General features: G+C 39.9%; 4 protein-coding genes and 2 pseudogenes across 10 annotated transcripts; 3 read left to right on the top strand and 3 right to left on the bottom strand.

Annotated features, from left to right (window-relative positions):
• Positions 1–49,512: 49,512 nt before the first annotated feature.
• On the bottom strand, positions 49,513–175,332 carry Nek1 (NIMA related kinase 1). The gene is made up of 35 exons (XM_051170046.1): positions 174,782–175,332; positions 169,596–169,743; positions 169,165–169,261; positions 165,685–165,782; positions 159,436–159,519; positions 156,595–156,662; positions 156,385–156,471; positions 155,420–155,474; positions 151,196–151,396; positions 147,622–147,682; positions 143,873–144,024; positions 138,374–138,433; positions 137,697–137,756; positions 137,573–137,620; positions 137,337–137,411; positions 130,838–131,001; positions 130,626–130,757; positions 118,938–119,040; positions 103,237–103,320; positions 102,688–102,771; positions 102,210–102,287; positions 101,420–101,515; positions 92,744–92,872; positions 89,860–89,925; positions 89,588–89,786; positions 81,320–81,472; positions 79,544–79,708; positions 76,316–76,436; positions 75,417–75,505; positions 74,224–74,462; positions 59,683–59,834; positions 56,012–56,220; positions 55,211–55,341; positions 54,374–54,506; positions 49,513–50,187 (listed from the first exon to the last, which is right to left on the bottom strand). The coding sequence occupies exons 2-35, from the start codon at positions 169,710–169,712 to the stop codon at positions 50,174–50,176; spliced, it is 3,804 nt and encodes a 1,267-aa protein (XP_051026003.1). The 5' UTR covers positions 169,713–169,743; positions 174,782–175,332; the 3' UTR covers positions 49,513–50,173.
• Positions 68,667–73,778, top strand: LOC127209790 (centrin-3-like; annotated as a pseudogene).
• Positions 107,405–108,480, top strand: LOC127210332 (heterogeneous nuclear ribonucleoprotein A3-like; annotated as a pseudogene).
• Positions 175,333–183,429: 8,097 nt separating the features above from the next.
• Positions 183,430–184,505, bottom strand: LOC127210195 (calmodulin-1-like). Its single transcript, XM_051169877.1, has one exon. It carries the CDS (start codon positions 184,487–184,489, stop codon positions 184,040–184,042), a length of 450 nt encoding a protein of 149 aa, XP_051025834.1. The 5' UTR covers positions 184,490–184,505; the 3' UTR covers positions 183,430–184,039.
• A 4,508-nt stretch (positions 184,506–189,013) lies between these two features.
• Positions 189,014–267,756, top strand: Clcn3 (chloride voltage-gated channel 3). Of its 7 annotated transcripts, none has more exons than XM_051169943.1 (15): positions 199,315–199,462; positions 227,849–227,903; positions 230,112–230,188; positions 235,138–235,295; positions 239,060–239,159; positions 240,110–240,297; positions 242,424–242,546; positions 243,630–243,836; positions 246,555–246,635; positions 247,712–248,257; positions 250,400–250,586; positions 255,195–255,593; positions 259,896–260,112; positions 264,533–264,608; positions 266,174–267,756. In XM_051169943.1, exons 3-15 carry the CDS (start codon positions 230,167–230,169, stop codon positions 266,327–266,329), a joined length of 2,460 nt encoding a protein of 819 aa, XP_051025900.1. In that variant the 5' UTR covers positions 199,315–199,462; positions 227,849–227,903; positions 230,112–230,166; the 3' UTR covers positions 266,330–267,756. The 7 variants fall into 7 exon arrangements, with proteins under 7 accessions (XP_051025897.1, XP_051025902.1, XP_051025900.1 ...); XM_051169944.1 differs by lacking the exon at positions 199,315–199,462 and adding an exon at positions 220,379–220,730; XM_051169940.1 differs by lacking the exons at positions 227,849–227,903; positions 230,112–230,188 and adding an exon at positions 189,014–189,106 and having other exon boundaries at positions 199,287–199,462.
• Positions 267,757–272,004: 4,248 nt separating this feature from the next.
• LOC127210116 (histone PARylation factor 1) lies at positions 272,005–286,345 on the bottom strand. Its single transcript, XM_051169802.1, has 9 exons — positions 286,305–286,345; positions 285,969–286,147; positions 283,261–283,450; positions 282,136–282,235; positions 280,206–280,268; positions 278,626–278,808; positions 275,869–275,956; positions 274,087–274,259; positions 272,005–272,252 (listed from the first exon to the last, which is right to left on the bottom strand). The coding sequence occupies exons 1-9, from the start codon at positions 286,343–286,345 to the stop codon at positions 272,121–272,123; spliced, it is 1,149 nt and encodes a 382-aa protein (XP_051025759.1). The 3' UTR covers positions 272,005–272,120.
• Between the last annotated feature and the right edge of the window lie 2,013 nt (positions 286,346–288,358).

Raw genomic sequence — 288,358 nt, 5'->3', positions numbered from 1 at the left:
CGGTTGGCCTTTTGCTTTGCTTTGTTTGTTTGTTTGTTTGTTGTTTGTTGTTTTTTTTTTATCCAGACCAAACTATTTCTGCCTTGCTTTACACAGAGGAACTCTTGGTTTCACAGTATTTTCCACATTTATTTAAAGTGCGATTTTTGACATTTATTTAAATAAAAACCTACCACAGATCCAAGGATATTTCTGACAAAAATAATCAGGATTTGTGCCATCACTTCTTGTAAACGCACGAAACCCCTCCTCTGGGTCACACACACTCAGGCTCCACTCCACGGCTTCTATATTTGAGTACCATCTTTTCACTCTTTTGTTTCCTAAAGGCGTTAGAAGCAGAGAAGAGCAGCGCCAGGGCCCTTAGCAAAGATCGAATGCCAGGCAGCTGTTACACAGCTGTGCAGAGCCCCGGCATGCTGGGAAGGTTAGGAGAGGGCTAAAGCACCTATGATTCAGCAGCTCTAGCCTTGAAATCCGACCTTAGTTCAAGTTTACTGTACTGAATGAAGGCAGGAACACTGGTCTTAGGTCGTATTGCATCGCGAGTGCTAACGTTCTGATTGTATAGAAGAGGGCTCTTGGTATCACTTCCTTGCAATCTGTTTTGATGTCTATTGTAAAACCAGAAACAGAAAAATCCTATGGAAAGTATCAAACGCTTCGGCGCCGTCTCGTCATACTCGCATTCGGCTCGAGCGAGGCTAACATTTATCTGTACTAGAAGAGAGAGGAGCGAGCCGGGCGTGGTGGCACACGCCTTTAATCCCAGCACTCAGGAGGCAGAGGCAGGCGGATCGCTGTGAGTTCGAGGCCAGCCTGGTCTACAAAGTGAGTCCAGGATGGCCAAGGCTACACAGAGAAACCCTGTCTCAAAAAACCAAAAAAAAAAAAAAAAAAAAAAAAAAAAAGAGTGAGGAGCGGGAGGGAAATAGTTTCAGTGATGTAACAAAAAAGTTTTGCATATGTTGTAATTAATCATACATACATAGTTCTATGTTCGCTATATGTATAAATATTTTGTGAGTTTGTGAGAGTAATTTTGGCTAATTATATTTTTTTCCTTAAATTCCTAGCTGGAACCTAACTCGTTAGAAAACCAAGCATCAGCATTGGACCGGATGGTGACAGCGTCATCACTTAAGTTGGGCCCTTTGGCTTGGTCTGACCCCTGCTAGGTAAGGCCCCGGATTCTGTGAGCTACGGTAAGGCCCCGGATTCTGTGAGCTACGGCTCACGTGAGACATAAACCCTAATGTGCAGTGTGGCTTCCCACTTCAGTGGGAGCGGCTTGGCATTTCCTGCCCGTGTGTCAGGTGACTCTCCACACCCACCCGCTACGCTGAACTCTGCCCACCGGTCCAGCTGCTGCCTGCGCGGCCCTTCATCTTTGGCCTTTCCCGGCAGCTATGTGATTAACTGCGAACTTCGCCCGCCTTTCTCTCTGTTCCATCAACATCGAATGCAGTATCCGCCACACTATAAATGTGTGTGGCTTCTTCCTGTTCCTGCCCATGCACCCTGCGTCCCATGCAGCAAACATCCATTCTTGCACCAGCCTTGAAAGTGGCCCCGGAAGTACAGAGGCATCATGCCTGTAAATTCCCGTGCAAGGAATATATTTAGTGCTGAGTATTAGGAAACAGTTCTGCCCCGCCCCCCCAGGAAGCTAGTCCACTTCCCCTTTTCCAATAATGAAAGTTGTGGAACTCTCTTCTCTCCCTCCCTGTCCTTCCTTCTTCTCAAGACCGTTTGATAACTTTAAACTCAGTCCCCTTTTACTGAAGATATATTCTTTTCTCACTTAATATATCCTGATTACAGTTTCTCCTCCCTCTATTCCCCCTAGTTCCTCCCCACCTCCACTCCCATCCAGATGTACTCCCTTTCTGCCTCTTGATAGAAAAGAACAGGCTTCTAAGGGAGAATAATAACAAAGTATAATAAGATAAAACAAGAACTATCACATTGAAATTGGCCACAACAAACCAACAGAAGGAAGACACCACAAGAGAAGGGAAAAGAATCAGAGACCCACTTATTTATACACCCAGCAATCTCATAAAAGCACTAAGGTAGAAGGCGCGCACGTGCGCACACACGCGCGCGCGCGCACACGCACACACACACACACACACACACACACAGAACCTGGCACAGACCTGAGAAGGCCCTGTGCTTGCTGCTTCAGTCTCTGTGAGTTACAAGAGCTTTGTTCGTGTTGCTTTAAAGGCCTTGTCTTCTTGGTGTCACTCCATTGTCTCTGGCTCTTACACTAGTTCTGCCTCCTCTTTTGCAGGGTTCCCTGAGCTCTGAGGGGAGGGATCTGATGGAGACTTCCCATTTAAGGCACATTGCTCCACGGCTCCCTGCTACCCTTCTCTTTCTGAATCACGTCTGGCTATGGCTCTCTGCATTTGTTCCCATCTGCTGTGGGTGGAGGCTTCTCTGATGATGGCTGAATGAGGAGCTGACCTATAAGTATAGCACAATATCATCAAGAGTCATTTATCACTACCCCCCCCCCCTTTTTTAAAGACTAGTAGTGTTTAGTTTTACTCTAGGACTTTGGGCTGTCTAGTCTTGGGTTCTTGGTCACCCAAGCGGTGTCAAGTATAGGTTCTATGACCTGGAGTGGGCCTTAAGTCAAATCAAATAAATATTAGTTGGTTATTTGCACAAGTATTTTTTTATTTGCACAAGTTTTGTACCACTATGGCCCTAGCATATCTTGCAGGCAGATCAAAGGGTTTGTGGCTGTGTTTATGTTTCTCTTTTGGTAGCATGTCTTGGCTCATTTTTCAAAAACATAATTATTATTTGAAAATTTTACACACAATGTGTCTTGGTCTCATTCATTCTCCACTCTCTGCTTCAATACCCTTTTACCCCCAGCACATCCCCTTCTCAGTCTCATGAGCACGAGCTATGCACTGAGGCACAGGTAGGCGCAAGTAGGTACAAATAGGAACAAAGCCATAGGACAGCAGCTCTCCTTTCCTCTGTAAGTTATCGTTGGCCAACAACTCCCAAGCTAAGCGTGGGGCCACAGTGCCTCCCCCACACCATTCATGGTGGAGTTCTTTTTTGTTCTTGATGCTTTGTCTTGCTGTTGTTCAAAACAAGGTCTCACTGTGTAGCTTAGGCCGGCCTGGAACTCATTATGTAAAGCAGGCTGGCTTCAACTTCACAGAGACCATGCTGGGCGTGGTGACACACGCCTTAATGCCAGCATTCAGGAGGCAGAGGCAGGTGGATAGCTGTGAGTTGGAGGCCAGTCTGGTCTACAAAGTGAGTCTAGGACAGCCAAAGCTGCATAGAGAAATCCTATCTCAAAAAACCAAAACCAAAACCAAAAAACAAACAAACAAACAAACAAAAACAAACTCACAGAGATCTGCCTGCTTCTGCCTAGAGTACTGGGATTAAAGATGTGTGCCACCACCCTGCGGGGCTTTAACAGGCTCGGTCCAGAGGAAGTCTTGTTGTGCAGGTAACCACAGTTGCTGTGAGCTGATATGTACCACAGCCATGTCAGGTCCAGGTGACAGTGTTTCACAGCATTTCTGCTCCTGCTCTTACATTCATTCCCATCTTTCTTCCAAGATGCTCCCTGAGCCTTAGGGGGAACAGGATTTAACATATCCACCTGCGGCTAAGAACCCAGTCACTTACTCTCTGCCTTGGCTCATTTTTATGTGCATTTTCATTTAAGACTTTTTAAATACTTATATATGGGAGGGGTATATGCATGTGAGTGCAGGTAGCTTCGGAGGCTGCTGGGTCCCCTGGAGCTGGAGTTACAAGCACAGTGAGCTACCCAGTGTGAGTGCCAGTAAGCTGAATTCAAGTTCTCTGCAAGAACATAACATTCTTTAGACCACCGGGCCATCTTGCCAGCTCCAACGTGCTAGTTTTTATATCCTTCCTGAAAGAAAATGGAATTTAGAAAACTGTTGTGATGTAAGAACATATCTCCCATCAGAGAATGAGGATAACCTCCGGGCAGAGTTATCAACACCGTTAAGATAAGTAATGCACATCTTCACTTCTTACTTGACCTTCACACGATGGGAGTGGAAATAGTTTCCTGTCAAGATGCGTGTTCCCAGTATTCTATGGGTGCCTCGTGCCTTTTCATTAAGTGAATGTGATAGATCAAGAGATTGGTCTTTAAGTGTTAGAAATAAATTGTAACATATATAGACATTATTTGTTGAAAGCTGCTGTGCCAGGAACTATGCGTCGCTGGGGAGATCTCATCTGTGATGAACACAACACAATTCTGCATTCAGGTTGCTTGTGGTCTGGGATGAAATGAATGAAATGCTTTGGATCTGCCCACAGCAACTGGCAGAGCCTGCAGGAGTGGGCCACAGTCAGAGGAAACATCTTATTATTAGGCACAGTGAGTACAGAGCCGGAGGAAGACAAAGCCGCTCCCTGGGGAAGGTACATCACGCTTCTCAGCTGGCTCAGTTTCCTTTTCCTTCCCAGCTACACTCTTAGTTCTTACTCTTATAATGCAGGTCCTCAAAGAAGGCTGCTGGGCATCCCTGCCTTGCTGTCTCTGCCCACACAAGCACCTAAAACAGTGGTTCTCAATCTTCCTAATGGCTGCGACCCTTTAATACAATTCCTCATGTTGCGATAACTCCCAACCATAAAATTATTTTTTGTTGCTACTTCATAACTGTAATTGTGCTACTGTTATGAATCATAATATAAATATATGATATGCAGGATAGCTGATGTTCCACCTCTGTGAAAGGGTCGTTGACCCCAGAGGGGTCACAACCCACAGGTTGAGAACTGCTGTTGTAAAACACTGGCCAGCTGTTCTCTTCAGGATCACTGGGCTCCCATGAAGTCAGTGTAAACAAAGTCCCAACTCCATGCTTGCCCAGAGGAAACAGAGGACCTGTCACTCCACTCCATCCAGCAGGCAATCACTCCAGCACCACTGGCTGCACCTAGGATGCAGCAGGCAGCATGGTCTGTCTAGGGAACAGGGGTGAACTGTCAGAGCCTAGGTCAGTGTTTGGAGCATAGGGACCCTAGAGGCCTGGAGACAAGAGGAACACTGGATATGGAGAGAATTTCTAGCCATTATACATTCCCAGAAAGACCACTGAATCTTATTTGTAGTTCAAGATTCCTTTTAAATCACCCATGACCTGTATTGTGCATCTCTCAATGCTGTCCTCCCTTCCAGAGTGCTAACAGCATCTGCCAACAGTTGCCATAACTTGGTATTTCCTTCTCTTTAAAAAAGATAGCATAAATGTGTGTGTGTGTGTGTGTGTGTGTGTGTATGTGTGTGTGTGTGTGTGTGTGTTTATGCATGTGCATGCTATGGGGCACATTTGGCAGTCAGAGAATATGTGTGACTTGGTTCTCTCCTTCCCCCATGTGAGTCCCAAGGATTAAACTCAGTCATCAATTCGGCGGCAAGTGCTTTACCAGCTAAGCCATCTCATCAGCCTGACATTTGCTTCTTGCTGAATTACCTGATATCAGGACTTGTTTACCCATCTGACAGAAGCAAGCATGTGCCCTAGAACAGAGTACAAAGCACGGGACGGCAGGGATCATATTTTCATAGCTTCACTTTATCGTAGCCTTGTTATTATTGACATGCATTTCATGTGCCCTGTAACTCACTCATTGGAAGAGTCTAGATCTGCTATGAAGAGTTGTGTGGGAGTTTTTGTGAGTTTGCACTGTGTTCCCAAGTGTTTGCACTATTTTATATGCTCAAAAGCAGTATGTGAAGGTACAAAATAGCTGCTGACACGTATTATTCATTCTCTGTCTGTCTGCCTGTCTGTCTGTCTGTCTCTGCTCCCTCCTCCACAAGCTAGACTTGGACCTAGGGCTCCATTGATGCTAGGTAAACATTCCATCAATAGAGCGACATGTTCTCCACCATCATTACAACCTCATTTTAAAATAGGCATTTGTTTTATTTTACGTAGACGCCCGAGTGTATGTACATGTACCATGTCAGTGGGACTAGAATTACAGATGGTTGTGAGCCACCATGTAGGTGCTGGGAATGAACCTGGGTCCTCTGCAACAGTAAGCAAGTGTTCTTAATTGCTGCACCGTCTCTCCAGCCCCGAGTCCCAGTTTTAATCGTTACACTCATTCTAGTGGGTGCAAAATGGCATCTTATTATAATTTAACTTCTTTAAAGGAGATTTTTTAACAATTTATGTGCATTGGTGTGAGGGTGCCAGATCTTGAAGCTACAGACTGCTGTGAGCTGCTGTGTAGGTGCTAGGAGTCGAATCCCGGGTCCTCTGGAAGAGCAGACGGTGCTCTTAACCACTGAGCCAACTCTCCAGCCCCTATAATTTAATTTTTAATTTTTTGGTGAACCAAAAAATTAAGTGTATTGTCTGTGTTTGTGTGGGCTTTGTTGTACTTGGATTGAACCTGGGATCTTGTGCACATGCGAAAAGCTCTCTAACACAGAAATGTCTCTCCAGCCCTTTTGTCATTAAAAAATTAACTTTTAAGAGTTAATTTATGTTACTTATGGTTTTGGGAGGAACATGCCCAAGCCACAGTGCCTGTGTGAAGGGCAGAGGACAACTTTGTGGAGTCCTTTTTCTCCTTTCATCTTTATGTGAGGTCTAAGGATTGAACTCAGGCATGAGTCTTATGTCATAAGCCCCTGCACCTCTCACCAGTCAGTCATTTTCAACGTTTGAGTTACCTAGATGATGTTAAACTCACTTTGTAGTGCAGGTGAGTTTTGAACTAGGGATCTTCCCATCTAAGCCTGTGGCGTAGCTAGGGCCTGCTCCATCATGCCTGGCTGTTGAAAATGCTTTGCTGTATTCTTGGCTATCTTGGGGGGCATCAGGTATTAGCTGGTTATTTTGTTTTCTGAGACAAGGTTTCTCTGTACACTGACACAGGACAGTCTTGGCAGTCCTGGACCAGGCTGGTATCAAACTCATAGATACCATTGATACCAGGCTGGTATCAAACTGCCTCTGTCTGCTTCCCCAAGTACTAGGATTACAGGCATGTACCATCATGCCAGGGTCATGGCTATCTTTTAAAAACCATTTTAATAAAGTCTTAAAATGTGTATATGTCTGTGTATGTATCTATGTATATGCCACGTGCATGTAGGTACTGGAGAAATTCAGAAGACAGGGTTAGATTTTCTAGAGTTGGAATTACAGTCTGTTATGAGTTGTCCAACATGGGTGCTGAGCTTAGGTCCCCTGCAGGAGCATCAAACACTCTTAGCCCCTGAGCTATCTCTCTAGGCCCTGGCCACCTTCTTTGGGAGGGAGGAATTTTATTTCTCTTTTGCCCAGTTTTTAATTTGGTTGTTGGTGGTTTTGTTGTTGGGTTACAGGAATTTTTCAATATTTTTGAACAATCAGGCTTTTTAATAATTTATTTTTATTTCATGTGCATTGGTGTTTTGCCTGCATGTATATCCATGTGAGAGTGTCAAATGTTGGAGTTACAGACAGTTGTGAGTTGCCATATGGGTGCTGGGCAGTCAGTGTTCTTAACTGCTGAGGCATCTCTCTGGCCCCTGAACAATCAGACTTTTTAAACAGTAAAGTTACAATGTTATAGGTTTTAAAACATGCCCCATTGTAGCAAATATTGAATGCTTGATAGATGTTTTTGACCAACTAGAGTTGGTTTTTAAACTTTTTACTCACCTGCTTTTATGTGTATGGGTATTTTCCTTGCATGTAGGCCTCTGCTTAGAGTGCCCAGAGAAGCTAGCATCAGATTCCCTGGGACTGAAACTAAAGACTGTTGCTAGGCAACATGTGGGTGCTAGGAATTGAACCTGGGTACTCTGGGGTTTCGCCAGAGTTCCTAAGCACTGAGCCATCTCTCTAACCCAAGGTCTGGAGTTAACACGTTCCAGAACCTACTGTATCCTGGCTACTCACCAGGCATTGTTACCTGAGGAGCTCTGTGTCACCATCCCCAGCACTGATCCACACAAAGAAAGCAAATTGCCCCAGAGCTGGTAAGCAATGGTTCTGCTTTCATTGCTGAAGTTTTCACTTCAGCCCCGCCCTTTGATAATATAGCAGAACAGGAAGATGTCAAGCCAGGGGACTTGCATATCATGCTTCTGATACATTATGCAAAGTGTCATCCCTGTACCTCATGTTCACCCGTGGAGTCACTGAGAAGTAAGTATACAGGGTCTTGCAGCTCATAAATTAATGCAATCCATCAGATGCTACCCGTAAGTCAGGTATGAGAAGACAGAACTCTAAAAGCTAAGAGTATAGAAATGGGACTGTGCCTATGTTTACCAACTAGAGAGAGAATGGCTACACGAACCTGGAGATCAGCTAGGAGTTACATGAACTCTACCGGGGTATGAGCGTGCCCTCAGGATCAGCCGGGACTTCCCAGGCAGTCCAAAGTACATTCTGCAGCTCCCGCTTCTGGCTCGAGGCCAGCAACACGTTTTCTTGAATTTACAGCCAGGCGGTCTGGACTCCTGGTGCAAGCACGTAACAGGTGGGAATGTGTTTGTCTTGCAAGCCATGCTCGCCTGCTGACATCCAATTATCAAGAATCCCGTTACATCTCTTTACACCTAAGTGTCTTTTACCCCTCTAACTCTAAAAATAGAGGAGAGAGGGAAGCGCAGTGTGGAGGGCTGGAACATTCCATATAAAATCCTTTAAACATTCATCTCTGGGAAATAACACATCCACTATTTTAATTTACAGCTCATCCTGAAGTTTTTCTTCTTCTTCTTCTTCTTCTTCTTCTTCTTCTTCTTCTTCTTCTTCTTCTTCTTCTTCTAGGAAAAGAGGCACTTTCAAGCCACCCCTATGTATAAATAAATTGTTTTCTTAAACATTCACCAGCAAGTATACAAGCTGATGGTGGAGGATGCCTATATCTCAGTGCTGAGGAAGTTGACATAGGAGGGTCTTTACTGCAGCCCAGTCCAGGCTACATGGAAGTGTAAGGCTGGTCTTAAATTATGTATAGTAAGATGTTATGTAAAATGTATACATGCACATACATATTTGTAAACATAAATGTGTGTAAAATGTATGCACACCTGTATGTGAACATGTATATAGATATATAAATATATGTTATTGGTATATGTGTGTGTGTGTGTGTGTGTGTGTGTGATTTCTATGGCCGTGTCAACAGTTTGATGTATTTCAGTTGGACCTCATTTCAGGGCTGTCCAAAGAATGATAAAAGAAGGAATTGTTTTGCCAAGAGATAAAGCTACATCATCTCCGAGGGAGGAAATTCACAGGACTATTTTTACTTTTGCTATAAAGATTGTCTTCAGCCTGGATTTTTCCATTTCTCTCACATCACACTGGCCTGCATAGTCCTTTTCTTCTGTGGTCCTGGCTGTTTGCTCAGTGCCCCATTCAACAGGCTCTGCAAAGATCCACATGGAGCCCTGGAGAAGTTTCTGGGTAAAGGAAACAGTGCAATTTCACTCCCTTTGGCCTTGGATAAAGCCAAAAACAATGTGGGTGTTTTCCTCCAAAGGGTTGGTTGAAAAATGTCCTATTGCCCCAAAAGTTCAACCTTCAACCTTCTGCTGTGAGAGGCAGTCAGCACCTTCACGTTACAGGCCTTCTGATGACAGACTGCTGGAGACCAGAGACACCACCACATCTTATCTTAGCCCAGCCCTTTGAGGCTAGAGTTGTCAGCCACCTTCTTATCCCAAGAAAGGAAGCGGCTTCTGCAGCCTCTGAGGCCCTGTTCTCAGTCTGGAGGTTTGAAAGGGGGAAAGGTAGTTATGGTATTATGACTTTTCCGTTTGTGTGAGCTTAGCCTTTTTATTCCTTACCTCCCCCAGGGCACATACTCATCAGAACTGTTTGTCGTCCTGTGGCAGAGTGGGATAAAGACAGGTAGGATGATGGGATGGGGATTGTCATGTTCTGAAACCTCTCCTCATGAAGCTTTGTCTGTCCATGTCTGAAAAACCTACTTTGAACTTCAAAGATAGGGTAAGACGAGGAAGTGATGAAAGGGTGCAGTTATTTCCAGATAATTTATTCTCTAGATGCTAAAGATCTGGGGCACTGCTCGTGCTCACTGAACGGCTGCACTTAGTGAGTTTCAATACACCAATTCTTGTAAGAATTATGCGGATCTCACACACAGAGAAGCACATACAAAGATATGTAAAAGTAAGATTTTTCAATATAGATCTATATTTCTAGCTCATCGAAAAGTTGGTCATATGAATGAAGGTAATATATTTTTATTCAAGCCAAGTGGGGGTGGGCTTGTCATCCCATATTGCTGGCAGGCCAAGGCAGGAGAAACATGGGTTCAAGTCTGGACAATTTATTTCAAGAATTTCTTTTGAAAAAAGAGTTTGGCATATAAACAGATAAATCAGTGGTAGAATGCTCATCTAAAATGCACTGGCCCTATTCAATACTCACAACTGAAAACAAAACAAAACAAAGCTCATTGTTGTTTGTTTTTTGAAGAATATAAAATCATCAAATTAATCGAAAACATCCTCTCTTAGTGTTGGAATAGTCTGGTGCTTTGTATTTGTTAGTTGTTTGCCCCCTGAGATTCTTCCTGCAGACTATCATGTACCCCAAATATTGCTGTTTAACTTTGCCTCCCTGCTTCACTAATAAAGAAAGCCGATACCTGGGCAGGTAGTCGTGGTAAAGGTTCAAAGGCTTTGGGGACAGAGAGGATGTTGGGAAAGAGAAGCAGGCAGGACAGGGGGAGGAAGAAGGAGGAGAATCATCATGGGATAGGAAAGAGTCACATGGGCCCAGAGGAGGAACGCTAAAGTTCCACATAAAAGAAATGGTCCAGATGGAAAACCTTAGCAAGAATTTTGAGATTATAGATGGGAGGAAGCCTAGATAGAAATGACTGGAACAGATGGCGTGGGATACAGGATGGACAATATCAGGAGGTAGTTTAGGGGGTTAATATCTGCAGAACTCCAGGTAAAATAAGGCTTATTCTAAAATACAACAGGTGTAAAAGATTAGATAATACTGCCGTAATAATTATAAGCCTAATAATAATCATATATTAGGCTATACCATTAAATTAACAGCAACACTTGAGTTAGGATTTCCCCTGCTGTGAAGAGACACCAAGACAACTCTTATACAGGCAAACATTTCACTAAGGCTTGCCTACAGTTTCAAAGTTTCAGTCCATTATCATCATGGCAATGGACAAGCAGACACGGAGCCAACAGTTCTACATCTTGATCCTAGGACAGCCAGGAGGAGACTGGATGTGTTTCACCCTGGGCATAGCTTGAACATTTAAGACCACAAAGCTCCACCTCCACAGTGACACATTTACTCAAACAAGGCCACACCTATTCCAACAAGGCCATGGCTCCTAATAGTGCCACTCCTTACGGGCCAAGCATTCACACACATGAGAGTCTGTGGGGGCCATTCCTATTCAAACCACCACATAGCCCCCTATGGGATCATTTGTGTAAGACCTGAGCCAAAGTCCATTGAGCTTTATCAGATCCTGTAGGTCTAAGGTTTCTGAACATAATACAGGTCACCATTATCCCAGATGAGAGTAAACTTCTTCTTCTTCTTCTTCTTCTTCTTCTTCTTCTTCTTCTTCTTCTTCTTCTTCTTCTTCTTCTTCTTCTTCTTCTTCTTCTTCATCTTCTCCTCCTCCTCCTCCTCCCCCTTCCTCTTCTTTTTCAAGACAGGGTTTTCCCTCAGAGCCTTGGCTGTCCTAGATTCACTTTGTAGACCAGGCTGTCCTCAAACTCACAGAGATCCACCTGCCTCCGCCTCCTAGCATACATGCGCCACCACACCTGGCCCATCCAAGCATCTTCTAAAGCAGTGGCTCTCAACCTCCCTGTCACTACTCTGTAACTGTGATTTCACTACTGTTATGAACTGCGAACAGCAGGATATCTGGTATGTGATCCCTGTGAAAAGGTCATTTGACCCCAAAGGGATCACGACCCACAGGTTGAGAACCACTGTTCTTTAGGACTATGCCTCGCTCTCCCTCTTCCTTTGCAAATAATCAAAAGTATGGCTTGTTGAGTAAGTGAACATGTTTCAGGGGGAGTTTTACCCACTGAGTTAATCCTCTTTGGAAACTCCCTCACTGACACACTAAAACGTATGCTTCACTAATGCTCTAACCCGATATCAATTCAGTCTGGGTGATATTTAAAAGTAAACACCACAGGAATGTCTAAGCAACATCTTGTTTTGGTTTGGTTTTGGTTTTTAAGACTTTATTTTTAATTATGTATACATATATGTCTCTGTGTATATAGTGCAGTTGCCTGCACAGATCAGAGGGGGTGTTCAATCTCTAAATACATGTCATTATGGGCAGCCTGGCTTGGGTGCCAGGAACTGATCATGTGTCTTTTCCAAGAGCATCAAGTACTCTTGATCACTAAGCTCCGATGGAGAATATGGAAAGATAGCTACGGAGGGTTGGTTTGGAGTAAGACTTCCAGGGTCATAAATGGCAGATGTCAACTTTGCTCTCCCTGCACCGCCTCTCCTCTGACCCCACCGCCTCTCCCCCAACCCCACTCCCTTTCCCCCCAGCTCACCACTGGTGGTAGTGCCGCATGACTGACTGCTGACATCAACGTGCTGAAGAGTGGTTTCTTATTTGTTATTCCACTTAGTGCTGAGAGAGTGGTAGTTGCACTTCTCCAGAGATTAAGAAGCTTTCCAGGCCTGCTAAGTGCTAGCAATCAAGGTCCTTGAGCTTTCCCTGTCTTCTCATGTGATTTGCAAGCTTCTAAAACACAAAGTCCTGGGTCGGGGGTGAGAGGGGTTACAAGTTGCCGTCAGAAACCACCAATGATGAGCAAAGCATTTTCTGTGTTAGCATGGGCTGTAATAAGCCTTTCTCAATGAAAGCTCAGCTCTGAGGAATAGGTGCTAGGAGAAATAAGACAGCGATTTATTTCTTGACACTGAAAGCACTGTGCTTAATAGGAAACTTTTTAAAACAAGGAAGGGAACAAGAGAGCGTATAATTTTACAACTAAGAGGAGATTTCAATGATTTTGGTGTTTTTCCTCTCAGTCTTTGGTGTCATCTACAACATGACTGTCACTGCTCTCTCATGCATCCCATCTAATCTGTCCTAGCTCTGTGTCCCTATATTCTGACAATACTAAAAGCCCAATTGCTTCCTCCGAGCCTTAAGTTGGCCATCACCACACCACCATCACCACCACCACCATCACCACCATCACCATCATCTCTTGATAGATCACCCTCCTATCCCTGTAATCTTCCTCCCTAGCACCAGCCTGGCTCCTGCTCCCCGCACCCTCTGCAGACATGGCGGGCAGGGCTGTATTTCCCAAGTATAACCTGCTTTACTGCCTTGGCTGGCTTCCCAGTTCCTTAGGACAGCTCTCTAACTACTTACCGTGGCTCACAAGACCCTTCACCTCCTGCCTCCCACCTCTTCCTCTCCTCTTCAAGCCCTCAAGGTCTCCTTGCCTCAAGTCACACCCTGCCTCTCACATCCCAAGAGGCACTCATCCGGCCAGACTCTTTCTCAGGATCTTTGCACAACCACGTTTCAGCTTTTAAACCATTATGGGATTCCAAGTCCTTTGGGAAGCTCTCTGAGACCCTCTTCCAATCTCACTGTGATTTTTTTGTTTTGTTTTGTTTTTTGAGACAGGGTTTCTCTGCTTAGCCTTGACTGTCCTGGACTCACTTTGTAGACTAGGCTGGCTTCAAACCCACAGTGATCCATCTGCCTCCCCAAGTGCTGGGATTAAAGGTGTATGCCACTGTGGTACAGCTTTTCACTTTTATTCTTCATCAGTTTAAGAAAATTGCCTTGTAATCTTAGTTTACTAAATTCCCTTTTTATGACTTTTGAACAAATGGCAAGCAGCCTTTGCCTAGTGTTTTTCTCCACCTATGTGGTTTGAGTTATGCTTGCCAAATATTTAAATATTTTTACTTCTTTGGAATTCATTGTGTTGTTTTGTTGTTTAGTACATTGACAATTGGATCTACTAACTCTATGTAGTATAATTAAGTTTGACTGTTAGTAAAACTGGCCCATAATTTGCTTTCCTATCACTGTCCTTGCCTGGCTTTGATAGTTAAGAGTACTTCTATCAAGAAATGCTCAACATCTTTAGTCATCAGAGAAATGCAAATCAAAACAACTCTGAGATTCCATCTTACACCCATCAGAATGGCTAAAGATCAAAAATTCAAGTGACAGCACATGCTGGCAAGGATGTGGGGAGAGAGGAACACTCCTTCCTTGCTGGTGGGAATGCAGACTAGTGCAGCCACTTTGGAAATCTATCTGGTGCTATCTCCAAAAACTGGGAATAGAGCTTCCTCAAGACCCAGCTATTCCACTCCTTGGAATATACCCAGAAGATGCTCCAGCATACAACAGGGACATATGCTCAACCATATTCATAGCAGCCTTATTCATAATAGCCAGAACATGGAAACAGCCTAAGTGTCCCTCAGTAGAAGAATGGATAAAGAAACTGTGGTACATTTACACTATGGAATATTATTCAGCTATTAAAAACAAAGAATTTCCAAGATTTGTGGGCAAATGGATTGAACTAGAAATGATCATAATGAGTGAACTAACCCAGAAGCAGAGAGAGTCAAATGGTATGTACTCACTTATAACTGGGCACTAGCCCAAAGGGCAGGTCCCATGAAAGTCTTCACTTACCAGGAAAATGGGACAGAGGGGAGGACATCATATTGAGACTCTAGGTGAGAAAAATATAGGAGATATGAAAATAGATGAATCCAGAGGGCCCTAGAAACCTACAAGAAGAACACTATGATGGGTGGATCTGGGCCCAGAGGTTCTGCTCAATCTAAGGCACCAACCAAGGACAACATGAGCAGTCATCATCAAACCCCTACCCAGATCTAGCCAAGGGACAGAACATTCTCCACAGTTAAGTGGAGACTGGGGACTGACTTTCACAGGATCTCTGGTGCCCCATATTTGGCCATGTCCCCTTGTTGGGGAGGCCCAGTGGCACTCGGAGGAAGGATAGCACACTACCAAGAAAAGACTTGATACCCTAGCATCATATTCAGGGGGAGGAGGTCCCCCTCAGTCACAGTCATAGGGAAGGGGAATGGGGTGAAAGCGGGAGAGAGGGAGGGAAGGAGGGAGGAATGGGAGGATGCAGGGGATGGGATAGTAAATGAGATGTAATATGAATTATTTTATTTTTCAATAAAAATGTGTTAAAAAAAAAAAAAAGAGTACTTCTATCGCTGTCCTTGGCTGGCTGTGATAGAGTGCTTATGGTTGTGCTACCAGGTGTGATGGAGAACTCTCTCCTTCAGGTCTTCTGTAAGACAGTGTGCACATGATAAGGACAGTCTGTTCCCTCAGCATTTGGCAGAACTAACTCATACAACTACTTGGATCTGCATATGTGTCTATATCCATTACCTAATGACTATACATTGTTTGGTTCAATTGGCCTGTGCCCTTATGTCTTTGTGATTCTGCAGGGACTCTTAATTTGCCTTTTACATTTCAAATTCAATTCTCTAAAGTGTCTGTTTTCTGTAGTCCCCAAATAACTGTGTTGAGTATGTTCAGTTTTGTGTTATCTGCTTCATACAATCCCATTTTTATCTCAGCCTGCAGTATTATCTGGTGGCTTATATGTATATATGGCTGTGTTGGCGTTACTGCTATTTTTGAGACAGGTCCTCATGTTGTGGTTCACGCTGACCTGGAACTAGTTCTATAGACCAAGCTGGCTTCCAACTTGTGGCAATCCACCTGTTTCAGCCTTTCAAGTGTTAGAACTACAGATATGGGACACCACACTTAGATATGTGATTCCTTTTTAAAAATTAAATCTGTGTTTCTATGCTGGCCAGATTGGACTTGAATTTACCACCACCCCCCTGCTGCAGCATCACAAATATGTACCCCCATGCCCAGCTTCATATTACTATGTAAAGGTAATATATTCTCATAGTTGATATCACAAAGAAGTCATTTTTCAAATGTACTTTTCATATTTGTCTTGTAAAATGCCCTTGCGCATGCATTTGTTATGTACTTTCAGAGCTATGCTTTCCTTTCCTTTCTTATCTTTCTCCAATATTTATGGTGGTTATACTGCTGTTCAAATTATTCATTCTTAAATAATGGAGCCTGGAAGGGTCATATTTATGCTGTTGGTTGGCAAATATCTGGATATCTATTACTTGTAAGCAATGGAAAATGCATTTATCTGTGTTAGTTGGCTTTCTGTTACTGTAATGAAACACCTGAGAGAAGAAACACAAAAATAAGAAAGGTTAAGTTTGATTCATGGTTTCAGTGTATGGCTTTTAGGCCTATGGCAGGGCTAAACTTTAATTCTCACCTTATGGTAGCAACGAAGTAAAACAGACTAGCGTCCCACGAGCCTAATGACATAGAATGTCTAAGTGTGGCAATGTAAATGAGAAGTGTCCCCCATAAGATCTGGTATTAGAATATGTAATGTCCCCAGTTGATGTTCCTGTATGGGGCAGGAGATTTAAGAAGTACAGCCTTGATATAAGAACAGTGTCACTGGGGGTGGGGTGGGGGTGGGTTTTAAGTATTTATTAGTCTTGCCCCCACTTCTGCTTTGCTCCTTCTGCTTTGTGCTTGCAGTAAAAGGCATGTGTTGTCAGTTTCCTGTTGCCCCACCTGGGGCTTGATGCTATGCCTTCCCCCATGATGGATCATATGAATTTCCTTGGTCATGGTATTTTATCAAAACAGAAAAGTAAGTAACATGCTAAGCTTCACCCCTTTAAAGACTTTCTTTCTTTTTAATTTTATTAATTATTCACTTTACCTCCTGGTCATAGCCCCCTCCCTCCTCTCCTCCCAGTCCCATCATCTATCCCCCGTCCCCTACTGTTCAGAGAAGGGGAGTCCTACCTCCACCCCAGCATATCAAGTCCCATCAGCACCGAGGGCATCTCTTCCCCTGTGGTCTGGTGAGGTAGACCTACCAGGGGAAAGTGATGGAAAAGCAGGCAACAGATTCCATGTCAGAGTCAGCCCTCATGCCCCTTACTAGGGGACCCATATGAGGACCGAGATGCCCATTGTCTACATCTGTATAGGGGGCCTAGGTCCAGTCCATGCATGGTCCTTGTTTGAAGCTTCAGTTTCCACAGCCTACCTTCCCTCCCCCTATGCCCCAGCCCTGGTTAGTTGCCCCCCTCTTCCACAAGAGTTCCTACACTCCAGGCTGGCCTCGAACCCAGAGAGATTCACCTACCTCTGCCTCTCAAGTACTGGGATTAAAGGCGTGCACCACCGTACCCAGCTGTCACTTTCTAATAGTACCAAGCAGAAGACCAAGATTTTCAACCAGGGCCTCTTGGGGGGCACTCCAGAACCAAATGATAACAATACCCTTTTAGTACCCATGAGAATTTTGCACAGGTTTTCCTGGTGCTGGTTGGCCAAGGGGAGAGGAAAGGAAGGAGGGAAGTGGGGGAGGGGAGAATTAACTGGTGAATGGTTACATAAATAGGCCTTGTTTCCCACACTGACTCCGCCTTCAGTTGGCTGGGATCACCTGTCTGAACAGGTTTATGGAGAATGACTCTGGTGCCCTTTCTCCCCACCATGCAGGACCACATTGGCTAATTAGTTACAAGTATTAGGAGGACACCAATGGCGAGAGGCGAAACGAGTGGCACACACTTGCTGCCCCTGTTCTAGTGACTGTCACTAGCTATGACACACAACATGAAAATCACTAGGAAGCAACGTGCAAAGGACCTTGGCCTCCTTGAACCTTTCTGAGGGGCTCTTTCTACCTCTCAGGAGCAACCCTACCTAGGGGCTAAGTCTTCAACACATGGGCCTTTGGAAATGGTGTGCTTCAGACTCAAACGAGACCCCCTAGTGATCTGAAGTAGGCTGAGCATGCAGGAAGATTGGCAGCCTGAGTCCAGTGGAGGAAGTGAGTCCCTGGGGGTGGGCCTTGGGGTTTTATAGCTAGGCTGTGTATTAAGATCTGTGTCATTAAAGAGCAACCCTATTAGACCTTTGTCTGTATACAACCATCCGTGAGCAGGCTGGGGCCTCTATTCCTTACAGTCCTGAGCAGGCTGGGACCTCTATTCCTCACACTCCTAAGCAGGCTGGGGCCTCTATTCCTCACACTCCTACTCGTCTCTTATCTTTGGGAAGCTTAGCCTTCCTGGTACCTGACTCAAGTCTGCCCACTTTTAGCTCAGTCATTTTTTTCTAAAAGGTCACGTCCACCTAAGCTGGAACTGAGAGTTCTTGTAGGTTCTCTATCTGAGCACTTGAAGGAAACCACTTGTCGCATTTAGAGTTAAAAGCCAGGAGTTCTCTAATGCCCTTCAAAGAAGAGGTGCTCATATGCAGTGAGAAAAGAGACAGCTGGCAGAGAAAGCCAGAGGTGGGAGAAAGTCAGAGGCGCACGCGCGCGCACACACACACACACACACACACACACACAGAGAGAGAGAGAGAGAGAGAGAGAGAGAGAGACCTGCTGGCATCTCAGCATCTCCCTTGGTCTTTGATATGTACTCCATGCCCTTTCTGGACTTTGACTGAGTGAGTCAGTAAACCCATTTGTAATTGTACTATTTTGACTGGGGTTTGTTCCGCCACCACTGAAAGAGCCTTGATAAGGACAGTAGTCCTCTCATTGACTGTCGGTAGGTTTATCTGTTTTAGGAGGCACACACAAACAAAGGCTGCATTCACAAGTACAGACACCATTTTCTTCAAGGCTTTCCGGATGCCAGAGGTGCCCTTTCCCTGTCAACTACGTGCCCACAGGACGAGGCAGTCATGGAATGAGTACACTGAGAGGAGAAGAGTCCTTCAGGAAGACCGTGCTTTCTGCGGCTTGGAAGAGTTCTAGAATGTGCCGTGGCATCTTGCCATCTGGTTAATTCACCCTCCATACCCAAACCAAGGGGAGATCTCTCTTTGTTTCCTTCTGTTGTTGTAATAAGAGATTATGGCTTAGGGGTGGACAGGATCTACATGACTTACGCTTTAGGTCCTAGTCCATCAATGAGGGAAGTGAGAGCAGGAACACAGGCAGCCACTTCAAACAGGACCCACCTATAGGAGCTGCTTGCTGCCCACGCACAGATCCATGCTTAGCCAGCTTTCTTATCTGGACCAGGACCACCTGTTTCAGAGTTGGGTCCTCCTACATGAAGTAACGATAGAGTTAACCCTTCACAGACAGACACACCCAGAGTAGGCAATCCTTAAACTGAGACTTCTTTCGCAGGTAACTCTGGGGTATGTCAACTTAACAGTTAAAGCTAACAAGGACAATAGTAGCCAGATCTTAACCTTTTTCTACTTCTTTAATGCTCCCCCACCCCCACCCCAACCCTCATGCCACCCCTGCTCTCTTTGATGAAAAAAGTGCAAGCGAATAACAACACAAATGTTGTGGTTTGAAAGCCACACATAGTGGTGCACACTTTTAATCCTAGCACTTGGGGAGGCAGAGGAAGAGGCAGGCAGATAGCTGTGAGTTCGAGGCCATCTTGTTCTACAAAGTGAGTCCAGGACAGCCAAGGCTACACAGAGAAACTCTGTCTCAACAGCACCCCAAAGTTATGGTTTGAGTGTGAAATAACTGTCACATGCTCACCTACTTAATGAACTCTTGGTCCCCCATGGTTGGTGTTACATGAGAAGAGGCTGGAATCTCTGCGGGTGCAGCCTGGCTGGAAGAAGTACATTGCTTAAGGGGGTGTTTTAGAGGATATATCTGAGATCCAGGTATCCCACCCCCACCCCAGCCAGGTTCCTGGCCACTGTGAGGTGATGAATTTCGTCCACCACATACTCCCGCTGCGTGCACTGTCCCATCAGCCTCAAACACTTAAGGGCTGGGACCTGGGAAGCAGTGAGCTAAAAGAACCCTTCTTTTCGGTTGTTTTCTCAGGTGTTTGGTCCCAGCAGTGAAAGCCGCACCGACACTGGGAAATAGTTGCTCCTCAACCCAACCCCTCGAAAGAACTTATCCCCCAATGTTTAACATGTGGCTTTTCAGTCTCTAGTGCTGCCAGTTTGTATTCTGGGGCTCGCTCTCTGAGTGACGTTATTGGAGAAAAAAAACCAATGTTAGTTCGCAGCAGTGACAACTGGGCCATCCCCAGTCATGCGCTCTCGAGACCACTGTGGGGGTTCAGAGAGGATCGGAATACTTACACTAGGGTGGTTGCCTGAGAGTGCTGAGAGACAGCCTAGGGAACCTGGGGAGAGCCCAGGCGTGCGCCATGCTGGGAGGTAGCCCAGGGACATGCATCCCACCCAGGGGAGATCCGAGGAGTGGGCCATTCTGGGAGATAGCCTAGGGACCCCAATCCCATCCTGGGGAGAGCTGAGGAGTTGGCCGTGCTGGGAGGTAGCCCAGGGGCCCCAGGGAGAGCCGAGGAGTGGGCCGGTGCTACAGACCTACCTGAACGGCTTTATAACTTTGCCTGTGGCCTGCTCTGGCTGGCTCAGGCTAGTCAGCTGAAGCATTCCTTTGGTTCCTTCTCCTGCCCAGTTGTGAGTGATGACAGCATTGTTGATATATTAACAGCGTTTAACCACAAATGGCACCGGTTAGTTGTTTCATAAAGCGTATTGTTCTCCAGCGGGATGCCTTATCTGAGCTCTACGCGGCTGGGAGCTGAACCGGAATCTCCATCCCCAGCCTGAAGAAAAGCTGTCAGCAGGTGGTCTGTGCATCTCATTCAAGGTGACAGGCAGGGGTGATATATTGTAACCGAGGCATTCCAGACGCCATAGGACTTCATAAGGAAGTTCTTATGTTCATCAGCGTCTCTGCTCTTGGACTTGGCAGCTTTTCAGAGGCGAAATGTTCCCCCCTCTTTCTTCTCTCTCCTCGCTGATGAAAACGTAAAGCAGCATAACAGATCAATCTCTTCACCATACGCTTCTATTGCCAGTAATGTTGATACAATTTTAGAGAATTGTAGGGAAGGCATAGCATTAAATTAGGCATTTCCAAGAGGTGAGGCGGGGGAGCTAGAGCGACACTTCCAGCCTCGTTATAGAAGATTTAGAGATCGGACAGCTATTAACCATGGAGAGTCTGAGATTTAACGTACAGTTACTCTAACAATTCACTCTCCGTGGTTTTATGGATAACAGATAGAGAACTCCTGGGTTCTGAGACCAAAGATGCCTTGTTACTCGGACTGAACCCTGGGGACTGAATCCATGTTGTGCTAGGCTGGCATTCTACAACGTGGCTACATCGTTAACTCTCAGGTATCAACAAATGTATCTCAGTTCCCAAAGCCCTAGTTCCCACAAAGTGGTATGATATGGGTGGCAAACACATGGTGGGTTGTCTTACACAGGAGGAGCCTGCGCTTAGAGAGCTCACATCTTAAGTCTGCTTCCTGCTGCCCAAGCATGCATAAGCATAGAGCCACCTACTGGGGTGGAGCAACCTGCATGGGGCTGCATCCCTGAAGAAATCGGACTCTCCTCCCAGTAGCCCTCAAATCCGCTAGGGGTGGGAGCTCTTGAGGCCTTCTCCATCCACACCGGAGTTCTTGATGGCTGGACGTTATGCAGGACTTTGTGGAGTTGCAGCCATGTGAGGAGAGCCCTTATCTTTTAAAGAGACAATAGCCTTATAGGCCCTTTGCTCTGAAGAGAAACCCTGCCTTTCCTGAGCCTGTTCACAAAAGAAATGTCCTTGAAAAGATAATTCAGCACAGAAGGCAGTTATCACCTTTCCCTGAAAGCCGGTCAGGGATGATGAGGTATCTTCCAGGCCGTCTCTCCCAGCGCTATCTGGTACTCCGGTTCACTCACTTCCTAAGACTGCATGACAGATCACCACAGACTGCAGGGGGAAAACAACCTAAGCTTGCAGTGTCACAGGGGCTTGGTCATGTTCCCTCCCTCTTCCGTAGAGGAATCCTTCCGGATCCTGGTGGTTCCAGGCTCCACCTCACATGGCCTCCTCTTCTTTCTCATGCCCCTCCTCCATGTGGCTCTTAGACGAATGCCTCATTGCGTTTAGGGGCTATCTAGATAATTCATGATGATTTCACTTGAGATAATGGGTCTGTAGAGGGCCCCCTCCCCTATTTTTCTAATTAAGGTCACATTCCAGGGAATAACATTAACACAGAGGAAGAATCTTTTTGAAGGTCACTGGTCAACCCAATTACCTGAGCTTCTGGTAAATTTCCCACAAATATCTCATCATCAGCCATGCTGTTTATCTAACGGAGGCTAACACCAAATCCATCCAACTTGTTTAAAACAGACTTTAATTAAACCCGCCATTTCCAGGCAGGACTCTAAAGAGCAGATTTAAAAAAAAATATATATATATAACCTGACTCTACCATCCCTGGAGCAAGTTGAAACCAATCCTATACCCTCTCAGGGTCTACCCTAAAAATCCACATGGGTTGTTTTTCCTGGTCTGATCTTTGATGGGTGGTTATCACTGCAGGTCTAGCAAAAATATCAGCAGCTGCCAAAGAGGTAATCTGCCTGAATTCTGTCGTCCATTATAATCCTGGCCAGTGAACTGTAACCATCTGAAGGCCTTCGAGGCCGGAAGTTTGGTTTCCTTGAGCACAAGTGTTGGGGGATGGTCTTGTAACTATGTATTCAGATGCTGGTTTCTGTGCCCCCAAGGTCTGCTTGCAGTCCCGATGTGGCCACTGTCATTTCTATGAAGAATCTCCTGTCTCAATGCAGTATAAAAGTTTCTCTCCAATTATCTCTAATTGGTTAATAGAGAAGCATATGAGCCAATGACTGGGCAGAGGAGAGAGGAGGCAGAGAAAGTCGCCATGATGAGTGCAAGAAGGAGTTCCTTGTGAGGACAGAGTTACAGCGGAAGGCCAAGGCAAGACTGGGATGGCAAGTGCAAGGGCACATGGCTACACAATTGGGTTAGAATAGATGAGTGTCTGCCCCGTTATAGAGCTTACAGCTTGTTGAATCGATATAATAGGTCTCTGTGGCAATTATTTGGGAGTCGGGCAGGTAGCAGAAAAGGCTACTAATAGCATAACTTTACACTCAGGAGACCTTTCTCACGGCTTGATCTAATGTGCACATCACCGTCTCCAGAAGGACGTAAAATCAAGGCATGGCTTCCACTTCGTACAGTCTCATACAAAAGTGCACTGCGGAAAAAGGTTGCTTAAAACTGTTGGGGCTCTGTAAGAGGCACCAGAGTCAGTTGTGGGCCGCAAGTTGACATTGACTCAGATTCTCCTGGCCAACTTGTAAGACATTAGGGCTGCCACTGAATCAGAATTCTTGATCTAAGCCGGGCGTGGTGGTGCATGCCTTTAGAGGCAGAGGCAATCCACCTGCCTCTGCTTCCCGAGTGCTGGGATTAACGGTGTGCGCCACCACACCCAGCTCTCAGTAAATAGCTTTAAGAAAGTAGGCCTATAGACAGACCCAGAGGGGACAAAAGACACCAAGAAAGCAAAGCTTTCTAGACATAGCAGGACTGATGTACATACGAACTCACAGAGACTGTGCAGCATGCACAACGCCTGTACCCAGAAGCTATCTCCAATTAAAAACCACTTATAAATGAAAATTTAGTTTTCTCCAAGGAAGTCTCACCAGGAAAACAAACTATTATTTTTTTCTTTTTGCTGTTTTGTTTTGTTTTGCTTTGTTTTGTTTTGTTTTGTTTTGAGACAGGATTTCTCTGTGTAGCCTTGGCTGTCTTAGACTCACTTTGTAGACCAGGCAGGCCTCATACTTGCAGTGATCTGCCTGCCTCTAAACAAACTGCTCTAAAGAGTAGGTTGTATGCTCAGCAGTAGATGAACAACAGAAAATGAACTCAGTGGCATCCCTGGAGGTTCCTTGTCTCATAGTGTTATATTGTGGCTTCTTTCTTTAAAAAAAAAAATTATTGGGGCTGGAGAGATGGCTCAGTGGTTAAGAGCACCATCTGCTCATCCAGAGGTCCAGATTTCAGTTCCCAGCAATGACACGGTTGGCTCACAACCATCTATAATGAGATCTGGTGCCCTCTCTGGCCTGCAAGCACACATGCAGGCAGAGCACTGTGTATGTAATAAATAAATAAATCTTTTTTTAAAATCTTATTTTCAAATCTTATTTAATTCATATATATTTTTCTTCTCTCTCCTTTAATTTTAATTTTATTTAATTCATATTTTTCTTTTCTCTTTTTTACTCTATAGGTCTTTCATGCATATATTATGGCTTCCATTTTAGTGTTTTTATGGGATTCTTGAGTGTGCAAATGAGTGGGCCTCTGTTTCTTGTGCCTTCTCCCTTCTGGCTGTTTGTTTTGTCCTACTCCAATGTGTCAGGTTTGGATTTATGTTTACATTTAATTGTATTATGCTTTATTTTATTTTATCATTATCTCTTAGAAACCTGTCTGTTTTCTTTCTTTCTTTCTTTCTTTCTTTCTTTCTTTCTTTCTTTCTTTTTTTGCAAGATAGGGTTTCTCTGTGTAGTCTTGGCTGCCCTGGACTCGCTTTGTAGACCAGGCTAGCCTTGAACTTACATCAATCCCCCTGCTTCTGCCGGGGTTAAAGGCATGTGCCACCATGCCCGGCACCTGTCCGTTTTCTTCTAATGAGAGACAGAAAGGGGATGGATCTGGGTGTGGGCGGGGTAGGTGGAGAGGAACTGGAAGGAGTAGAGAGGAAAGGGAAACTGTAATCTGAATATATTATGTGAGGGGAAAAAAATCTATTTTCAATAAAAGAAAAAAATAAAACAGAACTAAAGAGAAACCGAAAGCTACCTCTCACGTTCAAGATGCTATCTAGAAACCAACCAAGTGGTGATCACTTTCTGTTTCCAGTCAGTGACAGCCTAAGTCTCGGGTGGGAAGTTGGACAAGGCTAGGGAGGCTGCGTCATATGTATGCATGAGTTTGGTTTGGAGGAGGCCACACCCTGCCAGTGGCAAATGGCTGGGGACTGAACTGTAGTGTACAGGAGGTCCACAGGCATGTCATTGCCGGACTAGAAAGCCAAAAGCTTGTCGCAGCTCCTTTTAAAGGGCTGCAGTGACATGCGTAGAGCCAGATGCTCATAGTGCAAGAAGAGCCCTGTGACCCAGTGTGTCAACCATAGTGGGGAATCACATAGCTCCTAGAGGACGCTACACTCTCAGTTAATTGTCATCTCCCAGGTGTCTATAGAGGCAACTCAACATGCAGTGTGGCCTCCATTGCCACAAGACAAACAGGTCAGCTTATGGCAGGGGTCACAAGTCTGTGGTGTGGCAGTCGCTCTCCATCTGGACTTAACATTTACAATGTAAATATGCAAAAACAATTAGACGGTATCAATGTCAATTAGACATTAGCAGTACAGTTCACAACAATACAATACATTGGCACAAATGCCCTGGCACAAGATCACTTTTGTATGCTGGCGCCACTGCAAACCTCATCCAATCCCAGCAGTTGATTTGGGATCCCATTCCTCCCACAGGACTAGACAGGATGATGACTTTGGTGTCTATATTTGATAGAGCCATAAAAACCAGTCTTCATATGGGAATGTTAGCAGGGCTTTTCATGCCCCTCGTGGACAGGGAGATCTCAGCTTCATTTCTGTTTTCCTTTTGAACATGGTTGGGGCAGGTGTAGCAGAGGGAAGGATTTGAGATGACAGAAGAGAGTGGCTGTGTCTGTTAATGAAGGACTTGTGTTTGCTTTTAGCTGTAACTGGAATACGTCACCAATCAAGCCAGCGAACTTCCGGTGCTGTTGGTTTTCACAATGCTCTGTTTTGGTTGGCAAGGATCCTGTCTTGTTCTGTGAACTTTTCTTAGGGAAACAAACATCTCTTCAGCCCATATGTGGATACGGCCCTGACAACAGACAGTCTGGTTTGATGAACCAATGAGTTTAACAGTCTCTTGCAGCAGCATGGGTTGGGATGGGGTACCTACGGGAGTGGGGGCAATGTATGGGTGTCTATACCACTGAAGAAAACATCTCTACCTCCCAGCATCTTTTAAACCACACACACACACACGTATGTGCAGGCAGTGAAGTCTTGTGAGTCCTCCCTTGCTGTATGACTGAAGGCTGATGAGCCCAATCCTCTATGGGTGCCATGCAGGTAAGCACAGCTGCTGATGGTTTAAAAGGGCAGTAGCCTCCTGTGTCATGCTCCATGGACCACATTCCACAACATTTCTATGACAAAAGGGGAAGAACCTAGGACAAATCTTGGTAGCAGTCATTAAATTGATGCTGGACCAGGTTGGCAAGTTAAGTCTCCTACTGAGGATGGTTACCGGGCACTATGTGAGCAGCTGTCTCTGGACCCACCTGAGACCACTCACCAATTTCTCCTGATTTACAGGCAATAATGTGGAAGCCTGCTTAATGCAGCATTCACTATAAAGTTTAGTCAACGTGCTTCCTGCAAACCACATTAGCTGCCTTAGAAGCCTCTTCCCTCCCCTCTGCAGAAAGTCACATCTCTCTCACACCAAAATCCTTTTTGAGAAATTGGAAAGGGCAGCTCTTACCTCCTTGTAGGTTAGCCTGGTGCCGTTTGATGGGAGCTGTTAGAAAACATGAGGCTCCTGGGTCAGATAGGAGTCAAGTTGTTATTTAAAACAACAGGAGAGCATCAGCATCCCCCTATGGGATTTTCCTGTGATCTAGTTCCTACGGGCTGACACAAACTTACCAGCACACACCATGGGTGTATTACAGGAGATGACCCTGAGCTTGGGTATGCCAACAATTTCCTTTAAAAAAAAATTAATTAATTTGTGTATTCACTTTACATCCCAATCATAGCCGCTCCTTCCTATACTACTCTGTCCCCGCCCTCTCTCTCTCTCTTCCCCCTCCCCTGCCCCTATCCCTCAGAAAAGCCCCACCCCCTGCCCCATCCCAGCACATCAAGTCGCATCAGGACTGAGCAAATCCACTACCATGGTGGCCTGGGAAGGACTCGCTGCCAGAAGGAAGTGATCATGCAAGAAAGTCCTTGTCAGGTACAGCCCCTGCTCCCCTTACTAGGGGACCCACATGAAGACCAAGCTGCCCATCTGGTACATCTGTGTAGCGGGCCTAGGTCCAGTCCATGCATGGTCCTTGGTTAGTGTTTCAGTCTCTGCAAGCCCCCTGGGCCCAGGTTAGTTAAGCCAACAATGTCTTAAACAGACAGCAGACATGCTTGCCTTCAGCTCTGCAGAGAGGCAATCTCACCACGAAGGGTGTTATCTGAAGAGTTAGCCCAGATCAAAAGAGTAGTCAGAGCCTCGGTCGCCAGGTGTGTACTTCCTCCCAAAATAAACATCCTCAATGTACGGAACACCAGGCCAGTTGCTTATAGTAATTTCAATAATTAACTTTGTGACATAAAATATACATGATAATACAACAAAAAAATTTGACTGGCAAAACCCTTAGGAGGGAATGTTAAATATTTGCCTCCAGAAGTCTTTCTGCCAACAGTTTGTGTCAGCCCGTAGGAACAGATCACAGGAAGTCCCATAGAGGGGGTGCTGAGTTCTTTTGTTGCCATAACAACTGCATCTAACAAAGGACAGCGAAATATATTTGAGGGTTTTTTTTAATTATTTTTTTGTTTTGTTTTGTTTTGAGACAGGGTCTCTCACTGGTCTGAAAGTCTTAAAACTATGCTGCTTGAGGCCCAGAACCCACCTGTCTTTGTGTCCTCAGTGACGAGACTTCAAGAGCATGTCTCTGTGGCCTTCATGCCCACCATGCAACCGTGCCCACTATTCCCGCCCTGCTCACTATATCTTCTATGGCCACCATGCCATCCACGGCCACCATGGCCACTATTCCTGCCCCGTTCACTATATCTTCCGTGGCCACCATGCCCACTATTCTCGCCCTGCTCACTATGTGTTCCACGGCCACTATGCCAGCCACGGCCACCATGGCCACCATACCCATCTTATTTCTTACTAGGCTCTGGGAACTAAACTCAGACCCTCATGCTTACAAGATCTCTGAAATTTTATATTTAGGAGAAAGACTTTCTCTCTAACACACATGCACACAGGCATGCATGCACGCACGCACACACACATATGGAAACAAAGAACTCCGTTCATAAATCTGTTCTGCATTTAGGATTGTTTGCAGAGGACAGAGCTTCAGAAGGAGTTAGAATTAAAATCACTCTTTCATATTTATTTATATGTCTATTTGTTTATTCTGTGTGTAAAAGCACACACTTGCCACAATCTACATGTGGGAGCCAGAGAACAATTTCAGGAGTCTGTTCCTTCCTTTAACCTTGTGGGTCCTAAGGATTGAATTGAGCTCAGTCTTGGAGGCAAAGATGTGAGGCCAAGAGGTCACCTCCCACATCTATGTCAAATTTTGGCTCACTTGACCTTCTGTATGTAACTATTGTGGATTCCTAAGAGTGGCAGCCTTGTCATGTCCAGATGTGACATTTCACACTATTCTTCCTCTTCCTCTGGCTCTTACATTCTTTGCCTCCTCTCCTGTGATGTTCTGTGAGGCTTGGCAGAGGTGAGATTGGGGGTGAGTGGGTGATAAAGATGTCTAGCTTAAGGCTGAGCACTCTGTGTCTTATTCTCATCAGTTTGAACAATTACTCACCTCTGCACAGACCACGGCCCACTGCAAAAAGAAGTTCTTTTGACCACGGTGGAGAGCAGCCCAAGTCTTTGGGTAGAAGCACACATACTTAGAAGGCAACGGAATTAAACTTTGGAAAGCAGGGGATGTGGCTCAGCGGCAGAATCCTCACAGCGCTGAGGTGAAGTCCTGGGTTTGATCTCCAGCACCGAATGTATTAAGAACTAAAAGCTAAAGCTTCACTTTGAGATGATGAACCATTCACATATAGTTGTGCGAGAGCCCTCTGTGGGCCTTCTGCACAGTCTCTCCAGTCTGGCAATGCCACTGTACAAGTTCAGAGTCAGGGCATCGGGCATGGAGGCAGTCACCACACACAACAGCTGCATTTTAGTCACCGATGTCTTGTTGTTGTTGTTTGTTTGTTTTTGTTTTTGTTTTTGAGACAGGGTTTCTCTGTGTAGCCTTGGCTGTCCTCGACTCACTTTGTAGACCAGGCTGGCCTCGAACTCACAATGATCCTCCTGCCTCTGCCTCCTCTGAGTGCTGGGATTAAAGGAGTGCACCACCACTGATGTCTTTTAACCCTTCCTGGGACTCTTTAAATATGCATTCTTGGTGAATCCGAAGCCTCTTCTAATCTGTGATGGAATGGAATCCCAAGGAACCCATCTGTTTGCTTTAAGGTAAATCAGCACTTCAGGCAATTAGTTTGCTTCAGCTGGAGAGGACACGATGATTTATACCCCAACAGGAAAAGATTCCATGTACCTTTTAATATATAGAAATGAAACACCACATTATAGACTATTTAGAAGGTAACAGAACAAGGAATTTTGGGGGCAAATTAGCTATCATTACTCACTGTTTGATATATTTCTTTAAAATTTTATTCTTTGCTAAGAAAGAACCAGAATGTATCTCTCTATGTATCTATACGTTTATTTGTGAACACATTTATTTTCTTGCTGTTATGATTTGAATGTTCATGTTCACCAAGATGTTGAAACTTGTGTTGAGGTGGAAATTTGTGTTAAGACTATGATATTCAGAGTTGGCACTTTTGAGAGATGATTAGGGTACAGTGAACTCAAGTGGGGCTAATCCACTGAGGTCTGTGTCCTTTCTTTCCTATTTATTTTATTTGTAGTGCTAAGGCTCAAATGCAAGGCCTTCAGCATGCTAGTCGGACACTCTGTGTGCTCTACTCCCAAGCTAGAGCTGTGGCTTTCTAAGAAGAGGAACAGAGAGACTCGTGGCAGTGTGCTCTGATATGACTTGAGACTCTACAAGGTCCCCACTAGCAAGAGGGACCAAACCGAGTCCAAGGTCCAGTTCTCAGACTTCAAATCTGTTGTAGATATTGGTTATGAATATTGACTATTAACAGCATAGAATTATTGTGGCCGTTAATAGTTGACCCGCTATCATATCATTGGAAGACACAGACACCTGTTAGATTTTTAATATGCCTAAACACTGGGACTGGGCAGAAACTAACCCCCTTAAGCTACCTTTTACCTTCCAGTCCCACATCCCATGACACTTGCTTCAGTTATTTCGAGCTGGACCACTTCCCATCCATCAGTCCCATAAATGCTTGCACATGCTTTTCGTCTGAGCTGCTTCTCTCCGTCAAGGATCCTCAGAGCAAGCTCCTCCCGCTACATAGTTCTTCCCCATGCTAACTCAGGATGACTCTCTTTCTTCTTCTCCTGCCTCCTTCCTCCTGTCTCCCCTTCCCATGATCCTCCTGTCCTCCTAGCCTGTGAACCTTAGCTCTGCCCACCTCACTTCCGCCTTACCCAGGTATGTAGGCAACTTTATTTAGCCAATCAGGGATAACTTGGGAATCAAAGTTCACAAATGTCATTTCAGGTAAGCGATAGTCAGCTTGTAAAAGACAAAAAGCAGCCCTCGGGGATCAAAATAATTAACAATTAAATACAAAATTCCAGACCATGCTGTAACACAAAACCATAAGCCAAATAAATCTTTATCCTTTAAAAAAAGATTTAATTATTTATTATTTATACAATATTCTGGGTGCCTGTGTGCCTACATGCCAGAAGAGGGCACCAGATCTCATCACAGATGGTTATAAGCTACCATGTGGTTGCTGGGAATTGAACTTGGGACCTTTGAAAGGGCAGCCAGTGCTCTTAACCCCTGAGCCATCTTTCTAGCCTATTTTCGGTCTCAGTCTGTGTATTGTCCATCATAGCAATTGAAAATGGACAAAGACACTGACAACCTTGAGATCAATAGCATCAGTGGAAACACAGAAAGTTCTTATACTATTTTTTTTTCATCTTGATGATCAGAAGACAATGGATAGAGTGGTGGGTTCTTATAGGCATATTTTCAGCTCTCCTTGGCTATGATAAATGATGCTCATTCAGAGTGGGTATCAGGGAAACCCACCAGTAGGTAGATGGCCAGGAAGTTTGGCTTTAACTGAACAAGAGACAAATGGTCAGCCAGCAACTGGAAGGACGCTGAAGAGGTGAGAAAATAGTTGTCCCACGGAGAGGCATGTTTTCAGTCATCATTAGATTAATGACACATATTATATGGAACTATGTAAAATATCTGACTCACTCTTCAGAGTCCACAACACCTGTCAGTGTGAGTCAGGCGGTCCAGGGCTGGCTCTTTTTAATGTACCATCTGCCATTAACCAAAGCCGTGGTTCCCCAATCATCCCCTCCCATGCCAGGACGTAACCACAGATGTGCTGCAGCTGGGGGCCTTCTGCCAACAGCCTTCTAAATGTCACTCACTGAAGCAAGCCTTCCCAGAGAAACTACAGAGACCTCGGACAACCAGAATAGGACCGACAAATGTGGCTGCTTATATGTAATCATTTTACACACAATCCGATGCATGTCACTACTTCTAATGATTATTCCCCAAGTGATTGTATGTTTCTTAGAAGATCTTACTGTAAGTAAACTTCTCTTACATGATTACTATTATAAGCAACTTATTGGCGTAAAAAGAGGCCTCCTAATTCCCTATCACCATGAGGGTAGAACTATTCACCCCACCATGAAACCATATGTCTCACTATTTTTTAAAAATTATTTCTTTCATTGAATTCATGAGTGAGGCTGGAAGCCAGTTAGTTTTTTAAGTGTGGAAACAAGACAAATGACTCTAAAACTAAAATAATTTGGATGCAGAGGCAACTATAATATGATCTTAAAATTTTAAAGATATAATAAATATGTGACCCTACTATCATAATCTATCTGGACCTCAGTTTTAGCGTGTGCAAAGTGGAAGTTAGCTGTGCCAACACCACAGGCATACTTTGATTCAATAATGCGGCTTTGAATCACTCAGGTTTACCTTAGAGCAGTGATTTTTCAACCTTCTTCTTGCTGCGACCCTTTAATACAGCTCCTCGTGTTGTGCTGACCCCAACCATAAAATTATTTTTGTTGCTACTTTATAACTGTAATTTTGTTACTATTATGAATGATAATGTAAACATTGATATGAACCACTCCCCCCCCCCCAGAAGGGTCAGAATCCACAGATTGAGAACTGCTGGCCTAGACGTACGTACTGTTGTTAAAAGTCTCCATCCTCAAAAGGAAATGGGCCAAACTAATGTATTGAGTAAATACCATTGGCCAGCTGGTGATGAGGAGCAGGCTGCAGGGTCTCCAAACCTGGCTTTATCCGGGAAATGATGTGGAAGAAGAGGGCTGTAGTCAGTGGACTGGAATCAGGAGCCCCGACCTTCACAGAGCACTAGAATTACCTAGGGATGTTTTCAAAGTCTAACGCCCAGACCACACCTGAGACCGACTCCATCAAGCAGCTGTTTGGTTAAATCACACTAGTGATTTTCAGCTCTCTCCAGGTGGTTACATTCAACCACCAAGATTAAGGACTGTAAAGAACCATTTGACGAGAAAAATTTAATGACCCTAAAATAAATAAAACAGTAGGCAATATTCTAAAAGAAGGTATTACTAATGTTGTTGGCATTTGAATCATGCCGCTCTGACTCAAAGACTGCCGTGTTTTGTAAAGGATGGAGATGTGAGATGGGCCAAGGGAGGTGCGATGCTGAGAGTCTTCATGGGGACTGTGCCTCGTGTAGCCTTCAAACCTATTTCAGCCATGATCACCACTGGCTGTGATTTCTAGGGTTGTGTGTCATAAGATCTGTAAGTGATGATCGGCAGTCTCCCATACTGATCTTTGCTGCCATCTATAAAGGGGAAAGCACACGTTCTGGGGCCAGGACATATATCCCAGTGTCCTGGTGTGGCTCCCGCGCCACCGCGGTACCGAGTGGAGGGCAAGGGACTGCGAATTTAATTCATGCGCACGCGCGCGCGCGCGCGCACACACACACACACACACACACACACACAGCGGGTCCTTCATGCTAAGAGAGCAGCAGCCGCGGCAGCGGTTTATTATTCTCCTTCCCTTCAGAGTTCCAAAGAGCCTTCTTATAGGCAGAAAAACAGAAATCCTCCTCCCAGGTGAAATCCCTCAAGAGGTGATTGCACACAGGAGGACAAGTCTTGAGGAAGGGAGGGGCGTGTTCTCAGAGCAGTAAACACGACTAGCTAACCAAAATAAACACAGACATGGAAGCTGCTAGAAACAGGACATGAAACAGCAAGACAGACAGCCCAGTCGGGCCTGGTTCCTATAGCCTGGCTAGTCCTAATTTGGCCCCCAGAGTTTCTAATGCAGTGGTTTAATTTGCAATGGAGAACTAAATGTTTCTGGTAATATTTTTCTAGACGCTTACAAGAAGGCACAACCTTGGCACTTAGTTCCCAGGGAGAATTTTCAAGAAATTCCATTTTATAATTTTTAAAGAAGAATGTCTCTACACAAAATACAAAGGGGGGGGGATGGTATTTGTGCAGTGATTATATTTTAAAATCTTCTTTTCATGTAAGTAGCAAACAGGGCTTCGCTGTCTTTTCATCTCAGTAATTCAATTAAAAGCCATTATCCTAAAAAAAGGAAAGAAAAAAAAGAATGTCTCTATTTTATTCAAAGTAGCTAGTGCCTTTAGAAATATGTTTCATAGCTGTTGTTTTTATTATTAATATTTCTACAGTATAACCATATCTTTATGATGCATTCGAACCGTTATGATTCTAAGAGGTTCTGCTTATTGAATGGCTATGTGCAAAACATAGGCAAGACTATATAATTAAATAACACTAAAATGGTAAGTACATGAATCACAATAAACAACATTCTCTCAAGAGAAAACTACATCTCAGAATTATAAAATTATAACCATATTTGAAGTTTCACCTGAATGATAATCAGGAGATAAACAATTTGGGAATTCATTTTATGTGTGCACATTTTTGTAGAACACAAAGGTTCTGTAAGGATCAGCATTTCTCTGGGTGATTGATAGCTTTCTCCAGAATGCGTAGGATGAGCAGTGCCTCTTTCCCTTCTAACTGCATGAATATATTTATTTCAATTAAGTTGAAAGCATCTTTCTCCTCTGTCTACATTATTTAATAGGAGGTGTGTTACTGACTGTGAAACATAAATAGGTTACAGATTATTATCAAGGCTTTCCCTAAACTCAAGGAAGAATGAAGCTGTCTGTGGTGACTGACAGGGCTTTGAGTTCCATCCCAATATGGAGAGGCTAAATGTATTGTTCTTATTGTGTATTTTGGTTAAGCACACACACACACACACACACACACATGAAAGAAAAGGGTATGTATCGGTTTTGCCTATCCAGGATCTGACTGAAATATCTTACTGTGTTTGGTACTTCCCCACTGGTGAGTATGGAAAAGAACAACTTATAAAAGGCTAAAAAGATTAGGTCACAAAAAAGATGGGACAAAGCCATACACAGTCATTTCCCAGTCCTCCTTGTGTTGAATATCAGTTTCCTCCAAGCTTGGATGGAACATTTGCATCTAGCAGAAAAACTCCTTAAGTAGCCAGGTAAACGACTCATAATAGCTTCAGGAAGTCCCTGAAGCAGACCAAACTCACTAGGCCCCTCCTTCCCTGGCAGAGTAGGCAATGAAAGCTGATTCTGGCTCAGATGGAAAGAAGCTAAGCTGCAAAGAACACTCTGAGACCTTCCAGCTGCCTGGAAGAAGCAGAAACCAGCCGCACTGCCTGGGAAGAGCTTTAGACCAACCGAGTCAGTTGGAAGTGACATCCTCAGACCTGTTCAATGGCCTGCAGACTGCAGCGTGCTCCATGTTACCAGGCTTTGTGCCTTGTTACCCATGCTGGTGTGGGCTTTGGTGATGCAGCTGTCGTTGAGTCATTCCTTGTCTTCTAGGTAACCCCAATAAAACTCATGAGTCGCCATGTTGTACTTTTTGCTGTGGGCTTCCTGACTGGAGTGAGCAGAGTTTGGGCGAGAGACTGAGCGTATGACATAAACCCGGCCAAGCAGAGGCGAACTCGCTGAACTGTGAGCGGTAACACAAAGAGAAGGGTGGTGGCTGATCTGTTGCTGGTAGCAGTCGCAGCTGATGCCCACTTTCAGGAGCACCAAGGCAGCTTGTCTACAGCTGCTGAGGATAGGAGGGGACCAGATGCAGCCACAGTTCAGAGTGGCAGTGTTGGGTTCTGGGCGGAAGCCGAGAAAACTCACTTTACCTGAAGAAGCTTAAAAGGAAGTTTTATTTTCTGAGCTCAGGGAGGTGTCCAGTTTGGGGGATCTGATTCTCATCCTCCCAGGGAGATTGTGTAACACTTTTAAAGGATTAGAAGACAAAATGTGTGTGTGTGTGTGTGTGTGTGTGTGTGTGTGTGTGTGTGTGTGTGTGTGTGTTGTGGCCTTGTCCAATCATTTTCTGACTTAAGAGTTGAGCAGGGGAGTTTCCATCAATCAGGACAGGAGTAGGTCCCTGGCCCTGGGAACAAGAACTTGTTTGACGCTGCCAGCGAGATGGAGAAGGTGTCCTTGAGTACCAGGCCTGCTCAGGATGTGGGCAGAAGCGATAGTAAAAAGGGAAATGACGGGAAGTGTGTCTTCCCCTTCAAGGCAAAATTAACAATTAACAATGTAGCAACTTTTATCTTACTTATGGGCCAACGCAGGTTTTTCCTGTAACTAAAGAGAATCTAGGGAAGGGGGCTCCCAGCACAATGGGCAGCAGCCTGGAAATGCTCCAGGCCCTTTATCCCTATGTTCAAATAGAGTCTGCAAACAAGATGATGGTACTTAGAATAAGTTTCTTTTGCTGGTTCCCAGCAGCCGCAGTACCCCAGCCATGCATGGTTCTTTGCGGTGTTTAGTCTGTAGTTACGCCTGCCAGGAAGATGCTCTGACGATCTCTCCAGTATAAATCCTGGACACTTGACTTTTGTGACTGATCCTTCGTATACTTTAAGTGAATCCATTTTTCTACTTATAATCAAATCCCTAAAATAATAAGAGATACAAGCACCCTTGATGCGTATGTTTTTGGGTGGAAAATATGAACAAGGAAATCCTCTACCACTAGGTTTTGTGAAAGGAAATGAACAAGGTACTTGGGTGTTTTGCTTTTGTTTTAATTTTTATTTTTCAGCCAATCTCTCTCTCTCTCTCTCTCTCTCTCTCTCTCTCTCTCTCTCTCTCTCTCTCTCTCTCTCTCTCTCAGCCTCCTATTGTCTTCATAACATTTAAACAGTTCATAGACTGACAGACTTTAGTAGTCTGTTGCCCAACAGCTCGATGTATTTCTCTTTGTGATGTTTTGATTAGCTAAGTGTGTGTTTCACATCAGTGTGAGCTTCCTGCTACAGGTTTCTGTCTTCACAGCTTAAACCTTCATTCTCGGTTTTCTCATTTATTTTAAAGACTACATCATATTTTGCCATGACCTTTGGCTAAAATAATGAATTCGCTGATTCATCTTCAAAATTTAAATCTCCAAAGCTAAAGTCAGCTCTGCACGGGAAATCATTCCCAGGCAAAGGGATGGAAAAACAACCATGACCTAAAACATCCATGTTGCAGTTGTGCTGCCTCCTCCTCCCCTCTCCCGTCCGTGTGTTTGTAACAGGGCATGAAATCTATAGACTTGTTCTCATGGGGAAACTTCAGGACAACTTAAGAAAGGCTGATCCTTGACGGATTTACGTGGATACAGATGGCATTCCAAACTCACTGGACGGCAGAAGCATGATCATCCTAAGTAACAAACAAGGCGTGAGGGCTGCGAGAGAGTGGCTCTCTGCTGTGTGAGTCTCTGGTGTTGAGTTTCCAGCAACCCTCTCTCTCCCGTAAGTAAGTAAGTAAGTAAATGAACGAATAAATAAATAAATAAATAAATAGATAAATAAATAAATAGATAGATAAATAAATAGATAAATAATAAAATTAGGAAGGAAAACAGGATAGTAAAGACCCCTTGAGGTTGTGAGTGGGACCCTGTTTGGGGCCAGAGTACTGGTGGCAACTATTGAGAGAAAAACTTTGGAGATGTGAGCAGAGATGGGGGGGGGGGGGGGGAAGGGGGTGGGGAAGGGGGCACTGGAAGGCTTGACTTCTGTAAGAAGAAGTAAGAAGCGAAAGGCAAAAGAAGTAGTTTAACTCTTAAGAAAGGCTTCCATGTCCAATGTCTGGGGAGTGGGGTGCGGGGAGAGGCGGGGAGCCGCCTGCTGTCCCAGCCCCTTCTTTTTCCTATTTGTGGGTCCCTTTTAGTCACTTGGTTCACGACACCGTTCTAAGAAGACCTTTTGTGACCCCGGAGGTGGGGGCACGGGCAGGGGTAGGGGTGGGGAGGGGGAGAATAGCACAATTCTCTTGGGAAAACCTTTGTGATTTGCTGGGCTGGGAGGCAGTCATGGCAGCCAGCTGATGCTGCTGATTGGATGGTGACCTCTTGCCGAGTGACGTCAGGAAGGGCATCACTGGAGTCACGGAAGGATACTGCATTTGGCAGTGCAAGGAGCTGTGACTGCCAAAAGGTGCAGTTTGCTCAAGCACAAACTGAAGCCAGGGGCAAGATAAAGGGAGCATGGGCCTTATGAAAACAGTATTGTTTTTCATTAACAAGCTCTTTTTAATCAAGTGCTTTCAATCAAGAAAGCCTTTTTCAACTGAAGCTTTAAGTTTCCATTTTTTGGGGGGCGTGGGGTGGGGTGAGAAATTTTCTGTGCCAAATGGAAAAGTTATCTGACGAGGCTCAGTAACTTTTATTAGCATGTTTGGGGGAGAATTTATCATTTTGATTGCTTTTGCCTAATTAATAAAAGACACAAGCCTTATACTGAAGACAAATTTTCTTCTCCAGGATTTCCAAGGCTATAAAGGACCTCTTTATTTATCTAGTTAATGAACATTGATCAAATACCTGCTATTACCCAGGCGCTGGGCCAGATGCTGGAGGTGCAGAGTTGAGCGAGTCTGTCTGTGGGCTTACTTCACTAAGCCATTAGGGAAGTAAGGTCAAATCAAACCTTCTTAGGGGCTGGAGAGTGGGTTTGTTGCTTTTGTCTTAGTACCTATGCACCACGCAATAGCCTGTAATTCCAGTTCCAGGGCACGGGATGACCTCTTTTGACTCCTGCAGGCACCTTCATCCACGTTATGCAAATATACACCTGTGGGAAGGACTGTAAGCTTTGTCACAGGTGAAAGCATTCTTGGCGGACTTTACCCTTGGACACACCATGGATACCCTGAGATAGACTGGGTGGAGACATCCTGGGCCTGGAATGCAGGAAGCGGACCTGGGGACTCCACCTGGACTATTGTTTTTCTAATTGACCCTCTATGGGAGAAGGAGACCACCCTTTGCACGTGACTCAGTCAGGCAGAGAGGAGAGAGTAACAGCCGGTTCAGACCAAGCTTGAGTGCACATGGATCAGCGAACAGGCCTGACCAGCGCACAGGCCAGAGACACCTAGGGACCCGTCCCATGGAACGGATACTGGAAGGTTCACTCTTTTTCCCCCTTTAGCTTTTTTCCCTCTTATGTAAGCTAGTTGGGTTGTATAATAAAGTTTAATTGTTAAGAAACAGAGCCGACATACACCGACCCCCCCCCCAAAGTACATAGAAATAAGTAAAATAAAAAAACTAAAACTACCAATAAAAAAAAACTTTCTATGAAACATACAAATTGAGATGGTCACAGTCTGATAAAGCTTCGAGGGGCTCACTGAGAAAGGAAGGAATTGATTGGCACGCTGTTGAGGAACACAGGGAGTGTCAAAGTCCATGGCGGCCGCACGAAATGGTAAGTAGGGAAATGTAAGGCATGGAAACCATAGTGCACCAAAAACTAGCCGTATATAAACTACATACATACTGCTCTATACCTTACCTACACATATCATTTGTATCACTATTCACTGATGCTCTTCTTTTCTGTTTGTTGTTGGTTTTTTTTGTTTGTTTTGTTTTGTTTTTTTTTTTTTTGGTTTTTTGAGACAGGGTTTCTCTGTGTAGCCTTGGCCATCCTGGGCTCACTTTGTAGACCAGGCTGGCCTCGAACTCACAGCAATCCGCCTGTCTCTGCCTCCCAAGTGCTGGGATTAAAGGCGTGTGCCACCACGCCCCACCCTTGTTGTTGTTTTTGAGACAGAATCTCACCATGTATCCCTGCTAGGCCTTCAACTCACAGAGGTCCTCTCGCCTCTGCCTCCTGATCAAAGATATGTAGCTGACATTATTCTTAAAAAACAAAAAACAAACAAAAAAAACCCAACTAACTCCAAAAGATCAAATCCAGTCTTTGGTGTGCCAATCATTTTTTTTTTAAAGGGTATTTATTCACTGGGAGCAGCGTTTCTGTTTTCAAAAGATCATTTTTGAGGCCGAGGAGATGGTGCAGTTGATAAAGTATGCATGAGGCCCTGGACTTGGCTCCCCAGCACCCATGGGACACCCATGTGACACATGGCATCGCGCCTCTGTATCCCCAGCATCCAGGGAGGGGACAGAGATGGACAGATCCCTAGACTCACCTGGACAGCCTGTTCAGCCAATTAGTGAGCTTTAGGTTCAGTGAGAGACCCTGCCTCAAGATATAAGGCGGAAAGGGACAAAAGAAGATGCCTGTCCTCGACCTTTGGCCTCCAAGTGCCTGTGCCTACACCCTTTCACACATGTGCACAAACGTAGATGGTACACATGGGGAAAAAATGGGTGCCACCACCTCTTGCCATGAGTGTGGTCCCTGCAGATCAGGTTGAAAGCCTACCCTTCCCCAGAACTTGAGCTTAGCCTACATCTGTCATCATAATCCATCTTCCTCAACCAGGCACTTTCTTCATAACCACTTCCACCTAAATCCTTGTCTCCAGATCCATTCTGAGGAACTCAGTATTGTAAGCATCACCTCCCTCCACCGCCCCCCACACCCCAGTCATTCATCTACCACCACCAAAAAGAGAGACTGCCCGTCCCTGTACTCACAAAATATCCTGTGCATCTGCCTCAGGAGCAATTCTGGAAACACCAGTCTGATACCGAGACCTTTAATTCCATGCGCAGGAAATTCCTTAGGGGACAATTGTCGGCCGACATCCCCCACCCCCCACCTTAAACATCTTACTTTCTAGCTATTACCAAAGTAATAGCTACTATGATGATTTTGTTTCTTTGGAGCCTAAATATTTGATTAGGATCTGCTGTACAAAGTGAGGCATTTCATGACAGCACTCACAGAATGCATTTTGGTCATATTCTTCCGTTCACTCTTCTTTCCTTTTTTTTTTTTTTTTTTTTGGTTTTTCGAGACAGAGTTTCTCTGTGTAGCCTTGGCCATCCTGGACTCACTTTGTAGACCAGGCTGGCCTCGAACTCACAGCGATCCGCCTGCCTCTGCCTCCCGAGTGCTGGGATTAAAGGCGTGAGCCACCACGCCCGGCCACTCTTCTTTCTTTTCCCTCTTTTTCTTCCACAGACCTAGTGGCCTCTGGGTTACTTTTCCATCCTTCCTCCTCCTCCTGGCTTTATGTGTGAGAGGACACATGTAATATTCAATTTTGTTGTTGTTTTTTTTTTTAGATTTTGATTCATATTATGATCTCCAGTTCTACCCACATTCCTTTAAATGATACAAATTCACTCTTCTTTGTGGCTAAACCTGCAGTGTGTATTATTTACATTTTTCTTATCTCTTCATCTAGTGATGGGCACCTGGGCTGTTCCATAACTGGGCTACTGTGAAGGTTGTAGGGATAAACATGGGTGTGTAGGTTTCCCAGGGCACGGTGACCTTGGTTCCTTTGAGTATCCACTCAGGAGTGACATAGCTGAATCATGGAACTTCTGTTTTTAGTGTTTTAAGGAACCTCCATAATGATGTTCACATTAGCTGACCTAATTTACATTACTTCCAACTGTTTGTAGGGGTTTGTTCCTTCCACACCCTTACCAACATATGCTGATTTTATTTTGTTTCTTAATGATAATAACTTTAAATGCAATAAAGTAGGATCTCAATGTAGTTTTGATTTTTCTGACAGCTACAGATATTGAATATATTTTTATTGGCATTGGTACTTCATCAGAAAAGTGCTCATTTGTCTTCCCATCTATTGGTTGTGTTGTTTTCTCCCTTGTGACCCAAGCCTTTGAGCTCCTCATCTATCCTGGAGATGGACTCTCTGTTGGAGGACTCTTCTGTTGGTCTTTTTGCTCTGGTGATCATTTCCTTGGCTTACAGAAGCTTTCAGAGTGAACACAAGTTTGGGTGTTGAGTTTTGCTATTATTTACTTAGCTACTGAGTTGAGTTTTGTTCAGGGTGAGTGTAGTGATCTAGTTTGAGAATCATACACGTGGACAGCCGGTTTTCCCAGCACAATTTGTTGAAAAGGCTGTGGCTTTCCCAATGGGTGTTTGTGGAACCTTTGTCAAGAATCACATGGCTGAAGCTGCCTGCGCTTACTTCTGGGCGTTTCATTTCAGTAGTCATCGTGTTTGCTCCTGTGCTTGTAGGATGCTGTGTGCGTCAGTGTGGTTCTAGCATTGTCTGAGTTCATATATTACAGTGTCTAAGCATTGCTCTTTTTGTATACAATTGTATACAACTTAAGATTTATGTCATTATTTTTATTTATTTTAAAGTGTGTTTGTGTGTGTGACGATGCTTTCAGAGGCCAGAAGGGGGTGTTGGATCCCCTGAAACTGGAGTTGCAGATGGTTGTCAGCTGCCCAACAGGGTGCTGAAAACTAAACATGGGTCCTATGAAAATGAAGAAAGCACACTTTACTGCTGAGTGATCTCTCCAGCTTCTTTTCCGGCTTTTATTTCCCTCAATTCTCTCATCGCTTCTCTTGCCTTCTTCTTTGTCCTTTTCATTAATTTCAATTTCTTCCTCATTGCTTCACATGATATATATTCTTTGTAAAAAACCACTGTGGAGAGTACAGACTGTAAGAGTATCAGGTAAGAGAAGTTTACACATTTTAGGACTGGTGAGATGGCTCAGTGGGTTAGGACACTTGCCTCCAAGCCTCATGACCTTATTCTATCCCTAGGAAGTCACACAGTAACAGAAGAGATCTAGCTCTTTTAAGTTGTCCCCTGACGTCCTGGCCTCCACAGGAACTCTGAGGCATCTGCCTCTGACCTCTGTGATTCTAAATAAAATGTAACAATTTTTTTTCAAAGAAGCTATGCTTTGTATAATATGTAGATATGTCTCTGTAGTTTTCACTAATGAATAATATGCTATTCTACCCTTTTATTCATTGTCTCTGGTTTTGATTATTTATGGTCAGTCAGGGCCTCAAAATATTAAACAGAAAATTCCCAAAGTAAATAATTCCAGAGCTCCAAATTTCATATCATTCAGAGTAGCATGACAAAACCTAGTCCATCCCTTCTGTTCTTCCTAGGATGTGACTCATCCTCTGTGCACTGTATCCTCCCTATATATGGTACCTGTCCATTAGGCACTTGGCAGTTGTCTAGGCTATCAAACTGACTTTCACTGTATCAAAATGTTTGTGTTTGAGTAACAATGGCTTTTATAATTGTCCCACAGGGGTGGGGAATTTGAATATACAAAGAGAAGCCATGAAGGGCTTCTTTTAATTAATTAATTTTATGGCTGTGATTCCTAAACCTATGGTCTCACACATGCTAGACCATGGCCTCCCACTGAGTCATATCCCCAGCTCGCTTGCTTGAAATGAAGTAATATACTTTCTTGACTTAATATAAAGAAAGAAAAAGCTCTCTGCTATGGTTGCTAGGATCTGTGGTAAGAATGCATTGTCTGTGAAGCAGTGAAGAAAACCAAATCCATGCTACTTTTGTGGTTGTCTCTCAAATGCCGTATGATGGCCACAGTGCCTGCTAAGTGGTTAGTTAAAATGCAAAAAGCATTAAATTCTGGAGTGAAAAAACATGAAGAGAAAGCATGCTTTAGGGGTGGTACTGCTTTGTTGCAGAAGGCATTGGATACTACAAAGGCTTGCAAAAGCAAGGAGTGCTGGAAATGAGAGCTAGAAATGATCTCACTGCAAGGGACAGTTGTACAAAATTAGACCTACGGTTGGGCTGAAAAAATATGAAAACTATTGGAGACACGGCAAGAGAGTGGGAAGGCAAGTGGGTGGCGAGATGGGGAGAAGTTGGTTAATAGGCACAAAATTACAGTTAAATAGAAATACATCTCAGCATTGTATAGCACAATGAGATGACTACAGTTAAAAATAGTATTGCATATTTGAAAATAGCTTCAGAGTTTGAAAGTTCTTACCAAACTCCAGATAGATGTGCAACTGTGCATGAATTCAACGAGAACTAGAAAGGTCCTCTATTCTTGTGTGAAAACAATTCTTAAAAATAATAGCTCTAACTGTATTAGTCACTTGTTTCATTGTTGTGAGCAAATGACAAAGCAAGTTAAGAAAGGCAACATATCTAGAAGGTAGGGGTTCAGCCATCTTGTTTATTCAGTGGTTCCAATGATTGATCCAGAAGTGGGAAGAGGGAGGATTAGAACTAGAAGTCCATTGCTGGTGGACAATGCACCCCCCAACCTGAGTGGATTTGCTATGGAAATGGTGGGGTGATACTTTAAAAATATCTTTATTGGCATATATTAAATTTTCAAATGTCTATATTTTGGTCATAGTCAGTCGCCGTTATCCTCTTTTGTGCCCCACCCCACTGCATCTGATCCTTTCTTTTTGCAGTGTACTGGTACTCCTTCTACTTTTGTGGTGTGTGTGTGTGTGTGTGAGAGAGAGAGAGAGAGAGAGAGAGAGAGAGAGAGAGAGAGAGAGAGAGAGAGAGAGAGAGAGGAGAGAGAGAGAGAGAGAGAGAGAGAGAGAGAGAGAGAGAGAGAGAGAGAGACAGAGACAGAGAGAGACAGAGACAGAGAGAGAGAGAGAGACAGAGAGACAGAGACAGAGAGACAGAGACAGAGAGACAGAGACAGACAGAGACAGAGAGACTGTGTAAGGAGTTATTTACAGGAGCACAGAGAACTTATCAGTGGCTACCCAGCTGTAGAATGTCTCTTTCCCCAGCAACCATTGCCTGCCTATAGATCCTCCAGGAGAGTAGGCTCATGGACCCCTCCCTAGTCATGATGGACTGTTGATGGGCCAAGTCTTGTGCAGGTTATCACAGCTGCTATGAGTTCAAGAGTGCAACAGCCCTGCCATGCCTACAAGACTGTATGGCACAACACTCCACTCCTTACCCCAGGTCCCACATTGTCTTTCTGGATGTTCCCTCGGCCTGGGAAGGGGTGATACAGATATCGATTTTAGGGCTGAGCATCAACAGTGATGTATTCTTAGGACTTCAACCAGTTCTGTGTCTCTGGACTGACTACCACTGTTACGGTTTGAAAGTGCAGTGTCCCTCACAGGCATTGTTTGTTTGGGCACTTGGTGCCCAGTAGGTGGTGCTGTCTAGACAGATTCCATTTGGAACCTTTACATGGTGGAACATTACAGGAGGGAGCTTGTCATAGGAAGTGGGATTTCAGGATTTACAGCCTGGCTCTGCTTTACTGTTCTGATCCCAGATGGCTGATGCACTGTGACTGGGTCAGCTACATGCTCTGGCCATCATGCCTTCCTGCTGTTATGGATGGTATCATACCTCTGGAACTAGGAGGCCAAACTAAACCGCTTTGCCTATAAGTTGCTTTTGTTAGGCTATTCTATCACAGCAGCAGGCATGACACTGAAGACAACTGCCCACTTAAAAAAAAAATCAGCTTTTCTGCCCCAAACTGCCACAGCACTAACAGATCTCTTGGAGTGGGTTTCTGGCACAACAGCATGGAGCTGAGCCGTGTAATTCTCAGTGCTCTCTTGGTGCTCTCTTGTCTTGGTTCAGGTTGGCTGGGCTGGGTGCTGTGTGTAGGAGGGAGCAAGTGGAGGTTGCAGTTTTATTTCCAAATGCCACCTCATTGCTTCAGAACTGTGATCAAGGCCACATGCACCCACCGGGTATTTGATTCTGTGTGATCAGCATCTGATGCCAATCTCCAGGCAATGCTGAGTACCACCGACTACCGCTGATGCATAACATTCATCAAAGCTATAAAAGGGGGGAATGAAACCCAGACACTGTAAATATATGGTGGAAAGACTTAGGGGGTGAATAGTTTTTAAGGGCTTTCTGGGAATCCATAGAAATTACAAACATCATTCCTGTAGAACAAGTTGGCGAAGAAGGATTTGCCCACATGAAAGATGAAGAGGAACGTAGGACACAGTGAAGGCCACCAAGAGGCAGTAGGTGAGGGCTTGGAAGAATTCACGCATCATCTCCAGAGGAAGAGGAGAGTGGGTAATCTGAAGCAAACACTGCAATACGAACACTACTGACAACACCCCAAGTGTTCGGAATCGCCAAGACATTAAAGGGCAGAATTACAAAACATGATCAGTGGATGGGAGGCTGCCCTGGGTACCTGTATGATCCCTGATGCATTTCAGACACGGAAGTGGCGTTTTCCAAGTCGAGTGAGAGCTGTTTCCTTGGTGTTCCTTCAAAAAGCATTTGGCAAAACTTCAACTACTAAGGATCCACAGCCGTTTTCTGCCGCTAATGCAAAACCATTGCCATCGTTGGCTCCGCGGTCCAGGATCACGGAAAGCAGTGAGATCTGCCTTCGGACACCGTACCACAGCGTTCCTTCACCGATTTACCTGCCCATTGTACCATTTCGTGTCATTAGAGTACTGAGTACAGTACTATCTCATGGGGGAGAGCAAGCACATTATCACAACTGTAGTCACTGGTGTGTTGTTCATCCCTTTCTGAGGCTAATTTACTCCTGTGGCTTGACAGATGTTTACCACCGGCTCATGTGTTTGATCACATCTCAGAAGGCTGTGGAACCTTTAGGAGGTAAGCATGCTGTAGGAAGAGAGTCACGAGGGGTGGAGGCCTTGAGGTTGCATGGCCCCTCCTCACTCCTTGTATGTGTGCTGCTTTCCGAGTGTGCATGCCATGTGACCAGTCAGCATCCTGCCGTCATGCCTTACCTGCTGTGTTCTTCTGGAACTGTGAGCCAAAATAAACTGTTTTGTCTGTGAGTTGCTTTTGTCAGGGTATTTTATCTATATACTATACTGTCTAGCAGTATCTATAGTCTCTGCATCTATTGAGGAGGGCTTGCAGCTCTTGCAAGTGACAGGTCTGTTTGAAGACAGAGAATTCAGTAACTCCTTCAAGGGGATGTCATCTACAATCTAACCTTCTTCTACTAGGTCCAACCTTCTAAAGGCTCCACCACCTTCAAGAGTCCCAGGCCAGAGGCCTGGCCTTCAGCGTGTGAGACTTTGGGGGGAGTTGGGTCCCAGCTAGCTGTAATGTTGAACGACTATCAATCTTTTCCCAGGTTTTTCCTCAGTCTCTGAGTGTACATGACTTACTTTTCCACTTTTCAAATTGGGTCATCTCACTATTACATTTTCTTTCTTCCCATGTTATCTTTCTCAGATAAATGTTTGGCAAGCCTTCACAAAAGCCTAGCCTGTGGCTGAACTTTTCATTTTTGATACAAAATCTTCAGAAAAGTACGGATGTAATTTTAATGAGGTCAAAGTTACTTTGCTTTGGCAGTTTGTACCTTTAAAAAGTTTAAAATAATTTGTTAAGCCCAAGACATTTGTCTTGGTTTTCTTGTAAACAATTTTGTATCCTTTGATTCACAAACAGGGTTATATTAATATCTCTGTACAATGTTTTCTAACTGCCAGCTACAAAATGTTTTCGTTTATTGTTAAGTATTTCATAATTTTTGGTACTACTATAAATGGCATCTTCAGCTTTTATTTTTCCTTTGAGACAGGATTTCATGTAGTTCAGGCTGGCCTCAAACTTGTTATGCAGTAGAGGATGACCTTGAACTTTTGACTCTCCTGTGTCCACTTCCTATGCATTGGGATTAGCAGACTGAGTTTTTATGTGGCTCCAGAACTTCATGCATGCCAGGCAAGCACTCGACCACCTGAGCTACATCCCCAGCTGAACGGGGATAGCGCTCAGCTGTTTAAGATCCCTTATTCATTGTTGTGTGGAATCCCAGATGAAGCAGAAATCCACAGTCTTCTTTTCGGGAGGAAACTTTGTTTTAAGCACATAATTGTAGGTCTGCTTTTTAGGCGGCCTTTATCAGGTTGAAGTACTGGCCCTCTGTTCCCAGTCTGTAGAAACTGTATGGGACTGGATACCCAATTCTCTCAAATGAGCTTTTCTTCCACATTGATATTTTTCCTCCTAATCCGCTGATATAAAGACTTACTGCTTTACTCAAATGTTAAAATAATTCTGTATTTCTTACATATATTCCACTTGGTTACAGCCTATTGTTTTTTAGCTCTGTTGTTGAGCTTGAGTGGCTAATTTGTAACTTTTAAAAATCATCATTCAGGAAGTATGATTCCTTCGTTCCCTTTGGTCACAATGTCCCTCCACCTTTCCCCACCCCCACCTGCTTTGGGAACAGGTTGTGCTGAGGAAGGACAATGCTCCCTGCAGCCCTGTATTTTGTGCCAGCATATGTAGAGTCCCTACTGTTTTTTCCAGAAGTGATTGATAGAATTTATCACTGGATCCATCTGGACCCAATGGCTTCAATGTGGAAGGCTTTAAACTAAAGTTTTCTGTCACAATTAGGTATAAGGTTATGAGTAATTGATAAAGGCTTCTTGTGTGAGCTTGGATGATGCTGTGGATCAGACATTTGCGATTCCCCTCCAACCAAATAAACTCATGTTGAAGTCCTAACAACCAAGATGTGTTAGTGGACATGGGGCTGCCAACCAAGCAATTAACGTTAAGTGAGGTCCTAAATGGGCCTGGATGCTATAGGATTAGCAACATGGCAGAGGGCTCTCCTCCACTGCTTCGTGAGGAAACTGAACCTGCCAGCTGCCATGAGAACCTGCACTGGAAACCATGACCTTGGACTTTTAGTCACTGTGATACTAAGAAAATGAACTTCTGTAGTTGAAGTCACTCTCTGTTATGACAAGCTAGCACAGGTAGCTTGTTCAAGAAAAAGACATTTTGAATTATTTTGGCATGGACTGCTCGTATTTCTCAGCAATCCATTAGATGACTGTCAGATACAGAGCGATTGAACCTCATTCCAGATCGTTCTAGTTCTGTGTAAGTACTTTTACATCCAGCTACAGCTTTATCAGCATTACTGATATCATTAAATAACCACCCCTGAGAGTCTCCATTTTGTTTACATTGGATTGATAGGCATTTCAAAAATGAATTTGCTTTCTGACAGTTTGAATTTACTTCTGTTTCAAGGAAGAGGTGTAAGTTATTGTTTATAATTGCTTAATGTAATAAACTGTACTGTAACCCTGAGCTCCATACAGATGATGGAGACCCCTGGTTTTTCATGGCTACAGCCTCTGCATTGCACTGTCTTCTCCTGCCCGGCTGCAGAGCCGCAGCACTCATCATTTCCAGCCCCCTCTGTTGTAGCGCGAATCTTCCTGTCTGTTCCTCTCTGCTAGCAAACAGCTGGTCACTATTTTGCCTAGTGCAATTGGTTCTGATAAATCTGCTTTCTCTCATTTCAGCACAGACGAGCCTCAGACTCACTGTTTTTTAAGTATGTGCTCTAGGTTGAAGATGGTCTGAGTGTCCAAGGGTCCGTGTGCTGAAAGTACGGCTCCCAGGGTGACAGTGAGGAGGTGGTGTGACCTCGGAAACAGGGCCTTTTTAGGAGGTCCTTAGGCTGCCAAGGGCTCTTGGAGATTAAGGTAACCTTCAAGGGAGGGTTGCTTAAAACCCTGCGCTCAGCCCCACCTGCTGCCTGGCTCATGTTTCCTCTGCACACACCCTGCCACTGTGAGTCAGTCACAAAACAATGTAGATATTGAGAACAGTGCTAATGAAGACAACCAACCTCATCCTTCAGGTACACAATGAAAATTTAATAGTAGAAAATAAAAATATAAAAATCAACTATTTAGTTTTGGGTGTTAGAAATAATATATATATAATAAAGTCAATACAGTACTAATAGTGCGCAAGGTAAGATTCCATGTTTCAGATGAAAGACTACACCAATCAGGCTGACTGGTACCGAGAAGTATTCATTTCTGCTTTTATTATTAAAAACATTTGGACTGTGGTTAATGAAACTGTCTGATACTTGGCATATTCTGAAAGTATAACTGTTTCTATATATAGTTTCACATAACTGAAATGATGTGATCACCACTGTAATGACCTGGTTAAATCCTCACACTGAAAACAGGCAAACATTTCCCTATAGTAGTGACTAAATTTTCATGGTGCCAAAAGAAAAAGGCCCCTCTCCTTTTGAACGCAGGTGACTACTGAGGTACATGTATGAGAGGGTGAAAAAACGAAAAGGGTAATTTTATGCTATATGCTCGGCCTGATTTTTAGATCTAGTATTTCTCATAACAAAGAGAAACAGAAGAAATTAAGGAACCTTTAAGCATCAGGAAATATAATTCTGTTATTCCTTCAAAATCAAGCCTTTCAGTGATTTTTAGGATTGTTTCTACAGCCTGTTTCTAGCTAACAAGCTCAGGAGATCCAGTGCTTGAAAAATGATTTGAGAATACAAACTTCAAGGGTAAAATTTCGTCTTCCAAATGTAGATATTTGAATAGAGCCCTTGACAAGGATTATTTAATGCAGAACTGCTAGCCAGGATGAAAAATCCTAGACAGAAAAAAAGTCATGCTGAAATTTAAATAAAACACCAAAAGTGGGCCTTTCATAATATAGGCAACTTCCTCAACTGAAAGACAGATGCTAAAAGTAGTTCCTTATTGCGTGGTAAATTTCAACATCATTAATTACAGTTCTGAGTCAATGCTTTGGTGGGGTGATTTAAAGAAAATTCTATAGGATTCAGCTGTAGAATCCAATAAACAAAATAAAGTAGATAAAAATGTCAAAAAAAAAAATCACACTTCTCAATTTTTCATGCAATAAGCATGCCCGTCTTAAATCTGGTATTTCTCATAAATAATCTGTTTCCAGGAAGCTTGTGTTATGAGCCAAGTTCAAATGTTTTCACATAGTTGAGTATTAGAGAGTCCTGAGGATTATTCATCATTATCTGTAGAAAAAAGAAAAAGATAATTCACTTCATTTTAATTCACACAGTATCCATTTTCTTATATATTTTTCCTTTCTCAAGGAGATCATTAGTTCAGTTTTAAGTGTAATCTTATTATAATAGCGCATATTCATTGTACAGCGTCCAGACAGTACTACAAAGAATTAAAACTAGTGTTAAAATTAAGTACATATAAGGTCTCAGATCGCCTTCTGAAGCACAAGTAATTCTAAGTAAATTAGAGCAAGATGCAGAATTGACACATGAGTTTTGCACACAAGACACAAAATAGAAAGATAAATAAAGAAGTGCAAGCGATGTGAAAGGCAAGGCTATACGTGCTCATGGCAGAGCTCTGTGGTGGGTATGCCAGGCATCACCAGATTTTTCTACTTCTCTGTAAGGTGAAACCTCACAAGAAAACATTGTAGAACAAATGATGTGGCTTCAATGTCTGCATACCACTCCATTTTGAATATGGCACAATGAAATTAACCATTCCTACTTAAATAAAACCACAAGAATGTTTTTTTTTAAATTTTCCTCATTAAACATTTTTTTTTTATTTATTTAATCACTTTACAGCCTGATCCCAGCCCCAAAAATGTTTATTCTTAAAAATACTGCGGAATGAATTAAGCACACTGATTTGCTTAGCACTGCTAAACAGCACTATCTTTTACACCTCAGTAACCCAAGTGTCATGTCAAACACACATGGTCATCAGCCGCCTACTTCCTTCTCATGCTTCTTAATATGTCTGCAAGGCTTTCTCTGATGACCAGATCATGAAAATGTTAAATCTTCCCAGTGTTAGTTACCCATTGTCACTCTTCTCCTATAGCACATGCTTTGCATCCTTCTGTACAGGAGTGTACATGCTGATTCATGACAAACTCCCATTCCTCTCTGATGTCGTCTCCTTTAGGAGACACCTGGACCCTGCCACACACTGTTTCATCCCATGCAGTGACAAGAGCACTTCATGTACCTTAGGTATATTTTGACTGCTTCCAATGTCACCCACCACTCTCTAGTATAATTTACTCACTTTTACAGTTGTAAGTTGCTTCCGAGAATCAGGAAAGTAATGAACACATACATGCCTACCTATCATCAACAGAGTTGACTTTCAGCCCTCCTGATTGTGATATTTAAGGAGAAGCATGTTACAGGCAGTGTACTTCTCCACTTCAGTGGCCTTCTCATCTTTCCTACGGACATTTTTCAGCACATCCAAATTAATGTTTATTTTTCTTGCTTATTCTTTTTCAGTGTTATTAAACATAAGCTGAGTAAACAGGATCATTTTAGATGCTGTACAGGTTATACGACATATGACTTACTTAACTTAGGTTTGTGGGCATAGGTATATTGATAGCTGAAGATCTGGTCCATTCATTTGAATAGTTTTATAGAATTTCATCACATAAACATAGCACCACACTCCATCTAAAATGGGTGTGAAGGGTAGGCACATTGAAAAAAATTTGCATGTGTGGTTTGTTGATGCTCAATGAGAGGGCTTGGTAGTCTCTGCTCATGTATCACTGGCCATGCTACATTCATTCTGTTCTCATGAAGGAACTTTTAAATAACTTACAAAGTCACTCCCTCTATTGACCTCTGACTGGAGTGCAGCCTAGTATGGGCTAGGCAGTGCTAACTCTACCAACAGAGGTAGCTACCATTGCTTATCAAACCTGCACTGTGACATTTATCTTGGGAACTAACAGCTAAGGTCGTTTGGGAGGGGGGCTCAGACAATTTCCAGTGAAATTAAGCAGAAACGATATAAGAAAATCATTTAAAACAGTTAAAATTTTGTTTGTGGTGTGTGTATATTCATGTGAGCAAGTTTCTGTGCAGGTGCACTTGTCTATGTCGACCACCAGTTGATATCAACTGGTTTCCCTCAATGTTTTCACCCCAAATTTTTGAGATCAAGTCTTTAAAGAGAATTTTCTTTTTTGTATGTCTCTTACTGGTTCCATATAATTTTGAATGAGCTAGATCAACTTTTGCCATAGAGAATAAAAGTGCGTAAGCACCCCATATACGATGTAATTTTATTATTGCTTAGATATGATCTGAACCACAACTACACACAAGATAGCTTGATTTGAGATCCAATTGTTTCATATAAGGGCCCCCCACTATTCTTAACCCAGTGATGTCTAGCACCTGTCGAATGTTTAACATAGCATGTTTGCTTTTACTCAGATAATATACATGACCTTATTTGGTGGCTATATTAGTAAGTTAAAGTATATTATAGGATACAGTAAGAAGTTTTTAAAGGTTGCCAGGGTGTTCTATCTTGTCTTTTGTTTGTCCGTAAAGCCACTTGGCTTTAAAGCTGCTTTACAGTTTTCCCCAGGCTGAAGAGATTATAGGCAGGCTCTGTCACGTGTTTCCACTGCATGCTACAGCAAGGCTGACCACGTGTTTTGAGGGCTGTATGGCCCAGCCCAGCTTTTGGCCCTTGTAGGTGAGTGGGCTTCTGTGGAGACAGGCACCCTTTAGAAACCACTCAGCCGTGCCAACTCTACCTTGTGGCTCAGTTGATTGTTACAGGTCTCCCCTGAAGGGGCAAAGCAAAATAAAAGCTTTTCAGACACTTAACAAGCAACACTACAGCTTGAGCATACTGCTGCCGACTGCTGTGAAAAGCTCCATTGAAACAGACTTACGGAGAGCTGCCTGAAGGAGGACCAGTCTGAATGAGAATATAGCTGGCTAGATCTCACCACAGAAATACTGAACTAGACTCATTCTCTGGCCTCATGCTGGTAGCTCACATCAGTGATAGGAGAAATGGCCTATGAAATATAAGTACAGAAATTCCAGGCAATTTCTTGTTCCAGTATCATTTAGGCAGAGTTAAGATCTCAATAAGATCAGGAACCTGTAAGGTCCAGATACTAGTTAAATTAGAGACTTTCATCTGAATGATCAAGCAACCTTTTATTATTTCAGAAAATAAAACATCTGTTTTATAGTAATACAACTGAGGGACATTTTCAAAGACTTAGTTTGTACTGGCATCTATAGAGCTTTTGATTCTATTGTGCCTGGGAGAAAGCAAAGCCTTTCCTCTCTTACAGGGATCAGTATTAAGATGAATTTTAAGGAACCGAATGAGAGCTGGCCTGGCATGGTGGAGCAGGAACAGGCAGGGGGCGCATGTGCTTGAGGCTATCCTGGAGTGCACAGTAAGACCTTGTCTCAAACAAGAACAAAACCAAGACAACAGACAGATCCCTGACAAGTGTTTCCACGCCACACACTGCTGCCCTCTAAAGCACTAAGTATGCTCTGCCCTGTGGACTCTGTACGAGTCAGGCCTCCTGCTTCACTGTAAAGATTTTCCAGTTTTCAGAATGGAGACCTGCCTAACATCATCGTATTTTCACTCCAGCAGCATTATCCAATATGCTGCTTTCTCAAATATTTTTAAAACTTACTTTGATTTTGTATCTGGATGCATTTTTAAAGTGACCTTAAATTTTTAACAAGAGGAAATATAAATATGTGTTAAGAAAAATTACATTGTTATAATTAAACATCAACATTTAAAATGGTCTAATTTGGCCTATGAATTAAATCTTTAAAATAACTATTAATTTTGGCAACAGCGTTACAAATAAATTCATGCTCAGAACTTTACATTTTCTTTCTCTGCAAAGAACTTTCATGGTACATCATTGATGAAAATTATTCTAATTTCTAGAGCTGTTGAGCTTTCAACTAGTAGACTTAAATTTTTTTTATTCAAGGGCTGGAAAGACAGCTCAGTGATTAAGAGCATGGATTCAAGTCTCAGCACTTCTGCATCATCAGCTGCAGAAGATCTGATGCCCTCATCTGGCCTTTGCGGGCAATGTACACACTGGTCCAATACATACATGCAGGCAAAATATCCATCCACATACATAAAACAAACAAAGCATGAAGATTCATTCAAATATTACGTACAAACTAAAGGACAGTGACTTAAAGAGCCCGAGGCAACACGTGACAGGGCAGAGTAAAATGTATCGTTGTTTCAATGTATCAGACAGGCTCCAGTACAGTTGCATCGAAGCTCATTTGATGGGAGAGCCTAATCTTACGTCTGTCATCTTGTGGGGGGGGGGGTTCTTTTCACATTTGTTTAAAGAAAGAAGACACAAGAAAACCTTACCTTCCTGATAGGCTCCGTCTGCCATGACTAAGTGCAGAATCTTTGCATAGAGATGCTGATGCTCATTGCCCAAAATATTCTCAACTATCGTAGAACAAATTTCAATATTTTCATCTTCATCCTCATGAATAGCCTATGCCAAATTACCAGAGTAAGTTAATAAGGAAGCCGCTGAAGGAGAGAAGCCACCAGTGATAGTCTAGAAACCACCATAATGAGCAACAGATTAAGTGCTCCCTAAAGGTCTAACAGTGGCACCAATATCTTGGTGGCAGCCACCAGCTGTCTAATTAGACTCGAAGTCTGCTCAACAGGAGTGGAATCATGCCTGGTACTAGAAACCTAGCCACTATATGCATCTTTAAGGCCAGGGATCTTAGAAGAAGACCCGCTACTGCCCCTAGCATGATTCCTGGCTACATCTAAGTGTTTATCATTATACCCACAGGTAAGTGTATTTCTTATCTGTCAACAAAGAAGCCTATCCTTTCAATAGAGTTCATTACAGGACGCTAAAGCTAGTTAAGACGCAGAGAATACATTATCATGGGGGAGCCCAGCCCCAGTGGATACATCTATATATTCTTTTATATGTATATTTAACATGGTTAAAGAAGAGGAGAGGGCTTATATGACAGAGGTAGGAAGAAGGAGAGGGAGATAGGATGCAATTAAATTCTAATAATTAATGTGCCAATACTAGATTTGTCTAAGAGGAGACTTTAGTGTATGTCTAAGAGTAGATAATAGATAGTAATGAGGTGAGGAATATAGACAGTCACCACCTCACTGCTAGGCAAGCAGCACAGTCCAGACGAATGCTCTGAGCTTACGCACCTTTACTTTCTCGTAAACCTCAAAGAACTTTTCAAAGCCCATTTCTTGCTCCAGGTGAAGTCTTAGTTCCTCTAAATGGTTAAAAACACTGTCATATTCACATTCGCTAGTAATCTCACCATCGCTGTTATCTAACAATGAAAAAAAGAAAGAGGTACTTCATGAATAAAAGTACTGCGTACACTAACAGAGCAGCATCGACGACAAGTGAATTACGGCTTCTTGTGTTCCTCCACCTTCAATATAAGCAGTCAGCACGGTGGCATGTGGACATCAAAGCACATCTAAAGCTTTCTTACCCAGGAATCTTACTTTGAGAATTGTTTCTTTAAAGACAAACAGTAAATCAGGTTACAACAAAAAGATTCCCAGAAACATTACTATTAAATGTTAGTTTGAAAACAATCGAAAAAAACACACTTTTATGTTCTGAAATGAAGCAGCCACACCTATGATGATGGCTGACAAACATGGAACAAAACATGAAATGGCATGCAGAACACAGATGAGCTAAGAAGCATACCAAAGCTAAGCTATTATCTTTATTACTAAAAAAACAAGAAATGGGGAGCAAAAACAGATTAAAAATGCTTCCGAAGTCACTGCTGGCACACCTGTGTGAAACCCACACAGTGAACACAGGAGAGAGAGAGAGACATTCATCCTTAAGGCTGAAGGTGGCCATATCAGGTGTCAGGGAACACCTCCTACATGCAACGTGTGAGGAGAGAGAGACAGACAGAGAGAGAGAGACAGAGAGAGAGACACACACACACACCACCCTCAGCCCTGAGCATGCACCTGAGTGCCATTCCTCGTTCAGGGCACTTTCACTGCTGGGATTGTCGTCCTCATCAGCTGCGTCTGTTCCCCTCAATGGCTGCTCCACTTCGCTGCTTTTTAGGACCGACTCTTCCTCCTCACTGTACTCGTCACCTGGTTGCTCCCTAAGTAGCTGCTCCATTGAGGCCTGAAGCTCCTGTAAATCTGTGTCAGCTTCTTCAAACACACTGGAATTTAAAGAATTAAGCTGACTTATTTTGAAATACTACTTCAATTCAAGACATACATATACATTCTTCCCCACTTAAAAGTACTAATTGTAGATAAAAAGACATATGAATAAGCCTATATAGGTTTTTTTGGCTTGTTTGTTTGCTTTCAAGGCAGGGTTTCTCGGTGACACAGCTCTGGCTGTCATGGACTGGTTTTGTAGACCAGGCTATTCTCCAACTCACAGAGACCCGCTTGCCATCTGAGTGTTGGGATGAAAGGTGTGTGCCACCATGCCTGGCTGTCTAGACAGTTTTTAACTAAGGACCCAAGGACAGATACAGCTGAGAAGTATAGAACATGAGAGATAATCTGTAACTTTTAAGCTAGATGATTTGCTTACATTGGTCCTGAATTGCCAAGGAGAATCATGTACCTATTGGAATTAGTCACTACTTAAACTCTGCACCAATGTTCTGTGTCTGTGTGTCCCAGCCATAGTTGGACAATTTAGGAAAGCAAAGATGTTTATCATTTGTTTTCGGAAAGTGAATTAACATTCACATGTTTAAAAGAGATTTGGAAAAATAAATGATTTTGAAAGCTCATCACAATCTTCACATAGACCCTGTGGTGCACATGTGCAAGGATCTCCACATGGACATGCTGAAACTTGGATGGAGACATGGATCCCGGTCTTGCAGAGTATTTGTATTTTGGTTTAAGCTAGTAGGATGATGATACAGTGACTATAATAGTAACCAGAAATTTATCTTTATTTGTATATTCTTGAAAACATTTCTAAAATATGTAATCCTCACAGGAGAATCTTGTTTTCAAGGCATTGGTCAGCATATTTATATTTTATGATATAAAATGTGAAATAAATGAATTTATAGGTAAGATCATATATGTATGTATGTATGTATGTATCTATCTATCTATCTATCTATCACATTAGTTTACTAAGCAGTTTCATCCTATTAAGTTTTATCCAAATGAAGGTCATGTTAGAGACATGAAAACTGTAAATCAAAGAGACCCTATCAATGGCCAGCAGGGAGAACTAACCTCTTGGCCTTGAGAACCTCTACAATAACTGAGAGACTTACTCAAGGCTGTTCTCTGAGTACATGCCTGAAGACGAGGGGCTCTGTGAGTCTGACTGTGTGAAGACATGTGGGGAGGGGTCATGTTCCTAGGCAGAGGGTCCCTTCCATCTACTAGAAACGCAGCCCTAGGACTGTCAGGGCTGATGATGACCCTTCCAAATGTTACAGTCAACTCAACACATGCACAGTACAAAGACTGTGTGAGACCTTAAAGGCAATTCACATCAATGGACAAAGAAGATAATCATTTACCCAGAAATACCTCTACTTTCTCCTTATGTGTACTAACTAGCAACTTGACCATCAGATCAGAGAAAAAGAGTCTTTTGATGTGGTGTTTAATGCTAAGCCCAACTCAGCATTTAACCACCGATGTGATCACTAAACGCTGACCTGCTGACAACCCACTTGTTAGTTAGAGGAAATAATGGCCAAGGCATATGGGAATTAAATACATGAGGCTGGCCTGACTGTTACTATAAGAATATTGTAGAAGATTCAATATTGTATGAAATTAGCACTAAAAAGTCCATGTCAGGTAATTTGAAATCAGGCCCCAAGCTTAGGTTTTGGTTGGCTTTCTTATTATAGAACACTGAGAAAGGGGGCTGGAGAGATGGCTCAGAGGTTATGAGCACTGGCTGCTCTTCCAGAGGCCCTGAGTTCAATTCCCAGCAACCACATGGTGGCTCAAAACCATCTATAATGGGATCTAATGCCCTCTTCTGGCCTGCAAGTGTACGCGCAGGCAGAACGCTGTATATATAATAAATAAATAAATCTTTTTTTTTTTTTTTTTTTTTTGGTTTTTCGAGACAGGGTTTCTCTGTGTAGCCTTGGCCATCCTGGACTCACTTTGTAGACCAGGCTGGCCTCGAACTCACAGCGATCCGCCTGCCTCTGCCTCCCGAGTCCTGGGATTAAAGGCATGCGCCACCACGCCCAGCTATAAATAAATCTTAAAAAAAAAAAAAAAAAATCTTAGAAAAATATGGACCCAAATTGGTTTTCAAAGACAAACAAGCAGACACAGGATAGTACTTTAAGAATAACTCAGTTGGAGCTGGCTCAGTTAGAAACTGTTAATTTTACTGATATTCAAGGAGAACCTCCACAAACCCATTACCTAGCACTTTGTCAACTGCACAGCTGTTGAACGTTGTGCTCACCAGGAAGCCTACTGAAACAAGGGACCAAGTGACTTTCCTCCCTAGCAATAAACAACACACAGGTCTCTACGAGGCCTGATGAGAAGGGGCAATTTGTAAACAAAGCATTAGGAACGTGAAAAGTAGTGCCTCAGATGCAGCAATCCTAATGTGAACTGTGTTCCTCCCGCATGCTGCTGTACCACTGAGCCGCACACACGCCTGTATCGCCAGCCTACACTGAAGTGCCTTTCCTAGGCCTCATTACAGGATGCTTTGGTTTTACCCACTCCCCTCCCCCCACGTTTGTGATCCTTGTCCAAGGCAGCTGGAAGTCTAAAACTGAAAAGGTCAGGAAGGGTTCTTATCTAAGGCTTGGCCAGCATTTCCCACAACTTTCAAAAACATTATCATATTTCCTTCCTGAGTTCTATATTCCCCATGAATCACAAGAAAGGAATTTTGTGAAAGCAATGAAGTTACATGCAATACACACATACACACACAAACACACACACACACATACACACACACACATACATACACACACAAACACATACACACACACATACACACACACACACAAACACATACACACAAACACATACACACACACACACAAACACATACACACACACACATACACACACACATACACACAAACACATACACACACACACACAGAGGCGGGGCGGGGGGGAGGATAGCCCTACCCCACTCCCACACATATTGCACAAATAAAATTACCAGTCTGTCTCACCACTAATACATCCTAAAATCAAACACGTCACAAGACAGATATGAAATTTTCAGGCATTTTCTGATAGATGTAGAATATTTAGTACTATCCAACGTCCCACTGCAATACTAGGATAATGGAGATTTCACTATTCAACAGCCATTATCCTGTGACAATTAGTTATTTAATCACTATTTAGTAATTACTATAGTCACGTCAGGGTACTGGATGAATGTCAATGCAGGAGAACACAGCGAGCACAAATATAAAGCATTTTTATGTGCCTCGAATGAAGACAGTAAATTAGAGGCAGACACACATTATCAAAAAGGTGATTATACTTTAACAAAGTTGTAAGGGCTGGAAGGGAGATGGAAAGTCATCCTGAGGCCATGCTCCCTGGACTTTAAAAAAAAAAAAAAAAAGCGTCAATCCAGATGCCCAAGTGATCCTAGCAGCTGCTAATGGTGCTATACTTACGTGTCTTCGGAATCAGAAGGCCCTTCTTTAATATGCTCATCTTCAAGATCATCGATTTCAAGACTGTCTTGATGAACGTCTCCTACAGTGGGAACGTCCATCAGGGTTCTAAAGAGCTTGGAGAGATCTGGAAGTGAACATGTCCTCAGCATCTATAGAGGGTGACAGATGGTTTATTAGGAAGAAAGTTAAAAGAAAAGGAGAAACTCAGAGGAAATACAACTTATAATATTTAAAACATGTAGTGAGATCTACAGGATTCAAAGGACTTGCCTGGAGGTAGAACCTATTTTTTTTTTTTAAATTCAGCTCATATAAGCAACACTAGATAGACTCACACACTCATAAGTATATGCATGTGCCAATAATAATTAAAGAAGAGGTCATGAATTTGAGAGGATGTGCAAGTACATGGGAGGAGTTGGAGGGGCAGATGGAGGGATAGAAATGATGTGCATGCGGTTCTCATGCAAGAAAGTCTCAAAAAATTAAAATAAAAATTTTCAGCTAATATTTTTTTCACACACTAAAAAACCTAAACTTGTGAGTAATGATTGGGCTTTAGCACAGAAATCACTGGGGTCACCTTTTAAAGAGTAGGGAGTGGTTATTTTAGAGATACACATGGCCTGGAAATGTAAGTGTGCTGGCAATCAGTCAGTCAGTATGAGAAGTGGCCATCGACTGGGTAGTTCTCCCACCTTCCTTCCTGTGGTCAAGTCTCTGTGTGCAGACTGGCTGACTGGCCTAGAGTGCAGTGGGGCACTATCAAGTACAATCAGCACTGTGTATGGCTTTCTGCAAGGAGCTGCTGGCTGGCTAACACGAGTTAAGTCAGTGACCTTCCATCAGTGTAGAGAAACCTGGCTTTGCTTCCCCGAGAATGGGGCTGAGTGGGGTTCTCACATTCAGATGGGAGGCTGGCTGTAAGGACAGGCTCTTTGATGGCAATGCAGAAAATCATTTATAATAATACTGAGAAGGAACTCAGCCAGCTATGCTAAGACAAAACACCAACCAACAAACAAACACCAACTCCCCCCCCCCCCCCAAAACCCAACACAACCAAAAACCACCCACTCAGACCATGGAGGTGTTGAAAAGTAAATCAGTGTTGGACTGGAAGAGTCTCTATTCGCCAACCTTTCAACAATTAAAATGGGATGAATAAGATAGGAGACAAATACTTGTGTACACAAGTCTCTGGGATGGGTTAAAGGAATCTGAGATTTTGTTTTGTTTTGTTTTGTTTTTCAAGACAGGGTCTCACTACGTAGGACCAGGCTGTCCTGGAACTCATACAGATCCTGCTGGCCTCTGCCTCCTGAGTGCTGGGACTAAAGGCATGAGCCACAGAGCCCCCAGAATTTGAAAATTGAAATGTGAATACTAGGTCTGAAAAGAACTCTGTGTTAAAGGGAAGGCTTTGAAGAAAACACAGTGCTTAACATATTAATGGAGATTTGCCGGGCGTAGTGGCGCACGCCTTTAATCCCAGCACTCGGGAGGCAGAGGCAGGCGGATCACTGTGAGTTCAAGGCCAGCCTGGTCTACAAAGTGAGTCCAGGATGGCCAAGGCTACACAGAGAAACCCTGTCTCGAAAAACCAAAAAAAAAAAAAAGAAAAAAGAAAAAAGAAAAAAAAAAAAGAGATTTGCATATTTGGCTAATTTTATTAGTGCATTTTTTTCAGAATAATTACAAATAGGTTCCCATTATTTGAACATACTTTATGTATTACAACAATTAAGGGAAATGATCATCAGTGAAACTGATGAGCTGGTGAAACTGGCAAAAATGGTTAGAAAAAAGTAGTGCTTGCTAAAGCATTTCATGATGTCAACAGTGCTGAGGCATCTCTTTCAGTGACCCCCCTCCCCAATGCCACCAGTGCTGGGACTGCAGGTGCCCCATGTCCAACTTTTAACTTGGACCATGTATTTGGCAGCAGGATGTGTAAGAGGCATCTGTAACAATCTACTCAGGCTGATTGCTAGTCAGCAAGAGTAAGTAGGATAAATTAATTATAAACTTAAACTTGAGCATGTCATATACTTAGGCTGAGAAAACTTTAGCTCATACAAAGAAGTACATTTCAATTTTAGTTTATTCCTTTTAATAATTAAGATAAAATTTCCCCTCTGATATGCAGCCCAGGAACGTAAGCCTCCTATCTGCCTGCCAAGTTCTATGGTTGCAGGTGTGTGCTTCCATGTGTATTAGTATTAATAACTTTTATATCCTACTATGAAATAATTCCACCAGAATTATATTTTAAGGGGCCAAGTGATTTGACACCTCATCTCTTCTCAAGATTTATACTCATTTCCTAGTGTATCTGTAGGATAAACCTTTGTGTTCACAGCACTCCTTGGTGGGCCTCCTTTACAGACTTTATGGGTCTGTTTTAACGCCATGTAGCTGGGCTGGAACTTAGGGTCTTCCTGATTGCCTGCTGCAGCAGGTGGGATTATAGTCAAGGGCTACCACTGGAGCCTAACTTTATGTTTTAAGTGTATCTGCATCTTTACCCACAGTATTATATATCTATCCCCTTTCATTTCTGTTTTGATTCTCTTGATTTTTTTCATATTCCTTAAAGTATATTTTGTCTTAGCACCAACTGAAAGAAATCCTAAGAAAAGCAGGTACTCCAGAGAATTGCTTGGCTTGCTTCCTTGCCTCAGGCTACAGCTCAGCTATGATTTCCCCTCTTCTCTCACACCAGAGGGCATTGGGCATCGTTACACATTCAAAGAGAAGAGCAATGCTTTAGGGAACCTCACATTTCAAAAACAGTGTTTCCTTCACTTTTTTGGTATTAGTTGACTTTCCCCCCAAAAAATAAGGGAACCACATGAAACAGTGAATGAATTAGGTGCTAGTCTTTTTTATTAATTTCACATCAAATTCTACATCAAAGAATTCTTTTAATCTTCACAAGTTTTAATATAAACTATGAATTAGTAATCCTCTAGTTAAACTATGAAGTAGTTTATTATGGGCACATTTGTTTGGCCTCTGAATCATTACTGCAAATACTTCAACGTTATTCCCTCTAAACAGCTTTTACAAATAACTGCTCACTTTATTCCCAAAACCAGATTATCTATGATTTAAGAATGGATTAGCAGAAGCCAGAGGCCTCAAACCAAACCAATGACTCATTGCAATGAACATTTGCAAGGAAAGCTGTTTAGAAGAAAGGGTGTACTGTGTGACACACTGTGACACATCACATCCATGGTAAGATTAAAAAAAATTTTTTAAATTTTATATTCTTTTGGAGGGGAGGTTACAAGGGCGGAGGGTAGATATGGAAGGATTGGAAAGTAAGTGGGACTGGGGTGCATGATGTGAAATTGACAAAGATTCAATTAAAAAAAAAAAAAAAAAGAGTAGGGCTGCAGAGATGGCTCAGAGGTTAAGAGCACCATCTGCTCTTCCAGAGGTCCTGAGTTCAATTTCCAGAAACCACATGGTGGCTCACAACCATCTATGATGTGATCTGATTCTGGCCTGCAGGTGTACATGCAGGCAGAGCACTGTATATATAATAAATAATAAATAAGTAAATCTTAAAGAGTAGATTCCAAAGTAAAAGTATTGGCATGTGCTCAAGGGGGATGAGGAGGGGCAGGTCCAAGTTTAAGAATCCTGAAACTGGTGCTCAGAGGAAATGAGCTCCCGTGGGTTGAGGAAGGTTGCATACTCTAAGGCTGACTCAGGAGCTGGACAGACAGCATCAGTCAGACTTCCTGGCTAGCTACACCAGAATCAGAGCTGATGCTGTGGCCCTCATCTGACTCTTATGCCACCTGAAGTCTGCAGATCTGAGGAATTAAGACACAGTTGTCTACTACATTCCTCTAGTTCTCATGGATTATAAGTTAATTAATCCTGAAAACATTACTATTTTAGAAAATTCACAGGAAGAAATAAGCCAATAATTTCCCTTGGCAGTTCAACAAACACCAAACTTAAGATTTTCCTCTCGACAAGTACTTGCTGGCATTGCTGCAATATGAAAGCAGGTTTCTTGGCTGGACATCTCTGAGGAATAGCTGTGGAACCTAATGGCCAAGGGGACCACTCTGTGACCATGAGCAAGTTGCTTGTGTGTGAGATGGGATGCTGACAGTACTGCCTGGATGATTATGAGCATGTGATTATTATGCTAAAGCTGCCGGACCAACACTGAGGACACTGCACACAGAGCTGACCAAGTCACTCACGTATGTAACACCGACAATTAGTATTATGCCTTTATAACATCAACATAGGCTAAACAACTTCTCAAGAGATAACTGGGAGCAATGAGAGGCTGCTTTCTAGTCTTGAATCTATATTTGCTTGAATTTTTGTGGGTTAGAATGTTCTAATAACAACAGAAATTTAAGAGTAGTCTGTGTTACTCTAAAAATGTGGTCTTCCCCCAACAAATTAGGCACATACTCTGTTCTACCAGAAAGCAAAGTAAAAACAAACAAACAAACATCACACTAGCATTTTGCTTTCACAATTTGACTAGCTGGTACCCACTAATGTTATAATATATAGTGGTTTAGTGTACTTGACAAGGTATTCATAACAGCAGTTCATCATAAAGGCAGCAGCGCTCATTGCTCTTTGTAAGCACCACTAGCACGTTAGGAGACATAAAATGATTCAAAGACCTCAGGCCACAGCCAGCCAACTGTGCACGCCAGAAGTCCATCTTCCTGAACTCTGTCCAGGTATGTTAAGCAGTGGTGTGCCAGGAGGTCATATCTCAAATATTCCAGATCGTACTTGTATCAACATTTTTAAGAGCATGAATAATCTATTATCAGAACACAATCACTGGCAAATGACAAAACCCTTCTATGAAGAAGTCTGACTAGAAATCCTCCACCTCCAACAGAGTGGCTAGTTACTTGTCCAGAAGCAAGCCTTGGTGAATTCCAGTCACCTCCTATCGCAGCCATCAGCCCTATCATTTCTTTTCTTGCTATCTGAGTTCACAGACCTTCTGTCAATCAACCACATACATGCCCTTGCAGGGCCACACAGAGGAACCGCTGCTGTGGGCCACACTGCAAAACAGGACTGTTAGAATGTTAAGTGGTTGTTCCTCTGGTAATCCAGACTCTGCAATTTATAAAAGGAAGATCATGATAAAACCACAACTTTACTTTATTTTGACCATTGCGAATCTCTGCTTACTATTATACCCACATTTTTACCAAACTATTGCATTTTAATTACCTTAGGCAATCTGTTTCTCTGTCTGCGGTAGGACTGGATGTGAAGCCATCACTTTTTACCAAATCTAAAGGAGACAGCTGGGTGTGGTGGTGTACAGCTGTACTTGGCAGGCACAGACAGGGAAGTAGACGCTTGATGCCAGCCAGGGTAGAAAGTGAGACCGTGCACAAAGAAACGTCCAGAAGAGAAATCTTTTCCAGAGGGAAAATCAAGGAAAGCTTTCCCCTGAACAACTCATATTTTCTAGCCTCAGAAATAAAGCAGGTTTATAACTTTCATTTCACTTTGACTACGACATAGATCAATCTTTTATTTTAATTAACATTAACAACTACTGTAATAGTTGCTAATGGCTTGCTGATGGATAATGCACAGACATAAATACCATTTAAGTATTTGGGTATAATCTCCAACTTGTCTGAATTCTTGTATGAGTAAGCAGTATAAAAGGAAGAAAAGACTTCTGGGACCCGTGCTTGTTCCAGACTATCACTTACAGCCCCACTGATGGACAGTGGCAAAGAAAGCACTCCTGTGATTGCCAGTGCCACAGTGACCGACCAACCACTAAGTACTATCTGTATGGGTCTTTAACTGTACAGTTCAGCTAACTAGCATTACGTTTGGTTTTTGAAAAAGACCTATTTAAAGTACACCAGATGAATGCCTTAGTACTATTTCCTGACTCTTAGAGCTCTGAGGCTTTGTCTAAAAAGCTGTGAGGCAGAGGACAAGGAAGGGCAAGGAGACAGGGATAATGTGAGCAACAAGTGATCTGATCTCTTCAGAAAGGTTGTCCCTTATTTAGAAGCAAAACAAATCCTGCCAGACTAACCCCCCTCAAAAACAGAAAAAACAAGAAACAAAACAACAACAACAACAACAAACCACTCCCCCAAAGCTCTGACTAAGCCCACATATTTGAACATTATTGATTAGGAACAAGAATGACTGGCATCCTACTTTCTTCACATTTTGAGATTAAACATTTTTTTTTTAAAAATGTGAGTGTTTTCCTGCATATGTTTGTGTACCACATGTGTGAAGTGCACAGTTCTCACAGCCACACAGTCCACACATGCATTACAGACAGTGGTGAGCCACCTGCCATGTGTGGGTTACTGGGGCGGGGCAGCCAGTGTACTTAGCTGGTGAGTCTTGGCTGCAGCCTCAGCTCCTTCCCAGGCCCTGAAGCACACTGTGCAGCTTCTTTTGCTTTAAATGTCCCCAAGGCCTGGGGCGTGCGAACTCCTGCACTAGAAGCTTCTTTTCTTAGTTGTGACGAGGACTCAGGCACGTCTTATTCACTGTCACGCCATCATTTCTCCACTACAGGAATTATCACAAGTGTTTTTTCACTTAATTTATTCCCTCCCTTGGCTACAAACACTGTGTCAGTACCGTAAACACAGCACCTGCTATATACTACTGTAGCTTGATATGCATTGGCTGAATTGATGTTAATGATTTACTTAACCCACCTTAGGTAGCTATAAATATGAGAGTGTGTGTGCATGTGTGTGTATGTATGTATGTGTGTATGTATGTATGTATGTATGTAAAACTTGTGAGTAAGGTGACATTAGAGAGATCATATTCTAGTGGAAAATAAATAAAAAATAAGTGACCAAGATGAATTATATTTTAAAATAGTGGCTGTGAAATAAATAGGTAATGCTGATGGAAGTTCCTGTACTTAAGGCTTGTGAGGATAATATTTGAGAGGTGATACTTGACCAACAAAATAGGTCAGAATGGAAAAGAAGAAGGAAAAGCTTAATCTGGGCGAAGGTTGACAGAAAGTACAAAGTCTCTAACAGAGGAGGACAGAGTGAGAACGATGGTGTCAGCTCTTACAGGCCACGGCACAGTGAACACACTTTAGGAGCGGCAGAAAATCTTCAGGCTTAAGCACAGCACTGACTTGAAAATGGGTCTGGTCTGAATTGGGGCAAAGGGTTTCAGAAGAAAACAGGGAGGAAGACTAGTTAAAAACCAACTGGCTGGTGTGGTTGATGGGCTGATTAAATACATGAGTGACCAGCAGAAATAGAAGGAGAAATAAACTGTGGCCACCACTTAAGTGATACTTAAGGTCAGAGATTATTTGTGGCACACTTGGCTGGTAGGAAAGGCTCAAGATACGACCTTGACAAACTAACATTTATCTACTGAGGACTCCTGTTCTTGCTATGTTGAACTAGCTTTATGGTAAAGTGACTTTATTCTGGCAAATCTGAAAACGTTTAAAAATATAAAATGGATCGAAAGATAACTGGTCTATGTGAAAAAGCCCAACATATTTTAAAAGGAGGACCACAGATGCTCTCAGCATGTGATACTTATAAAGTCCAGCACTGATCATGTGAGGAGCAGGATGATTTGACCCTAAACTAGTAGAAAAACCAGTAGGTTAGGAATAGCAAGTTTGTCTGCTAAAACAATTGTTAAATGACTTTTTAAAAACTGAATGAGAGTAATAGCTTATTACTATAGAAAGGACGATGGGCAAACTTGAACACATGATAAAATTTACTTTTTGGTCACTTTTGACATTGTACCAAGCGGTGTAATATGTATGTAAATGTAGACTCAGGAAGGACAGTGGGACAGACACAAAATAACAGTCAAATGTAGACCCAGGAAGGACAGTAGGACAGACACAAAATAACAGTCAAATGTAGACCCAGGAAGGACAGTAGGACAGACACAAAATAACAGTCAAATGTAGACCCAGGAAGGACAGTAGGACAGACACAAAATAACAGTCAAATGTAGATTCAGGAAGGGCAGTGGGACAGACACAAAATAACAGTCAGATATAGACTCAGGAAGGGCAGTAGGACAGACACAAAATAACAATCAAATGTAGATTCAGGAAGGGCAGTAGGACAGACACAAAATAACAGTCAAATGTAGACTCAGGAAGGGCAGTAGGACAGACACAAAATAACAGTCAAATGCTGCCAGACTTGACCAGACTTGTAACACCAGAGGAGTGCAAGTAGGACCCCGCCCCACACACCCACCTACTGCAGGCTAAGCCAAAGACTCAAGGAAGCGCTAACTACAAGGAATGAAGATTGCCCCTTGGCCAAACATGTCAAAAAGAGCAACACGGAAGCAACAGCCCTATATCTAGTAGATACAGTTTTTAAATATGAGAGGTAAATAAAAAGGCTTCATATACACGAAACAACAAAAAAATATTACCAAAAGACTAGACAAGAAGCGCTAATGTTGCTTCTCAGAATGAAGAACAGTAGGACAGGAGGACATAGAGGCAGCAGAAGATGGGAGCAGCAGAAACACTGTGAGGTCTCAAGTACACCAAATTGAACAATATTACTGGAAGGGAATTTATGACAAGCTCAATTTTATTTTGAAAACAGAGAATGATCATTGAATACAATTTAAAAAGAAGTGTATGAAGACGCTATTAGAGGGAGAAGATGGAATGTTAAAAGTACTGAACCCAAAATAAAGGAGAATTAGTGAAAGGTTTTTTGTTTTGTTTGTGTTTGAACAAAAGAAATGATCAAGTAGAAAAACAAATAGCAAAATGGCAGGTGCAGATCCAATCTCATGGATAATATATTGATGCTTATATTAAAAGAGAGTTTCATGCTGGTTATAAAGTAAGGCTCTGGCAGGGGCGATACCTCAGTTGGTAAAGTGCTTACTCTTCAAGTGTGAAAAATCTGGGTTTGGATTTCCAAAACACGTGTTAAGCCAATATGGTTGGCCACACCTACAGCCTCCTGTGGGGTGAGATAGGAGAGTTTCTGGATGCCTCCAGGCCAGCCATCCACCCTGGCATACTCCAGAGGACAAGAAGATATCTTGTCTCAAGGTGGAAGATGACAACCAACACCTGTGGGTGTCCTTTGGCCTCCACATGTATATTCACACACACAAACATGCTCATGAACACACACATAGAATAAAAACTGACACTACTGAGAGAAGAAATAGCTCCAGTATAGCAAAAACAGCAACCTTCACTTAGCAATTGACAGCTCAAGTATACAAACACAAAAATCAGCAAAGACATAGGAGCCCTGAACAACTTGTCAACTTCCTTGACATTTAAGGAACACATCACTTCACAGTTTAAGAGCACACTTGGACACAGATAGATAAGGCAGGTAGACAGACAGACAGACTGATCTGTAGAATAGGAGCTGCTTCCAAAGGAAGCAGAGTCATTCCTCAGTCAGAGAAAAACTTGGGAAGTATGATGTCAAGGAAAGGGTAGTAATAATTCTGTTGAAACCAGCAGCATGGAGGAAGGAGAGAAAGGGGTTGAGGAACTGGCACTGTCCCACCGGCCGGCACTCCGATAAGAACGGTGGAGAGCTACACAGCATGTCCTTGGAAGTGAGTGCATGTGTAGAGGCTGCACCATACATAAGATGCTTAGACAGACGGCAGAGAAGCAGCTGGTAAGTAAACAAGGACATGTGGTCAAGCCAGGCTTGCTTTTTCCATGAAACTTCTTAGAACAGTGCAGAAATGATCCACGGTAGAGGAGGATGACTTGAACTGGGGCAGAGAAGCAATGGAGCAAAGCCTTGAGAAGGGAGGGGCTCTCAGAAAGACTTAACAGAAAAAGGACACAAGTAATTTAACTGCCTGTGAAAGACCTGAGTTAGCAGCACAAATCTTTGTAAGAAGTTAGGTTACAAGATTTTAGTTTAATGGATTACTTATTTATTTATTTATTTTATTTGTTTTGTTTTTCAAGACAGAATTCCTCTGTGTAACCTTGGCTGTCCTAGACTCACTTTGTAGACCAGGCTGGCCTCCAACTCAAAGAGATCCGCCTGCCTCTGCCTTACGAGTGCTGGAATTAAAGGCGTGCGCCACCATGCCTATCTATAATTTTTATCTTCAATGTTTAGTTATAAAGCTTTGATTATCGTTACAAATTTGAGTGTTTATTACACTGGGCCAGTGATACCTTTCCTGGTCTCAGAAGAGGCAGGAAAACTTTTGTTCTTGTCTTAAATGGCTATGGACTGATACGCTTTTTCTGTTTTTCTTCTTGTCTCTTCTCACAGAAATCTATATGAGATCTATGTTATGGCTAAAATTTTCTGTATTTACTTCCAGAGTAAGTACTTCAATAGAGTCTTAAAGCTCAACAAAGGCTTTAAGAGGAAACTAATACTAAAAAAGCGTTACCCGATGTGACTGTTAATGTAGTAGACAGGAATATCTCCAAACTCTGGGGCTAATGACAGCTATACAGGAAGCACATGGGGAGCTTGGGAGGTGGTAAAGTGCTTGTCATGAAAGCACGAGGTCATGTCAAGAGCCAGGCATGGTGATGTGTGTTTGCAATCCCAGTGCTGGGAGGCAAGGGCAGAGGAATTCTGGCCTTGTTGGAGAGCCAGCCTCACTTCCAGGCCAATGGGAGACCCTGGCCCACAAAACAAAGAGCACAGTGCCTGAAGAGTAACACCTGCGTTTGAGCACTGGCCTCCACACGCACATGAGCACAGATGCACATACAAATAAAGTACATAAATAATAGAATAGTAGTTGTCTGTCTGATAATACCTTTGGTATTTAATGCTAAAGACAGTAAATCTGTTTTGGTAGTTTATATCTTCTAATGTCTGCTATTTAGAGTAAGCAAAGAAATTTAACACTTCTAAGCTTAAGAGAAACATAGTTAAATACTTCACTAATAAAAGTATATCCAAGAGGAAAATTAAATTGAAAAATAAAATGATGTATTTTGAAACAGTTAAAGAGTAAAGGATTCTGGCAATTCAATTATGTATAGAAACAAATAGATAAAAATAATCTCACAAATATAAATAACACAAATTTAAAGAGAAAGATAATTTAAATTATGATAGTGGGTGCTATTTAGCATAAAGAAGAATGAGTATTCTTCAATCATTATTGAGGCAGTGACAGCACAAAAACTATTTGTGTGTGTGTGTGTGTGTGTGTGTATGTGTTTACATGCATGTAGACCTGACTGTGTAGACCAGAGGTCTACCTTAGGTTTCTTTCTTAACTTCTTTCTACCTTACTTTTTGTGACATAGTCTCTCACCTGGAGCTCACCAGTTTGATTAGATTGGCTGGACAGCAAGCTCCAGGGTTCCTCCTGCTTTGCCTCTGCAGCACTGGGATTTCAGTTGGGGACTACCCTACCCTGCTTGGGTTTACATGTATGCTGGGGGTTTAAACTCAGGGTGAAGCTTACCCTGAAATACTTTACAGAGTGAGCAATTTTCCTAGCCCCCAAACTATTTCTTAAAAAGAAATAATATACACTGTAAGTTCTGAGTTTAACTTATAGAAATTTATTTCATGAAAATAGTTATAGGATAAAAAAAGACAAGAGGCTCAATTATAGAAAAGTATTGCTGAAAATGTGATATAAAGCCAATCTGACAAAAGTCCAACATCAAGTCATGGGTCACCAAGAGACGGACACCAAAAACACTACCATCTATAGCCCTTGGTTGCCTCTGAAGTGGAAGGTCTCTATTGTTAAAAACACCATGCACCTCAGATTCAGGGTCCAGAGGCCCCTGATCTGGAACTGACCTGAAGGCCTACTCTCTGATGACTAGTTTTCAATGGTACCAGAAGGTACATGCAAGTGTCCAAAGTAGTGAAAAACTAACAGTCATACCCAGCTATGATGCCTATGAACTGCACCAACCAACATGGCACACTATAACCTTAAGGGTGCAGTTAGTGGTGCACATACCTTGGCAGTTATCAACAGCTCTCTAGTTGGGCTTAAGACCCACTCACCAAGAGAGAAATTATACCTGGTACTGGAAACCTAGTCAGCTACCCATGGCTAGTGAAGTCACGGATCTTAGAGAAGAACCTACAATTTCCACTTTACTAAGCTAATAACTATACTGTAAATATTTTCCTTATACCCACTGAGTATAAGTTTAGTCCTCACCTTTCATCAAGGAAGCCTCTTTTTGCAAGAGAGCCCAACACACAACCAGGAAACAACAACCAATCAAAACTCAGAGTTGTGGAGCCTTGACCCAATGGGGTCAAAACAACTACAAAACAACTCCCAAAGCTAATGTTCAGAGAACATTGGGAAAGATGGTTCAGAAAAAGTGTAAGAGCCAAAGGATCAGAGTTTGCTGTAATAATGTCAGCCGCTAAGCCCATTAGGTCTTACCAACATGACTGCTTAGCCATGAGTAGAACAAGGCCAAACACTAGCTATGCTAAAGTAGGTGGGGAAAGCCCACAAGACCTCAGCTTTACATAAAGAACTACAGGCAACTACAGAATACTGACAGTGAGATAAATAGTCTTCACCAGGGAAGAGTACACCAACTGGTGATTAAATACTAAATGGTCATCCCTAAACATACATACAAGTAACATACAAGACTGAGTAGGTTATATTAAGGAATATAAATGCATGTATGTGTATACACACATGTATGTATATACATATACAGGTAACAATTAATGAAAAAATGAGGCCATGAATTTGAAAGAGAACAAAAAGTGTTATATGGGAGGGTATGGGAAAGGGAAGGGGAAAATAATGTAATTATAATGTCCAACATAAAAGAAGTTTAAAAAATTTATATAGCAACTTAATGGAGGTCATTCAAGATAATATGAGAAAATATTTAATGGCTAATTTTAATAATATCAAAACAATAATATCAAAATAATATTTGTATATTATTTGTATCCAATAAAAATAGCTACACAAAAATGTATCTAGCATATCTTAGTAGGTATACTTATACAAAAATCACACATAAGTAATGTAGGTAAATTTACGAAGCCATGGGAGAGCTTTGCAGGGAAGCAGGAAGAGAAGCTAAGAGGATAAATAAGGAAGCTGTCTCCAATCTATACCACACAGTCCTCCTTGTAGAATAAAGCTGCCTAGGCCACAGCGGCATGCAAGAGTCCAAGGAACTATCAGAAAAGGGGTTACACCTTTCCCCTGACCCCTCAACAGAATCACAAGAACACCAAGGTTGCAGAAGGCAGCCATATTCTTTCACTTGAAGTATTTGCAGTGTTGATGTGGGACTTGATGTGGTAGCATTGAGTAGGTAGTTCAGAAAACAACGACCAGCAACTCTGAGCACCTGGGATAAACTCTGTATAAGATAGTCACTGGGAGAGCAACCAAAGCTCCCCAGCTATTAGTTAGTACCAGTATAAAAAAAAACCTCAGGCAATAAAATAGAGGCTTTTTGTTTCTTTTGTGTTTTTGTCCTTGTTTGTGTTTTGGATCAATTAAAACCCAACAATGGGGTGGTCCCTGAGGCCGTGGGGGTTGGCGGCTGTTGAGGGTGCTCTTAGTAAAGTCCTTGAGTGCAACATCTCTGTCAGAAGAGAAATTGAGTTTAGCTCTGAGAGGTGAGCTTGTAGTAGACAAAACAAAGAAGAAAAAAATGAAGAAAGCTCTCTGAAGAAGAGAAGCAAGAAATTAAAGACGCCTTTGAGCTCTTTGATACCGACAAAGACCAAGCGATAGACTATCATGAATTAAAGGCGGCAGTGAGAGCTTTGGGCTTGATGTGAAAAGGGCTGATGCACTGAAGATCCTTAAAGATTATGACAGAGAAGCCATGGAGATTTTAATTAAGTTGTGATAGACTGGATATTGGAAAGAGATCCACATGAAGAGATACTAAAAGCATTAAAACTACTTGATGATGATGATTCAGGCAAATAAGTTTGAGGAATTTGTGGAGTGTTGCCAGAGAATTGGGTGAAAATATGAGTGATGAACTTCAGGCTATGACAGAAAAATTTGATAAAGATGGCAATGGGGAAATAAATCAAGAAGAATTCATAACCGGTGACATCTAAGGAATTATAAGAATCAACACCAAAATGTTGCAGTTACTACCTATATTCTCTTTTTGTGCCTGTAGTTAGTTTGTTTGTTTGTTTTATCTAACCTAGTTTTTTCCAAAAAGACCCAAAAACAAGCATCCTTTGTGTTTATATGTCAGTACTGTTAAGTTTTTTTGTATGATCAACACTGTTAGCATTAATGGTTAACTTCCCATTTATAACGCAGGCCTATATGAAGCTTTAAAAATTCAAGTCATGTTGTATATATTATTTGGAGCCTTCTAAATTTAGCACTAGCTAATTTATTTTATTTTGGTGCATGTTTTTAAAACATTCATTAATAAAGTACTTATTTTATAAGTAAAGTACTTATTTTATTAGCATTATTTTACTGTCAACAATGGCAATAAAACAATGTTATCAATGGAGAGACAGTGTTATCTAAGAGCACACTTGCCTTGGGGTTGTTGGCATCAAACAGACCAGTTGACAGTCCAATCAGTAAGGCATTCTTGGCTTTTCTTTTTGGTGGTGAATCAGAGCGAGATCGAAGTGAAATTGGCTCTTCTGGTGAACAATGAATTGTCTGGACTAAGTTCAAGTGCTCAGAATGAGCCACTTTCTGGAAAAAAGGTTCTGGCTGCACTGACTTCTCCACATCACATCTAGACTGCTGAGCACCGTCTACGGCAGGTTCTGGGGAATACAGAAGAGATTATCTCACAAGTCCATATGATAGCTCTTAAAATTCTAAATATCACCAAGTATCATATAATATTTAACATGAATGCCATTCAAGGGGCTGGAGAGATGGCTCAGTGGTTAAGAACATTGGCTGCTGTTCTTGTAAAGGACCTGGATTTGGCCCTCAGGACCCACACAGCAGCTCATAAACATCTGTAACTCCAGTTCCATGAGATCTGACATGCTCTTCTAGTCTTCATGGGTACCAAGACTACATGTGGAATGCATACATTATGTATACGCAGGCAAACCATTCAGGCATATAAAGTATTTTTTAATTAAAAAATGAATTTCATCCAAAACCAATCTCATATCAGGAAAACAAAATCAAAGTATGCATGTAAGTATACTGTACACAAGCTGGGTGTGGCCTATAATCCCAGCACTCAGGGAGGCAGAGGCAGGTGGATCTCTGTGAGTTTGAGGCCAGCCTGGCCTACAAAGCTAGTCCAGGTCAGTCAAGGCTACACAGAGAAACCTGTCTCAAAAAACAAAAACAAAACAAACAAACAAAACGTATACTGTACACTACCTTATAAGTAATTTTTAAGAAAATATGTTTTATTTTAAGTATTTAATATATACTTTCATTATCTTGGAAGTTTAAAAAATAGAAATTCAAAGAAATGTAAAAGATACAGAATTTAGCCAAATTTTCAGTTTATTTTGTTTACATAGAGTAGAAAATTATTTATATTGACTTATTTTAATTAAGTGTTTTTGAAAGAAACCAATTTATTCAGTGCCCGTAGTATATTAGTTTTGGTTTTGCAGTAATTCTTTTCATTTTCAACAATATAACTTACAAAAATGTTAACTGCTTATCTACCACAGTTCCAAGCTGACTAGTGCAGATTGCTGTTCTTAGGCCTATTTCATTTTCAGAAAGAATTATGATGACTTTACCTATATGGTCCTCACAAGGTTGGTCCACAGTCCCCAGAATTCTATCTTCACACACTTCACTCTGCTGCATGGCAACCTTGTCTTCCAACCTGCCACAAACAGGTAAACTAAACAAAATAAACAAACACAAAAGAGTGCGCAGGTGCCTAAGGTATGTGTGTGCTAAGGTATGTGTGTGCATCACCAGTGCACAAGAACCTCTGAAGGGCAGAAGAGGGCATCAGATACCCTGAAACTAGAGTTCCAGGGGCCTATGTGCGTACTGGAAACCAAACCTGGGTCTTCTGCAGGAGCAGGAAGTCTTCTTAACTCCAGAGCCATCTGCCGTGTCCCCCAGACTACTGACTTTTATAAAAACTAACAAGGTGAGGCTGGAGAGATGGCTCAATCGTTAAAAAAACTTGCTGCTTTTTCATGAGGACCAGAGTTTGGATCCTAGCACATATATGGGTCAGCTCATGAACACGTAAGCTCTACGTGCAAGGGATCCAATGTGCCTTCTTGCCTCCACAATACTAATGCACACACATGTATACACACACCTGCACAAACACAAAACCAAAAACTTTAAGAATTGAGAAGATGGAAAGCATTGAATACATTATATTAGTAACTGTATTTGGAATGGGATGACAACTATGTATTTTGTTTATATATACTAAAAGTCTGCAGAAAAGGATCAGAAATTGAATGGAAATACAGGCTAGCAAGACATTTACTGTTTATTGTCATACTTTTTTATTTCTGTCTCATGTGAATACCTATTATGAAATTAAATTACTTCATAGGGTATTACAGTATGAAGTTATTAAACTAGAATATTAGTTAATGCAGCACTACTCATTAAAGAGCTTACTAAAGGCACCAGACTTTGAAAAGCAAAGAGAAAGACAACATACTCAGTTTTCTCAGTTGCTTCTTCCTCAGCGGTCCACACATCATTAACAACACATGGCAGACTCTCATTTGTGTTTGTACTACTTGGCTCTTGTAGAACTTCTGTTTCCAAATCATCAGGTTCTTCAAAGCAAAATAGGGAGATGTCAGAGCAAAGTTTTGCTTGAGAATAAAGTGAATAAATTTTCTGTAAGTTATCATTACAATTAGCTTAACTAACACTAATTATACATAAACCAATCAGTTTTAAGATTTTTGTGCTATTTCTGTAGCATAGTCATGTCTGAAATGAAAGACTAGTTCCTTCCTTTTTTCCTGTAACAGAAATGCTTGAACACTGTGCATACTCCCTCTGGTCACTATATGCAGGGTGTGTGTGAATGTGTGCACAGGCGAGAAGAGAGCCAGATCCCCCAGAGCTCAAGTTATTGGTGTCTGCAAGATGGCAGGCATATTGTGTAGGTGCTGGGACTCAAACTCTGGTCCTCATGATTAGTGCTAACTGCTGAGCCCTCTGTCCAGCCCCATTAACACTTCTCTTTTTCCTGTTTGAGATCATGTACTATCTTAATTCAACAACATGCTGACTTTTTCTTATAATTCAGATATACTTTTCTTGTCTATTTTTAAATTTGTAATAATTTTTATCAGTTGCTCACATCAGTGTTTTTGTCATTTATACAAGTTAAGGTACTGAGGAGAAAGAACCTTTTTTATTTTGTTTTTTAGTATGTAATTCTGTTCTTGCTAGAGAAAGAGAGGTACTGGCAAAAGGGTTGGTTGTTTCTAGAAGTGAGCTGACACAGGGTTTCCTTCAGGGATGAGTTTTATTTGGAGAAAAGGCCTGAAGATAATGGGAAACACGGATCAGGCTTCAAGGCACGAAAGGATTAGAAAGTACAGCGCCTTCTACCAGACAATGTGAAGGAGAAGGCCTTACAGAGGCGAGCTTTCCCTGTAGGACCTGGAGAGGAGTTTCCTTAAGGGGTACAGCTTAAAGAGAGACAGCTATCATGCACAGGATGGTAGGTAGGGCAACTTTAGAGACATCTACGGAAGAAAGTAAGGTGTCTGACTTTTATATTCTTTCAGGGGTTGGTATGAAGCCCCATATCACATAATTTAGTTCAGCACAGCCCAATGGCAGGGAGCATGGAGGAGGCAGATACAGTGTAGCACTATAAATTAGGGATGGCAAAATCACAGCACAGGTGGCTCCTTAACTCTTTGTCCCAGAGGAAGAATCGCAGGAGAGCAAGAGCAAGGCCTGGTTATTTCAGGCTGTGGAACTGGCCTGCATGACCAGCTTCTTAAAGTGGCAGGTCCATGATCTAACAGCTCCCTAATGCTCTTTAGCTATATTAAGACCAACTTACTCCATTTTCACAAGGCCCAAAGTATTTACTCTATAGCTCTTGGCAGGAAAAGCTAACCTTGCCAACTCCCAACCTAGGGTATGCACTCTTCACTATATGCATACTTATGCTATCAGTTGAATTTATTTCTTCTTAAAATTTTTACTCTTAATTTTTAAGAAGAGTATAATATACTGTCTTGTTTAGGCTACTATGATAAAATATCAAACTGGTGGCTTAAAGAAAAAATTACTTCCCTTAGTTCCAGAGAATCTAGTATCAAGATACCAGCACAGTCAGTTCTGGAGAAAACTGTTTTCTTCCAAGTACACTGATAGCCTTTTCCTTCCTGTATTTCCAGCAAGGCACAGAACAAAAGGCCAGCTCTTAGCCTCTTCTGAGAAGGATGCTATCTAATACCACTCATGAGGCTTCACTGAAATTTAAAACGTAATTACTTCCAAATATACAGGGAATTAGATTTCAACATCTGCGTCTTTAGAGGAGCACAGACTTTATTGTGTGAGAGCCACTTCTAATCATGCTTCTAGTGAATACGATCCTTGTATGTGATGAACTAAAGATGGTGCATGACACACAATCCCTGACAGTCTTGCCACCCAGAAAGCACAGTTACCTTCACTAGTGAAATGCAATGAACTGGATGCTGTCCCAATTCCCGACTGAATATTTATGAAGACAGGCAGCTTCTGGTTGTTATCTGGAAGGCATCATGAAAGAAATTCATTTAGCTCAGAAGAACCCCATGACAAGTTTTTGAGACTAGAATATCAGTTTGTGTGTGGAAGGAATTTTAGTTAGAAAATAGACTGGTAGGTTGAAATGGCTCTAGATTCTTTAACCCTCTTCCATTTGAAAGGCAAGCCTGGTTCCCCACCTTGGGTTGACCTTTGTGGGTTTGTGACAGCTGTGACTTAAAGTGCTAATGGTCCCAGCTCAGCTCTCTGGTTAACTTTAAGAACATGAGCAGCAACAAACAACAAACAAAAAACCATACACAGCTTTTACCATAGCACCTGAGATGGCTGTAGAGTCTTTAAAACTTCTCTCCCAGAGGAGAATCCTGTTTCTCCCAATCTCGTGTCATCCAAGGAGAAATCAGGGAAGGTAAGAATAGGTGCTGCAGAGATGGCTCAGCAGTTAAGAGCACTAGTTGTCTGCCAGGTTCAATTCCCAGCATCCACTTGGCTCTCAATCATCTGAGACTTCAGTTGCAACATCACCATCTGGCTTAGGCAGACAGACATACATGCAGGCGAACCACCCATGACCATAAAATAATAAAAGATTTTAGAAGACAGGGAGACTATTGAATGGGATTGAGGCTCCACAAAGGGGAGGACAGAGAGCTGTCTATGTTCCTAAGCCTTTGAGGTGTGTGTGTGCCTTCCAAAATGGCAGTAAGCCATCAGGCAGGCTCACTGACAATTGGGCATCACACCATTGATCTCTTAGGCAAAGACACAGTGTTGTAGGAAAATCACAAGCCAAGTCCTGCCTCAGTCCCTAACCTTTAGAATAATAATAGAATGGCCTGTTGCTAGTGTGCATGGGTATCTATGCCTGTAGTTCTAGAACACCAGCAGCGGGAGCAAGGATCTGCATTCTGGGAGACCAGCCTGACCCACATAATAAAACACTTTAAAACTCTTGGTCTTGAAAACCAAAAACAGGAAGGAAAAAAAAAAAAAAAAAAAAAAAAAGAGACAGTTACTAAATGTATAAAAATAGTGAGCCAAATTTGAGATTATTAAACAGATACTCAAATTTTAATTTCCTTATAAAAACACACTTGTAAGAAAAAAAAATCAGTATCAAATAAAATGTAGCTCATTTTAAAGCATTAAAACATACCGTCCACATTTTCTGCTGACTTTGTTGGAGACACTTCAGGAACCTTTGTACTTTTTATTTCAGTAGAATCAACAGTAGCTAATGGATTAACTTCTTTTGAAATACACTTTGAATTTTCTTCTCCAGCGAGTAAGGGTTTGGAGTGTTCCTCTTCAGGATAAACCTCTGTAGAAGCAAAAGAATGAATTACCTACTGTTCTCAAAAGGTCTTGAGTTTACTTGCAGTGGCATTTAAAGCAAAGAAACACAAATACAAAATCAGAAACCCTGGATTATTGCAACAAGTAGGTACTGGGGAAGCTCTCTTACACACTTGAAACTAATAAATGACTTAAGATAGTGTGGCAGCCAAATGTGATTATATAATGATGTCCAGGGTGGTTAACACAATTTGCATTCTTCTCCTTTTTGGATAAAAATAATACACCTGTATCAGGATCAAATTTTTAAAACTGTTTATTGTTTTTATTTCGTATGTAGCAACTGATATTCTCATTTGCTATAAACTGTGTACACTGTACTGTGTCCAGGACAGAGTAGATTTATCATAGAATAATCACTGTAGTTATCTACTCTCATTATTCTTGTGTGACTGCTGAACATTTTTCCAGCCTTTGCACCAACTTCCTATAATCAACTGTCATAGGTAAACGATTTTATATATACAATAAACAATCCTGCCAATATATAGATCTTTCGGTTCATTGAACTATTCCTTACCTCACTATTTCAGTCCTTTAATAAGTCATATCAAAGAGGCCTTAAAAATTATGGCCTCTCAAAGGTTCATATATTAAGAATTCCCATTTCTAATTTTTAAGGCTATTTTCACTCATCTCCCTCTATTATAGCTTTCTGAGACCAGCTCTCAACTCACTATGGAGTCTGAAATTTCCTATGTAGACCAGGCTGGCCTTGAACTCAGTGATGCACCTGCCTCTGCCTCCCTAGTGCTGGAATTAAAGGTGTGGACCAATATGGATGGCCCTACTTTAGCTTTGTAAAAAGCTGATTGTTGCATGAATTTGCAGGAGAGAGAGGATGGAGAAAAGGGGAGGGAGCAATGTTATAATTAAACTGAAATGCAAGGAATTCTGTTTTTGGAAGCACATATGGTGACCAGTCATGATGTGCTCTCCCCACCTTCACTCCCACCCCGTGGACGCTGTCATTAGACTCGTGCTGCTGCATACACCCCTAGCTTATTGAACTCACTTCATTGTACTTATGTGGAAAAACCCTAAATTCAATTCAATTTCTGCACGTGCCTGGCTGACATGATTGGAGAACAACACGAATTGTTGTCAGGTGACCTCAATTTCAATTAATTACTTCTTTCTGTGGTTTAGATACAGTCAATCCATGTGTCCCCAAAAGTACTTGCTTCTGACTGTGGCGATGTTAAAGAAGGGCTGAGGTCTTTAAATGGAAACCAGAGAGGACACTGTTTCCACGGCAGCACTTCCTCCCAGGCCCAGGATGATGTTACACGTTACTCTGACACCTTCTACTCAGTTTAACTCCTCAGTAGAGACTCAGGACTTTCATCATGCATCTTAATAAACAGTTTCAACATTTCCCCTCATGGAAAACATGCTTGGACTTTTTCAGGTCCCTGATCCAGATTTCCTCCTCTTTAGATTTCATTCACGACTGATGAAGTCAGAACTCAAGATTCCTTTAGGACAACTGATGCCAAGGAAGTAAAGTATTCCACACAGCGAAAGGAAGACATCTTAACATGTAATTTTTAATAACATTACTTCTCGTGCTCACCACTCTTAAAAGCTGTGTTTTCTAGTAGTTCTGTCTGTAGCTGGAGTTCAGCTTCTCCGAGTATCTTCAGCACAGAATCTGTAGGGCTTTTTCCCCAGACTTTTCTTGGAGAGCCATTAGGCTCTAACTTAATAACCTCTCCCACAGTATGTTCTGTGAGGAAAGAAATATAGAGAAATAATTCTCAAAGATAGAGTAATTCATTGCTTAGTAGACTTAGTTTCTATTATCCAACCAACTGCTTCATGCTAAAAGCTAATATAAAAATAAATCATAAGATAAATATACATTATGGGCAAAAAGGCAGAAACAGCTGACTTATTTTAGCTTATATACCATAACCAGACAACTAACACTTCCTTTTTTAAATAATAATTTTGGCCAGGTGGTGGTGGTGGCGCACGCCTTTAATGTCAGCACTTAGGAGGCAGAGGCAGGCAGATCGCTGTGAGTTCGAGGCCAGCCTGGTCTATAAAGTGAGTCCAAGAAAGCCAAGGCTATACAGAGAAACTCTGTCTCGAAAAAAACAAACAACAACAAAAAATTCACAATAATAATTTTGAATAATTTAAATAAAACTTAGTAAGGCAAAAATAATTACAACCATCATAATGTCTGGTAATAAAACATGAATATAGGGACTGGAGATATGACTGAGTGATTGTGAGCACTAGCTGCCTTTTCAGAGGCCCCAGGTTTATCTCCCAGCACCTACATGGTAGTTGGCAAACACCTGTAACTCCAGTTTCAGTGGATCTTAGGCCTTCTGCTAGCCTCTGTAGACACCAGGCACCAACTGATGCATAGACATGCATTCAGGCAAAACTCTCATACAGATAAAATAAATTAAATTTAAAAAAGATTTAAAAGCCTCCAATGTATACTTAAGAGTAATAAATATAATTATACGGTATACATTAATATGGCCTTATAATTGCAGCCTACACAAAATGAGTTTTTTTTTAAAAGCTATTTATGATGTTTAATCTTGGTTTTCAATTTTAACTAGACCTGGAATCAGTTGAAAGGAAGATGACTGGGCACAATTGTAAAGGGTTTTCTTGATCAGGTACCCTCAGTGTGGACAGCACCTTCTGGTGGCAGACCATGTGAAAGACAGCCCAAGAAGCTTTGCTTTTTGCAGCTTGCTTTCACCTCACTGTAAGTTCATTTACTTTGCTGTTGCTGTTGCTGCTGCTGCTGCCTTTGCTGTATTCCTTCTCTGATTCCAGAACTCAGCTTCTTTAGATGTCTGATATTAACTGAAGACCAGTGGCTCTCCAGGAACCCTCCAGGCCTTTGGTAACAGGAAGTATTCAGCCTCATGGAGTGAGCAACTACTGGATTCTTGGCCTTTCAGGTGTGAGACAGCCATTTTTTGGAAGACTCAAACTGTGTCATGTCATATAAGCCAATCTAATAAATCCTCTTATAATACAGATTCACTCTATAGGTTTCTTTTCTCTTGACTATGATACCACCTGAAAGATGTGTTATTAAGATTTAGGGTATAGCATAAAGGGGAACAGCAAATAGACTCCAAGTTATAAAGACACATACAAATCACCAAGTAATAGTCCTGTACCACCAACATGGTTATCATGAGGGACCTAATTTTAAAAGTATGGGCAAGGTAAAAGACACATGGATCATAAAAGAGGATACAAACCTATTTGTTGTTCTAGTTTTAACTTTGTAATGATCTTTTTTAGCAGATAAGATATACAAACATAACAGTTAAGTGGAAGTGTAAAATCTAATGTGAAGCCCCACAGCTTTACAGTAGCTGTGCTCACCTTATAGAAAGTTGTTGAGATGTATAGACTTTGGGTCTGGCTAATCTTGCTATATGATTTTTTTTTAATTTTGCAAGTTCTTTATAATAAACCTTTAATTAAAAGGTGGTTAAAACAGGATTAAAAAAAAAAAAAACAAACAGGAATAAGACTCAGAAGTTAAAGTTACTTGATATATGAGAAAAAGTGCCAAGTAATGCCAATAGAAAAGAGACTTTCTGGAACAAATGACACTGGAAAAACTGAATGCCCTTTGGAAAAAAATTCAATGCCTTTAAAGCATGGGGGGAAAGCCCGCAGGCTAGTGGAGGGCTGAACTGAGAAACGGGGCTTGGATCCAGGAGGGCAGAATGACTAGTGTCTGTCAGGAGGAGTACCAAAACGAGGGCACACTTCACCATGAGCACCGAGATCACTGTAGTCTCTAGAGCAGACCACCCAGAAGGAAGAGGAGGAGTAAGGCTTGGAATTTATGGAGAGCCAGACATAGCCCCTACTTCCATCAGCGAGAACAGAAATAGTTATAATTCATGAGCCATTAGGCAGATTGTTCAGAAAGGCTGTTGACTCAGTTAAGGGGAAAGATTAAGCATAGACTAAACACTGCTTGAATCCACTTGCAGAGCTTAGGAAGAAGACCTAAATGGATCAACATAGTCATAACTAACTTAATTGTATTCCAGAACAAAGGTCAAGAACAGTTATAGGAATACATAAACATAAAAACCATAAACTCTACAATTTAAAATTTAGTGTTTTGTCCCCAACAAACAAACAAACAATCAAGTATGACCAACCAATCAAAACCAATGTCCAAATGACAGATGATGAAGATGAGATTACCTTCTGGAAAAGGACATTTACAATGATTAGTATAGCTGAATTCAATTGGTTCAACAAACTAAAGAAGACTGGCTGTGGGACTGACAAGTAAGAAAAGCGGGCCTGGTATGTAGTTTACTTGTAGATTACTTGCTGCAGAGGCTTGGATTAGATCCCATCACCAAAAGGAGAATAAAAGAAGAAACAGGGAAGAACAGGAGGAGGAGGAGGAGGAGGAAGAGGAGTATTGGACTTGTAGGAGGAAAGACCAAAAGGAAACAGGGAAAATGGCAGCCAAGAATCGTCCTAAACTGCTGACAGCTATGACTCACAAATCCAAGAAACATAAGCCAAAGGAAGGGGATGGATATGGTAACAAGGCATGTCATCACCAAACTCCCTGACACCAGGGCTTCAGAGAACATCTCAGAAAAAGCAAGAGGGCAGTGATTCATTGCACATAGAGAGCAGCTAGGAGTGAGTTACACATGACTCCAGGACAAACTGAATAACAGGAAAATATAGTTAAAGTAGGAAAGAATAAAAACATCAGCCTAGAATTCCATGGCTCATGAACAAATATTTGCTAAAGGCAGACATAGTAAACTTTTACAGACATATACAAGTTGAAAGAACATCGCTAGGAGAGTGCAGCACAGCAACTCTTAGAGGGAGTCTAGCAAGCAGAAGAAACAGGGCCAGGTGGAACACTCCTCTTCACAGAAGGTAAACAACACTGGAAATGGCAAATACAAAATAGACACATAGCACCTTCTCACTTACTGCTTAAGTCTCCCTAAAGAACTAATGACTAGAATAGGTTATTAATTTTATAGCATAAACACAAGCAAAACAAGTACCTCACCCATCCCATTAACAGCACAGAGGTAGGAAAAGAATAAATGCCAAGTATTACAATGCTGCTATAGGCTAAGCATTAAAACCATTTGCAAATAGATTTCATAAAACTATATACTGTTAAGGCTAAATCAAATACTGATCCAGCAGAGTAATGAACTGTTGCTAAAAAAAAAAAAAAAAAGAGAGAGAGAGAGGAAATAGAGAAAAAAACAAAACAAACAAACAAACAAACAAACAAACAAAAAACAGATGGACGATCAGAGAAAATAAAGCCAGGTGGCATATATTTAAGTTGTACAGAATGTATATAGTATAAAAATACTAATTAGGTGTTATCAGTGGATTAAAAAAGGCAAACCCACACTCAATATAAATGCCTAAACAGATTGAGTACAGAGCAACTATACCAATAAAGAATCCTTAAAACAAATAATGAAAACCACAACAAAGATGCCTCTAAAAAAAAAGAAAAAAACCAAACCATTATGATAAGTCAAAGAAGCCAGACACAAAAGAACACAAAACTTTTAGAGTTGGCTTATCTGGCATTCTTGGACCAGAATGATCAAGCTACAATGGGAAAATACTGGACAAAGTCTGGGTAAGGAAAGGCCATGACACTCTGTGGCGTGATGGTAGTAGTTGACACTATGCAGTAAATCAGTCCACACAATTGCTGGAACTCACCAAATGTACAATCACAGCATGTGCATACAATTATCCACAAAATAACATAAAAGAAGAAACACTTCTAAATAAAGTGAATTCTGATGATGACTAAATGCTCTAAAATACTTACAGAGAAACATACAAAGATCTGCAGTTTGCTCTGAATTATGTCAAAAAGAAGACATGAATAGAGCATATTGACAAAGTACAGTAAAACACCAATGGCATAATGTAAATGGATTTATAACATCCACTGTAAAATTATTTAAATTTTGCTACATACTTGAAATTTTTCATAACAAAATCCTAGAAATTTGTATGTGATAATACAATGGAATATTATAGCAATGTAAAGAATTTTTAAATACTATAATAAGATCTGTAAAATAAACTTAAAAATAAAGCCTAGAACAATACAAATAATAAAACCTGGATATGATAATGTAAAATAAAAGAAGTATCCATCACATATATATAGACATACATGCATATATACATACACATACATGTATATATATGTGTGTGTATATATGTACATATACACATATCCACTTATATGCACATATATCCAAATGTACTCTGCAAAGACAAACAAGCTAACACCAGCAATTACCTGGTAACAGGAAGGACCGTTCCTCAGGTTTTTTTTAGAGATAGACCTAAATGATCAGTCAAGATTCTAGGGAACTACTTTAGCAGGTCTAAGGCAGAGTGGAACTGATCACCCAGTTCTTGTGGTTTTGGTTTACTGTGGCCAGTCTTCCTACTTTCTTAAGAAAATAAGATCAAGTTGAGTATGGTGGCATACACTTGGAACCCTGGAATTCAGAAGCTCTAAGACAGGAGTTCCAAGCTAGAAGATAGTATTATATAGCAAGACGTCATCCAAAACAAACACACACACACACACACACACACACACACACACACACACACACACACACACACACACACACACTGCTTTTTAAAGCAACTTCCAGGAAGCTTATGTATCTCTCCGCTTTGGCCCCCACTCAGCCGTCACGCTGGCAGTGCCTATTACTCCTGAACAGTGGTCCTCAGCCTTCCTCACACTGCAACCATTTAACACAGTTCGTGTTGTAGTAACCCCCAACCATAAAGTTATTTCATTGCTACTTCACAACTGAAATTCTGCTACTGTAAATATCTGTGCTTTTTAATGGTCTTTGGTGATCCCATGAAAGCATTGTTCGACCCCAAAGGCATGGAGACCCACAGGTTAGAACCACTCACTGCTCCAGAAGCATTCTTACTCAGCCATAGCTTCTCACCTCATATATCAGCAGCAGTTGTTGTCCTTTTACTACCTATTGATTATTTTCATGTATAAAGTTTGAGCTATATACACAGAAAGCCTAGAACTTGCGGTACATGTCACACAAGCTTAGCTAAAAAGCTTATGTATTAAAAGGAAATGCAAGATATGCAAAGTAAATAAGAAATAACAGGAGGTTATCAATAAAAATAAAGTATGAAAATCCCACAAGAAAACTCATTACTTGGAATTCTAACAAAAAATTAAAAACAAATGAGCTTTACTGCTCATGAGGGAAGGAAAGGGTGTATGTGTGTCTGGATATGCAGAGATCTACAAAACATGGCTGCTGCATTTACGGATGTGGAGGTCTTGAGGCACTGAACGCTTGCTCACAGTAGGAAGCAGTAAGTTAGGCAAGGGCAGAAGGAGAGGAATGAGAATCCATACAGACATGCTTGAAGAAGCATGCTGTAAAAGAACTTTCAAGAGCGGGTGGCAGCTCAAGACCTGGGACAGGAAATAAAAAGAATGAAAGACCTGAGAGGACATACAAAGAAATATAAAAATCTTAATTGTTACAGAAGACAGTCAACACAATAGAACACAGCGTTGGAATTACATAACAATGATTTATAAGCAGCTATTATAAAAATGCTACAGGAAGTAATCATAAGCTTTCTTCCAAAAAAAGAGAAGGAATATAGTAATTACATAAGACTCAAATCTCAGTGTTAATAAATCAGAACTGTACAAAGCCATGTTCAAATATATTGATGTTTTCTTCTACAGGTGTCAAAATTGATTGTAACAGATTCTATAAGGGCTGTAAAATGTAAAATATTTACCATCTTAAGTAGAGAATACATTTGATGACCTCCCTTTTATTTATTTAAAAACATGTCTATTAATTCTTTGAGAATTTCATATAATGTATTTCAATCATATTCACCCTCAACTCCACCCAGATACACCTCTCCTCCCACCTAACTTCATGTCCTTAAAAAAAAAAAAAAAAAAACCCACCAAGTCAAATTGTACTGTCCACATACTCCTGGGTACACAGCCATCCAGGGGAGGGTGACAGACATAACAGGCTTAAAGAAAACTGACTCACCCTCCCTAAGAAGCCACAAACTGTCTACAGTTAGTTAGGGATGGAGGCTCATAAACTGCTTTCCTCTCTGTGCTAGAATACGTTACAGACAACCACAGACACCATGAATTTATGTGTGCAGAGCTCCTGTCATGCAGTCATCCTCAATCTCTGGCTCTTACAGTCTCCCCATCCCGTCTTCCATGATAATTTCTGCATGCTGTGTGCTCTCTAGTGCCCCCCGCCCCGCTGTGTGTGTTAGAGATATTCCACTTCAGCAAGCACTCCCCTTACTTTTATCCTATGTTCTCTGACCAGTTGTGAGTCTATACATTAACCGCCATCAAGACCCAATTGTAAAGTCCCCCCCGCTTCCACGCTATTAAGTCTATATTTGTTGAAGTCAGACTGTAGACCCTTCATGATAAGGTTATGTGTAGCCTCCCAGACTCCTCGTTTGCTTTTCTTGTCATGAAAGTTGAGTTTTAACTATTCCTGTTGAATTATATCAAATCCCCTAAGCTTCACAAGGGCTAGGAGCTAGGGATGGTGGTACACACCTGCCATTCCAGCATTTGGAAGACAGGCAAGACAACCAGGAGCTCAAAAGCAGGGTTACACAATGAGGCATGTGGGATAAAATCTCTTACCCCTGAGTCCTGGTTATTTTCTGCCTAAACTCTTGGCTGGACTTTGGCTCAGCTACTACTTTCGCCAAGTGCATCATACTTTAAAGAAACCACTTGCCTGACTTCCAAAGACTCATTTCTGCAATTGTAAGTATTCTCAGAGTAGCCCATTATCATTAGTGTGGTATTTATCAATGCAATTGTCTTTCTGCTTGCCACCCTTTCCATTACATTCTACCCTCTATAAGAGGGACTATGCTTTAATTATCATCATGTTTCTACACCTGAAGAGTGGTTGGTATACAGGAGACATTCAATATAGAACTATTGGGCTTCCACACAACTAAAAAGAAATAGACAAAAAATAGTTATTGAAATCAGTTAAAACAAGTGTTGTTCACAGTCACACTTTCCTATTTAGTGTGAGCATACACATCTATTTTGTTTATAGTATTTCCAGTGCCTATAACAATGTAAAAATAAGAACACAGTTGGGTGCTTGAGCCTTTAGCAAAAGGCTAACGGGCCTTTTAAAGCTTTTATTGCTCATTTTTTATTAGGAATGACTGCTAGAGTTGAGCATGTTGGCATGTACCCAGCATTCAGAGGGACAGGCAAGAGGATTAGGAGTTCGAGGCTAGCCTGGTATATATACTGTGATATTATCTCAAAAAACTAAGAGCAAGGGAGCTGGGCAACACATGCCTATAATTTAAACACTTGGAAGACAAAAAAGAAGACACGGAGTTCACAGACAGTCCTGGATGCACAGTGAGACATGGTCTTACCTACCAGGCACCCGCTTCACTCCAACAAGAAAACAAAAAACAGTAACAAGTTAACATGGTGTAAGGGGTTCAAACAATATAATTTAAGTACATTTCCTTAGTTCTCCATCCTTTCAGTGTACTCTTATATAAAAATCTTTGCTCCTGTAAAGACTAAACTATTTTCCATGTTGTTCCTATTCTACTAGAAGATACTTCACGCACATGAGGAAGATGCACAGAACTCTTCTTCCTCTCTCAAGCCATCCACATGCTGGCTCCTTTGGATGGCCAGAACATGAGTTTATGTGCATGCTAGAGGAAGACAGGACATTACCATATTCGCACATACTTTCCGTTACAGAGAAGGATGCATCCAGAGCCACTTCATCCAGAGGAATCACCAGCTGACCTCCAACCTCCCACTTCTTGCGATCAGAGGAAACGGCATTTTCTTTCTCATACTCTTTCACAGAGTGATGATGTTTTTCCTTTTCATCTTCTTGAGCTTTAAGATTTTCATTTAGCCTGCGCAGTATTTCTCGCTTGCTCTGAAACAGCTAAATTTTAGTAAGCATATTATTAAATGAAATGCCTGACAGAATTTTTGAAAACTGTACTTACTGAAACAGCATTGTTGCTCTTTTCCATTTCTTCTAAAGTTTCTTGGGTATCAGTTAAACTTCCATCCTTTAAACATAAGACAGTCAAAGAGAAAGAGATAAAACCATTTAGAACTCTTTTAAAACAGTGGATATCTTGTTACTTTTAGTTTTCATTTAACTGACCCTGCGACCTTTTCTCATTCCTGTAAAATGTTAGCATGACATCTTTCACTATTAGTGGTGACAAATATGCAAGCATTACCTATCAGTCAATAAGATTAATATATACAGGGTCAATTCTCAGTTACTTGTCACAATTGTGGATTACAGCTAACAATTATCTCTGTCCCCACTGGCATCTAATTTTTTTGATAAAGTCAATGACAGACATGAAAAGAAAATCAATATACTTTGTTTTTTAGAGTTAGAAAAAGGGTCTCTATTTTTTTTCTTTCTAAAAAACATGGATCTTGGGGCTAGAGAGATAGCTCAGTAGTTAAGAGCATTGGCTGCTCCTGCAGAGGAACCAGGAATGATTCCCAGCACCCAGGAGGTGGTTCACAACCATCTGTAACTACAGTTCTAAATGATCTAACACCCTCTTCTGGCCTCTGGGGCACCAAGCATGTGCGTTGTGCACAAAGATACATGCAGGCAAAACACTCATACACATAAATAAACACATCTTAAAGAGAAATGATTCTGCAAGCGTTCTACCAATTGAGACAAATTCTCAATCCCAGGTGATGTTTTGATAGATAAAGTAATTCAAGATAAGCTGTGCTATTTCTTTGTGTTGCTCCCCCCATGAACATGGGCACAGACACAGACACACAAACACACACAGATATACATACACAAAAACCACCATAGCATAGACATAACTGACAACTAGCTTCATTCTCTAAGGAAAAAGGTTAGCGGCCAGGCATGGTGGTGCACATCTTTAATCTCAGCGCTGAGGCAGAGGCAGGTGGATTGCTGTGAGTTTGAGGCCAGCCTGGTCTACAAAGCAAGTCCAGGACAGCCAAGGCCACACAGAGAAACCCTGTCTTGAAAAACAAAACAAAAAAAAAAAAGATTGGCAAGAAAGATTCTTAACTCATTTGTGTCATTAATGTAGATTTTGCTTCTGATTAGTGTAACGAAGCTATTCTAAACAACTTAAAATTTAAAATTATATGAAAAGGAAAAGATTAGTTGTTATGAAGGCTATGACTCAGTGTGACTAAATAATCTTCACAGTTTTAAATAAGCAGTTTCTATAAATGTAACATAGTAACATGGACTATCTCAAATTTTATAATATTTGGAAAATATAGGAGCATACAGTGGTCAGATTTAAAGTAACAGATGTAAATGAGACAAGGAGGATTTTACCCAGGAAAGCAGTCAGAGAGATGAACAGCTACTTGAGATGTGAGACTGGGTACCAGGAAGGAAGCCACACAATGGTATCTAAGGCTGCTGTAAACAATGTGGCACATGCAAAGTCATTATCAGAAAGAGATGAAGCCTCCTGGGAGAACAGCAGATTCTTATAGGAAGCGCTGAAGAGCAACCACGAAACAGTTTAACTGTAAGAAATCTGTGTAGTAATTAATAAACCCTGCAACATGAAAACCCTAACGAGTCTCAAGAAATACAAGTTACAAGCAGTAGCTACTGGGAGAGAAAAACAGGTTGCTAAGTTGTTATGCTGGAGTGAATGCTTTCAGGGCCATTTAAGCCCAGGCAAGCACTAGACAATCTAAGCCATTTCTCTTAGCCCAGAACAGTCTTCACATTTTAGACACTTGCAAGTTTAAACTTTTACTTGTTCCTATCTGTGTAGCATACAGAGACTCCGAAGTAAGGTTAAAAAAGCAAGTAACTTAATGTAATTACATTGAACATCGTTTATTATGCTACAAAATTTGAAATGGTTGGAGTTTGTTCCTAGAGGGCACCAGATTCCAGTATAGATGGTTGTGAGGCACCATGTGGTTGCTGCAATTGAACTCAGGATCTTTGGAAGAGCAGACAGTGCTCTTATTTACTGAGCCATCTCTCCAGCCCCGAGCAAGAATTCTTAAGGAAAAAAAAAAAAAAAAGCTTGCTAATCATGAGGGCTAGGGTATATAACTGACACATTATTTTCAGTACATTGCTTCCAAATGTTTTAACTACATTTGTTTAGTGCGTGAGCACGTGCGTGTGCGTGTGTGTGTGGCTACTGCTACATGCACATGGAGGTCAGAGGAAACTTGTGGGAGTCATTCTCTCCTTCTACCATGTGCTTCAGTCTCAAACTCCCTGCTCTCAGGGATCCCCACTGAGCCATCTGACCAGTCTGTCAGTAAATTGTTTTAAAGTAGAAAACAGAGTCATTAATATATGCCCCCACACCTATGCACAAGCATCTGTGAGACATTGTCCGAAGAACACTCAACTCCCTTGCCAACGCCCACAGGCGCTCACTGTCATATTTAAAATGGGTAAGTACATATCGCCCATGTACATCCTCCATATAACTCTCTAGATGAGTTATGCTACCTAACAGGAAGACATGCTGTGTAAACAGTTACACGATTTAACGACAACTACTATCACCCGGCCCTACAGACACCATCATCACAGGCCTGTGTGATACACATCAGCAAAAGCATGACTTCCTCAAACACTCAGGATCTGAGACTGACTGACTGGGTATGGGAATCCTGAGGAGCAGAGTACTCAGCACATTTATCCATGATAGAGCCCTAGATAAAATCTATGGGCAGAATAGTTCCAATATTCAGAAGAAGCCAAAAGAGACATTCCCAAAGATATTTTTTCTCTAAAAAAAACAAAGAGACATTATATTTATTTTTATTTAAAGTAATCTTTAGTCTTTGAGGAGTTATAAATTTTATGAAACTTACCAGGCCCACTTCTTTCAAAGCTGAAGTCACAGAAATAACAGGTTTCATCTCCTGCTTTGACGGAGAGCCGTCTGTTTCACGATGCTCTGAAGGTGGAGGGACATCTGAGCTCCTCACTCTCGCCACCAACTGCAGGAGACGGAGCACACAGACACGCTGGGTTGCATATGTTCATGGAGAAATAAAAGGCTCCCATCTCTTATGCCTAGTACAGACGAGTCTCATTCCTTAACTACTCACTGGCAAAACAGTGAACAAGAAAATCCTCCAGTCTCATATGGAAATAGAGCCATCTGGCACACACTCCTAAACCAAAACTGGCTAAAACTGCACTAGCAGTGTCTCATAAAATGGTTGCCACAAAGTTTTCTAGGGGCAAGAGGAAATGCTCAGCAGTTAGGAGTACTTACCGCTCTTGCAGAGGACCTACATTGAACTCCCAGCACCCATAGAGCAGCTCACAACAATTGCTAACTCTAGTTCCAGGAGATCCAATGCCCTCCTTGGTTTCCATGGGCTCCTGCACACACTTGGTGCACATAATATCATGCAAGCGCGCGCGCACACACACACACACACACACACACACACAGACATAATAAATACACACAATTTTTTTCACACAAACAATTTTTAAAAGTTTTATAAAACACTCGCTTCTAATATTATTAATTTATTTTACTCTAATACAATGTTTGGTGTGAAAGTAGCTTATTAATCTTACACTTCAGAAAGAAATGCTTCCGAAAACTTCTCCAAGTTTTGCACTGTTTCCTTAAAGTCTGAAAACCCATCTTTTTCAACACAACGGCATTTATTATAAAAATATCAACATGAATGACAATGGATGAGTGGCAGGTCAGAAAGTAAGACTTAGTTATTACATTATATCAATACATACTTGTTATTATCAAGCACTAGCCATTTAGACTCTATAATCAATATGAAGATTGTATGCTTAAAACTATATTTCTATACTTTGTAACTGTGTATATGTGTGTATGTACACAAGTATATGTGTATTTGAGTAGAGGTGCCAGAAGAGCTTCTCCTGGAGTGAGAGTTTCAGATGGTTGCGAGCTGCCTGACATGGGTGCTGGCATCTGTACTTAGGTCTTCTGCAAGAGCAATGTGCAGTGTTAGTCTTCCTAGCTCCCAAGACAGTGAACTGTGTATTTATAACGAGAAACTGAGATTTAAGTGTGCTGACGGCAGCTTGGGATGAGCTGCTACCTACTTCTCAGTTCACCAAGATTTTCACAGAGTCACGTTTCACACAGTACCTACTGAGCTATGGATAAAGTGGTACTCCTAATATTTACGCTTCTACATTTTCTTTTTATACCAGTACCTATTTATTTAAACACTGGAAACATTGTTAATTACGTGATGTCAAGATGTGAAATAACCTTTAAAAGTTTCTAGAACTCATAACAACAAAGTATTGTCACTATGAAGGATCATGCTAAAATATGTTTAACTGTTTTGTTAACACAAGAATGTATATTCAAAGCTTCTGAAATTCTATGGAAATAGAAATAAGCTCCAAAATTATCCTGCACAACTCTGGCATTTTGAGAATATATTAAAAGTCATTTAAAAATTAAGTGATTTCTATAAAAACCAGAGCAGACACCTATAAATCAAACATTAAGGAACTGTTCAAGGCCTTTTGTAAAACTGGTCCTACAAATCGAGTCCAGGACAGCCTGGGCTCTGTTACAGAGAGAAACCCTGTCTAAAACAAAACAAAACAAAACAAGGTGAAGCAAACAAACAAAATAAAACCATTGCTGTTGTGAATGACAGTGACATTTTTAGAATCTTGTGCCAATTCTCTCTCTCTCTCTCTTTTTTTTTTTTTTTTTTGTTTGTTTTTGGTTTCTCTAGACATGGTTTCTTTGTATAGCCCTGGCTGTCCTACACTTACTTTTAGACCAGGCTGGCCTCGAACTCATAGCGATCTGCCTGTGTCTGCCTCTCGAGTGCTGGGATTAAAGCCACCACACCCGGCTTGTGCCAATTCTCTTAAAGAATTACTTTCTAGTATTTCAATCCATAAGTCTAATGTAATTCTTTTATGAGTAAACAAATTCACAGAACTTAAGATTTACTAATAGACTAAAAGGTGCATTATGTTCCTGTCTGTACCAAACACCATCTAGATAACAAATACCCAGAATATTTAAGGCTCCATATTCTCTCCTAAAGGACTGTGAATGAAAAGGGGAAAATACAAGAATCTCTATGTTACTGAGAAATGCTAAATGGTCTGAAATAGAATGAAATAACAACAAAAAAGAGCAAGAACCGACTATGCAAGGCAGATGGGTGCTGAAGCCTCCCTGGAGCTCTCCCCAGCCACCCTCAAACTCACACTTTTGCAGTCAAAGCCTCACATTCAAACTGACTAGTGTTGTGACTTTCTATTATTTCTTGGTATTTCAAGAACTAATTCTTTTCTCTAACAAAAGAGTGCTGTTGCCATTTTCTCTTTTTTGAAGAGATCAAATGAAATAAATTGTGTGAAGCACACAGCAATTATTGATTTAACCTTTATCAAATAAGGTCATTTGGCTTAAACACAAAAAGCCTAAACTGAATTACTGGCAAATTAACTTGCAGAAACCATGTTTCTGATCTTTAGAATGCAGAATAAAAATGAAAAGTCATCTGTGTACAATGAGAAGTTAAAGTTTAGGCAATGTACTGAAGGTTTTAGAATACAGTTCACTAGAAACTATGATCCACAAGTCAAATGCTTCACCTTGTAAATTCAAAAACCAAGATTCAAAAAGATTAAAAAAGAATATAGTTATATATGGATTGAAACAATTTCACTAAGGATAACATTAGACATCCTTTCAGCTTACAGTTCATTTTAATTCATAATTTAAAATATTATCTTAAAAATCATTTTTGAAATTATTGGGCAGGCACCTATAAATGAGAGCATAGAGGAAATCCTTAAAAACAAACAAACAAAAAAAGACCCATATACTCACCGCCTCAAGGAATTATACTTCATTAGTCATAATTATTTGTGTGTGTGTATGGAAGCCAGAGACTGACGCTATGCATCTTCTGCAGCCACCCTCTCCCTTGTTTCCGTAGGTAGGCTCTCCTGCTCAACCTGAAGCTTGCAGGTTTGTCTAGCTTGGCTTTTGGGTGAATCCCAAGGGCCTTCTGTCTTAGCTTCCTGAGTATAGGAAAGACAGGTAGACAGTGCAGTGTTTACACTGCAGTGTTTACATCAGTGCTGTGGATCTGACTCGGGCTTGTAATAGCAGGAAACTTTGCCACCCAGCCATCGATCTCCCTGTCTGCATTTACCCATGCTTGCTAAAAAGTTCTTTCAGGCTAGGACATACTTAAATGGTAGAATGTGAGGAAGGTCTTGATACTCAGAACCTGGCTTGGCGGTACATGTCTCAAATTCTGGTGCTCTTAGATGGAGGAAAGAAGTTAAGGTGGTCAAGGTTGTCCTTTGCTAACACAGGCAGTTGGAAGCCGCCTGGGTTATGAGACCCTGTCTCCAAACCAAACCTAAACCTTCAGGTAAAGTCAAATGGAAACCCTGAGTGTGAAATTCTTTATCATGGTCTTCATATTTTCAAGGAAGCTATAAAGTATAATCAGTAGAAGAATTTCTATATTAAAGAATATTTCTATATTAAAGAATTTCTATATTAAAGCCTAAAGTAACAGACAAACATCTAAGCCAAGACTGCTGGGCTGGGGAGATGGCTCAGAGGTTAAGAGCACCATCTGCTTTTCCAAAGGTACTGAGTTCAATTCCCAGCAACTACATGGTGGCTCACAACCATCTAAGATGAGATCTGGTGCCCTCTTCTGGTTTGCATGTGTATGTGCAAGCAGAACCATGTATAAATAAAGCTTTAAATACTAAAAAAAAAAAAAGACCGCTGAGTTAAACAGGATCTGAATCAGAGAACAAGCTGTGTTATGTGAAGATGGAAGAGCTCAAGGAAGAAGTCACTCCTAACTGACAAGGGAAGGGAGGAGATATTAAACTCACCCCTAAGTCAGAAAGCTAGCAATGAGAAAGGAACAAAACCGAACTCCGGAAACAGAGTCTTATCAGGCTTCTCCAGGGACAAGTCCTGATAGGTCAGCCTGAAACACATACATATGAGCAACACTAGGACAATCAGTAGGCTGTGTGTGTGTGAATGTGTGTCTGTGACAATGATAATAAAAGAGAGGTTATGAGTTTGACAGGGCGTGTGTATCAGGGAAACACAGGAGTTGGAAGATGGAGACTGTAAAGTGAAAATGATGGAAATGCAGTACTTATGTATGAAATTCTCAAAATAAAATAGGTGTAAGAAAACTCACAAAGTTTTATAAAAGACAAAACCTATAAAAAATCTTAAAACAAAAAATTTAAAAAGCCAATTTTTAAAATAAAATTGATCACATGGCTAAGTCTAGAATACTTCCTTCTAAGCATAGTTTTACAAAATGCATCCATTTTTAAATATAAAACTTTTCAACAGGACTAATGCATTGACTTGAGCATTTCATTACGTCAGAGTGGCGTGTGTATATGAGTGTGTATGTGTGTTTGTGCATGCATGTGCATGTTGCCCAGGCTGGCTTGCAACTCACAGCACACAGCCCACCATGGCCAGAAACTTTTTTTTTTCCTCATGGTACTAGGAATTAAATCCACAGCTTGGGCATATGCAGCAAGCCCTTTACTGCTAAGCTATGTACCTGGCTCTTACAGGACAGGTTTTAAAATAACCCTATAGAAGCACACAGCCTGCCGTGTCCTTTAAGACATTTTCACCGCACCTCCATCTCCACTGCATGCTTTCAGTTATCACTGTAAGATCTTCTGTTTCACATTTCAATGTTACCATGTACTGAAACTTAATCAGCAGTGTCACCAAATGACAAAAGTTTAAAAAAAAAAAAAAGTACACAAGAAACGGGGCCAGCTTTACGAATGTAAGAAGCTTTGTCAAGTCTGAAGTCACAGAACGGTAAGCATCATTTCATTTCTGTATGTGGATTAGTAGGGATGAGTATGCATGTCAGGACCATGTCAAAAGGGCCTGACCCCATATTCCGAATATAGGATATTTCACACGGAGTTCTGTAGCATCTAAGGATATATCACAGCTACATTTCTCTTTAAAGAGTAACTCCAGGTTATTAGCTGACGACATGCCATTCCAAACACATTTTCCCTCCCTATATTCAATAAACAGAGGTTTCCTGAACAGTTCTCTAGTTGAATAAGTTGAGTCACAAAATTCCCATCAAATTTATCCACTTGTTTTTTATCATCATCATGACAAAGCTAATCCTAGTTTGGGTTTTCCGAGTTATATGAATTTGAGCTGTGGGAGGCATACTGTTCTGAGTAGAGCCTACGTGTCTGGGGAAGACAATAACATTTGATAAATGTGCTGTGTGTCAGTGTCCTACACGGCACTCACAGAATGAACTGAGACACGACATTCACCCTACCGTAAGGTAACACAGGTAGGTAACAAAGCCAGAAAGTAGAGGCCTGCTGCCAAGGAAGGCCTGTGTGTGCACACTGAGCAAATAAGGACTAGATGACCTAGTGTCTAAGACTACAGGGAACCAAAAAGTGAAATCTACACCAACTATTATCAAATAATTTGATGTTCCATGAAGATTTTTGTCTGAATTTGGCATTTAAAAAAATAAGGCTGGCAGAGGGGTCAAGGACACCACAAGAAGACCTATAGAATGCACTGACCTGGGCCCATAGGAACTCACAGATTCTACATTGTCAACCAGGTAGCATGCACGGGGCTGACCTGGGGCCTCTGCACATATGTTACAGCTGTGTAGCTTGGTCTTCTTGGGGGCTCCTAACAGTGGGAGCAGGGGCTGTCTCTGACTCTGTTGCCTGACTTTGGGACTCTTTCTGCCTACTGGGTTGCCTCTAGCCTCAGTAGAAAATGCACCTAGTCCTACTGCAACTTGATAAGCTAGTTGACATCCATGGGAAGCTGCTCCTTTTCTGAAGAGAAAGGAAGGAATAGGGGGGGGTGGGGTGGTGGGGGAAGAGGACTGGGAGGAGAGGAGGGAGGGGAAAGTGAAGCTGGGATGAAAAGTAAATTAATTAATTAATAAATAAAAAATTAAGGCTCAATTAGACTACATGTAGGCTCATCATGTCTGCTGGATACATTATTCCACCTACCTTCATGGGCTATGAAGAATGTTTGAATGGATTATTTAAGGTTAATCTAAAAATAAGGAAGATATTTGTAATTGTGATATTGTAGCTGAACATGATGTTAATAAGCTCATGATGAGAAAGATTTAAAACACTCATACTTAAAACTTAACACACAGACACACACACACACACACACACACACACGCACGCACACACACACACACACACACACGCACGCACGTACACACACACACACACACACACACACACACACACACAGTTTTACACTGACTTGTCCTGAAAGACACTGTCTTTGGCAATGTGAAAAGCAGTGTGTGCACTAATAAAGATTCTGTTTCTTGTGCTGAAGATATAATCCTAGAAGACTTAATGCAGCCTGTTTCCAGTGTTGGAAGGCTCACAACTATTTTTGGGCAAGAAAAGTTTGGGAATAGATTTGGGTAATACAAGAAATTTCTGACTCTTAACTAGTAAAAGGATGGTCTTGACAATTCTCTTGTTTTGGAGGGCAAAAATGGTAAGCTACCAGTTATTGCTTCATGCTAACCCTGTATTGATACTATGCCTGAGAGGATAAACAAGGACCACTCCATTAAGAACAAGACCAGTCAAATATGGAATCTAAATAAGTCAGATGATGCTCTGGCCGGTGGACCAGGAGACAATTTCTAGATGTCTAAAAAGACGGAAGTCTGCCATCATTCATGTCTTGTTTGTGCTAAATTGAAATCTGGCCAGAAAGGAGGCAATAAGGTGAAAGTATGTTCTCCACTGTTATAATTTTGAAATTAAAGAGAAAAATGTAAGAGGTAAAGACAGAAGAACTTTAAAATGCTACATCCAAAATTACACTGGATATAAATCAAAGAGAACTTACTCAGAAATTCTTAGTCTCTTTCTGAACTCTAGAGTTCTGACTCTTCCATTCATGATCTTTGAAAAAAGTTGGTAAACAGGACATAAAACTGCTATGTCTTCCTAGGTCACAGCACACGGCGCTGCGCTGTACGGAATCACAGCACATGGCGCTGCACTGTACGGAATCACAGCACACAGTGCTGCGCTGTATGGAATCACTTCTGTTAAGACGAGAACAAACCGTCCCTGTTATTCCCTAATACTGTCCCAAGAGTCCAGCTAATACAACAATTAGAAAAACTTTAAGCAAAGGCCATCTTACAGAAAGCAGAAGAAAAATGTATAGGAATCAAGACTCTGGGAACCCTGAGGGCCAGTCCTGTTCTGACCGGAACTGTAAGCGTGATTTTATGTAAGGATATTATCCTTTCTCTGCTATGTACAGTAGTCAAGATTAAAGAAAAACAACACATACACAGTAGTTTCAAATGCCTGCATACTATAAAAATAAACTGGAGGAACCATTATGGCCTATCAATGACATGACCGACTTCTAAAATCCCACAAAATTACATGATAATCAGTAGACCAGGAAACTTATTATGGCCTAAAATAATAGTAAAAGTCTAAAATTTCTCCAAATATGAGCAATATTTTGTTAGGGATGGAAAATGATAGAATTACAAATTATCTAATGTAACATTTATAATAAGAATTTAAATATAAAATAATGAATAAACCCATAAAGTTTAACATGTTCCTGGATAAAACTTTATAAACACACCATTTCTTACACTTAACTTATAATGTAATACCAATGTAAATTCCAACAGGGTTCAAACAAAAAATCACCGTACAATTTTCCTAACAAAGAAAACCAAACATATGAAAGAAGAAGAGCCATGAAAAGAGGGTAAAACCCAAATAAAGAACAAGTCCTATGAGGAAAGTAAAGTGTATTCTAACCCTACAGTTACCCACACATGAGGTATTAGGAAACTAGGCAGAGGGTGGAGCAGAGGAGAATCTACAGGAAAGGCAGTGTTTTGGCACAGAAGCTAGGGAGTCATGTGTACATATTTTAGGAATTTAGAAAGATCTTATGTAGCAGCGTAAGTCAGTGGCAGATTCTCCTTCAATTAGAAAGACAAATGGTGCTGGGGTGGGGCTGGAAGAGAGAGGAAAAGGTGAGTAGGAAAGGAAAGGGAGAGAGGAAGGAAATGGAGAGGAATAAAAATTAGAAGAAAGGGCTACTCCAGCCCGGCCCTGGAGCACATGCCTGGCAGTGCCAGGCCCTGGGTTCCACCCTCAGTGCTACAAGATGTACAAACTGCAAAGCTGACTGAGTCCTCAGAAGGAGCCCGAGGACATGAATTCAAGACGGCTTAAGAATGGCACTCAGAGGAAGGATAGCCAGTTACCAAGAAGAGACTTGATATTCTAAGAGCATATATAGGGGGAGGAGGTCTCCCTCAATCACAGACATAGGGGAGGGGAGAAGGGGGGAAGTGGGAGGGAGGGGAGAATGGGAGGGAACAGGGGAAGGGCTAACAATCGAGATGTAATATGAATAAATTAATAAAATTAATTAAAAAAAAAAGTCTTACGTGCTCTTCCCACACTTTCTTCTCTCTCTCATAAGCTTCCTTTCTTTTGCGCTCCAGCTGTTCTTTTAGTACAGCAGCACGTGCATGTGTTTGGGCCTGAAATGAAAAGCGTTAACTCAATTAGTTCTCAGGACAGCCTATGGCCACCATCCCCCGACCTGGGGCTGAAAGTGTAGCTGTCAAAGAAGTACACGTGTGGGTGGTTCCAGAATAAAAACGCACCACGCTCACTCTGTACCCCTCTCACTTTGGACAACAGGGGATCAGTTGGTATTTGGCAAGTGAAAATAAGTCAAATGCACTGGAATGGAAGTTAAAATGTACATGTTTAAGACAATTGCTATACATAGTTCCATTCATCTCTGGAGAAACGGATAGCTGTAAACTTCATTTTTAAGGCTACTTATTTGAGACAGTGTCTTGGTATACATACGTATATATACAAAACCCAGCCTCAAATTCATGGCAAGCCTCTTGCCTCAGCCACTGAATGCTGGGATTACAGGAGTAAGCCCATTCTGGCCGTTTCTACTTTTATAAAATTACACTGTCACACAGCTTTATATATTCATATCATAATTTCACTGAGTTAATAATTAATTCATTCATAAATGTTGTATAAAGATAAAAAAAATGCTATTTTCCAGAAATTGTAAGGTGACAGATAAAGGGGAAATCAAAAGTTAAAACAAGAGAAGAAAATTATATAACTATATTAAAAAAATGTTAAGAGCAAACTTTTCTCCCTCAGCTCTTCTCTTCCTAAGAAGCTGTACTGTTTAGTCTATACCTTAAGTGACTCCATCTTTTTGAGCCTCAAGTCAGCCTCTTCGGTTGTTTCTTGTCTTTTGGCACCATCAGCTTCTTTCTAGAACAATTGTCCACAAGCACACCACTTAGCAAATAGCAGCCATGCTCAGTGCCATGGCAGCCAGAACTAACGCATGTGAAATGAAGCCACTCTACAGGTCAGTGTTCTCCCAGAGCCGCGACTGAGCCCTCCAGAGCAAAGGACAAAGAGAGAGAACGCTGTCACATGGCCCATAACCCTTTCACGGATACCAGTGTATTCCCCATGAAAAGTCCTATGGAACAAATGATCTTACCAATTTGAAACTGTATACTGAAGATTTACTTCATCTCTACATATAGTTTTCTGGTCTTTGACCTTCATTTTCTTTTAACAGTTTTAACTTTATTATGGATATAGCATGTTTTAATTTAATCTATTATTAAATTACTTTTGGAAAAAAATGACTTTTACCTACATTCTCACCACGAAGTTTGGCTTTAATCTGTTGACGCTCATTAAAATTTTGTAGTCTTATTTGCCTCAGTCTTGCCAGATAAACCTAAAATAGGAACAATGACAACAACAAAACAAACATTCACTTAAAAGGAAAATAATGAGCATTTTTTACTGCTTAAAAAAAAAAGCTTAATTTATGGAAAAGTGTTAATCTGAAAACAAGAAACAAAACTTCTCAAATTTCATTAATAAAAATGAAAATATTAGCTTCTGTATTTAATTTAAAGCAATTTATTTCTGCAAAGAAAGAAAATGTTATATAATTACAAATTTTTAAATTATACCAAAAGAAAAGAAATTGAAACTCAGAAGACTGAGAAGGAGTTGTGGAGTTGTGGGGCAAAATTATGACAGCACGTCAGTCAAAATATATTAACAGGTCCCTATAGACTTACAAAATCTTAAAATAATTGTTAAGCATTTAAACCATGCAAGAAAAGAAGGTGATGAGCTTAAAAAAAAAAAAAATGGCTGCGTGGCAGAGGCACTGAGCATGCGGAAAGCATACCTCTTCCTCATTGTTCCTTGGCTTCCCTCCTCTTGAAGAGCTGGGCCTGCCTCCATACAGAGATGCCAGGTTTTGCAGGATTCCCTGTTTGTCATTTAATGTACTAAGTTTAAAGAGTGAGTGGGGCCACAGTGCCCTGCTCCCTGGGCACAGCCACATGCCACTTAGAATACTTGGTCACTTGCAGATACTAAGAAGCCCTGGCACTTCCCACAGCCATGTTGGCATGGAAAGGTAGTAAGAACAGAAGTCATTAAGCTCCAAATATAATTATTTAAAAACAGAGACTGCATGCTTTTATGGTCATTAAAGAGGTTTTTAAATGTTTTCCTCATTAAACCCAAAGCACTATTTTTTCACCATCACAGAGATCCAATCCACTTCTAGATGCCTAAGTGTATACTACACAACACTCTCACAAACTTTTATATCTCCTGCTCTCATTCCCAAAAGTAAGCGACACATTAGCTATCGACCTGATAGATGCCGAACTATCAACCTCTGCTCTCAGGTATGCCCTGTACATCACATGATCAGCTGCAGGCACAAACTGACTCATTTTCAAACACAGCTTATGATAGCATGGAATTATCCTACTGGCAATATTTACATGCTTCAGCAAAAACTAACTGATTAGCCAATTACCTACTTTCTCTTCGTTCAACCTACAATAATGCTTAAAGTTTCTTCAAACTTAAAAAGAATTCTTAGTCCACTTTCCCATCTATTATCTTTATCATGTGTGGAGAATATACTTTTACATTTATTATCTCCATTTTCCTGACTGTCAATCACTTTGAAAACTCTTTACAAATCTGGATTCTAATTTCAGTATAATTTAAAATTTTTTCTAAGGTCACCGATAGTGTCAGAAATGATTCAAATAGAGCCTTTTGAGCATTTTCCCCACTTTTGTCCTCAAAAATTACTTTGGACTGAACCTACTTCATGTTTGTGTGTGTGCGAGCACACATGCACATGTATGTTTTTCTTTCATATATATATATATGAGGTTTAGTGTGTGTGTGTGTGTGTGTGTGTGTGTCTGTGTGTGTGTTTCTCTCATAAATATGAGGTTCACTATGGGAAAATTTAAAAAAATAAAAAAAATCATTAAACATTTATAAAGCTAACATCTGAATTCTTTAAATTTTAAAGAAATTATCTCCCAAATATACTTTTATTCATACATATGAATGCCTATGAGCATACTTTTTATAGAAATATACTTTACTAAATTCTGATTTCACTTACAATTATATTTCCAGTCCCTCCTCATATTCACTAACACATTAAGAACAGATGTGTGGGGGTGGGTGATGTAGCTTTGTGGTAGAACACTTGTTTGCAACTGCAAGGAGGTCCAGGATAAGATGCTCACGTTCACACCCACCCACACCACACTGCAAACACACACACACACACACACACACACACACACACACACACACACACACACACATGAATAAATCAGAGATACAAGTGGACCAGAGGGAATATATATTAGGAAGCTGCTTTGGAGATTCAGAAGTCAAAAGAAGAAATGCCTAAGGTAGGGCAGAAACTAAACTGCTAAATAATAGTTATCTAGGAAAACAAACTGGCACCATTTGCATTTGGCAGATATGAATGTGTTAGATAGCAGAAAGGGAAAGATCAAGTCTAGGTTGGTGACCGCAGGGCTAAGAATAACGTCATGCTGCAAATAGAATGGTAAAGTTAAGTTAAAAAGGAGAATGGTAAAATCAAGTTCAGAAATGGTTTGAGGTAGTTTTGTTGCATATTTGTAGTTACTCAAATGTCAGTCTAAGGAGCTCTAAATTTTATAGGAGAAAAATGCTATGTGAGGGATATTTATTGTTGTTACTTTTGGAGGCAGGGCCTTACTATACAGCCAAGGCTCACTTGGAAAGAGTACTAGGCTCAATGATCCTTCTGCCTCAGTTTCTGTAGTAGTAAGGTTTGAGTTTGGTGGCCCCTCTAACTTCCACATGCCATTGTTTTTATGTGATCTAAATTTTAAAAGGATACCCAGAAGTTATCCACAGAGTTACAAGAGAGTAGGACAGTTACAAACGCAGCCCAATACAAAATTATGAGACTGAGATTTTTCTGTAATTTGCTTTATAATAGATTGCATAGCTTTCAAGTGTTAACTTTGTAGCTGACAATGTGGCTCAGATGAGTTAAAAGGTTAGACACTCCCTTTCCTGATAATGCCTAACATATAAGCAGCCCTTATTTCAAAAACCCCATGAACAGCAAATCATAGTTCTTACAGTGCTCATCCACATCACACCGCACAGCCTCCTTGAACCCTCGGATCCGAAGACGCAAGTGCTCTCTGCACTGTGCATGTTGCTACTTCCCTTAATACCAACGCTCCCTGAAACTGCAAAGTCAGGACTAAGAAATGCAGTGTTTTTACTGAACACAACACTAACACTTTTTTGCTCTTATAGGAACTTGGTGCTTAATTATAGAAAACAAAGACAAGAGGTTCTGTTTCAACAAGATACCAGGTGAAAACCAACTACTCCAAGTTGTTCTCTGATCTTTGTGCATATGCTTACATTCATACACATATACAAAGAAATAAAATAAAGAGCCAATGCAAAGATACTTACATTTTCAAATGTTTTAAACATATCATGGGTATTAGTATTAATGGAAAATGTTCACTTATTAGGTATAACTTTAAATCAGTGATGTTAATATTATTTTCTGAAGAATTCAGGTTACAATAAATATCATATTGTCAACAGAACAAAGCGACAGCCTACAGACTGGCAAAAGATCTTCACCAACCCTTCATCTGACAAAGGTTTAATATCCAAACTATATAAAGAACTCAAGAAATCAAACAACACCAAACCAAATAACCCAATTGAGAAATGGGGCTCAGAACTAAACAGAGAATTCTCAACAGAGGAATATCAAATGGCTGAGAAACAAAGAAATGCTCAACGTCTTTAGTCATCAGAGAAATGCAAATCAAAACAACTCTGAGATTTCATCTTACATCCATCAGAAGGGCTAAGATAAAAAAAAAATTCAAGCTATACCACATGCTGGCGAGGATATGGAGAAAGAGGAACACTCCATCATTACTGGTGGGAATGCAAACTAGTGCAGCCACTTTGGAAATCTATCTGGTGCTATCTCAGAAAACTGGGAATAGGGCTTCCTCAAGACCCAGCTATTCCACTCCTTGGAATATACCCAGAAGATGCTCCAGCACATAACAGGGACATATGCTCAACCATGTTCATAGCGGCCTTATTCATAATAGCCAGAACACAGCAATAGCCTAAGTGTCCCTCAGTAGAAGACTGGATAAAGAAACTGAGGTACATTTATACTACGGAACACTACTCAGCTATTAAAAACAAGAAATTCCCAAATTTTGTGGACAAATAGATGGAACTAGAAAGGATCATAATGAGTGAGTTAATCCAGAAGCAGAAAGACCCAAATGGTATATACTCACTCATAATTGGACACTAGCCCAAGGGACATGTCCCATAGAAGTTTTCACTTGTCAGGAAATTGGGATAGATGTGAAGACATCCTATTGGGACTCTAGGTGAGAGAAGCATGGGAGAATGGGGAAACAGAAGGATCCAGAGGGTCCCAGAAACCTACAAGAAGAACATTATGATGGGTGGATCTGGGCCCAGGGGTCCTGCTCAAACTATGGCACCAGCCAAGGACAATATGTGCAGTAAACATCGACCCCCTACCCAGATCTAGCCAATGGGCAGGACACTCTCCAAAGTTGAGTGGAGAGCAGGGACTGACTTTCACACAACTCTGGTGCCCCATATTTGACTACGTCCCCTGGATGAGGAGGCCTGGTGGCACTCAGAGAAAGAATAGCAGGCTACCAAGAAGAGACTTGATACCCTATGAGCATATAAAGGGGGAGGAGGTCCCCTTCAGTCACAGTCATAGGGGAGGGGAGTCGGGAGAAAGCAGGCGGGAGGGAGGAACGGGAGGATACAAGGGATGGGATAACTATTGAGATGTAATATGAATTAATTAATAAAAAAAGGAAAAAATAGTATCAATTAATGTACAGTAGTATGTATAAGTGAAATTGATAAATGGAGACCTCAGCAATTGTAATTTTGAACTGAGAAGTGAAATTGGCACACTATTAGAGTGTGAATGAGCTCTTCCTCTCGGTCCCATACTGAACTCGAGTTGGAAGAGGTGAGTCTAGTCTCAAAATGGAGGGCCATGATCTAAAGGCACCAGAACAGCTGAGGAAGCTGCTGATTGATGGTCTGAGCTTGGAAACCACAGATGAGAACTTAAGAGAACATTTTGAGAAATGGGGAACACTTACAGACTGTGTGGTAATGAGAGACACCCAAACAAAACATTCCAGGGGCTTTGGTTGTGTGACCTACTCTTGTGTTGAAGAGGTGGATGCTGCAATGTGTGCTCAGCCACACAAGGTTGATGGATGTGTGGTGGAACCAAAGAGAGCTGTTTTTAGAGAGGATTCTGTAAAGCCTGATGCCCATTTAATGATGAAGAACATTTTTGTTGATGGTATTAAAAAAGCTACAGAAGACTATAATCTGAGAGACGACTGCTGTGAAAAGTATGGCAAGATTGAAGCTATAGTAGTTATGGAAGACAGGAAGAATAGAAAAAAGAGAGCATTTGCATTTTAACTTTTGATGATCATGGCACAATGGATAACACTGTTGTTCGGAAATACCCCACTATTAATGGGCATAATTGTGAAGTGAAAAAGGCTCTAAACAAGAGATGCAGTTTGCTAGATTACAGAGAGGTCGTGGAGATGGATCTGGCAACTTTATGGCTCATGGTGGAAACTTTGGATGGAAGAGGAGGCTAAGGTGGCAGAAGTGGTGGCAGCAGAGGTAGTTAAGGAGGCGGTGATGGTGGATATAACGGATTTGGAGGTCATAGTGGCAACTCTGATGGAGGTCCTGGCTACAGTGGTGGAGGAGGCTATGGTGGTGAAGGAGCAGGATTAGGAAACCAGGGTGGTGAATATGGTGGAAAAGGAGGAGGATATATGATGGTTACAATGAAGGAGAAAATTTTGGTGGAGGTAACTATGGGGGTGGTGGGAACTATAATGACTTTGGAAATTACAGTGGACAATAACAATTAAATTATGGGCCCATGAAGGCTTTTGGTGGAAGAAGCTCAGGCAGTTCCTATAGGGGTGGCTATGGATCTGGTGGTGGAAGTGGTGGATAGATAGCAGAAAGTTTAAAAAAAAAGAAAAGAAAAAGGCTACTGTTCTTAGCAGGTGAGCGGGGACTTGTCAGGAAAGCTGCAGGTTACTTTGATACTTTGAGACAGTTGTCCCAAATGCATTAGAGGAACTGTAAAATTCTGCCACAGAAGGAACCGAAAAGGATCCATAGTCAGAAAAGTTACTGCAGCTTGAACAGGAAACCCTTCTTGTTCAGGACTGTCATAGCCACAATTTTCAAAAAGTGCAGCTATTGATTAATGCAATGTAGTGTCAATTATATGTACAGTCCTGAGGTCTTTTATCTGTTGTAGCTTTTTCTTTTCATCACATCAGGTATATTGCCCGGTAAATTGTAGTAGTGGTACCAGGAATAAAAAATTAAGAAATTTTTAACTTAAAAAAAAAAAAAAAAAAAAAAAACAACCCAACAACAACATGAATGAATGGCACTGTAATGTGCAGTAGGACTACTATAGAAGCGGTCTCCTGAGAGCCCTCCATCCCTAACACTGCATCTCCTTAGAGTCAGGTCTCTTCTAGTCATCTCTCAGAAGTTCAATGTTTTACATGCCTGATAATCTAATGTGAATCTATTTAAAATCTACTGATGGGGTTGTAGACTGAGTGTGATGGAAGAGTGCTTGTCTTGCATGTGCAAAATCCTGGATTTAATCTCAAACACTGACTTCCACTAACCAAAAAGAGAAACCAAGGAAACAAAATAAACAAAACACACACAAAAACCAACCAACCAAATAAAAATTTAACCCCTGCCACCAAAAACTAAAACACTGACAAAAATTGAAGATCTTGCCAAAAATTAAAGTTTTTAAAAAATGAAATAATAGCAATAATATTGGAAAATCATCTGAATCTCATGCAAACGGTCTATAAGTATGACAAATAATGTGTTATAATGCTGATACCCCAGAGTCGCAAGGATATCAAAATCCTAAAGACACACCCACATCCAGAGAAAATCTAATCACACTGCTGAAAACTAAGAGCTAAAAGTATTCAAAGCATCTAGAGAAATATTAAATACAGACAAAGGAAAATTTCAAAAGATGAAGCTATCTCATTAAAAACTATATAGAATAAAAAGTAGTTGACAACACAATCTTTCAAATAAGTAAACAGCCAGCCCAGAATGTTGGGTTTATAACTGACACCATTCAACAAATAGAGACCAATTGAAGGTATCTTAGTGCATAGTGAGATGAATGAGATGAAGAGACTTGACAGGTGTAAGAACTGATCAGAAGGAATGGCTGGTTACATGGTGTCTGTGCCTACGGTTCAAGCTACCTGGGATGCCAGGAGAGGAGGGTCCTGTCCAGGACCAGGATCCCTGTCTACAGAACAAGGGACCATTTCATATACTGGCACCACTAACAAAGCACTGCGGAAGGAATTACTTCTCTCTGGCTCTGCTTTCATGTCTGAGCGACTGTTAGTCTGGTCAATTTTGCTAAGTGGTGTTTTACAAGTATTTATAATAATATTTTAGGGCTTCAGAGATGGCTCAGAGGTTAAGAGCACTATCTGTTATTCCAGAGGTCCTGAGTTCAATTCCCAGCAGCTACATGGTGGCTCACAACTACCTATAATGTGATCTGGTGCCCTCTTCTGGCTTGCAGGTGTACATGCAGGCAGAGCACTGTATACATAATAAATCTTTTAAAAAATAATTTTTAAAAGGAATTTCTTTAGGGTTGAGGCTGTAAACATAAATAAATAAACAAACAAATAGGAATTCTTTAGACACCAGGGATATGAGCAACTTGGAAAACTGGGTGGAAGGGAACAATAATTATGGGAAATGTTCCCTTTCTCGTAGTTCTTAATATACTAGATAATAGAAAGAAATAATCAAGAGCTGCAAGTATAGTTCAGTGATAGTGTGTTTGTACAGCATGTGCAAGTTCCTGGGTCCAACATCCAACAACACACAGCAACTAACATTCCTGGCTAGGAGAGGATAAAGAAAACATTATAGTAGTAACATTTTTCCATTCTCACTTTTTCTTATTTCATTTCTTTTGCTGTAATAAAATACTCCAATGAAAGGAACTTAACAAAGCTTATCCTAGCTTATAATCCTAGGTTGTATAGTCTATCACAGCACAGAAGTCACAGTGGCAAAAGCTTAAAGCAGTAAGTCACATCATAGCCATAGTCAAGAGCAGAGAGAGGAGAGAAGGGCAGAGAAAGAGAGAGGGAGGGAGAGAGGGAAGAGAGAGAGAGAGGAGGGGGGGTAGAGAGGAGGCTAGAGGCTCAGTTTACTTCCTGCCTAGGGAATGATGTTGTCCACAGTGGACTGGACATCACTTAAGACAATCCCATAAAAACATGTCCACAGGGTAGCCCAATGTAGACAACGTTTCATTGAGACTTTCTTCCCAGGTGACTCTAAGGTGTGTCAAGTTGACAACTACAGCTAATAGTAAACACATTGTAAAAAACAAAAGTATACATTCTGAGTCCTTGAGGCAATCACGACTGAAAAGTTACATAAATAAAGATACAATTAAAATGATATGATGGATTAAAACAGAATATTAAAAGTATTCAGATAAGATAAAGGCAGCAAGAGTAGAACCAGAGGAACAAAAATAGATCAACAAAATATAAAATGATAAACTATAACTAATCCAAACATATCAAAATTATACTGTTGTTAAATGGTATTATATAATTGTGTAAATAGACCATTAAAAGACAGTGGTCATTGGATACAATTACATTTAAACAAATGAACCAAGTATGTATTCACTGAAAAATGTTTCACCCTCAATTATTCAGGTGCCTTAAAAATAAAAGGGATAGAACTAGAAATACTACAGAAACTTGCTTGAAAAAAAAAAGAATGAATGAATGAAACTGCAATGTTAGCATACTGTCTTCATAGATAAATACAGACATACATTCTCTCTCTCTCTCCTCTGTCTTCTCTCCTCCTCCTCTCTCCCTCTCTTTCTCTCTCCCTCCTTCTCCCCCCCCTTCCTGCTGATCCAAATATAGAACTCTCAGCTACCTCTCCAACACCACGTCTGCCTGTGTGCCACTATGCTTCTCACCATGACAACAATGGACTAAACCTCTGAATTGTGAGCCAGCCCCAATGAAATCTTTTCCATTGTAAGATTTGCTGTGGCCTTGGTGTCTTTTTATAGTAATAAAACCCTAAGACCAGTAGGAAGCAGCTGGGGTCTTCATTCACTGAGCTTAAAGAGATGAATTTTCTCACCAACATGAATGAGCCTGAAAGCAAAACCATCTCCCAGTTGAGTCTTCAGGTATGAATGTAGCCAACTGACCTTATTGTCTTGAGAGAGAACTAGGAGACTAGCTAAACTGTGTTGACTCCTAACTCACAGAAACCATGAGCCACTAAGTATGTATTATTTAAAAGTGGCTAAATTGTGGTATATTATTACACGAGAAACAAAAAGAATAGAAGAGATTAAGCCTTGCTGGGCTATGCTACTCACTGATCTGAGGAAGGAACAGGCGCTGTCTTCACTTGTGTGCCACTCATGAGCTCACCACACTCCAGTGAACAGCAGCAAAACCATCGTTACACAAACAACCTTTTTACACTCACACACAAATTGATATTTTAAGAAAAGGAAATTAACAAAAAAGAATTTGAGGCACGATAGAGTTTTTCTGTAACTTGTCTACATGCATTTATATATGTGTTAAAATCCATAAAACTGGAGAAGAAAAAGAAATCTATACTATGTTAATTTAAAAAGTAAATGCCAACAATGAAGGACCAGAGTGGGGAGATGGCTCAGCAGCTAAGGGTGCTCATTGCTATGGCTGAAGACTGGAGTTTGATTCTCAGAAACTATGTCAGGCTGCTCACAATCACCTGGAACTCTAGCCCTAGAGGATCCAATGCCTTCTGTGGCCTCTATGGGCATTGGTATGTGTAAGGACATACACAGGTACATATAAGTAAAAGTATTACCTTTATATGAAAATAAAAATTAAAATCCCAGTACAGTATGGAGAAATGAATGTGCAGAAGCAGCTGGGCCAGTGTCAGAAAATGGGGAGTAGTCTGATTTACACACACATGCACACACAAGTTGTGTGTACAATTCTCAGGGAGGTCAGTCCACAATATTTATAGTAAGAAACAATTAAGAACATAGTCTCACGGGGCATTAACATGTAAAGATTGAAGAAAAAATAACAATTACATAAAAGAACATACTAAAAGACTGTGGGCAGAGAAGTACAGAGTAAACTGCAGAAGGCAAGGAAGAAATTTCACAGCTAATCCTCAGATGTCACAGAGAAGTCAAGAAAGATGAGGATCATGAGTGGTTTGTTTGGGTTGGCGATGTAGCCCAATGGCCCATCACTTACCTAGATCATAAGAATCCTGTGTTCAATTTCCCACACCATAAAACAAACAAACAAACAAACAAACAGAATCAACGAAGAAGCATATATTTGAGAGGATGGACACTAGTGACTTCTTTCCATATGCTGGTGTGGTGATAAATGTTTGCAGAGTTAAAATAATAAAGAAGTGGAAACAAATAGAGCTTCATACATCTCAAGAGTCTGGCTATAAGTTATACAGAGTTAATGATGGGAGAAACAAATATAATTAGAGGTTATAGGAAGGTATTATTAAAGTAAGACTGTTAAAAAGAGGACATAATAATTATGACAAGGCCCCCAAATCATGACAGCATGGCATCAAAGATAACAAAATGCTGAAAGTACAAATCATAAATGTTTCAAACATAATCTTCATAGCTTTGATTTCCTCCAGTGATGTCTAAATCACAGATATCAGCTCAGCTACACATAATGAGACATGTCAACTCAGGAAACAGGCTCCAAGAGGAGAACAGGTAAGGCAACTATCTGGGCATGTGTACAACTGAGTAAACTGAACAAACATAGATTACTAGAAACACCTCAAATGGCCCTCTACAGAGAAATGGATACTCAAAATTGTGGCATATCCACACAACAGAATGTAATTCAGGAAGAAGAATTAATATGGCTAGGTGTGGTGGGACATACCTTGAACCTGAGCACTTGAGATGCAAAGGCAGGAGGAGCTCTGTGAGTTACAGGCCAGTGTGAGCCAAATAGTAAGTTATACAAAGCTTTATATTATGCAATTCATAATTTTCAATAAATGTCTAACAAATGTCCCAGAACTACACAGAATGGAAACAGATCAGTGTAGGGGAGTGATCAACGTCAGAGGGGCATAAGGAAATTGGTGAAATGGCTGAAATGTTGCGTAACATGATGAAGCAGTAGACACATGATTATGTGCTTAAGTCAATGGAACAAACAGCACTGGTGAATTTTGTTATGATTAAATTATATCGTAAGTCAACTTAAAAAAAACTTACGTGGAAACTTGGGAAGTATGCTCTTATACGAAACCCTTGCTAAAGCTCATACTTACAAGCAGTTCCTTTTGAAGCGTGAAAGTGCTCTGTATGTGACAACACATGCTGGCCAATGCCATTATGTATCTGTGCAGACCTACAAACGGACAGTGCAAAGTGACCCCTAACATAAGCCATGCACTCAGGATGATTATAACATGTCAAAGTAGGTTTCTCAGTTCTAACAAATGTACAGTCTGGTACAGAATGTCCATAATGAGGAAGGCTTTGCACATATTTGGAGACAGAATATGATTGGAAATCTCCATAAAGGCCTATTTTTCTGGGAGCCTAAAGCTTCAATAAAATAGTCTCAGGCTAGTGACATGACTCTGATTAAAGATGCTTGCTCTGCCAGGGTGACAACCTGAGCTCAATTTCTGAAAACTAGGTAAAGGTGGAAATGAGAGAACTGACTCCACTAAGTTGCCCTCTAAATATACGTGCGTATGCGTATGCATGTGTGGGGGTGCGCGCGCACGCGCATAACCCATAAACATTTAAAATAAAATTTAAAGCAAAAGGAGAATTCTAAAGACCTCCAAGAAAGAAAGGGAAATCACTCAATCAATTTCTCTGACTTTGACTTTTAAAGTAGGCACGTTTTACTTCTTTTGTTTTGGACATCAGACTTCAGGTTCGTTAGCCTTTGGACTTGAACCAATTAATTTTCCATGGGACGCTCAGTTTCTGCTGGAGACTAAGGACTGCAGTAGCAACATTTTCTGTCTGGATGGTCCTGGTTTTCTATGTATCACTACCAAGCTTCCCTGGCTCACAACTCTATACAGAAACTTTTCAGCTTTTCAACTATAGTAAATCATCTCATATAAGTATACACTCTATGATAGTTCTACATGTTTTGCTAGAGAAATTCACTTAATATTTATATTCCTACTACCCTCAAATTGCTTAAAAAATAGCCTTGTTGAATCAGTCAGTTGGTAAAATCAAATAATATATGATACATCCATCCAAACATAATAAAAATACAAAATTTTCACACAGGGGGCTGGAGAGATGGCTCAGTGGTTAAGGGCACTGACTGTTGTTCTTCCAGAGGTCTTGAGTTCAATTCCCAGCATCCACATGGCAACTCAAAACTGTAACTTCAAGACCTGACACTTTCACATTGAAAGGCAAAACACCAATGAACATAAATAAAGTTAAAAAAAAAAAAGTTCTTTAAAAAAAACTCACACAGTTACATCTTTCTAAGAAAATGAAGGAATTCTGCATTAACTGATTTTATCTTGGAAAAAACAATGCTCCTTTAAAAAAAATATCACTGCTCAGTTGGTTGTCTGCTTCCTGCCCACTGACAGAATGTAACCAGCTGTCACCTACCTTTCTTACTAGGATGACCTATATCATCTGAAACAGTGAGCCAAGATCTATTACAGCCTTAAGAGAACTTTGAAAGTCAGTCTTTAGTGACTCTAGCTATTTCTAAATAATTAACTAAAGGCCCAAATATTTTGGTGTTTTTTTTGGTTTTTTGTTTGTTTGTGTGTGTGTGTGTTTTTTTTGCTGAGACAGGGTCTCTCTGTGTTAGCCTTGGCTGTCCTGGACTCACTCTGTAGACTAGGCTGGCCTCAAACTCACAGTGATCCACCTGCCTCTGCCTCCCGAATGCTGGGATTAAAGGCGTGCACCACCATACCCGGCTCAAGCCCCAAATATTTAAAGAAGAGAAAATACCTGAAGATAGAGTGCACTGTGCCTAACATACTGTTACAAATTACTAAACATATTAAAAATAGGAAAATAATTTAAAAAAAAAAAAAAGAAAATCTCCATCTACAGAGACTCAGAAATAAAGGAGACAGAATTTGTATGAGAAAATTAAAACAGCTATTATAATGACATTCTGTATTTTCAAGGTAGAAATAAGCAAAGAATTATAAAGACAGAAACTAAAACTATAAAAATACCCAAGCCAATATTAATATAAATATAGTGTATGTGGGCTGAGGTAGAGCTCAGTAGTATAGCAATGGAGTACATGTAAGAAGCCCTAGCTTTTATCTTTAGTTCTGTAAAAACAAAACAAAAAGTATGAGATGAAAAATATCAGGTCTGAATGAGAATAGCAGCAAAATACACAGTAGAATGTCCTTGAAACAGCAATAGAAACTATTCAAATTGAATCACAGAGAAAAGGAACAAGCGTAAGTGAGTGGTGGAGTCAAAAGCAGCCTAATGCTCTACTAATGTTCTAAAAGAAGAAAAGGACAAATTGAAACCTACACACCCAGGAAATTAATCAACAGGAAGAAAACTCAGGAGTTATCTGATAATCAAACTTCTTCCAGGCACAAAGAGAAAACCTTTCCAGAGTCAAAGAGGAAAAGGCATATAATGTACCTAAGAGAAGATAAGAATCGCTTCTTGGCAGATATAGTGCATGTCAGAAGATAAACAGTCCTCATCCTATAGAATACCTACAGAAAATATCTGTCAAAACCAAGGCAAACTCAGGGTTGAGGAAACACTTACCATGCAAGCAAGAGAACCAGAGTTTGGTCCCTATATTCCAAGTATATGCCAGGTGGGAGTGGCAGCCTGCTGCAAAGAGAGTATCGTGTGCATTGTATGGATGTGTCAGCTGTCAATACAAAGCCTATGGCCTATAGGAAAGGGTAGAAGGTGATGCAGCAGGCAGAAAGGATTCTGGGATGGAGCCAGGCTCAGGAGATTCACCTAGGAAGATGTGAGGAGAACAGATGCATGGTACCTGAGTAGAGCTAACCAGCCACATGGCAGAACATAGATTAGCATAATTTAAACTATGAGCTAGTCAGAGAAGCGCCTAGCTACATGGCCTAGATATTTCTAAGTATATTTTGAGTCTTAGGAGTCATCATCTGGGAGGTTGGGGTAACGAGGAAAAACACGCACCCAACCACAGCCTGCTTATAATCCTAGCTTAGAAATGAAGAGAGGGGAACTTCTGGAACAAGCTGACTAGCAAGACTAGATGTGTTGGTAAGATCTGGGTTTTACTGAAAGACCCTGCTTTAAAGAGGAACGCAGAGGAGATATCAAGGAAGATTCGTGATATCTTCAGCTCCACAGACATCCAAACACACACGTGCTCTTAAACACGTGAACACACAGATACCACACATACAAATACATGAAAAGACAAAAACAGGCAGGTTAATGTCATCACAAAGTACTGTTCAGCTGTAAGAAATAAATAAACGCACTTCCCCAGATTTTAGAAAATGTCTTTAAAAAAATACAAGAGGAAATCCTCCAACATGAAGCAAAATAAACTGATGAGAGAATCACAGGATTAAGGAAAAATGGTGATGGGAAAAGTCATTAATCTTGGTAGTTCTAGTAACTATCACTTTTTAAGATTTTTTACATTTTATTTTGAATTATGAGTATTGTGGGTTTGTGCAAGTGAGTGCAGGGACCAGAAGAGGGTGTCAGGTCTCCTGGAGCTGGAGCTACAGGAGGTTGCTGACACTTGGTGTGGGTGCTGCGAACAGAACTCAGAGCAGAGCCCCTGCAAGAGCAACAAGCACTCTTAACTGCTGAGTCATCTCTCCAGTTTCCAGTAGCTATTTTAGATAATAAACAACCAGCGCTGAGAATGGTGCTGTACACTCCTAATCCCAGCTCTTAGGAATGAGGATCTTGAGTCTGAGGCCAGCCTAGGTAAACAGCAGCTGGGGCTGGAGAAATGGCTCAGAGGTTAAGAGCACTGACTGCTCTTCCAGAGGTCCTGAGTTCAATTCCCAGCACCCACATGGTGGCTCACAAACATCTATAATGTGATCTGATGCCCTCTATATGCAGATAGAGTACTCATATATATAAAATACATTAATAAAAAAAAACACCCTTAAAAAAGGGAAGCAAAATCTTAGATGCTACTATTAATAGGGAGACTGTGGAAAGGGAGAAAGCAATAATTTTCTCCCATTTAGAGGAGGGTCATAAATACAGATTCATTCCATATTATTAAGAAAGTAAATTGGGGGCTGGAGAGATGGCTCAGAGGTTAAGAGCACTGTCTGTTCTTCCAAAGGTCCTGAGTTCAATTCCCAGCAACCACATGGTGGCTCACAACAATCTATAGTGAGATCTGGTGCCCTCTTTTGGCCTGCAGGCACACATGCAGGCAGAATACTACATAAATAATAAATCAATCTTTTTTTAAAAAGTAAACTGGAGTATATGTGTTAAAAACATAAAGAGTTACCAATAAAAACTGTAACTACTTTTCCATAATATGATCTCAAAGGGAAAAAATCTTATATTGAATAAACTCACTAAGTTACCAATTATAGGCTTTTAATACACATGTGTTAAGTCGAACAAAAATACCTTGAAGCATTTCCTACATGGGGAAACATCTCCATCGGGAGATGAGCTGACAGAAGCAATCCTCAGTTGCTTTATGAACAAAAGATCAAAAGACACTTGGGCACTCTACAACTAAGAACTATTGAGGATTTCAACTAATGAGATGATTACCTCAGAATTTAATTTTTTTTTTTTTTTTAGATAAATGACTTAATTTTGTACTTGGATTAATTGGATGTTTAAAGTAATTTTGTTTTTAATGTACTTTCAACAAATACAGAAGATATATGTATTTTCACTCAAACGTTCATTTCCTTCTTTGCTCCCTAAAATTTTTTGCTACTTAGAAATACTTAAAACAAAAAAGTATACTGGCAAATTTTCCAGCAATTTAAGAACTTACATCTCTAATATGGATATGTAAATAGTCATACCCATTCTCCCTTTTTGAAAGAACAGAATGTAAAATAATGATGCAATTTCACCTTTGTTATAAAAGACAATCAATGGAAAGCACCAGAAAACAGGATGATAAGATATATGAGAAAACATAATATATATATTACTTTTATCAACTTCAATATCTTTTATTATGTATAGACTGCTCCAACATAATTATTTTTACTTACAGTTACATCATTCCAGACCTTAACTTTGAATATCAATATGTTCAAAATTTCAAGAAAAAAATACCATACCACATGTCCTTCTGCTCGGGCTTTATTCTGCATAGCTTCTCGTTTACGCTGTAGGAATTCTTCCACTTGTTTAGCTCTCTCTACAGGTGGGTGTCCTTTTTGCCTATTTTGGACAAATTACAGAGTCAGCTATTTTGACTGCTGAATTCCAAATTAAAATTATAATGATTATTTGATTTTTTCCCTTGTAGAATATTAAAACAGAAATAAAGACTTTCTCTATAAAGTGTGTGTGTGTGTGTGTGTGTGTGTTTGTGTGCGTGTGCGCGTGCGTGTGTGTGTGTGTGTGTGCGTGTGCGCGTGCGTGTGTGTGTGTGTGTGTGTGTTGGTCTTTATTGCCTTAATCACATTGTTTCCTATTTTTAAAATAAGTATAATCTTAACATTACTTCAAATCTTGAGAATATTAATTTTATACTTATACATTTTATTTAAAGATAGTAAAATGGACAAGTTATAAAAGAAAGTACCAGTAGTTACTGGCTTTAATCTTTTCTCGTTTTAATATTTCAGCATCTTTTGCTGATGATTATGAAAGAATATAAATATGCTAAGCATAGGCAGCAAATTAAAAAGTGATAAACATTTACTGAACATCTCCTACATGTTGTGTCAGTCATCATGATAAATATAGGCGGTAGAAACAAACATGCAAGCAAATAATCCAGCCCCAGTAATCAGGGAGTTCACAGCACAATACCAGATGTGGTTAAATTTGGAGATGAGTAAGATAAATAAACAAATTATTCTCCATGTTCTATTTGGACTCTGGCTAGCATGGTATATAAACTTCCTGTAGCTTCTTTTTGAAAAAAAGTTATGTTCAGCAAAAAGTCATGAAATAATACCTTTTCTGTGTCCCAGTAACATTTTAAAATTTCTAATTTTCATTCCATAAATAATCATTTTTCAACTTTTTTAAAAGCAGTAACTGAAACATAAAAAATATTTTAAGTAAGGAATTTAGCTGTAAAAACTTAAAATCTGGGGCAGGAGAAATAGCTCAGAGGCCAAGAACACTTGCTGCTTTTATAGAGGACCTGAATTCCACTCCCAGCACCATGTGGGATGGCTGAAAACCTCTCCAGGGGATGCCACACATATGGCTTCCACAGGCTCCTGCACTTCCTTCATTCTTGTGTCTCCTCTCTCCTCTCCCTCTCAGAAAAGTAAATCTTTGAAAAGAAAAATCTAAAATCTATTGTATTGTATCTCCATGAGTGACAGTGGTCTAGAGTCCTTTACCCTACATGTTATTTAAAAGAAATTCTTTAGACCTTCCATCAGGAATTTTCTAGGATTAGGTAATATCTATAACTGGTTTAAGAGCCAATTACTATGCATTTCAGCTATTCCAGATGGTTCCTGTAGTTCCACATGCCATTTCTGAAATCTAAGCTATGCTAGCTTGGGTAGGTTGATAATAGCAGGAGACTTGTTCATGCCTCTGAAGTGCACACGTGCCGTTGTCTAGCAGACATATTATAAACTATAAAACTGAGATCAATCAAGGGCACCTGGTCTGACAGATTCAGCATGCCTCTGCATATACCCAGGTAAGCTGGCTTCCTGCTCTGCTACTTCCCTGTTCATGTAAGCCTGGGCCCAAAGAAGGAAGATGAAGTATCAAGTATCATGCTAGACAGGTCATTGGAAAGGAATGACTACTTGATAAGGTTTTTTTTTTCCTGAGGGTCATGGAAGTATACACCATCATATGCAATTAGATAAAGGCACCAGTCTCTCTGCTTTGCATTATGATAGCACTGACATCAACCTTCACAGAAGTAAACTATTTAATTTTTCATTCTGGTCTAGTAACAGTGTTTGCCAGTATAGCACACCAATTAGCATACACAATTAGACTTATTGCACAGTATCTCACTAAAAACACATGTAGCAGCTTTGATTTACAGAGCCTCACACTGATTATGTCCATGTGGCACTATTTGCTTAATGTACTTAAAAGTGCAGCTTCACAGCTATTTTCTTAGTTGGTTTAACTAAGCTGGTTTATATGACTGGCTGCTTTCAAATACACACTTAAAATCTTCAATGACTTTAAACATGATTTCTCTTTTCTTCTGATTTATTAAACAAATAATTACTACATGTCAACTATTTGCCATAATAATCTACGAAGATGTAAAGATGACTGTACTGGCTGGTTTTTAGGTCAACTTTACACAAGCTAGAGTTATCAGAGGGGCAGGGACCTCATTTGAGATGATGCTCCCAAAAGATGCAGCTGTAGGGCATTATCTTAATTAGTGATTGATAGGGGAGGGCCCCGCCCATGGTGGGTGGGGCTACCCCTGGGCTGGTGGTCCTGGGTTCTATAAGAAAGCAGGCTGAGCAAGCCATGGACAGCAAGTGAGTAAGCAGCATCCCTCCATGGCCACTTCCTGACTCCAGGTTCCTGCCCTGCTTGAGTTCCTGTCTTGAAGATGAAGGATGATGTGGAAATATAAGCTTTGTCTCATCATAGCAACAGTCCACCCCAACAATGACAATGACTAAAACAGAGTTTGAGGAAACAAAGTTTAACTGATGAAAATCAATTAGTGTTTGAGTAATTCTGTAACATGCTAACACTTAGAAATTCATCTATTTTTTACATGTACTAACGTATACTACTTTGTATATGTTGACAAACCTAACACACATTCTTGTATATTGGAGCTCAAATTTTTATTTTTGCTATTTTTTTTAAGTAGTAAAACTGCTAAACTGTGAGCACAAACTACTTATATAGAAGGCCTATGGAGATGAGAATAAAATAATTTACTTCAGACTAAACCTCTGAAACTGCAAGCCAACCCCTTAAGTGTCTCCCTTCATACAAGTTATCACGGACATGGTGTCTCCTGAGAATTCAGATGCAAATAATCTTTATAGTACTCAGTAACAGTAAAGCATTGCCCTAGATTAACAACAGAAGAATTGTAAGCATACAAACCACAAATACATGGTAGGAAATTAGAAACTAGGTTAATAGCATAGAAAAATGTTAAAATGAGTTAAGAATTGTGGTAGAACAAGAATAAGGACATTGACACAGCTATGGCTAGGGAAGGACAGGGAAGGAGAACAATCTGGTCATCTGGAACGCTAAGACAAGCCTTTTTATTTACCTTAGCAAAGAAAAGATGGGTAATTTTCTTTCCTTTTCTTTTTGTAAATACGTGAAGCGTAGCAAGATATTGGTGAGAACACCATACACTATATCCATGGCTCAAATTTATTACTATCAGAGGAAGTTAAAATTTTTGAAGGATGATTACAAACACTTCAAGAGGTGAAGAGCACCCTAAAAATAGGCAGTAATCTAGGTAATGAAGAAAGTACAAGAAAAATGAATCACCACGCTTTCAGACACAATAGTCCAGTGATAAAGGGCTAACGGGGATGAGAAAACAATAGAGATTTCACTTAGCTTCCTTTCTACTTAAGGAACCTTAGTAGAACGGAACACAGAGGAGAGGATGCAGAAAGTAAAGCAGTATAAAAACACAAAGGAGAACCAAGCCGCTTCTTAAAAAGTACTTGTACACAGTTTGAGGTCCCAATGCAAGAGGCTAATGCACTAGATATGCCAAGTTATATGTTGCCTCAATTTCTTACTCTGTAGACTAGCAAGAACACTATTATCTTCTTCACTGTTGGGATGACTGAATTACTAATAAGCCAGTCATCATTATTAATAGTTCTGCAAGGTTACTAATAATACCGAATAAATACTTAGCCAGTGATACTAGAGAAAATACAGAGTCAAATTCCTGAGGCCTGCACATTTGTCAACAGAATAATTTATAACTTTGTTGCCTGTCTTCTTGTTTTTAAAATTACTTACTTTTTTTTTACAGTATAGTATTCAAAGTCTGGGGTTTAGGCTACGATCTTTTTTTTTTTTTTTTTTTTAATTTAAATCAGCTTCTGTGGCAAAATTATCCTTAATTATGTTTCACATTTAATTTTTCTTTTCTATTTGACGGTATTAGTAAGTTACCCAAGGCCATAACAACAACTAGGTTCTAGGTGCTCAAAGTAGATAGAGGGAAAGGTATTCCAGGCAGGAGAAGAAGGTACAGACAAACAAACATAAGAAAAGTTGGTCTTACTCATTTTGCCTCTCCTAGAAACATATATTTAATGGAAAAAGCAGGAAACCCTAAGAAAAAATGCAAACAAAATGCCTGAATCCAAATACACTACAATGAAAATGCAGAATGCCTCTGAGGATCTCATTAGTGGGTTAGACAAGACCCTAATCTTGAGACTATGGTAAATGACATCTCCAAAACAAAGCAAAACAAAACCTTGAAAGAATACAAAAAGAAGATCAAAACAAACAGACAACAACAAAACAGAGAAAATCAGTAAAATTCAGAATAACTCAAAATAAAACCAATGAAACAAACCCAGTAAACTCAAAAGCTGGTTATATGAAAGGATGAAATAATTCAGGAGGTCACTAGCAAGGCAAAGAATAAAAGAGATGAAACACAAATTATTAATAGCTAACATAAAAATGGTAAATTGGTATATTTCCAGAGACACTAAAGTAGTAAAGTAGTATTAGGAATAATTCTATGCTAACAAATTTAATAAAGTACAAGAAACAGAGCAATCTATTGTAGAAAAAAATCTGGAAAAATCCATCTACAAAGAAATGAACAATCTGAACAAGTTTATATATAAAGAAACTGAAGCAACATATTGCTTTTGTATACTACATAAAAGTATCAACAAAAACGGAGAGAGAGAGAGAGAGAGAGAGACAGACAGACAGACAGAGAATTGAATCAATAAACTCTATCAAGACCTAGCTGAGCGTGGGGGCATATGACTTTAATCCCAGCACAAGGGAAGCAGAGGCAGGCAGACCTTTGTGTTCTACTCCAATGTGGTCTACTTAGTGAGTTCCAATCTATTCAGAGCTATAGAGTAAGACTCTATCCCCAGATACACAGACAGACAGAGAGACAGACAGACAGACACACACACACCAAAACAAAAACAAAACAACCTCCCTTAAAAATAATTCAAAACCCCCAAACCATACCAGGACCCAAATGGTGACAAGTGGTGATTTGTATATATGTGGGTAAGAATCTAAGCATGCAACCATTTCTTTGCCAAAAGAGAAGCATATATAATGCTGCTCAGCTCATTCCACGAGCACAGTACTACTCTAGAACCCACACCAGAGAGAGAGAGAGAGAGAGAGAGAGAGAGAGAGAGAGAGACTACATACCAGTATCATTCATAAATATAAACACAAAAATCCTCAATAAAAAAGAGAATTAAAGAATTAATCCCAAAAAAGACAAAATAGAACTTATTTCAGGCACACAAGACTGGTTTAGCATATAAATGCTATCACATCAAGCAGCTAAATGAGAAAAGTAAGGAACATACTGATACATTTTTTTAAGTATCTAGAAAACCAGGCATGATGATGCACATCTTTAATTCCAGCACTCAGGATGCAGAGGCAGGCAGATCTTTTTAAAGTTCACAATTCAGGGGTCACAATGGGATCACATATTCTGTAACACAGGCTGGACTACACAGTGAGTTCCAGGACAGCCAGGGCTCTGTTATGCAGAGAAACCCTGTCTTGAAAAAACATTTAAAAAAAAGTATTGATAAAACTGATTTAGGAAAAATGTGAAATAAACTTGTAATAGAAACTTTATAATTTCGTAAACCAAAAGTTAGCATTGTATATTTGTTTTCTTTGTTTGTTTGAGAGAGGCTATCTCTAGTTAGCCCCGACTTGCTATGTAGACCAGGCTGGCCTCAAACTCAGAGATTTACCTACCTATACCTCTCAAATGCTGGGATTAAAGTTGTGTGGCACCCAAAATCAAATTAAATGGAGAGATACTTAAGGAAGTTCCTCTAAAATCAGGGAACAGACAAGGCTGCCCACTCTCTCCATATCTCTTCAATACAGTACTTGAAGTTCTAGCCAGAGCAATAAGACAACAAAAAGAGATCAAGGGGATCCAAATTGGAAAGGAGGAAGTCAAATTATCCCTATTTGCAGATGATATGATAATGTACATAAGTGACCCCCAAAATTCCACCAGAGAACTCCTAAAGCTGATAAACACCTTCAGCAAAATGGCTAGATGCAAAATTAACTTTAAAAAGTCAATAGCCTTCCTATATACAAAGGGAAACTACACCCTTCACGATAGCCACAAGCAATATAAAATATCTAGGAGTAACTCTAACCAAGCAGGTGAAGGACTTGTTTGAAAAAAATTTCAAATCTCTGAAAAGAAAGATTGAAGATGACATCAGAAGATGGAAAGATCTCCCTTGTTTGTGGATTGAGAGAATCAACATAGTAAAAATGGCCATCTTACCAAAGGCAATTTAGAGATTCAATGCAATCCCTATCAAAATACCTACACAATTTTTTAAAGACATTGGAAGATCATTTTTCAACTTCATATGGAAAAACAAAAAGCCAAGAATAGCTAAAACAATCCTGTACAAATAAAGATTCTCCAGAAAAATCTCCATACCTGATATCAAGCTGTACTATAGAGCAATAGTAATTAAAACAGCATGGTACTGGCACAGCAATAGGCTGGTTGATCAATGGAATCTAATTGAAGACCCAGAGATGAATCCACACATATATGGTCACTTGATTTTTGACAAAGAAGCCAAATTTATTCAATGGAAAAAGGATAGCATCTTCAACAAATGGTGCAGATCTAACCGGAGGTCTACATGTAGAAAAATGCAATTAGATCCATATTTAATCACCATGCACAAAACTCAATTCCAAATGGATTAAAGACCTCAACATAAAACCAGAGACACTAAATCGGTTAGAAGATAAAGTGGGAAAGAGCCTGGAACACATTGGCACAGGAGACAACTTCCTGAACAGAACACTAACAGCCCAGGCCTTAACATCAACAATCAATAAATGGGACCTTATGATGCTGAGAAGCTTCTATAAGGCAGAGACACTGTCAACAGAACAAAGCGACAGCCTGCAGACTGGGAAAAGATCTTCACCAACCCTACATCTGACAAAGGTCTAATATCCAAAATATATAAAGAACTCAAGAAATTAAACACCTCCAAACCAAATAACCCAATTGAGAAATGGGGTTCAGAACTAAACAGAAAATTCTCAACAGAAGAATATCAAATGGCTGAGAAACACTTAAAGAAATGCTCAACATCTTTAGTCATCAGAGAAAGCAAATCAAAACAACTCTGAGATTCCATCTTACACCCATCAAAATGGCTAACATAAAAAACTCAAGTGACACCACATTCTGGCGAGGATGTGGAGAAAGGGGAACACTCCTTCATTGCTGGTGGGAATGCAAACTACTACAACCACTTTGGAAATCTATCTGGTGCTATCTTAGAAAACTGGGAATAGGGCTTCCTCAAGACCCAGCTATTCCACTCCTTGGAATATACCCAGAAGATGCTCCACCACACAACAAGGACATATGCTCAACCATGTTCATGGCGGCCTTATTCACAATAGCCAGAACATGGAAACAGCCTAAGTGCCCCTCAGTAGAAGAATGGATAAAGAAACTGAGGTACATTTACACTATGGAATATTACTCAGCTATTAAAAACAAGAAAACCCCAAAATTTGTGGACAAATGGATGAAACTAGAAATGATCATAATGAGTGAGTTAACCCAGAAGCAGAAAGACTCAAATGGTATATATTCACTTATATTTGGACACTAGCCCAAGGAGTATGTCCCAAGAAAGACTTCACTTACCAGGAGATTGGGATAGATGTGAGGACATCCTATTGAGACTCTAGGTAAGAGAAGTATGGGAGAATGGGGAAATAGAAGGATCCAGAGGGTCCTAGAAACCTCCAAGAAGAATATCATGACAGGTGGATCGGGGCCCAGGGGTTCTACTCAAACTACTGCACCAACCAAGGACAATATATGCAGTAAACATCAAACCCCTACCCAGATCTAGCCAATGGACAGGACACTCTCCAAAGTTGAGTGGAGAGCAGGGACTGACTCTGACATGAACTCTGGTGCCGCACATTTGACCACATCCTCTTGATGGGTAGGCCCAGTGGCACTCAGAGGAAGGATCGCAGGCTACCAAGATGAGACTTAATAGCCTATGATCATATAGTGGGGGAGGAGGTCCTCCTCGGTCACAGACATAGGAGAGGGGAGTAGGGTGAAAGTGGGAGGGAAGGAGGAATGGAAGGATACAAGAGATGGGATAACAATTGAGATGTAATATGAATAAATTAATTAAATATAAAAAAAGAAGAAAACGTTGTATGGCACCATGCCTAGTCAATTAGCATAATACTTAGTGATGAGAAGCAGGGATCGGATTGTTTGTTTCTTGCCACTGCCTATCAACCTATTGAGGTACTACCTAGTAACACAACGAAATAGTATCTAACATAGGAAAAAGTACATATTGAGAAAGAAGAAATAAAATTGATTTTGTTTACAGATGACATGTCTGTCTAAGGAGGAAAAAAATAATTTCTGAACTTAGAGAACACAGCAGTTACACGATGCAAGATCAGCACACAACAGGCAACTGCTTTCCTATGCATCAGCAACGAGCAAGTGGAAGTTGATATTAAAGTACATTAATGTTTACATTAGCAACTCCCAAAATGATATAGCACATACCTACAACACACAGACAGATCTATATGGCGAAAACATTAACAGTCTGCTATAAAATATCAAAGAACAGAGGAATATTCTAGATGTAGTAGGAAGATTTTACACTGTCAGCATGCCAACTCGTCCCATACTATCTGTATATTTAACATAATCTGAGTCAAAATCCCAGCCAGTTAACTTAGTAGATATGAACAAAGTGATCTAAAATTTGTAATAGAGAAGAAATGACCCAGAAAAAGCTACTCAGAACCAAAACAAGAAAAAGACTGAAATACTGCAACAGCCTTATCTTAAGAGATACTCTACAGCATCTGTAATAAATACAACATGGCTACTGGCTACACAATAGACAAATAAATTAGGAACACAGTATAGAGCTCAGAAATAAAGCCACTCAGTGTAAGGAACACACACCCGATTCATCTTTGCTCAAAGAACACAGGTATTTTAAAGGAGCCATTATTTGTCTTTCCAAGAAATATTATGGAACAACTGGATATCCACATGCAAAAGAAAAAGAAGCCTAGAAGCAAATCTTACACTCTTCTTTCTTCACAAAGGCATCAGAGACCGAACTATAAAACACTACACCATAAAACCTAACTATAAAACACTAAACCATAAAACCCCTACGAAACAACAGAGGAAAAACACAGAGCTCAACTCAGGCACGATTGTAACAACTTAGTAAAAAAAAAAAACAAATTGCATTTATCTATTTATTTGTTGTGTGTTTGAGTGTTTGTGCACACACAACAGGCATATGTGGAGGAGGTCAGAGGATATCTGGCAGGAGTCAATCAATTTCTATCAGGGCTGAAGCACAGGTCCACAGACTCAGAAACAGGTACCTTTATCTGCTGAATCAACTTGTAAGTCAATGACCATTCTTTATTTGTTAATAACACCAAAGAGAGACTACATTAAGATGACTCTGTGAAGAATAATATCAAAGAAATGAGAACACAAGTCACAATCTGGGAGATATTTAGGAATGACATCTGGAGTAAGAGTATAGATTAGTGGCAAAGTGCCTGGTGTGCCTGAGTGGCACTGCCATCCATATCTAATGGGAACAGTGAAAGTCATAAGGCCAGCACAGCTGTTTGACAAAGCTCCAGCAAAGCTGAGCCTAGTGATGCAATCGCTGTGGTATGGTCCCCCACTTTTTGGCCTTGATCTCTATGTTTCGTATGCTTGGAGGGCTTTTATTATTTATACAACTTGGGGATATTGGGTTGATGGAATTTTTCTCATGCACCAGTTATGCCCTCTCCCCCGAGCACTGCTTCTAAGTTTCCCCAGGAATGTCCTGACCATACTACCCCTCCCTCTCTTAGGGAGCTATCCTTATCTGGCCCTGATTGAAGGTCTTCCTTATGCCCTGGAGGTTGTGACTCAAATAATTATGTCAGAGACCTTATTATGAGGCTCTGACTCAGAGATGCTGTTTGGCACATCTGTCCATGGATGTTCCTCACTCAGGAACAGGATAATCAAAACAAAGTAACCTTATAAAGGTAAGCAATGTTCAGTAGGCTGGAGAAATTGGCAGCAAATTTCTAGCCTGGTTTATATGCCAATTTCAAGACATAAGGAAAATTTACCAAAATGGATATGCAGATGGCAAGAAGTATGGGAAAGGATGTTCAATATCATGCAAGGTAGCTGAGATTAAAAGAAAGTATCACAAGGATGGAGACAAGGGAAGAAGACCAGGAACCATCAGGAGTAATGAATCGGGCCTAGGAGATGATGGAAAAACACGTATAATGTGGGAAATCTGAATGAGAAGAAACTATACTGGCATGGAGGTTTAGGATGGAGTGATCATTGTACTGCATTGTGCTATAGGCTAATTAAATGAGATATCACACACCAAGTAAAGTGGCTCAATTCACCACTCTAATACTAAATGAATGAGGCCGTTAGATTCTAAGCAGCAGCCAGAAGGACTTGGGAGGACTTTGGAGAAAACATTGCTGTATTTCATTCTCCCAGACACCACGTCTATAATGGTGTCTCTTGGAGACACCTCCGACCTCTCTTGGAGGTATGTATTGGGAGGATACAGAAAGACTGGAGAGGGCCTCTCTAGCAGTCAATCCTTTTGTAATAAAGCTCTAGTGATTTTAAAAAAAAAAAAAAGAGCATAGAACCCTGCATTTGGTAGGCAAGCCCTCTACCACTGAGCTATATCCCTTCCAATATAATTGTGTCTTAAAAATATACTCAATATATCTTGATTTGTAACAAAGAAACAAATCAAATATTTTTATAATATTTTGAAATTACAAGAAAAACCTGGGTGTCATGGCGCATGCCTGTAATCCCAGCAGCATTCAGGGAGGCAGATGCAGTTAGGTCTCTGTCAGTTTGAGGCCAACTGGTCTACAAAGTGAGTCCAGGACAGCCAGGGCTACACAGAGAAACCCTATCTCAAAAAGAAAACAAAACAAAAACAAAGAAAAAGATAACTAAAATTTCACTGATACCTGCTCTTCTATAACTCTCCAGAAGGTTCTAAAGAATGGAAACATCTAAGCAAACACATATGCATGCTTAAAAAAAAAACACTAAACAAATTACTGTCATTGACAATTATTATCAAGTGGATGAACCTGATGAGGAGACATTTTAAGACAAAGAGAAAAGCAGGAATGAGGAAAAGAAAAAATAAATAAATGTGCTTTGGAGTTTTATGAAAAGTGTGATTCTATTTAAATTTATGCTATGATTTATTCAAATCAAGTGGCAGAAAGTTATTATAGGAGCCTTTAAACTGTATGTTCTGTCTAAATGTTAAGATCAGCCACAATAATCAGACAGAATTGAAGAGCTACATATCTGTCCTACTGTAATCAAGGGTCAAATTTGCATGTGAAGATTTATTATATCCAAAGAGCAAAACAACTTATGTGTAAACACTAGGGAAAACATCCACACGTGTAGATATGACAAATGACAAAGCTACACACAGGATGGATGCACGATCATCCAGTCCGACCTGTTTGCACTGGCTTGTTTAGACACGGCCTTCAACCTTTTCAAGGTTTTCCTAAGAGCATCAGCCTCAGGGGAATGGTGGTGACCTGCAGCCCCACTGGGACGTCCTGGACCAACTCCAGGTGGAGCTCCTCTGTAGATAAAGAGTCACAGTGACTTTCATTACTTTCTCTGAAGCAAAGCACAAGCAACTTCAGCAGAACACAGCCGTACCTTTCTGGAAGCCGCCGGCCATAGATCCCTTCTTTCCATCTTGCTTCATTGTCTTCTGCTCTTAGTTGCTGCATTTGGTCAAAAATGGCATGATAATGTTCATACTGTCCTCGGGAAGAACAAGGTGATGGAGAGACAGCCCCGCCACTGCCAAAAAAGGGAGCCTGGGGAATAAACAAAGAGCTCTCATATGCCATGTTTATCTTATAGGCCCCAAGAGACCTGAACCATCCTTAAAAGAAAAAGTCAGTTTTAATGCTTAACTTAAAAACAGTGATTACCTAGTTTTAAGATATTAATATATACATGGTCAAAAATGAAGAATAACTTCATGTGACAAACAAAAAACATTAAGACATCACTAAATTCATATAAACATGGAAAAATATTATCTTAATTATGAAGGTTTTGAATGATGTCTATATCCTACATTTCGTATAATTCAGTTCTATGAAATTTAAATATGCGTGGTTTTGAAGTCAAGCAGAATTTGATAATTTCACAATGAAAAATCTTACTTAACAAAACACTGCATGTGACTTGCAATATACTCAGCTCTACTCACCAAGTAGATATAAAAGTAAATACATGACTTAAGTATATCTTATATGCACATAGAAGAGGAAAAAACACATCTACTCTTAATATTTTCAAACAAGTTGTAAAAAACACAAAAGTAAAACAGTATTCTAGCCATACAATAAATGAATGAAATAGGTCTGAAGTCGTAAGAGATTCACAAGCCAGAAAAAAATAGCCACCGGTAACAATCTATTACATTTTAAAGTCTTGGAGAAAGATAATACTTAACCTACTTTTGATAACACTGTTTACAAACAAACAAACCAGAGAGTAAGAGTCAAGGTAAAATAAAATACATGTATGTTGTATGTGTGCTGCAACAGGGAGAGGAAGGATGTTTGATCACAAACACAATCACATGGAAGATAAGCAGAGCATTAAACACTGAAAAAGAAAGATGTTACTGCTAAGTGCGTTTGGGCCTGTGAGAATGCATTTACAAAACACATTACAGAAGGCATTTCTGAACTGTGCAATGTGCTGAAGCATTTTAAGAGCATTAAGTCAATAGTACACACATAAGTAGGAATAAGAGACAAAAGCAGCAAAACTGGTTAGAGGGCTGCTGTATGACAGCAAGGAAAGAAAACTGGAAGAAAAGGTGCCGATGAAAAGGTACATGCTGACTCGTGGATTTTCTGCAGAAATGGCCAAATGATAAAGGTAAAGTTTTAAGGACTCAAGACAGAACTTATAGTAAAAAGAGCTGTTAGAAATGGTTAAGAGATGAATGTAATGGAAAGGGTAATACTATAGAAACCTAGGTGGAAGAAGGTCACTGAAGAGAAAAAAGTCAATGACCTCAAACGTAGAGGTCAACGGTACTGAAATCAAAGGAGATATGAATAAGGTGAGTGGCAGCCTTTTAAAAACACTAATATTGGAACAGCTAGGTGGTGTCGGCACACGCCTTTAATACTAGCACTCAGATGGCTGAGGCAGGTGGATCTTTCCATTTGAGAATAGCCTGGTCTACAAAGTAATTTTTGGGACAGCCAGGGCTACACACAGAGAAACCCTTTCTCAAAACACTCCCATGCCCCCTAAACCAAACCAAAACAAAAGTAATATTAGAATCAAATAAAAGAAACTTCTGGAAAGTTCAATGAGATTTGTCTTAACATCTTGATACTATATATAAAACGTTATGAGAAAGTCTACTTTATAAATCAGTTCAAGCTGGGTGGTGGTGGTGCATGCCTTTAATTCCAACACTTGAGAGGCAGAGGCAGGTGGGTCTCTTTGAGTTTGGGGCCAGCCTGGCCTACAGAGCAAGTTCCAGAACAGCCAAGCCAATTACATAGATAAACCCTGTCTGGAAAACAAATAATCAAACAAAAACAACAACAAAAAATATTTAAGTGACAAATAAAAGTTGGTAGAAATCAGAAAGATCCTTGGGTGGGAAGCTCCCTCACAGAGGTTTTCTCATACGGCCTCACGATATGCACTGTAAGGGGCTGGAGAGATGGAGGGTGGGGTCAGAGGGTGGTTCACAGCACCCACACCAGGGGCTCACAACCACTTCTAACTCTGACACCCTTTTGTTCACTCACAAACTCATCTTCACAGATATAGAGATACACATTAAAAATATTCATTTTAGCCAGGTGTGGTGGCACATGCCTTTAATCCCAGCACTCAGGAGGCATAGGCAGGTGCATCACTGTGAGTCTGAGGTCAGCCTGGTCTACAAAGCAAGTCCAGGATACTCAAGGCTACACAGAGAAACCCTGTCTCGAAAAACAAAACAAACAAACAAACAACAACAAAAAACCAAAACTACACAACTGATTACTCAGTTCAATGGAGAGCTCTTAAATAATTCTAATGTTTCTTTCTAGAAAAGTGAAAGTAAACACTTCTAAGATGTCTATAAAAAATGTCAAAAATACTGTGTCAGAACACTGAAAACACACAATTTTCTAAGAAATGCCTTTACTGAGGCACAGCTTATATATAACTAAAACTCCCTGATGACAAGCATAGGTTGATGAACATTTTTAACATTTTATTTTGTGTTTATACATTTATGTTTCTGGATGCTATGGTGCATGTGTGGATGTCAGAGAAGTCAGTTCTCTCCTTTCACTCTATGGATCCTAGGGCTCCAACAGGTCATCAGGATTGGTGGCAAGCTCCTTTACACACTGAGCAACCTCTCTAGCACTAGGTTGATGAATACTGATGAGCATGTGTGTGCATGTAACCACTGCCACAATCACAAGTATCCCAGGACAGACCCCTCATGCTCCTTCCAAAAAGCACTCATCAGCTCTCCATTGCTACAGAGTGGGCTTCCCTTTCTACAGTTGCATGTAAATGCAACCATACTGTAGGCACTCTTCTGCCTGGCTTCCTTAACCAGCATGTTTATGGGCTGATCCATGTTGTTTTATATACAGTCAGGCTTTTATTAATGGAGAACACAACAAAGTATCTTCCAACAAAAGATAGTGCTAACTTGAAAAAATTCCCTTTCTAGCCTCTGTTCCTCTCCCAAGTTGATAGCTTCTTTCTCTCTCCCTCTCCCTCTTTGTGTGTATGTGTGTGTGTGTGTGTGTGTGTGTGTCACACACACACAAATATATATAAATACAATGTACTGATTCTGCTTTTGCTGTTTGTGTGTATATTGCTTCGGGGCTAACCTCCTTGCTTCGGCAACCAATAAGGGGCTCATCTCTGGGAGAGGCTAATTCTCCTCCCAGCAGTCATTAGTTTCCTGTAGCTCTATTGGGGTGAGACCCCCCAAATTTCTCTCTCCACATTAATATCATCATTGTTCCAGCCTTACTCATGCAGCCATTTCTACAAGAGACAGTCCATCACACATTTTGATCCTCTTGCTTCTAATAATGTTTCTCTGGTTATGTAGTGAGTTTAAGGCCAGCCTGGGTTACATGAGACAAAGCAAAACAAAACAAAACAAATAAATAAACCCAGAAAAGGCCAAGAAGTCTTTGATTTTGCAATTGCAAAAGACAGATAGTTATATTTTTGAGTAACAATGTCTATACATAATAAAAGTATTAAATTAGAATTATCTTAATTTTGATTTATCTCTCCTTTGGGAATTTCTTTGACTCACAGTATACTGTATCTCCAGGTCTTTGGCAACTATGCAGAAGTCAAACAGTTTGACATAGTAAATATCTTGAACTTAGGAGCAGACACAGATCCTAACAGAATTTACTTCTATCATGGAAGCATTATAGAATTCTATAAAATGAAGCAAACATTATTAAAGACATAGTACCTAACTATTCAAAAATGCTGTCACATTCTCAAACAAGACATAAAATTGATCACTTTCTAAGAACCACAGTGCCACAGTGGGCATTCTGAGAGCACGGCAGGGCCCAGTTGGCTGAGGTGGGGCTAGAAATGCCTCTTATGTTTTTGTCAAGGAATGTAGAAAGTGGGGCTGGAGAATTCACACAGCACTTTGGAAAACTTGTTGCTCTTACAGATATCCAGGGTTCAGTTCAGCCCCCACATGGCAGCTCATCACCAACTGTAAACACCAGCTCTTCAGATCTCTGTGGCCAACAGCATACACGTGGTGCACATTACACATGCAGGCAAAACACTGACACATATAAAATAAAATTGACCTAAAAATTTTTTTTTAAACAAGGAAGGAAACAACCAGCAAAATTTCAGTACGGATGGCAAATTTGGCACACATGTTGGGTAAGAGCCTTGGGCCTACAGTTAAATTCAGGATAAGCTCATTTTTAACCATGCAACGTCAGCCAGGCACGTGGGAGGTAGAGGCAGGTGATCTCTGTCTGTGGCTTCCAAGCCAGTGTGGTCCACAGAGCAAGTTCCAAGACAGCGAGAGAAACCCTGTCTTGAAAAACCAAACAACCAAACAACCAAAAAATATAACCATAGACCAAATTATTCTTTTTTGGTAAACATTTTCTTTTTTTTTTTTTTTTAATTTTTTAAATTTATGTGCATTGGTGTGAAGGTGTCAGATTTTGGAGTTACAGACAGTTGTGAGCTGCCATATGGGTACTGGGAATTGAACCCAGGTCCTTTCGAAGAGCAGGCAGTGCTCTTAACCACTGAGCCATCTCTCCAGCCCACCCATTGACCAAATTCTGAGTTATTTCTTATTGATCAGTAGCATTTTTTAAGTGCTACTCATATAAAAATGGAGTACTTAAAATACTATATGCCTACCTTAGTACTGCTTATTAAAAAAGATTATGAATTATTGGTAACTGATACTGATGTAAAAAAAATCTCAAAAGACAGAAAAACAACACAAATTGAAGACCTATATATTTAGGTGAAACAAACAAAAGACATTTATGTTTGCATCATAACTTTGAATGAAGAAATAAGAATGGAAAGCAAGCCATCTTGATAACCACCTCTTTCCTATTTCACCACTGAGAGGCTAATAGGAACAAGAGAAAGGTAGACTGAGAGTTTAACTGCAAGCTGAGCAACAGCTGTCTGTCAAAGTAAAATGATAAATCAAAGGAAAAGTGTATCCATTTCCTTTTGCTGTGCAAAAAAAAATCACAAACTAAGCAACTTAAGACAATATCTTTATTTTCTCCTAATTCTCTGACTTAGGCTAGGTATATTATTTAGGTAGATATATGATTTAGGGTAGGTATATGACTTAGGCAGGTATATGATTTAGGGCACGTATATGATTTAGGGTAGAGGTATATGACTTAGGTAGGTATATGATTTAGGGCACGTATATGATTTAGGGTAGAGGTATATGACTTAGGTAGGTATATTTAGCTGTCAGCCAGGGCTACACTCGTATCTGAGGCTTAGGATCTCAGAGCTCACTGGCTCTAGGAAGTTCATTTCTTGTGGTTTCATAATTAAGGCCACTTTCTCCCTAGTTACTGGATAGAGATCATGGTTATAATTCAGAAGTCATCAAACTTTTTTGCCACTTCCATGTTGGTTATCTTCCAGGTTAGTAAAGGTAGATTTCTTTATACTTCTTTTTCCTTCCCATCTACTGTGAAGGAGTCTGTTGTTAGTGTAACTATTGGAGTACCCATTTGTCACATACATAATCTAATCAAAGGACCTACCGTCAGCAACTTCTTCTTAAAACTCAGGGGGGGGGGGGGGCAGAGTACAAGGTGCACACACTAGGGAAGGGGAACCCCAGACTGTCTTAGGATTTACCATCACGAGTACAGACTAGTACTTTTGAAAACAAAAGGGAAAAAGAAGACTGACAGAACAAAGATGGGTGAAGACATTTCTGAGTCCTAGCAGAGAAGCAAGCACTAAGGCATTGACAATAAAGTCAGAAAAGTTAACGTGCCCAACGTTACAGAGTCAGGTTCTCCCAAAGGGAATGTGTGAATTAAAAAATCTAGGTAAATGGCTATTGAGACAATTGGGTATCTAGGTAAATGAGTGGAGGCAGAGGTGTGAGTAGGAAAAAAAAAAAAAAAAAAAAAAAAAAAGCATGGCGCTAACAAGTAGAGAAAAGCACCAGGACAAAGACATGAGCACCAGGCGGCAGCCCACACCTAGGAAGTTAGTTCTGCTGCTCAGCATAAGTGGGGCAGGGAGAGCAAGGCAGGGAGTGAGTACCGTTATGGCGGTGGCCAATTAAGAAAATCTTCTGAGCACTTAATTTTCAATGACTATATTTGATTTTGCATTTGATTTGTGAGAGTACCCTGAAAGAAACTGTATTACAGCCTTCACATGAAAGTTTTTAACTAATTTTATAAATGTCGCACATTAAGTGATTAATTATATTACTTACTAAATATGTACAGCTAAGAAATAAACCATAATACATGCTACAGAATTCTAAATAAAAATAAACATTAGTATACCAAGGACAGAAAGAGGCAAAATGAAACTGGAGACAGACAGCGCGAGTGCAGCTCTATGGGTATCAAATGCCTACCTTTACTTCACCGCTTCCACCAGCCCTTAAAACATTCCTCCAGCCTTGTTCCCTGGCCCTATTTATTCTCTCCAACTTTTGGGGAAAGAAAGATAAACAAAATAGCATTCAACTACTTAATAGAAAACATACAGAATACATTTAGCAATAAACTTCAAATCAGTGTACTTCCCTAAGAAATCCATGAGTGGGGTGGGGAGGGGAGGGCGGGGGTGGAGACGGAGGCTCCCTCTTACCCGCTGCTTCTCTTGCCTCTTCACCTGCTCCGCCTTCATGAGACCGACCTGCAACAGTTTCAGACCCTGTCAGAGCCAGCTCCTGACACGGGGGCACAGGAGAGACACAGGCGCAAACAACTACCTGATCCTTTTGCTTCTTTTCTTTCTCAAGAAAGTCCAATCTTCTTTTTTTTGCCGCTTCCTTAAACAAAAGGAGAGTATTCTATCAATGTTTTTTTTTCCCCCCCACCGAGACAGAGTTTCTCTGTGTTGACTTGGCTGTCCCAGATCTCCCTCCTGTAGGCCAGGCTGGCCTCATACTCAGGGATCTGTCTGCCTCTGCCTCCAGAGTGCTGGGATTACAGGTGTGCGCCATTACAGCCCAGCTCTATCAATAATTTCTACTTTTTATATTTTCATCATGAAAATGTACCAATATGAGAGGTATACCCAGAAATCAGGAAGAGTAAAATGAACAAAGATATTGTAAGTATTTGTTGAAAGAAACAAGGTGGAAAGAAAGGTCTGGAGGCTCTATAATAGTGCTTCTCAACCTGTGGGTGATGAGCCCTTTATGGTCAAATGACCCTTTCCCAGGGTCACCTAGGACCATCTGCATATCAGATATTTACATGACAATTCATAACAGGAATTACAGTAATGAAGCAACAATGAAGGATCACCACAACATGAGGGACTGTATTACAAAGTCACAGCAGGAGGAGAATTGAGAACCACTGCTCTAATGTTAATGGGCTTTGCTGTTGTCTTAAGAACTTTTTAAAAAAGCTTTAAACTAGCAGATATATGTCTTTATACCTCAAACATTTTCCTCCTTTCTTCTCCAGAACTTATTTTCTTCATTGGAATTTGGTAGGTCTGGACAAAAAATAAAGCTACAAATTAGATAAAGATTTTAAGATACTCATTTAGAAATCACTGATTTGTCAAGTTTAAAGTAAGAAAAGATAAAGCCAATATGGTCATAGCTCTTAAAATTTATTGCATTACCCTTTGATATGCCTTTTATTAAACAAACTGGAACATGACACTCAAGAAGTCATGGGAAGGAGTTCCTCATCATCAACTAGTTGTGTCTTCACACACAGTATTGTTAAAATATTTCTAATGAAAATGTCATATATGTATACAGTATATTTTGATCATGTATATTCCCCAATTCTCACCTCCATCAGTTTTTTAATCACTACCCCCAAACATGGTTTTGATCATGTACATTGCTCCCCAACTCTCCCCACCAGCTCCTCCTGGGTCCCTCTCAATACACACAGCTCTCTCAATTCCATCCTTTTTGCTGTATAACTGAGTCCAATTGCCCATAAGCACACAGGGGAGGGGCTATCCGAGGAAGTCCCAGCAACATATTAGAGGCATCCCCTCAAAGAAAAGTGACTTTCTCCTGCAGGAGCCATCTGCTAGTACTTCCTCACTAAGGGTGGGGTCTCATCAACTACCCCTCCAAGTGATGCTCATTTTAAGCATTCTAATACTATGGAGAGCCATCACCCAAAAGCCCAGTAATAACTACATTTTTGCTAAAACATAAATTATACAATGTATGTTCACTACATAAAATTCAAACAAGAATAAAAGTATATAGCTGCTTCACTTTTGGAAGTAACCAGTGTTGATATTTTATGAATATCCTTCCAAATAGTTTTACAAACTTACATACATATATATGTAATTTTAGCTTTGATAATTTTTATGTGTAGACTTTGAGTTGATTTTAAGTTTTAAGCATATTCTATATGCTAAAAGGAACTTTTTCCTATATGCATCGTTGTGTCATTCTCAAGTATCCCAGAAATACATTAAAAAAAAAAAAAAAAAAGAAATGGAATTTAAAATTTGAGAGCTCTGCCCTCCTCAAAGACTGCACCAATTTATATTCCACCAAAGAATGTAGAAAACCCAGGCTCTCCCGTAGGTACTGTCCATCTCTCTCAGTCTCTGCTCCTTGAAATGCTAAGGTCATTTCCTTTTACACACTTACTGCTCACACATCTCAGATAAATTCTTGGTATATCATATTTCCTATAGTTACTGTTTCTTATTTTTACTTTTTAGTTATTCTTTTGCCACATTAAAGTTTGTAACTATAAATTCAGTTATAACTATTAGTGTTTTCCTTTATGGTACATGTTAATAGTGTAAATATAAAAAGATTTAATTTTTAGTAAATATTTCTACTTATTAAATTATTCTGACACATTCCACAGCTTAACTCTATGTAGCTATTAGCACCAGCTTCAAAATCTGTGCACCACAAAAGTCAAACGAATGAACAGTATTAATTAGTGTTGCTGAACTACTGATGTCTATCTACAGTCTTAACTTCCAGGAGAATAACAAGTTCAAGGACACCCTGAGACATTGAGGACAAAGAAAGGGAGGAGGATTAATGTAATAACAGCTTTATGGTATAAATGACTAGCTTTCAACCAGATTACACAATAACAGTGGTTTTTTTTTCTTCATTTTAAGTTTTATCTATTATTATCATTGTGTGTGTAATGTATGCAGCTTATGAGTACCACGGAGAGCCTGGGGAGGCCAGAGGACAACACTATGAGTTGATTCTTCTTTCCCCCTTGTATCTGGGTTGCAGTGATCACTCAGGTTGTCATACTTTTGTTTTAAGCATCTTTCTTCACCTGCTGAGTGTCTGCTAGCCCAAGAAGAGGTGCTTAGGATGGCTACATAGTTATGAAATAAAAATGCCAAGCTTTTCCTCTGCGATAGTTGGGGATTTTCAGAATGCTATTTCTATACTAAGAGGCAAACAGGAATACTGTACCAAGGAAATTGTTTTGTTTTCTGTCACTTAAAAAACAGAAACAAAATAAATACTGAAATATGTTCCCAGAGCTCCCTCTGGTGGACTCAGCAGCCTTAGAGAAAACCAGCGTTCTCAACTGAAAAAATGTAAGTCTCCAATAGACTATGGCAAATCTGCATGTGAAAGATAGTTCATATTTGTTCAAGGAAGTTGTAAAATAAACTAAAAAGGAATTATCCAAGAAAAATCAACAAGTGTTTATTTAAAAATCTCACAGTCAGGTCAGTGTGCTGGCTGACACTGTCTCAGTTCTTTGGGAACAAAGGAAGAGCAAGAGTCCAAGTTGAGGAGGCAGAGAAACCCTGCTTCAGAAAACAAAACACGCCACAAACTGCTGTTTCTTCTTGTTTCAGCCCCTTGTTACGATGCTTGACAATTTTCTTATCTACTTGATTGCTATTTTACTCTTTCCTGTTTTTTTTTTAATTGCTATAACTTTGTTTCTATTTTCTTTATTGTAGTAAAATACAGAATAAAATCAATTTTTAAAAACCATTTTAAGTATGTGTTCTGTGTCATCAAGCAAATTTACTCTGTTGTCTGGTAAACTTGTGTTAGGTTGAGTGTTTTGGAAATAAGTTAAAGTGCATTTCAAGTGCTGATTACTACTTAGTTTTCAATAGATTATCTTAGAAAAAGCATGCTTAAGCCGGGTTTGGTGGTGCACGGCTATAATCCCAGCACTCAGGGAGGCAGGGAGGATCCTGAATTTGAGGCCAGCCTGGTCTACAAAGCAGGTCCTTAAAGAATACACACAAGGTACTGAAGTTCTGATTAGGAAACTTCTATTTTTGTTTGTGAGGGACAGAAAATACAATTAGGGGAAAAATATCTGTGGAAAAGGGTATTAAGAGTATTTGTGACATTTTTCAACTCCCTTTGGTCAATGAAAAACTTTAAATATAAATAGCACTGCTGCCAACGTGGCAATGTCCCTGGCCACAGTGCCAGCATCCTATTTGTTAATCTAGACTGTAGAACACTCGTCATAAACAAGTGGACTTTTTAGCCTGTCTCCCCCAAACCTTTGTTTCCACAGTAGAACTGTAAGATGTGGGGGCATAAGTATGTGACTCATCTTACTCAGCAAGGGCTCACAAAAAGACAGTGTAGTACTGATGTGACTTGTAGCTACAAAAGGCAAAGAAAAAACAAACACCCAAAAGGAGGGGCGGGAGCAGCACACACCAAATGAAGGAAAAAGTGCTTAAAGAAAGAAAGTGCCTAAGAAGCACAAAAGGACAAGTGCCTAAACATGAGCATGGAATGTACATGGCAATACTTTGCCACTAAATGGTTTTATTCATAGACATAGTATATACATTTTTACTTCAATGAGCTTGTTTCTAATGATCCTCTAACGATTTTAATTTCTAGGTTATAACAAGAAAGTAAAAAGATTATTAAGTTTCAGTGTCTTTAGCACTACAAAGCTAAAGACCCAAGCTATGGGTCTTTTTTAACTGAAAAAATATTTAATGAAATTCTTTTTTTTAAATGACTGACTTTATAAATATTCCCTGGTGTGGTTAAGAAAGTTTATAATTATAATTTTCTCTTCAGGTGTTTCTCGATACTTATGCATTTGCTACAAATGATAACAGCTGATTCCTGTATTATATTCTTTGCCCATATAATGGCTAATTCCTAATATAGGAATAATGATTTACATTAACATTTTCATATTCAAATTATTATGTCACTTCTGTCTCCTGACTCCATGTTAATTTATATAACTCACTTGAAGGACTGGTTTTCAGCAATCTTTTAAAACTATTTTACAGCAATTTAACTAATTTAATATTTTTAATTTAAACTATTTTTAGGATAATTAACCAAAGTGACTCATCAACCATACTGTGAACTTTATGCTAGAACAATATAGATATGTGTGTCTAAACATGCATATATATGTGTATGACTGTATTTGTGCATATATATCCTAAATAACACATGTCTTATACACTAAAACATGTAAGAGCTGGTTAAGAAGAAAAATGGCAATGTCCTGCAACTGTACTGTGTTCCCAAGCACGTCACTCAGTGCTTTAGGCCACAAGTTTTTAAAATCTGAAATGGGAGACTATCACACATATGATCATATTCTTTATATAGTTCTAAGATTTTGGTTTATTTGACTGTGAATTCTGAAACACACAAACTTCCTGGTGTTTTAGCAACAACAGCACAGGCACTTACTTCTATGCATACAACCAAGTGGTTCAAGAAAGACTTCATTTTTAATGCTACCTGTTTATTATACTGGCTGTTTCCTCAATGTATTTACTTAATGACTGTCCAATGCTTCCTTAAGGCTCCTAAGTTAGGACAGTATGGAACCCTGTTTTTTAAGGTTGAGCTCTGGCATTTCTGGATAGCCAACTGAGCTCAGTCTATTACACTGGACTCCCTTTCTCAGCTGGGTTCTCTTTTCCCCTGATCTGGAGACCCCCAGGTCCCCTAAGGAACATCACATAGCCCTCAGGGAAGATTACAGGTCCAATTCCTTCTAGATAGAACCTGTTCAGTAAACACCTGGGGATTCCTGGAACCTCCCCAGCCTATGCTAAGGAGATCTTAGCCTTCAGCAAATGATCTTTAATCTAATCATACCTGGAAGTTCTTCCCCGACACATACAGTAATTAAGCACTGTGTTCTCCCTCTTGTGATAGTACTCTGTGCTACTGCATGTAGATTCCATACTGTATCAATCAAGTTTGTCAATCAAGTTTCCTGGCACCTCTAGTTTCCAGAGAATTAGACACATTCACTCTCAAACCCCTCCCCATTGCCCAAGGTTTATAAATCCCATAGTCACAAAAATAAAGGTTGACTGGCTTGCTCTCTCTCATGCTCGCACCATTCCTCTACCATGACCTTCTGAGCCTCCATTTATTCTGGGGAAGGGAAGGCTCCCTTCTTCCCTGAAGAATCGCTGCTGGACACCCGGGGCTAGCTAAGTGCTGACTGCCAGTGAAGCACCTGACAGCGGCCTGGGTCTCACTGGACCTGCCTTCTCGGGGCATCTGCCCACATCCTCTGCCATGCTAGCACAGCATCTTAACCAAAGAGCTGGGGTATCATCACGGGCCTTTGGTACGCCCCAGCTTCCTGCTGTCTGATACAGCCAATTTCATTCTAAAAGCTAAACCGTAACACTCAGCGGAAAACTCTTTCTACACCCTAGTCTAGCGCAGAGGCCTTGCCCTGAGTAAGAACCGGGACCTTTGATCCTGAGGTCTGTCTGTTTTCCTCTGACAGCAAGCAGCGCCTGCACCTGCCCGACAGACACGGAAGCCAGGCTACCCACCGGATGCTGCACAACAGGACAGATGAAGCAGAGTGCCCTCCCTTAGGAAGGGAATGAAGACTACCCTGAGTATCAAGACAAGTCGTGGAGCTGTTATTAAATGGGTTCAAGCTGAACTTGATGTCAGTTTGTAATTGACCTCACCTGCTTTTGTTTTGGAGATGGTTTTTTTTCAACAAATTTTTTATCTCCATATTTCTTATATGTTAAAGGCACTCCGTATTTAGCAGCAGGCTTCGTGATTTTCTGAGCAGAGACAAGAGAAATGGAACTTTGCCCTGAGGCTGGTCTTTTACCTGCATGAGAACACAAGCAATTCTTTTTCAGTAGTTCTTTACATTGAATCTTTAATGTCAAAAATCTTCAAGAATGGTACTTTTTCATTTTCACAATCATAGACAACCTTTTAAGCTTTTAATCAAATGTTTTTTCCATCCATTAGCAAATATCAATGTTTGAAATACTTTACATTAAAAACATCTGTTTAAAAAAAATAAGACTAGCTCCTCTAAAACAATGGCTTTCTTTCTTTTTTTCTTTCCTTATTTATTTATTTAGGTTTTTTAAGACAGGGTTTTCTCTGTGTAGCACTGGCTGTCCTGGAACTTGCTCTGTAGACCAGGCTGGCCTTGAACTCATAGCAATGTGAATGCCTCTGCCTCCCAGAGTGATGGGATTATAGGCGTGTGCTACTACGCCCTGTGACAATAGCATTTAAAATATATATTTATATGAGAAGAATCTCCTGGTTTGGAAGGCAGCTCCACAGGCAAGTGCCTGCCTGACAAGAATGAGGACTGAGTTGGATGCCTAGCCCCATGTAAAACTGCCAGGAGCAGAGGTGTGCACTCACAATCTCACTAGCAGGGAGCAGAGACAGGAAGATCCCTGGGGCTTGCTGGCCAGCCAGTATAACCTAATGCTTAGCTCCATGCCAACCACCTGAAGTTTTTCTCTGGCATACACATACGTTCACATATGTACCCTTTCACATGAGCCTTCATGTGCATGCGTGTGCGCGTGCGTACACGTACATGTACACACACACACACACACACACACACACACACACACACACCTGTGGGGAACAGTAGCAGCTATCTGTGAATATACTAAAAAAATTGAGTTGTCTGGACAAATTGTACAGTACAAGAGTTATAGGACGCATTATATATATGTATGAAACTGTCAAAGAAGTGAACAACTAAATAAGACACACTCAAAGCTCCAGAGAATGGATCAACTTTGATAAAAAGAAATAATATTGCAAGTCAAATAATCTCTACCACCCTTACCCAAATTTTTCTCATCTCCTATTTTCCACCTCTGTAAAGTTACCTCTGGTTAAGCTCCACCACAGCCAGAGGAGCAACTTCCTGTCTTTTCCAGCCCACTCTCTGGGACTTTTACCATGTACAAATACAATTTCAATCAATCTCTTCTAGCTAGTATACATTTTTAGGAGAGGAAAGAAAAAATATTGAATAAGTAGTTCACAATAAAAAACTATTATTAAACTCATTTTTAAAAGTTTTATTAAAAAGTATTTATTATATTGTACATAAAAGCCTGTTTATAATATACTCTCATTCAAACTTATTGTGTATATGTTATGACAAGAAAATATATTAAAATATGAAGTACATGTTAAAATCAGAGTAATGTTTCTTTTTAAAAATCTTTATAAGCACACATTATTCATATAATTTAGTCAACTCTTATGAAGCTTGTTTTATGCCAACTTGACACAAGCTAGAGTCATTTTGGGAGAGTGAACCTCAATTGAGAAAATGCTCCCGCGAGACTACATTTTCTTGATGGTTGATGTGGGAGAGCCCAGGTTACTCTGGGCAGTGAAACCCTGGGCTGGTGGTCCTGGGAGCTATAAGGAAGTAGGCTACACAAGCTGTGGAGAACAAGCCAATGAGCAGCATGCCTCCCTGGCCTCTGCATCAATTCCTGCCTCTAGGTTCCTGTTCTGCTTTGGTTCCTGCCCTTACTCCTTAGAAAATGGACGGACTGGGATGTGGAAATGAAAGGGAATGAACCCTCTCCTCTCCAAGGTGTTTGGTTATGGTGCTTTATCACAGTAAGAGAAATCCTAAGACAGAAACTAAAAATATTATGAGCCATGGGATTAGATAGGACGCCATGACTCAGACGCAATTTATATTGACAATAATGTGATACTCTGTAAGAGGGTACAGTTTTTCCAAAACATTTTGATCCCTATACTAGGAAGTATGAGAAATTCAACCATATGATCAAATTAGAACATAGTTCTAGGGCTGGAGAGATGGCTCAGAGGTTAAGAGCACCGACTGCTGTTCCAGAGGTCCTGAGTTCAATTCCCAGCAACTACATGGTGGCTCATAACCATCTATAATGTGATCTAAAGCTCTCTTCTTGTGTGCAGGCATACACACAGGCAGAACACTATATATGTAATAAATAAATAAATTTTTAAAAAAACATAGCACTAAGAAGTCACACTTCTGTAACTTGACTAATTTTATCAAAACAAAAAAGGAATTGGGTGTGGTGTTTTACACCTTTAATTGCAGAAGCAGGTAAATCTCTGTGAGTTCAAGCCCAGCTTGAACTATAAAAAAGATTAAAACAAAACAAAAACCCCAAAGCCAAACAAACAAAAGTGAACAAACAAAAACCTAAAGGAAGTGCTATGCATACCAGACTGGAGGCACCAATGCATAAACACGAACATCTCAAGAGGAAGATGGAAACTGTTCCCGGTCCCTGCTAGACAAGTGGGAGGAGTCTTGTGCCTGACCTCAGACCCTCAGGCTCCATGTCACGGTCACTTCTAGCTTCAAGGAGATGGAACCACAGAGCATTCACAAGCCCACAGCAACACAGCCCTCAGCTTACGCCTATACTAATGGATATTTCATTTATTCAGCTCCCTGTACGAGCAACTTTTTCCTCCCTAATTCTTACACAGGCTTCTCAAAACATAAAAAAATGTGACTATGATGTAAGTGCTGGGTTTACTCTTTAGCATTTTAGGAGGAAAAAAATCAAAATATAGCTGGCCTTGAGTACACTCTGCCATATCATTTCCAGTTTACATGACTTGCTTTCATAATATGGTATAAGATGCAGAGCATCATGTTTTGTACTGTTCCAAACTGGAGTCAAAGGAGAGAAATTTATGCAGGAACAAAGATTTGTGTATGTGTGTGTGTGTGTGTATGTGTGTGTGTGTGTATGTGTGTGTCTATCCATGCACAGATATAACATACAAAACATATACAATACTCTATTGTCAATGACCAAAATTGAAATAAGGCCCACATTTACTAACATAGTTGACTTCCCAGTAATTTACTTTAAAAAATTTAGAATATAAAATATTTCTTAAAGAAAAATGTTTTACATAACATAAAGATTTACACCTATGTGAGACATTTTATAATATTCTAGATGATGTTCTCAAAATATTAACTAAGCTTTGATAAAGATAAATTTTAATACCAAGAAGAGACTTGATACCCTATGAGCATATACAGGGGGAGGAGGTCCCCCCTCAGGAACAGTCATAGGGGAGGGGAATAAGGGGGAAATGGGAGGGAGGGAAGAATGGGAGGATACAAGGGAGGGGATAACCATTGAGATGTAACAAGAATAAATTAAAAAAAAATTTTTTTTAAAAAAGATAAATTTTAAGTCAATTTCATCTAAATAAGAAAATAAAAGCTTCATCTTTAGTTTACTGTGTATCATTACATATAAGAACTTTAACATTTACTTCCTTTAGATTAAATTTAGTCTATAATTATCCCAATTTATTTTCTCTACCTGTATTTACTTGTAGTATATCTAGTCTTGAGTACGGCAAAGAGATGAAAAGCTTCATGTGAAATGTGATTTACCTGGTATAGGCTGTGGTCCAAACTTTGAAAATGTTTTTAGACAAAATTCTTCTGCAATAAGCTTAGATTGGAAGAGAAAAGAAAAAAGAAAACAATGTTAGAAAAGATATCACCTCTGAGTGTAGTGGTGCACACCTCTAGCCACAGTACTGCGGAGACAAACAGGTATGTGAGTTCAAGGCCAGCGTGTTCCAGAACAGCCAGCGCTACACAATGAGACCCTGCCTTGAAAAAATAAGAACAATAACAACAACAACAACAAAAAAACCAAAACCAAAACCAAAACAAAACAAAACCCACAAAGAAATCAGTTTCCTAAACAAAGAAAAAGCCACCCATCCATCACAATGTATTTTTTCTTGCAGTCAGTCATAAAGATGCTGTGAAATAAACTGAATAATTAAAAGTCCAGGGCTCCATCCAGCAAGCTCCCCTCTGGCTGACTGCCTGCCCCTGCTCACCTCACCACTGCCTCTCAGTGCCTCTCCAATCTCCCATCCTCAAACTAGACTAATACACAGCACATGTGTCACTTGCCTGTCCATATCTGAGCACCCTCACATGTATGGAGGAACCACTGAAATCTGTATGCATCCATTGCCCTCATCTATAAATGGCAGAACTGTTCAAGAGTTACTTCCAAAAATATTCTCTTGGAAACACCATTATTTTTAAGTTTACTGTGAGTCACCTTACCACCTGCACCGAGTTCACACTCATCTGCAAACATGTCACTGCATGTATTTACAGTGTCTCTTTAAATACTACATTCTATTACTCAGCCAGTATTTATAAATATATTTCAAGAAACAAGTATTTTCACTTTCAACTACATTTTTCCAGCGTAAAATATATCAACAAAGATTTAACTCAATTTGAGGTTACATTTATATTTTTAAATATTTATTTTTTACTACATGTGCATTGGTGTTATCCCTGCGTGTATTGTCTATGTGAGGGTGTGGAATGCCCTGGAACTGGAGTTAAAGACAGACGTGGGTGCTGGGATTGAACCTGGGTCCTCTGGAAGAGCATCCAGTGCTCTTAATTGCTGAGCCACCTTTCCAACCCCTTGAGCTTATGTTTATCATATTAGTGGAGAGCAAACTGCCAAATGAATTTTCTCATTTTTTTCCAGTGGAGAGAATATTCAGCAGTAGATAAGACATCCAACAGGTACAAATCTCCAACCTGAGACGATCTTTTTTTCCTACTGAAGATCCCCTATGGCAGTAGTACTCAAACTCTCAAGTCAACACCATCACTACTATTAACAGCACACACACGCGCAGCAGAGTCCTCCAGCAGACTGTGCCCTGCATTTGAGAACTTGAGAAGTACCAAGATATAAACACGAGCAGAAGTCTGCTTCAACGGCGATTCAGGGCAAATATGTGAGAACGCACTCTCTTCTGAACACGGGCATTTTTTTTCTTTCTGTTTCTTGGAAAAAATGTGATCTGCTCCACACACATACTGTAGGAGCACTCTGCCAGTGACCTAAAGCTCTAGTACTCTTCACGGAACACCAACCCCACTTTTTTCTTTAAATTTTTATTTTGAGACAGGGACTAATTGAGTTGTCCAGGCTAGCCTTGAACTTGGGGTCATGCTGCCTCAAGACCTCTTGAGTAGCTGAGACTACAGGATTGTACCTAGGCCTGGTTACGATGGGTGCTATATGATCATCAGCTTGCCCTCAAATTGACTAATTTCTTCATCATCTCTTCAAATATGGCTCTTTCTATTCTTTGTAAATGCATTGAGAGACGGAACATACAGAACTCAAGAGGATCCTGTAATACGATGGGAATGCTGTGCAATGTAAGAGCCATTGCTAGTATGCGGCCATCTGAATGCAACTCTTATCATCAAAAGCCTAAAACTTAGTTCTTCAGTCACACTAGTCACATTCCAAGTGTTCAGCAGGTGACCAGAAACTGTGGTGTTGGACTACTCAGACATTGAAGACTTTCATCCTTACAGAGAGCTGTGCTAGACAGAGCCTGTACTCCTAAGGAGTCAAAGTTTACTCAGAATTTGGGAGGCCACACACAGAAAATGCCATTAGGGTGCATTAAGGATGAGAACTGGGCCCTACAAGTTTTGACTAATGGCATCAAAAGAACCATTATCTCAAAAATAAAATTTGTCCTGTAATTCAGGAACTGACAAGGCTGAGACAGAAAATTCAGTTTTGCAATGAGGTTGGGCCACATGGTGAGAAAAGAAAAAGTTTATATACTATAGATCCTTACAGTGATCCTAGAAATAACAGTTTCTATTTAAAGCTTGTTTCAAAGTTACAGCCTTAAAAAGGTACCATAGAGAACCTCACTTGAATGCTTAAAAAGTGATATTAGAAAATATATCTTAGGAACAAATGATTCAAGTTTTTGTAAATCCAAGTAGTGCTTAAATACCAGTAAGGGAGGGGTTATACATGTCCCAAACACATGATGTAAATATTCTACTTATAATTAATCCTAACTTTCCTCCCTTTTGCATATTATGTTTGGTAATTGGGGCTTTAACATTTTCCCTTTCACTGCTAGGAAGAGAATTTGAGTGTTTCAGCCTTGAGACTATGTTCTAACTACATTGGCAAGGAGGAGGTAGCCTCAGTAAGATTAAATGAAGTCTTTGTTTCCTAGCTGGTAGCTGCCAAAAAACAAAACAAAACCAAAACAGTACACTGTATCTAATAGCCTTTGAAAGAATTATTTTTAACAAAGAAGTCTTGTAAAACACCACATTTCAGAGATTGTTGCCATGTTTTTACACAACTAACCTTTAATCTCCAAAGTTTAGTTAACTAAATGCACATCTCTTGTTTTCTGAATAGCATTTGCTCTCAGGAATGTTCTATTAAACAAGAAGCATATACAAATAGTAGGGTTATGGTTTTGCTACCCATCTTATTTACAAAAGAATCCAATGCTAATTAATATAGGTCACAGGAAACATGAATTTTAGGAGTAACTACTGCCATTAGACTTGACACATTTTTTTTTTATAAACCATGACAAACTAAATTCAATTATCTCCACAAATATTTGTTTTGAATGTATTTTTGATTTGAACACTAGAGGAAAAATTATGCAATATACAAACACAGTATATGCACTTATATCTGCCCATAGAACCATGGTTTTCAACAATTTTGTCAAATACAATCATGATCGTGTAGATTATGCGAGTTCCAGAACAGCCAGGGCTATACATATAGTTATCTAGTATAGTTATCTAGTATAACCAATTGATATTTTGATAATACATACTAAGTGCTCTGATTACCTATGTGCTAGACATTTAGCGCTGTATGAACATTATTATTTAATTCTCACAGCCACCTCACACTATGGCTATTCCTTTCAGATCATAGCTTACAGGTAAGAGTAAGAAAAGTCAAGCACAGAGAGGTTTTAATCACTTCAACTAGAAACAGTGGGAGAGGAAAGGCCCCAGTGCAGTCTGAGAAGGACCTCTCAGCCAGGCTCTGTGGTGATCGCTACAGGCCTGCTGTGGGCACCTGGAACTTACTCTTTAACTTTAGGGTGACGCTGACACATACCTGAGGTGAGAGAAACTTTTCGATTCGCTTAGCTATAAACCCTTTCTCCAATATGGAGTTGACGGATGGTCTATCCCTAGGATTCCGTTTAAATAACTGAGAGAGCAAGCTGCGGAGGTCATAGGAATAATGCACAGACACCGGAGGGAAGGATCCAGATATTATCTTCAGTACCAGGTTTTTCATGTTTCCAGCTTCAAACTAAAATCCAGAGAAGAAATGCACATGTGTAAAACACAAAGAAACTGAAATGGGGAGTATCAGTAATGAGCAATAGTTACTTTTCTATTAATACAGAATAGAACTACAACCCTTTCTTGGGTAATTCAATCAGCATACTTTCTGTAGACTTTATCTAATTACCTATAATTTCAAAAGGCTGCCTTCAAAAAAGTATTATTCTTTGCTATAAGAGTAAGATCCAATTGTTTATACAACATACGAAGAGGTAAGGTATTAAATATTAGTAAGATTTTTATAACAATAATCAAGATGATAAAAGGTTATGCAACCTAGTAGTCTTCATTTAAGACATAGCATTCTCTGTAACAAGCAGGAAAAAAAATTAAACTCCTGAGCAAAAAGCATTTGGGCTAAATAAGTAAAAAGATAAGAGAACTCCTAATGACTTTATCCTTAGGCTGTGTCCGTTATTACCTTTTTTTATGGGCACGATGAGGAGGGGGGAGGCTCCCCAAAGAATCATCAGTCCAATGGGGGGGTGTAAGCGATATTAATAGGAAAGTAGTATGTTTTAGGATTAAATATAAAATAAACTATAACTGAAATAAAAAGAACGCACAGGTTGGGTAGTTTAAAAATTAGACTTCATGAAATGGGAAAATGAAATGAACCAATAGTTCTCAAACGAGTATATACAAACGGCCAGTAAACACATGAAAAACTGTTCAACATCATTAGCCATGACAGAAATATAAATCAAAAGTATATTGGGATTCCATTCCTAGCCAGAATAGCTACCAATAAGAAAACAACAAATGCTGGCAAGAATGGGAACCCTCATATACTACTGGTAGGAATGTAAATTAGACTAGTCTTTATGGACATCAATATGTAGGTTGCTCAAAAAATTTTAAATGCAGCTAACATATAATACAGCAATAACACCTCTGGGAATACACCAAAAAAAAAAAAAAAATCTGCGCATATTAGAGATACCTGCACACTGAAGTGAAATTCTGGAATCAGCCCAAGTGTATGTCAACAGATGAACGGATAAAGACTATGTACAAATAAGGGAGATCAGAAATCCCCAAGCCTAGCTGAGGAACTATTGACACTTGGTGTCTGCTGGAGGGCAAAAAGACAGTTTTGTACAGGGCTATGGTCCCTGGTAGGCCAACCAAGCTCCAGGGGATGGCCATATACCTATGCACTTAAGGGCAGCACTAATTGGACTTAGCTGGTTATTTAAACCCAAGAAGAGGGCATTAAGAGGTTGGGAGGGGAATTGAGAAGATTTGGGAGGAGTCAGAAGAGGGAGTGGGGAGTAGATAGGATCAAAATATACTGAATGAATGTATGGGATTCTCAAAACAAAAATTACACTAAAAAGAATGTTCACAGAAATATGCAATTAATTTCATTCAGCTATATAATTTGAAAGAAAATGGATACAATTGCAGACTGTTACATTACGTACAATAAGCCAAACTCAGGAGACAAATATCATAGTTTTGTCCATAAATGTAAACTAGATTAGACTTACTTTTACACACACACACACACACACACACACACACACACACAGAGAGACCCAAACACACAAATGCATGAGCATGAACACAGGTGCACACAGAAGCAGATGCACAACTGGGAAAAGTTAAAGACTAGTTAGATGGGGGAAGGGTACGGAGGGCATCGGGAGGGTGAATTTGGTCAAAGTACATCATATACTTGAATAAAATGTTTTTGTTTCAGAGACAGCATATTACTATGTAGCACTAGATGGCCTTGAACTCAATTTGAAGGCCAGAGTAGTAGAGATCTTGAAGTAATCCCCGTGCCTCTGTCTCCAAGGGCTGAGATTATAGGTGTGCACCATCAGAATAAAAATGTCATTAGGAATCCATAACTATGTGCAATGATATACACCAATAAAAGCACAGATTTCATAATAGGAAAATAATAGGCTTTAACATTTCTACTAAAATAACAGGATATTTGTATAACCTTGTGTGTTCTCGACATACACACCAGGAAAACAAAATGCCCACTGTAAGTTAGGCACCAATGATGTTAATTATAAAAAATGCACTCCTAAATAAATGTAGGCTCTCCCAGAACATTTGAAATTTAATTTCATTCTTTTTATAAAATGTAAGTACATTTTATTTTGCAGAAATATGTTATATAAAAAATATAAGATTTAAGACAATATAGTAGGGTATGTAGGCACGCAGTTAAAAACAAAGAAACACAGATGAAGCAGGAGAGATGGTTCAGCAGTTCACAGGTCTTTCTGCTCTCCCAGAAAATGTCAGTTTGGTTCTGGGTACCCACGCCAGGCAGCTCAGGACCAGCTTCAGACACACTCTTCTGACATCCAATAGTAAGTGAACACACCACTATGGTGGGTACACATTACATTCATATAATGTAAAAACACCGCAACAAGCAATAATGGAAGACAGACATACTTCAAATAATATTAAACAATAAAAGCAGGCTATAAGGCTGCTAATATAAGCAAACACTTTGAGACAAGTAATTTGATTTATAAGTTGAATTAGAATAAAGCTTAGAGGAAAGCAACAAATAGAAGCAGTTGTTTCTTGTTACACTTGTTTACCGTACTTATTTACTGCTTTATAATTTTATATATTTCCTTAAGTTTTCTTTGTGATGAAAATACAGTACTGTTAATCAGTGAGGGAAACACGCTTAAAAAGAGGGTATGAAAATGAAAAAGTTAGCTGAATATGGGGGTGCATGCTTTTTATCCCAGCACTTGGGAGACAGAGACAGGAGGATCTTTCTGAGTTCAAAGCTAGCCTGGTCTACAAAGTGAGTCCAGGATAGCCAGGACTCTGTTACATAGAGAAACCCTATCTCACAAAAAGGGGGAGGGGAGTTATTAAGATTAAATATATTTTGACAAGAACTCTCCCTTTCTGGTATATTTTATGCTATTTAAAAATGTGCTAATGGTGAAAATTATAAGTAGTATAAGGGTACTTAATATGATAGAATTACTTGACAAGAGGCTGGAGAGACTTTCAGCGGGTAAAATGTGTGCTGTGCTAGTGCAGGGATGTGCACTCAGAAGCCAGGAACACATGTAAAAGATGGTCAGCTCTGTGCTCTGCAGTTGGGTGGGGTGGAGGTGGAAGCAGATGGATCCCTAAAGCTCACTAAAAGCCAACTAGCCTAACTGATGGAGAGCAGTCAAGGAAAGACACCAGACATTGACCTTGGGGCTCACACACACACACACAGCACCTGTGCACATTCCCATATTATTAAGTACACACACACACACACACACACACACACACACACACCTTGAAAAATACACTGAATAAAATTATTCTACTATTCTTCTTTTCTATACTGGCAGTTTATTTTTTAATAAAAACAACATTCTGGTTGTCAGAGAAAATAAAATTCTTCAAATTACTTCCAATACCAAACAAAAAATTTTGAATGCTTTTAATTTAACTCAGTTATTGTTTTCTTCTTCACACATAATCTTGCTATATAGCCCAGACTGGACCTGAACTTGCAATTCTTCTGCACTCAGCCTCCCAAGGGCTGGGATTACAGACTTTTCCACCACACCTCAGCTAAATGTTTGGAAATGAAACTAATTAGAAATACTAGGGTAAAACCCAAATTCACAGTAAATGAATGCACATGGAGGAGGAGGAGATGTTTGTTTGTAGCACTAGAAATCATTTTTGTAGCTGGGCACAGTGGCGCACGCCTGTAATCCCAGCACGCAGGCAGCAGAGGCACGAGATCTCTGTGATCTGGAGGCCAACCTGGTCTACAAAGCAAGTCCAGGACAGTCAAGGCTACACAGAGAAACCCTGTCTACACACAAACAAATAAGAGACAGTGTTTGTGGGGGGAAAAGCACAAAATATAATAAGAGAAAATATGTAATAAGACCAAATCAGTTTAAAAATGTGTTTCAGAAAATAATACCTCTGTGTTATCTGAAAGATTCACAACTTTAGAAACATCAGAACTTTTACTTACTGCATGTTTAAGTGTACACAATTCATAAAGGACACAGCCCAAAGCCCAAATGTCACTGGAAGACAAAAGTGAGAGATTTTATTTAATACCAGAATATAGGAAGTAAATACAATGGAAAAACTGGGGGCAGAGGTATATTCTCTAGAAAGTTTTTGTTTTGTTTTTGTTTTTCAAGACAGGGTTTCTCTGTGTAACCTTGATTGGTCTGGACTCCCTTTGTAGACCAGGCTGGCCTCAAACTCACAGGCCTACTTCTGCCTCTGAAGTGCTGGGATTAAAGGCACGCATTACAAAGCCTGGCTAGAAAGTATTTTTGAACTCAAGATATCAAACCAGCTAATAAAAGCAAGTACACCAAATTAGAAACATAAGGTTGACAAAACAATTACTTTGAGATTTCCTTAAAGGAATTGAATATTTAAAAAGATTCTGCCAAAAATTCATTCTATTTATTTTTTTTATTTTGCAAGATTCAACATGCTTACTCAATTTAAAAAATATTACAAAATGAAAAAAAATTTTTTTTTCTACAAACTAAACAGTGCTTCTTGGTTGGGACCCGTCACCGGGAAAGGAGAGGAAAGCTGTCACTGGACTCCAATTATGGGACTGTCCTCAATAACGTGCCACATAATCTACTAACAGCTTAGATGAGCAGTAGGCTGAGGCATTTCAAAGACGCTGGTGTCTCTTTCTGAATGTGGTTACTGTACTGAGAGTGCAGCATGCATTCTGCACTGCTGGCTAAAGCTCCATAAGAAGTGACTGAGACAGAGAGAGCAGTTGATTCCTAACTGTAACAAGTGCTTCTCTGTTGAGTTCTTCCAATGAGATAGGAAGTGTTTTTACAATTCCCTCATCGTATACTAAAAATCTAAAGATACGCATGCTTACACACACATTACTGATTTTACAATAGTATTCTCAAGGCTATTAAATAGTGTGACAGACATCATTTCAAATACCTTTTATTGTTATAAGGCTTGTTTTCACAGATTTCAGGTGACAAGTAGTATGGAGTTCCTATACAAGTTCGAGCCAGCTCTACAGTACTAGAACAATAAAATTGTTAAAGAAGCTTAAGGCACAGATATTTTAAATTATTACACATACACTACAGCAGATTCAATTTCACTGAAGCTACATTAAAACCATGCTGAAAGCTGTTATGTTACCTATTAAGAACTCGAGCAATTCCAAAATCTCCAAGCTGCACTGTCCCATCTTTGGTTAGAAATATGTTCTATAAAAGAAAAAACAAACAGAAATATTGGTTTTGTTTAGTTACTTCTATTGGAAAATACTGATTTTCAGGAAACTCAATCCAATTAAAAACTATGCTATAATAACTGGATATCCCAATGCAAAAACAAAAACAAAATAAATGCACCCTCATAGTTACCTCACCATATACAAAAATTATCTCAAAACAAATGATAGAATGTAACCAATAAAACTATAAATATCCTAAAAACAGGAATATATTATCACACTTTTGAGGCAGGCAATGTTTTCTGAGACATCAAACAAAACTGAAAAGAAAGAAAGAAAACTTAGACCTCATTAAACCTAAATATTTTTGTACACATAAGACACTGTCAATAAAATAAATAAGGGCCAGTGAGACGCTCAAGTGGTTAAGGTGCCTGCTGCTCAAACCTGACATCCTGAGTCTGAGCCTCAGGAACTACACGGTGAAAAAGAGAACCAATTTCTGAACGTTGCTCTCTCACCTACATACGCGTGCGTGCCTTAGCAGATGTGCCTGCACACATCCACATGCACACATGTACCCGGATGCACACATACAACAGTAAATGCAAATAGAGTTTAAATAAGACAATGAATAGACAACCCGCAGAATTAAAGAAACTATCTGCACAGCATGCATTTTAAAAGAAATATTTCATGAAAGAAAAGTAAATAATCAATAGTATAAACGGAAAGAAAACATTGCCAGGCAGTAACAGTGCATGACTTTAATCCCAGCACTAGGGAGGCAGAGCCGGTTGGATGTATGTGAGGCAGAGGCCAGTGTGGTCTACAGAGTGAGTTCCAGGACAGCCAGGGTTACAGAGAGAAGCCCTATCTTAAACAAAACAAAACAAAACATGAGGGGAAACAGAACTTGGTGCAAAGATGGGGAGGGACATAGGGAAAATGAACCCTGAGGCTCCCAGCTAGCTCGCCCATCATCCACCCTGGGAAGATTATACTCCACATCCATTTGCAGGCCCAAGAAGGCAAATGGGCAGGTTGTGACAAGGAGAGCTATGATAACTGCATGCCATTTCTATTCCCTTTCTGGGAACTTCGAGGACTCAAGTGAAACACAAATATGAGTGTGACGCCAAGGCTGAGGCAGAGGCTAGATTACTAGCATCAAATCACACTCACACTCTGGAAATAAAACACTGCCCACTAGAGAACCTGGAGGAAAATTTAGATAGACACGCTTTTAAAAAGCGAGTGAAATCATGAAGCATGTGAGACTTCACTACAAACGCAACCCATCGGCCAGGATGGCAGTGCATACCTATAATCCCAACACCCAGGAGGATGACAACAAGTTCAAGGTCAGTCTGGTCTGCAGAGTGAGACATTCAAACAAATAAAAACTGTAAGATAGTGTGACAAAACATTAACCAAAAATATGCGTAAACACTGCAAAGTGCCTGAAACCCACACATTCTAGAGGTTCAAACAAGAATGGGAGAACTCAAAAGCAGAGTGCGCTACAGAAGGAAAATATCAAGGGAAGGCAGGCAAAGAAATGACAAAGTATCCAATAAAGAGAGAAAACATGAACTACTAAGATATGGAGGGCTGGAGAGATGGTTCAGAGGTTACGAGCACTGTCTGCTCTTCCAGAAGTCCTGAGTTCAATTCCCAGCAACAACTTGGTGGCTCATAACCATCTACAATGAGATCTGGTGCCTATACATGCAAGCAGAGCATTGTATACATAATATATCCATTTTAAAAACCATATAGATATACCCCACTACCTTTTTAATGGTCATTACAGTAAAAACTACAGAGGATGAAGTGAGCACATTATAGACAATTTAAAGGGGATTTGGGGCTAGAGAAAGAGAGTCGAGGAAGAGTACTTCTAGCATGCTCTGGGTTTGATCCTGCAACCATTACAAAGAAAAAGGCAAAAGGAAGAAGTGTAGACTGGCTTAACTGGGAAAAATAATTCATTTAATATTCAATAAGGAAACAATAAGGAAAGTATGAAAGAACAAAAAGACCTTTTAAGTGCTGTACTTAGATTCATTTAAAAGAAAATCCAGAGTCCAAGAAGGTCTCCAGAACATTCCCAAAGGACACACAGATTCACACACACAAAGGCACAGTACAGTGACTAAACAATGAGCCTCACCAGCCACAACTTAGCAAGATTTCTGAACAAAAAGCACAAAAAGAATTGTAAATCCTTCAGAGACAGAAAGAAATCACAATAGCTTGAAATTTCTGAATGTCATTTTTGATACCAACCCCCCAAACAAACAAACAAACAAACCCCAAATGAACCTTATCTTCCATTTTAAAAAAATACTCCTATCCAGAAATTTTTATCCACATTATCATCAATTGGAGAAAAGGGAATAAGGTTAACCATAGACATGCAAAATCTCAAGAAATTAACTTCCATACATCTATTTCTCTGACTTATGCTATCCCAATGAAAGAATAAATCAAGAAAGAAGAGAGTACAAAAGTAAGTGGGAGAGCTACTATGAGGGGGAGACATCGATCACTTGAGAGGACAGGACAGGATGAAAGAACAAGAGCTGTCATTTTCAGTCACACAGAAGTGATTGCCTGGCATGGAGGCTCACACCTGAAATCCCAGCACTCAGGACAGGAAGATCTGAGGATCACTGAGTTTGAAGCCAGTTTAGGCTACACAGTGAGTTTCAGGCCAAAATGGGAAAAATGTGAGACCTTGTGCTTTAAAAAAAAAAAAAAAAAAAAAGGCTCTTGGTGACAGGCAATAATGAACATACCTGTGACTTTATGTCTCGGTGAAGAATTTTTCTATCATGTACATGCTTCAAAGCCAAACATATCTGTACAAACCAATCCAAAATCTAGAAAGAAACATAAGATTAAAAACATTTAAGGTACAATTTCTTTGTATTTTGCAGATAGTTAACACTAGTAGTCATTCAAGTCAACATATACTAAAAGTGTCACACATAGCAAAGTAAGTACAGTAAAAAACTTGAATGAAAAATACAAATAATTTATACTTTATAATAGATTGGTAGTAGATGAGTAAGTTTGTTAGGCTTATTTTTTCTATATTTTTCTCAATATAAGCAAAAGGTACAAAAGGAAGATTATTGGGATAGAAATTTAGAATGCACCTATCTGACACCTCTAACCACACCACCACATATAAACAGTCTCTGCGATCATCATTTATAAGTAAACCAACTTAACTTCTACTTCACTCTTCATACCAAATAATTCCAATTAGACAGTATTTTTAAACACAGTTTTAAACAGCCAGGCATAGTGGCACATGTTTGTAATTCTAGCACTTGGGGAGGCAGAGGCAGGTGGATGCCTGTGAGCTCGAGGCGAACCTGGTCTACAGAGGAAATCCAGGACAGCCAAGGTCAATTTTTAATAATTTTTGACTGTCACATGATTTTCAAAACAGAACATGGAAAATACCCTATCCCCTGTCTCCAAAGGCTCAATGTAACTTTGCTATACAAAATTTAAAACATCTTCATAGCAAAATATATAGTCACACTTAATAAAAATTTGAGAACATGCTTGAAATGTAATTGATAGGCCACAAATTCTCAAATATGCAAAAGTTCTTTCATATCTGTGAGGAAAATGCTAGTGACTAAAACAAGAGGTGACAGATTCAAAAGGGACAAATGACAATAAGCACATACAGGAAATACTAATATTTTAAATTAAAAAGAGTAACTAAGAAAGGTACCACTTTAACTTGAAATAATATGTAATATTTCTCAGAATGTGGTATGTCTTTTATACCTCACTTTTGAGGCAGTGGTAATCATTTGACAAAATATAAAAAATTAAATTTCACATGCCTTTTAAATTAGACTATAATTTCAAATGTATTCCACACATTTAAAAATGCCAAAACATGTATACAAGGGATGTGTGGTTTAGTACTATTTGTTTTTTAAACAGTCTACATGTCCACTTATATAACTGATAAAATACGTGATGATAGCCCTGTAGTGTGCAGCCACTGGAAATGAAGCACCTTTGTATGGAGCTAAGCACAATTAATACAGAAAGCTACAGAATAGTATGAACACTGTGCTCCCGTTTTTTAAAATAGGCACATGCTTCTATCACAACCTAACTGTATACAGTAATGCATTTGTCCTTACTGTGTATGTGCGTGTGCATGTCCTGTGTGGGGAGAAAAAAGACACAAGGAATGAGGGAGGAGAAGAAAACCAGTAAGGAGGGCTTGACATTACAGAAGAGGGCTGTAGAAGATCACAAAAGTAACGTGCCTCACTTATTTTTTTTTTTAAAGATTATTTATTAAGCATACAGTGTTTTGCCTGCATGTGTGCTTGCACACCAGAAGAGGGCGCCGGATCTCATTACAGATGGTTGTGAGCCACCCTGTGGTTGCTGGGAATTGAACTCAGGACCTTTAGAAGAGCAGGCAGTGCTGTTAGCCTCTGAGCCATCTCTCCAGGCCACGAGCTTCACTTCTTACCCTTTCAGTATTCTTAAGGAACAAATAGCATATTTAAAGTCATATACAATTAATTTTAAAATGATTTCCCTGACAAAACATCCCCCTCACTTGAGGTGGTAACAGAAAGCTCACTAGGTTTCAGGCCAGAAACACAGTAAAAACTCTATTTCCAGAAATAATAAAAACAAATACTAAAACAAAATACCCAATCAGTTAAGGATTTTTTTTTTTATTTGTTTTTGTTTTTTTAGACATTTACTAAGTAAGAATAGCATAAAACTTGAAATGTCTTTCCATAGTATGTAAGGGATTTTGAGTGAAAAACAAATTACTTCAACAGTATGTACAGTGGTAGAGACTCACAAACACCTGTAATGAAATGTGTTATCTAACTAAAGCGATATGTACAAGCACAATCGGGGAGAGGTCAGGAAAAAGAAGAGACAATGGAAAGGCTAAGTGGAGTCCAACTGCTGTGGACACTGCAAGGTGAAAGGCAACAATGCTGAAATCCGACCACGTCACTTTACAGGGTTCTACTGTTGCCGTGTTTCCCAAACCTGTTCTTTGTGACAAAAATACATTCAAGAATGTACAGACATGTGCAGGAATTAGCTTTGCAAAGAGTTACTAAAAGAGCTCATAAATTAAGGGTCAGTGAATTTATTCTGTAAAGAGTAAGGGAGACAGGGCAGTGGTGGCACTCACCTTTAGTCCTAGCCTTCAGGAGGCAGAGGCAGGTGGATCTCTGAGTTCTAAGGCAGCCTGGTCTACAGAGCAAGTTGCAGGACAGCCAGGGCTACCCAGAGAAACACTGTCTCAAAAAGACAAAACAACAACAACAAGCACAGGGAAGGGGGTAGAGTACACAACTCAGGCTAACAGCTTAGCTCAGCTTTCCCACTGTAGTAATAAAGCAATCATGAGTTATTTGTAAGCAAACAGAATTCATTATGCTGTAATAAAATTTCATTTTACAAACAAAGACAGTGGGCTGGATTGGGGCTGTAATGACTGTTAGAGAGATGAGCGAGTAACAGCCATTCCAGAGGGTGATGCTCTTAAAGATACAGAAGAGCTGACTCAGCTGCCAGATGATGAAAAGAGCCCAAGGGTGAATACCCGAAACTAAGCAGCAATCTCAGCAACAGAATGGTAGGGAAAGAGGTCTTTCCATTCCTGAGTTCTTCATAGTGAAAAACTCAAGAGACTTTGAAAAAAAGATACAGGTAGTGGCACACGCCTTAATCCCAGCACTTAGGGAGGCAGAGGCAGGTGGTCTACAAAGTCCAGGACAGCCAAGACTATACAGAGAAACACTGTCTAGAATAACAACAAAACAAAAACAAAAACAAAAAAATCAAAACATTAAGATAAACTTTGAAATTAAAATAGAAATAGGTTTAAAAACCTACTACATGTGATTGGGGGTAAGTTACTTGACCTCTCTTAGATTTATCTATTAAATAGGAAAAAAAATATCTAACCGTAAGAGTTACTCGGGAGGCAGACGCAGGTGGATGGCTGTGAGTTTGAGGTCAGCCTAGTCTACAAAGCGAGTCCAAGACAACCAAGGCTATACAGAGAGACCCTGTCTCAAAAACCCAAAAACAAAAACAAAAAACAAAAAATAAATACTACCCTACATCCTCCTATGCAAAACTATGCATATAAATTGAGACTGGGTGGTAAAGAGAAATGCAGCAGGAATTTAAAGACGAAAAGACCAAAGAAAACCAATTATGAAAAATTTAAAGAAGTTGGGAGGGGCTGGAGAGATGGCTCAGTGGTTAAGAGTACTGGCCTCTCTTCTAGAGGTCCTGAGATGGCTCATAACCATCTATACTGCGATCTGAGGCCCTCTTCTCTATGATGATCTCTTCTGTCATGCAGGAATACATGTAAAAGGTGTTCATATACATAAGTAAGTAAATCTTAAAAAAAAAAAAAAAAAAATTGGGTGGTGGCAGCCATGCAGCAGAAGGAGCTGCTGTCAGCCCTGGAGCCAACATCTCACCAGTCAGCAAGGCCACAAAGAGTATACCTCTGAGCTGCAAAGCCTGGAGGGTCGTGTTGTAGGAAGACAGACCCCTTGCTACTGCTAGCCCGCCCTTACTGCACTGGTTGCTGCCTTGGTCACCTGGATTTTTGTTTGTTTGGGTTTTTTGTTTTTTGTTTTTGTTTTTGGTCTTGTACGACTATCCTTCCTTGTGGGGGTGGGGTGGGGGTGGAGTTCTAATTCCCCACTGGGCAATGCAATCACAATGCATAGCAATAGTGGTGATTTCCCAAAAAAGCAATGCCACTCAGATTAATGATTCAGCTAAAGATTTCTGAGAAAAATTAAACATATGTATGGTTAAAAAGACTAGGTCAAGGTGCTTTTATGAACAATGAATTAGATCAGGTCAGGTGTTTTGTCAGCTACTCTGTAGAAAACCTAGGGTACAACATAAAATAGAAGACACATTCTTGTCTGCTGAGGTTAGAGAGCTCCTGAGTTTCACCTACAGGGGATAGGCTAGTGATCAAAGACAGTAAGTTGGTTTCAGTGCCACTATTAAGATTGAGCTTCTGTGTCCATTGTAAAATCTATTTTCCTGGTTTCATAACTATGAGTTTGCTGATGAGCTCTAGTATGCACCTTGGGGACTTACTGCTGTGCAGCATGCAGACTGAATAGATTCTTCTACTGTCTCAACAAAAGTCAAAGGTCTGTTACCTAAACTTCTCTATTTAACTATATATTTACTTTACTATGAAAACAGTATAAGAATAGGTAGATGGTAAACTATGCCTATATGAACAAGAATTTTGTAAAGTCAGAATAATATTATGTCTATCTCCTTTCTTGTAACTGCAAACTACCTGACAGTACAAAAGAAACTGGCTGTTAAAAATATTTAACTTGCTCAAATTGTTAATTTGTAATAGGAAAACTGTTTAGGATAGAGATGTAGTGTGAGAAGAAACCACAGGGGAAACTGAGCAATCAGGTACGGGACTTAGAATAACTTATTTTTAAAAATATGAAACTTGGCCGGGTGTGTGGCACACACCTTTAATTTCAGCACTTGAGAGGCAGAGGCAGGCGGATCGCTGTGAATTCGAGGCCAGCCTGGTCTACAAAGTGAGTCCAGAACAGCCAATGCTACACAGGGAAACCAAAAAGAAAAAAAGAAACTTGTCATTATGTGTAACTGAAACTCCTAAGAAATGATTGTAAGCTGGATGTGGTGCTGCACACCTGTAACCCCAGCACTCAGGAGGCAGAGTCAGGCGGATCTCCATGAGTTCGAGGGCAGCCTCGTCTACGAAGCAAGTCCATGACAGCCACAGAAACCCTGTCTTGAAAAACCAAAGGAGGAAGAGGAGGAGCAGGAGGAGGAGGAAGGAAGAGGATGAAGAAGGCGGAGGAGGAAGGAGGAGGAGGGAGGAGGAGGAAGAGGAGAAAGAGGAGAAGGAGGAAGAAGAGGAAGAAGAGGAGGAGGAGAAGGAGGAACAGGAAGAGGAAGGAGGAGGAGGGAGAGGAGGAAGAAGGAGGAGGAAAGAGGAGGAGTAGGAGGAAGGAGGAGGAAGGAGGAGGAAGAGAAGGAAGGAGGAGGAAGAAAAGGAGGAAGGAGGAAGAGGAGGAAGAAGAAGAAAGAAAGGAAGGAAGGAAGGAGAGGAGGAGGAAGAAAGGAGGAGGAGGTAGTATTGTAATGTGATTTTTTTTTTCCTGTATGGGGGTTTTTATTAAGGTTAAAAAGGACTAAGAGAAAAAAATAAAGCTGTTGGAGCCTTGATCCATCTACCAAGTGTGTGTGTGTGTGTGTGTGTGTGTCTATTTTACATTAGTTGCAATGGACATACAAATACAAAGCTCAACAACAAAAAATTCATGCTCCATAAGTATCTGCTAAAATAAATGACAAGAGATAGATAAATTTTCAAAAATACCCCAAAATAAGGCTGCTTAGGTAAGGTGGGCCATACTTCAGAGACCCCAGTAGTCAAATCAGATTTCATGCAGCTGCAAATAGAAAGCTTCTAAAGCTAGAGTTATTTAGCAATTTTTCTGGAAGATATTATCTGGGAGCAATAAGCCAGATTGAAAAGACACAGAATAATTAATCAGTTATAATAAACAATTAGGTTACAAACAAGTAACGGACGCGCACACACGTGTGTGGGGGATACAGTTTATACTACACATACAGACTATATCATAGATAGGAAATGAGACAGGGAACTAAACAAAGATGGTAACTAATTAGAGATGTGACTAAAATATTAGATCTGATACCAGCCTGCACTAGCAATTATTATTAGCATCCATAGTTAAAAATGAATATAGGTAGTTGGGTGTGGTGACATGTCTACAGTTTCAGCACTCAGGTGGTAGAGGTGAGATAAGTAGAAGTTCTAGGCCAGCCTGGGCTACATGAGACTCTATCCCCTGCTCTACGTGGCCCCACCCACCCCCACCAAATGGAGCCATATAGAATCACACTCTGAGCTGCTTCTTGGTAGTGGGGTAGCAATCAGCTCCTCCATGCCAACCCACCTGGTCTTCGTGGAACAATGTGCCTTTCTGAGCATTGATTCGTTTAAACAGATCCCCTCCTTCACAGTAATCCATTACTATGTAGAGAGAGCCATTTTCTACAAAATACAAACATTAAATTCCATCTTAAATACTGCATAAAAAGCAGCTAAATTAAGGTACTTACAGGTTTGCTAAGCAGCAGCAGCTAAACAATAGAGCAGACCATCTTCTAAATGTTAGGGCACAAAGTCTAGGGGCTCTGCTTATGCAGGTGCTACAAAGTCTAGGGGCTCTGCTTATGCAGGTGCTACAATGACATGGTTCACGGTGACCGTAATACTTCGAGAACATAAATAAAACGCAGAATAATACACCTTTGCTCAGTTTCCTTAAAGATGATATATAAAATCACGTTTTCCCACTAATTTTTCAGAGCCCTTATTTTAAGACTTGAAATGTCAGTTTTCAGTTTTGAATTACTCACTTGAATTAATTGTTCACAAAACACAAACACAACAATAAATGTTATAATTAAGTCTGAGGATTCAACAGTGAATAAGGCCCAGCCTCCACCTCCAGCCCCTAGTGATTTCTTTTATTTTCTGAAAACAAACAAACAAACAAACAAACAGTGTACACATTTGTGAACAGCATGAAGATGGGACATGGCCGTTGTCACTTTGTATCTCTTATACCTTTATATCTCTATGCACGGAGGAAGGTCTACAAAACAATCATTCCTTCCACCACCAACTTTCTTTTTTTTTTCCACAAAAGAAAAGTGGTCACTATCACTTACAATAACTGAGAGGGTGGCATTCCCAGTTCTCATGTCCTTATGGTGTGCACAATGGCTGTATTTCTAGAAGCACTTCCCTCTCAGTTTGTGGTGGCATTCTTTTTTGTTGTTGTTTTTTTTTTTTTTTTGTCGTTGTTGTTTTGTTTGTTTGTTTGTTTTGAGACAGGGTTTCTCTGTGTAGCCTTGGCTGTCCTGGACTCGCTTTGTAGACCAGCCTGGCCTCGAACTCACAGCAATCCACCTGCCTCTGCCTCCCGAGTGCTGGGATTAAAGGCGTGTGCCAGCATGCCAGGCCCTGTGGTAACATTCTCATTGAGAGCTCTTATATGCTCTTCTGATATACCGTTTATAGTATACCATGACAACCAGTACCTAGAATAAACTAATTAAGAATCTGTATGACAAAGCCAGGCTCCATGGTGCACGCCTGTAATCTCAGCACTCAGGAGGCAGAGGCAGGCAGATCTCTGTGAGTTTGAGGCCAGCCTGTTCTACAAAGTGAATCCAGAACAGCCAGTGCTTGTTATACAGAGAAATTCTGTCTAAACAAACAAACAAACAAACAAACAAAGCTGGAGATGTAACTTAGTGGAAGCGCTTGCTCAAAACACATGAAGCCAGGTGTTTGATCTCAAGCACTGGAGTGTGGACAAAGGGGGAGGGGAACTATGAGAGGTTACAGGGAACACAAAGAAATTTGAGAAATGTTGGGGATTTAGCACATGAACTAGTTATTATTCTCTGCCATTCAGATACCTATTATTTAGAGGGAAAGTTATCATGTGTTGTCTCCTTCCCATCGTCCCACCTCTTCTCCCGCCCATCCACCCGCTGCCTGAATACTTGCTTGTCAAACAAAGTCTCCATATGCTGTTGCCCAGGCTGGCCTCAAACTCACAGGCCTCTTGCTACTGCCTCCCCAGTACTAATATTGCAGGTGTCCGGCTCCACACCAGGCAGCACTTACTTAGATACACCACTAACAGAGAAGTGTTTCCTCTTAGAGACATAGAGACAAGAGTATAGACACACAAAAGCCCCGTTATCACTAAGAGGCTCACAGGATTTTAAAGAGGCCCTAAAATCCAAAACAACCACTACGTTAGAAATTGCTGGAAGCTGAAACAGTTTCAACTTCAAAACAAAATACAAAAACAAAACCCAAGTAAGCCAAGTGACAATGACAGGTCAGAGAATAACTAAGGCCAGACAGAAAACCATTCACCGAGATGTGAGTTAGAAAAACTCAGCACAAGCACACTGCTTGGCTATTTCTAGCATTCTTTCCTTTACTACCTCTTAATTTAGACGCCAAAAGCCCCAGGTGTTTTAATTATTGCTTTCTAACAGTTTGGCATATGTACATGTGTTTTATTATAAAAGACTGTATATATACATATGTATATATATCATGTTTACTATAAATTTTAGTACAGTGTCTCCTGGAGTTCTGTGAGTTGCTGTAGCAAATTAATCGGATCTAAAAGGAGGTCATAGGAACGTCCATTTGGAGCTTGTTTGGCAGAAAGTCACAAGTCTGGACTTGCTGCTGGTTCTGAAATATAGACAGCAAGGACAGTGTCCCCAATCCAGGCAATGTGACACCATCTGCAGGCAGACAGTGTCTGATGTGATCTAGATAAGAGGGCTTGGAGCTGCTATCCACTGTAAAGATGCTTGTTTGCTGCTGGAAAGACTCCCACACCTTTTAAGTCACAGAAGTCTTGAGCACTGTGGTGCAAAGGCCGAGGGAAAAACAAGCACTTTGTTTCCCTAACATAGAATGTGTCGTGTAGGCACAGAAAGCAGGCTAAGAATAAACACTGCGTTGTGGACCACGCTGATTCCTAGGGGGAATGAGGGTGAAATTAGAGGAACTGAGAACGTGTGTCATGAACAGGTATAGCTTTAAACTGAGGCACAACAAAGACAACAAAGCCACACCTATAGAATGCGCCTCCCTTTTCAACCGTTCAGGTATTTCTAGGCAGAGATGAAGCCTGTTAACACTCTAGCACGGCCTGGGGAAGGGCACATGAGGGCTCACCCCTACATGAAAAGATATGACAGGTTCTGGATGCTGAGGAAGGAGTCAGCTTTCCTCAAGGATGTACTCAACTGGTAAACTGCCCATGATTCAATAAACAACCCCACCCCTGCACACATGCAAGGGACCCTAATTAAAGTTAGTGGGTTATTGAGAGAGAAAGAGAGAGAGAGAGAGAGGGGCCATGAAAGGAGGAAGAGGGGCTGCTGGAATGAAGAGAGAAATGAGGTGTGTGAAATATGATTAAATTACATTATACATGTATGAAATTGTCAAAAATAGGGAAATTATTTTAGAAAACGGAGATCAGAACATTTTCTCAGTATTAGTGGCAGGAATACTCATGTGGAGTTTTAAGTTTAAGATATTAATTATTGTCAATTTTTCCCTTCAAATGTTTGCACTATCCTGTTTCTTTTTAAGTAAGCACCAATAATAATGAGGCAGTATTATGCCACAAGGGACAGCTTGGTGTCAATACTATCCTAGACTCAAACTGATACTTTACATGTACACGTATTAAACAAACAAGCAAACAAATGAACCATTTTTCCATAAAAATACAATCACAAAATAATTCCTTATAAGGCAAATACTCTAAAATTGTAAATGTCTTAGAGCTTATTTTAAATGTTTACAAAATATATCAGACCTTCAAATGATTCTTTATATTGGACAATATTTGGATGCTTCATGTTTGCCAACACAGCAACTTCCCTCCTTGATTCTTGCCTTTCTTTACTGGACATCTTAAATGGGAGAAAAAAGTAAAATAGTAAAACCACTAGTAAGAAACTTAAAAGTCCGTCAGTAATATATAACAGTGAGTTAACAAAGAGTGAACTGAATCGGTATGAAACCCTCTTAGGGTCCCCAATCTAGGTTAAGTTATAAGACAGTAAGTATATGTTTCTACACTTAGGTACAGGCCTGTCTCAGAAAATAGCTGAACAGATTCCTGAGAAATTAATGGTCCTCAGTGAGATTACAGCACTCTTTCTCATTAGGCTATGCGTTTCTCTAATACAATGTCCTCTTGTAACCAGATTATTACTTGTGCAACTGAACTAAAATTTTACTTACTCTTGAGATGTTAATTTCCTTGATAACATAATGTCTGCTGTCCTCTGTAGATTTAACAAGAACAGCTTTTCCAAATGAACCTTCTCCAATCTTCTGTAGTCTAACATACTTCTCCATGGTTCTTTCCTAAGGCATTTTTATAGATACACTACACACAAAAAAGAATGGACAGAGATTAAGCAAGTTTTAACTAAAAGACATCTAACATCTTGACTGAAGGTCAAACAAACTTCACAGAACAAAACAGAGATGTTTCAGCTTTATTATAATGCTTTGAAACATCCAATCCTAAACATACTAACAATACAGACACATAAAGGCAATCTTTTTCCTACATGATTCAGTAGCATTATCAGTTTAATAATAGTAATACAATCTGACTAAGACACAATTTCTCAAAGTCGTTTCAACAACTCAACAACTTCAGGTAAAATTTCTGTACTTATGTTTTAATGTTTACTGTACAGATTTTCTTAGAGTAAAATCTAAAATCAAAGACTATGCAAGCATGGTATTGAACACCTTTAATCCCATCACTCCGGAAGACAGAGGCAGGAGGACTGATAACAATTTAAGGCCAGCCTGGTCTACAAAGTGAGTCCAGGACATACAAGGCTACACAGAGAAGCCCTGTCTCAAGGGGAAAAAAAAAATAGCACACACACAAATGTTAAAACTTGCAAATATATTATGTAAGCATCTTGGAGAAATATCTATTGGAACACAGTCCAAGAATGGAGTCCTATAAGAATTCTGAGTGTTTGTCAGAAAACAAGAGTTTTTTTTACCTCAGTTTCTTCAAAACACAGAATTGTTCTTGGACTGTGTTTTCGTGTTCCTGCCAGGTGTGGTGGGATAGGAGTTTCCTAGCTGTTTGTTGTTCACCATGCCAACTTATTATGAACTGGTTTGATTATCAGGCTTCAAAGATTATCTAACCAAGATAAAGTTGTTAATAGCTTCTTAGCTAATCTTGCTTGTCAACTTGACTGCATGTAGAATCAAGTGAAATCCAAGCAGTTGGGTGCACCTTTGAGGGGTTTTTACTTGATTCAGCATTTGACATGGGGAGACTCACTCCAAATCTGGATCATCTGAGATGAGAAGTCCTACCCTACATCCGGGCTACACCTTCTGTGACAGGATGTGGAAGATGGAAGCTTTGCTCTTTGCCTGCCTGCTCTCACTCTTGCTGGCAAGTTCATCTACGCTACCGCTGAGGCACTCCTTCATGTCATTAGAATCTAATTCAGGACTGAAGACTAGCCTTGTGGACAGAAAAGCTATTAGAGATCTTGCCTTTCCATTTGATGACAATCACTGGACTAGCCAGACCATAGCCTGTATGCCACTCTAATAAATCCTCTTTCATTCATTCATACATACATACATTATTTTAGTTCTGGTTCTATAGAGAACCATGACTAATAGAGTAGCTTTAATAATTATAATTTTAGATTAAGCCAGAAAAAATACAGTAGATAGTAAAATCTTAAAAATGGAAGCATGTGAGAAAGCCATAAAAGCAGCAATCAACACAGTCCAGGGGCAAGCTTTCTGTTCTGCAGACATACATGAATTCACCATTTTAATCTGAAATTGACACTTTATTCACCCAGCTTCTTCTCTGTTTCCACTCATAGCAAACATGTTTCCAATGTATGTTCCTTTCTAGGTGGAGATGGACGTTGAGGAAACTTAAAATTTCTGCTACAGTTCACCATATTAATAAGTTGATGTTTTCATCTCATCCATCAGAACTAAAATTTTAAAGTCATCTAAAAATTTTCAATTTTCTTCAGTTACAGAATTCTTGTTATAGTCCTGAAAACTAAAGGTCAAAATCCAGCCTGTAGTAAAATTAGTAATTATAACTTATCCAAGTTTGTGACAAAAAGCCTTCTTCAACTTTAAAAATGACATTATAATCAGATTCCATTTCAATTTCTATAATGGGAACACTGTTAACAACCATAGAGAAAGAAGAATTAAGATATTATCATAAAATCCCAGCCATTAACAGTGAGGTAGAGAGGAAAAGTCATTCCAAACACGGTCTACATTGAATCAACTGGCATAGTGTAATGGCTATCTGGAAACCAGCGAAAATTTAATGTTCTCTCCAGACCATGAAAGCTCAATGTATCATATTACTATACTACTTCGAGAGCAAATCATGATAAATTCATCTTAGAAAACTCAATTCCATAAAATAAAATTACATTATATAATAACCACATAATGAGGTTATTTCATAATCATCATTGTTTTGTGAATTTTTGGCAAGAGAAGAAAAAACAAAATTTGTCAGTTTGGCCCTTCCTCCAAATTTAATTGCCAATTCCTTTCTAGGGACTACACCAAACAGACAGAAGCTATTAGTGTACCTATTATTTCACTGTACTGCCATCCACATGCTGAGCACTGTGGTTCTAATTCAGTAAAGCCAAATGAACCACCCTTGGTAAGAAGGTGAAGAAAGATAATTCTAATTACCATCAAATGATGATAAACACAGGTACCTTTCTGAGCAATTAAATATCCCTGGTTAATGAGTTTCAGAACACAAGAGAAGCTCTCCTTTTCTGCGGTCAATGCACACCAGAGGGAAAACGTGAGCTACCTATTTCATAGCTCTGAGATGTTACAACTAAGTTATCATACCAGAAAACAATTTCAAATGAAATGAAATAAAAGAAAATAAAGTACACCACCTGCTGGCTTTCTTACACAACTCAAGACCACCCCCAGTAGACTGAGCTCTCCCACACCAACTAAGAAAATACAGACATGTCCACAGGACAGTCAGATGGAGGCAACATTTCAATTGAGAGTCTCTTTTCCAAGATGTGTCTAGATTTGCATCAAGTTGGCAACTAACAAACACAAGTGTGGCAAAAGGAAAACATATGTGTATGTTCATGTTTACATTTATTTATATACATATCTATATACATGTAAACACACAAGTATACAAGAAATACCCCTGCAAGGACACAAAACAAACCAGCAATATTGCTTTCGAAGAAGGAAAGTTAAGAGTTGAGAACTCTTCAATCTTTTCTATCCCCTGAATTTTTAACTATAAGATTTCTCAATCAAAACAACAAAATTAACTTTTAATCAGCTGTGTATACTGATACAAATAGGAAGAACACTGAGCAAATCAATTTCTCCTACTTAAATTTTAAAAAAAAAAATCTTTTAACTTATGTATTGAAAGAAAGACTGTGTGTGTGTGTCTGTGTGTGTGTGAGCTATGCAGACTTGTGGGAGTTTGCTCTTTTCTTCCACTATAGGTGGTAGGTCATGGGGACTGCACTAAGGTCATCAGACACGAGGCTTGGTGGCAAGTGCCTTTCAGTATGGTCCATCTCGCTGGCCCTACTTCAATCACTGAGCAGGAATGGGGCTACAAGGATGGTGGCAGAAGCACCTGCCTAGCATGCCCCAGGCCTGGTTTGGTCCCGAGCACTGAGAAAAATAATACCCTTGAACAATTCTCCATTTCCAAACTCTTCACCTTAACATTTTAAGTTTCTCTTCAGAATGTCAATTATGCTCCAGAAAAATTTACCTCAACTCTAGTCAAATTAGATTATCTTTCTTTCCATTTTTCTAAAAACTGTTACAAATAAGCAATGTTTGATACAATACTACAAACCACATATGAAAACTGTCAGAATACAGGAATTTAAAACTGCATGGTCATCTGTCATGAACACACACACTGACAGGCATTAAGCACTAGCTGTTTCAGATATTTGATGGACAGGTTATTCTGAAGGAAAACATTAGGAACAAATGCCAACAAGTCTCCCTGGTACTGCCAGCAGGCACAGGGGCATCTTCCAAAACAACAGAGATAATCTAAATTGTAGAAAAGGGTAAATGTATCTTTTCAGAGAGAAAAATTATTCTCTATTTTTCATTACTGAAGAAAAAGTTAGAAAAAAATAGAGGAATGCTACTATTGTTTCAAAGTATGTGTTTTCTCCTTAATAAATATATTCAGGCAGCATCCTAGGAGGTAATTGGAGAAAACCACTAGCATGCAAATAAAAACTTTACATGCGTGCAAAGCTAGCATGTCCACGCTTTAGACAAGAAAACAGACTAGAAGAATAAAATCCACTTGGAAGACAATGCCAATGCATTATTAATACGACCTCAAAAGAACTGCTGTGGTGAAGTTCCGCAGCCTTCTGTATCAGATTTCTGACAGACCTTTGTGTGTGTGTAAAAACCAGTTTCCCCACAAAATAGCTTACTTGGGTTTCACCAGAACAAGAGGCAATTTTAAATATAGACCTCCAGATCCTCGAAACTAGAAACAAAAGGTCTTTCTGTCTGGCTGCGGCCCATCACCTCTACTTACTGCGTGGACTGGACTAGGGCTTTTAAGCCGTCACAAACATTTCCGATGTGATTTATGTAGGCAATAAAAATATTTCTGCTTCTCGGCTACCAAGAAGAGACTTGATACCCTATAAGCATATACAGCGGGAGGAGATCCCCCTCAGTGACAGTCATAGGGGAGGGGAGTAAGGGGAAAGCGGGTGGGAGGAATGGGAGGATACAAGGAACGGGATAACTGTTGAGATGTAATATGAATGAATTAATTTAAAAAAACGAAAAGAAAAAAGAAATAAAAAGCAGACTATAGTTTTGCAAAAAAAAATATTTCTGCTTCTCAGAGATCTTACAGGAGAGAATTAAAAAAAAAAAAAAAAATGGGCAGGGTATATAACTCAGATCACCTGCCTCGCAAAAACCCCAGGACCCCTTCCCAGAGTTACACTGGATTATTAAAGTAGTAAAACTTCTAATACTGGAAATTGTGTCAATCCATGGAAAGAAAAGTGATACGTTAGGTTTTACGGTAATCAGTTAACTGCTGTTCATTTTCTCCTCATTATAATATGCTGGGACGATCAAAGGCATCTAATCGTTTAAATGACTGCTTATCATCCACTAAGATTGCGTTATCATTCGACGATATCAAAGAATTGCTTTGAGCCACACACAGGTCCTCTGAGTTAACAGTCTAATGAGGTGAAGGTGCTTTAAGTGCCAACACGTAAGGTTGAGTACCCATGCACTCTACCGAAGATCCATACAGGTCTTCTCATCCCCAGTGAGTTCACCAATCTGCCTCTCACCGCTTTCCCCACGTGCAAACTCACCTCAAAGACAGGGGACTTGAGTCAGAGTTAACAGTGGCGACCATAAGCACCGGTCTAGATGCGGCAGTGTCTTCCTACAGGACTTAAGTAAGAGGCACCGCGGTGCACTTTGAAAGTGACATGCTCTAAGAGAAAGCAAGTCTGTCCCCCTCCCGCCAGCAGCCGCACACAGCCCAGACTGCGACTCCTACACCTGGCACTGGTCTCTGGCTGACGCGTCAAGCTTGCCACCGTCGGGCCACGCTCAGCGTTCGCGCGACCCGCCCTGGCTACGCGGAAGAAACAAACACGGCGGTTTCTGACCCCTTGGAAACGCAGGCGGCGGCGGTGGCGGCACAGGGGGAGTGCCTGGGAACCGCCCCCAACTTCACCGGTTCGTGGTGGCTCGGCCAGGCGCGGACCGGCAGCGTGTGGGACTGCGAGGCTAGCTGATGCCCACGTCCTCCCGCCTCGTCACAGAGACCATGGATTCCCGGGTGCCGGCGACTGCACCGGCTCAAGGTAAGGACTCCGCACGTTGCCGCCCAGAAACCCTGAGGCTAATGCTGGGGAGAGAGGAACGGACCGCGCGTCACTGTCGCTGGCGTGTGACGTCAGCACGCAGGAGCCGACTTGTAGCAGTGCTGCAAGGGAGGAGCCCGGAGGCGCGATGGGGCGGTCTAAGCGAACTGGGCGGGACGAGCAAGGCGGGGCGGGACTAGAGGGAATATTAGGGGCGGGGCTTAGTGGAAGGGCGGGGTTACGGAATTGGGACAGCGAGGACCAGCCAACCGCGAGGGCGGGGAAGGCAGGGGCTAGACGGTAGGCGTTCGCTAGAAAGGGTGGATGGAGGCGGGGCATCGGGAAGGGGAGGGTACCGAGAAGGGACAGGGCCATAGGAGAGGGCTAAGGCCTCCGGAGGGAGGTTGTTGGGAGACACAGAGACTGGAAGATAATTGACCAAGAGGAATCTAGCATGGGATTTAACAGGAGGATGCTGACTGGGGGCGGGCCGGGGGAGGGATGAGAAAAAGAAAGAGAGAGAGAGAGAGAGAGAGAGAGAGAGAGAGAGAGAGAGAGAGAGAAGGAGGGGAGGGGAGGAGAGAGGAGGAGAGGAGAGGGAATGTGTAGTATGGAAGAAGAGGAGGGAGAATGTGAGGTATGGAAGGAGGATGTGAGAGAAGAGTGTAAAACTGCAAAGAATATGGCTGAGTGAAGGCCGGAAATTCACTCGGCATCTGACTCAGACTAAAGAAAGCATATTAATAGCTTTTCCAACACAGTACATAGACGAGGTTCTTTAATTTGAGCTCATTACTTAACTGAGAGTGCCATATGTTTACAAGTAGTTTCCTTTTAAATACAAAGCCTTAAAAAAATAGTCGTTTGAGGAATTGGAGTAAAGGTTTGGCTGTTAAGACTGAGGACCTAAGATCGGATCCCAGAACCCATGCTGGTTAGCTCACAACCACCTGTAACTTCGCTTGAGGAGGACCTTGAAGCCTCGGGTTTCTTCAGGAACCGACCACTTATTTATGCACACATATGTATGTGATTAAAAATAAAATTTGTAAGTTACTTTGTGCAATCAAAGGAAGCACTTTTAGCCTTACTTTTCAAAACACATGGCTATAATTTGGTTTTCTACACCTTTACGTCTGTTGTATGTATAAATGTTATACTGAAGTGACTGGCTGTGTACAATAGACTGAAAACCTTTCAGTGCAGGAATTGAAACAGTTGAGAACAAATCTAGGGTCATCCTACGGAGCTCTACTCAGTAACCTAGTACCTCCAAGGTTGCCTTCCTAGGACAACCTGGAACTGCTAGGAAGTCCATATGTAAAGCAGGAAGAGGACAGTGTCTTTATCATAGTTGTGCCCATTGCTCATGTGTTGTATGTAGACACAGTACAGAGACTGCACAGACTTTGCCAGAGATCTGAGGGCAGATGATTTAGACAAACAAAACCAACCACTTCTTTCGTCTATTCCAATCTGTTCTCCACCGCGCGCGCGCGCGCACACACACACACACACACACACACACACACACACGCGCGCGCGACTTTTCTAGGTTCAGGAGCTTGTAATTATTTCTAACTTGGAAATGGACAGATATGGGGCTTCTTTGCCAGATGGTGATGCTGCAAGTCACCCAAGCTGGTACACTAAAAAAGCAAATGTTGAGATCCAGCTCTCTAATCTCCAACAGCTACAAATGACTTATTTTCCATGTGGTTTTTTTCCCCCTTCTTCTTACAATCTCTAGCACCATCCAGCTCCAACTAGCAAGAATTTTGCTGCGTAATGTACAACTCTAGTTCTAGGCACATAACACTGTCCAGCAGGTTGAGGGGGAACACTGCCTACTGCTACCCTAAGCAAGGTCTTTTCTTCTGTTTGCATGAGGAATGGCTAGTCAGATGTGTGTGAAGAGGGTTCTTTGGGCAGTTGTCAAGCTGTTGCTGGGACTAGAAACTGCTAGTCTTCCCTAAAGCAGGCTGTCACAACTTCACTTCTGGAACCACGCAGCTAAAAATGAACATATGAAATTTACTATTACTATTTATAACCATGAAACCTTGAATCAGTGTGTCCACAAAAAATTGATTAGGTCACAACGTATTTAAATAATGAAATACTCAAAAGCTATTACAACAGGTAAGCAGGATCTATTTTTACTGACATGGTATGTTGAAGTATTGTGAGAAAATTTAAAACAGATTACCTGGTGATTACCATTTCCGGTTTATATACCTCTGTACTATTTAATGTCTTATTTTACAACACAATTTTATTTTATTTTTGTTGGCAGGGGCAGGGTTTCTCTATGCAGCCTTGGCTCTCCTGGACTTGCTTTGTAGATCAGGCTGGCCTCGAACTCAGTGATTCACCTGTCTCTGCCTCCCTGAGTGCTGTGATTACAGGCATGTACCAGTGTGCCTGGCTCACACATATTTTTTATTCTTAAGTATTTCACTGGATATTTCTTTTAGATGAAAGCAGTTTTGCTTCTTAGAACAATCTAGTAAGTGTACAAAAGTAAAGCTTTCCATCCTCAGCACTCACTTGTGTGTACAAACAATATGAAGTTTCTAAACATTTACATTTCTAAGCTCAGAAAGAATACTCATGCATGTATACACGTTAGTCCTAATCTTCCCCCCACCCCCCAACAGGGTTTCTCCGTGTTGCCTTGGCTGTCCTGGATGTCCCTTTGTAGACCACGGTGGCCCAACTAAAAAATCCACCTGCCTCTGCCAACTGTTGGGACTAAAGGCCTGTTCCATCTTGCCTGGCTAATTGTTTTTTGGTGTTTGTTTGTTTGTTTTCTTTTTTCGTCTTCTTCTTCTTCTTCTTCTTTTTTTTTTTTTTTTTTTTGGTTTTCGAGACAGGGGTTCTCTGTGTAGCCTTGGCTGTCCTGGATGTCCCTTTGTAGACCACGGTGGCCCAACTAAAAAATCCACCTGCCTCTGCCAACTGTTGGGACTAAAGGCCTGTTCCATCTTGCCTGGCTAATTGTTTTTTGGTGTTTGTTTGTTTGTTTTCTTTTTTCGTCTTCTTCTTCTTCTTCTTTTTTTTTTTTGGTTTTCGAGACAGGGGTTCTCTGTGTAGCCTTGGCTGTCCTGGACTTGCTTGGTTGACCAGGCTGGCCTCGAACTCACAGTGATTCACCTGCCTCTGCCTCCAGAGTGCTGGGATTAAGGGGTGTGCCACCACCACCTGGCCAGTTCTTATCTTTTGTGTTATGATACACACCTGAACATCTCTCTGGAGAACATCAAATTTCTGTTAGTGTAAGGATCCCATGGTCAGTAGGCTGGCAAGGTGCTTTAGCAGATAAAGTGCTTGCTGTAAGCGTGAGGTCTGTATTAAGGAGCCCTAGGACCCATGTAAAAAGGCTTGATTGGCACTCAAAGAAAGAATAAGCAGGCTACCAAGATGAGATTTGATAGCCTATGACCGTATAGTGTGGGAGGAAGTCCCCCTTGGTCTTAGACCTAGGGGAGGGGAATAGGGTGAAAGTGGGAGGGAGGGAGGAATGGGAGGATACAAGTGATGGGATAACAGTTTAGCTGTAATCTGAATAAATTAATAAAATTTTTTAAAAGGCCTGATGGTTGCCTGTACAGCACAGTCATGGACAAGCTGGATAGGCAAACAAGCCAGAATTGGTGAAGAAGTCCATAATCACCAAGAGACCCTGCCTTGATAAAACACAGAGCAGTTGAGGAAGATACGCAATGGCAACTTCATGCCTCTACATGTACACGTTAACATGCACACCCCTTCCATGTGTGCCCATATGCCACACACAAGTACACTTGCAAAAAAAATGTCATGACATGCATACACTCTAATCCACTTCCGTATAAAGCATTTATAGTTGTTTCTGTATTAACATCTTTGTGAGGGTGTCAGATATCCTGGAACAGAAGTTACAGACAATTGTGAGCTGCCATGTGGGTTCTGGGACTAGAACCAGGGTCCTCTGGAAGAGCAGTCAGTGCTCTTAACTGCTGAGCCATGTCTCCAGCCCCTCATGGTACTCTTTTAAAGATGTTTTTAACCAAAATAGAATGACATCACTTCCCTGTCCCTTTCCTCCCTCAAACCCTTCTCATGTCTCCCCTCAACTTGATAGCCTCTCTAATTATATTTGTTACATATGTATGTGGACATGTGTGTATGTGTATGCATAAATATATGTAAACAGAACCTATTGGGACCATTGTGTTTCTATGGCTTCAAGGCTGACCATCTGCATTGAACAACCAATAAAGGGGCTCATCCCTGAGAGGAGGGGATTCTCCCAGCAGTCACTAGTTGCCTGTCATTCATTGTCCAGGGACGAAACACTGCTAAATATTCTGCTTCCACTCTAGCACGACTACTGATATTTCTATTGTTCTAGTCCTTTATATAGCCATTTCTAGGAGAGCCTTGTTTCACAGCCAATGTCCTCGTATTCTGGCTCTTCCAATCTTTCCCTCCCCTTTCTGAGATAGTTTGAATTATGAATGTAGATATATTCATTGAGGTTGGGCTCACCACAATCCGTTGATTTCTGTACTGTGCCCATTTGTGTTTTCTCTGTGATGGTCTCTATTTACTGTAAAAAGAAGAAGAAAAAGAAGAAGAAGAAGAAGAAGAAGAAGAAGAAGAAGAAGAAGAAGAAGAAGAAGAAGAAGAAGAAGAAGCTTCTTTGATGAAGGGTGTTAGTATATTTTCATTTTTAAGGGATGCCATAAAGTAAGTTCACTAAGTCAAATATATGCATATCTTCCCACTTTAATTAAACACTGCCATACTCTAGATATATATTACTGTATAACAAATCATCTTTAAGAACTGGAGGCCTCCCAGGTGTGGGAGCTGGAGGTCAAGGATGCTCCTACCATGTAGTTCTTCCGCTTCACTGCCCTTGGACTAAGATCACTCACTCAGCTTCCCAGGATGCTTCAAGAATCTTCCTCCACATGCTAAGACCCTTGGTGTCATCCAGGTTCTCCACATGGGCAGCTTGGATTGCTAACAGCACTGTGAGCTCTGTGATGCTATTTCCACAGAAGACAGACATTGCTAATCTTTTTAAACGCTAGGTCTAGAACAAGTCTAGTGTCATTTTGGCCATGTTTTTAGATTAAAAAAGAAAAAGGATACAGAGAGGCAACATTTATTAAGGAGGGGGAACTCAATGCCAATCATATTTGGAGTTATGTTCAATATCTTGGGTTACCTTTATACTAAAAGTGCCTAGAAGTGGATTCACAGTCCCTGCGCATTGCTGTGTCTCTCTTGATTTTGCATCGTTGCCTGTGATTGCCTTTCACATGTGCTGCTAGAAGTCGGTTAGGGTGGCGAGTTGGCTCAGCAAGGAAAACTGCTTTCTTTCAATCATGATGCTCTGGATTCAACCCCAAGGACCCACACAGTGGAAGAAGAGAACTGACTCCCATAGGCTTTCCTCTGATAGCCACACAAGTGCCACATAATGTACATGTGTGGCACAGTCACATGATAAATGAAACATAAGAAAAAACAATTTATATAAGCTATTTGTGAAATGAAGAAATTGGCCATTTTTGGAGGGAAACTAGGCATTCCTTTGCCACTAACTGGAGATATAATCTTTCATATATTAAATTACCATTTATATTTGCGTTTATTTCTATATTTCTCTTCAGTGTCTTTTTTTTTTTTTTTTTTTTTTTTTTTTTTTTGGTTTTTTGAGACAGAGTGTCCCTGTGTTGCCTTGGCTGTCCTGGACTCACTTTGTAGACCAGTCTGGCCTCAAACTCACATCAATCCACTATCCTCTGCTTCCCAAGTGCTGGGATTAAAGGTGTACGCCACCACACCTGGCCTCTCTTCAGTGTTTTTATTGGTCTCTGTTTTGGTCCATTTTCTGTTAGTGTTATGGAATGAATATCTGACAATGGTAACTTGTAAAGAAAAATTTACTCAGCTAGTCAGAACACAGAACTTGCATGGTAATGTAAGGGTAAAATGAATGCTGTGGTGCCCTCGCCACCATGGCACCGAGTCGAGGGCGAGGGACTGCGGAATTAACTCATGCACACACACAGGCACACACACACACACACACACACACACACACACACACACAATAACACAGCGGGTCCTTTGTGCTAAGAGAGCAGCAGCCGCAGCAGCAGCCACCATGGCAATGGTTTATTCTTCCAGAGTTCCAAAGAGCCTTCTTATAGGCAGCCAAACAGGACTCCTCCTCCCAGGTGAAATCCCTCAAGAGGTAATTGCACACAGGAGGAAAAGTCTCGAGGAAGGGAGGGGCGCATTCTCAGAGCAGTAAACACGACTAACTAACCAAGATAAACACAGACATGGAAGCTGCTAGAAACAGGACATGAAACAGCAAGACAGACAGGCAGCCCAGTCGGGCCTGGTTCCTACAAATGCCATATTCTATATAGAATGTATATTCTGCAACTAATGCCATGGTCTGTGATTGTTCTGTGAGAACTTGTCCTCCAAGTGACTTTACTTCTTCCTGTGTTCCGGGAATGACCATGTACTGCCATGAACTAGACCTGCCAGTAGTCTCCAGAAACTCCACCGGAGTGATTAAATACAATTAACTCCCAATGATCCTTTGAGATACAACAACTTCCCTGGAGATTCAGCCTCCTGAACCCAACCTGCCTGAAGGTTGACATTCCCGTGACCTGCAACCACCACCCCCAACTTATGTTTTTTTCTTACTTTCCTGTGACCCCAACCTCCAATTAGTTTTTCCTCTTATAAGCCATTGCACTTGAAGCTCTGATCACTGTCCTATCCTGCTGCAGTCAGCAAAGACTGTGATCCAAAGCTTGAGCCCGTAACATAGGACCCTGTGTATGTTGCATCGGTACAGAGTCCTGGTGGTCATTTTGGGGGTCTTGCGATCTGGGTGATCTCGCTACTACAGTAACATGACAGGAAAGCAGAAATGCCACCTGGGTGCAGGGAGACAGAACAAGAGACTGGGCCTTGCTTTACAACTCATGGAAGTCACTCAGCCCTGTAAGAGCATAACACTCTTCATGGGGGTGGAACCTTCTTGAAACAAACACCCATTAAAGGCAATAGTATGGCCAGCATAGGTGAGCAGGTACAGTCAATCACTGTGCCTTCATGAGTTTGAGCCCCAGGACCTAAGGCAGATGCTAGGACATGCTTCTGGAATCTCAGCACTCATACTGTGAGATGGCAGGCAGTGCTGGTACAAAAGTCTAGAAGCTTTCTGGCCAGATATACTGGCATACACAGTGTTGCAGAAACAAAGAGACACCACCGCTTAACACCGTTACACAAGTCAACATCAGGGCATTCTTTTTAGTTTTAAAATTTTGTTCGTTTTTGTATTTTTTGAGGTAGGGTACTGCTAGTTGACCTAGAATTCACTAAATCAACTACATGTAGAGAAGACTGCCCTTAAACTTGTGGCAAGCCTCTTTCTCTGCTTCCCATGTGTACACCACCATGCACCACTGCAAGACTGAGCCCTTAGCTGCACAAAGTATGAAAAAAATCATTTCGTGGCTCTTTTTAAAATGTGGTTGGATTATCATGCAAAGGTAGGATTTTGTAGAAAAAAAATCATGCAATATGAAGTAATCAGGCATGCAAAACTGCTCAAGATAACTTGATTTATCCTTGAGGTAAAAAAAAGACAATGAACAAGAAATGGTCTATTTTTAAAAATATATTATTTATTTATACAGAATTCTGTACACTTGTGTGTCCGCAGGACAGAAGAGGGCACCAGACCTCATTATAGATGGAATGAGCCACCATGTGGTTGCTGGGAATTGAACTCAGGACCTTTGGAAGAACAGACAGTATTCTTAACTTCTGGGCCATCTCTCCAGCCTGAAAAGGTCATTTTTTTTTTTTTTTTTTTTTTTTTTTTTTTACTACTCTTGGATACTGCTGGTGTGATGAGGAAATTCTAAAGCAGACTCATGCTAAGATTCCCCTGATGGACATGGGTGGGTTTCTATTTTCTGTTTGGTTCTTGTAGTTGGTGTTACCTGTTCTTTCCTGGTGCTGGGGACAGAAAGCCAGGGTCTTATTTACACTAGGCAAGTGATCTACCACTAAGCTACATGTAGCACCTTGTTTGTTTCTTTAGTTTTTTCTTTTTTTTTTAATTGTTAATTTTTTTTATTGGAAAACAAATATACAACTTGGAATGGATTTGAGGCAAATTGTGCCATAAGCAGATTTTCTTTAAGTGGCTAAATGAAGTTTAAAAAGCAAGTAACAATAAAAGAAAATGTTTCTGGTACAATACCAGCAGTACAAAAAATAGTGTACAAGTACTTGGATAAAACACCCGTTTTGCAATAGTGCAACTTTAAGTACATATTGTTGACTGTCCACAGTCCATGCAGAGTCACGACTCCACACTTCACCAACTACATGCTGACAGTTCCTAAAAACTACTTTAAAAAAGGCATAGCCCAGATGTTCCCTCGTTTGACCAACTCCATCTAAGTGTAGATGTACTGAAGGGCTTAGATAGATCCAGAGTAAGCCACATGCAAGATGTTACTTCATCAGTTTCCTAAAATAAGGTTTGACAATGACAGTAAGATAAGGAAAGAAAACGTGGAGGAATGAAGTCCAAATTCCTATACATGCATATTTTTTGACAGTAGGGGGAACCTTTTACAGATAAGTTACAAAGAAAGAAAAGGCAAATAAACAATTTTGTACAAGAAATTTAACACATTCTGTACAATGTCTTCACTTTGCTGTCATCATTTGTACAAACTCTTCATAGTTTACCTGACCATCACCATCAATGTCGGCTTCCCTGATCATCTCATCCACCTCTTCATCTGTTAACTTCTCTCCAAGGTTTGTCATCACGTGGCGAAGCTCTGCTGCACTGATGTAGCCGATGCCGTCCTTATCAAACATGCGGAATACTTCTCTAATTTCTTCTTCACTGTCCGTGTCTTTCATTTTCCTTGCCATCCTTGTCAGAAACTCAGGGGAGTCAATCGTGCCATTACCATCTGCATCTACTTCATTGATCATGTCTTGCAGCTCTGCTTCTGTGGGGTTCTGCCCAGGAGACCTCATCACAGTGCCCAGTTCCTTTGTTGTTATAGTCCCATCACCATCCTTGTCAAATAGTGAGAATGCCTCTTTGAATTCCGCAATCTGCTCTTCAGTCAGTTGGTCAGCCATGCTGCAAGGGCTACGGGTTTCGTGACCAGACAACCACTCGGCTCGCTCGCTCCACTCGGACTAATCTAGTTTTGTTTTTCAAGACAGGCCTTTGTTGGCTCTGGTTCCTTAACAATTGAACTTTATTATGAATTTATTAAACAAAAGTTTCTTCCTTTCACCCTGACTATCCTAAACAGGAGGGAAAAGAGATACAGGAGAATAAGAATGGAACCTTCTGGGTGTCAGTTCTGCAGGGTGAATCCCTTGGAGTAATTCTCCAGAAATCTCAGATCCTTTATGCGACAGAAAAAAGCAGCACCTGCTCCTCTCTTCTCCAACCCCGGGCACTGGTCTCTCCTCCAGTTAACTCCTCCCATAGATGGTCGTTTTTGCAATACAATAGCCTTAGCTGGAGTCCCTGGCTCTTGTCCTTAATCCTGGGCCCAAAATGGCTTCTCTAAGTCTTTTTTTTTAAAGATATTATTTAATTCTGAGTACCACCAGGGCTTCGCATCCAGGGGACCTGATCAAATATGGGCACCAGAGTTTATGTGAAAGTCAGTTCCCACTCTCCACTCAACTGTGCAGAATGTCCTGTCCATTGGCTAGATCTAGGTAGGGGTTCAAAGTTTACTGCAGGTATTGTCCTTGGCTGGTGCCATAGTTTGAGCAGGACCCCTGGGCCCAGATCCGCCCATCATAATGTTCTTCTGGTAGGTTTCTAGGACCCTCTGGATCCTTCTATTTCCCCATTCTCCCATGCTTCTCTCACTGCAGGCTACCAAGAAGAGACTTGATACCCTATGAGCATATACAGGGGGAGGAAGTCCCCCTCAGTCACAGTCATAGGGGAGGGGAGTAAGGGGAAAATGGGAGGGAGGAAGGAATGGGAGGATACAAGGGATGGGATAACCACTGAGATGTAATATGAGTAAATTAAGATTCAAGCTTGGTTGAAAAGAAAAAGGTTCTCTGTAAAAAAAAAAAAAAAAAAAAAAAAAAAAAAAAAAAAAAGGATTTATTTAATTATTTATCATATATGAGTGCTTTGCCTGCATGTACACCTGCAGGCCAGAAAAGGGGATTATATCACATTATAGATGGTTGTCAGCCACCATGTGGTTGCCAGGAACTGAACTCAGGACCTCTGGAAGAGCAGACAGTGCTTTTAACCACTGAGCCATCCCTCCAGCCCTCTCTGAGTCTTATCACAGATGTTTATCTCAGTGGGGTATCAGTGGGCTCAAGCCACCCAAGGCTGCTTTCACCTTGGGCCCAGTCTAAGGCAAGGTCACAATCCTTCCACAGGTTTTCTCTGGGTAGCCCTGGCTGTCCTGAACTCACAGGGATCAGTTTGCCTCTGTCTCAGGAGTGCTGGGATTCAGGGTGTGTGCACTTGGTTTCTTATTCCAAGGAAAGTCTATAGCGCAGTGTTGAAGGAGGAATCTAGAGGAAACAGATGTGCTGGCCAGTACTCTTTTTGGCTTCTTTTGCCAGATTAAAAACACCAAAATCCAAACAACCCAGCACTTTCAAAGCAGGAAAACTACTGAGACAGGGAAAGACTTAGCCCTTTCACAGGTCATAGACACTTTTTGTTTATCTTCCTTTTGGCCCAGGTACCAGCAAGACTAATTTCTACATGCGGTAGAAGTAAACTTCCACTGTGAGCTCACTTTTTCCTTTTTCCTTTCCCAGAGGCCTGAAAAACTGGTAAGGGGAAGGAAAAGCCAGTCTGAATATTAATAGGGTTTGGTTATTACTGCTTAAGCTCAGGTTTTCTTTTAAAAGATTTATTTATTATTTGATACAGTATTCTGCCTGCATGTATGCCAGCAGACCAGAAGAAGGTACCAGATCTCATTATCGATGGTGATGAGCCACCATGTGGTTGCTGGGAATTGAACTCAGGACCTTTGGAAGAACAGCCAGTGCTCTTGACCTCTGAGCCATCTCTGCAGCTCAGTTCTAATAGCAAAACTTAACTTAAAGAGAAACTGACCTTTTGCAGATAACTTAGCGCTGTCTCCGAATACTTCCTGCATATTAGTACGTTTACTAAGACGTTAAGGTGTAAAGAGCAGAATTAAGTATTCCACAGCAGGCGGAATATTCAGCTCCCCAAAGACATCCATGCCTGTCTAATCACTAGAATCAATAAATTAGACTAGAGGAGGATTCTCCCTATCATTTGAAGGCTTTGAAGACAGAGTAAATGAGCCAAGAAATGCAAGTGTTTTCCAATAACTATGAAAAGCACCAAGGTCGAATCTTCTCTTGGGCCTCTAGAAGAAAACAACTAGCCAACCTTGATTTTAACCAGTGAGACCTGGGTTAGACTTTTATCCTGTAGAACTCTAATCCATCTCCACAGCAAGCAAGAGTGGCAGGCTGGTTGATTTTTTTGTTTGTTTGTATAAGAAAAGCCTATAGAAATTCCTTATTGGGTATTACCTCTGTCCTAAGAAAATCATTCTTAAAAGGGTCACTAAGACCCTCAGTCAATGGGGACCCCTCCATAGGGCGAGAAAGGAGATCATGTGACAATTATCCACGTAACAGCACTTACACTACCCTGTGCCAGAGATGTCTTACACTCTTTTTCCATTCAAGTCTTCTGAAAAAGAGCTTAATGTCAGCAGGCTTTTCTGACAAAAAAAGGTGTAATTTATAGGTTGACGACGCTATCCCACAGTTCCTTGTTTAAATATATTGTCTACTGTGGTGCTTCTGAGCCTCACATATTTAAGCATCATACAGAGAGATGCTTAAGTCCAATCTGGAAACAGTTAAAATAATTTATGTGGGAAGAGTGAAGATGGAGAGACCTACTCATGTGGTTGTATGGATGCCAGAAGTCAAGTATTTCACTTGTGTAGAGCTGGAGATAGAACACAGTGCTTCTGGTATGCCAAGCAAGCACTCCATCACTGAGCCACAAGCCCTGCCCGCCACACATTTTAAAATAAAGGTTCTCATAAATTAGTGTATAACGTACAACAGTACACAAAACCAAATGTACAAGTATAATTTTCCTATCTACTTAAAAGAGTAATCTTCCATGAAAGAACTAAAACAGTACAGATTCTGTCATCTTTATAGAAAATATATGATTGGCTATGACTACTGTCCAATAAAAATCTAGATAATCCCCACCCACCCACCCACCCGCTCCCCCCGCCCCCAAAAAAATCAGGTTACATGTCTGCAGTGAGAGTCCAAGTCACACCTAATGTTCATAGGCAGTAAATATATAAGGACATCAGTATTTATTATGAGATATATACGTATACATGAAACACTCAACCAAGACACGTCTTAATTCTGCCACCCAGTGGCGACACCCATACTGGTTCCACATGTCCTGTTCACTTACAAACCCTGCATCTACCTGTTCAGCAGAAGACTCTTGGGCAAGCTCAGGCCTAGGCCAGGCATTTATGCACCTCCCTGCCTGAGTCACAATAGAGCTCCTTGAGCAAGGGGGAACAGGTTTCCTGTATATTGTGACACACGACAGGAACCCACTATGTAAGACCAAGTAAAGCCCTCAGATTCTTACAAGTATTATTTTGTTTTGAAATGCGCGGTTTCTAAGTCTGGATTCATCAGAATTTCTCTCCCCTCTGGGATTTTTTTTTGTTAAGCGCATAACCTGCGACGGTGTATAAGGCTGGGTGACACCGTAGCACACTGTGTGCACCATCACAGACCCGCAGCATTTGGCTCGGAGGGGGTGGGGGTGTCACACACAGCTTCAGCCCGCTTCAGGAAGGGCCGAGAGGAATCCGGGCTTCATCACCCTGCCGGTGACCGCACGCTTCCGAAAGCGCCTGCAGGCCCTTCACGTGGACGCCCTCGGGGCATCCGCCAAAGACGTGAGCGACGTGAACGACTCGCTAAAGCAAGTCCTTCTCGGCGGCTCGGAGCTGCCCAGCGGCCCCCAGCGGACTCCACGGTTCCAGGAGCCCGTCTCCCCGCGGCCACGCCCAGGTCACGCCCACCGCCCCCTTTCGACCAATAGGCGCCGATGTGCCTCGCGGCGCGGCCGTGGGAGGAAGTGCTGGGTCGGCCGGACGCCGAACGGCCGTTCACGTCAACGCGGTGACGTCACGCGCGGACGACGCACCTGTCGGGCTTTTATTCCGCGGAGCTTCTCTTGCAGAGATCGGCGGGTCAGGGCCGGTCGGGTCGGGATCGCGCAGCAGTCTGTTCGGTGGCCGGTGCGCTCCGGGCGGGCCGGGCGTCTGGAGCATGAGGCTGGAGTGGGCGGAGGCCTGAGAGGCGCGTTCCGTCCTCCCGAGGCGGAGCGCGAATCCTGTTGCAGTCCTTTCGGAGCGCAGTGAGGCTGGGGAAATCAAGTCCGGGCTCAGGCAGGTTGAACTTGAGGGCCCGCTAGAGCCGGAGGATTGAACTTCACCCAGAAACCAAACCAGCCTCCGCCAGTCTCACCTGGCCGCATTTACGTAACCTCCGCTCAAAGCCGGGGAGCGGTGAAGTCCGCCGGGGTGGCCACCCGGCAGCTGTGTCCGGGTGAAGCTCCCGGGGCGGCTGGCGCGAGATCTGAAGCAGATGCGGGGACCACAGGCGGCGCAGCCACCAGCCGCCGAGCGTGCTATGCCTCTGCGCTGCGAGGTGAGTCGCCCGCTGCCAGGTTCACGCCTTGGCCGTGGACTGCGAGGCCAGACTCTGGCATTGAGGTGGTCCAGCCTATTAAAACCTACCCCGTTTTCTCCAGGAGCCATCGAATAAGTAGAGCTAGAACTAGGTACCAGGATTAATCTTGAACTTGCAGAATCTGCCCGAATTTAACAATAACTTTTGCCTTTAGACGTGTGTGTATCGAATCATATTTGTGTAAATATTTGCGTTTTGGTAGTAAACTTGTTGGAACAGAAGTTACTTTAGAGAACTTTTCGTGCGGCGTGCTTTACTCAAAGTTAGAGAGCACAAGGGAGTTAATTGCACGTTAATCGAGAGTAGTCTAATTCCAGGCCGAGATTTCTATTTCTTTTGGAAACGATGACTGTTTATGACAATTGGAACAACGGTGACCATGCCTTTTAATAGCTCTCTCTCTGTGTATAAAATCCAAAGATTGAGTTCTTCAAACCTTTTTGAGCTCTCGTATTCAGTTCCTGCACCGCCACTGCGGCTTATATATAATTTACAGTTTGTAGATGTACTTTTCACCCATGAAGAATTTAGATGATTGGTTTCTTTCGATCAATTTTACATGACTTTGTAAATTACTAAACAAACAAACAAACAAACAAAAAACCGGTATTTCAGTTCGGGAGCATAGATAAGAAGTCCAGTGCTTATGTGTATAATGTCGATCAATTTGGAAAGGTGCTGCTTTTGTTGATGTGTTATTTTATATGGCTTTAAAATCCGGTGTATGACTTAGTGTATTTTTATGAAGTTGAACAAATTTTTATATGCTTATATGGTGTTGGCAGAATTTATCACAGATAATAACATTCAACCCTCATCCCTTCCTCCCCTTTGATATTATACATCAAAGCCTTTCTTTAAGTGGCAGCTCAAGTTATTTTAAGAGGTCAGTATGAATAACTTGTCTTTACTTGGAAATAATGCTGTCTTATGTTCTTCATGAAAGAACTAGCCTGGTTTTGAATATATAGTTCAGAAGAACAGATTTGTTAAGGATCTGGGTTTTATAGTAGAAAAAAATGGCAATTGTCCAGATCCTGTTGGCGATAGGCTTTCTGTTTCCTGTTGTGATATGTTGGCAGTAGTTTTCAGACCTCTCAGGAAGCCAGATTTGATCTCTGTGGTGGGTCATATATCAAAGCCATATCCTGTGGGGTTTGACCACTGTCCATGGTTTGTGGAATTTCTAGCTTGCTTCTGGTCAGAACTGTCAGCAGACACCTCCAATATGTATCATGTAAATGGAGTATATTCTGTAGTTTAGCATGTGTGTGTGTGTAGGGGGGGGAGATATGTCATTGTCACCCATCCCACAAAGTAAATTCTGTTTGTCCATTTAATAGGTGTGGAAACTTGAGAAAGAATTTAATTGTCATTCTTTTTTTTTTTTTTATTAATTTATTCTTGTTACATCTCAATGTTTATCCCATCCCTTGTATCCTCCCATTCCTCCCCCCCCCATTTTCCCATTATTCCCCTCCCCTATGACTGTTCCTGAGGGGGATTACCTCCCCCTGTATATTCTCATAGGGTATATTCGTATTTGTTAATAAGCATTGCCGCTTACAGTCCCTTTTGATTCCTAAAGTGTTCCTTAAGTATAAAGTGCAGGGAGGCCCCCTGCTGCCGCACACATCGCTGGAACTGAGATTTGCTGCATCTGGGAAGGAACCAAGTAAATCATTCAGTTCTCCCCATTTATTTATTTATTTATTTAAATAGGAGTAGTTGAGTAAGTTGTCTTTTAAAGCCATGAAAACTGTTTTTAAAGTCTCGGTCTTCCATTGCAGCATTTAAATTAGATTATTGTTTTATCTTTTTTTCCCCTCTTATTAATGAGCTGTGTATTTGTGCTCTGCCCCCTGCCTTTTAAAATTTATGCAGTGTTTAATTTTTCCTTTTCTCAATTTTTTTGTTTTTTTTTTTACTTTACAAAGTAAAGTACTTTACAAAGTACAAAGTGGTACTTTGATAAAAGTGTATGTACATTGTGGAAATATTAGCTAAAGCCTACATAGATCAATTTGTCTTCCATGCATGTTGTAGAAACACTTGTGTTTGAGTTAGCAGTTTTAAGGCATGCAGGTCGTCATGTGTACAGTGGTCTCTGTCCTGCACTGTAGGTTACTAATTGCCTAGGTAACTGAAACCTTGTACCCTTTGACCAGTCTTCCCCCACCTCCCAGCCCTTGAGAACCACCATTTTAACTCTGCTGTTGAATTGGACTCTTTAGATCCCACAAGTGAGATCATGCAGTGTTGTTCTGTGCTTGTTTTATCTGTTGAGTGACACTTAGGTTTTCTTTTTTTTTTTTTGGTTTTTTGAGACAGGGTTTCTCTGTGTAGCCTTGGCCATCCTGGACTCACTTTGTAGACGGCTGGACTCGAACTCACAGCGATCCGCCTGCCTCTGCCTCCCGAGTGCTGGGATTAAAGGCGTGTGCCACCACGCCCGGCTCTAGGTTTTCATATCTTGGCTCTAGTGAGTGATAGCATTTAACTTAAAAGAACTTGTTAGTTTAAGAAATATTCTTCAGGGGGCTGGAGAGATGGCTCAGTGGTTAAGAGCACTCTCTGCTCTTCCGGAGGTCCTGAGTTCAATTCCCAGCAACCACGTGGTGGCTCACAACCATTTGTAATGTGATCTGGTGCCCTAAAGACAGTGTACTCATATGCATAAAATAAACAAATCTTTTAAAAAAGGAAATATTCTTCAGTAACTATTTAGTTTTTTATTCTTTGAAGAAAAATGTATAAGGTGCAATTTTGACATGTTAAATGAACAGTAATGACAAAATACCAAGTAGTGTTACATTTGGGTGAAACCAGTTAGATTATTTTCTTGTCTTGGAATGTGATAAATTCTGTCTTAATAACCCAATAAGCTGAGTGTGATGGTGCACGCGTGTGATCTCGGCACTCGGGAGGCAGAGGCAGAGGCAGGCGGGTCTCTATGAGGCTGAGGCCAGCCTGATCTGAATCTAATGAGCAATTCCCTCCTCCACCCTTTAGAACAGTGTGTGTGTGTGCGTGTGTGTTTTAAACTTTCGCTTTTAAAATTTATTTATGGGTGCTTTATATGTCCGTCTGTACACCAGAAGAGGGTGTAAAATATTTGCATTCTCATCTTACCAAAATGAGAGTATTTAGCATTTTATGTATTTTTATGATAGAAATCAATTATCAAAATGTATCCTTCAGTTGCTCACTATGTCTTTGTATTTGAAAGAAGATACATTTTTTTTTTTTTTAAAGAGAAGGTATGTAGTACTGGTTGGCCCAGAATTTACTATATAGAGAAGGAAGGCTGGTTTCAAATTCATAAGGATCTCTCTGCCTCTGCCTCCTGAATGCTGGTATTAAACAAATATGCTGTCACAAGTGATTGAAAAAGATCATTCTGTACATACAATTTAAGATCAAATGAGTGTAGTTAGGGTTATAAGGTTAATTTTACTTTGGGTACTTATTTTTAACTTGAACTCTACCTAGTGATATTCTCAACACACTACATTCAATTTCTGTTGTATAGTGAGCTTTCTGATTATTTTAGATCTGAGTTTCTCCCCCAAGACATATTAGCATGTGTGTGTGTGTGTGTGTGTGTGTGTGTGTGTGTATTAAACATATAAATTATAAAAATTATATGTATGTGTATAACATATTATAACTGTATATATGTGTAATATGTATAGCATATACATTACAATTTTCTTCTTGCATTTATTCAAAAAGAAGGGCTCTAGAGATAAAGAATGAAATGGGAGCTGAAAATGACTAAAATTCATTATATAGATATATGAAACTATCAAGCTAATAAAATTAGAAAGACTGCTTATTAGAATGTTCTGAGTTGACTTAAATTATTAAATTTCTTCAGTTGTATATTCATTTTACTTCAATGACTTCGTTTGATGCATCTCAATTGTTTACTAAAATGGGCTTTACATCTAATTTCCACTTTTTACTGACTTCAAAATAAAGGTTGTTCTGTTTATTAATGACTGGTATTAATTAGTAGTTTTGCTTCATTTCAGTTTATTATGTCATACCCACTTGGCTAGAAAAAGGAGAATAGTGTCCCTGCAGTGTGTAATCAGATGGATAAAGAATGTGGTCTATCCTCCCAAAGGAGACCTGTTGAACTGTTGCCTGGTGTTCAGGTTTCTGTCCAGATGTCCTGGGATAGTGACATTCAAACATGTCTGCCTCCTCTTCTTCCATGCTCTTCAACTTTCATCTTCCACTACTTTCCTAATTCTAGCAGGAGTGAAATCTTTTCATTAAATGCAGAGAAAGAAACACGGACTGTAGAGCTATTGCTTCATTTCCCCCCTCGTTCTTTATTGATTTTCTGGGTGACACCTTAACAAGTATTCTCCTTATTATGATCATTGTTTTCTGTGCTGGGACTGAACTCAGGACCTTGAGTATGCTAAGCTCTCCCACCAGCATTTCATCCAGCATTTATTATTTGGTACTGAAGCAGTGCCAGGACCTTTTCCAGGTGCTGCTCCTGCGCTCCGTTTTCCTTGTGGTGCCCTCCTTATAACCAGCTGTCATTTCACTCTTGTCAGAAGCCAGCTTAGCATCATTTCATTTGCTCTGCCCTTTCTACCTTCCTTTAGCCAGGCACACTCAGCCACTCCTGGTTAGGCACTGGCTTCTTTCTGCAGCTGTTCTGCAGCTGTATCTAGTGCCTCATGCAAGTCAGCACTTCCTCATGTATTCTAAGGTTCTAGTACCATGGGTTGTTACAAGTGTTGCATTCTGTAGAAGACTCATTGCTTGATAGAATAAATTTGAGAAACATTTCATAAGTTTTGTTTATCAGATTAATGTTCATATAGGTTTTCTTGCTTTTTTTTTTCTTTCTTTTTTTCTTCAGACAGGGTTTCTCTGTGTAATAGACCTAACTTGCTTTGTAGATCAGGCTGGTCTCCGTCTCACCTCAATCTGCCTGCCTCTGCCTCCTGAGTGCTGGAACTAGAGGTGTGCGCCACCACACCTGGCTCGCTCTCTGTCTCTTTTTTCAATGCTGTTAGCTGCTGCAGCATATATTGTAAGATGCATTTACTGTACACACTGACCATCACCAGCATACCTTTCTTAAGACTCCCTACAAGTTCTTTTCCTTTTTTCAGTTTGGTAGTTCAATTCATGACCCTTTTTGCCTGAGGTAACTTCTCCCATTTCCCTTCTAGATCTTTCTTACCTCCTTATCATCAGAAAAGAAAAAGAAAGAGGAGGGGGAGGTCCATCTCATCTACCACAGTGAGATGCAGCCTTTTTCTCTGCGTTTTATTAAGTTGTACAAGTGGCCAGGTTCTGCTTTTTACTGTAGTAACACCGATCAACAAGCTAGAAAATATATCTTCCTTGAAGATAGTATTTAATGTATGCTGAAGGTTACTAAAATCTATGAGGCTTTTAAAAATATGGTATTGTACGGTAAAGTTGTATTTATCAATTTCTGTTACTTTTAGCTGTTTTAGAAATTTCTGATTAAATATTTTATAATCAATAATGTAATTGCCACATTTTAATATGGGATCTAGTATAAACTTAAACAATTTTTTGTTCTTGAAATTTTTATACACACACACGCACACACAGTGAAATATGATGATACCTATCCTCACTCACCTTTTCTAATGCCTTCTATATCCCCTCCAAAATTTCTTCCTCCCCACTCCACCTTATGTCTTTCTGTCTTATTTTTTACTTCTATTTGGTTGGTAGATGAACCAGCCCATTCGTTTCTCTCTTCCTCTCTTTTTCTCCTTCCCTCTTCACTGCCCCGCCCCCTGAGTCTACTCAGGGTTGCACGTGTGTGTTTGTGTGTGTGTGTGTGTGTGTGTGTGTGTGTGTGTGTGTCGGGGGGGCGGTTAGGGCCATCTATTGGAGTATGGCAAATCTACGCGTGGTGGCAACATCCTCACAAATGACTGTCTTTCTCTCAACAAGTATCCACATTCATTGCCACCAGCTCCTTAGTAAGGGTGAGGCCTGCATGTAGTCTGCCCCATTTATACAGGGGCAGGTTTGGGCTTCTGTGTTTGCAAGTAATCACAGCTCCCGTGAGTTCATAAGCGTGACAGCCGCGTCTCAAATAGAAGACAGCCCTTCACAGCACTCCTCCGCATCTTCAGCTCTTACATTGTTTCTGTCTCCTCATCTGGGATGTTCCATGGCCATGGTATTGTGTTGTGGCGGGGTGTGCATGTGTGTGTTTAATACTTTAAAGCTAAATACTTAGTCTCTTATCTCAGCACTTTGATTAGTTTTGGACATCTCCACTGACGGCTGCCAACTTCAGAAAGAAGCACCTGTGTGCATAAACAATAAGTTCTTTGAAGGCAAGTTGACAAAACTCAATAGGAATAGCAGTCTCTACCTTTGGGCCTATGGCCTTTACATCTACAAGCTTTTGACCAGGATTCAGTAGCGGACATCAGATTTTCTCTGTCAGAGGAGGAGGCATCAGATCCAGTCAGAAAGTTAATCAGTAAACAATAGGTTATTTAAAAGTCCTACCACTGCTGGCAATGGTGGACACACCTTTAATCCCAGGCGTTGGGAGGCAGCAACAGGTGGATCTGAGTTTGCGGCCAGTCTGGTGTACAGAGCAAGTTCCAGGACTGTTCAGAGAAATCCTATCTCAAAAAGCAAAACAAAACAAAAACAAACAAACAAACAAACAAAAAAAAACAGTCCTAGTGAGCACATTTTGCCTGGTAAGTCAGTTTTACAGCATGCAGTGTCCAGTGCTGGGCAAGACCATTAATGTCTTCTCGACTGTAGTAACTTGCTTAGCACCTTCCAGCACTGTGAAAGCTCGTCACGAGTGAGGAGTTAACCGGCCATTTTGAGATTAGTTTCTCTATGTTCTGCAGCCAAAGAATGTGCTGTCTTCAACAATAGTACCTTGTTGTTATGCTGGCTAACCTAGGGCAGCGGCAAAGCCTGTGTGCTGGAGACCTCTAGGGCCTCTCTGATCAGTAAGTAATACAAAGGTATTCCATGCCCAGCTAGTAAAAACTTTGACAAATATTTAAATGGGACTATGTCTTACCTACAGACACATTCTGTTACTGGTTGCTGACATGGAAAGTTTTCATTTCCTTCTTTCACTAGATTGTGACCTACTTTTTTTTCTTTAGCTTCCTAGTCAGACACATAGTTGACTGACACACCTATAGAGCTTAGCCATCAGCTTTAACTCTGCTCAGATATTTTTATAGGAGAAACAAAATTTGCTTGAGAACCATAAAAGTTCCTTAAGTTCCTTTCTTGCAGTGTCTTTGGGAAATAGATTTAGAAACTTTTTAACAACCAAAGTGATATCCATAAAGGAAAAATTAGTGAGTTGAACTTCATCAAAATTAGGTATTTTTGTTACGTGGTAGACCATCCTGGGCTATAGAATGAGACCATCTCACAAAAAACCAAAAACTAAACAACTCTATTAACCGCTGAGCCAGCTCTCCAGCTCTCCAAAGTACTTGTCAAATTGAATTCTTAATATATATGTCATATACTTTACTAACCACTGACTGTGTAGTTAAAAAACAAAAAATTGAACAGTATTAGGCCTCAAGATATATTCTAGATCAGAAGATCAGCAAATTAATAAAACCTCATATAGCTGTGGTCAGTGTTACACAGGGGAGCTGTAAGAACTAATAGGAAAATTTGATATAGGCAAGATTTGACTCAAGTACCATGGTAGGCCTATTTTTTTTAAAACTACCTGCATGGTTTTGGTTAAATCATCTAACTTGTTATATTTCAGGTTTCTCATATGTTAAGTGGAGAGAATAATAGCTTACAAACATTATTATTGGCTCATACTTACTACATGTACTTTTGTAAAGTACTAACAATGATATTGCTAGGGTGATGGGTTTATTAACTAAAGGAGTACTTTTGTTTGTTAGCTGTTGATATTTTCAGATGGTATAAGTTCCTGAGCTTGGCCTTGAACTCGAGATAAAACTGTTCAAGGTTTCTGAGTGGCTGAGACTACAAGAATGTGCCAGGTGCCTAGCTAATTAATGAATACTTGACATGATCCCTGAAGAGTGAGTAGCAAAGTTATATGAAGAGGAGAGAGTATGTTACAAGTAGAAGACATGCTGAAGGCCTTGGCCAGGCAGCAGGAGAGATCCTGTGAGACTGAGATTTAAAGATCAGTGGTCTAAAAAAAGTATACTAGTATATACTATAAAAGGAAACTGGGAGCTAGCCGGGGACTGCCAGTTTGGGGCTTTCTCTGCATTGTTAAGGAGTTTGCCTCCTAAGAAATGTAAAAAATTGATTGTAATATTTTAATATACATAATAGGAGAGATTACTAATCAGACTTTTTAAAGGCCTGGCTGCAGTACAAAGATCAAGTTGGGGCAGACAAGGTGCTTGTGCAGAGATCATTAGAACTGTCTTGTAGCACAGCAGGCTTTATCTCTGGAGTCTAATCTTTGTAACTCAGGAGACATGCTCATGAGCTTCCATGTACTCTACAGTCTTGCTTTAAGTAATACATTGACATGCTTAATATATTATAATAGGTAGTTTTGGTAGCAGAAATAATAGAACATTTATAAAGTTGCAGAACAGCAGGTTTTTGTAATTCATTTGCAGTTTTTGCTTATTTCAAGAATAGCTTACTGTTGTTGCTGAGGGTGTGTGTGTGTTGAAAACAGAGTACGTTTCTCTTAGATCTTAGTTGAATGGGAAGCTTGGTATTTATTGCCCATAGTCTGTTCCTGTCATTGTGCTGTATGCTGAGAATAGAGACTTCAAACAGCTCTCAGAGCGTCACCTTTGAAGTAAGCTTTAAGGGAATTATATAATAAATTAGTTTTCAAAGATAGTATTATTTAGTAATGTTTAATTGATTTTCTAAAACAACCATAGTTTCTGAATGCTTTTGTTGTTAAGGCACTGCTATGTTAGTTTTTCATGTGCAGAAAGAGAAGTACCATAGAGGTGAGGCTGTCTGAGGCCATCATGAGTGGTGGTTAGAGTTTGGGAACTTGGCTTCTTTCATGTTCTGTGTGTTTGTTCCTACTATGACTTTCAAATCAGCCTTGTTTTACCAGCCTTACTGGTTTGACCACATCAACGGTTGTTCAAGCCCCACACATGTACCTTTCAGGTCTATTGCCAATGCTAACATACTTATATTAACTTCTCATTTTGATGGTGAGCATGGGAGTCAATATATTAAAAAAAATGTGGGAGTATTATTTTTGGCATATAAAGAGTAAAAACAATAAAAACATAATAATTTGGTTTTAATTCTGTGAAAGAATAAAGATTTTTAAGTATTTTCAGTTTTCTCTTGGTTTATGTCTTTGAGCCTGGGTCTAAATACTTAAATATGTCAAGTTAGTATAAAAATACTTAAATTAGTTCTTACTCTCTTACAGTCCTACTCTTACTCTGTCTCTCCCATTGGGGCACCCCCTCTTCCTTTTCTCCCCATGCATCTACAATAAATCTTATAGCATGTTGAAATACTTATATTACAAGATTAATTTTAAAAATTAATCTTGCTTGAAGTAAAAATCCCCAGAGGAGCTGGTATTTCGGTTACGTGTTATCATCCCTGTTAGCCTATTCCTTGCGAAGCCCTGTCCAGTCTGTGGTCATTCTAGTGGTCACATACTACAGCTCTTCCCATAAGCTGCAAACTGTACGCGTTGCGCTTCGCTGGATATATTTTAGCGTAGTAGATCCTGAGATTGTTTTATAGCACTGCTTGAAGGAGTCTGTCTCCTCCCTTCCTTCTTTCTTTTTTTAACACCCTGATAGTGACACGAAGGAATTAAACCATCCCTTACCCTGAAGCATCATAGAGGTAGCTATTGTTACAATGGATGTATGTTAGTGGTTTTTTTGTTTTGTTTTGTTTTTTGGGTTCCTCTGTGTAGCCTTGGCTTTTCTGGACTCAAATGGTAGACTAGGCTGGCCTTGAACTCATGGCGACACACTTGCCTCTTCCTTCCCGAGTGCTGGGATTAGGACTTAGTATTTTTAATACAAAGATCATAGCTTTCATTTTGTGATGTTAGAATACATGATTTTTGTTATGTGTTGGGAAAATGTTGAAGCCATTTTCCCCTTTTTTCCAGATAACCAGACAGCTAAATGGAGTCTGAGCAGCTGTTCCCTAGAGGCTACTATAGAAACAGCTACAACAGCATAACAAGCGCGAGTAGCGATGAGGAGCTCTTAGATGGAGCAGGTGCTATTATGGACTTTCAGACTTCTGAAGATGACAATTTGTTAGACGGTGACACAGCAGCTGGTAAGTTCAGCATGGCAACTAAGAACTGTAGCCACAAATTTACCAAAAATATACTTGGATTTTTTTTTTTTTTTTGAGACTAGCATTTGCGGTAACTTTTTAAAGCCAAGGTAAAAATCTAAGGACTTAAATGAAGCCATTTAAAAGTAAGCATCTCAGTGGCCTTAGTGCCTTTACAATATTGATCCTAAAATATTTTACTACCTCCAAAGTCTCCAACATTGGGATAAACTTAAATTTAAGTTAATTCAGGGACCTTTGAAATCATTACATCATATTTGTGAGAATAAATGAATGTCTGTAAGATAAACTGGTTATTTATGTATATATATAGGTAAGAAACATTATCTAGAATTCTCTCTTCTTACCCTAAAAGCTAATTTGATTTCTATTTCTATTGGTTTAGAGGGTATTTACACTTTATATAAATGGGGCCATAATGTATGACACCCTATCTCTGGTACTGTCAAATGTGTTTTGAGATCACCCGTGTTGTTGCATATGGCAGTGGTTATTCCCATTGCTGTGTAGTTTTCCATTGTATAAATATACTGTCGCTTAGTTGCACATTTCATTGTAGATTTTAGCTATTACTAGTATTAACTGTGAAACTGTTTAAGTGCACATGTTTTAGTGAAGGTAATATGACTCATGGAGAGCTATACTTAGTGTGGGATGCTTAGATCTAGAGCGCGCGTTTCAGCATCATCAGGTACTGTCAGATACGCCAGCATTGTGCTGTGCTTATCTCTCTCTGCAGTGTGCCAAAGTTTAGTTGTACATCTTTACCACAACATAGTAGTATCAGTTTGGAACGTTTTAACTGCTCTCTGTATGCAGAAATCTCTCGCTTTGATCTTATATTTGATGGCTTGGGAGTTTAAATGCATTTATATATGTTGACTTGGATTTTTAGGCTGCCTCCAGAAGTGCTAGGTTGATATGTTTTAAAGAAGTCTGTTATATATTCTGATATATCAATACATTTATTGCAAATCTCTTCTCTTACTCCGAAGGATGACTTTTCATTTTCTTTGTGTGTTTTGGTGAAGTCATTGATTCTAATGAAATCTTGTTAGGATTTTCTTTATTATTATTTTCCGTATTCTTGTTATTCTTCTGAACTGAGTGTGATGTACACACATAATCCCAGAAGTTGATACAAGAATAGAGAATGTAAGGCTAACCTAGCTTACATGGGCAATCTTTATTACAGTGACTGCCTATTTGCCTTTCACTTATTTCATTTGGCAGTCAAATAGCTTAGGAACAAAGTGGCATACAGTAAACCACGTCATCTCTTTTCTCCAGCTATCAGTCCCTTCAGATTCACACATTGCTGTGGTGGTTTGTACTTCAGAGTTCGAGTTCTTACCTTTTCAAATGCCAGAAGTTTTCAGTCCTCACCTTCTGGGTTTCTCAGTTCCTCTGTCTGGAAATGACACAGAGCAGAAATGGCTGGGAGGGACTGTTGGGGTACCTCTTTGTTTCACTGCTTTCCAGAATAGTAACACCTCTAGGCTGCCTCCCTTGGATGTTGCTTAATTGAAGAAGCCAGCACTTTGCATTATTAGCCATTTGCTTTAGTCACTGATTCTTCTGCATGATTTAAAAGTGACATTTGTTTTCATTATAAGCTAGAAGATACGCATTTATAATATGAAACATCAGGTGAAATGAACATTTCTTTTTTTCTCTCTTAAGCTCTTTGGTTCTTTTAAAATTAACTCAGGAAAGTAGAAGAAACAGGAGGAAGGATCCAGCAGTTCCCGTCTTTCCACTGCCATCAAGTGCTGATGATGCCTTTTCTCAGGTGTTTAAAAAGACAATTAAGTAGAAAGAGAGGACAAGGTGCAAAACTATGACCTTCCTCAAACAGAACCCAATTCATAGTCTTCTTTGATGTCACTGACCAGAACTTGGCAATATACTCAAACTAAGGCCAGGCACTGGCAAAGGGAAATGACATTACTGACTAGTTAGAACAGTTGTGATTCCTTTACTGGACCTAGGTATGTTACCAACCAGGTAAAATTAACACTGTATTAGCAAGGAGGGAGTTGGAATACCCTTAGAGGAAGCAGACATTGGAGTTTTCTGTATAGATTCTGTTCTCAAACATGTATTTTCTTTTAAAATCTTTTTGTTACATGTGTGTGTATGTGTGTTGCAGGCTGTGTTGTGCACGTGGAAGTCAGAGGATAACTCAGTGAGTCAGATCTCTCCATGTAGGTTAGAGGGAATCTAACTCAGGTCATCATGCTTGGTGACAAATGCCATTTTCACTGAACCATCTCACCAGCCCCAGTGAATTTTATTTTATTTATTTTTTTTTTAAAGATTTATTTATTATGTATACAATGCACATCAGATCATGTTATAGATGGTTGTGAGCTACCACATGGTTGCTGGGAATTGAACTCAGGACCTCTGGAAGAGCAGTCAGTGCTTTTAACCACTGAGCCATTTCTCCAGCCCTGTGAATTTTATTTTAATACACCCTTTGGATCGGTAAGATTGCTGCACAAGGGAAAGTAGTGCACAAAGGACCAGCAAAAGCATTAAGAATCATCTCTGAAACAGTGCAGTAGATGGGCTCCTCAGCAGCAGCAGAGAGGGGTATTTGGAAGAATCAGGAACCTTTTATCTACCATCATGACCTCAGCCAAATGTGAGGAGAGATCTTAGTTTTTAAAGGCTATGTCTAAAGAGTTACAACAGTAAATGGAAGAGCAAGCAACTGGGAACAAATACTCTTTCATTATTTGGTATTTGTTTAGTCTTCCAAAACAAAGCCCCACAAAACAAATAAGTAACATACAAAACAAAACAAAAAACAGCCACTGGAAAGTACTAGTAATGCTTCTGTGTGTGTGTGTGTGTGTGTGTGTGTGTGTGTGTGTGTGTGTGTGTTGGTGACAGTCAGTGGTCTTCAAGTTGGAAGTCTGAATTTACATTCTGGCTTGGTTAATTCTGTAACCTTTGGCAAGTCAGCCTCTGCATGCCTCATTTTCCTATTAAAGAAAATAATCATTGAAAGAGTGGTCTGGGAATTAAGTGCATTAGAGATCTTTACACAAACGATGTAAATTGAGTCGTTAAAAGAATAAATGACTAATGATAGAGATTCATTTAACAGTGGCTGTTTCTGTTTTCTCCTATGTTCTTTCTGCTTGAATATGCTAAACTCTCTCATTCTAATATAAACAAATTCCTTTTATGAGAACATTTAAACAAGATATCAGTTACGTTTCCAGAATTTCTACTGAAAAGTATGTACACTAGATTTGGAATAGATTTAAGTCATAAGAGAAAACTTTGGGATTCCATCCATGAGATAGCTGCTTTTGTACAGCTTATGGTTTATAAATCCTTTAATATCTCAAAATGAAGTCAGCTCAAAGTAAATACTAAAAAAGTCCAGAACACAGAGTTATCAAAAATAGAAATATTGTTAGGAATGATGACTGTGAGTATCAGTAACATATGAAAGACCAAAAATGATGCTGTGTGTGTACTTAGTGCAGCTAATTTGAGTGAATCATTTTATCCAATTAAAACTATTTGGAATGTGGAAACATTTTCATTGCAAGTAACAGGAAGAAGGGGGTAAGCTTTTGTTGTCGGAGTTGGATTCACTGAAGTGATTCTTATGGTTCTGGCATCATAGCCAATGAAGCACATGGCTGTTCATCAGTAGGACCTTAGAATTGTTCTAAGCTAGTGCAGTCTTCATGTGAAGCTGATTGCTGAGAATAATGGAGTGAACTACAGCTAACCACAGGCTTAAGCAGATCAATCTTTAGCAGTTGCTGTGTGTTGCTAATGTGATTATGATGTTTAAAATGTGAGCCTGTGTATAGTTTTGTCTTGTCTGAAATGTTCACCTGGCAGTGTCAAGGATCTCTGAGGTTTTTAGGTTGTATAAATTCTTCAGTTGAAGTTCACTGTTCGTTCTTGGGTTTGTCAAGGTGCCTAATCATGTCAACCCCAACTATAAAATGTAATTAAATGTAAATAGACTAAATTCTTTAATTGAACGAAAAGCATTAGCCAGGAAAATTGTGATGTAGGTCTGCAACCCCAGTACTCCAAGTGAGGTAGGGAGATCCTGAGTTGGCTGGGCGGTGGTGGCACACACCTTTAATCCCAGCACTTGGACTTGTGAGGCAGAGGAGACAGGCAGATCTCTGAGTTCAAGGCCAGCATGGTCTATAGAACAAGTTCTAGGATAGCCAGGACTAAACAGAAAAATCCTGTCTAAAAAAAAAAAAAAAAAAAAAAGCCAGAATGAACACAGTCTACTAAACACTTAATAGAAACAAAAATATGAGAACATTAGAAACTAGAATATCTGATTTCAGCAGATTAGTACACGTACATTTCTCTCTGTCCATCTCATGCCAAATATTGAACACTTATTCAATGTCTGTACTCTGATTATAATGCAGTAATACTATAAAATTGCTTATAAATAGAACCAGAAGTTATCCCATATGTTTGAAAATTATGAGTTACACTAATATATCACCCACAGGCTAAAGGAAATACAATTGTAGAAGTTAATATGACAATTGTTGTAGAAGTAACTGTTATTCACTAGATTTGTCTTGGAGGCTTATTGCCTCCATCTGCCGGCCTAGACCTAGTCCTGGAAACTTCTAGCCTCCATACAATCTAATCTAGGCTTGGAATGTTTTCAGTCTCTGAGACTTAACTGATGAATAAGCTCACTCTTTCTAGTTCTTTCTGAATATTGACTGGCTGGTTCAACTCAGCCAGTGTAGCTCAAACTCCTCTCTAAGATTCAAACTGGCTTCTATTAGCTTCTGACTAAATTGCTCTGCTTGGCCTCAGATTAACTCTAGCAATCTAATATTCTGGCTCCTTCTTATTCTCTGGCTCATTCATGTTCCACCTTTGTCCAGCTTGTTCTCCCTTCAGTCTGTCTCTATGAAACTTTCCTGGTAAAGCTGCCTCTGAACTCCACAAACAGAACTGCCACCAAAGGAACTGCCACCAACTCAACTCCACTGCACTGCCTCTCAACTGACTGACTGAACTCAACTCTAATGTATTGTCTAGTCTACTGAACTCTCTCCTTTACTGCATTGTCTTCTCTCTCTGTCTACTATGCCCCACTCTACCATCTCAACTCTACCATACTGTCTCTTAAGTAGCTTTTTTTTCTCTGTTTTTGTGAGAGTTGGGCATATCCTATCTCTGACTCATTCTGTCAGATCTGTTGTCACTTTGTCTGCCCCCCAATTAAACATCACTTTCAAACATGGATGCTTCCTTTTACAAACTAACTTCACCTCCATTGTTTGGCATGAAAGGTGTGTAGTAAGGAGTGTCTGTATTCCACACAGAGGGATTAAAGGTGTGTCATTCCAGCAGAATCACACAGACATACAATGTCTTTGGCTGTGATGCTTTGTCAGAGCAGCTGTGCTGCTGGATTAAAATTCCTCTGCACTACCGCTCTCGCATTGGAATACAGTTATTATGCTACTCATTCCTTTACATTTTTTATAGCTTGAGGGGCACAGTATTGCATGTATGTAATGAAATTTCTTGAACATGGGACTTATTTAAACACATAAGTTTTATACACAGGCTGAAAACACTTTGTACAGTATTTACAGTGTGCCTGTGCCTGCTGCCTATGGCTAGCATGACATCACGTGGAGAGCTCCCATTTCTGTTTCATCTTGGTTCAGAAAGCTTCCGCTTTTATAGCACATTGGACTTTGGATATTTAGATTAGGGATGCTCTACCCATATGTCAGTATGTAGCTGTTCGTTTTCTCTCCCCCTTTTTTTCTTTGCTATTTGTTTGTAGGTTTTTCCTGGGCTTTTCTCTTAACTCTCTCCTAACAATATCTTCTCTGGCTCAGCTCAGCTCAGCTCAGCTCAGCTCAGCTCAGCTTTTCCTGGCTCCTCTGTTACCAGTTGTCTTCTCACTCTGCTAGCCCAACTCACTTTCAGCTGTCTTATTTTCACTCTGCTCAATCTCTTTTCTTCTTGTCTCTAGCCCTACTCTCTTCTTTATTCCTGTACCAACTGTTTTCTCTGACCCTACTCTTCTCCTGCCTACTCCCCAATCCTACTCTCTGCCAGTGTCTGTTGGCTTTTTATGTCCTCTCCTGTTCCCAGAAGTCCAAGAGCCAACTGACACTGAAGGGCATGGGGTCTTTTAAAGGGCCAGGCACACAAAATAAATCACACTACATTGCTCTATCTGTATATCAGCTACATGAGCTTTAGAACTCAGAAATATGCTTTAAAATATTATTTGAAAATATCAGTCATGTATATAATTAATATTAGTCATTTTCCTCATAACCCCTTCCCACTCCTGAGGAAAACCTCTCCCAAATAGTCTTCCTCCAACTTTTACTTCTGCTTTTTGGGTGACCCACTGATTTAATTAGGCCTGCTTACATGAACATGAATGGGAGGTTATTACTGGATTGCTTTTAAGTGGCTATGTACGCCCTGGAGACAACTTTACCCAGCAACCATTAACTATCATTAATTTCTCAAGGAGGAGTGGCATCTTGTAGGCCCCTCTTCTATCTAAGATGAATTGTTAACCCCACACTAACATACTTTCTAAGGGAAAATATACAGTTGTCTTTAAGTTTTGTAGCAACAGGTAAAGTTTTGTAGCTGGCAAGATGGCTCAGAACCTAAAGTTCTTGCTATGCAATGATGATGAGTTTGAGTCCTCCGACGTGTACGTACACACACACACACACACACACACACACACACACACACACACACACAGATACACACACACCTTTCAAAGGCACAAATAATATGTAAATATGTGTCACATGCATGCTACAAAACACTTATACACATACAATAAAAATAAATATTTTTAAAAGGGAATAGTTTTGTGTCTGTCAGAAGGTATTCATGCAGTATTGAGAAAAAGCCAATTGTGTATGCTATATATATGACAAAGCAACAGTAATTTAAACTATGGTTAATTTTTGTTGTTTTGTTTTGTTTTTTTTGAGACAGGGTTTTTGTTTGTAGCCCTGGCTGTCCTGGAACTTGTTTTATAGTCCAAGTTGGCCTCAAACTCAGAGCTCCTTCTGCCTCAGCCCCCCAAGTGCTTGGATTAAAGCTGTGCACCAGCACGGCTAGGGACTGTTTTAGAGAAAATATGACCGTAAAATAACCTTAAAAAGTGAAATTAATAATTCATTCAGGGATTCACAAAATACTTATCATTGAAGTATATTTCTTCTTGGTATGTCTTTTAAGTAGGAGTCTTTTCTTCCCCAGATCCATTTCTTTTATACTAGAAGAAAATGATTAGGAGCCCTGACCTTGTGCACACTGCGCAAGCTCCACCACTGTGATACAACCTTCCAGTCCTTTTTTTGTAAGACAGAATGTCACAAAGTAGCCCCAGCTGGCCTTCAACTGATAAGCGTGTCTCACCACACCTAGTTAGTAGCATATTTTTAAAAGTTCTAAGTTGTTAACATATACCACTATGAATTAAAAATTAATTTAAAACTTTAATTTATTTAAAATAGAAATATAAAATATATATTTTGACATTGATGAAAAATGTAATTTTCTAAAATTATTTTAATGATTTGCATTGAATAATACTTTTATTTTAAAATAGATAGTAAAGGCATTTTAAGTAGATATTTTTTAGTAGAGGACAAATTTTGAAATGTATTTATTTTAATTTGACATATTAGAAAATCCAGCTTAGAAAATTCACTGTTAGAGAAGCTTGTAGGTCCTTGTGGATATTCTTCTTTGATATTATACTAGAACTTGACAGGTGTTAATTTCTTAAAGGCTAATTGCCATGTTGAAACCATATTGATGAATATTTTATGTTCTGTAAAATTTCACCCATTTGTCTACCTTGTACTTAGGATTTTTCCTATCTAGGTATCATAGTATATATCTGTGTACATACACATAGATAACTTGGGAAATACATTCATTGATACATTGTTTTACTATTACAGCCAAAACAAAATACTGCAGGCTGAGTAACTTAAACCACATACTTATTTTCTCATTTTTCTGGAACTCCGATTGATTTCTTATGAGTCCTTGGTTTGTAGGTGCCTGTCTGCTCTCCATGTGTCTTCATATTATTTTTCCTCTCAGTGTATTTATGTCATAAGAGACCAGTCACACTTCATTAGAACCCAAAGTAATGATTTGTTTAGCCTTAATTACTCTTTTGAAAAGTAATTTGGACAGTATCTCCAAGTATGTTCACTCTCTAAGATAAAAAGTAAAGATTTTAAGACATATTTGGGGAGCACAAAGTTCAGTCTCTAACAGTTGGTTTCAGTATGTCTTCATGCACACAGTCAAGAAGCCACAGTCACAGAGGAAGTCCTGAACTGTTGGGAAGTTCTATGAATCACAGGTTCAGGCCTTGTTTGTTTTTTCTTTGCCTAAAAGTGAACCTATTATTGGTCATAGATCCCACCATTTGTTTTACTTGAAAGAGGCAGGCTCACCTGATTATGTACAGAAAATGTCTGTTACATTCTGAGTTCTAAACAACTCTAGTTAGCGTTCTTTCAAAAAACGCAGTTTGTGAAAATAAGTTAACCTTACAACTCAAACATCAGCCCAATTACCTGTCCCCAGCTGTGCCACTGGAAGAGCAGTAAGGGTAAACAAAGGGATGTGTCTTTCTGTTTTCACACACGGAATATTAAATAGAACATATAGCTAAGACTTATGATTCAATAAGTGAACATTATTTGGTGGTATGTCAAAGGCACTTAGCTGTAAGAAAAACAGGCTCTTGTGTTTTTACAAGGACACAATTGTGAAAAACACAAGTGTCTAGTACATGTTGGTGTGACAGCTTTGATGTGTCCTAGATGATGGCTTCTTACTACTCTTGTACTGTATGTGCAAAGGTACAAAGAAAAAGAAAGTGTTCCTTTAACTGAGCGATGGCCCCTCCCACACCCTCCCACACCCTCCCACACCCTCCCATACCCTCCCACACCCTCCCACACCCTCCCATACCCTCCACACTCTCCCCCCCCACACCCTCCCACACCCTCCCACACCCTCCCACACTCTCCCATACCCTCCCACACTCTCTCCCATACCCTCCCACACCCTCCCATACCCTCCCACACCCTCCCATACCCTAGTTCCTGGCTTCTGTAAAGATCTTACAGCAAGTGATGAAAAGGGACTTTGTGATGAACCAGAGATCTGGAGATGTGGAGGTTAGCCTGGAATAACTGGGTGGTGCCAACGTAATCACAAAGGTCTTTAAAAGAAGTCTCTAGAAGGCAGATGGATCAGTGCTCTTGGTAGACTTAGAGAGGGAGCTTAGAGGCTGCAGTGATACAAGGGGCAGCCATGAATCAAGGAACAAAGGAGGCCTTTAGAAGCTGGAAGAAGCAAGGAAACTGATTTTGTTCCTAAAGCTCCAGAAAGAATGCATTCCAGCTGACACCTTGATCTTTTGATAACCAGAGCTGTAAGTGAACAAGTTTATGTTGTTTAAGCTGGTAAATGTATATTGATTTTTTTTCTTTTACAGTAGCAATAGAACTTTGGTAAGTGTGATAGTATTAATGGTTTTAACTTGACAGATATTTAGTAAGAGATCTTAAAGGCCTCCTGGGTTTAAGGACCCCACTTGATACTGAATTTGTTTCAAGATAAGTAGCAGCCTGGAGCACACTGGCTTGCTAAATAAAGGGAGTTACTGTGTTAAAAACTGCAGGCAAGGCTTTTATGTGCAAACTCAGTATAATATCCCAACTCTCTTGGTTATATGCACAAGGCTGGAGAGAAGTACGTGAAAATGGATTTTATCTTGGTCATGGAATTTGACTAACTTTGTTTTGTCTTGGTTTTTTCAAGACAGGGTTTCTCTGTGTAGCCTTGGCTGTCCTGGACTCACTTTGTAGACCAGGCTGGCCTCGAACTCACAGCGATCCACCTGCCTCTGCCTCGCAAGTGCTGGGATTAAAGGCGTGTGCCACCACCGCCTGGATCAACAGCTCTTAAACTTGGCTTATCACTTATTACTGGTAAATGGGCTGTTTTACTCAAGCATTGTCATGGGCTCTATAATTATAGACTTAAGCTTGTGTCGGGCTGCTATTTCTTAAGGCCCTTGTGTGGCCCTTTTCCCACAATACTAATTGTTCTTTGCTTCTTAAGTTAGCTCCTAGGACCTCTAGTCAGCCTTGTCTTACCTCCATCTGTGGCTGCTGTGTGCCATCCTCTGTGGCTGTCCACCTTCCTTCTGCAGCTGCTTTCCTTGTCCTTATTTGTGCTATTCATTGCTAGTCCTCCTCCTATATGCAACCTTCCCTCCATCCCCACCACCCCAGTAACATTATCCTAGTTGTTCCTTTTGGTTTGTAAGTAGTTTATGTTTTTCTGCACATAATTCTCTCAGAACTGATACATTTTAATTAACTCGGGGTATGTGTGTGTTGGGGGGGGGCTGAGAGAGAGAGGAGAGAGAAGGTTGGTGTGTGTGTGTGTGTGTGTGTGTGTGTGTGTGTGTGTGTGTGTGTGTGAGAGAGAGAGAGAGAGAGAGAGAGAGAGAGAGAGAGAGAGAGAGAGAGAGAGAGAGAGAGAGAAAGACTTTTGTTGTTCAGGCTAGCCTTGAATTCACTATGTAACTGAAGCTAGCCTTGAATTCCTAGTCCTCCTATTTCCAATCTTTGTGGCAAAGAAGATATATCATGGGCAACAATATATGCTGGCTGTTTCATCCTTTCCTCATAATAGCTAATATTGGTGTGCATGTTAAGAACAACTCATCAATGGAGTTTTGTTAAATAGCCATCCATTTAGTATATTAGCTGTTCATATTTTATAATTTTTAGGAACCTTTTTATTCTGAATCAGTATGAAATTATAGATTTGACTTAACTAGATAGCTATGAAAATGGACAGCATATTCAATAGGGTGGGAGGTAGTATGTTACACAAGAACCCACAAAAATGGTAGTGGCATTCAGGAGGAAAAGCGACAGAATTGAGACTTGGGTGGGAAGCAGAGCATGACTATAGTAAGAGGATTCTGACACTGTCAGCCATTGTTACTTCTGCTTCTCTGTTTCTTTATCTGAAAAGTGAGAAAAATATCTAGGTTAGCTGCGCAATTCAGACTAGTTTGTTTGTTCTGAGACAGGGTCTCATTTGGTAACCTTCGTTGGCCTGGAACTCTGTATGTAGACCAGACTGGTCTTGAACTCACAGAATTCCATCTGCCTCTGCCTCTTGAATGCTGGGATTAAGGGCATGTGACACTATACCTGGTTCAGACTAGTTTTTTGAGGAGAAAAAATATGGTAGAAGAAATCATGGAAGTGTTTTATTATATGTGAAAGTCCTTTGTGACAATTTTGGCAAGGGTATCTCAGCCATCAAATAGATTATGTCACAACATTCTGGTAGCTTAGCCTGGGCTCATAATTTTATGATTCTTTTAGAGATTCAATAATGATTTGGATTGCTATGAGAAAATATAAAATGACCTGGGATATCTTCCTGTGCCAGAAACAAGAAAGTGCTTTAAAAACCACTGGGAACATGCCCCTCCTGGGCAGAACTCAAATCAAATAAGACACAAAGGAAAGAATGTGGATTATTGTTTCACGTATGAAAGGAACCCACCTCTATGCTATAAATGCTATAAACTGATATAAACTAGCTTGGAGAAGAATTCCAAAAATTTATGTGGCATTTGCAACTTCATGGAAAAGAAGCTTAATTCCAACATCTTTCTTCCTTTAAAGATAGGGTTGACTTAATGACTCACTTTCAAAGAATAGAGTCAGGGGTAGGTAGAAATAGAAATGTTTTAGTGTTTTGTTACTCAAATGATAAACATTAGTGTCATGAATGACTTGAGAATGGTAGCATATACCCCTGAAGATGCCATATTGTGTTCTTCTTTCCAAAGATCTGTGACTCAAATCTATTCTCAAGAAAAATACTAGGTAAAAAGTAGGAGACATTTTCCAGACATGACCAGTAAAGGTCATGGAAACAAGTTAAATCTAAAGTATTGTATCCTGAACTGGAATCTAGACTACAAAGAGGATGTGAACAGAAAATCTTCTTAAGACCAAATGAAGCCTCAAGTTTACCAATGTTAGTTTTTAATTTTGACTAATATACCATGGAAATGTAAAATAATTAACAGTTGGGAAAAGGAGTAGGAAGTGCAGATCTCTCTATTCTGATACAAGGCTTATTTTTAAAAATAGGTTGGAAAAAGCTGAGGATATAGCTTAGTGGTAGAGCGCTGGCTTTGCATGTGCAGGTCCCTAGGTTCAAGCCCTGCTATTACAGAGATACATACGTACGTACATACATACATACATACATACATACATACATACATACATTCATTCATTTAAGGTTTAACAGACTTGATGGCATGTGCTTGCTGGTCCAGTTTCAGTCTAGCCAGAGCTACTGTGAGAAACTGCTGACGTGACCACTCCATGATGGGTAAGGTTTTCATTATAGATACGGGAGGGAGAAGTTGTAGTGTTGCTAAGCAATCCAAGACACAGATTCTGAGTTAGAATCATTTTACTTGGCAACAGCATTTTAATGGTTAAAGTTTATGCATGCTGTCTTTGAGAGCTGATTTTAGATGAATTGTTTAACTTGGTGTTTACCAATGTAAGTGGTACTGTTCTGCTAAGTGAGATGTTTGGCACCGTGTCAAATTCTAAAGTCAAATTGGACAACATAAATTCACAAGCCATACGTGGAAATCTTTGGTAAAGGCTGTTTAAAAATTTTAAATTTAATTTTTATTTTTCATTATATGCATGTGTTGGTATGTGAGTGTAGATGCCCATAGCTGCCAGAGGTGTAGTATTTAACGTTGCTAAGTCTCCTTTCCCACTTCATCCTCTTCACTACTACTTTCTTTGTCTTTAGCTGGCCTGCTGTGGTGCTGTCCTAGTTAGGCTTACTGTTGCTGCAGTGAAACATCATGAAATACAACTTGGTGAGGAAAGGGTTTACTTCACCCACAGTTTTATATTAACAGTTCATCACAAGCAGTGAGGACAGGAACTCAGGCAGGGCAGGAACTTGGAGGCAGGAGTTGATGCAGAGGCCACTGAGGAGTGCTGCCTACTGGCTTGCCTGCTCAGCCTCCTTATAAAACCCAGAACCACCAAGCCCAGGAATGGCTCCACCCACAATGGCCCTCCCACATCAATTACTAATAAAGAAAATGCCCTACAGGCCTGCCTATATAGCCCAGTCTTATGGAGGCATTCTTTCATGTGTTGAATTGACATAAAATTAGCCAGCACAGTGGCCAAGCCTATTTTTTGGGTCTCCTAGGATCGGGCTTTGCTGTTAAACAGCTCTAGTAACTATATTTAATGGCTGCCTGTTGGAGAAAAGCCCCGGTGCTTTCAGATGGTCTACTCAGAATTATTTTTAGAAATAAACAGTTCCAAAGTTCATCTGGTACTTATTTCAAGCAAGGTCATGTTCTTCATGCATTTGATAGCCTTCACTCTGTTGCCAGTTCCCCTTGTAAACATTTTCTGCACCTGTATCCCCAGGCTATTTATTCAGAGCAACCTACTTAGTAGAAATAGAGGACTGCCCAAATCTGTGTGTTAATGTAAAAATAAGGCTATGCATTTAGGGAAGATTAAACATGTTAAATTAATGCAGTTCTGTGATTTGGAATGTTTTAAATGTACTAGGAAGAAGAACATGATATTGATTTGTTGGTGCCTGCTGCATAAAAAGAGCCTAAAGTACTGATGAAATGCTAAAAATATTGAATTGGTATCACTGGAAAGAAGTGAGTTTGCTTTTTATTACACTATGGGACCTAGCTACTTGTTCAAAGTCCCACTTGTGGTAACTGTTGCCTTAGCTCTGCAAAAACAGCAAGAAAGGTCTAAAGAACTTTAACTCACCGAGTTCTGGGTTTTACATAAATAATGTTCGTTCTACTCCTCTCAGTTGGGTGTGAAGGAGTAAGTTGAACAGATTAACTTTTTTTTCCCCAGTGAGTGAGCACTGTTGATTACGAACTGTGCTTGAAAGACTTAGGAACATTGCTAACTTCTTATAAGCTATGCTTAGAACTATGAAAATCAGTGAAGCCACGTATGAAACTTGATGTTTGAAATGGTAAATAACGTTACACTAAAGTTAGTTAGGGGAGGTATTGAAATCCACATTAGATGTTAAGAGAATTAGATTTATTTAGGATACATTTCTAACTCTGAGACTTGAATCATGAAGTGCCACACTTAGAGGATGCATAAAATATAATTACATAGCTTTCTTTGTTATTACAAGGCAAATATCTTGTAGTCCACCCAGGTAAGGAAACAGCATAGCCTATTCCAGAAAGACTTATGCTTGAGCTTTCTGATCACTACCTCTTCCTGTTCCAGAGGTAGGTTTCCTTTCACCTGTCACTCTCCTTGCTTAACTTTGTGATTTGATCATTGGAGTATATACATCCTTAAAAATACATTAATATTGCCTGGTTTCTAAAGTTAAAAATGGAATCATTTGTTGCATATGCCTTTCTTTCTTTACTGTCGTATAGTTTTCCAAAGTCATTCATGTGTTGACGGTTCATGTGATTCTACTGCACACAATGAAATCATTCTTTTTTTAAATTTACTACAATACACTCATTTTATTTTTGATAGGTCTTTATGGTGGTTACATTGGTGGTTAGAATGTTGCTTTCAGAATTATGCATACGTCTGTGCACCAATTTCACCTGTCCTAGGTCTGAACTTACTGTATCACAGGGAACTTGGTATACGAGTGGTTCAAGGTTACTAGGTTCATGAGTTTTTCAGAGTTTTTATTGTGCCAGACACTTTATTATAAACTGTGATTGTAATTTGCATTTTTTTGGTGGCCAAAGAAGTTAAGGATCTTATGTGTGGTAGCTGTTTGGAATCCTTTTGAAGTACATAACAGGTTATTTGCCCCCCTCCCTTTTTTTTCCTACTGCCTTGCCCATCTTAGAGATTTTTATCAATATAAACTCATTGATGGGTAAAGGTGTTGCATTTTATTTTCAGGTGGGCATTTTAAGAACATATTTTTTAATTGTAATGTTCTATGTGATTTTTTTTTCCTACATAATTTATGCTCTTGTATTCCAGGCCTAGATTAGATTGTATGGAGGCTAGAAGCTTCCAGGACTAGGCCTGCGTTAGCAGATGGAGGCAGTAAGCCTCCAAGATGACAATTACATCTGGTGAATAAAAGTTACTTTTACATTTGAGAAAAAGTGTTTGTACTTTCAAGCCATACAGATATTCCTCCTGTATTATTTTACAAAGAACTTTGCCTTTTTCTTTTAGACCCAAATGAAGCTCTGCATGTGTATTTAGGTTATGTGTATGTGTGCATTTATGTTACCACGGAGATAGCCAGTTGCCCTAGTATTAATGACTATGATAACCAGTTTTAAAAGACCCACCCTTTTATTGGGCTTCATTATAGATGAAGGGCCCATGCGTAAGAGAAAGGCTTTCCAGACTCTTTTTTGTTGTTGTTGTTGTTGTTGTTGTTGGTTTATTTTCTCCCTCATCATGGATATTTATGCCATCATCTTCTCTGAGTTCCTTGTTTTTCTTTTCTTTCTCTCTACCCTTCTTACTATTTGTTTCCCTGCTTCTCATTCCTTATTTCCCCCTCCTTCTGATACTAATCTGTCATTGCAGATTTAACAATTATTATTATTTCAAAAAGTCAATGTCTTTTTGTTTTTCTGTTATGTATATTTTCTACTTTATTGTCTTGATTATATCTTCTATTTTCTGTAGTTATATTTGAAATGGAAATAAATGGTTAGCTCTTAAGCTTTCCATTTCATTGAGTACATTTAAGGCTGTAAGTTTGTCTATAAATACTATTGTATCTTTATGTTATCTTTAATTATCATCATTAACTTGTTGCAGGATAACTGATCACACTACGAACCCAGAGATTGTGTTGTTTACTGGAAAAACCTGTTTCAAATTGTGTGGCTCAGCCCTTAGGACACATCTTTAATCATAAACAATGAAGGAAAAGCTTTATAAAAGAAAGCACTGATGTTTGAAGGTGATGTCTAATTGAAGGACAAAGTGACAAGTCAGAGAAAGATTTGACAGAATGAGGTAGAGATGGGAGACACCCAAGTCTCACCAGAAGAGACAGGAAAAGAGGACTCAAGAGAGTAGCACAGGGAGAGGAGAGAGAGGAGGTAGTTTTACTAGGACAGTTGTACAGAGGCAGGTTGCAGAGAAAGGGGGGCGGGGAGAGGGAGAAAAACAAGAAGATTAGAACATACTGCCAAAGTTAGTTTGGGGCCAAACAAAGTCTTTAGTCAGAAGCAATTCAAGTCAGCTTGGAGAACAATTTGAGCAATAACAGCTGAGTTGAACCTGCCAGTCAGAGTTCAGAAAGAACTAGAAAGGGTGAGCTTATTCAGCAGTTAAGTCTCAGAGGCTGAAAACATTCCAGGCCTAGATTAGATTGTGTGGAGGCTAGAAGCTTCTAGGACTAGGCCTAGGTTAGCAGATGGAGGCAGTAAGCCTCCAAGATGACAATTACATCTGGTGAATAAAAGTTACTTTTACATCAGTTGTCATTTTAACTTCTACAATTGTATTTCCTTTCGCCTGTGGGTTATTTAGAAGTGTAATTCATATTTTTTCGGGATAACTTCTGGTTCTATTTCTAAGCAGTTTTGTAGTATGACTGCATGATAACCAGAGTATAGACATTGTATAATTTCAATGTCTTCAATGCTTGGCGTGAAATGGAGAGAGAGCATGTATGCTAATCTGTTGAAATCATTTGTTTCTAGTAAGTGTTTGGTAGGCTGTGTTCAATCTGGCCTTGAACTCAGGATCTTCCTACCTCACCTGGGGTACTGGGGTTGCAGGCCTACATCACAATTCTCCTGGCTAGTGCTTTTCTTTCTTTCTTTCTTTCTTTCTTTCTTTTCTTTCTTTCTTTCTTTCTTTCTTTCTCTTTCTCTCTCTCTCTTTCTTTCTTTAGATTTATTTATTTATAATGTATACAGTGTTGCCTGCATGTAACACCTGCAGGTCAGAGGAGGGCAGCAGATCTCACTGTAGATGGTTGTGAGCCACCATGTGGTTGCTGTGAATTTAACACAAGACCTTTGGTCTGGAAGCACAGCCTGTGCTCTTAACCTCTGAGCCATCTCTCCAGCCCTAGTGCTTATCTTTCAACGGAAGGATTTAGCCTATTTACATTTAATTACATTCCATAGTTGGGGTTGACTGTGACAAACCTGAGAAGGACCAGGAATGGCAATTGAGGAATGGCTTCCATCAGTTTGGGCTGTGGGCTTGTCTGTTTTGTATTGTAATACTATGATAGGCTGTCTTGCTAACGAGGCAGCCATATGAAGGTTTAAGACTTTTAAGAGGTATGCCTATTGTAGAACTATTTTATAATTTCAGTTTATTTCATGATTGGTTTGTTTGTTTCAAGACAGGGTTTTTCTGTGTAGCTTTGGCTGGCCTGGACTCACTTTGTAGACCAGGCTGGCCTCAAACTCACAGAGATCCGCCTGCCTCTGCCTCCCTGAGTACTGGGTTTACAGGCATGTGCCATGGTGCTGACATTAATGAAAGCTGAGTGCTTGGTGTGTCCAAATGTAAATCTGAAGTAGTCATGGTAGTGGATTACAGGCTATTATTAACTTGTTTCTTCTAATAGTGATGGGTTTAGTTTAAGGAATGAAGGATAGATACTCTTTATTAATGCTTATTTCATACAATTGGCTTTATTTAACTTATAAAATTAAAAGTAGGACATTTTATTGTAGAAACTTTACAAGTGTAGAAACGAGTGTTGTGGTTAATTGCCTATTGCTCTTTATCTGGGGGTGAGCTTTTTCTCCATCCACATTGGCATGTCAGCTAGTGTTGTTTTGGTTTGTTTAGGCAGCCACATGGTAGAGATTTCATGTTTGTGGTTTCTCAGACTATAGAAGACATAATCTCACAGCAGAGTTTTGGTTCTCTGGCATTTGTTTCCTTGTTTGGTTTTTCTGATTTAATTGCTGAGTTGTTTAACAAGTGTGTGTGTGTGTGTGTGTGTGTGTGTGTGTGTGTGTGTACTTTTTGTAAGTTGGGTAGTCAGGCCTAAAGGCAACTTTTTTTTCCTTTTTTTAAAAATTTATTTATTCACTTTACATCTTGATTAAAGGGAAATGTTTTATTTTCTCTTTAAATATGTCTTTAAAAGATGGTAGTTTTCTTGAATCGTTAGTGTTATATGGGACCAGCAGGCTGGGGCCTCGTGATATCACCATATTAAAAGTCTGATTTATCCAGATTCTTTCATATGAGGTTGAGGCTGGAATCAAGGCTTGAGATTGACTAGAAAGAAGTTCTCAAGTCCTGCGTGTGCTGTCTACTCTTTCTGTATTTTTGCTTCTTCAGAGTTTCTCCCTTAAGCTTTTTCTGCATGGTGTGCATCTGAATTCTGGACTTTTCTTTTCTCCCCACTCAGCTCCCTTTCACCGCACCCTAATTGTAATTCATCTTAATTACCTGGTCAGAGTCCTCTGCTTCACCTTCCAGTGTTCCTTGTCCTTTTCTAAAGTGTGACTGCAAATGTACTTGCCCAGGCAAGGATTCTAAGACTTCAGGAGGTATGACTGCTGCTGAGCTGTTTTAACTTCTGTTTGCTGTATGCTTTACTTCTCAGTCCTCTCACTGTGCTCAGTGGGATTGGTTTCTGAAAGCTTGGCAGTGTCTTTCCCTTTCTTGACTTCCTCTTAGGGAAGAAGGCTAACTGCAAATGAAAGCTTAGTGCCTGGTGTGTCCAAAAATAAATCTGAGGAGAAAGTCCCATCTGTGGATCCTATTAGACACAAACAGTTCACTTACAAAAACCTTCACATTCATTATTATAAAAGTAATTATATATTTGTTTAAAAAATTAATATGGAGAGCTAAGGATGCAACCCAATGGTAGAGCACATGCTCAGCATGGAGGAGGCCTTGGGTTCAATGCCCACATCTTCCCCTCAGCTGCCCTGATGTAAATACTGAATGAAAGCCCACATTCCTCTTCTGCCTCATTGCTCAGTGATAATAGCTATTCAACTTGATGTTTCATTCTAAAATTACCTTTAAAATACCAGCACAATAATATATGCACATAATTTTTGTTCTTGAAAAGTAAATCAATATGGCTACAAAATTTACTTGGCATTGTCCCCATTTCACAGGTATGCTATTCCCCTCTAGTACGGTCCTCTTCATTCTTTGTGACCAAGTATGGAGAGTGCTCACAAATAACAGGGACGGTTGTAGAGAGGCCTTCATCTTCTGTTAAGGTGCATAAGAACATAGTCTCATGCAAATGAAATGACTTATGAATGCAATGCAAGAAGTATATAGTTTTTAGAAATGTCTATATGGTCATAGATTTTTACCAAAGAACAGCAAGGGACCAAATTTACATTAAGCTAACAGAAAAATTTACTTTTTGTCGAAGCTTTTCTTGCTTAAAATATTTTTCCAAGAGAATGTGAAAAATACAGGGGAAAATACCACTTCCATTCCTCCTCCCTGCCCCCCCCCTCCAAGACAGGGTTTCTCTGTGTAGCCCTGGCTGTCCTAGACTCACTTTGTAGACCAGGCTGGCCTTGACTCAACAGAGATCTGCCTGCCTCTGCCTCCCGAGTGCTGGGATTAAAGGCGTGTATCACCATGCCCGGCTCTCTTTTCTCTTTTTTTCTTTTTATTTCCTTTGGTTTTTTGAGACAGGGTTTTTCTGTGTAGCTCTGGCTGTCCTGGAACTCACTTTGTAGACCTGGCTGGCCTCAAACTCAGAGATTTGCCTGCCACTGATTCCATTTCTGTTTTAAATACTTATGGTTCACATCAGGATTAAATAGAATATCCTGTCATACTAATTGTGTTCTGTAGTCTTTTCCTGGAGTCTTAACTTCCAAATTCCACATGCAGTTTTGTAATAAGCTCTGTTTATTTGAGTTTCAAGATTTTGAAATCTAGAAACCTATTTAACTTATAAACTTGGGGAAGAAAAGACTCCCAGATAACTGAAAATAGACCAGGCTAAAGGAATAGACGTTCTCCCTTTATTACCTGTCTTGTCTTCCTTCACCTGCAGTTTTCAGATACGTACAGTTAGAGAAGACCTTCGAGGTTGTCTCACTCAAGACTGAAGAAAACATGTTTTATAGCCCCTCGAGCCCAAGTTCCATAGCCTTGTTCTTTAGTGTGCGGCATAGCAGGTGTTATGGAAGAACGTTCTAGTCAGAGAATTTTGGTACACATTTTTCTACTAAAAGTCTTTCTTAAACACACAATGTTCTGAAAGATGGAAAACAGCAAACTAGAAAGCCTCCTACATAATAAGTCTATTAGTATGCTTATAGTTTTCACCTGAGACATTCTCCTAAGGTAGGCCATCTCCTAGCTGGTGTTGAAATAACAAGAGACTGCTGGAGGGGATTAGTAAATGAGATAAAACACCAGTCAACTCAGTGACTTAGGAATTAAATTTTCCATAAAAGCTTGAGGACTAAAAGACAATTAAGAATAGACTTAAAGCCAAGACTCTGGAGAAACTTGTTGGTATGTTTTAGTTTTTTACTCATGTGAATTTACTGCGTAAATTAGTACATTTATAAAACACACGATTTTTAGTGTTGACTCTGTTTTCCTATATTAAACATGAAAAGGATCATCGTCTGCATCTAGAATTACCTTTTTAGTCTGTTTTCTTAAAAAAAAATATTCCTACTGTCTTACTATTGAAACTATGTTGTGAGCGCTTTAAATTTCTCAAACCAGTTTCGGCTGTTATACTTGGCGCTTAGTCATCGTCGTACACAGCAGGACCTGATTAAGAAGGCAGTGCCGCCTCTAAGCCGGGCTAGATTGTAGCCACTAGCAACCAGGCTGCAATAATTTCCCTTTGATGACATCATCCACTGTGGAAGAACCCAGTTGCTTCAGCCAGTCGAACTATACAGTTCTAACCTCATCAAATATGGCATCTCCCTTGCCTGCTATAGCAGGGAAAGGAAAAACGCCACTGTCTTTTTAATCTAGCAAGCTTCTCTATTTTGCTCTTTTTTTCTTCTTCTTTTGAAAAATTCTGATCATGGATGATGCTTCTGATCCGTATCTGCCTTATGACGGGGGAGGAGACAGTATTCCCTTGAGGGAATTACATAAAAGAGGTAACACCATCCCCTTGCTCTGAATCCTCTGTTGGTATGTCGTGCATGCGGCGGGGTGGTTCTGGGAACAGGCTGTCTGTTGTCCTCAGTGCTGCAGTGTGCTGCTTAGCTGCCCTGCCTGGTTGGTATGGGAGAATGCAACCTTCGCAGCCGGGTGGGGGCCCTCCCTGATTGTTTGCTCTGTGCAGATTAGCACTGCTTCAGATCACACTGGGCTCCGACTCCATCTTCTGTGTGAAATCCTTTCAGTTTACCTCCAAAAATAAGCTGCTTTTGCAGCCAGCTAGCCAGAGTCCTCTTGGTCGGCACCTGCAAAGTAATGTTTTTATTCCTGTGAAAACTTATATTTTCTTTAGTTTACACACAGTGAAATCAAGTGCCGGTATACCAGTCTGTTTTGACTGCTGCCAGTTACCACGCAGACTTTGCAACACAGAGCAAAGGCTCTTAACTGCATTTTGTAACATTTGAAAAGTAAAGAACATTTTTTTTCTTGTAACATCTTAGCTAATTGACATATTGTCTTCCATAAGTATCTTGTACAACATGATAGCATAAAACAATTTAGGGTTCTTTTTATACATTTTTACAGAATGTAAGTCACTAGTTGGAGAACAGATGAGCACCCACTGTAACGGTGTAAATCTTTCGGCAGGCTCTGCCTTGGTCTTCTTAAAACTAATTATGTGTTTGTTAATTAAACTGCTCTTTTGCTCATTTTCTTAAATTGATTCTTTCTTTTTTTTTTTTTAAGACTGGTTGGCATTTGTTGTTCTAGAAATAAATGAACTCCAAGAAACATTCTCTAGCTAGTGACTTCATATATGAGTCATATTTATTTGCTTGATGTTATAAACTTTACGGTTCAATCCTAACTTTTATTAATGTTTGCAAGGTAAATGAGGAAAAATTTAAATTCATTTTGTATTCTCATAATAGTTTTAAATTCTATAGAATTTAAGAATTATGATGCATTCAACAGATACTTATTGGTTACATTGTGCCTGCAAAACAATAATTAGATTCTGAACCGTTGCCACATTACTCTGTAGAATTCTGTGCTTAGTAAAGGTTGCTTTTTATATTTTGAGAAAAACTACTTAAAGATCAAGTCACATATATTGTGGTTTCCTTTATGAATTGCTTTCCATATGCCATTTGCATATGTATATTTGTTACTAATGATAAACTAGAAGGGTTTTAAATACCTGATAGTCTTTGGCAGGACAAATTTATTGACTGTGTAAAACCTACAAGAAATAAGAAATGCCAAAACTTATGTAAAACTAGAGATATAGATATTACCAAGAGAGAAAGTGAAAAAAAAAAAAACCATGATTTGTCCTTACTTAATTCCCAGGAATCATCCTTAAGGCCCACAGCACTCTTAGAAGCTCAGACATGGTCCTGATTGTTTGATAAGACTTTCTCTGTTAAACAAACTGATGGTTTTAGGAAGCGTTGCATGTTTGTGGTATAGATCAGTTATTTATTAGCTTTGTTTGACAGTATCATATTACCAAGAATGTACAGTAGTGTCCTAGTGTCAGTGGGTGAGAAGGTACTTGTTTTCCATAATTTATGTCCTTTTGAAACCATAGGTCAAGGGAGCTGATGCTATGGGCATAGGAAAGTAGCTTAAATCAAGAAAAGTGCATGAGCTCCCCCTCTCCCATGAGGACAAAAATGCAGTAACTAGAAATAGATCTTCAGACTGGTAAAAGGGAAAGAGGCAAAATTCAAAGTATGAAATTGTAAAGGCTGTTAGTAAGTAAAGCTAGAGCTAGGGATTAACTCTGTGTGTGATTAGGCCTAATCACCACTTTGCAGGGTGGGATGGTAAATAATTAAGTTTTTATTTAAGTGCATAGTATAGCAGCTAGAAGAGCAAGTAGACTAAACATAGAAATTATATATTTTTGACTAGAAATTAAGATGATATTTTAGAAATAGTCATCTTTGGGGTAAACTTGCTATGTAGAAGCAACCAAGTTCTTATAATTTGTCTCTTCCTGTTTTTAATTAGGAAGAAAAAAAACCCCCATGATTTATGATTTTTTTGTATTGCTAGTATTATTCAGTATGATGGCTTTCTTCATTTATGTATGAGGTTTAAGTAGTTTGGGAGTTGATTTCCTTTCTTCTACTAATCCTCTTTCATTGTTTTGATTTTAAAAACTGTTTATTACATTTATTTATTTGTCTGTGTGTTAGGCAGGTGGTCACATGGCATGTGTATGGATGCACTTGTGGAAGTCAGTTCATCCCCTTCCACCATGTGCACTGCTGGTCAGGCTTGTCAGACATTTTTTAATCCGCTGAGCCATCTCACCAGCCCTGGACTGTTTTGTTTTTGGTTTTTGTTTTTTTTTGGTGGGCCTGGAAGGGACAGATTTATTATTCCATTCACTCCATGTAAAAAGCCTTTAAACATTACTCGACTACCTATTGTTTTATTTGCAGTACTTATGAAGCTCTTGTGTTTCTATAAATCATAACTAGATACTGTGGAGCCTGGTGGCAGCTACAGTAGTGGTATTGATAGCTAAAATTCAGTAGAAGAATTTGATTCAGACAGTTTGGCCCTTCCCATCGTAAGACCTCACTGTAGGAGCCTCGAATGACTGGCGCTTTGGTCTGAAGGGCTTACGGCTTCTCTGACAGAGAGAACAAGTCATCAAGGATGTTCATTTCTTGTAACTGCGCTTAGACTGAATTTTCTGTGGCACTTGAGGAGAGGAAGAGACCAGTTTCCTCTTGGCAGGTGTTACTAAGTAGGCCATTTCCCAATGAACAAGGGAATCTGCCAGGCATTTGTGGTGGAGAGAATAGAGTGAATAAATGTTGTGTCAGGACTAAAGAGCTAGTCAGAAAATCATTAGCTCTGTTGCATCAGCACTTACAGACTAGTTTTATTATGAGTAAAAGAAGCAATGGATAGAAGTACATATATTTAAATCTTTTTTCTTACCCAGTTATACTCAATGGATGTGTTTGTGTTTCTTCCCTCCTGAAATCATAGCAGTTCTCCATTTTTTGTACAACTTTTGAAACCTAGGGGTTAAATATATTTTTGTTGTCAAAAGGACATCCTGTAGGCTTCTGATTATAAAAAAAAATGTGTTTGATATCAGTGATGCCTGTTGTACCCCATTATTTGTCTTTAAGCACTGTTATAAAATAGATCTGTTGTCAAATTTATATTGCCCATAGTATTTGAATTTTCAATAAAAATCCAGATCATTCACTAGCTCTAGCTCTGTTTTCTAAAAGTAAACAGCAGACATTTTACTGTGGTTTATTTTAAGTCATTTCATGGTTTATTCTACATCAGAAATGCTTTGTATATTCAAATTTCAGGATGTGAGCAGACTTCTTACCACATTTACTAAGTTTGTAATTCTGATGTTCTTTTTGCATCAAGGTTTCTGCCTTGTGCCTACGTAGGAGACTAGCGACCTAAATTTTTGTTTTTGATTTTTAATTAATATGTATTTACTTTGTAGGTTGTTTTGGTCGTGTGTGTGTGTGTGTGTGTGTGTGTGTGTGTGTGTGTGTGTGTGTGTTTAAGCATGTGTTCCTTCCTTTACAACTCAGACCAAACTTTTTATTTGTTCTGGTGCTGTGTACACAGCATTGTACCAGCAGAGATCAGAAGTGAGTGCTGAACCTGCGTCTACTCTGCATTGGGACTTTATCTACCTTACCTAGCTAAGGCTGCTGCTGCTTACAGTGAGGTGGCAACAGAAGAGAAAACAGTCCATTGAAGTAGGCAGCTGGGTGGCACTGCTGCTGATTAATTGTATGCTTTCTTTGGGGCTTTGTATTAGCTTCTACGCCTTTTCAGTTTAAGTAGTTAAATGTGATTGGATGATTGTATAGATTTTCAGAGCATACACTTCTGTGTTTTATTTATATTGTCGTTGGTGTGGCCACCATCTAACTGATGGCACCTACTAATGGCAGGGCTCTGTGCTCTACGCTTAGCATTCCCCAACCCCTCCTCTATTGGGTTTTAAAACAGTTTCATGTGGTCCAGGGTGGCTTTGAACTTGATATATACTTGAAGATTACCCTGAATGTGTGATCCTCCTGCCTCTACCTCCCACGTACTGGGATTAGAGTTTGTACATGCTAGGCAAATAGCTACCAAGTGAGTCACGTCTCTGGGACTTATGAACCCACAGCACTTACCCTTTCTTCCCTTACTAGCATGACCATTCCTGATCAGTGAGCTCCCAGAGAGAGAGAACAGACATGGCTGGACCTGTTGTTCTCAAGACAGAAGCAACTCTGTGTCAGGAAATACTTAAACATGAATTTCTGCCTCCTTTCTTCCATATGTTCAGTGTCTGTGCTTTTTGTTTGTCTGCTGTGGTAACAATATGTAGTATCAGTGAACATGGCAAGTTCACTCCCACATCTTTGGAAATTGGCCCAGAGGTAATAAATGACAATCTTAGTAAGTAATGGTATGCCTCCGTTTTTTTTTTTTGTGAAAGAATGCCATTTGTTTTTCTGTGATAAAAGCATTGGATTGTTGTTTATGTAACCATGGAATTTATTTCTGAATCTAGTTTTTAAGATTCAGCAGCTTTATTATTATTTTTTCATTTAGTACAGTTCAACAACTACACTTAGAGGGCTAGTAGGATGCATATAAAGACTTTTAATTTATGGAAAAGTAGATAATCTTTATCTATTTTTCTCTAGTTTTGTGTCAACTTTCAGGTTTTAAATGTTAGTCATGTAATTAACCAGTATTTTTTAAAAGATGAAGAAAATAAAAAGTGAAAAATCCGTATGTGCTAAATAGTATCATTTTCTAAACTTCGATTTTATTTAGGTACATATCTGTAAGCTGTGTCAATGAGGAGTGTTGTAGGCTACAAGCAAAAGGGCTTCTAAATATATACCTAGTGGTATGGTTTAATTTGTATAAGTAAAGTAGGCTTTCTGTGATGTCAGATGAATCTTGAACAACCAGAGGGTGAAAGTGGGAGTGGGTTTTGGAATATGTATTCTGAGAGCCAAACACTATCTATGGAGCAGGACATGGTGGTGCACACCTTTAATCCCAGCACTTGGGAAGCAGAGGCAGGCAGATCTCTGAGTTTGAGGCCAGCCTGGTCTACAAAGCAAGTAAAACAGTCAAGGCTACACAGAGAAACCCCGTCTTGAAAAAACAAAAACAAAACACTGTTATTATAATATTTTCTGTCTCTGTATATGTGTGTGTGTGTATGTGTGTGTAGGTTAGAGTTGATATTGAAAATCTTCCTTGATACTGTTTTACCTTATTATTTGAGGCAGGGTCTTAAAGTTAGACCAGAGCTAACAACAGATAAGGCTAGTATGAACTCTCTAATCTCTAATCACCTCGAACCCACAGCACTTTTTTTGTAGCAGTTTAAGTAATACAGGAGAAAGTGATGAGGAGCCTGGAACTAAAGCCGAGAGTTCCCATAGTGACTGTTATGGATAGGGTTAGAGCAGCTGTCCACAGGCCTAGTGCGCTTGCTCTTGTTTAATAGAAGCCATTGGCTAATCACTCGGAACCTACTCTTGATACAAAGCTGTTACCATACACTAAATATTATACCAAGCATGAAATTACTTTTTTGACCCTGTGAATACAATAGCAGTGACTTTGGGTACATACTAGTAGTTTTCATTGTTTTCTGGCACGAGCTAGTTAATAGGGTCTCACCTTTACATGGAAAGATGTTTTAATTCTCATGTGGCTCACTTGGTATACTTTTTCATTTGTCACCTATGCTTTGGTGTTACATCTGTTTGTCTAACTCAAGGTCACAAGACTCATGTTGTCTTCTTAGGGTTTCATAGTTTTAGCTAACCTTAACTTTTGATTTTGGATCAGTGTGCGTGTTCTTACGTATGTGTGATTGGGGTCTCGTTTCATTCTTTTGGGTGGTTACCCATTCTCAGCATCACTTGTTGAAAAGATCTTTCTCTATTAGAAATATACTTTTTAATGAACAGTTAAATTTTCTACAGATCAGTATTAGAGTGCAAATTATTAGCAAGTAATGCATTTTATTTCCATGGGTGTCTGAGTGTTATAAAGTTCTGTGGCTGTAGAAGAATGAAGTGAAGCCAAAGGCCCTCTTTCTACAGCTAATTGGAGAAGTCACTTGCAAGCCAGTTTACAGTTCATTAACTGAGCAGTTTTTCTACTAAGTGAAGTCTTTCAGTGTTTTTGATATTTGAACTGTGAAATTGTCACTATGTTGGTGATCATACTCTTAAGTGATTTGATTTTGTATACATATTAGCATAATTATTATTAGTTAAAAATTTGAAAATCAGAACCCTTACCCAGATCTAGCCAATGGACAGGACATTCTCCACAGTTGAGTGGAGAGTGGGGTCTGACTTTCACACGAACTCTGGTGCCCCATATTTGACCATGTCCCCTGGATGGGGAGACCTGGTGGCACTCAGAGGAAGGATAGCAGGCTACTAAGAAGAGACTTGATACCCTATGAGCATACAGAAGGGGAAGAGGTCCCCCTCAGTCACAGTCATAGGGGAGGGGAGTAAGGGGAAAATGGGAGGGAGGGAGGAATGGATATAAGGGATGGGGTGACAATTGATGTAATATGAATAAATTAATAAAATATATTAAAAAATAAAAGGAATAAACAACAACATAAAAATTTGAAAATCCCTCACCACTACCTCTAAAGTTCAATAACTCCTTTCCTTAATGTAGAAGATACTTTTTTCCTTCCCATCTCTTTTGCATATTGTCAGTGTTTTGAGCTAAGATTAAGACTATATGACTTGATCATATTTGAATAAAATATATGCATTTTGATGAAGTTTTAGATACAATTATTTGAACAGAAACTAAAGCTTGTGTTTTTGTTATTTCCTCTTACCTGTCAAATATTAAGCTTTCTCATTATTTACCTGCTCTTAGTCTATACACTCACCTCTAAGCTAAGAATGGCTGACAAAACCAACTCGGGGGCTAAGAGCTTAATAAGTAACGCGTGCTGATTCACAAAGCTAATAGGTAGCAAAGCTGGAATTTGACTCTTTCAAACCTTCTAACACCAAAGTGCATTAAGGTCCTGGGATTTCTTTTCTAGGCTCCTCTGAAGGAAAATAATTTGTCCAGACTTTCTTGTTACTGCGTTTTAACTGGTAGGTAACTGTAAGTAGACATTAGATTGGCAGGCACAGATACCTAGTGGTCAAACCTTGAGATAAATGTTTGTTTGTTTATGGTAGTGGGGAGGGGGACTGGTCTTAAGTTTGAGAGCTAACAGACTTTCAGATCATACTTTCATGTAGTTTAACATCTTAGAATCCAAGTAGCGGGAGCCAGCTTATGTCTTTTTGATAGTTTAGCTGTTTAAGTGAATTGGTTTCATTTGTTGTATCAGTGTATCTGACTATATGTCCAGCAGCTTTTTTGTTTGTTTGTTTTTGTTTTTTGAGACAGGGTTTCTCTGTGTAGCCTTGGTTGTCCTAGACTCACTTTGTAGACCAGGATGGCCTTGAACTCACAGAGATCCACCTGCCTCGGCCTCCCGAGTGCTGGGATTAAAGGTGTGCACCACCACCACCCAGCCCCAGCAGCTTTTTTTTTTTTTTTTGATGGATCCTTCCTTCTTTCCCTTTCTCCCTCCTCTCTCTTTCTCCCTTCTTTCTCTTTTTTCCCTCCCTTCTTTACTTCTCTCCCTCAGAGAGGTCAAATCCAATGTCTGATGCTTGGTACACAAGCTGCACTTTATCCTATATTCTTTTTTCTTGGCTGAAGTATACCTGATAGATCTCATTAAGACCACATAATTCACAGGGTAGACGTTTTCTTTAAAAAGCTTGAGATAAGTTGCCAGAAGAGAAGTGAAGGGAGTCTAAGTGGGCAAAATCAATATGTATCTGTGTACAAATAATGTCCCTGTGATGAGGATAGTTACTTGATTATTGAATCATTTTAAGTTTGGAGGTATACCTGATTATTAAGAATGAATATTTGGTAGTGAGCTTTGAAAAGAGGCACAAGAAAAAGTTGAAACTAATAGGAAAAGATGCCCAAGGGGGAAAAATATAATTCAGATACTGTTTTCAATGGTTAAGTTATCTAAATGTTTAAGATATAGTGCATGATGGGAAAACAATTCATCAGAAGTGAGGTGTGTGCAAATTTAATGACATGACTTTCAGGAAGCATGGCTGATAAGTACTCTTGCAGGAAGTGGAAAGGACTGAGACCAATCACTAGTCTATTGAGACTCTCTTGCTTACTTGGTTCTCTCCTCTTGTTTACTTGGTTCTCTCCCATTCTTTCCACGGCAAATCTCAAATAGTAGGGCAAAATGGGTTGTATGGGTTCTGCCAGAAATTCTACCTTTCCTTACAGACTTTTGAAATCTATCTCTTATGCTCAAAACTATTTGCTTTTATGATTGTTCTCTTTTGCATGGGTTTCAGAATTCTTATATATATAATTAATTTTTTTTGTTTCAGAATTATTCTTATTTTGAAACTTTTTAAAATCATTTTTTATGTTTATAGCAGCTTTTTAAGTTTTCCCTTTTTTACATATACATTTATGTTATTACACACATATAATAAACTACATGCAGTAAAAAGAACCATGAAAAAAATCAGGAATTATAGAAATGTTACATTCATAGTGTTTTGGCTATTTGTATTTGGCAAACTTGAAGAAAACATCTTTCCTATCTTCTTATTTTGAAACTTAAATAATACTGAATAAAGCATTATTTATTTTTATTTTATAATGTATGAGTCTTTTGCATAGAGGTATATGTATGCAGCACATGTGTACAATGCCTGTGGAAGGAAGAAGAGAGTTTCATAACCTGTGGAACTGGATTTACAGATGGCTGTGAGCGCTTATGTGCATGCTGGGACTGAAACTCGCTTTTCTGCAAGAGTAGCAAGTGCTTTTCACTGCTGAGCCATCTTCTCCAGCACCAATAATACTGAGTCTTTTTATGTTTTACTTTTTTCCTGCTAACACATGACTCTAATGGTCAGCGGAAGTTTGTGGACAGGATAAGGAAATAAAGTCACGGAATTTCATTCATAGCTCCGAAAGATATTCTCTGACATCTCCATTGCTGTCTCTACAGATAAGCAAATGAGGGCAGCATTTGTACTGAGAAATGACATCCTGCCCGTTTAGGTTAATAAAATCCAATTTTGAGAGGCAATTTTTGTAGACAACAAAGAAAGGCGTAATCAAGGAAGTAATGGTCTGACTGTTTCTATTTTAACCTTGAAGACCTCTTTATTTTCCAGAGCTTATTTGTATTTACCAATTTTAGAAAAGCCATATTATCATTTCTGTATTAACTAACTCTTGAAATACTGTTTTAGTATAAAAGAAGTGTACCCTAAGTGTAAGAGAACTTCAAGAGAACTTGTCTACTTCATGTGTAAGATGACGTTGAAAGGTAAAGTTGGTTAATCTGTTGCTTACTAAAAAAATTAATAGCATGTAATTGATTTCTGTTTATCTCACTTTTGCTTATGCGAATAAAGCCTGATATATATCTGGATGCTATGGACTGTATACAGAGAAGTGATTCATTTGAAATGTTTGACAACTGTTGCTAGAATTAGGAAATAGACCTTGAAGGCTACTCCACTTGAGTGTATATGCATCGCTATGATATATTAGAGTAGACTAAAGTTTCTGTCTTTTCCTCTTCTTTTTTACAACTTAGATTTTGTGTGTATGTGTGTGTCTGGTGGCACAAAGTATTAAGTATTAAACTTCTTGAAAATTTCTGAATTTTAGAAATCTTGATTCGTTGCATAGTTTTGTGAATTGACAAGTTAGAATAGTGTCTATAAAGTAATTACTTGAAAGTCACTAAACTTAAAACATATGAATGATATATGTTTGTTGTGTTCCTATTTCATAAAAATGAGCAATCTTTTTACTTCCCAGTTCACAAGTGTATTAGAGAAATATATGTTCCATATGTATATCTCCATGATACAAATGGTCTAAAAATGCTCTTCATGGTTCTGATGTATTATTGTACATGTATTTTGAAGGGTATATAAGTTCTGATTTTTGCACAGAAAAGTAGTGAAATCAGAAGTCTTTTGCCCTTTAGCGCCATTCAGATAAGGGCAACACAGGGGACAAAAGTATTGGGGCTTGTAGAACATTTAATAGTGACTTGTCCACGTGTGAGGTTTGTGTGTAGTGTATGTATCTGTGTGCGCGCAACTGCATGCGGAGGCCAGAGGTTGATTCACAGTGTCTTCCTCAATTACTCTTTACCTCATTGTCCATTAAAGATTTGTTTTTATTTTATATTTCATGTGTGTGTGTGTGTGTGTGTGTGTGTGTGTGTGTGTGTGTGTGTGTGTGTGTGAATTGTGTGGCCACCTGCAGAAGCCAAAAAAGGGCATTTGAATCCCCTCAATGTATAGTTACAGGTATTTTCCTGGGACGCAAACTTGGGTCCTTTGGAAGAGCAGCAAGTGCTTTTGTACCTTTGCTTTATCTCCCCAGTTGTCTGTCGTCTTCCTCCTCTCGTCTTCCTTTTCCTTTTTTGAATTTGAGAGACAGGGACTCTCACTAAACTTGACTTTGAGCTTGCTAACTGGGTAGAATGACTGGCCAGCAAGCTCCAGGGATCCTCTTGTCTTCTCTAACATTTCACTACTGTGTCAGGGATTCATGCTTACAAGCACTTCACTGACTGAGCCAGCCTTATCTCTGTAGTAACTTCTTGACAGTAACTTCAGGGCTGAGGGCATGGTTTAATGGCACACCTACTGTGCATGGTCCTCAGCATTGAAGAATTTTCAGACTTATAGAGGTGAAGATTAATACAAAAGATCTTCCGTTCTTTTTCTGAATTTCTAAAATATTATCATTTTATCACATTAGTTTTGTCTTTTGCTCTTTGCCTTTGTATTAAATATGCCATGTTATATAAAAGTGACATTTTTTATAAATGTAATAAATGTATAAATATACTATATATATACTATATATAATTATGTTAAGAGTAAAATTTAGAAAAGTACATGTTTTTCTCAGATAAAGAAGTCTATCTGTATATAATATATTATGATTTTCTAAAAATCATAATCGACATTGGTATAGACTCTTACTTGATCTAGACATTTTTCAGTAGGCCAGCGGCCTTGCTATATTTTCCTGGTCATGATCTAATCCTAAAGCACATCTTATAGTTAGTTGCCATGTCTCTTTTAGTGCAGGGCAGTTTGTTGCACAATTAAAAAAAAATAACTTGTTTTTATTTTATGTGCATTGGTGTTTTGCCTGCATGTACATCTGTGTGAGGGTGTCAGATCCTGGAGTTACAGACAGTTGTGAGCTGCCATGTGGGTGCTGGGAATTGAACTCGGGTCCTTTAGAAGAGCAGTCAGTGCTCTTAACCACTGAGCCATCTCTCCAGCCCTTGTTGCTCATTCTTAACCTTCTATGATTTTGGCATTTTGAGAGGTGCTTGTGTGTTTGAGACAAGCTCTTTCTATGTATTCTGACTGTCCTGGAACTTACTATTAAAAGCAACCAGGCTGGCCTCAAACTCACAGAGCTTCAACTACCTCTGCCTTTCTAGTGCTGAGATTAAAACCATGCCCCACCACGGTGCAGTTTGAAAAATAAAATAAGCCCTTATTTTGCAGAATTTCCTTAACTTGGGTGTATTTGGTTGGTTCTTGTGAGAGTATCTTTCTTCATTTTTGCTTAAAGTGCCACAAAGTACTGCTCATTGTTCAGAAAGACACAGGGGTTCTTGGCACTTTCTTCCAAAACTATTTCTAGTTTACTAATTTTACTGTTAGTATGTAAAAGGCAAAGTAAATATTCTTATATTTGTCAAGGTACCATAAATGCTTTTATAATTATAATAATTGACATTTTCTTCTGAAAATATATTTAAAATTTTAAATATGCTTTGGGTCTGTTTTATGTAAATGAATGTGAACATTGCAGTGAAGGGATTGTTTCTTTAAAGTGCCAGCCAATACCAGTAAATTGTTTATTCCCGGAGCACTTTTGCCAGAGTACCGAATCCATATACTGTTCTCTTTGTAGGCGTGTAGCACGTTCTTAAGGCAACCATCCTAATGTATTCATCAGGGAGGAGGAAAAGCCGTGTTTCTAGGCCTTGGCATATTGAGGGAAACAGTTTGCAACCCACAGTGTATTTCAGTGGTTTGTGTCTTAGCAGTGGGTCAGCATGGACGCTCCTTGTTGCTCTTAATTCTCTGCTCTCCAGCTTATGTGGGAAGACCGACCTCTTGTTGACATCCAGGGAAGCTTTTCTTACTGCCTCGGGGAGATTTCTGCTCCTAGCTTTTTTTTAATTTTATTTTATTTTTATTTTTTTATTAATTTATTCTTGTTACATCTCAATGGTTATCCCCTCCCTTGTATCCTCCCATTCTTCCCTCCCTCCCATTTTCCCATTATTCCCCTCCCCTATGAATGTTCCTGAGGGGGATTTCCTCCCCCTGCATATGCTCATATGATAATTTTTGATGATATGTCTGTGATTATTTATCTCTACATAAAAGGGAATGAGTCCATTTAAAACAGAAAATCAGCAAAGCAAAGGTCATCTAGGAAATTTGCTTATTCCTTAAAAGCCAGGGAAAAAGAAATAGGTTTCATTTTTATTTTTTGTTTCTATTTATTTCAAATTTATTTTTTGGTACAAAGTCTGTAGATTTAAGGGTTGGCAAATTGTTGCCATGTGACAAATCTTACCCTTCATCTCTTTCTTTTCTTTGTTTTGTTTGTTTGTTTTTTGAAACAGGGTTTCTCCATATAGTCTTGGCTGTCTTGAAACTCTGTAGACCAGGCTGGCCTCTAACTCACAGTGATCCCACCTGCCTCTGCCTCCGGAGTGCTGGTATTAAAGGTGTGCGCCACCACTGCCTGGCTCTTTCCTTCTTTTTTTAAAGTTTTTTTTTTTTTTTTTTTAAACCTGTTTCTTAAACTGTCCGAAGGCTTTCATATTCAGCCACCAATGCATTTCTGTACCTCACTGTGTGGCACGATGGCAGAGCTAAGTAGCTGTAACTCAGTGGCCACCATTGTAAAATACCCTCTAGCTACTGGCTGACATTTGTATCAGATTATACACATTTAGGCATTCATATTTTGTTTTCTGTAACACATTTTAGGAAATTCTACCCATACTGCTCAAATTTTAATTTTTTCAAGGATTGTACAGATAGAAGCTTCTAGAACAATTCCTACTAGTGAACTGGCTGATTTGATACTATGTGCATATTTTAGTGACTATTCTATTGCTGTGAAGAGACACCATGACCAATGCAGCTCTTAAAAAAGAAAGCATTTAATTAGGTCTTGCTTATAGTTTCATAGGGTTAGTCTGTTATCTTGTGGAAAGTAGATAGGCATGACACTGCAGCAGTAGCTGAGAGCTGAGAGCTCTATAGTTAGTAGGCACTTGCAAGGGCCCTGGTGGTAGAAGGAAGGGGAGGTGGGGAACTGGGTTTTGCCAGGTCTTTGAAATGTCAAAGCTTACCCAGAGACACATCTCTGCCAGTAAGGACACACCTACTCCAATATGAACACACCTCCTAACCCTTCCACATAGTTCTGATGGGGACTAAGTATGCAGTTATTAAGGGCATGCTCATTCAAACCACCACAGTCTGTATTAGTAGCTTTTCTCGTCCCAAAGGAAAGGTTTATATTTAATTTATGAACTTTCTGTCAAGGTCTCTTTTTACATAGCTGGCAGATCAGTGCATTAAAATACTTTAACATTTTGTGTTTTATTTAATGTATTATATTGAACTTAATTTCATATTTACAGGCTATCTGTATTTTTCCAATTCCCCAGTTAACCTTCTTTAGATTTGTTTACTCATAAAATATATAGAAATATGTGTCAAAGACTTATTTAACCTAATGAAGGACTCAGCTTGATGACAAAACTGATTCAGAGAAGTGTGAGAGAGAAATGAATGTAGCTTGTTCTGGAAAGACATAAAACAACAAAAAAACCTTCACAGTTCTGACTTACCTTTCTTACTGGAGGCAACTAATTACATTCTATCAGATGAAAACCATTTTCAGTTTATGACTTTTCACAAGCTGTCTTCTAACTTTATGGAGTCTTTTTTGTGTTCAGTGGTAAGTGGTATAGATTCACAGAAAGCTCTCTTGGCCAGAATATTAGGTGATCATTAGGCTGCTTGCTACTATAGCTTTGTAAGGTCATGAATATTCCTTTTTCTTATTTCTAATTTGGATAATCAACTTTCCTCTATTTTTCAATGATTTTTGTCATGACATTTGCAATTTACCAATTTGTAAAGAAGTTGCAAAACTCACTGTTATAAAATAAACTCTTCTCCTTTTGTGCTGCAGGAACTCATTATACAATGACAAATGGAGGCAGCGTCAATAGCTCGACCCACCTGCTGGATCTTCTCGACGAGCCCATCCCAGGTGTGGGCACATATGATGATTTCCACACTATTGACTGGGTGCGAGAGAAGTGTAAAGACAGGGAAAGGCACAGACGTGTAAGTGTTTCCAGCATTTTATGAAAATAGTACAAAATGGATCATTTAAAATTATATTTCTGCCAGTGACCTCAGGCCACCAAAATGTTATACATTAAAATGTCATATATGGTACATTTCCCCCCTTTGTCTTGGTGTTTCCTCTTTTAGTTCTTTTATACCCTGTGTTTTTCTGGACAGGGTTTGTGGTAGTTTAAAAACAAAACAAAACAACAACAACAAAAAAATAGAATTAGATAAATTAAGATGGAAAGGGAGAAATGCAGTGTAAGAATTGGGTGAAGACAGGCCAGGCTTAATGAGGCCACCAAGACTTTTGCTTTCAGCCTCTCAGCAGCTAAAGCAACAGGAGCTCTGTTGCATAAGTCTAGTGGAGAGGAAGATAACATGCAGAGAAAAAAGTCGTTTTGTAGTATTTTGCCTTTTTTAAAAAACATTTCATTTTCCAGTAATAAATGCTGAGATATTTCTCAAATTGGATCCTGGATAAAGTTTTTTTTTGTGTGTGTTCATAATAAGCCACTGAATTTCCTTTTTTAAGGGAAAATGGAAAGGGAATTAGGCATGGTAGTACATGCCTATAGTCCAGCAAGCAACAGGCTGAGTGCAGGAGCCCAGTGTAGGCTAAATAGCAAGACCCTATCTCAAACAAAACAACCCCCAAACCCAAAACCCCACAGGGTAGTGAATGCATGCTGGTATAATTGAAAACATACTTTTTCAAAAAGAGGTAGAAAAATTACTTGAAATAAAAATTCCAACTTTCCAAGCCTCTTTATTTATTTACCTATTTGTTTGTTTATTTGCAGTATCTGAAATTTGCTTTCAAAATAAGCTTACCTAAATTAGTTGTAACCTTTTGTATCAATGTCTATTTTTATGTGAAGCATGAGCTCACAGTAGCTAATGTTGTGTATGAAAGTTCAGATTGTTAGATGCTCTTGGCCTGAGGGCATAACTGAAAATTAGCACGTGAACTCAATGTTCCCATCCAGTGTTTCTTCCCCACCCCACTCAAATGCCTTTGAACCTTAGAAAATATTGAGGATCCTTTGTTTATATGAGTTAATATTTCCCAATTAAGTGCTAGAATTTAGAACATTTAAAAGTACTAGTTCACTTAAAAAGTATAACCACAAACCTATAATTTGTAAAGTAACTAATAGTAAATAAAATAGTACATTTTCCAAAATAAATATTTACAGAGTAATTTTTTAAAAAATCCTCATGATTGCCTGGCTTAATAATGGATTCTCATACCTCATAATGGATATCTCATATTCCCATAATAATGGAGTCTCATAGCTGCTTTTGTATTCTAATTTTAAAAAAGATTTATTATTTTATGTATATGAGTATACTGTCTTTATGCACATCAGAAGAGGGCACCAGATCATATTACAGATGGTTGTGAGCCACACTGTGGTTGCTGGGACTTGAACTCGGGACCTCTGAAGAGCTCTTAACAGCTGAGCCATCTCTCTAGCCCCTGCTTTTTATATTCTCTTGTTATGTTTTGTTGTATAAAGAATAAAAAGAAAATCCAGCATCACACAGTTGTAGTTTGAAAAGCTATGAGCATTTCAATAGCCCTTTTAGATTATTGTAGCTATTTTCTGATAGGATAAAAGAGCAAGTGGTAGGTTCTAAAAGACCAGCTGTAGTGCATTCTGACATTGTCTTAACCAGCACTGCCTCTGGTTACATTAAAATCCATCACTTTACCTTGAACCTTGGGGATACACTTTCTTTTCTTTTCTTTCTTTCTTTCCTTCTTTCTTTTTAGATTTTTAAATTTACTTATGTATACAGTGTTTTGTCTGCATGCACACCAGATCTCGTTACAGATAGTTGTGAGCCATCATGTGGTTGCTGGGTATTGAGCTCAGGACCTCTTAACCTTTGAGCCTTCTCTCCAACCCCGGGGATACACTTTCTTATTATTAAGGAAATATTATTTTGTTGATCTCAATGGATTGTCAGATGTAGGCAGTAGTGGTTGGTTGGTGGGTTAGTTGGTTGGGTTTTGTCTTGGGAATTTAACTCAATATATATACAGTCTTATTGTGTTGGAAATAGTTTCTCTTGCAGAGCTCCAGGGGGGTTCATGGGCCTTCCAGGTTATCTGTGGATTTCTTTTAACAACCTTTTTTTTTTTTTTTAAAGCTCATATTGATACTTTTTATTAGGGGAATAGGTATCATAATACAAGTATCAGAAAATAGCCACTGAATAAAAACAATTTATTTGTTTTACAGGTAGCATCATCAGTCTTTTTTTTTTTTTTTTTTAAAGAGAAGTCTTTATATGCAATACAGTTTATTTGACCAATACTATATTGGCGAACATTTAGGTGATTTCCATGTTTTTGTAGATTGGTGATGAATCAACACTGTTGCCCACAGTCTTCTACACTGAAAACACCCTAGCAAGTGTTTATCAAATGACCATTGTGTGGGAACAGAACAACAAAAAGAATGGCAGAGACTGTCTGAAAATGACTTAATGTTATCTTTTTAAAATGTGTTTATTTTTTTATTAAGGAAAAGCAAAATGGAATTTAGTGACTGTTTTTAAGACATGCCCTACTTCCAGTTCTAAAAGTGGTTGGTATCTGTGTTTGGATGCTTCTGTTTGAAACAAACATAATTTCCTTATTCACCTTGGAATTTATTATCTTTTTAATTGGTTCTTGTGGCTTTTGAATAGATGATCCACTTGAAATAGATTAGGTCATTGGATTCCCACTGTAGCTCTCCTACAGGATAGTTGAACATTGAGGCCCTAGATGGACAATAAAGCTTCTTAAAGTTAAGCTGTGAGCAGGACAAAAAGAAGCTAGTGAGATGGGCTTAGAAGCACAGACAGGCACGCTGTGCCATACTTAATGAGGGGAGATTGACATCAAATCTTGTTGATCTCCTACTGCCTATATACACAGTCAGTTGAGGCCATTTTTTTTTTTTTTTTTTTTTTTTTTTTTCTTTTTTCTTCCTGGCTTGCATAGTGACAGAAGAGTCTTGGGCTGTTACAAGTGGGATTAGAACTCTACATCTGTGTGTTCATAGTTCTATCCCCTTGGGGGTGTGTCTCTGACTATGTGACTCAAATGTTTTTTATGAGCAGCTTATGTTCAATTAGTTTTAACTTAAAAGAATTATTTATTTATTTATTTACTATTTATACACTATTCTGCCACATGTGTACCTGCAGGCCAGAAGAGGGCACCAGATCTCATTCCAGATGGTTGGGAGCCACCATGTGGTGGCTGGGAACTGAACTCAGGACCTTTGGAAGAACAGACGGTGCTCTTAACCTCTGAGCCATCTCTCCAGCCCCTAGTTTTAACTTTTAAAAACTTTTACTTAAGTACTGAAGCCAGATGTTTACCTATGTTATCTGACTTCTGATGTGTAGCTGTTGAGGTCTGAATTGGATATAGTTTGAAACAGTCTAGGTCAGATGTGCATATGGCTATGGGCCTGTCACACCCAAATCGAGAGGTTCTTAGTCTAGGTCAGATGTGCATATGGCTATGGGCCCGTCACACCCAAACCGAGAGGTTCATAGTAAATGCAGATCTCTGCATGGTGCTTGTTCTCTGGCTCTTAGGTACAACCGTCCTGACAGAGGGATTTTTGTCCCAAGTTTGCTTTGTTATCATTTAATTTACAGGGTACTTTCTGTGTTGTGATAACTTGACAAAATTAGACTCACAAATTGTAGAAATACAGTTTTAAAAGTGAACATATTTCTAATTTCAGATCAACAGTAAAAAAAAAGAGTCAGCATGGGAAATGACAAAAAGTCTTTATGATGCCTGGTCAGGATGGCTTGTAGTTACACTGACAGGACTGGCATCAGGTAAGGAAAAAAGATTAAGGCAAACCTTTGTTTCTTGTGTTTTAGTGTCATAGCCAATAGCTAATACTTGTTGTGCAGTATTCTAGCGGCTCTGCATGTATTTAAGACTCATGACAATCTCCATCATTAACATTGTCATACCGTGATACAGATGAGGGACTAAAGCACAAGAGACGTTACGTGGCTTGGCTGCAGCCTCATAGCCATAGGTGGCTGGTACATGGTCTGTTCTTGTAGCACTTCACTTTCCAGTGTGGCTGTCAAGTCCCTACAGAGAAGAGTTGAACAACTAGCCAGTAATAGTCTGAGTACCACTAGGGGTAGCTTTTTTTAAAAAATTTATTCATTATGTGTACAATGAACTGTCTGCACGTCTGCCTGCGCACCAGAAGAGGGCACCACATCGCGTAACAGATGGTTGGGAGCCACCATGTGGTTGCTGGGAATTGAACTCAGGCCCTTGGAAAGAGCTCTGAGCCATCTCTCCAGCCCCCTAGCGGTAGTTCTAATCACTCTCAGTCTCCACCATGAAAGACAGAAAACAGGAAAAAGTAAGTTACTTGTGCAGAATAGAGAGAAGTTTAGGATGGAAACATGTTAAATTAATGGTTCTCATTTCAGTTGCCAGAGTAGTGACACTCTTGTCAAGTAGCTGTTTTTTAAAAACTGTTGTAGTGTTTTTAAAATAACTTTTTCTCTTTTTAAAATTTCAATTAATTTTAATGATCTGAGTCAGTTTCAATGACAAAGAATATCAATTTTATTTTAAAATAGAGCTATTTACAATTTTTATAACTAATACATGTATACTTAAAATCAAATTTAGATAATAGTTTCTAATTGACCCTTTATTGATAGGATATTTTTGCTTTTTGCTAATTTCTTAACTAGATAGTCTCAACTCTCCCTAAATAGACAGATTTTGGACCATTTCCAATGTATTCTTACAGGAGCACTAGCTGGATTAATAGACATTGCTGCTGACTGGATGACTGACCTGAAGGAGGGCATTTGCCTCAGTGCATTGTGGTACAACCATGAACAGTGTTGTTGGGGGTCTAATGAAACAACATTTGAAGAGAGGGATAAATGTCCACAGTGGAAAACATGGGCAGAGTTAATCATAGGTCAAGCAGAGGTAAGTCTTTGCGCAAGAGTTAGTCACTGATACAGATAAATATGTCCACTTCCTTTATTTATAGAATCTACCACATATTAGGTCATTGTAACCTGCATAAAGGTCTGTAGCTGAGGCACGGAAAATATATAAATACAGTGAGAACAAGTACAGGTTATTTCATGTAGCTTTTGTGTTATTTAATGCATAATTATGTGAGTCATGCGGCTTATGATGTAGATTTATACAAGCTGTAACGGAAAGTGTATAGTTACTGCAACAGGAGCTACGTAAAGCTAATATAAAGTTATTAAAGCGGAATGACACATGTCACTAAGATTAGAAAATATGAATTATAGAAGTGCAAGATATACTTTATAAAAATCAGCTTCTTAGGGTTCAGATACTTCAAGGAAATTCATACATTTTTATTTTTTGGCTTTTATTTATATGTTTTTAAAGATATTTTTAGCTGGTTGTGGTGGTGCACACCCTTAATCCCAGCACTCAGGAGGCAGAGGTAGGCAGATCTCTGTGAGCATGAGGCCAACCTGGTCTACAGAGTATGTCCAGGACAGCTAGGGCCATTATACAGAGAAACTCTGTCTCTAAAATCCAAAAGAAAAAAAAAGATATATTTTTAATTAAAAGAGAATTACATCCTTCTCCCTCCCCCTTCCTCCCTTCATCACTACACAGGTACTCTCTTTGCAACTCCTCCTATGCCCTTCTTGCTCTTAAACTGGCAGTCTATTTTTTCTTCTATTATTATCACATACATATGTGTACCTTTACATGTGTTTATATGCATAAATATTTAAATGCATTATGCTGAATGCATTTTTGTTTGTATATGTTTTCAGGGCTGGCATTTTTATTGAATAACTAGTAAGGGGGCTTCTCCTTGAAATAGGCTAACGCTCCCTCCCCCATCTATCGTTAGTTCCTGTAGTGCTTCCTGTAGGGGCGGGGCCTGTAATATTTTCTCCCCTTCCACATCTATGGGTCTGCTGATAGTGCATTGTTCTGGTCTTGCTTATGCTGCTTGTTTCTAGGAGATACTATTTTAAGACAGACTTCCTGGTATTTTGGTTCCAAAAATGTTTCTCCTCCTGTCCTCTGAGCCATAGATGCAGGAGGTGTGGTGTAGATGTGTCTGGGCTCTGTTGAATCAACACTGATCAACAATTCCTTGATCTCTGCATTATGTCCAGTTCTGGTTTTCTGAGATGGTCTCCACTGCTAGGAAAGGTGCTTCTCAAACAAAAGCAGTTAGCAGGCCTTGACTGGAACTTGGCTTATGTATTTATTTGTAAGTGGTAGAATGTCATATGTTCTTCTGTGGGAGTATAATATCCAAACTGTAATGATGTTCTATAATAAAGCTTAAAAGTATGATATTAGATATATTTTATATATTCACATATGGATATACTTTACACATTTTTGTTATAGCCGAAGTTTAGGTTGAAAGAATATGTTTTGGTATTAATGTTCCATGTGTTGTTTATTACCTTGCTGAATTGGAGTCAGTTTAATGATCTTCAGGAGAATTGAAACAGAATGAAATCTGAGTACCAGGGACTGGAGCCATGGTTCAGTAGTTAAGAGTGGTCACTGCTCTTTCAGAGAACCAGAGTTCAGTTCTTACCACCACATGGAAGCTCACAACTGCAGCTCCATCTCCAGCGAGTCACATTGCCCTTTCAGTACTCTGTGGGCTTCTGCATGCATGTGGGTCAGTAAATTCACACAGCAAACACACACACACACACACAGAAGTCTACAAAGGAAAGGAAATAAACCAAGGGCCAACACAATTTTATCTCCACCAACAATTTCTAAAACATTTGTGGGTAGGCATAGATCAATGTGTAACTAGCATGTCTATGTAACAAGACTAGGACATTTACCAGATGGGAATACGTTTTTGGATTCTACTTTACCTTGTTCATATAAAGCTTTTATTGTGTAAGTAAACCAAGAGACTTTTAGAACTCAGTCTGGGCAGCATATCTAAATCCCAAATTTATAAATACCAATTAACAGTAATGATATGTTTTACATAAGTTTCTTATGTGACAGGCACTTGAATTAGTGGTGCACTGTAAATCATGTTCAGACTCTGAGCTGTTTTTGCTTTTTAGGGTCCGGGGTCTTATATCATGAACTACATAATGTACATCTTTTGGGCTTTGAGTTTTGCCTTTCTTGCAGTTTCCTTGGTGAAAGTATTTGCTCCATATGCCTGTGGCTCTGGAATTCCAGAGGTAAGCCATTTAATGTTCATTAAATGATAATTGTATGCAACTTTTTGTCTTTAGAAATTGTATGTTTTAAGAAAATATCTTTTTTTTTTTTTTTTTTTGCTAACATGAAAAAGAAAATTAAAAACATAGAAGCTGGGGGCTAGAGAGATCTGTAATACAGAGGTTGGTCATCCTCCCTCCCCCCGCCCCTGCGCTCACATCCTCCCCCCCAACCTCATGTGCACAAGCCTTCCCACCAGTAATATGTAGCTCATGAGTAAGCAAATTAAGTTTAAACAACAAACAGTTCAGAAGTGTTTTCTGGCCTAAAGTTCTTGAATAGATTAGTTGATGTTTTGCTGTTTGGCTCCGATTGTAATGTATTCTTTTCTTTCTAAGACCGTTGACTAGATTAAATAAGCTAATGACTCATAAATTTGGTTATTTTATATTCTAAGAAAATAATTTGACTGCAGTAGGTCAGTAGGATAGATATTTGCCTTTAATTTCATCAGTAGTAAGTTAAAAGAGAATAACACTTAGGCTTGAATTTATTTATTTCTATTTTTAATTCTTTTTAAATTAGTGTTTTCTAACATCTTTTAAAAATAAATTGTGTTTTTTAAATGCTGTGTGGGTAAAGATGTCTTTAATGAGGATTCAATACCTGCTGTTGTTACTGGTTGTCATCTGTCCTCTGTGGTATAGGTAAGAACATCCCATGTGGCTCAGTGTGGTGAGAGGCCACAATGTCTCTATTCTTGACAGACTGAAATGGATTTAAACACTGCTTATTCCTACAAGAGAAATTTCCAAATTTGCCTTTAATTGATAATATATATATCATTATGGCCCTGCATTTACTTTACCATGATCTAGCATTTTTATTTGTTCTTGAGATAGGGTTATCTCCTATTTTTGGTTGAATATTTAATTATATGATACTGATTTATTATATATGATAAAGTAGAGTTTTTTAAATTATTAATTATACTTTGCCAAAGTTTGGTGGGTAGTTTGGGGCAACCAAATGTTTTAGCTAAGTTAAAGTAGATTTTCTTGTTTCCTAAAGGAGATTAAATTGCCTTCATCTTTCCTTTATAGATTAAAACTATTTTGAGTGGATTCATCATCAGAGGTTACTTGGGAAAATGGACTTTAATGATTAAAACCATCACATTAGTGCTGGCTGTGGCATCAGGTTTGAGTTTAGGAAAAGAAGGTCCCCTGGTACACGTTGCCTGTTGCTGTGGAAATATCTTTTCCTACCTCTTCCCAAAGTACAGCACAAATGAGGCTAAAAAGAGGGAGGTAAGTAGTGTTTGCCCTTCATTTAACAGAAAATGAATGTCCTATAAACTTAATGGCTGTTGAATGGTTTTCTAGTGTAAAGATGTGTGTATCACTTACTTTTTGGATAAGTTGCGTGTTCAGATTGAAACTTGAGGTTAGCCTGTGCTTCTTTTTTCTTTCCTAACTTGCTACTGCTGAGTTAGACTAGCTAGAACCCCTCGGTTTCAGTTAATTTCTTGAAAGATCTTTGCTATTTTTATTCTCGTGGTTTTTGACGTTACTGCGGCTCCAGGCTTGGGAAGTTGGGCTGTGTTTCCTCCTGCAGATAGGCTCTGTTGCCATGGGAATTGTCTGTGGTACGCAGAAAGCTTTCTTGAAAATACCGTGGGGAAGTTTTGGCGACCTTCAGGACTTTCAAGATTTGTTAGAAAGTAACTTCATAGGGAGTGTGGGGACTTGTCTTTATTCAGAAGCTTTAAAGCACTTCTGTTTTACTGTTCTAGGTAATATGGGCTTTTCTAGCAGACTAGCCCGCAGCTCAGGGTTCTGTATGGTTATGGGTGTTTCTGAAGGAAAAGCAGGGTCCTGAGCGTGTCCATAGACTCGAGTTTCCCAGCCTCACAATCTCTGAGAGTCTGACGTTATGCTTGTGTGATCTAACCCTGCAGTCTCAGATGGTTCAGGGATCTTACGGTTGTTAAGGTATGGCTGTTACACCTTATCAAGGACTGAACTCAGCACCTACCTGTTCATCCTGTTGTTACTAGTGTAAGCCCTAACACACACACACACACACACACATACATTTTAACAGTTTCTTTATAGATATTCCTAAAGTGGCTCATTTGAAAGCATTATATTTTCATCTTTGAATGATAATTGTATCTGGTACTTTGGAAATATTTGCTCACATTGTAAAATTAAGTTCATAGTGATCCTAGTGTGGCATTGCTGTCCTCATTCATGAGTTAGGAAACTAGGGCTGAGAAAGCTAGCAGGCACGTTCAAGATAACACACAATAGCAGAAAAATACTGTTTTTAAACATTATCTGTATCACCTGTAGGCCCGGCTAGCAATCAATCAAGACACAGACACTTGTTATATTTTAAAATAGCCTTAGTTAACCTGGGGCAGGGCAGACGTCAGTCTTCTATACTACCTCTCATCTCAGGATGGCTCCAACCAGTCTATCACAATGGCAATCTTAGGGGGGTATTTGTGGTGTTTCCAAATGCCTTCACCTGGGATAATGTCTCCAATCCTTCCCACAGAAAAATTCATTTTTTTCTCTTTTTCTAAAAACTATGTTTTTAACTACTGCGCTATTATAATAATTGTATATATATGTTTAAAAAGTGAACTATCCAAATGCTGTATTGTGGGATTTGTAGGTGGTGGCATTCTGAGCACGTTCTCTGTATTCACTGAGTGCCCTTATCACAGTCGTCCAGGGAGACAGGCCGAGGTGCTTATTGAGCCTGCACAGCAGTGCAGGGCAGAGGCAGGGCTTCTGCCCGGTAGCTTCATGCAGTTCATGCTCCTTACACCTTAACTTTTATCTCCTATTTTTTCTCCTAGAAAATTTGTGAAATTTGTTGTTTTGAAGAAATGCTTAGGGTACTCTCAGATATTTACTGGATCAAAGTAGTGAAGGGAGTAAAGACTCTTTTTTCTTTCTCTTTTTAGTATTTTGTTGTTGTTGTTGTTGTTTTTCTAGACAGGGTTTCTCTGTGTAGCCTTGGCTGTCCTGGACTCACTCTGTAGACCAGGCTGGCCTCGAACTCCCAGTGATCCACCTGCCTCTACCTCCCGAGTGCTGTGATTAAAGGCGAGTGCCACCATGCCTGGCAGAAAGATTCTTAAGAAGAATAATTCATGAGGCTGGAGAGATGGCTCAGAGGTTAAGGGCACTGACTGCTCTTCCAGAGGTCCTGAGTTCAATTCCCAGCACCCACATGGTCACTCACAACTATCTATAATGTGATCTGATGCCCTCTTCTGGCCTGCAGGTGTATTGTATCCATAATAAATAAATTAAAAAAAAAAAAAAAAGAAGAATTCAACAAATTTCCAAAGAAATTAGACTATAGTTGATTACCTGCAGGTAGGTGATCAAATACCCCAGAGAGCTGCCCAGGTGCACACCAGAAAGGGAGTGAATTTTTTTCTTCCTTGAAACTATTTTTACTATGGAGTTGGTGACTCAGAGGGACTGCTGTTTGTCCTTGTAGAACGCCGCCTTTGGAACATACTTAGAATGATCAAGGATGTTCAGAGGGCTTAGAGTAGTTATCGAGAAACTGTTGAGTGGACTGTGGTATCTTTGATAAGGCTTAGAGTCATTACTAATGGGGAAGCAGTTAGAGCCAAAATCTGGAGAAGTTATATCCTACTTAAAAATAAGTTACTTCCATTTCATGGTTGTTTTCTCTCCATTGTCCAAACATAAGCATTGAAGGTTGCTAGTATTCACTGCCTTCACTTTACATATACTCATGTTGGTATGTTTGGCATTAATATCTTGACTGTATAAAAAAAGTGCAAATGAGCTTGAAATTAAAGCAGAAAAGCAAAGCATTACATTTTAGAAGAAATGAATACTTGCTCCCTGGTTTACAAAGAGGATGTGTAGGTTAAGATCAGAAGAGGCACTGGAATAGCATGGAAGACAAAACTTTGTTGGGTGTGCTTGAGTTGATAAGGAAACTAGAAACAAGCCACATTCTCTTTCTAGGTGCTGTCAGCTGCCTCAGCTGCAGGGGTTTCTGTAGCTTTTGGTGCGCCCATTGGAGGAGTTCTATTTAGTTTGGAGGAGGTAAGTACAAAAGTGTAGCAATGAAAATGACATAGAATTACATTTGTAACTGTATCTTGGTGTACATCTTAGGTTTATAGCTGATATAATAGAATTTATAATTTCAAGTTTATTTTTTAGAAAGTTTTAAAGTAGTTCTAATATAAAAAGTAGTGTATTATACATAACCCATAACTACAGAAAATTGTTTTATTAGTTTTTTCAAAAAAGATTTGTTTTTAAATTATGTATATGGATCTGTGTTTGGGTATATGTGTGGGAGTGCAGGTAGCCACAGAAGTCAGAAGAGGGCATCAGATCCCCTGGAGCTGGAGTCACAGACTGTTGTGAGCCACTGAGAGGAGGTGCTGGGTGTCAAACTTGAATTCTCTAGGAGTACGTGTGCTCTTAACTGCTGAGCCATCTCTCCGGCCTCCTGCTTTAACCTTTTGTTCATTTATAGACATTGGTGATTGTTTCTAGCTGAACCTATTTTGTTGACACGTGTAAAGCTAGCAAAATATGAATGAATTTTACTCAGTGGAAGCCACTAAAATGTATATCTCTGCTGGCTAAATTATAGCTCATATTTTTATTTTTACTATTTCAAATCCATTTGTAAGCCAACTTTTAAAGTTTTATGATTTCCTTGTTTAAAGTCTGTATAATTTTTTCTTTTTTCTTTTGTATGACTATTAAAATTATTGATGTCTAAGGAAATAACTTTATTCAGTGCAATCTTTTTTATAGAAGAGACAAATCAACTACATTTTTAATAGTTAACAATAATTAACAAGGAGATATTTTATTTAGCTAACATGATTGACTTAGATATGAAACTTTTGGAAAACTAAACATCTTGGTATTCTAAATATTATTATTATTATTATAATCAATATATATATATATATATATATAATCAATCATTGTGAATTTATAGTTATGGTAGTAAAACAAAAAACACCATCTTTTAATTAGGACAAATCTTGTAAATTCAAGGTGCAACAAAGCTTGAATTAATAAAATGAAGTTTACATTTACTCAAGTTATAGTTACTCAGAAATAGATACCATTAATTTCTCTTTTCTGTTTTTTAGGTTAGCTATTATTTTCCTCTAAAAACTTTATGGAGATCATTTTTTGCTGCTTTGGTCGCAGCATTTGTTTTGAGATCCATCAATCCATTTGGTAACAGCCGTCTGGTCCTTTTTTATGTGGAGTATCATACACCATGGTACCTTTTTGAACTGTTCCCTTTTATTCTCCTAGGGGTATTTGGAGGGCTTTGGGGAGCTTTTTTTATTAGAGCAAATATTGCCTGGTGTCGTCGACGCAAGTCCACCAGATTTGGCAAGTATCCTGTTCTTGAAGTCATCATTGTTGCAGCCATTACTGCTGTGATCGCCTTCCCCAATCCATACACAAGGCTCAACACCAGTGAGCTCATCAAAGAGCTGTTTACAGATTGTGGGCCGTTGGAATCCTCTTCTCTTTGTGACTACAGAAATGACATGAACGCCAGTAAAATTGTTGATGATATTCCTGACCGTCCAGCAGGCGTTGGAGTATATTCAGCTATCTGGCAGTTATGCCTAGCACTCATATTTAAAATAATAATGACAGTGTTCACTTTTGGTATCAAGGTAAGTGCTCTTATGAGGTGATACTGGAATAATGTAAAGATGTCTAAAATACTTATGTGTAATAAGAAATGAAATTTCATCCAAAGGATTGCAATTCTAGACCAAAATCTGAAAAGGACGAGTTGCTCTGAATACAAGAGGTTTCTAATAACTTCTTGAGACAGTGGAACAGAGTCTTTTTCTGCATCTTCCAGGTTCTAGGAGCTGCATTTATTCCTTGGCTTATGTTCCCTTTTCTTGCATTTTCAAAACCAGCCCTGCCTGGCCAGTTCTTTCTCTTGTTATAATTCTTAGAAATATAAATCATGCATTCACATGAAAAAACTCTAGGATAACTTTTTATTTATTTATTTTTTAAATTTCAAAGAGGTTTTTAAATGCGATTTATTTCCATTCTCATGGTTTTTTTTCTCTTTTCCCCCTGTACCATGTCAATTCTCTTCTCTCCACTGTCAGAATATACACCCTACAAGGTTGAAACTGTGACAGAAGTAAGGACAAAAAGATATGCTTGTGTAATATCTCTTCGTCTCATCAAAAATTATGTGATATTCAAGAGAAATTCTTATAGGATAACTTTTAATCTACCAAGATAATACAGGATAATCTTTTGTTTTAAAAGCCAGCTGGTTAACAACCTAATTCTTAGCAGCCTTATTTTTTCCTTGTCTTGTAACATGTTCACAGATTCAAGAGAAGCCACTACTTTCTATACCATTGTAGTATGTTAGCTTAAATTGACACCGTGGTCTTAGAATCGAATTGGTAGATCTGTAAATACTGTGACTCTATCAAGGACTTAAAGTCATGAGCCCTGGAAAATTGCTTCTCTTGGACTCACTAAATAACAGCTTTCTTTTTTTTTTTTTTTTTAAATATTTATTTATTGTACATGAGTGCTTTATCTGCAGAAGAGGGCATCAGATCACATTATAGATGGTTTTGAGCCACCATGTAGTTGCTGGGAATTGAACTCAGGACCTCTGGAAGAGCAGGTGGTGCTCTTAACCACTAAGCCATCTCTCCAGCCCAATAACAGCTTTCTAAAGAGTGCAAGCATGGGGAAGCAAATGCCAGCTTGCTGTGTCCTGTTCTGTATATCATGACATCTGCAGTTCTTACAGCAGGTGATGCTTGGCAGGGATAGCATTCTTTCACAGACTGAGCTCATGCGGTGTAACAGCTTTATTTCTGTGAGATTAGAAAGTTGATAGTTTCAAGTTTAAGGTTGCTTTTCTCTGGCCTTTTTTTTTAGTCCATTGAATATTAAATAAAATAAAAACAGGAAAAAAAATCTTAGTTTTCTTTTTCTTAGTGGAGTAAGTTAAAGGAACTGTTAAAGTTCTCTCTCCTACAGGATTCCCTCTCCTGTCCTCTCTACCCCCCTCCCCCGTGTTATTCCTGTCACAGGGATTATACCAAGGAGTACCAGTGGCTGCCTCTGGCTCCACTGAGGAGCTGGCCACAGGCATGTGGCTGAAGCATTGTAACTGAGGACTGCAAACCACATTTAACCCTCTCTTTGTATTGTATAACCCTTTAGGTAGCTCAGAGCATGCTAATTAATATGTTATTTCCTTATTTTTAAAGAATTTCTGCCAATAGAGAATTTTCCCCTTTAGTTCATTCACATGTATATTCCATTCAAAATATTGGGGACTCTGGAAACACTGCTGACTTACACTGTACCACTTCAGAGAAATAACATCTGCTATTTCTACCATTTGTAAAAGTATAATGGGAAGACAATCTTGGGGGCTTATTGCTTCAGATTGGACAGATTTGGTTTTATGGAAAATGTCAGCTTAAAAAATTTTTATTTTATTTTAATTTTTTAAACATTTTACTGTGAACTACTGAAAAGGTTGTTACAGGCTAACTAAGGAGTCCCCAGGATAAAGGATAAATAAACTCTGATTTATTTTCTCTATGGCTTAGAGAGTCTGCTTTATTATTTTTGTTGTTGAATTTAGAGAATTACTAACAAAAAAACTCTCATATAACAGAATTTTGCTGTAGTTTAATTTGTACTAGGATTTTAGCATTTCATTAAGATGTGAATAGATCCAACCAGCAGAAACAAATCTATAGAGCATAGTTTTCTGTCACATGACTAAAGGACTCTGTCACTTGCTGTCACAGGTTCCTTCAGGCTTGTTTATCCCTAGCATGGCCATTGGAGCGATTGCAGGGAGAATTGTGGGGATTGCCGTGGAGCAGCTCGCCTACTATCACCATGACTGGTTCATCTTCAAGGAGTGGTGTGAGGTTGGGGCCGACTGCATCACGCCTGGGCTTTATGCCATGGTTGGTGCTGCCGCATGCTTAGGTAATGTGCTCCATCATGGCTGCTTGCTTGTGGCTGTTTTCAGCTCTGAGAAAGAAAAGAGCAGTAGTAATACATTCATGTTTATTTGATTGCTAGGGGGAAGAGAACACAATATGGAAGGAATAATTTTAAAAGAGTTGAAGCACTAATATTCTTACGTAGTACTGAATCTTGTTTTATTTATCTGAGAACATTTGTCTAATATAAACATTTGATACTAGTTACCGTATTTATAATATCACATAATGCTTGGTACAAACATCTTGGTACAACGTAAGGCTTAATCTGAATCCAGTCCAAAGAGACTGTTGGTTTTCCCACTGTTAAGGACCTTAGCCTGTCTCCTAACAATTGATTGCAGTGTTCCTAAAATCAGCATATAATGAAGCTTCAGAATAGTTTCCCTTTAAACTCTGTACTAACTTATTATCAGCCTTAATAAAAGCCAAATACAAATAGCCAAAACACTATGAATATAACATTAATATAATTCCTGATTTTTCATGGTTGTTCTTGCTGGAGGTAGTTTATTTTATATATGTGTAATTATATATATATATAATATATATATTATTAAAAGATTTCTTTGTCAGCCTTCTAGCTTCCAAGGCACATTTGTAGAAAAGTAAGAAGTAATAACTACTCATTTTAGTGAAATAAAAGCAAAATAATAACTCTAAATCTGTAAGAACCTATTTATTGTTTTCTTTGGCTTTAAAAGTGTTATTTGGTTTTATATTTAAAATTTCCACCAAATTTTTGGTGTAATATTGAATAATAGTTGGTACTTTGTTTTTGCTCAGTGGCTCAGAATCTTCAGAAGTATAACACCAAGTGAAATTAAAGGCAGAATCGTTTTCACCAAAGTAGCAGGTATTTATTTAGCCTCCATGTTCTTTTTAGCATTGTACCAAGTACAGTGAGTGATGAGAGAGGAAGGTGTGGGCCTGGCCTCTGGGAAGATAAGCCGAACACTAAGAAAACAGTAGCAAGCATTGTCTGCGGGCCAACAGCCCAGTGCAGGGATTTAGAGGGAACAAAGCGCTCAAGTATTCCAGGAAGGGCAGAATAGGAGTTGCATTGTTATTAATTTTTAAATTAAAAAAATTTTAAATTTATTCACTTTAAATTTCAGTTATAGCCCCCTCCCTTGTCTCCTCCTGGCCCCACCCTCCCTCCCTCTTCCCCTGTACCCTCTTTAAAAAGGGGGAGCCCTCCTCCCCTACCATCTGACCTCAGCCTATCAAGTCTCATTTGGACTGCCTCATCCTCTTCCTCTGCCCTGGCAAGGCTGCCCTTGTCAGAGGGAAGTGATCAATGACTGGACGACAGGGTCCATGTCAGAGGCAGCCCCTGCTCCCCATATTAGGCAACCCACATGGAGACTGTGCTGCCTATCAACTACATCTGAGCAGGGGCTCTAGGTCCTCTCCGTGCATGGTCCTTGGTTGGTGCATCAGTCTCTGGAGGCCCCTTTGGGCCCGGATTTATTGACTGTGCTGGTCTTCCTGTGGAGCTCCTGTCCCCCGACTCTCCAATAAGACCCCAGTTGAGAAGTTTTACAAGTCCCTTTCTTACCTCTAAAGCTTTGGTCAAGATTTGTCGTTGAGGCAGCCCTCTTTGAAGACTGTCAGTCCATAGCTCTTGTATTTGGGTATGCCTCTTTCTGCTTGAATTATGTTCTTAGTAATGACAGTTTCAAAACCCACAAATCTTTGAAATCTGATTCTTCAAGGAATTAACCTTAGGGTTACTTTTTGATCAGATGGATTTATCTGGCTCTCAACTCATAATATGTTAAAATGTGAATGAGTTTAAGTCCTTCATTTTTTAAAACTACATTATGAAGAGTCATACAGACTTTTGGGATATGCTAATACCTAAGATAAAAAAATGTAATAGAGAACAGGGGAGGTGCTTCAGTAAACAAGAGCAGTTGGTATGCAAGCATGAAGACCCAAGTTCTAATCCCCAGGGCCCATCCTCAACACCAGGTTTGTCTGTGGGTTTCTGTAACCTCAGAATTGGAGGGTGGAAACAAGTGGATCCTAGGAGCTCACTGGCTAAGGAGATTTCATTTCAGTGTGAGACCCGTTTTTAAAGGAATAAGGAAGAGAACAGTAGAGGAAAACAGCAAAGGTACTCCTCTGGCCCTGCCTGTGCGCCCACGTGTGCATATGTACCCACATGCATGTACTCATAGACCCAGATGCATATACCCCCATGCAAAACACCAATACACATACACATACACACATACATGCACACACACACACATATATGCACACAGTCTTTCATAGTTTTAATCATCTTGTAGCTGCCTCTCATAGACTTATATAATAGTCTTTGTGAGTAAGTCAGAGCCATAGAGTTATACTCTGAAGCTTTTCTGGAGTAATCTGGTTATAGAAAGATTCTAATGGCAATATAAATTCATATGAAAATATATTTGGAATTCATGCTTTGAAGAAATGTTAACTATTGTGTATTATACTTTGAATCTTTTGGGAAACGAGTTGAGTTGCTAAGAATTAGATTATAAAAGATTAGTATCTGAGTTTACATCAGCATGAGTTTATATTTGAAGTTTTTCAGATTTATGGCAGAGTCCTGGGGTTGCTGTTTTTAGCTTGATGCCTTTGGAAAAATTCCTTTAGTTCTTTGATACTTATTTTCTCATCTATAAAATGGAAATACTAGCATGTTGCTTATGATTGTTTTGTGAATTATATGAGGTAACATGCACATAAGGAGGTTATCATGCTTCTGGGTAAAATAAGTGCTTAGTTTAATTTTTTAAAAACCTTTATAAACTGACTAAGACATGCTGACATAGAGTAGACATGTAGTGCATAGCATATCCTTCCTTTTTTAGGTTAAGAAAAAATTAATAAACTGAAAAGCATTGTTAGTTTTTAAGTTATGTTTAGTTATTTACTTTGGGGAGTTTCAGAGTAAGTGTCAACACTTGTATATGGAGGTCAGTGGACAGTTTATGAAAATGACTACTTCCATGCGGATCTTGGGAGGTTGAGCTCAGATCAGCAGGCTTTGCAGCAAGTACTTTTCCTTGCCAAGCCATCTCAGTAGCCAGTGTTGTTAGGTCTTTTGACCAGAACAACATCATGACAGAAATGATACTTAAGCCACTGTGTCCATGTATGCCTGTCATCCCAGCAGAAATGTGAGGATTTGCCAGTTTGTGGCCAGCCTGGGCTACACAGTAAGACCCTGTCTCTAAAAACAAACACTAGTACTTAATTGTATTCCATGGCTTATGAAGTAGGTTGAAAGTAATGGGGTCTAGGAGTAAGGGAGGTAAGATCAAGCTTAGAGACTAGAGAGATGACTGCTGCTCTGACAAAGGACCTGGGTTTGATTCACAGCACCTCACAGGACGGTTCATAACTGTAACTCCAGGTCCAGGGTGTTAGACATCTCCCTGGCCTTCATGGGCTCCAAGTATATGGTGCACGGATATAATATTCAGGAAATCAGTAATACATAATAAAATGCATTTGAAAATAGTTTAGAAAAAGGTTCCTTTTTTTTTTTTTTTTTTTTTTTAAATGAAAGAAAACTTTGGGTCCTGGACTAGTTTGTCAACAGTGAGAATCCTGAGCAGAAGACTCATAGATATTTTACAGAAGATTTCAAATCTGTAGATGTCACAGTCAAGATACTGGAATAAAATTACAGTTCCAAAAATAATGACCTTGATTGTGAGAAAGAATGTGTGCAGAAATTTGGGATCAGGGAAGTTGAAATGACCCACCCTTGGTGAAGAAGAGAACTTTGTATTTCACATGCGTGTTGTTTTCTTTGGTAGCCACTTAAAGTCTTTTTATAGTTGACAAAGATAGTAGTAAGCTGTGGTGTGCATTAACAGAAACACAGGAAGGGCAGCAGCAAGAAGAAAAGATTAGGGCTAAATGGTCATACAGATCACAGCTGAGAATGACTGTGAGTAAATGAATAGATGAGTTTCTGTCCCTTCCTCCTCCATCCCTCCTGCTTGGGATGCTGGGATCAAACCAAGGTCCTTGCACATGTTAGGTAAACAATCTACCATGGTAGTAGAGCCCCAAGCCTAGAATAGATAAATTTTCTACCTGACAGTATCATTCACATTGTAATAAATCACAAGGCTTCAAAATATTTTACACATTTTGGAAAGACATAAATAATTTTATTTAATATTTTACACATATATATTTATTTTATAAATTAGTAAGCCAGAAAGCTGTGCTGTGCTTATTTATATTTAAGAAGTTACAGCAAACTTTTATAAGAGTGAAACTTGTCTGTGCTGCAGCAGTAAATCAAAATAGCAAAGTTGCTTTGCTTGCTCTGCTATGAGTTTTGTTTTTTAATGTTAAAAATGTTTTGCAAATGTTGTAATCACTTTCTCTGATATAGCCAGATTGGTTTTTCTCTAGATCATATTAGAAGTGATGATTATAATCCTAAGAGTAGTCGTTACGGTGACAGTGCTTTTCATGATCAGAATATGTCTACATTCCATGTTCCCATGCCTAGTGCAAGACTCCAGTAACATGTAGTGGTGAGGGTTCTCTCTTCCCTGATGGGGGTGTTTATTTCTTTCAGGTGGTGTGACAAGAATGACTGTCTCCTTGGTGGTTATTGTTTTTGAACTTACTGGAGGCTTGGAATATATTGTTCCTCTTATGGCTGCAGTAATGACCAGTAAATGGGTTGGTGATGCCTTTGGTAGGGAAGGTATTTATGAAGCACACATCCGACTAAATGGGTACCCTTTCTTGGATGCAAAAGAAGAATTCACTCATACAACCCTGGCTGCTGATGTCATGAGACCTCGAAGAAGTGATCCTCCTTTAGCTGTTCTGACCCAGGACAATATGACTGTAGACGACATAGAAAACATGATTAATGAAACCAGCTATAATGGCTTTCCTGTTATAATGTCAAAAGAATCTCAGAGACTAGTGGGATTTGCCCTCAGAAGAGACCTGACAATTGCAATAGGTATGTTTTTATTGTTTTTTTAAATCACCATCATGAATGCATATACATGTGTAATACATTTATAGGAGGAGATCAAGCAATGACATTTAATTGGTTGGATTTTCAGGAGCAAGTGGTGTTAATATATATACTTTAAAGCCTCATTTTCTCTAGGTAAGGAATGCATATTTCAGTGATTTTTTTTTTTTTTTTTTTTTTTTTTTTTTTTTGCTGTGTGATGGGAAGGCCAGGAAGAATTTTAGTCTTGGTCAGCAGCTCTAAATCCCCTTCCTTGTGATGCCAAAGGTGAGAAAAGAGACTCACCAAGCCACTGACTTGTTACTCCCTAGATGCTGGGGCAGTCCTTGAGCTAGAAATGCCATGTGTCCTCATTCTTCCTGTTCTCCAGGTGTTGCCAGTAGCCCGCGGAACTAAGTTAAAGGAAAATGGCCCGCTCCTGAAGACATGACAGTGCTAACATTTTCAATAATTCATATTCCTACCTACTATGGGTAGATAATGCTGTTTTAAACTTTGTCGCTTGACAGAGAGTAACACACAGTTCAGAGAGACTGAAATAATGTTAGTTTAAGGGAACTTGGTACTTTAGATACATGAAATATCAAGATGTGGCAAGAGAAATGTTAAATCACAAGATGACTTTTGCGTGTTATTACGTTATATATTATTTATACATAATTATGGAAGGACAGATTTGTTTTATGTGCAGCAAAATACCATATTTGAAATACCAAAATTGATGTGTTATTCTTTTTCATGGAGAATTAGAGAATAGGTTTTAGAATACTAAATCCAAATGAGAGGTTGGATTATTCAAGATCATGAAAATGAATGTTGAAATTGAAGCTTTTAAAAATTTTTCTGTGGTATTAGAAAGTGAAATCTGGCCTGGCACACACCTGTAATCCCTATTACTTTGGAGCTGAAAGCTAACGGGATTACATGTTTGACATTATTGCCACATAGAAAGACCGTAACTCTAAAAGGAAAGGAAGTCTATCTTGTTTTCTACTTCAAATGCATATAAATGAAAGACATGAAAATCATTTTAAAAATAAAACAACTCAGCTGATAGCATGGCAGGTTGCGTATAAATGGGACTCCTTAAAGTAATTACTATGTTCATATACAAGTCACATTATCTTGAGCATTCTTTTAATTCAGAAATAGGATGTAATGTTAATGTCATGTTTTGATAAATGCATGTATTGTGTGCTGTTAGGTGAAGCTGACTGATACATGTTACCACACATGCTTATTTTATGGTGAGGACTAAAAATCTCTCATAAGTTTTAAATAAAAATGTAAAAATCAAAGTGACAAATCTTTATTGGGGTGAGGAAGGTTCAGGCAGAGTAAAATCTGAATGTAGCTGAGGATGGTTTTAAGCCCTTGATCGTCCTCCTCTACCTCCACAGTGGAGATGCCACTTCTTTTTTTTTTTTTTTTTTAATTTTTTTAATTAATTTATTCTTGTTACATCTCAATGTTTATCCCATCCCTTGTATCCTCCCATTCCTCCCCCCTCCCCCATTTTCCCATTATTCCCCTCCCCTATGACTGTTCCTGAGGGGGATTACCTCCCCCTGTATATGCTCATTGGGTATCAAGTCTCTTCTTGGCTACCTGCTGTCCTTCCTCTGAGTGCCACCAGGTCTCCTCCTCCAGGGGACATGGTCAAATGTGAGGCACCAGAGTACGTGAGAAAATCATATCCCACTCTCCTTACAGTGACCCGTTTAAGGCAGAGGCTGGATGCGCACTTCTCATGCCTCATCTCACAGAGCAACACTAAAAACAAAACCAAGACCACTTTTTTTTCCTAGAATTAAATATTTTAGGCCAGGGATGCAGCTGAGCTGTCAAATGTGTCTAGCACCAGGCTTTGGGTTTGCTCCCCTGCACTGCAGTGTGTAAAAACAAAAGTAAACTGCTGATGTGGAAATGTGTTGCTCCAGAGGCTCCAGAACGCATTGGTGCTGCATTAAGGAATAAAGTCACAGACTTGCTCTTACATGACTTTGATAAACAGCAAGGTCAAGGTTGAATTCGCTACTACTCTCTGTCTTCCATCTGTCTGTGGCTTATAGGTTTTGGCCTATCTGTTGTGTGTGTGTCTGTCTGTCTGTCTGTCTCTCTCTCTCTCCCTCTTCCCCCTCCCCCACCCCCCCGGAGTCCTGTTCTTTGGATCTGACTGTCCCTCTTGCTATGCATTGCTGTAGATCTGTTTCTGTGTCATTTTTCCTAACAAAGGGCTTTGTTCTGTGTTTATTGAACAGCATAGAAAACATGGCATGGGAAACGGCTGAGGAGTACTTTATGGAAATCTTTAAGAGTTTTATAAGGGATTAACTGACTTACTTCAGCTGACCTAGAAGCAGTCAGAAAACTAAGCTAGCTGCACGCGTATGGTTATCAAGTAATAATCTGTTCCCAGCATTTATGACAAATATTTGCCTGTATAAAGTCACTTCTGAACTGTTTGCTGTTTTAAGCAAATGAATATCACAACACACATGCACAGGCATACATTGCTCTGGGAGTATGAAGAATAATACATAATTTAAATTTAAAGCTAAGCATTGGCTTAGGTTATAAAAACCGATTATATGGGAACCCGAGGCAAGTAGGGTTGTCTGTCACAGTTATACTGTTCTCTTAAAGGCAGGTTAAACAAACAGGCAAAATACACAACAGGAAATCAGCTTAATTACATAGTCTTAAGTGACCTTAAGCTGTATTATTAACTCAAAAGTTTCAGTCCTTTTGAATGTGAGACATTTTCATAAAATGTATCACCACAGCTAAATGTTTAAGTATTTAGGATTATTTCCATTGTTGATATATTTGTTATTGTTTGTATATTTAACATTTTAACTAGTTGATGATACCACATTGTTAATATTTTTTCTATTGATTATTGTAACTATACTTTTTTTTTTTTATCACTTTTGCTTTTTATACTGGAGATTTAAATGATGCACACCCCTATTACAGTATTAGATTGTTCTAAACTTGGTTGTGTGCTCCTGGTAGCTTAGGTGCATGTAAAAACTCTGCACTTTGACGCTTCATACTCTTTTGATATTGTTGATGTCACACTTTTTCATCCTTTTATTCTGTGTATCTATTGTGGATATATACTATAACTATTTACACTGTGCATTCAGTTGTCATGCACATACCATTAGTTACGTTCTTATGGGCAGAAAGCAACTTAGTAAACATTTTCCCAGAACCATTTTTCTTGGTCACTAATGGATGTCTTTTCCATATCATGACTATACTTTTCCGTTTGCCCATTCCCTAACCATTAGGACCTCACTTAGTGCCTTGGTACTCAAATACGTTCACAGCACAGCTGAGTACAGCTTTAGTAGTCAAAAAGAGTCAAAAGCAGTAATAGGCCCTTCTCTTCAGTAAGACTGTTGTTTATTATTTTGCCTTAAATATTTTTGTATCAAAATTTATGCTCAAAATATTTTCACTATAACTAATACTATATTTACACACACACGGTTTTCAGTAATATTTACTCAAAAAACAAACACAAAGCTGGATGACTTTCATTTGCATATTCTGTCCACATTATGGGTTTCTATTTTTCTGTCCGTGGTCTCTTGTTTCCGTCCTTGCACTTTCTGTCTGTCTCTCTTAAAGGTGGGAGAAAAAATAGGCAGCTGGATGGAGCACATTGGAAGGGAGGAGAAATTGATAGAACCTTTATAAATAAACCAACCCTAAAGTCAGCCCTTATTCACTGGGAGTGTAATTGTAGTTTCAGCCCATCTGCAGTGCTCTTGACTCATTCAATATCAGAAGAGTGGGAGGAAGAGCCAGCTGGTTCACAGTGCTGGCGTCTACAGCAGAGGCAGAGCAAGGATCAAAGTCTTTAGTCTTATCTCTAGTGCAGAATGGGTCACATTCCTCATAGGTGGCCTCCAGCTGGTGACAGATTCCATAGTAAACCGCTCTTGCAATGTGTACGTGTTTTAAATACAACTCCTATTTCAAACATGCTTCCTTGTCGCTGCAGTTAGAAAATAGTTCACCACCATTGAAGAAAATCACACCACAGCATAATTACAGAAAATCATTGTCAGGCTCTATTTCAGTCAGATAGGAGAAATTAGCAAATGATGTATCAGTTAAGTCCCTTTTAAGTAGAAGACAGGAAAAAGGAAAGGGACCAGAAGCTATAGAACACACCTACTGTTTCTAATGCCAGAATAAGCGAAGTCGTGTGTAAGAGAAGAAAACCCATTGATTGAAAATGTTTGCTCTTCTTTATCTCTTTTTCAGAAAGTGCCAGAAAAAAACAAGAAGGCATTGTTGGCAGTTCTCGGGTGTGTTTTGCACAGCATACCCCATCTCTTCCAGCAGAAAGTCCTCGGCCTTTAAAACTGAGAAGTATCCTTGATATGAGTCCTTTCACAGTAACAGACCACACCCCAATGGAGATTGTGGTAGACATCTTCCGAAAGCTGGGTCTGAGGCAGTGCCTTGTTACTCACAATGGGTAAGTTTAGTGCCTTAGACATCAGTTCACTCACTAGAATGACTGGATGTTATTAGTGGAATCTTTCAGGGCAGAGTGTGAGTCAGCTCCCAAGTGGGAATGTTTGACTTAGTATGGTTATGAATGCAGGAGCAGTCAAGCTTCGCACTACTTGCCTGAGAGCAAGGAGAACGTCAGCTCCGTGCTTGTTGTCAAGGAGTCCGAGAAGAAATGGGGAAACATCTCCATAGAAAGAGCCTTTTTGAGCTTGAGGGTTTTTCCTTCTTCTGGGGCATACTGGACTTAGCCTTTAGGGATCGTTGCAAAAACTATTTTCTTTTATATTTCATTTCTTATGTATGGCCTTTTTTGTGCATCTCTTTGTAGATATTTTGCTATATGGTATTTGAGCCAGTTATCATTAATGAAATAACATGAAAATTTGTAGTTTAACTAAAAATCTTGTTTAGCAATATTGTTTTCTTTTGTTCTTATTTACTTATTAACTTATTTATTTACTTATCTGTCTATGTATATATCTATGTTAGTATGTCTGCCTGCCTGCCTGCCTGCCTGTCTGTCTCTCTGTCTGCCTGTCTGTCAAAACAAATTGGACCCATAAACTTAACTGCTAATTACTTAGAAAAATTCATGTTTTAGGGCCTTTTATTTACATTATGTTATTTTTTTATAAGTGGAATTCAAAATTTTCTTTAGTTATTTTGTTGTTGCTGACACAGGGCCTCACTGTAGTTGGAGCTGGCCTTGAGTCTGTGACCCTTGTGAACCTCAAGAGCACTGAGATTACAGGCATAAGTCTTCTTCCTGGTAGCTCGTTGGCATTTGGAGAACATTGTTTGATGTGAAGCGGTGTAACAGAAATGCTAGGGAAGGGAAACACGGCTTTCTGGGTTTATTATGAACTGATGGCTCACCGTGAATAGACTGAAGGCCTTAAATATTGCAAGAGCACATCAGAGACTCACAACAAAGTTTGTCTTTTTAAGATGTTGTATAAAGCATGTGGGTAACAGAACGCACGACCCCTCTCTAGAAAAGGGGAACATTAAGAAAAAGGAAAATAATTTGCTGGCCACTTTTGCACTCTTACAAATAATTCTGCAGCTCTGCAAACCAAGAAGGTGGGGCTGTATTTGACAGGTGTAATAATTAGTTCAAATTAGCTCCCCAGCTCACAGAAACCCAGAGCGCTGCTAGTATTCTACGGTGTAGCTTACTCACAGAATATTCTTTCTTCACAATTTCTTAATCTCTTAAAACATTTCTGGGCCTCTACAGTAGACTATATTGGGTTAGGAACAGCTGTATCATAGATATTTATACTTCCATTTAAAACAACACAAAGCAGAAAATAGGAAATTAGAACCATGTTGGGTGTTTAGCTTCTGGAGTATAATATAAATAAATCAAAGATGTGTTCATAAAATACTATGGCCCACTGTTTAATTTGTTTGTTCTTGCCTAGTATTAAAAATGGCACCAAACTTTGTTGCTTAAAACTTAATAAATATTAGTTAAATAGTGTTTTTTCTTAGAGTTTTGCCTTGCGCTCTTTGAATCATTATTATGTGCTCTCTTAGGCCCTGAGGGGGATTTTCATCAGCCATTGTTGGCGTCGAGCTCTTTTCTGTTCTGACAAGTCCCAGTCCTCCTCTGGCAGTGGCTGTGAGCACAAAGCCGCACTGTGACGCTCATTTCCATACCTCACGTTACTGGATCATTGACAGGGTTGGCAGTGTAGATCCTGGAAAGGAACATACTTAAGGATTACATTATTTTTTAGGGGGACAGGAGTTAGAACATAGAGTTTTATCTGCTGTTGGTAGCATATACAACAGAGTAAAGGAACTTTCCTCCAGGGTTATGTTTTACAGCCTTGATCACATATTCCTTATTTCACGAAAAATAAGTGTATTTGCAAAGAAAAAGATTATTTGGGAGGAGACTTTTGACTTTTTTGTCTGTGAACTACTTAAGAAGGAGGGTGTTTCTCAAGATTGAGTAGTTAAAACTGAAAAAACACATCATGTTTTAAAGTAAACAGCACCGAGTTCTAGGTGGCCCTGTGTTTTCCAGCTTCATGGAGCACCTTAGCAGTGGGAAATAGTTATTTGCAGGAAGAAAAAGAGAGCAGATCTGGGACCATAGGTGCAAGAGGAAAAAAGAACAGAGAAGTAGCAGGGACAGATCCAGCTGTGCAGATGGTCAGCTCTGGGTTGTGCTTCTCAGTGCTGCTCAGAATTCAGTGGTTTAAAGAACAAACAAGATGGCAGTACAAGCTGACTGAATAAGTTTGGCAACTATTGAATTAAATGATAGCTGAGGTTTCCTTTGGAACTTAGAAGGCATTGATGTTTTTTGATTCCTCAGCTGTCAGTAATGGAATCATAGTTTAGCCAGCTTGCCTGAAAATGCAGACATTATTTGGTGGGGTGAGATAGGATGCATTCTTGGGATTGTTGTTTCTAGAATATACTTTGGGAAATGCCAGTGTCTGCTTTGTTAACTTCCACACCATTATTTGTTAGTTCAAAAGGAAACTTCAGATTATTCTTAAATAAGAAACACTTTGCATTGGTTTTCCTTTCACTCTTTAAAACTGGAAGATCAGTGCTGAAACTGACTCCTGTTCTCAAGTCAGTCTTCTGCGTTAAAGAGGAGCTTGTGTGACTGGCTTTACAGCTCCTGAAGTTTTGCACGTTGTGACTCTGCAGGTGTGTGTCAGGGTCCTGAGCTTGCTGCCTGGTCCTTGCAAACGGGTCACTCTCCTCATTTTCTCACACAGCTTATAAATGATAAATTGAAATGAATCATTCTACTTCATTGGGTTTTTAAAAGCATACACAAGAAAGAATTTCACATTTCCTACCATAAAATCTGTTGAATTTATAGCTTAAAAAAAAAAAAAAACCTTGTTTTTACTAGCATATATTAATTGTACAAAATCATGGATTTCATTACATTGTCATACATGTATACAGTGTACTTTGATCATATTCAATACCACCCAAAGCTAAAAATCCAACAAATAACAACCAATGAGAAAAAAAAACCCTCAACTATTTTGCCTAAGAACATTTCTCTAGTGGTCAGATATTCATTTTATACAGTATCGGTTTTTGAGCTTCTTGGACAGGTTGTTCACCGTGGTCTGGAAACTTCATTACATTGTTTTAAACAAAGCTCCTGCAGCCCCAGCCATTACTGTTTTATGAGGGAAATGTTCCAAAATATTTCCAGACTGCTTTGAAGTCCCATGGTGATTTTCTTTACAAAATTTTGGCAGAGTGTGGTAGAATATGCCTTTAATCCCAGCGCTCATATGGGCAGAGGCCACTGTGAGTTTGAAGCCAGCCTGGTCTACAAAGTGAGTCCCAGGGCAGCCAGAGCTACACAGAGAAACCTTGTCTCAAAAAACAAAAACAAAAGCAAGCAAGTAAACAAACAAAAAAGCTCCACCAACAATAAAAACCAGAAATGACTAAGGCAGCTTAACAGGAAAGTTTACTTAAGCAGACAGATCACCAAGGGAATGCCTGATTATTCTTCAGGCATTTTAGATGGGCTCCTGGAATTTATCTCCACATGCGGTAGTCAAATTCATTTACTTGTTGTAAAATAAGTATCAAGATATTAGTAATTAAAAGTAGTTTAGTTTCAGGTATCCTCATGGGAATTTATGAAAAATCATTTCGTAAGATATGATGGTAATGGCATATAAACAGAAAAATTACTTAGAAAAATATGTATTAAAATAATTTTTGAACAATTGAGATGTAATCTGAATAAATTAATAAAAAAGTCATTTTGACTGCTACTCATGAGTGCTTTATTAGCATATTATAAAAAAATTGATTCAGTTCCTGAAAATGAGGTTGGTTGTATTTACATGTGTACTCCCTTAATTGGAATTCCAAATTATTAATGGTAAAAATCTAGAAGATTTCTTAAGTCTTCTCATGAGCATTCAAACTAAGCCCCTCCTCCTCAACACACACAGTGCTGAAGTAGATCCAGAGAGCTCTTAGGTAGTTGTCTTAGAAACTGAAAAGTGTGTTCATCCAAGGAAAGAACACTGAGAACCAGTCTCCGAATTGTAGAGTGTGCAGCTGTGTATCAGTAAGTTTCTTTTGTACATTTACTTTGGTTTATCATCATAGTTAAATTTTAGTCATACGTTCATTATTTTGATTTTTAATTAAAAAAATAAACGCCACCATTAGAAATAGTATGTGTCACTTTTGAAGTTAGCAGGATGTCTGAAAATACAACCTATATTTTTAAATCATCTTTTATCTCAAGTTCATGAGAAGCATTCTTATGGGTTATGTTTTATTTCTTTTTCTCATTCTTTATCTTTATGATTGGAACCTCTTTCAGTTTAATTTCTCACAGTTATTAGCATAATAATCTGTTTCAGGATTGTCTTGGGGATCATCACAAAGAAGAACATTTTAGAGCATCTCGAGCAACTAAAGCAGCACGTGGAGCCCTTGGTGATTAGCTGTGTCAGCTCTCCTCACTAGACACCCTAGAAGTCAGGAGGCATGAAACTTGTGAACTGTTCAGTGCTCTCTCCCACACACCTGCTGAACAAAACAGTCCCACCTGCTGCAGCCACACTGTGTCCTGTCTGTGAGACAAATTTAGATATACTGTCTAAAATTCCATTCTTAGAAAGTCAAAATTAGTTAAAATTAAGAACTGCAGACAGTCTGGTGCCTGAACGAGGAGACATTATGGGACATGCTTAAACATGCAAAGTCTATCTACCTTAGTGGACTCAGAGGACTCCTGAGTGGTTAAAACATGCCTGCCCTGTTGCCCCCAACCCTTCGCCCTTTTTTATGTTTCCTAGTCTGCGTTAGTGTTGTAAATCTAAGCTCCTTTCCGACAAGTAGAAATGCTGGCCATGTGATTTTAATGGGCACAGTATTTAGAGCACAGTGTGTATAGATCTGTGAAATAGCATTAGTTTCCTTTTCTGCTACCCTTAGAATGTGTGTCGTTCCAGCTCAGTGATTATACATAGGTCATGGATATTCCCCTTTTGTATGCTGTTTCTAGACTGCCATAAGTAGTTTTTGTGTTAACAGGCTTTATGTCTTAGTTGTGTCATTGGTTACAGATAAAATTTTGATTTATATATAACAAATTGTTTGGCTTTAACGATTAATACCTCAAATTATTTTGCCCTGCAATTGTCATAACTCCATGAGACTCACCCCGTTTGTTCACGTACACAACTGAGTGTGCATTCCTGTCGCATGCTAATGTTTCACAAGTATTTCATGCATCCTTTTGTAAAACTACTAACCACATGTAGAAGCTGTTCATTCGTTCTGCTTTCTGCCTCACCTGTAACAATCTTTTAGGATTGCCTCTTGATTTCTCACCTATTTTTTAATGTAAACTCTTAACACTAAGACATTCATAAAAGCACTGTCTCTTGGTTGGGGGAGCACAGAATTGAAAAGGGAAACATAAGTTGGCTTTCAGAACCCTGGGCTGTGCTTGTAGGTGTTATCCTTGCATCTCAGGCTTGGGAGGCAAAGCTCTGTGCTGACCATTGTTTATATAGTTCATCTTAATTGGATGTGCTTTCATGAATATTCTGCATACAACTGGGTAATCAGAGTATTTCTTCAAATTTTTAGTTCTACAAAATGCTGAGGTTTTAAATTGTTTTCTAACAAAATGAGAATGGGTTCCTTTTTCAAACTGGATCAGTTTTATTTCCGGTTCATACATCTTCCCAGTTTTTGTTACTTTTTTGTTGGCACACTTGAATCAAAATAGCTCTGCCTCAGTAAGGCATGCAGTAGTCCTTAGCCCCAGTTGGAAGGCCCTCACACTCTGAGTGACCACAGTACTTTTTATGTTAGGAAATGGTTGCTGTGTAATTTCATTGTCTTTATAGTAAAACATTTTTTAAAAATGCATAATCAGGCTGCTTGCTTTGCTCTCTGTTTCTGTCAACAAAAAGGATTTATCTATTGATTTAGCTCTTCTTTTCTTTTCCCTTTTATTTTAATAGCTCTTTTCTGTTTATCCTTTTCAGGCGCCTCCTTGGCATTATAACAAAGAAAGATATCCTCCGTCATATGGCCCAGACGGCAAACCAAGACCCCGCTTCAATAATGTTCAACTGAGCCCTGTAGATGAGAGAGAGGAGACAGAAGAGGAAGTGCGTTTGCTGAGTAGCACAGTTATTTAATCTGAGGGACTCGTCCACTTTTTTCTTCTTTTAAAAACAGGAAAGGGAATTCAAGCGGAGCTTTTGCAACCTGGTTTGCAAATAATGCTGGGAGAACACAGCGGGCTTGTGTGGGGAGGGAGGAGGAGGAGGAGGAGGAGTGAGGTAGTTCCCTAACTGACTGGAGCAGTAATTCATCTCATGTCGTCTGCACTGCCTGCAGTCCCTGAGGCTGTGCAGTGGGAGTGCAGTCTTGAGCCTCCTGGAGCCTTCACTGGAATCCTCAAGCACCACAGAGACGCATAATCAGTCCCTATTTCTGGAGGGATTACTTTAAATTGAGCCATCTATTAAGACTGCAAGGTCTTGCCCTTTTATATCAGAACTGTTCTGTTTAACTCATAAATTGTATAGTTAAGCATCACCTTTCTACATTCCAAAAGAGCTTCTTCTCTCCCCTCCTGAGCTGTAGCAAACCTCTTTGAATTGGTGTGTCCTTTTGAAGCAGTCCTTTCTCATATTGAGATGTCCTGTGATTTTACTGAGGTTTCATCACAAGAAGGCAGTGATTCTTGTGCCATTAACCACGTAGTTTGTACCATCGTTAAAGGCCTGGAGAATGTGCACACACACCACTGCTGGCCCAGCAGGTAAAACCAGGAGGTGTGAGTGACATCCCGCAGCTCGTGTGCTGTGTGGTTAAGAATAAAAAACAAACTTGACTCTAAACAGTTTTATTTTTTCCTCTCAGACTTTATGGATAATGTGACCTAGTCTTATGCAAATTTTCTAATTTCTAAAATTACTACTATGACATAAAAGTGCTGTTCAGCATAATTAAACCAAATGTTGCTGCTGTGACAGTGAAGGGAAGGAAGGAGTCTGTTTAGCTGTACCTGGTATTGATTGCATGTTAAACACTGGAACTTTTTTCTTCAAATTAGATTATTCTTTTATTTCAGGTTGTTTCACTGCTGACACTGGAGATGAAATGTAATTCATAACTTGCACTAAATGTATATTTCTTTTGTTAAAAATTTACCATTCTTATTTATATTTTTATGGATTAAAATTTATAAAATACAGATCAGTTAATATTGCATTTAAATAATTTTAACTTTTTAATGTGATTTTTTTTTTTATAAACTAATTCTGACTTACAAATATGGAGGTATGAACAAAGTTTACAATGGGCACAAGGGTTTTAGAAAAGGTGATCACTTGTGTGATCCAGAGTGCATGTGATACCTTCTGATTTCTCACTGCCATCTCCTGGGTTATGCCATCTGACCTGTCCATTCTGACCTACACACTGGAAAGTTGAAAATACCATAAGTTATTACTAGTAGGTTAAAGCCAAACCTTTTCTTTTAAGAAAAATCAAGCGAAAATGAAAACCATAAGACCACAATCTGAGTATAACATCTGAATCTCAGGGTAGGTCCCAGCCAGAGTGGAAGTGTTGAGTGATGAGTTGAATTGCTGTGGTGCACATTTGTGCAGGATTAGTTATAAGGTACCTCTGAGTACTTGGAGTTGCTGTTGTAATCATGGTTTTAATTCACGACTGGCAAAGGCAGTTTACTCACTATACACTGGCCCACATATTCTTTAAGGATACATTTTTGAAAGGCAATGCACTTATGCAGACAGACATTTTCTGAAACACTGGCAATGAGCCATTTTTAATATATGTGAGATCACATTAGATCTGTATGATCTTGGAAGACTTAACAGACCAGGAAGCCATATTAGAATGATCCAGAGTTCACCAAAATTGTAGGATTTCTCAGCTGTGCTGTCTGCCAACAGTATTTTTGTCTTTTTACTTCTGTTTGAAGATTTCAAGATTCCTCATTGTTCCCGTCATTGTTCTTTAGCTCAACAGAGTGAACGCATCTTTAATGATAGTTCTGTAGCTCTTAAAGTATATTTACAGTGTGCGAGGCACTGCTGGGGTGGAAACTCTGCAGCATGGCCAAGGGGTGACTCAGCCTCTCCTGGGTTCCAAGCCTTCAAAGGAGAAGCCAGTTTCTTTGCAGCTTTACACAGAAACCGAACATGATTTTATTTTCCACATTTCCTTTTATTTCAGATTCTGCTTTCATGACCCATCTTGCTTCAGAAACTGACATTTCAGGATACATATTAAACTATCATTTTCTTCTTTGTTACATTTCTTTTTCTGATGTGTCTTGCTGCTGAGATATATGAGAAGTGCCGTGTTTTCAATGCATTCAGAGCTTTGGGGATTTTTTTTTCCTTTTGGGTATTACTATCTGTTCTTTTTTTGTCTTTTCATAAAGGTTTGGTTGATTTTCAACCAAATAAGATAGTGGATACCATGAACTACATGTGCCTAGTTAATTGGCAAATTTATTGACCAATATACTAAGTGCAGCGCCTTATTTGAGTACCCTTTTTGAGAAGGTATGATGAAAATGGGCAAGCGTGTTAGCATCTCTTATTAATAATTGTTTTTGGGTTTGATTCATGAAGAATGCTTAGTTTGTTAATCTGTGATGTTGCCTAGAGCTGTATTTATCTGTTTTTATTTATACTTGTGTAGTAAAGCTGCATATCATTACAGTAAAAGTGATTACTGTGATGAGTTAATAAGATGATCTATTAAAATCTCTACTTCAATGTGTGGTTTGGCCTTTAATTGCACCTGTACCAGCAGCCCTGCCTCTGCACAGCTGCAGTGTGCAGTGTAAGCCAGTGTGCCTGGCACATGCCGCCTCCCTCCAGAGGATGCCCCGTCACAGTGCTTCACCAGGTGACAGCTGTTTCCCCTTTTGGGCAAGGAGCCAGAAGAGGAGGAGGATATGCAGGATTGAGAATGCATGTACATTGTACTAGGAACAGGCTAGGGCCCCCAAGTGTCAACACAAAAGATTCCAGCTTAGTGTCAGTTGTTTGTATTTTAGAAGAAAAATTACACATTTGAACAATCCTGCCAGTGCAATACTAAGGATGTTTGTTTGTCTTTTTTTAAAGTTTTTTTTTTTTTTTAATTCTATTTTTGTTTAAACTGTAGGTAGGTGCCGGTACCCAAGAGAGTCAGGGTTCAGATCCTCTGGAGCTGAGGTTACAGGCAGTTGCAATGTTCCTAAAGTGGACACTGAGAATGTGGCTCCTCTGTTAGGAGCAATACATGCTTTTAACCTTACCTGTGAGGATTTCAAGTAGGAATTGATATATATGTACATATGTGAGATTCAAATTAAAGAAAAAAGTCTGCCTTGAGGTATATTCCAGAAACAGGATGAAATTACATAGATTTAAGCTGGACAGAGAAGAAGAATCAATGGTGAAATGAGGCAACAAAAGACAACCACCAGTGAGATGAGAAGGGAGACGATGAGACAGACAGGGTGATCTGACCGAAATGAGCGAGTGCCACAGAGCTCTCTGCAGCCTGGTATTCACTGATGGGTGAAGCTAGGGCTGAAAGTCGGCCGTGTGAACATACTGATGATTCCAGTGTTTGATGAGATGGTGGCATGCAACCGTGGTAGTGGAATGGGTCTGTTAGGCAGGAGAGAGAGTTGTGATTCTCTTGTGAAGTTTTCAGAAAAGGAGTCACAGATGATTTTAAGATGCAGGGCATAGCCATCCTGTTGGTGATGGCAGTGTTTGAGATCAGCTTTTAAGGGGTAGGGTGGTGTTTTAAGGGAAATCCCATTCATTGGATTTTACCAACGAAGACTTAGGAGCCAGATGCTGTTGTGAAAACCTGCTAGCTCAGAGGTAGAGAAAGCACCCAGCTGATCTTCCTACGGACTCGAACATCCCAGAAGGAAAAAGCCTTTTCTCTGTCTCCAGGCTTAAATAACCCTTCAATTCAATGTCTTTTCTAGCTCTGTTTTTTGTTTTGTTTTGTTTTGTTTTGGTTTTTTTTTAAATGTCAACTGGTTGCTCTCTGCCTTTTGACCTAGGGTTGACTGGTTAGCTCTTGTTACAGAAAACTCTTGGGTTAAAGGTATGTGCTAGGGCTGAGTCACACAAGAAACAGGCTTTTCCAGTTCACAATCTCAGGGTTCACAATGGAATCAAATATGCTGCAACAGTAGAGTGTTAAAGCTTATGCTAAGTGGGGAACCTTGTATAGGCTCAAGAGGGTGATATTTTGGATACAAGTTGAGACATAAATGAGAAAGAACTAGTACCCATGGACAGGCAAATTAACCTCAGTATGACATGGTAGCCTCTCCTCTCCCTCTCCTCAGTTCTGAGTAGAGTTCCGGTAATTGTAAACAGTTGATGGTGCTAACATAAATACAAGAGTTGAGGATGGATGCATGATCGTAGGAACCTTGAACCATAAAGGCTGGGTGAAGCAGATTATAGTCAGGTTGAAAACTTGGGGTTTAGAGAAAGATGGAAATTTGGGGGTAGTATTTAGGTAGTAGGATGCTCTGAACTGTGATGGAAGTTTTTTGTTGGTACTGACCAGCTCCAAGTTTGTCAACCTTAGTCTAGAAAACAGTGACAGAACTGAGGACTACACTGGACCAATAAAAGAATTATGGAATTATGGTGGTGTAGTTTGGAGACAGTGCCATTAAGACAGTAAGGCCAATTTGGGCTGATGTGAAGATTTTAGGTCATTATGAAATATGTCCTTTAGTAGCATTTCATTTCCTTGGGCATATTCAACATAAATGCTTGAAAGGTTAACACAGAAATTCCATCACTGGGCCCCAAGAGGTAAGAAAATGTATTTAAGTAAGCCGGGTAACATCCAGATTGAGTCATGGTGATTCATGAATGTGTTTAGGCACTTAAAAAGTTTTCCAGTCGGATGCTAGATAAATATACATTCTTAACATGGACTGTGCCTTTAGAGAAGGAAAAAGGCAAGAAAGGAAGACTTGGTATTTATTCTGCAATAGAGAGCTTGCTCTCTAATGAAAGTGTTCAGCCTGAAAGATGAGTTATCTCATTGCTCTTATTACTGTACTCCCAGATATCCAAATTAGAATTGCTATGTATATAATTTTGTTTAGTAGGGCTAAGGGATCAAACCTAGGGCCTCACACATTTTAGCCAAGTGCTCTATGGTTGAGCATATTTTCAGCTTTACAGATAATTTGGTCATGTCTTGGCTCTGATTAAGCTGGCACAGCTTCTGGAGATACAGTCCTGTTAGGCTTGTAGGTGACATGGATGAAAAGCTGGCTTTCATTTGTTTTTGATAAATCTAGCTGAGATTCATATTGGCGCCAGGGCATATAAAAGACCTTACAAACTATATTTTTGAGACTGTTTAATCCCTAAAATGAATGGTTTGGGTTGGTTTGTTGATTTATGTGTATTGGTGGTATGTATGTATGTATGTATGTAGGTATGTATGTATGTATGTATGTAGGTATGTATGTATGTATGTATGTAGGTATGATGTTTGTCAGATCCCATAGTTACAGACAGTTGTGAGCTACCATGTGGGAACTGAACAGGGGTCCTCTGGAAGAACAGTCAGTGCTCTTAACTGCCGAGCCATCTCTCCCACCCCAAGTGTTTTTAGTTTTAATTACTCTGGTATTTCTAGTTAATAGATGGTTATTTGAATTTGGATAAGCACTGTTTTATAAACATAAGTATTGGGGAGAGTGCTCAGAAAAGTACCTTGGAAATTAAAAGAATTTCTAAAATGTTAAGAGGAGTGCCATTTACTAATTAGCATGTGAAAGAAAAAATCATCAGAAGAGGCATATTGTGAAAGTTTTTAATAAAGTTTCCATCATGTATTTCTCTATTCCTTAAAAACAAAGCACCCTTTACAGCACTGTACCAGCAGACAGCTTACTCATCCTGCAAGCTGGTCTATGTTCTCTCTACTTCTGCTTGCCAGGTGATCTTCAATAATTTTTGCAAACTGATCCCTCTTCAACAGATTATATGCAAGAGGTAAAAGCTGGCCAGCAACTTTGTGAAAATACTGAAAAGCAAAGAGCATAACATCAAGTTAAGAAAATGACAATGGATTGAAAAGCACTCGTGCAACAAAGCCCATCTCCAAAACAATGTCATTAACTCAGTGGACACGGGACATGGCACCTGCTGCTCTGTCCAAGAGGCAACTGTTCACCTCAAAAACAAACAAACAAACAAATCTTACCATCTTTTTTTTGTCCCCAACTGCCATCAAATGCTTTTTCTCCTTAAACTATTTTCACCTGTTAAGATGTTTTTTATAGACCTTGTAATAGGTATGCCAAATACGAGGTTTCAAATCACTTTATCATTTTTAAAAAACAATTGTGTTTTGCTTAATTATGTGCCACATATTTGGTGTCCAAGGAGGTCAGAAGAGAATGTCAGACCCCCTAACACTGGAATTGCAGACAGTTGTGAGCTGCTATGTGGATGCTCGAACCCGGGCCTCTTAACCACTGGGTCAACTCTCCAGCACCTCCACCCCCCAGCCCTCACTCCATCTCTCTCTCCACCCCCTTCTCTCTCCCTTTTACTCTCAGACTTATTCTCTACCATGTAAACATTTCTTCCCAAGAGTTCAGTCTTAGGTTTACTGAATAGCTTTTACAGTATTGCTATTACATAGACATTAGTGGGAAACCCACCAACATCACATTCTTTTGCTAAGAAATAGTAGGCATTTATTTAAGCACTTACAATATATAATGTACCAAATCTTTTCATTACACACGTGATTCTCACACCATCAAGCTAGATTTTTTTTTTTTCCTTTTGCCTATTTCACATCTTAATGGAATTTACAGTTAGGTCCTCTGTGACAATGGTATCATTATGTCTAACACTTTGTGTACTTTTTACTGATAGCAAACAACACAGAAGTGGTATACATGCTTTATGTGAGGGTTCTTGAGCAGTTGCATCAGTTTGTCAGGACCTACCCATAACTCAGTCAAAGTGGGGGACAGGGAAGCACTCATCTGCGAACAAGCCCTCCAGATGACTGTGGTGCACACTCAAGTTAGAAAGCTGCTGGCTTAGTCTTGCTCCTGAGCATGGTTTTTAAAGTGGTGGCATTCCTGTGCCCTGGGGATGTTAGTACCACAAGGGCCTCATCTCTGCCCTGCTAAAATATTTGCATTAACAATAGCCACAATGGCTCCCAAGCGTCTGCAGTTTGTGAGTCACTGTCTTAAGATGCTGGAATGGGACTGCCTCTCAGCCTGGAGAAGGTGCTCTCCCAGTGACTTACCAGAGATACAATGAGAAACCTGTATGCACACATGGAAGGCAATTTTGCAGGCAGGAAAAAAGATAAAATGGTACTGAAAAAGCCTGCCCAGCCTTACACAACTAGGGATGATACCATTGATAACTAAGCCTAATGGGGCTTTCCATTCTGAGGCACCTACAGTTAAAGTAGCACGGCTAGCGTTCTTAAGGAACGCCATGCACCACTAGCTCCTGTATTAAAATATTTGAAAATAGTACTCAAGACAAGGTAGTAGATAACAACCCCCCTCTCAGCAGAAACAGCCAAAGGAAAGGTGTGTGTGTCCCTACATACACACCCACAAGCCTATACACCAAAAAGATGGCATATCCCTGGAATATTGATACGTAAGTTGAGTTTAATATAAACTTGAGGTAACAGTTTCGCTATTCACGTTTGCCAGAATATAAGATTTCAAGCAGTTTTAGAACTTTACAAGTACTACAAAAAGTTAACTTTGAAATACAAATTGGATCCACATCTTGCCAGCATTGGAACTTGGGAATGTAAGTGCAAACTTGAGTGTGTGTATAGAGCAATGGGAAAAGGTAGAGTTTTTACTCACATGAGAGCCATAGCAAAAGAGGTCCATTCCTAATTCAAGCCCCATGCCATAATCACATTCATCATTAGCAAACTGCACAAAAGTCATCATTTCCTGAATGGGAGCAAATGCTTTTAGTCTCTCCTCATCACTCGCAGCCTCGACAATTGCCTTGCAAATTCTCTTAAGGTCAGCTGGAAGAAATCGATGATGTAAAGACATCAAATACAAAGTCACATAAACATCATTAATAGTAGATTTTAAGTAGGGCCTTTCCTTTTCCTAACTCAACTGATACCGTCTTATTAATCTGCCATGCTGTAATTCAGAATGTCAATCATGTTACTTCTGGCTCAAGCAGAAGCCTGGGCAAGGGAAGCTAGAACTCCCAGCCCTTCCCACAGATACTGATTACCTCTGCCTTCAGGGAACAGACTAGACACATCAGTGTGGGAGAGAAAATTATAGAATGACTGCATACATAATTCACATTTTTATAGTAGCCACTGTGAAAAAAGAGGGCTGGTGATAGGCCCTAGTCAGTTGGGGAACGCCTGTACACAGGCCTGGCCATCTGAGTTGATTACCAGATCCCATGAGGCAGCATGAGACCAACTCCCAAGAGTTACCTTAGACGTTCATATACACTCCAGGTCATGTGTTGAGCCCTTTCTCCCTCCCACTCCCCCCCCTTCTACCCCACACACCCAAACTAAAAATAGATGAAACTAAGATGTTTAACTCAATACTACTTAATACAGCACTATTTCAACATATAATCAATATACTTAACAAAATTTTAAACACTTAATGCCATTTGTCAGTGGCACTAGCTGCATGTGAAATGTTCAGGAGTTATGGGACACCTCAGCCAGAGTCAGTTGCCCCCTATAAATTTCTAGAGCAATAGAAAAGCTATATAGTAAATAGGATTAAATATAAATTGTCACACAATACACCCCAACTTGCTGGATACACCACATAAAAACTCTAAAGACTGATAATTCCTATTACTCACTTAATCCTGAGGAGCAGCTGGCCATTATATGAAGTGGGACACTTGCTTCCTTGAGGAGGTACTAATTTGGATTCTCTTTAAATTTTACACCCACAGAAACAAAAATATAAAGAATGCCAATAGGGGTGCTCACAGTAAAGAAGCAGCAACACATGACTTTCAACAGAGGTTTTGGGTACCTGATGTAGGACTGTGTGAAGTAGTATTGTAGGTGTAAGGAAACTAGAATGTTCACAGAGAACTGCTGCTTTGTGACTATGGCCCAATGCTCACTCTTCAATCATTACCATGCCAAAGGTTCTAAAGCAGGTTAGAAGAAATAATCTGAGCAATGAGTTAAAATTCCGCACATGCTTTTGTTTGTTTTGTGTTTGTTTCCTTGAGACAGGGTAGTCTTGGCTGTCCTGGACTCGCTTTGTAGACCAGGCAGGCCTCTGCCTCCCAAGTGTTAGGATTAAAGGCTTGTGGCACCATGCCTGGCTATCCCTCACATTCTTAAAAGTATTCACCTTGCTTGGAGCATGATGTGACATCATACTAAGTACTTTATATCCTTTCCCATTCCAGATACCCAATGAAATAGACATCACTGCCTATTCTGCAGATGAAAAAGATACAGTTTAGTGACACTAGCTTGCTCAAAACCAAGCTACGAGTGCAATTCTAACTCATGTAAGTCTCCCTGAAGCCTGAGATTGCTCTTAACAACTCTTGCCCATCACAAGAGGAAGCTTTCTCCATGTGTACATACATATATGCACATGTTTACACGTGGAACACATTACCGTCTGTTTCAGGGAGCTCTCTGTAGCCAACATCGTTTTTATCTACAGGAACAACCAAGCCTGCACCATGAAAAGTCTTTGTCACAACCTAAATTCAAGAAAAACAAAACCAAATCACCAAAAACCACAAAATGAGACAGACCCTTGTGAACAGACCCAAAAGAACAGAAGACCTACCTCCTGACTTCAACACACATAAACCCTGGGTATTTTCACAACAGAGCAGCCATGGACATTATCTCAGTAAATCTGGATCTTGGGGAGATTCTATTTCTTTAAAATCAGAAGTCAAGCATTTGAAGTAATTATAAGACAAAGCAAATGGATTAAATTAATGCTAGTCATTTACAAGTTTGTCTTGACATGGCAGAAACAACCAGTACTGGTAGAGGAGGCAAGTCAGAACAGCAGTCCTCTCTAGGCAGAAGGCACGGAGACTGGGCCTGAGAGGATGATGGGATAGTGTGGAGTTTGTGGGAAAATGACAGAACTCACCGATACTGCCAAAGGCAGATTCCCAGTTTTGGCGTGAAAAACTTTGGCTCATTAATAAACTCCCACAAAACAGGATAGTTCTAAATAGTGCCTTTATGACACACCACATGGCTAGTTTACTTTTAATCATTCATATTCAAGATGATAACAGGTCCAGCTACAGAAGCCCACAGTCATAAACCTTCCAATTAACATTTGTTTAGCATTACTTTCTATTCTTTTTCTTTAGTTCTGCTACTTTTTTTTTTTTAAGTATTATCTGAGGCTGACTTGAAATTATTTCAACCTTTTCATTGTATGTGTGTGAGTGTTTTGCCAGGATGTATGTCTGGTGCCTGGGGAAGCCAGAAAGGGCATCAGATCTGCTGGAGGTAGTTAGAGATGGTAGTAGTGAACTTCCATGTGGGTCCTGGGAGTCAAACCCTGGTCCTCTGGAAGAGCGAACAGTGTTCTTAACTGCTGACCCATCTCTCCAGCCCTTGGCTTGAATTCTTGATTTTCGTGCTCAGTGCTGGGGTTACAAGTATGCATCAATGTATACTTGGTCTTGGCACTTTCAATATTCCACTTGTGTAGTCTAGTGAAAGCTTCCAAGAGAGAAGAAAAATACAGTCCAAATGTGCTCTCCACTTTTAAAGTTTTTACCTAGGCCCAGGGACGTTAAAAGTTACTTCACCCCACTTTCCTTTAGCCCGCCCTCCACTTATTTCATCACCTTTTGCTAAGCTATCCCCAAAAGCAAAATATTCAAAAGGAATTTTCAAACACTGATCATGATTCAGGAAAAAAAAATTATAGCCTTATCATTTTAATCTTCACGTCAGATTATCTTATGGTAGGCTTTCAGTCTTAAATGTGAAAACAAAACTAAGCTACTAGAAAAAATGGAAACTTTCTTCCATTCTATACAGATTTCTTGTAGGGCAAATATGACTCACATAGACTTTAAAAGTGCTACAAGGTGCTACCAATGTGAAAACAGTGCTGCACAATATAATGCTGTATCACATTGTAACATACTAAAATTCAGATTCTATGCTAATCTGCTAGGACAAAGTCACTAACATACCATTCGAGCTGAGTTTTTCAGAAATAGTGAAGCATGAATTAAATAAAAAGCCCACTGTAACAATAAAAATGATACACAGATTAAAAAGAACTGTCAACATAGGAGAAAAATCATAATTCTCTGATAAATGGTTTTCCTTGTATTTATATTAGTAGCTGTCTTTTAATGAGAAATATAGACTTGGAAGGAGTCAGAATAAGCACAGCATGAAATTTAAGTTTCAATCATATTTGTAGATGGGAAAAGCATTATGAAAGTCTCTGAACTAATTAGCAGAAAAAACAAGGGTCTTCTCAAAGAACATGCTGACCATTGCATCCCAAAGCTCACCCTCAGAATACGTAATAGCAAGGTAAGGTGCATTTTCCTTTCTCCTAGTAAGAGTTTTCCTTGAGAACCAGAAAGGCAAAAGAGTACAAAATGTTAAATACTACTGTAACTAATGTTAAAATATATGCCTTTAGAAATGATTTCTGTTCTTTCAGACAGTGTCTGGTCTTTAGTGGCAGTGCTTGACCTTTGCCTCTGAATAAGGTCAGAGAATGAAGCAGGTCCTAAGGACACTAAGAGATTTGCACAGTGCCAGTGCATCCAGAAGTAACAAGGGCTTCGTGTGGCTTAGCATATGCAGAGAGCACAGCTTCAGAAGACAGCAGTGAAAGGCTGGAGGAGAACACCAGCTCTCACTCACCCAGTGCTTATGAGTGACGAATGCCCGTAAAACCAACATTCTTTCACATATCTATTGACTTATTGTGACATTCATAACTGAAAAACCCAAAGCACCCCAAACCTGAGCATTGCTTGCTCTTTTATAAAACACTTCCTGGCACTGCAGGCACTAGAAAATGCTGATAGGGTCAGGGAGGAATCAGGAGAAAATGAGCAGGTCCTAACCCATACTGTTTCTTACCTAGACCACCTTTGAGGTCTTACTTAAGTCACTCAGAAGTATAGAACACCACCCATAAAATACCCTGCACTGAAACCTCAGCCATCAGAAAATGAGGTACACTAAGCATGAAGCCCAAAGCTGCTCTGATTTACCTTTACACAATGGCCAATACAACAAGACGAGGATGAGTTATGCAACCACAGGCACAGGCTCCAGTTAGAGGCCACAGCCTGCAGGGGCGACCTGAGCCCTGCTCCAGTGCTACCCAGGAGCCCTTGCGGTAGCCAGGTGGACCTACCTTCTTGTCTCTCTGTCTCATCTTCGTGCTCCTCTGGTCCAGTGAGTAGCCCAGTTTCCTGGCTGCTTCTGTGAGTTTTTCATCTATGTCTTTCAAAATGCTAGCTTTCTTTCTATCTGTTACTTCCTTAAGTTTTTTCATCAAAAATAATCTGGAAAAGAAGCGAAAGCCCTTGTTATATGGCTAGCCTCTATTAAGCTCAGAGGTCAAGAAGCTGAGATAAAAATGTCAAGTTCTCTGCAGTCCTTCTCTCCAAAGCCCTCATAGGTTGACTCAAACAAGGGAGAAACCACCAGCTGCAAACACAGCACTGTAAACACTGCAGGGGAAACAATCAAAAAAAGGAGCCTGAGTTCTAAGTCTTGCTGCTGGAAATTGAGATATGGAAAGTGCCTTGGAGAGGACTGGCTCAAGGGGAAAACACAAGTGTGCTGTCACAAAGGGGGTTTTTATGTTTAAAACACCCACACTGATACCAGACCCCTGGAATAAACTGACTTCGATTTGCAACCTACATTAGGGATTTGCAGTAGTTATTTAGACTAATAATCAATTCATGGTGCAGGCTTAGCTGTTCATGTAGATAAAAATGATTTGGGCTACAGAGAGCTCCCTGAAACGGATGGCAATGTGTTCCATGTGTAAACATGTGCATGCATGTAATTCTTCACTCGTCTTTACATATCAGGAAACTGAGGTACAAAGGATAGTAAGAATGGACCACATATGGAGACCCAAACCATAAAACTCAGCCCTCCTTGTTGCAGCACAGGTGCTTAATTTAACCATCATGGGACTGCATAGCAAGAGCTGTATTAACCATTAGATCTGATCCTGTCCAAAGTATGAATGAGTCCTATCCTCAAACCCTCTCAAGGAGGCTGGGAGGCCCCAAGTACACTTAGACACACACACACATACACTGCTGCTTCGCAAAAACACTTCCTTCTGTTATCCCGAGTAAGGTGCTGCACAGCCTCCAAGACCCTTTATCTGTCAAGCTCTTGAGATCATTTCTGTACCGCTCTAAGCTACTATCAGCTTCAACACTGCTGAATGATGTTTAAAGACGTGCAATGTGCAAACTGAAGCAGTGATCACAAACATTCTGTTAGACCCACTGGAATGCCTACAGGTCCAAATACAGCATTACCCATGCATGCTTTATAGATGGTTATTTGGAACATACTGGTTCACTAAGTTATGTAAATCTTCCAAATGTTGAAACTGCTCATTACACCGGAGTTCGTCCCATTATGCAACATGAAAAACATCACATTCATGACTATTATGAGCAAGTTCCAGTGAAAAGCTGTCAAGCTCACCATGGTAGTTCCTCGCATTTCTCATCTTATTTTTGCTAAACCTTCAATTTTATCAATGACACCAAATATAATTGACCAGTCCTTTGGTTTGATAAAATGTCTGCTCCCAAGAACTTGTATCCAAATAAAGTTTACGTCAGTCACTCCCTCTCAGCAAAAGTAGGTAAAAGTTCAACTCACAACTCATAATAGTTTAATGTGCAGATGTGCTTGCTATTTTCCATTTCATCATACACAATGTTCAGCTGCACTGACCAGCAGAGATCTAATGCACATGGAGATGTGCACCGCCGACGTCTTTAAGCACACCTGCTCATACTGAACAACGAACAAAGCAAGACTGCTCACTTAGAGAGCGTCAGCACACTGGCCCTCACAAAGGTGCCAACCCCACTACCCAGCATGGCCTTTGTGCCACTACTACACAAACTAACAGAAACACAGAACCCCTGTATTACTACACAGTATGTAAGGTGGAATGGACTGCCACAGGTCCATCAGCTCAAAATCACTGTAGCATTTAGTTTAGGGAAGGAAAGCAGAAAGAAGAAAGATAAAACGTCATTCCTGCTGTCTAAAGACTAAAAATTTTGAGTCTAGATTATTTTCCACATACATTAGAAAGGGAAAAATAGACTTACTCTGTTCTGTTATTTGCCCTCTTCACAACAGGTGGAATAGTGGCATTTATAATATGCAAGTGTTTTATATTTACCTTATCTTCCTTATTGCTAGATGTGGTATTCTGTAATTTGTTTTAACAATTTATAATGATAATGTCCTGAGTTTGGTTCCCAGCACTAGAAATCTTAAGAGAGATACATTTATATGCTAAGGTGCTTTTAAGGTGACTTATGGAGCATCTACTAGGGAACACATCTTGTAAATCACAGCCCTGCCCTCATGGGCTTCCATGCCAGCACAAGAGACAGACAACATCCAGTAAACAGCTACAGTCTCTAATACAGGAAATGGCAGTTTAAGGTGAGTGATGAGTCTTAAGGGTTTAGAAGAATGGTACTAAGGCCTGGGCTATAACTTAAGTAGTCAGTACTTGCCTAGGATGCTCATGGCCCTGGGGTCAAAATCAAAACAATAAAAAACCAACCCCAGGAGAAAAAGAACCTACACCAATTACAAATCCCAGGCAAATGTCACCTAGGACTCAAAAGTCTTCCAAGAGAATGAACAGAATGTGGCTATCCCTCAGGTATTCCAGTGTGCACAGCACAGAGCAGTGGTCACTTACGGTTGACTTGGTTTGAATTCTTTAATAATAAACTGTACTATCAGGCACACACAGGGATACAGCCCTTTAGAGTCATACAAAAAGGTCTATTTCAAGTGACAAAGATTACCTTGTTGAATTACGACATAAACAGCATACCTACCAAGGAATGTCTTCAAATCATGCCTGGCTGATGCCAGTTAGTTTGTTCAGCTGGATTCTGAGCCCTTCCTACGTGAATAATTGATGCATTTCCCATGCTGTTTTTTAACTGATTCCACATGGGACTTGGCTTATCCCCAGCAGAAGCAACTCTCTCAAGGCTGAAGGAAGGGTGGGAAGGAGTGGCCATGCTTCTGCATTCCCACTTCATACAAGCTAGAACAGCTGTAGAGGAGACTTTACCACCTCAGCCTTAGCCTTAGCTTCATGGAGCTGAGTGGCAGTGACCTTTCTGGTACAACTACAGATCAATGATACGGCCCTGGGGCTGCTTGACAGAGAGAGCAGTCTAACTCCCAGCTTCTTGGTAACAGCACAGACGAATGACAGGGATGAGACAGTAGTCATCCAACCGCTACCCCTGGAGGCTCAGCTTGTTCTAGCAGCCCTCCAGGCCCTCCCCAAGGATTCTGGAAATACTCCTGAAAACTGTACCTCAGCTTGAGCATCTGAGATTACGATTAAACCTTCCTCACAATTTTTTGTACTGTAGCGGATTAAACGGGGGGGGGGGGGGGGAGAGGGGGATTGACATGCTAAGAACATGATTTGCCACATGTTCAGAGCTCAGCCCAGGTACAGCAATATGTCCATTAAGTTACATAAGCATTGGATGACAAGCAGCAGGAGTGAGCTCTAGGCATCTGCAGCATTGAAGTCGCCACAGTCCTACTTCGTAACGTGTCATAGACATGCAAACAAAGAATTGAGAGAATTGAAACGATAGCTTCTTACTTGATGGCAGCAAAACACGTTATCTCCATTTTGAATAATTATACAATTTTTCTTTGCTTCATTTGTACCCACATATACAGGAAGTTCATCAGGAGAATCCCTGTTTTAACAAAAGATAATAAATGTTTAGCTATCCATAATTTATAATGCCAACAAGCAGAAAAATAGGTCTATTGACAAATTTGTACCTGTAAAAAGAAAAACTTGCTAGGTTTAAGCTCCCAGTATCTTCAGACTGTCTACAACAAATTTATATCAGAATCTAAAGCTAAGGTTCTTAGTGCCTAATTACTTTTTACTCAAATATAAAAAACAGGAAAGTCTGTCAAAAGAATATTATAAACAACTGCAGATGACTTTCATGTTGGAGTATATTAAAAAAAAAAAAAAGCAAGGAGAGAAAAGTGGAGTAAAAGCAAAAAGGACAGGTCAGATTATAAAACACAAAGAATCTACTATATATACATCCAACCCTTTCATTTTAAAATCAAAGGAACCAGTAAAGAGAAGTTAAGATTCTCGACTAAGTTTCTAGAAGTCGGTGTCAAAGCCAGGAACAGAAGCCATCTGACCCCATTCCCAGCCCATGGGTTTCTGCACAGCAGCCACACCCCAGCCACACCTCATCTGTTTGACTTTCCAGCACAGCACTCCCGCTGCAAGGGGACAAGCTGTTTCTCACATTACCCTATCTGCTAATGTTCGACAGTATCTGCAGGCATTCACTTAATTCTCACAACATTCCTACCAAATATATGCTAAAGGGAAGCTGAGTCGCAGAAAGTCACCTGCGGGCATCCTGTCATCAGGACCAGCCTGCGAGCCCTTTGGCCCCTGGAAGTGCATCACGGGAGTCAAATGGCTGGTCTGCATTATCCCACTTGAGCTGCAAAGAAGCTCTTCTGAACCCAAAATTAAAACAAACTTTATATTCAAAGAGAAAAAGAAACCAGGGAAGCTTGGTGCAGGCTGAAGAGGTGAAGGGTAGCCAGAGTAACAGACGGACAGAAAACAGACAGGCAGACCATGGAGGCAGGGGGAAGAGGAAGATGAGCCTTTCACTGAGAGGGCTGCCGGGCAAGGTTATGAAGACTCATTAATAGCAGAGAAGAGAAGATCCTTTACCTGAAATATCCCATGTGGTATTGCGTTTTATTATCTCCAATAACAATGGTCTGGAACTCAGGAGGATCATAGTAAAACCTCCAGTGAAGATTACAGTTCAAGCCTGTGGATTTTTTCTTCATTTTATGTTTCCCAGCAAGGATGTCATAAGGACCCACTAACCGCAGTCCGAGGCTTGTGGCAAGTGCATCTGGAAGGAAAATACGTTTACTCAGGAAACACTTTCTAGAGGCAAACAGCAAATAATGCCTTTACCACGATGACTGTTTTCTTTCCCTCCCACCAACCTCTTTGGAGACAGGGTCTCAGTATTAGCTAGCCCTGGCTATTCTAGAACTTTGTGTAGACTAGGCTAGCCTTTAAATCAGAGATCCACCTGATCTGTGCTGGGATTAAAGGTGAGACCAATGCCCCAGCTTTAAAGGATTTTTCCTTTTTTTTTTTTTTTAAGACAGTGTTTCTCTGCACAGCCTTAGCTATTATGGGACTCACCATGTACACCAGGCTGGCCTCAAACTCAGAAATCCAGCTGCCTCTGCCTCGCCATTCTAATGATTCTTAACCAGTTGTTTTAAAGTCTGTAAAAATCTTTTCACTCAGTGGAAAAGAAATCAGTTGAACAGAAATGTGGCACTAACTTTAGAAGCTCCCCTTAAATTCATGACTGCATCAGCTTCCCACTTCAAACACAGCCGCCTCTATGTAGCCCTAGCCAAGCAGCTCTGCGTGCTGTCAGGCACAAAAGCCACACACTTACCTTGCTCACTGCTATCTGCTATAGCAAAAACTTACAGAGAAAGGAGGAGACAGCATAGGTGAAGGACAGAAAAAAAAAAATTCCTTTCTTCAGATGTCATTCCAGGTTCTTTTGACTTTCACATAATCTGTGAACCCTAACCCTCAATGATGCCATCTTTTCCCCCCACATACCACAGGGGCAGAGTAAGAAAACCACAATGTAAAAGTAACTTTGTTCTCCCGGTGCAACTGTTGTCTGGGAGGCAACTGCCTCTAGGCCTAAAATGTTGTCAGCCTCTGAGACTTACAGCTTGGTAAGCTCACCCTTGTTCTTTCTGAGCTCGGGGCTGGCTGGCTCAACTCAGCTGTTTTGGCTTAAACTCTTCTCCCAGCTGACTTATTTAATCTGTCTTCTCTCTTGGCCTGGAATTGCTCTGCTTGGCCTCAAACTAACTCAGCAGTCTGCTCTAATCTTCTGGCTTCTTTTCATTTTTTGGCTCATTCTGTCTTCACCTGAGTCCTCTCTCTGCAACCCATCTCTTTGTTACTGTGTTGGTAAAACTGCCTACTCACTATGAAAAACTGCCTCTTAAGTAGCTTCCTTTTCCGCTCTCTTCTCGTGAGAGTTGGGCATATCCTAGTCTGTCAAATTTTCTGTAATTCATCACCTTTTCTGCCACTCAGTTAGACATCACTTTCAAACATGGATGCTTTCTTCTACAAACTAACTTTACCTTTGTTTAGGATTAAAGACGTGTATCGCCACGCCTGGACCTAAGCTTTTCTTTACCTGATACTTGCTTTAAACCAGGCTGTCCTTGAACTCAGATCTGTTAGCCGCTGTCTCCTGGATAAAGGAGTGTTTGTATTCTAGCCAGATCACACAGACCTAGAAGATCTTGGGTGTGACCTCTTGCCAGAACAGCCATGTTCTGAATTAACATTCCTCTACACCACAAAGCCAGGAAGCCTGTGCAGCAACTTACACCTTCAGAGTGCCTGCAGCGCCCCCGCAGTTCAGTAAACACCCTTGAAGAAAACTCTTAGTTTACCAAGTCCGTAGGACAAGTGTATAGAAGGAAAATGTCAATACATACAACTGCTCATTTTCCTTCACACTTCAAAGGAACGTAACGTCCCGAAACTGCTTGCCTTTGCCCATAGGGGACAGCAGCATACTACATATAGCATTACGGACTGGATGCAGCGTTATAGCTTGTATATGACACTAAACCAAAATGGTCCCCAGCTGGTAACATCACTGTGACTGGCCAGTAGTGGGTCAATGACCTGGAAGGGTTCATGCTATCCTAGGACTCCGGCTCCCTAATGTTCTTTGCTTCCTGTGTGGCATGAGGTGAGCATCTTCTGACACATTATCACAGGCCTCAAAGCATTAGAGCCAAGTAAACATGGTCAGAAACCTTTACTATCATGACTCAACCCTGCTCTCCTATGGGACTGTTTACTCAGGTCATGGCCATGAAAACTGATGAACATAAATACTCACTTGTTTCTATGACTACGCCTCTCTCACCAGGAAGAACTACGGGAATGTTCTGTCTTCTCTTTTGTAAGATGGTCTCACTGTGTAGCCCAGGCTAGCCTGTAGCTTGTGATACTCTCAAACAGGTAACTTTTTTTTAAAAGATTTATATTTTATGCATACAGTGCTCTGCCTGCATGTACACCTGCAGACCAGAAGAGAGCACCAGATCTCATTACAGATGGTTGTGAGCCACCCTGTGGTTGCTGGGAATTGAACTTCGGACATTTAGAAGAGCAGCCAGTGCTCTTAACCTCTGAGCCATCTCTCCAGCCTCCAAACCAGTATCTTAACTGGTGAGGGTATAACAGGCTCAGATCACCAGATATGGCTGAATCTCTCTCTATGAGCTGTTGCTCTCCTTCTTCTAGTTTCCTGTCATCCTTTCCAGTCACAGGGGCAGAAAAATGCTGGATGAACTCACCAGCTGGCTTTTCAGGATCAAGTTCTTCACAGAACTTCCAGAAATGATAGAAATCTTCAGGCAGGGAAAGCTTATAAAGAGTTTCGACTTCTTTGCGAAGGTCACTGGAGACATCTGCTTCGGAGGATTTACTTTTCTTCACATCGGCTGTCTTTTCACCCTGAAACAGGCATGCACAGCTTTACTTTTCCAAAAGTAATTTCAGCAACTCTCCTTGCATATTAATGTTGCTTACTGTTGGTCAGTTTCCAGGAGCTACGCACATTTTTCTAAAGATTTACTTTTATTATTGTGAAGTGTGCATATACTGTTTGTCCGTGTTGGGGCACTGGATACTCCAGAGTTGGAGTTCTGTGAGACTGAGAGCTGCCCAACATTAGCAAGACCTGAACCTGGGTCCTCTGCAAGACCACTGCATACTCTTAACTGTTCCATTTTAACAAAAAGTAGAAAATAGCCAAAACAATAACAAAAGCATGTGCTAATGATATTTAAGTAAAATGTCAGGATTCTTTTGTATAAAGTAGAAATGGTTTATATGGCGGTCAAGAAATATCCATACAAAGCATGGCTTTAAGTGTGCTTCTCGGTAATAACAGACACAGACACACACACACACACACACACACACACATACACACACACACGAAAAAACATTTTTAAGTATCAGAAAGGCACAAAGGTTTTTATTCTATTTTGGGAACAAGATGTCATCACGTCATCAGGATTTTTCTTTAGACTCAAACACACCAGAAGCAAATTATCAGAAGTAAATAGATACAAAGGGATTTATCAGATAAAAGCTGTTTCTGCCAGGTACTGGGGCACACACCTGTAATATCATTACTCCATAACCAGGGCACTCACGGGGATTGCCTGGGCAAAGCCATGATGGATACACAGTGAAACCATCTTTGAAAACAAACAACAAAAAGCACAATGGCACATATATGTATGTAGAAGCCAGAATGAAACCAATTGCTTTGTATTCTAACCTAAAACATTAATAAACGGGGAAAAAAAATAAGCTGTTTCTACAGGAGTCCAACCATAGTTAGGTCTGGATTACTTACCACAATCATTATTAACCATCCATTTAAAACCAAATAACTTCCTTTTGACACTCCAAAAAGAGAGGGGAGGCGTGGTAGAGTTAAGAATCAATAGTCTCTAATGCAATGAGAATAAATCCTGAGCTGAAACCACTTATTTAAGTAAAGGCTTTGTAACGCCAAGACTTGCTTAGTCTTGAGTCCTGTAGCACTGCCAACAGGAAAATGGATACATAAGGCTTTCAAACAATGGAGTACACCTAATAAATGAAAGGGAAGCACAGTACAACAGCATGGCTCCATCTCAGGACAATATTCCGATTAAGTCCTCAGGATTAGCTGTGTGGTGGTTTTCATATGGATGGCAACCACAGCCTCATAAATTTGAATACCTGATTACAACGGAGTGGCACTAGTTGAAAGGTTAGGAATAGTGGCCTTGTTGGAGGAAGTGTGTCACCAGGGATGGACTTTGAGGTTTCAAAAAGCCCATTCCAGGCCCAGGGTCCATCCCTCCCTGTTGCCTTCGGATCCAGCACCTCTCCAGCATCATGTCTGCCCCCTCGCTGCCATGCTTCCAGCCATGATGATAACGGACTGAACCTCTGAAAACTGTGAGCCAGCCCCAATTAAACGGTTTCTTCAATTAGAGTTACCCATGGTTTTGATGTCTCTTCACAGCAGTAGAATATTGATTAAGACAAGACGTAGCATAAAAGCTTTTTCAGGAAACAATAAACCCTAAAAGAAGGCAAGGAAAACTCAAAGCTCAGGGCGATAGCTAAAGTCTAGAAGCAGCAAGAAATGTTTAGGGAAAAAGCATAAGGCACCTACATGGGTAGATGCATGTGGTTCTGGGGGTAATTCTATTTTTTTTTTTTTTTTTTATTTTCAAAGCTATTTTTTAATTTTAAATTTCTCATGCAATATATTTTGGTCACATTTCCCCCTCCCCCAACTCCAGTGAGCTGCAGGGGTTGAATTCAAGTCATCAGACAGGAGGTAAGCACCACTGCTCACTGAGCCATCACGTTGGACCTTGTTTAAGACAGGGTCTTCTACGGCCCAGGCTGGCCTTGAACTTGCACTGTAGCTGAGGACGACACAACTTTTGGTCCCATTGCCTCTGTCTGACAAGTGCTGGGATTACAAGTCGGTGCCAACACTCTGGCTTTTGGGTTGGCACTTAACTTGGTTTCCAGCTGTCACCTAGGGCAAGTTACATAACCTCTCTCTGCCGTGAACGCTCATCTACACTGAAGACAGTGTAGTGTCTATTATCACTGTTTCTGTCTTAAATACGGAATAGCTCTCTTCCTACAATCATAGCAGATAACA

This window comes from Acomys russatus, chromosome 27 (assembly GCF_903995435.1).
Source record: "Acomys russatus chromosome 27, mAcoRus1.1, whole genome shotgun sequence".
NCBI lineage: Eukaryota > Metazoa > Chordata > Mammalia > Rodentia > Muridae > Acomys > Acomys russatus.
The sequence above is the reverse complement of the archived record's forward strand: the minus strand, read 5'-3'. Positions and strand labels throughout refer to the sequence as shown.

What these genes read in the sequence shown, in the direction of transcription:
- Nek1 (XM_051170046.1), bottom strand. Translation starts at nt 169,712, where the DNA reads ATGGAGAAGTATGTTAGACTACAGAAGATTGGAGAAGGTTCATTTGGA. An exon ending in AAAAGAAGCAAAAGGATCAG is followed by an intron (nt 137,621 to 137,696) that starts GTAGTTGTTTGC and finishes AAACTGTTGCAG; the next exon opens with GTCGGTCTCATGAAGGCGGA. An exon ending in GTGGAAGCGGTGAAGTAAAG is followed by an intron (nt 131,002 to 137,336) that starts GTAGGCATTTGA and finishes TTTATTCCCCAG; the next exon opens with GCTCCCTTTTTTGGCAGTGG.
- LOC127210195 (XM_051169877.1), bottom strand. Translation starts at nt 184,489, where the DNA reads ATGGCTGACCAACTGACTGAAGAGCAGATTGCGGAATTCAAAGAGGCA.
- Clcn3 (XM_051169940.1), top strand. Translation starts at nt 199,303, where the DNA reads ATGGAGTCTGAGCAGCTGTTCCCTAGAGGCTACTATAGAAACAGCTAC. An exon ending in AGACGGTGACACAGCAGCTG is followed by an intron (nt 199,463 to 235,137) that starts GTAAGTTCAGCA and finishes TTTGTGCTGCAG; the next exon opens with GAACTCATTATACAATGACA. An exon ending in TAATCATAGGTCAAGCAGAG is followed by an intron (nt 240,298 to 242,423) that starts GTAAGTCTTTGC and finishes TTTGCTTTTTAG; the next exon opens with GGTCCGGGGTCTTATATCAT.
- LOC127210116 (XM_051169802.1), bottom strand. Translation starts at nt 286,345, where the DNA reads ATGTTGGGCAGCTCTCAGTCTCACAGAACTCCAACTCTGGA. An exon ending in TACCACATGGGATATTTCAG is followed by an intron (nt 282,236 to 283,260) that starts GTAAAGGATCTT and finishes TTGTTAAAACAG; the next exon opens with GGATTCTCCTGATGAACTTC. An exon ending in AGAGCTCCCTGAAACAGACG is followed by an intron (nt 274,260 to 275,868) that starts GTAATGTGTTCC and finishes GATTTCTTCCAG; the next exon opens with CTGACCTTAAGAGAATTTGC.